The sequence below is a fragment of the Amia ocellicauda genome, chromosome 6 (genome assembly GCF_036373705.1).
Source record: "Amia ocellicauda isolate fAmiCal2 chromosome 6, fAmiCal2.hap1, whole genome shotgun sequence".
Lineage (NCBI taxonomy): Eukaryota > Metazoa > Chordata > Actinopteri > Amiiformes > Amiidae > Amia > Amia ocellicauda.
The window spans coordinates 31965555-32253912 of record NC_089855.1 but is presented as its reverse complement, the minus strand read 5'-3'; the positions used below and the strand labels follow the sequence as shown (position 1 = coordinate 32253912).

General features: G+C 39.9%; 8 protein-coding genes across 17 annotated transcripts; 4 read left to right on the top strand and 4 right to left on the bottom strand.

The window, feature by feature from the left end:
• The first annotated feature begins 6678 nt into the window (after positions 1-6678).
• Positions 6679-25789, top strand: LOC136751378 (interleukin-18 receptor 1). Its single transcript, XM_066706955.1, has 11 exons — positions 6679-6871; positions 8408-8466; positions 8975-9215; positions 10772-10946; positions 12194-12341; positions 17045-17113; positions 17730-17853; positions 19447-19589; positions 19997-20155; positions 23359-23511; positions 24262-25789. The coding sequence occupies exons 2-11, from the start codon at positions 8433-8435 to the stop codon at positions 24669-24671; spliced, it is 1656 nt and encodes a 551-aa protein (XP_066563052.1). The 5' UTR covers positions 6679-6871; positions 8408-8432; the 3' UTR covers positions 24672-25789.
• Positions 25790-32031: 6242 nt separating this feature from the next.
• LOC136751377 (interleukin-18 receptor accessory protein) lies at positions 32032-48949 on the top strand. Its single transcript, XM_066706954.1, has 11 exons — positions 32032-33305; positions 35332-35415; positions 35522-35762; positions 36713-36881; positions 37185-37347; positions 38965-39033; positions 40182-40305; positions 40745-40899; positions 43538-43675; positions 45475-45633; positions 46585-48949. The coding sequence occupies exons 1-11, from the start codon at positions 33236-33238 to the stop codon at positions 46986-46988; spliced, it is 1776 nt and encodes a 591-aa protein (XP_066563051.1). The 5' UTR covers positions 32032-33235; the 3' UTR covers positions 46989-48949.
• Positions 48950-123716: 74767 nt separating this feature from the next.
• LOC136751375 (inosine-uridine preferring nucleoside hydrolase) lies at positions 123717-130198 on the top strand. The gene is made up of 6 exons (XM_066706951.1): positions 123717-123857; positions 124941-125128; positions 126659-126838; positions 127377-127488; positions 128513-128649; positions 129116-130198. The coding sequence occupies exons 1-6, from the start codon at positions 123785-123787 to the stop codon at positions 129461-129463; spliced, it is 1038 nt and encodes a 345-aa protein (XP_066563048.1). The 5' UTR covers positions 123717-123784; the 3' UTR covers positions 129464-130198.
• Positions 130171-133308, bottom strand: coa5 (cytochrome C oxidase assembly factor 5). Its single transcript, XM_066706952.1, has 3 exons — positions 133071-133308; positions 132760-132843; positions 130171-130835 (listed from the first exon to the last, which is right to left on the bottom strand). Exons 1-3 carry the CDS (start codon positions 133170-133172, stop codon positions 130794-130796), a joined length of 228 nt encoding a protein of 75 aa, XP_066563049.1. The 5' UTR covers positions 133173-133308; the 3' UTR covers positions 130171-130793.
• Positions 133309-133430: 122 nt separating this feature from the next.
• unc50 (unc-50 homolog (C. elegans)) lies at positions 133431-141622 on the top strand. The gene is made up of 6 exons (XM_066706950.1): positions 133431-133544; positions 135601-135884; positions 136428-136548; positions 137809-137948; positions 140828-140935; positions 141135-141622. Exons 2-6 carry the CDS (start codon positions 135605-135607, stop codon positions 141269-141271), a joined length of 786 nt encoding a protein of 261 aa, XP_066563047.1. The 5' UTR covers positions 133431-133544; positions 135601-135604; the 3' UTR covers positions 141272-141622.
• A 1693-nt stretch (positions 141623-143315) lies between these two features.
• On the bottom strand, positions 143316-231268 carry mgat4a (alpha-1,3-mannosyl-glycoprotein 4-beta-N-acetylglucosaminyltransferase A). Of its 4 annotated transcripts, XM_066706947.1 has the most exons (16): positions 231117-231268; positions 230373-230662; positions 187154-187321; positions 185425-185565; positions 179055-179188; positions 175707-175753; positions 174940-175053; positions 172066-172141; positions 170607-170721; positions 169536-169666; positions 164302-164409; positions 161808-162001; positions 151687-151765; positions 150405-150465; positions 148240-148352; positions 143316-146554 (listed from the first exon to the last, which is right to left on the bottom strand). In XM_066706947.1, exons 2-16 carry the CDS (start codon positions 230464-230466, stop codon positions 146528-146530), a joined length of 1602 nt encoding a protein of 533 aa, XP_066563044.1. In that variant the 5' UTR covers positions 230467-230662; positions 231117-231268; the 3' UTR covers positions 143316-146527. The 4 variants fall into 4 exon arrangements, 3 of the variants coding, with proteins under 3 accessions (XP_066563044.1, XP_066563046.1, XP_066563045.1); XR_010816998.1 differs by lacking the exon at positions 143316-146554 and having other exon boundaries at positions 148266-148352; positions 150405-151060; XM_066706949.1 differs by lacking the exons at positions 143316-146554; positions 148240-148352; positions 150405-150465 and adding exons at positions 151008-151060; positions 151149-151264.
• A 781-nt stretch (positions 231269-232049) lies between these two features.
• creg2 (cellular repressor of E1A-stimulated genes 2) lies at positions 232050-238962 on the bottom strand. 2 transcript variants are annotated; one of them, XM_066706944.1, is made up of 4 exons: positions 238365-238962; positions 237475-237644; positions 236783-236896; positions 232050-236235 (listed from the first exon to the last, which is right to left on the bottom strand). In XM_066706944.1, exons 1-4 carry the CDS (start codon positions 238824-238826, stop codon positions 236097-236099), a joined length of 885 nt encoding a protein of 294 aa, XP_066563041.1. In that variant the 5' UTR covers positions 238827-238962; the 3' UTR covers positions 232050-236096. The 2 variants fall into 2 exon arrangements, with proteins under 2 accessions (XP_066563041.1, XP_066563043.1); XM_066706946.1 differs by having other exon boundaries at positions 236146-236225.
• Positions 238963-240132: 1170 nt separating this feature from the next.
• Positions 240133-287045, bottom strand: LOC136751371 (CRACD-like protein). 6 transcript variants are annotated; one of them, XM_066706942.1, is made up of 13 exons: positions 286916-287045; positions 277052-277145; positions 266004-266080; positions 265479-265650; positions 265097-265232; positions 264397-264558; positions 262477-262545; positions 259500-259700; positions 257205-258762; positions 254205-254240; positions 244690-244874; positions 242199-242328; positions 240133-241798 (listed from the first exon to the last, which is right to left on the bottom strand). In XM_066706942.1, exons 3-13 carry the CDS (start codon positions 266050-266052, stop codon positions 241641-241643), a joined length of 2856 nt encoding a protein of 951 aa, XP_066563039.1. In that variant the 5' UTR covers positions 266053-266080; positions 277052-277145; positions 286916-287045; the 3' UTR covers positions 240133-241640. The 6 variants fall into 6 exon arrangements, with proteins under 6 accessions (XP_066563039.1, XP_066563040.1, XP_066563036.1 ...); XM_066706943.1 differs by lacking the exon at positions 286916-287045 and adding an exon at positions 281582-281749; XM_066706939.1 differs by lacking the exons at positions 277052-277145; positions 286916-287045 and adding an exon at positions 269938-270165 and having other exon boundaries at positions 264418-264558.
• Positions 287046-288358: the final 1313 nt, after the last annotated feature.

The window sequence follows — 288358 nt, the reverse complement described above, 5'->3', positions numbered from 1 at the left end:
TCTTGTTGTTCAGTTTGCCCCACACATGCATTGATTTTTTTATCTTTTCAAATGACCAAGATAGAGTCAGAGAACCAATGGCAAACCGTGATCACAACATGGTTAGCTTCGAGGCATTCATTCAAAAAACAAGGACCAAGTCTAAAACAATGGTCTACAATTTTAGAAAAGCAAACTTTGAGGCGACACTTAGAAGATGTAGACTGGAGCACACTGGATACAGATTCAGTTGAAAATGGATGGTTACATTTTAAGAATATACTACTCAAGGCTCAGGAGAAATTTGTACCAAAACAAATTGAGGACCAACAAACATTGGCCAAAATGGTTTAATAAAAATATGCAAAAAAATATCAAGAGAAAGAAAATGTTGTATAGCGCATACAAAAGGGATAGAAACGAAACAAAATACAAAGAATATGTTGAGCTGCAAAGAGATCTTAAGAAAGGGATCAGGAAAGAAAAGAGGGAAATAGAAAGAAACATAGCTCTTGGAGCTAAAACTAATGCAAAGAGCTTTTTTCAATACTACAACAGCAAGAGGTCAATAAAGGAGGAAATGAAACAGATAAAGGGCAAAAATTGAAGTATCTTGGAAAACAAACAAGATGTGGCAAATGTTCTAAATGAGTATTTCACAGAGGTTTTTACAAAAGAAAAAACAGATAACATGCCACAGGTTAACAATCAGTCCAATAAAACCCTAAGAGAGATCAGGATAAATGAGGAGGAGGTACTAAAGGGACTAGCAGAATTAAAAACTAACAAATTACCTGGGTCAGATGGGATATTTCCAACAGTAATTAAATAAATTATTTATAGGACTCTAACTCAAATATTCCAAATGACACTTAGAACAGGGAATGTGCCAACTGACTGGAAGACAGCAAATGTCATACCAATGTCATACCAAAGAAAGCGGACAAAACTGAGCCAGGAAATTACAGACCACTCAGTCTCACCTGCATTACTTGTAAGATGTTGTAAAAAAATATTAGACAGAAAATAGAGGAGCATCTTAATGAATACCGTATTCTTGGAGATAGTTAACATGGGTTTAGACAAGGCAGATCATGTTTTACTAATCTATTAGAGTTCTTTGAACATGAAACTGCAGATGTAGATTATGTGAAAGCATATGTTATGATATACTTAGATTAGAGGAGTTGCTTCTAACTGGAGTGAGGTTGTTAGTGGAGTTCCACAGGGATCAGTACTAGGGCCTTTGCTTTTTCTAATCTATATTAATGATCTGGACTCTGAGATAGTTAGAAAACTTGTCAGATTTGCAGATGATACTAAAATAGGTGTCTCAACAGATACAATCTTGGCAGCACAGGTTATTCAAAGGGATTTAGATAATATTCAGTTGTGGGCCGACACCTGGCAGAAGAAATTCAGTGTGGACAAGTGCAAGGTAATACATGCAGGTAACAAAAATGTCCACTATAATTACACTATGGGAGGAATAGAATTAGATGAAGTAACACATGAGAAAGACCTAGGAGTCTATGTGGACTCCTAACTTTCTCCATCCAAACAATGTGGGGAAGCAATAAAAAAGGCAAACAGAATGTTAGTGTATATTGTCAAAAGTATAGAATTCAGAACAAGGGAAGTAATGTTAAGACTACAATGCACTAGTTAGAGTTCATCTGGAATACTGTATACAGTTCTGGGCTCCACACTTCAAGAAAGATATCGCTGCTCTAGAGGCAGTTCAGAGGAGAGCAACCAGACTTATACCAGGTCTGAAGGGAATGTCCTACTGAGAGACTGAGGGAACTGAACCTTTTCACCCTGGAACAGAGGAGACTACATGTGGACTTGATTCAAGTCTTCAAGTCTTCAAAATCATGAAAGGCATCGACCACATCAGACCAGAGGAGCTTTTCCAGATCAGCAGGGACACACGCACCCGGGGACACAAATGGAAATTGGGCTTCAAGGCATTCAAAACGGAAAACAGGAGACACTTCTTTGCACAGAGAGTTGTCACAATCTGCAACAAACTCCCCAGCGATGTGATTGAAGCTGAAAATTTGGGAACATTTAAAAACAGACTGCATAGGATCCTTGGATCACTTAGTTATTAATGGACACTAAATGAGCATGATGGGTCAAATGGTTTCCTCTCGTTTGTAAACTTTCTTATGTTCTTATGTTCTTAACAGCCTTTATAGAAAGCATGACATGTGGTTCTGTGGGCAGGGTCCAGTCACATGCTCCCAAGAAGTGTAGCTTTGGAATGTTCGTAATCTGTCTTCCCGGGCAGGGAGATGTGGGATCTGGAAATCAAATGGCTTCCTTTGATGTACTCCGAGAAGTCCAGTCCTATGGTCATCATGGGCTGTTTATCTGTTGGGTGATCCTCTTATCATAGAGAGGAATTTCCAACAGACGTTTGCTAGTCTGATAGATCCAAATTGCTCAGTCTGTATACATGCTATTATTTCTAATGCTAGTATTAATATAAAACACTATACAGTTACTACAAAGCACTTATATTGTTTTTCAATATGTACATTTAAAGACAGAGACCCTAAGTTATTAGCTATACCTTCGGTGGAATTACAGGGACCAAATACTATAACTTCAGTCTTACTCTCATTTAGCTGGAGAAAGTTTTTTGCCATCCAACATTTAATGTCTTTAAGGCAATCAAAGAGGGACTTCAAGGAACAATCATCACCAGGTTTCAACGGAAGGTATAACTGTGTACCATCAGTGTAACAGTGATAGAAAATGTTGTGTTTCAGAAAAATAGAAAGGTGGAGCATTTATAAAGAAAAGAAAAGAAAAAAATAGAACCTTGGTGTAACCCACAAGTGATTAATGCAGAGGAAGAAGAGAAGTTCCCAATCTTAACAGAAAATGTTCTGTGTTTGAGGTAATAAGTAAACCACTTGTTTAGTGCCCTGAATGCCCTGAATGCCCTGAATGCCAACCCCTCGCTTGAGATGGTCCAGCAGGATCAATCAAGTCAAAGGCAGCACTAAGGTCCAGCAGAAATTAAATAGCACAATTCCCAGAGTTGCCAGACAGCAATAAGTCATTTGACACCTTAAGGAGGGCTCACTCCATGCTATGGTGTGCTCTGAAGGCAGACTGAAATTTCTCCAGAATGTTATTTTAATTTGAGATAAAATTTCCTCCAGAACTTTTAACAGAAATGGCAATTTTTAGATGGGCCGGAAGAATTTAAGAACCGTTGAATCTTTTTAATAATAAGCTGGAACACTGCATGTTTAAAGCATGATGGAACAGTGCCATTGATTAGGTAACTATTTATTATGGATAATATACTGGGACCAACAGTGTCCAACATCTCTTTAAAAAGGCGTGAAGGAACAATGTCCAGAGGGCAGGTTGTAGGCTTTGAAGAACTGCATTTCTTTCCTGTGGCAGATTGGCAGCTGATTGCATTTTGACAAATAAAATGTATTTATTTTAATCTTGGAGTACTTAAGGAGTTTGAGGTTTTCTTTTATTTTGGGATTTATTCCTTGGCTGGCACCTCCTCTATTTTTGGGTGTGCGTCCTCCTCTAAATGTTCAAAGTTAGGTAATTGACAATCATTGTGGCTTGCTCAGTTTCCCATAATTTTACCAGACTGCACTGTGATTTCCAATCAGACATACATTACCGGTCAAAAGTTTTAGAACACCCCAATTTTTCCAGTTTTTATTGAATTTTTTAGCAGTTCAAGTCCAATGAATAACCTAAAATGGTACAAAGGTAAGCAGTAAACTGCCAGAGGTTAAAAAAAAAGTTTGGTTCACCAAAAACTGAAAAATAATGCACATTTCAGAGTTATATACTGTTACTACACCCTCTTAAGTATTATTTGGCAGTGTTACACACACCTCCTGTGCATAGAAGTTACACTGTATTCCTACAACATGCACATCATTTGAAAGCTTATTCTCTGGACAACCAGCGTGTTTCATTCTCAAATACATCCGATTTACAGTTTCCATGTCGCTCACCGTCATTCAGAGCCCGGGGGTAAATGCGTAGTCTGCTCTGGGGGGGATCTCATTCAGATGGTCACAGTTCACTAAGTTACGATCTGATTTCTTTGCAAATAGGTTTGTTTTGTTCAGAACAGCCTAATGATTAATCCAGTATACACTCACCTAAAGGATTATTAGGAACACCATACTAATACTGTGTTTGACCCCCTTTCGCCTTCAGAACTGCCTTAATTCTACGTGGCATTGATTCAACAAGGTGCTGAAAGCATTCTTTAGAAATGTTGGCCCATATTGATAGGATAGCATCTTGCAGTTGATGGAGATTTGTGGGATGCACATCCAGGGCACGAAGCTCCCGTTCCACCACATCCCAAAGATGCTCTATTGGGTTGAGATCTGGTGACTGTGGGGGCCAGTTTAGTACAGTGAACTCATTGTCATGTTCAAGAAACCAATTTGAAATGATTCGGCCTTTGTGACATGGTGCATTATCCTGCTGGAAGTAGCCATCAGAGGATGGGTACATGGTGGTCATAAAGGGATGGACATGGTCAGAAACAATGCTCAGGTAGGCCGTGGCATTTAAACGATGCCCAATTGGCACTAAGGGGTAGTGTGTCAAGAAAACATCCCCCACACCATTACACCACCACCACCAGCCTGCACAGTGGTAACAAGGCATGATGGATCCATGTTCTCATTCTGTTTACGCCAAATTCTGACTCTACCATCTGAATGTCTCAACAGAAATCGAGACTCATCAGACCAGGCAACATTTTTCCAATCTTCAACTGTCCAATTTTGGTGAGCTTGTGCAAATTGTAGCCTCTTTTTCCTATTTGTAGTGGAGATGAGTGGTACCCGGTGGGGTCTTCTGCTGTTGTAGCCCATCCGCCTCAAGGTTGTACGTGTTGTGGCTTCACAAATGCTTTGCTGCATACCTCGGTTGTAACGAGTGGTTATTTCAGTCAAAGTTGCTCTTCTATCAGCTTGAATCAGTCGGCCCATTCTCCTCTGAGCATTTTCGCCCACAGGACTGCCGCATACTGGATGTTTTTCCCTTTTCACACCATTCTTTGTAAACCCTAGAAATGGTTGTGCGTGAAAATCCCAGTAACTGAGCAGATTGTGAAATACTCAGACCGGCCCGTCTGGCACCAACAACCATGCCACGCTCAAAATTGCTTAAATCACCTTTCTTTCCCATTCAGACATGCAGTTTGGAGTTCAGGAGATTGTCTTGACCAGGACCACACCCCTAAATGCATTGAAGCAACTGCCATGTGATTGGTTGGTTAGATAATTGCATTAATGAGAAATTGAACAGGTGTTCCTAATAATCCTTTAGGTGAGTGTATATTATGATGTGTTTTATCAAACACAGAGAAGTTCAGATCCAATTATGTTAAACATTGTGTATTAGTACACTGTAAACAGAGTTTTCCATCTTGACATTTTGAGCTCTCTACGGGTGTGTGTTGCTTCTACCAAAACGTGGATGGTCTTGTTTTGATCAATAGACTGTCTGGTTTCAGAATATGTTATAATTATCAATATTTTCTGAGATTTTGTATTCCTGCTTAGACCAAGTATCCCCTCACCCCCCCATTTCAGAATATATATATATAAAAAAATCACATCAGAGAATGCTTCACATAGTTACATACACTTGGCAAACAACACAGCAGTGAAGAGTACACATGGGATTAAAGAGAAGCACATAGATGTGGTGCCCTTTTAAGGGTACCAGAGGGGTTTGCCAGCTTAAGGGGATAGATTTTGTTTAAAAAATGGATTCCATAATTTATTTTTTATCTCCAATTGTTTATGTGTTCTATTCTTTAATTTCAGAGTACATTCAGACATTAAACTGCGTAGATTTTATATAATATGCTACATCAATATAGTTCTGTAATTTCTCATTAATTTATATCACTATGAGAATTAACTGCTTCCAGAAAGATTCGTTTGGAGAAAGATTTATGTTTTTTATATTGTCCTTTTTCTATATTCTTGGATTGAACAGAGCCTCTGGACCCCCTCACTGTTGGGGTCAAGCAGTCAGGCCTGTTCATCACAAATTATTTGTAGGATTCACAAGTAAATGAGAGCTTGTGAAACAATTCACAATTGAAATGCTTAACATTATAGATGGTTTGAACACTCTAACTGCTGTGGCAGGGGGAGATAAAGTTATTTAACCCATGTTAAGCCAAGTGATTTTTCACATTATTTTCCCCAGGGTTCTTGGTTTTGTGGCACTGCAATCGTATCAATACATCATGTTAGATGTACCACTGCCAGGTAAGCATGTTGCAACTTTTACATATTGTATTGGCTGTCACAAATAATTCTTAGTTTTCACAGGTAAAACAGCTCACAACTGGTCTTTATATTACAGTCGGTTTGAAAACGCTAGCTATTGCGGTTGGGGAGATACAGCGATTTTACGCATATCAGATAGGCTGTGGTGTGTTATTGCTGTTCACAAATGACTCTTATGATTCACAAGTACAAAAACATTGTGAAATAATCCAGAATTGGTCTTCTTCTTGTGAAAGTTGATTTGAAAACGCCAGCGGTGGTGGTTGGGGAGATTACAGCTCTTTTCAGTGGAATATGAAACCATCAAACGTCAAGCTCACGCCTCCGCGGTGAGCAGTGCGCGCTGGCAGGAGCTCGAACCCACAGCCCGCATGCGCGCCGATTCCCACGGACATTGTCGAGGTAGCGAAGCGAAGCGAAACGAAACGAAACGAAACGAAACGAAACTTCCTTCTTTGCATCAGTTCAGGCGCTGGGTACAGCCCAGACACATTCATTCATAGACCAGTGTCGTTATCACTTCATCTAGCACTGTTTGGAAGTCGAAAAGGTCGCCGGCAACTTGTGTGGTATGTAACTATGAATCACTTAATTCTCCATTTGTTGTTGTTTGTGCTGTTTTGCATGTTTTGATGTGAATAACACAGAGAGACATTCTTGGTGGCTAAAGTTCATAAATCACCTGCCCGTGACTCACTAAAACAGGTGCATTTATTTAAGAGATTTCTCTGGTTCGGGGAAATGGAAACAAAACAACAACAACAACAACAACAACAACAAACAAACAAACAATAGTCCTTTTTTAAAACGAACTATGTGAACATCTTCCAGTGTCCGTATTATTATTTTTCCTGCCGAATATACTGAACCATATATTTGTGAACTTTATATTGATTCCACTTTAACTGAAATGTATGATCTTGTCTAATAAGACGGCAGTGCATGTCAACACACTAGCAGTGTGGTAAGTGAGCGTGGCTGTGTAATACCGCACTTATCACAATGGTCGGGTAACTCGGGGAGCGATAGGGAATGGGGTGACCTGTAAAATTGTAATGGGTGTAAAGTGAAATACTGGAAAAACACAAACCTAAACTGAATGGTATGTGCCATTATCGTTTGCTAATAAAACTAAGTTTAAAAAAATGTGATTTACTTTTATTTCGTGTTATAAACTGTGGCATAGTGTTGCCAAGGAGAATTGCCATACTTGTTTTTCAGAAAGACCAAAACATAGACTTAGACGTAGCACTCACAAAAATAAATGACTTAGTATAGTTATTTTACTTATAACAATTAAAACTTACTTGTATATTATAAAGAATTAGAATTATTTACTTTTCATTACTACAAATTAACTTGGATTGACTTGTTCTATCTGGATTGCTTAAACCATATAACTGGATTACTTGAATTAGTGATTAACTGAAGATTAAAATGTCTTGTGGAGTGCATTGTTGTTTTTGTAATTAACTTATTTTATTAAACAATAACCAGTTTTGTTTTCTGAACATAAGTAATAGCTTTACTTACATTTCAAATTACTAGCAATTGCTACCAAATATTGTACATTCATAAAATACAATAGAATGTATTAATTTAAGAACAAAAAAGTATTATTTTTTGAGTGATGAAAAGACATAATACATAAACGTTAATGCATTTAAAATATGGTTATTGAATTGCGTAGACATACGTACATACGTACCAACATGTAAAGTTTGAGATGTTTCTTTAACAATGGAACATGAAAGTATGTGTAGGAGTGCTCTGTGTGTTCTGAGATATCCTATTGTAATCTCTCCAATCCAGAAGGTTTTTTTTTTAGCCATGCATCATGACTGTAAGAACACTTAATAAAGTTGGAAGGGGTGGGATTTGAAATGGGATTGATCCATTCTGATATTTGACCAAAACATTGATAAGGTGTCTACTGCAACAGTAAATTACATAAAAAAATATTAAACTATAATTTTTAAAGTTTTTCAGTCACTTACTTAAAGCATTTCACCTGCTCTTGAATTTTATTTCATTTTATTTTAAATCAAGCTGTGCTGTGGCTGGTTTTCAAGGTTTTCTAATTCCTTTATTTTTCATTTTTCAAGGCAATAATCAGGGAAGACAAAGACAATGTTCCTGTTCTTGGTCATATTAATCTTTAAAGGTAACAGACCTCATTAACACCTCTTTGATTGTTTGATGGCTATATGCCTGATTATAAGGAAGACTTTGATTTCATAGTGGTTGGGCAGAAAATCCAGAGTCAAAAATCTTTGCCTGATTCCATGATAAAAAAATCTGTAGCTCTTGGAATTAGGGTACACCAATTACATTTATAAATTATTTATAACCCGAATATATTAACACTTAATAGTGCCTGAATAACCTGATAGAAACTGGCCACTACAAATGAATTAGTGTATGTTATTAACATAAGGTCCATTGTTCTCATATTAAAACACGGTGTAAGTCAATTATTAATTGAGTATTGTATATTGAACAACAGTTTCCTAAATGAAATTAAAGAGTTCTAAAGCTCTGCAGCATTACTGGTTGGACTGTTTCTTGGACTGTTGCAAAGCAATGGAGTTGAGTATTTCTTGAAAGAAAAATACCAGAAAGGTTTCCTTTTTTGTCTTGTTCTCAAAAAAATGTTTTCTGTTTTGGGACAGAATGCTCTTGTGAATGCCCTTCCAAACACAACAAGGTGTTTGCTCATGCAGGGGAACTAGCACTTCTGAGGTTTAGATCCGATGTGAGTCATCTGCGTAACGAGACGCTTGCCTGGAGTGTGAACTCGACACTGGGCTTCATGGAGCTGACTGAGAGCCAAAACATGATGTTTGAGGAAAGAAATCTCATACTGTTCGGTGTCACATTCAATGATACTGGACATTACCAGTGCAGCCTTCGGTGAGTAGCCCTTCTGTGGTTGAGGTTTTGGGTGCAGCTGTAAATTCTCATGTTAAACAGAATTGCTCAGAATAACTCATAAGGACCTTGATTTTAAGATGAAAGTCCATCTTGAACCTCCCTGTTCAAGATTTAATTTATATACAGTGGCTCTCATACGTTTTCACCCCCCTTGGACTTTTCCACATTTCATTGTGTTACAACATGAGAATGGATTTAATCAGGAGTTTTTGCCACTGATCAACACAGAAAATCTGCATAATGTCAAAGTGAAAAATATAATCTGCAAATTGTTCTAAATTAATTACAAATACAAAACTGAAAATACTTGAATGCATAAGTAATCACCCCCTTTGCTATGAAAGGTGATTGAGCTGTGGTGAAACCAATTGTCTTTAGAAGTCACGTAATTAATTGAATGGGGTCCGCCTCTGTGCAATTAAGGTGTGTCACTTGATTTCAGGTTTAATACACCTGTCTCTGGGAGGTCCCACAGTTGGTTAGTACAATCCCTAACAAGAACTACATCATGAAGACGAAGGAACATTCAAATCAAATCTGGAATAAGGTTCTTCAAAGCACCAATCAGGGGTAGGATATAAGAACATTTCCAAGGCATTGAATATCCCCCAGAGCACAGCAATGTCCATTATTAAGAAATGGAGAGAATATGGCACAACTGTGAATCTTCCTAGATCAGGCCATCCTCAAGAACTGAGTATCCGAGTGAGAAGGACACTAGTCAGGGAGGCCACCAAGAGGCCTATAGCAACTCTAAAGGAGTTACAGTCTTCCACATAGTGACGTGCACAGCCTTGCGGGGTGGGGGGCAGTGGCTGAAAAAAACGAAGGGGCAGTTCAGTCCGGGTGTGCTGACAAAGTGCGGTCCAGAAGGAGGATGGGGGTGTGTTGCTGACGATGTGGTCCAGAGGGGAGGGCTGACGAAGTGCGGTCCAACTTCCTGGATGTGGATGGCGGCATGGATCTGGGGAGGGGAATTTGGGACAAGTGGTGCACTTTAGAAGAAAAAGAGCAGGGGAATGAAAAGGGGCAGTGCCTGGAAATCCTGGAAGAAAACCTGCTGTAATTGCTGCCAAAGGTGCCTCTACAAAATATTGACTAAAGGGGGCGATTACTTATGCATTGAATTAATTTCTGTTTTGTATTTTGATTAATTTATATTATTAATTTATATTTTTCACTTTAACATTATGGGCATTTTTAGTGTTGATCAGTGGCAAAAACTCCTGATTAAATCCATTCTGATTTCATACTGTAACACAATGAAATGTGGAAAAGTCCAAGGGGGGTGAATACTTTTGAGAGCCACTGTAACTGAACTAAAGAGATGACAAAAATAAAATACTTTTCAAATTGTAAACTTCCTAGAGCCTTGTAACAATATTATACAGATAGATAGGTAGATGGGCAGATACATAGATAGATAGTTTATACGGCTGTGTTTTTTGCAGACTCTTAAGCAACAAGCATCAGAAAATGTATGTTTTTTGTAATTATGATTAAAATATAACTGGTGTTTACAATTTATTCTACAGCAATGATACCGGTATAGTGCTCTTGGGTCAAGTGGATTTAACAGTGTACACAGGAGTCTGCTACACAGAAAAATATATCCACAGAGTATATCGCTCTATTGGCAACTCTGTTACTCTGTATAGTTCAATGAAGGACGACATTACTTTCTCTACACCTAAAATTACCTGGTTAAAGGTACAGTATTGTAACTGACAAATACTTTGTAAAAAGTGATTTTTTGGGGCAGTGCAGTATTGTAATTTGTTATTCCTTCTTAAGCAACGTTTAAAATCTATTTTGCAGTTTATATACAACCCAATTGTAAATATACAAGACCATTTTTTGAAGATCACATCCATTTAAAGCACGTGATCCTGAATTTGAAGTAAAAGATAACCCTCGAGCTATCAAAGAAAGATCTGCATATAAAACTTAAAATGTAAGCATGTATTCATATTCAAACACATGTTTTAGCATCACTACCTGAAAGACATTAATACTGTTATGCAAGGTTGCCCTTCTCTGCTATGTACTCTTATGTGTTTATTTATATCAGTGATTCTCAAAGTGTGATCCCCGGCCCACCAGTAGTCCAAATGATGGAGTAAGCCATTCCTACTTATCTGTACTATATTAAGCATTTTAGTCTATTGCAGCCCAACACCACCTGTCCCAAGAAGATGGCAAATGGGAGAGAATGAGGCACAGTGGCAGTTTTATGGTTATATGTAATAATGATTAAATAAGATGTAAAGCCCTCCCCCCCCAATAAATAAATACATAAAATAAATCTGTAGATGTGTTAAAAAAAAAAAGGTTTGTATGTTTTTGAAATGTGAATAATTTTGATTTACAGAGATAAGCAGATCCGTTTGATCACCAGGGGTGGTTGGCTGCATGGTACACGTACATGGTACACATGGTACAATCGGTAGATTGGTAGATCAAATAAATCCTTTCCTGTGCTGTTGTGTTCACCCGTCTGGTTTTAACCCAGAATCATTGAATTAAATTGAGAGGCCTAATTTGATTAACGCCAAGCAGTTTAAAATAGTACAATCCATCACAAATCAGAGTCTGCTAGTTTGTGAAATGACATTTCCCATACAAGAGATTAAGTTACTTCCTATTGTGGGCAAATCTTACACTCTGCACTATATAAATTAGATATGCAGTTTTCTCACATGATTATCTTCTGTGTTTTCAATGTTTGTGATCCAGAGGCAAAATTCAACAATATATCTCACGATATTTATCTCAAAAATATTTATCTCAAGATTACTGCATTTCAGTGTGATGTACATGTGAACACATTGCAGTGTTTAAAATTATATTTCTTTATTGCTTTCCTTTTTTCTTTTCAAAACACTGTGTAGTTATTGCAGAGTATTTGTTCTTTTTGCTTTTGGGATAGTATAACTATTCTGTTACTCTCTCTACAGGACTGTAGTCAACAACTGGAGGAGTCTGAAAATTTACACATTGACAGCCTTGAAAAAAGGCATGCTGGAAAATATACTTGTATATACACTTATGAGTTTGGAGGGAAACAATATAATTTGTCACAAACAACAGATCTTGTTGTAAATGGTATGTTCAATAGTTGTTATTCTGAGATGTCTGTTTTGGTAATATTATACAGTGCTGTGCAAACGTTTTAGGCAGGTGTGAAAAAATGCTGTAAAGTAAGAATGCTTTCAAAAATAGACATGTTAATAGATTATATTTATCAATTAACAAAATGCAAAGTGAGTGAACAGAAGAAAAACCTAAATCAAATCCATATTTGGTGTGATCACCCTTTGCCTTCAAAACAGCATCAATTCTTCTAGGTACAGGGATTTTGTAGGCATATAGTCAGGTGTATGATTAAACAATTATACCAAACAGGTGCTAATGATCATCAATTCAATATGTAGGTTGAAACACAGTCATTAACTGAAACAGAAACAGCTGTGTAGGAGGAATAAAACTGGGTGAGGAACAGCCAAACTCAGCTAACAAGGTGAGGTTGCTGAAGACAGTTTACTGTCAAAAGTCATACACCATGGCAAGACTGAGCACAGCAACAAGACACATGGTAGTTATACTGCATCAGCAAGGTCTCTCTCAGGCAGACATTTCAAGGCAGACAGGAGTTTCCAGATGTGCTGTCCAAGCTCTTTTGAAGAAGCACAAAGAAACGGGCAACATTGAGGACCGTAGACGCAGTGGTCGGCCAAGAAAACTTATTGCAGCAGATGAAAGACACATCATGCTTGCTCTCTTCGCAATCGGAAGATGTCCAGCAATACCATCAGCTCAGAATTGGCAAAAAACAGTGGGACCCTGGTACACCCATCTACTGTCCAGAGAAGTCTGGTCAGAAGTGGCCTTCATGGAAGACTTGCTGTCAAAAAGCCATATCTCCGACGTGGCAACAAGGCCAAGCGACTAAACTATGTACAAAAACACAGGAACTGGGGTGCAGAAAAATGGCAGAAGGTGCTCTGGACTGAAGAGTCAAAATTTGAAATACACTGCTCAAAATACAAAATTTGAAATACACTGGGGGATCTCCTCCCAGACCTGGATCAGGGCATCAGTGAGCTCCTGCACAGTCTGTGGCGGCATTAGATGCACTGATACATAACGTCCCAAAGATTCTCAATTGGATTCAGGTCTGGGGAACGTGAGGGCCAGTCAATGGCATCAATGCCTTCTTCATCCAGGAACTGCCTACACACTCTGGCCACATGGGGCCAGGCACTGTCCTGCACCAGGAGGAACCCAGGGCCCACTGCACCAGCGTAATGTTTGACGATGGGTCTGAGGATTTCATCACGGTACCTAACAGCAGTCAGGGTGCTGTTGGCTAGCACGTGGAGGTCTGTGCGACCCTCCAAGGATTTGCCTTCCCAGACCATCACCGACCCACCGCCAAACCGGCTGGATGATGTTGCAGGCAGCATAACGTTCACCACAGTGTCTCCAGACTCTTTCCACATGTGCTCAGTGTGAACTTGCTCTCATCTGTGAAGAGAACGGGGTGCCAATGGCAGACCTGCCAATTCTGGTGTTCTCTGACAAATGCCAATCGAGCTGCACAGTGCTAGGCTGTGAGCACAGGTCCCAATAGAGGACGTCGGGCACTCATGCCACCCTCATGGAGTCTTTTTCTGACAGTTTGGTCAGAAACTTGCACACCAGTACCCCGCTGCAGGTCATTTTGTAGGGCTCTGCCGGTGCTCCTCCTGTTCCTCCTCGCACAAAGGAGCAGATAACGTTCCTGCTGCTGGGTTGATGCCCTTCTACGGACCTGTCCAGCTCTCCTCGTTTAACGGCCCGACTCTCGGTATCTCCTCCATGCTCTTGAGGCTGTACTGGGAGACACAGCAAACCTTCTTGCGACGGCACGTATGGATGTGCCATCCTGGAGGAGCTGGACTACCTGTGCAACCTGAATGGGCTGCAGATATCCCCTCATGCTACCAGTAGTGACAAGGACACTAGCAAAATGCTAAACTAGAGAAGAATCAGTCAGGAAGGATAAGGAGAGAGCAATTGTCTGTGGCCACCACCTGCAAAACCAATCCCTTTTTGGGGGTTGTCTTGCTGTTGCCTCTCCAGTGCACCTGCTGTCACTTTCATTTGCATCAAAACAGGTGACATTGATTCACAATCACTTAGGCTTCCTAACTGGACAGATTGATTTCCATGAAGTTTAATTGACTTGGTGTTATACTGTGATGATTACGTGTTCCCTTCATTTTTTTAGCAGTGTATTTGGCTGTAGCAGAAGGCAGTTTGTGCGCCAAAAGGCTGGAGAGTGGTACACGGATAAGTGTCTGCAGGCAACAGTGAAGCATGGTGGAGGTTCTTCGCAAGTTTGGGGCTGCATTTCTGCAAATGGAGTTGGGAATTTGGTCAGAATTAATGGTCTCCTCATTGCTGAGAAGTACAGGCAGATACTTATCCATCATGCAATACCATCAGGGAGGCGTCTGATTGGCCCCAAATGTATTGTGCAGCATGACAACGACCCCAAACATACAGTGACAGTCATTAAGAGAAGAACAAGGAGTCCTGGAAGTGATGGTATGGCCCCCACAGAGCCCTGATCTCAACATTGAGTCTGTCTGGGATTACATGAAGAGAGAGAAGCAACTGACGCTGCCTAAATCCACAGAAGAACTGTGGTTAGTTTTCCAAGATGTTTGAGCCAACCTACCTGCCGAGTTCCTTCAAAAACTGTGTGCAAGTGTACCTAGAAGAATTGATGTTGTTTTGAAGGCAAAGGGTGGTCACACCAAATATGGATTTGATGTAGATTTTTCTTCTGTTCACTCACTTTGCATTTAGTTAATTGATAAATATAATCTATTAACATGTCTATTTCTGAAAGCATTCTTACTTTACACAATTTTTTCACACCTGCCTAAAACTTTTGCACAGTACTGTAGGTCTTATGGAAACTTAGAATACATTTGGTTTGCCACACTGCAGCAACTCCTCAGGCGACCTGGTGTCATAGATTCTGAGGCAATTTGAGCTTGCAGTGCAAAATATTCTGGATATCTTTGGCAACATGGGATGCATTAGGAGGTTGCATTCTTCATCTCATCCCCCTTGAAGCAGCTTAACAATTAACAAGTGCCAAATTATATGTTTCATTTTTATATATATTATAATCCAAATATAAATAATAACTAGTCTATGATTAGTTGGTATTGCCACTCACTACACTGATCAACACAATATGAATCCCTCACATATTTGTAAGGATTTTGCTGGAAAGAGAAACAGGTTCAATAATACACTTTTCCCATTTACTGGAAATACAGCTAAATATATAATACTTGCAAGTTCTACATAGATCTCTGGAAGAGCTCCCTTAACTTCTACACATAGAAACAAACACACATCTCGTTTGCAAACAAGTCTCTGGCCTCGTATAGAGTCAATTCTCTACTTTACAGTCGGCTCAGAGTTTCAGCAACACGTGTTTGGTTTTACTGTTAGAAAACCCACGGTAAATATTTTTCCATTGCTATTTAAGTACCTTATCTTTCACCAGTCATACTAGGGTTGCCACTGGTTCTGTAAAATATGGAATCGTTCTGTAATCAAGAGCAAAATGTTTTGTTACATTTTGAATCAATGCGGAATGCTATGTGTTCTGTATTTCCATACAGTAACAAAAGTAATAACACCACAGTTGGGAACCACAATGAAACGTTTTTTTCTTGGTAAACTTTTCCTGAGAGTAATTCGTTAAATTGCAAGCATGTAAGGTTAGCTCTCTACTTCGTGTGCTAAGTCTGTGCAGACTTTTCGCATACTCTGTGATAAAACTGTCCAAGTTCGGCGTCAAACAGACGTCACCAGGCGACGCAGCCACAGGCTACAAAGTGTGCACAGCAGCGCAGCTTCTCAAGAGGTGTGCTGGAGCAACCACAGCTGCAAGACAATCAACGAGCGCTGTGTGACAAAGATGTGTGTATATCCAGAGACAAAGTACACTGCATGTGCAAGCACCCCCTAATCAAGAGGAGTGAATTGCCTCAAGGTCATGATCTTATGGATTTCATGGCAAAGTTCGTCAGCTCATCACTAAAAGAGCATGCATGTTTTAGTGGTGTATGTATACATTATAACACAGTTTCTATGTGTTCCATGCATTTGTAAGTGCACATCTGGCAAGGAAATACATAACACATACATGTGTTTTATATGTGTATTTCTCTCAAAACACATTACATATATATTGGAATCCAGTGTAAATATGATATTATACACAGTTGTAATGAATTTGATTAATATGTCAGTTTTTAAGCCTTAAGTATCCCAACAATGAGCATGAATAAAGATTTTTACTAATGAAACCTTACAATCTAAGGCAAAAAAGAAAAGACGTATCTGTTCTACTGTAACACTTTTTGACCTCCTATTTACTGAATATAAAGGTACATTTTGTCAGGATTGTGTTTTCAGACATCACCAGATATGGCCATTTAAAGGCTTTATCCCCCCACCGGTCCTTTTTTGGTTTCTCAAAAGTACAACCCTAGTCATACCTAACCTACCTTTATCTATGGAGCTATGTAATGCAACCTTACAACAGCCATAGTACCTCACTAGATATCTTTGCTCTTTAAGATCATAGATAACCATGGTCTTCACAGATCAAATAGAGAAATACCTAAATAATTTCTTACAAATCATTTGAAACACAAAATACATGTTATATTCAATTCCTAATTTTCCTTACATATTCAATGCAAGTAAGACAAAAGCCTGTTTGTCTATTTTAGAGAATGAGGTGACTCTGGAACCAAAGATTATTTCCCCTACAGACAATGAAATATTGGAAGTTGAACTAGGTAAGTGCCTAAAAATAATTGAATCCAAAACCTTTATTCACTGAAATTCATGAATAAAATGTCAGGAGTAGACAACTCTACACTTTTATACAATAGAGTATAAATACCCTGTCCTTAACACGGGACGGGGTGTGTGTGATGGTCCGGCGTCAGACCGTCATTCCTGCAGCCAAGAGAGTCATCAAAACCCTTCATGCCAAATCACAAACCGGTGTTGTTCTATGAGATTATTAACCTATAGGGACATAGTGGAGACAGTATGTTGGTATGTCATTATCTTAGTGTCTCTACTATGTTCACTATTTAATTCACAATATATGTAGTTCTATGCATTGTCACCATTCATTTGAAGCAATTTCTTGATTAACAAAATTAATAAATATTGTTTATTAAACTATAGTCATGTATGAAAGGCTGTGTTAGCATGCAAGCCTTTTAAATGTCACTTACAATTGTCATTTGGTACAACTAAAACTTGCATGAAAATGTAGCTACGTTTGTTTTTTGAACACTATTAATATGGGGTGTGTAAACTTGAACTGACATTTGACATTGACACTAACAGTTGAAGTGGGTGCCAGTACTGATGATTAAAAAACAATTTCTTGCTGTTTAGGGAAAAGGACAGTGATAGTCTGCAAAGCAGAGTTCTATGCAGCATCAGATTTACTTGGTCCTTACTGGTTAAACGGATCAGAATTTTTCAATGAAGATGAGCGTGTCTCTTCGAATGATTCAAGGTAAATATGTTTTTTTTTTAGTAGATGATCACAGAATATACAAACGTGTGAATAATGTACACATGACCAAAACTTTTATAGACTTTAGTTGAAAATGCCTGTAAGTAGAACATATTTTATTTTATTTTCATGCAATCCATACTTCAATAATAACATTTTCCTCAGAAAACATGTATAGTATGAATTTCCAGATATAAAGCAGCACATTCAATATTCACCAAAGTTGCCATGTTATAATTTCTTCATTAAAATACGCCTTTTAAATGAATTTAAGCATATTTTCAAAGTGCTTTACAAGGTAGTATTATATATAAAGTATGTATTTGTTTGTGTGTAAACAAACCTTTTGCCTTTCTTAATTGTGATGTATACTTGTAGATAATTAGAGTCTACAATTGATTGGTAAAATGGAAACAAACAGCCTACGTGTCAAGCTTTTAAGAACTAAGCATAATCTAGTTTTAGTTACAATTAGGTAATTGGATGTGTACTATAGTTAATTATGCTATTGCTGTCTATTGCCCCAAATCAAATCATGCACTGTACTTTGCACTTGCTTTTAGCTAACGTAACTCTAAATAAGACTAAAGTTCCATGGTGTATTTTATTGCTCATACTGTATTATGTTTATTGAAACACTTTTTTGGCAACTGTACAGTGAGGGAAAAAAGTATTTGATCCCCTGCTGATTTTGTACGTTTGCCCAGTGACAAAGAAATTATCAGTCTATAATTTTAATGGTAGGTGTATTTTAACAGTGAGAGACAGAATAACAACAAAAAAATGCATTTAAAAAAAGTTATAAATTGATTTGCATGTTAATGAGGGAAATAAGTATTTGATCCCCTATCAATCAACAAGATTTCTGGCTCCCAGGTGTCATTTATACAGGTAACGAGCTGAGATTAGGAGCACTCTCTTAAAGGGAGTGCTCCTAATCTCAGCTCGTTACCTGTATACAAGACACCTGTCCACAGAAGCAATAAATCAATCAGATTCCAAACTCTCCACCATGGCCAAGACCAAAGAGCTGTCCAAGGATGTCAGGGACAAGATTGTAGACCTACACAAGGCTGGAATGGGCTACAAGACCATTGTCAAGCAGCTTGGTGAGAAGGTGACAACAGTTGGTGCGATTATTCGCAAATGGAAGAAACACAAAATAACTGTCAGTCTCCCTCGGTCTGGGGCTCCATGCAAGATCTCACCTCGTGGAGTTTCAATGATCATGAGAACGGTAAGGAATCAGCCCAGAACTACACAGGAGGATCTTGTTAATGATCTCAAGGCAGCTGGGACCATAGTCACCGAGAAAACAATTGGTAACACAATACGCCACACTACAATTGGTAACGCACTACACCTACCATTAAAATTATAGACTGATTATTTCTTTGTCAGTGGGCAAACATAAAAAAATCAGCAGGGGATCAAATACTTTTTTCCCTCACTGTAAGTCTCTGTAAGTGCATTGTTTTGTTTTAAACCAAGATGTGAATAAATCTGAAAGACATTTCAGAATGAAGTGATTTACAGAGATGTGTTTATGTAATAAAACAGTATTTACCATTCCCTACAATATTCTGTTTGCAGTTACGAATCCAACGGGAAACATTTAATGCAGTCGACTATAATATACCAGTATGTTACTGAAGAGGACCTAAAGATCAAACACATCTGCAAATTGGATTCTAAATTTAGAAATACAAATGTATCTATAACCTTAAAAGTTAAAGGTAAGATTTTACTCCACTATCGTTCATTTTAATCATAACAGTGTCTGCAACAAAGAGATCTGAAGTGGGTAAAACAGATACACATATAGATTTTTTTTTACGTTGGTAACTCTTGAATTACACAGTACATCAGTGCATAACACCAAATATTAGTTATACTGTTTTTACACTGATTACATTATTAATCGAGAGTATCTTGGCCTGTGACCATGGCACCCAGTCATGACATGGGCTGGGACTAATATCTCTACTTGATTATTGACAAAGACAAAAATCAACACTGAGTACAGGACAGGTCTGTAATTTGTGATTAAGGGGTGGGTCATACTTTGATTTAATCACAGCCATATTCTTTTGAAATGTATTCAGTGGCATCTCGTCTCATCCCCCACAATTTGTTTTTCCAGAGATGCCTCCTGTTCATGTGAAGCCCATTTTTCTATGGTCTGTGATATTGGGCATTTTTGCAGGGACAGTTCTCATTGTTGTTGTGGTGTACGTAAAGCTAAAGATCAACATCGTCCTCTTCTACAGAGATCTTACTGGCAAAGACGACACTGCTGGCGGTAAGACAATGCAGCGTTTTTTAATTTGCTTAACCAGTGTATGTGTCCTCCACAAATAATCCCAATTCCAATTCCTCTATGTTGTTATCATGCATTCTTACGGTTTACTGATTTCTGGGTGTCCAGTTTTGCTCGGACACAATTTCAGATCACTTTCTCAGTCTTGTGTCCAAGTCCTTGATCCACACGATCCAGTCTCTGAATTGGTCTGTTAACCTAATTAATTTAACATGTAATAGTTCTCCGAAGGCTTGGGATTCTTTCCAAGGCCGTGGCACCTTGAATCAAAATAATCATAATTGACTGCACAAAACCTTTAAACAATGCTAAAAAGGTTAATTAAATAGGTTCAGAGGCGGAGACAACAGGTGGGCCACATGGGCACTGGCCCCTGCTGAAATCTTTGGCCCCCTAAGTGCCCCTCTAATGTCATTCAAATATTTTATTTCAGTTTCAGCTGTTTCCCGAGTCCATATCCTGGACAATGGACAAGACATGAAGGGAGAGTGTGAGTGAGAACGTAGAATTTGACATGGCAGCAAAAAGATGTGACTGCGGAGTGCAATTATTAAAAGAAAATCAACAGGATGTTTTAGACATTTTTTTGGAAGAAAAGACGACAGCAGTTACAGGCGTGGGGACAGCCTAAACTAGTGTTTAGTTGTCATTACTGTTTCTTGATAGATTTATATTTGTACTATTTTACATTTTTTCTTTCAGGTCATAACAATTTGTTGTTAACACCGCTGACCCCCAAACTCCCCCAACTTCTTTCTTTATTTTTTGCATATTAAGGGGACCCTATTTTTTACACTAATACCATTGACTCTTTCCCCCACCCACATTGAAAAAATCCTAGAATAGCCCCTCGCTGAAGCCTCCATTTGGAATGAAGACTCAAAGACAATGCAGAACCTCCAGGATCAGACATCTCTGGTCTAGGGAAAGTGACATAACAGCAACAGACAAATTTTGCATACACACTAATGAGTCCTGTTCCACTCTCACCCCTCAGCTACACAACACTCTCAACATTTCAACAGCATTAAACATGCTGAAACATCCAATATACATCCCCACTTGAAGTATAAACACACCTCCACTAACACCCAGCTCCTTATGTTATTAGACCACAGTCCATTTGGAAAGTAATTTGGCACTTTTCAGTGGTCTGTATTATGGTATTCTTTACCATTCATTTTAATGTTGTTTTCTTATGTGGTATACTACAGTCAACTATCCTCCTACTGAGTAACAAACACTGCCAAAACCCAGGTTTGCATAGATGTGTATTGTGGAGGGCATATTTAAACCATCTATAAATGTAATGCACCTGCCACTTTGAGAATCTATCGAGACTTGCTCTTCCTGAAAGTGTCATGGGACATTATTATTATTATTATTTTTATTTCTTGGCAGACACCCTTATCCAGGGCAACTTACAACATAAGTGCAAACAAAGTGCAAAAATACAGAGAAGTACAAGGCATCAATCATTACAAATTCAACTTAGCTAAAACATAGCAATTCAAAATAATACATTTTACAAATTCCAATGTACAATTTACACAAGTACAGTAGGAGACTTCCTACATCCTAGACGGTGAAAGCTAAGTGCTATCAAGATGTAGGGTTACAGACGAGGAAAACAAACAAGAACGCGAGGAGCATAATAAGCTGAAGTGCTATCTAGCAGGGATAGAGGACTAATATTACAAGTGCTGTCAGAAGAGATGCGTCTTGAGTAAGCACTGGAATGAGGTCAAGGACTCTGCTGTTTTGATTTCGGTGGGCAGGTCGTTCCACCACTTAGGGGCCAGGGATGAGAAGCAGTGGGCTCTAGATAGGGCTGGGCGATATGACTTAAAAATTATATCTCGATATTTTTAGAAGTTTGGGCGATACACAATATATATATAAAGAGGAGATCTGATTTGGAGAGGTTGAGCTTGAGGTGGTGCGAGTGCATCCAGGCGGAAATGGCAGACAAGCAGGAAGAGATGCGTGAGGGGATGAGAGGGTCAGAAGAGGGAAAAGACAGGAAGATCTTGGCATCATCAGCGTAGAAGTGGTAGGAGAAACCATGGGAAGCGATGAGGGGGCCCAGGGAGCGAGTGTAGAGAGAGAAAAGGAGCGGGCCCAGGACGGAGCCTTGGGGAACGCCTGTGAGGAGAGGTTGGGGGGTGGATGAGGAGCCTCACCATGTCACTTGGTAGGACCGGTCGCTGAGGTAAGAGGAGAACCAGGTGAGAGCAGTCCCAGTTCTGAGGAGAGGTGGCATCAAGGGTTGGTTTCTTGAGCAGTGGGATGACAGCAGCTTGTTTAAATGCAGAGGGGAAACAGCCAGAGAGGAGTGAGGAGTTGAGGAGGGAGGAGATGAAGGGGAGAAGATCAGGAGCGGTTGCTTGGAAGAGACGAGAAGGGAGAGGATCCAGGTTGCATGTTGTGGGTTTGTGATGTAGGAGGAGAGCAGAAACTTCAGCATCTGAGAGAGGTGAGAATGAAGAAAAGGAAGCTTGGTCGGTGGGAGGTTTCGGTGTGATGGGAGATGAGGGTGGAGTATTGAAGAGCCTGCGGATGTCTGCAATCTTGGAGGAGGAGAAGGAGGCGAAATCATCAGCAGTGAGAGATGGGGGAGGAGGAGGGGGAGGTGGAGAAGAGTTTGCGAGGGTTGTTGATAGTGGATTCGACGAGAGATTGGAAGTAAGACTTCTTGGCTGAGGTGAGAGAGGACGAGAATGTGGACAGTAGGGAGCAGTAGAATTTGAGGGCGGCTGGGAGTTTGATCTTGGGACATGATCTTGGGAGCCAAAACGAAGATGCAGAAGAGGTTTAGAATATCTTTCTTCAGCTTAAATAATTATAATACTATGGATAAGTAATAATTATAAGAATGAGAAGAATAGAGGGTGTTTTCCCAAAGGGCTGTATGATGAGAATGGTTGTATCTGTGCTTGGGGTCACAAGGTCAAATGTGATGATGTTTTCGGTACTTTCTGTAAGAATGGGCACTTTTGTCTTTATGATTCTGTCTGGATGCATCACTGCCCCTCAGTAATGTGATTGTGAGAAGGCTATAGGCATGAGGCTGGCTCTCATTAGGTGAGAGGCAGGGTGTAAAATGATGGACCAACATTACATGTAAGTATGAAATCAGCATCTCTCTGTTATCCCCACCAAAGTAACCTATATTCCTCTTTCAGATGGAAAGGTATACGATGCCTATGTCATATACTATAAGACCAGCAGTACAACGCAAATTGATAATGAAGAAAGGGAGATCATACTAAACTTGTTGGAGAGCCACTACGGTTATCAACTTTGTCTTTTTGACCGTGATGTTCTTCCAGGAGGAGGTGAGGCCATTTGTGGTTTAGCTTTTCATGTGAAGTGAAATGATTGCAGATATTGAGCCTGTTTTTTTTTTTTTTTTCTGTGGTTCAAATACGTAAACCTGTTTCCTATACACATTTCCTGATAAACTCATACTTCATCTGTCTTAGTGAAGACAGGAAGAGGTAAAAACGTACCCACAATGTATACTGATCACCTGAAAATGACAGGGACAGAAATATTATTGAAATGTTTTTCATTTTGGACCAGAAAACAAATTCCATTCTGAAAATTAAAAATGAATATGAACAGCCAATCATTCAAAAACATTTGTAAATATGTTTGTTTTTTTATAAAACGTTCAAGCTTCTCTCTCCAGTAGTCTTCTCAATCCCTCCAAATCCACCCAAATATGCATTGGTAGAACATTTTACTGACTTTTTGACAACCAATTTATGTTTTCAGTAGCTCCCACTAAAACTATCAGTGTTTCATTGTTGGTATTATTATTGTACATTTGTGTTTATGAATAAATGTAATTTGTTTTCTTAGAAAAGTGGAAATTTGTATACTTTCTTGTATCACAAACTATATTTAGTATCCTGTATTGATTCCGTTTTAATGGTACTGCCACTATTCTTCATGCCTGTTTATCTGTATCTTACTTAGCATTTTAATTTAATTTGGTCTTCACACACCAGTCAACTGTTTGATTGATCATATATTACATTGCATCCAGAATCTCACCTACCTTGTTTTTGTCTGTTTTCAAGCGTTTGCTGACACAGTGCTGGAGTACATTGACAAGAGCAGGCGACTGATAATGATACCCAGTACAGACTGCAGGGACGAGAGTCAGTATGAGCTTGTAACAGGTCTGCATAACGCTCTGGTGGACAGGAAAATGCAAATCGTCTTTATTGAATATGACTCAGCCACGGATATGGACTTGCTGCCGGAGTCACTCAGGCTTCTTGTAAAGTCAAATGGGATGGTGAAGTGGAAGGGCAGGAAATCAATAGACTATCGCTCACCTTTCTGGAAGAAACTCCGCTACATGATGCCAGCAAAGAAACTGCTAATGTCTAGTTCAGAGGAGGAATTCTTGCTCTCAGTGCAGCAAAAAAGCATTGCAGAAAGCAATCCAAGTGAAAGATTATGGACACTTAATCAGGTTCTGTAAATGTGACATTGAAATGGCTCCTGTTCTCAAGTGTATTGTCTCATAGACTAAGGGCCGGATTAAATCAAAACTTTGACACACCCACTAATAGAAAACGACACAACTGTACTCAGTTGCAGCTTCATTTTTAGTAAGATGCCACTTTCTTCTAATCATAAATGTAACCACTATGATGTACAGGTTTGTAGTTTGCTATTAGCGGGTGGGTCAAAGTTTTAATTTAATCCAGCCCTAAGTAAACTAACAGACTTTTTCATGTTTTTTTTATTATTATTATTATTATTATTATTATTATTAACTTAAAATTATGATTAGGTTAGTTATGATTAGTTAGGTTTGTGTAAAATGGCCAGGGACATGGCAATGAAGAATCAGAACATGACTTATTAGGGGAACAGTAGGGCCTTATTATGAGGGTGTTTATTTAGTTTCCCATTCTACACAGTGCTGTAAAACAATGAGATGTCACACTATTTCACCACTATTATTTTTTGATGTAATATAAATAGTAGTAGTAGTAGTAGTAGTAGTAGTAGTAGTAGTAAACACATCTATTAGTAATATTAAACACAACTACTGACACATGAGGACATATATACAAATAATTTTAGAAACTATGATAGTTATCCTTTTAAGTTGTAATGTTATGTTGTGTAATATTCGTATTCAGAGCCACGCAAGTTTGCTACTTGTGGTGAACCTCAGTATACTATGCACTTCATGTTTAAAAGTAAAAGTGATCTTTTCCTCAACCGGAAAAAGCATTTTGGTCCCACTTCAGTGTACTAATATCTTTTGTCTCCAAATTCATAATACAAAAGCAGATGTATTTTTTACACCTGAATTGTATTTTGTGACATCTATAATTTCTGTCCCCCTTGGATGGTCACTTCTTGCAGGCAATGGTGTGAGGCCTGACTGAAGAGTATAAAAGCCTTTTGGGAAGAATTATTTATTTGTATATATTCATTTGTCTGAAAGTTTGGTAAGAGTGCCTGAATTCTATGTCTGATAAAGAGTTTCCTCTAATGTTTAGAAAATTGTTGTATATTACCGACTGCAAATGTGAAATTATTACATTATTAGACTGTAAAACCATAAAGGCTTCTTTTCTGTGATTCCTATGAGTCTGTTTGTTGTTCCCTTTGCGACTCCAGCCATAAGGTCTTACTTCTACTTGATCATGTTACTTTCAGTCTTACAAACAGGGAATAATCAGTTATACTTGTCAAAATGTAATGAGTTTGCCAGATGACTGGAAGTGAGAAACTGGCTGCAAAAACTAATGTATTTGTCCTCATCTTCTGAAACACTGTTATGTAATCTGCTTGTGGTCCAGCAAATCTCAGTGCCAACCATACTGTGTAGATGCAAACAATTGAAGGGGGAAGACAGCAACCTCTTCCATATCTTTACATTTTCCCCGAACTATTGATCAGTGTTTTTAAGGAAAATAAAAGTAATTAAAATATGAATAAAAGGTGAAAGAACATTATGCAAGGAGCTGAAAAGGACTGTCATTTCTTCCTAAGAAAAAATCTTGGCAATAAAGATCAAGCATTTCACAAAGCAGCAACAGGAAGTGTGTATGAAAACACGATTTCACAACCCAACATCCTCTTATGCAGTAAAGCCCAAAACACAGAATCAGCATATGCATGTGTGTGTGAACTGTCGTAGATGAACATTTTGTACCATTCCTTACAGTTACTAAGAATACTACTAATAATAATAATGATATCTTTATATATACATGCCCGTGGGGGGGGGGGGGGGGGCTTCGGTTATTAGCCAATAGGATGTGATGTGTTAATATGATGTCCTATAGAGCTGCTATTAGTCAGTCAGTCAGTGAGTTGATTGCCTGTCCGGCGGCTCTGCTCTCTCTGCACTGGGCAACAGCGGCACAAACACAGCTATTCGGTTTTCCTGATTTCTATACATAAGCAGCTAAAACGTGCATCGTTTGTCGTGTGGACACATGTCAGCCTCGCCTCTGAAATATAAAAGTGCCCACGACCGGCGGTCACGGAGCCACAGCTTGTGTTCACCTAGAAACCCCCGTCAGCGGCGGACACGCGTGTTTCAGCGGCGACACAGAGCTGCTCCTCACCGTTTCAATCAGAGCCACCGACTCCCATCTGAGACTGAGCAGCACCAGCACCGCGGCTAGTTTGCATGTAAAATGTTGCTTGCTATGGGATTTTCCGCTGGCAAAGATGTGTTTGAGTCCAAATCTGCCTGATTTCATGGAGATTTTGAGCAGTTTTTTGACTTCGAAATGACTGAGAATCGCGCATTTCAGGTCTCCAGCTGTCAAAACTACAGGCAAGAGAGGAGTTTCCATGTGTTTTTTAATATATAAATTGTACTACAGATACATAGAAATACCAAATAACTGACCTAATACCTCTTTGGGTTTCCATGGCTCCCTGTCCATCCACAGTAAATATGAAAATGCTGGGTTTGATATGCACAAAAGCTATTCATAGTGTTCAAAGTCTAATGTTTGGCAGAAAATACAAGCCCAGTTAACATATGGTCCATGTAGAGAGATGAGGTTCATGGTGGCCTGCTTGTCGAATGAATTGCAGTCGAATTAAACTATTGAAACCACCATGTTAAACCTGGCTGATAAATCATTTGTTTTACTGTTGTTACCCAAATGTTTTTTCAAGTGTCATTTTTGGGATGGATTGTTGTTATCAGAAAATCACATTTAAACAGATTTGTAAATCAATTTTGATTAATAATAATAATAATAATAATAATAATAATAATAATAATAATAAATAAAAAAAGCTTAATATCTATTGAAACTGAAACCTGGGTGTGTTAGATCACTGTCTGTGAAAACCCATGGATACATAGGATATGCAAATCCTGCCATGTATGCTGTTTCAGCTGGGGAACTGTGGATATTTCAGCTCTATTTCAAGTCACCTGAAGCTCTGAGCACACCCTATGATACCTATGATACGCCCTATAACACGCTAACATTTAAACTGGGCATTTCTTTCCCCGTGTTTAAGATCATTCTCATGTTTTTTTTCATACCCAAAACCAATTATCTCAAACTTTTCTCCACACATGAAGGTAAATGATCACATCCCGAGAAAATAACAAAACATGGAAACTCCACCATTAACATGCATTATTTTTCCAAAAGATATTGAATCACCAATCATTTTTTGTGTTTACTACCCCTACAGATTTAGAATCGCCAATTGTGCTAATGCATCTTGGCTCATCATAAGAACATAAGAACATAAGAAAGTTTATAAACGAGAGGAGGCCATTCGACCCATCGTGCTTGTTTGGTGTCCATTAATAACTAAGTGATCCAAGGATCCTATCCAGTCTATTTTTAAATGTTCCCAAATTTTCAGCATCTACCACGTTGCTGGGGAGTTTGTTCCAGATTGTGACGACTCTCTGTGTAAAGAAGCGTCTCCTGTTTTCTGTTTTGAATGCCTTGAAGCCCAATTTCCATTTGTGTCCCCGGCTGCGTGTGTCCCTGCTGATCTGGAAAAGCTCCTCTGGTTTGATGTGGTCGATGCCCTTCATGATTTTGAAGACAATGATTTTAAAGACACCTAGAGACAATGCTAGGCCAATTGTGTGCCACCACTGAGCTCTCCCATTCACAATTGGCTAATGACTTGAGCTGGGATCGAACCAGCGAACCTCTTATACTGACTTATACCGCCATGTGTGTTAAACTCATTGGGTACTAATTGTACAGGATCTGTAGATGCAAGCTCACTGATTTCTCAATGTTAATGGAGAGAAGCCTGGTACAGCAAATACTAAAGGATCACTGCAGCGCTGGCACCTGAGAAACCAAGGGTTCATTATTAGAAGGATCAGAGAGGAAATCAACCTTGAGAAAGACAAGCCCATTCATTGACTGGTGTTAATGCAGTCAAGCTAGGTGCATTAATTAGCAGCAATTCAAACCCATACAATTCAACTTAATTCATTTTAATATTGAGGCCACAGTACAAGACTGTACACCACAGTTGTATTTCACACTGTCCAGTACCTTACAGTATCACAGTATCCGGGTAACTAGTGGGATACTTCACTTAAATGGTTTCATGCCACTGCCCTTACAGAGACTGTATTCTGAGAAAGATGTATTCTGCGTACATAGGTCAAGTCTTTGTTTCCTCTTTATTGGTGCTGAAATGAAGGATACCCTCTAACAGTCCGGTGAGAAGACAAAGCAACCTTTGTGTTACTCCATTAGGAGCATTGGGGGGTCACGAATCAAAGCTTTAAAGTGCAAGTATTGTCCTTTTGTGTTATCTTGTGTTCTATTCTATATTTGAAACTAATATACAGCTCTGGAAAAAATTAAGGGACCACTCCAAGTTCAGAAATCAATGTTAAGCAGTCTCTTCATTTTTTCCAGAGCTGTATTACGTTAATTGTTCACCATGGTTGTAACGAGTCATAAAGCATTGGGACTTGAGTCAGGTCACAGAGGAGTAGTGACTCGAGTTATGTCGTGTCTTTGACATAAATAGCTTCAGCCGAGTCAAGTCACTGAATGAGCACGAGTTGAGTCATCTGTCTGGCTCAAGTCAGTCTGAAGCATTAGTTCTGACAGTTAAATAACATTATTGTTTATAGAAGTATAAAATAAAAAACAAAAACAAAAAATAATAAAAACAGAGATGATAATGTTATCATATTTTCCTTAATAATTTTCAGCACTAAAGGTCCCATGTTTTCTGCCATTTTAGTTAACACAGATGCCCTTTTTTTATGTAGAAGCAGCTGGCATGTGTAGTAATGACACCCCAAAACAAAGAGTGCTTTTCTTCAGTAACATCCCCCAATAAATACACACACACACACTTTAGGGAGTGTTATAGTCTGCTTGTAATGGGCCAAGATGTGTTCTGTCCCTTTAACAAACCCAGGAATAAAGGTCGATGCAGAGTTCACTCTGTGTGGGCCAACTCATGCCTTCCTGTGCACTGAGTTCAAATCTGAACCTCTATACCTTTTCTTTTTGTTAGGAAAGTAAAATATTAATAAAATAGCATGAAAAGAAACAAAGGGTGAGATAATGTGAAAACTGTCTACACAAAAAAGTAGGACACTGATCCCTGTTGATTTGGGTTAACGTGAAAAGTTTAAAGTAATGATTGAATTGTTTGGACTGTGCTGTTTGTTATACTATATTGTAATATCTGTTGTTGCTGGTCTTGGTTCCAAATGCTCCCTGAGGCACACAGTACAGGCTAAGCAAAAAAACAAAAACAAATTATTCTGTCGGTGTTCAGGTTGTGCCGAATGCATTAACATTTTCACTCCCTGAATCCTCTTTTAGGTAAAAGGTTTTGATCACTTCACACCATGGAGACATAAAGTCATAAACAACACAGTATGTACATGTGACCTTTACCACATACCAAAGTAACCCTGTTTCCTTGAAACATAGGCAATGGTGAGTTCCTGTGAAGCAAACTCAGATGTCTTGTCAGCAGTGTTTAAATGCTTTTTCCATAGACAACTCATGATGTGTTATGTGTGGTAGTGCAAAGACAGGAATGTGAAAAGCAACATTTAAACACTTCATTATTACAGAAAAGGTGTAGGAAGGAAGGAAGCATCACATATAGTGCAACAGAATGACAGAGAGGAAATCATCTGTTGACAGTTAAACCAACAGAAATGTAAGTACCTACTGCCCCCTCCTTTATTTTAAAGAATGTATCAGTATAATTTCTGTTTTCCTATAGATGCAACTTTCACAGTCTTCAGGCATATATTTTAAATACATACTGATGTGCGTTACAATAAGCTGTGGCTGAAATAATTTTCAGCAGGAAGGCAGGCAAAGTCAACATTTAATACATGTGCAAAGAAAGGTAATGCAACTGTAAATATTTGTACCATTCATGTATTTGTTCTTGTTTAGCACAGGAATGTAGCATGTTCGTAATTAAACTGGATTGATGTAATTAAACCAACATAATGCTGAAACAAATAAACATTTCAAAGCAGATAATTTCCAGATTCATCCAAGACTGCGTCTTACAATGAACTTAGCCAACACCAAACCAAAGCCAAGCGATGAAACAAAGCTGTAAAGTTCTGCCTTGCTTTACCTTAATATTCCTCAAATTTACAACAAACACAATTTAAAAATTAATCCCCTGGCAGGTTTTGAGATGAAACAGCACTATAAAATTGTCTATAAAATACCCCCTTAACTCTTTGCTTAACTAAAACTGTGCATGGTGGTATACCAATACAACAGTGTGTAAGTTAATCTTTCATATGTATTTTGTACTGCTCCAAATTGTACCTTTCAGAACAGTAGCACAATCTGCCGTGAAATAAACACATATTAAGTTAATATATTAAAGTGGATCAAAATCTATAGTTTTTCAATTGCCAATATCCATTAATAAATAAGTATTCACTTACATCAAAAATTTTCTAAACAGGCTAGAGATCCTTCTACTGAAAATACACTGGCTCTATTTATTTGCATAATTCCATTATTCCCCACAATTTATTAAAATGTACGAAAGGAAACACAATTTTCTAAGATTGTGTACATCTGTCATCCTTACCTGCAGTGTTCCTTGCTCAGATCAATATTCAGTCGTGCCAGGCACTTCACGTATAACAAGCCATATTTACTATTAGCTCTTAACCCTCTATGGCATGAATTTTTATTTTTGGGGGAAAAAATGATTTCACCCCATTTTTTGGGCGCTTGGGGGTCCCTGATAATATATCCATCATAAAATGTGTCCCCGTATGTGTGTGTATGTGTGTATGCGTGTATTCGTGTGTGTGTGTATGTGTATGTGTGTATGCGTGTATTCGTGTGTGTATGTGTATGTGTGTATGCGTGTATTCGTGTGTGTGTGTATGTGTATATGCGTGTATTCGTGTGTGTATGTGTGTATGCGTGTATTCGTGTGTGTGTGTGTATGTGTGTATGCGTGTATTCGTGTGTGTGTGTGTATGTGTGTATGCGTGTATTCGTGTGTGTGTATGCGTGTATTCGTGTGTGTGTATGTGTATGTGTGTATGCATGTGTATGTGTGTATGCGTGTATTCGTGTGTGTATGTGTATGTGTGTATGCGTGTATTCGTGTGTGTGTGTATGTGTATGTGTGTATGCATGTGTATGTGTGTATGCGTGTATTCATGTGTGTGTATGTGTATGTGTGTATGCGTGTATTCGTGTGTGTGTGTGTGTGTATGTGTGTATTCGTGTGTGTGTATATGTGTGTATGCATGTGTATGTGTGTATGCGTGTATGCGTGTATTCGTGTGTGTGTGTATGTGTATGTGTGTATGCGTGTATTCGTGTGTGTGTATGTGTATGTGTGTATGCATGTGTATGTGTGTATGCGTGTATTCGTGTGTGTGTGTATGTGTATGTGTGTGTGTGTATTCGTGTGTGTGTGTATGTGTATGTGTGTATGCGTGTATTCGTGTGTGTGTGTATGTGTATGTGTATGTGTGTGTATTCGTGTGTGTGTGTATGTGTATGTGTGTATGCGTGTATTCGTGTGTGTGTGTGTGTGTGTGTATATGCATGTGTATGTGTGTATTCGTGTGTGTGTGTATGTGTATGTGTGTATGCGTGTATTCGTGTGTGTGTGTGTGTGTGTGTGTGTGTCTCAAACCTGATTCGGAGATCCACTCTGCCTGACTCTCTTCAAGCTCACTGTCCACACTGTGAGAGGGAACCCCAACTGCTCGATCATGTTCCTTCCGCCCATAAAATCTTCTTGTGTCCATTTCCTGTAAGTATCAGTAGATAGTAAAGTATAAACATTGACTATGGTCATAATTATGCATCCGAGCACATCTCCACACTTTGGCATGATATTGCCCGGACAAAGTGGTCTAACTGCACAATGGATCAGGCTGAAGCACTGAAATGTGAAACTGCACTTTCAACAAGCCACTTCAGGAAGTTTACTTTATGTCATGAAACTGAGAACGAAAGCTGTACTTTGATTGTATTTTCTGCACTGCAGTCCGGATCTGAGCACTGTATTGTCTGAATGCGTTTCGGTTTGCGTTCCACCTCCAATGAAAAAGATCCGTCAAACCTCCGACATGGAAATACCGGCTACCCGACAGGAAAGACAAGAAAACCCATGATTACAAGTCCCGTCTCTCAGCGCAGTATGGGAAACGTCTTCGACACCATGAAACACCGCCCCTCTGGGTCTTTTTTATTGTACTTCCTGTACTACCTGCCAAACGTAAACGATTTCACAGTTTTTCTGTTGTAATAGTCAGCGATTGCTGTAAGGTTAAGCAATCTGATTTTCACGCAGCTACTAAATACTACTTCCTTTCTGTAGTGAGGAATGACAAACGCAAAATCCTCAGTGCGATGCTTTGATGGTGTTGTTTTGCTTTTGGACTGGATTGCAATGCTGTATGTATTGATGTACGTGTTATTTTCGAGGTCGTCGCTGCAGTTGCCGTGAAAAGACACCCGTGTGCAGACGCGCTCTGGGCAGCTCTCTCTCTCTCTCTCTCTCTCTCTCTCTCTCTCAATACAGAAGATGGTTGTGGGAGCTGGACTGACAGCAGTGCTGTGGCTACTGTGCGTTTGCACATTGCATGGAGTTGGTGGTAAGTTGCACACTTCTTCTTCTAGCTGAATTATTTCATGTATTTGGCGTTTGGAGATGGTAAACGAGTGATTAGTATCACGAATGGCTTTGGTGAACTGTTTCTGTGTTCTCCCCTCCCACCTGCCATGATCTTGTTTGGATACCACCACACTTCCATGCAGAAACTTTGGGAAAACGAGTAATACAAATACAATTATAATCATTTAAAAATTAAAAGCAGTATATTTCGAAATAGCTGGAAAAAGTAAAACCCCAGGTATTTTCGGAGAAACGCTGAAGACCTAGCAGTCTCTAGAAATCGCAGTGAATAATTTAATTAGGGGCTACTGCATGGCATTTACACTGTACAGCTTAAGTACATATATTTGTTTTTTTTTTAATATTCTTGTGTGTGTGGAAATGTACATTATAATCACGGGTACTAATAATATGCAGAGTTAACAAAGAGGCAATTAAGACTCAATACATGTTTGCTTTAAAAGCACGTTTAGAGCGGATGCATTGTTAAAACCATTTGTAGAAATCAACTACTTGCTCTGTAAGTGTGGCGATCAATGCATTAATTCAGATATCCTTGATTTTGAAAGTGTGCGTCTTGTTCGTTTCTATGCGTTAAACCACAATTTTACGGACTATTCTGCTGAAATAGTGGTAGCAAATGCTCCTTATATTTGAATGTTAAGATGCATCTACTCTGCTGTCAACAAGTGTGAAGTATACTGTGGTATACCATAGATAGGCTACACTGTGAGTATACTGAAGTGTATATTGTACTCAAGTTTTATTTTTCATAAGAGAAACCTTGGAGAATAGAAGTAATTATTTCAATTGGTTTAGCCTAATATTTCTGACCATAGGGTGCTATACATTTTACCAAACAGGTAAGCTACTAATGGAAAAAATATTTTAAACCTGTGTACCAAAAATGCATCCTGCTAATATCAGGGTTCATTTATATATTCTTATTAAACATTTAAGGCATTCCAAAACAGTTTACTTTAGTTCCCTATATTTTTCCCTGAGCATGTATTTTAGTAAAATCCTATCATATAATGGGGTTTTGTACTAAAGCAACACTACAGTGACTGAAGCAGTTTTGCAATGTAGAGCCAATGTGGAAATGGAATGGTACATATAACGGGCTGGTCCTAAAGAGATGAAAATTAGGTCATTGAGGTTTCTGGCAATAGGAATGGCAGACCTCCAGCAAACCTGCGTCATTGTAGACGCAGACGGGAGGAAGTCTATGCATCTCGAACACACCATCGGATACAACTACATTTCCTGTTTGTGTTACTGGTCACAGCTTCAAATGAAATTCCAACATCTCCTGGACATATCCGCACTTTGTTATTGAACTGATTTTGCTTCCTTGTGCTCCCGATTACTTATGTGTTTTGTACTTATGCCTAAGGATGGATCTCTGCATTTGGCACTAGTTTTAACACATTACTAGTATAGTGTGTTTATTGTATTTTACACTTATTAACTGTACATTGTAATGCTTTGAAAATACTACTGGGTATAGGAATCTGCTAATAAATAAATTATGAATTCCTCAGCCAAGAATCTGACAATAGTTGGAAGTGTTTCTAATTCTCTGATTGAGAGATTTTTTTCATGCACAGTCTGTAGTTCCATCCAGTTGTCATTTTGCTGGGTGTTCCATGAAAATAGATAATGGGGATTGGGTGGCGGGGGAGTCTTTTCAAGATCTTGATTTAGCTAGTTTGCAAAATCAAGTACTTTCAAGGTTTTCAAGCAACCGTACAAACAATACAGAATGCGTACTGTTGACTATGATTCTAAAATCGACAATGCAGGCCAGAGCTTTTTATTTTATCATCTGAAGGCAAAAAAGAGCCTGAACCAATTCATGAATACTTCACTAACAATTATTTGCACACATACTCCATATATTTAAACATATTTATTTAAACGTATTTAAGATCACATATTTATAAACTGCTTCTTAACATTAGTGTCATTTCATGACTTTGTGACATTCCTTTTGTTATCCATAGGTTCTTCTGCCTGTGAAGACTGCCAGACATTCAATAAATGCCACTCTGAAAATCAAAAATTTCCACTATTACCACCAAACAACTGTGAGTTAATGTATGTTTCTGTGTACATGTGTATGTATGCATATCCCATTTTGATGTTATTGAAATGATCCTGGCAAATTTTCACAGCTTCGCATGTCATTAACAGGTCAGTTTGATGACTTTGAAGCACATCCATATAAAGCTGCGTCTGGGGAACAGTTTGTGTTGAATTGTACTGCATCTCTTTACCCTGGGAATTTGAACAAAGACATTAAGTGGTTTAAACACCACAGCAGTGAAACACAGCAGATCACCAGCGGAAATGACAACTTTATCGAAAAGGGAAAATACTTGTGGTTCACAGAGATAGAAGCCAGGCATTCTGGGCTGTATTCTTGCGCTGTCGGGTAGGTCATGTGTGCTATAAATGTGCTAATGTTTTTGTCTAACATGCTTTTCCAACCATGCATCTTCTGTCCACTGTCCACTATACAAAATAACACCTTCCTTTATATCGCCACCCTCACATATCCCCAGCTTCTCCACGTCTGTGTGCAGCTGTCTTACTTCACTCTTCACCAACACTGCTTACTGACAGTTTCAGAGTTAAGCCCATACACAGTGTATAATGAATAAAGACTTACAACAAAATTAATTGTGTTAAATGAAACAGTATAACCTGCTTACTACATGTACTATGTAGTGTTAACCCATCTAAGGTTAAATCATTTTACCTATACTTTATCCTTACAGGTGTTTATAATCCAAATTAATTGTAAGGAATAACTACATTGGTAATGGATTTTTATGCTGCAGATGTTTAGACTTCAATAACATACTATTTAAATAAGATTCTTCAGGACAGCAACACTATTCTGTGGTGATTTAAATAAACAAATGTCAGTGCTTATGAGTCAGACTTCTTGCTATCCTGGGTCTTCTGTTCTCCCCCAAACCTACATGCATTTCTCAAATTTTTCCTCTTACAGTGGCTTTCAAAAGTATTCACCCCCCCCCCCCTTGGACTTTTCCACATTTCATTGTGTTATAACAGGAAATCAGAATGAATTTAATCAGGAGTGTTTGCCACTGATAACACAGAAAATGTCCATAATGTCAAAGTGAAAAATATAATCTGCAAATTTAGTGTCTCTGTATAACAAAGTAGTTGTATTTTGTTTTGCATTCTGTTTTTGTTATGCCACTGCACATGTAACTTCTTCTAAGTTATGTCAAGTTTTATGGATTCTTACCGAATAATAATAATAATAATAATAATAATAATAATAATAATAATAGTAGTAGGAGAAACAATTGTGTAGGCAAAATGTAAGTACTTGTCACTGCTGACTTTCAGGGACAACAAGACCTATTTCTATGTGGATGTTATTGAGAAAAACATGACGTCCTGCCATAACAATGGAGAAAGCCAATTATATTTACAGATCGGTGCATCAGGAGTGATAAACTGCCCAGGAGTGAGCTGTTACAGTGCGCCACAGAACGTCTCCATTCAGTGGGACAAGGTGAGCCTCTAGCTCAGTTTCAGATAACCTACTAATACTGCAGTTACTACAGTGTTACAAGTGCCCTACATAAAAAAAACTTTAGTATTTCAGATGTCTGACCTATATCCTCCTGAGACCCAGCCTATTCATTTATGTCCACTGTATTGGACATTTTACTAGTTAATCTCTCCATTTACTCATTTATGTTACCTCATTAATTCCTATTGTCAATTCAAGAGAACATCCTGGGCTTTCCAGTGATGTCACACATGAAGGCAGTTGAAGTGTGGTAGTTTGTTAAACTTTCTTTTCCACCTCTAGCATCCAGGAGTTTTATTTTCAAAAAGAGCAATGACAGTTAAAAGTGATCAGCTTAAATTATACACCATCTATGAGCAAGACAGTGGGAATTACATCTGCGATTTTTACTACAAGGACAATTTCAACTGGACAGTGAGGAGAGTAATTCAAGTGAATGTTATCGGTAAGTTGTTTTTTTATTTAATTTGGACCAAGTTCTATTAACTGTAATTTCTCAAATATGCTAGTATTCAATCTGTGTACAGTGAAAATCACAACATAGCTTTTTTGATGGTACATATCCATGCACCCCAGGCAATGCAAAAATATGAATATATGCAGTTTACTGTGGACATACATTTTGTTGACATGGTAAAGGTTTCCCTTTTGATTAGGAAGACTTCATGTTTAGTTACTTGTGATTCCTACATGTTCAGCTACACACCATTATTCGGCTGCTTTTTACTTCACATTATGAAAGTGTGTATTATAGTCATTATAAAAAGCTGATTTAAACATAAAATAAATAGCTTTTTGACACCGTGTGGACATGACATTGGGCTCTAAAGCTCAGGACACCTCAAATTCGTGTATGGTGCAAAAGTGTAGGTTTATTTGAAAACAGTGCACTAGCTCCTCTTTGAGACTAAACTAACACAGACACACAGGTCCCTCTCTAAACATATACCTAAAGTAACACAAATGCAGACAAATGCTCTGTCCACCAAGCAAGTCCATATTCTGATATCAAGTTCAAAGTCAATTCCAAAGTTACCGTAATCCATTTCCAATACTCTTCTCTGCCTCAAGCTCCTTTTACAAGCTACAACTCCCAGGCTGCCTCTCTACAAGGGGGGGAGCCAGTCATGGTGGGAACAATGGGTTAGGTGTTGCCTCAGGAAGGCAGTTTGGGGAGGTCCCTCACCGCGGCTCCACAGCTTCTTTTCAGTGCATTACTAGTGCAAATGTACATTGAATAGCTTAGTCAAAGTTTTGTTTCTGTTTTGTTTAAACATTAATGCATTGTCTACTTCAAGCAATGAAGCTTAGTAGGTTTATTATAAGGTGTATTACAGTGACAGATCACGATCAAGCTGGTCTACCTGTAGGGCTGCTACAGGTTAGCAAATCTGTCCTTGTTCAGCTGGAGTTGTTCCTTTGACATTTATGTGTAAACAGGAAATGACAAATGAGTGGATGGGACTAGACTCATCAAGTATAAGAGCACGTCACAGGTGACATAACCCCTTGGTAAAATCAGTACAGTGATCAACCTCCCACATCAAGAGACCTATTTCCTTTAATGGCTTATCGTTTAATTCCTATTATATGTATTATGTTTGCTCATTCTAAGCATTTTTAAAGGTGGGTATTTCTTGAAAGGCTCTGCTAATTTGGTTTGCCAGCTTCTCCAAGAGGAGTTGACATTGCAACAACCACATCCTGAAATTACAGAAGTAAAACGTGACCAGAAATGTATTGATTTCAGCACCACATTGCCAAATGAGAGGGTATACACGTGGTCAGAATTAGACAACAGTTTTCCATACTATGTTATAGAAAGTTGTGTGACACAAGAAGTTCGCCCATGTTGTTAGTCCCTATAGCCTCTTTGAAGCTATTGTATAACATTTAAAGAAGATTCTTCCTTAAACTATAAGTAGTTCCATTTACCCAATGTTGGCCCAATGAATTCCAATCCTATCCTGTTGTATTTGATGTGAAAGGTAAAGCATTTACAGTTACCAAATTTGTCTGCCAGACATAATCCAGGAGCAGATTATTTCTTTCCATTTTACAGAAAGGGATACTGACAGACCACCGCAAATTCTCTATCCTTACGGAAACAAGGCGGTTGAAGTTGAATTAGGTAAGGTGTGAAATTGTCTACAGAAACTAAAATGTTGATCTACTTTCCTATTGCTATTGTCATCTCAAATCACAATCCAAGCCTTCGACTTGCAGTGGAGTTGCTGATCTTCACTTGCAGAAAGTGACCTTCACACTCTGTATGTCCTGATATAGGACATTTTTTCAGATTAGTTGAAATTTATTTATGTACATCTGTTCTTTTGTCATTTCCTCCCCCCACCAATGCAAGCTCTCTTGACAGCATTTTGGGGAAACAAACTTGTTATTTTCTTTTTTCTTGCTTATTACACTACTACTGCTGCAGTTTTTGTTACTGTGTGCAGTGTTCAGGGTCTCCATCTCCCCCTCTTTGCTCTAAATCCAAGGACAACAGCTTAGATCAGGGCCAAGCACATTTACAGTGGTGTCTTGCTAGCTGTGAATCCAGCAAAGACTTTAGCTTTCTCTGCTTCTCTACTATCACTAACTTAGTAGCCTCCTCCAATTCACCTGTGCTTGAACAATGCCTTGCTCTCCCAGCTAGTGCCATATCACTCTATACACCATCACACTCTGTTAGGGCTTGTGATGCTTCTGCATGGATACCCTATACAGACTGCAGCTCAGGTCTCTTCAGGCCTAGATCAACTCAGTTTTCCCACACTGGTCGTTTCCTTACTGAAAACTCTGTCCACATTCCACATGAATCAATCTGTAGACCTTGTGGCCTTTTGCCTCTTTCCCCTTTCCTCTGATAAGGAATGGAGGCTGCACACTCCCTTTCCGAGAACTTTGGCTCCATACTTCCCTACATTCAGACAACTTAGGTTCACAGTTCCCATTGATGATTGCTTTTTGAAATCGAAAGAGAATGTTGGGCTGAAAGCTTGGTTTCCTGAAAGAGAAAATAAATCATCCAGCTGTGAGGTCTCTTCAGTAGCTGTATGGTTACAAAGCAAAAGAGGAGGTTACATCTTTGGGAATCAATTCTACAATTACTAAAAATGTTCAGTAATTATTAAACAAATAAGTCTGGTTATCAGTAAGCAGGGTTGGCATTATAAAGGGGGTGTCATAGAGAGAGACAGCAGTACCAATACCACTACTACTAATAATAATAATAACAATTGTATTAAGTATGTGGAATGGTTTTTTACATTTTTACAGGGAAACCCTTTGAACTCTCCTGCAAGGTGTTGTTTGGCTTTGAAGTGAACTTCAACCCAACAATCAAGTGGCTGAGTTACAGCGACAACTCTAGTGCGACTCCACTTGAAATTGGCAGAGCAGAGTAAGTGTCATTAATTCCATTATTTTGTTTAGTGGACATCAGCAGTCAAAGGTTTTTCAGAGTTGGTTGGAGACTGAAAAGGGCACAGCTGTACCTCCCAACTTGGCCCTAAGTTTGAAGCTGGTGTCGTTCTATAACCCTGTTCCTAAAAGACTGGTTCATTTAAGATGACCTTCCAGATATAAGCCTTTACACTGCTAATCTTTTTCTGTCCTACAATTGGAGAAGCATGATAGTGAGTGACTAGCCATGCTGTGTTGAAAAGAAGAAAACAGGTGTGATTAAAAGAGGGTGCTTCCAAGACGGTGGAAGTCTACAGTCAATTAGCCTCGAGTCACCAGATTAAGCAACACATCCTCTTGTGGATGGTAGGCTTCTTAACTCCAGAAGCCCATTTCCACTTTTACTCCTGTAAAAACGTTTGATAATTTTTTTACAGAACTGTGGATAAAACCATAAGTGAAGTAACTATCAAACAGACCGCTCGGCTGGAGGAGGTGAACAAAAAGCACCTGGAGGTCACTTTCATCTGCTTCGCACAAAACTCCAAAGGCAATGCAACTGCTACGTTGAAGCTGAAGAAAAAGCCAACGGGTACATTACAAAGGATTACTTAAAAAATACTTACTTAAAAAGTAAAAGTTTAAGTTTAATAAGTTAAAAACTAAATGTGAAGTACTTACAAGTCAGTTAGGTACTGAAAGTGAAAGTGGCAGCTTTGACAATCTCCCCATTGCTCACCTATCAGCAGTGTTGCTTGATTGTGGCACACAGCCTCACCACACCCTAATATAACCCTTTCTATCTGTTTTGCTGGCAGTAGTTCACTTCCCCCTGGCCTACTGTAGTCCATACATGTCACTGTAAAATGGCAAGACCTCCGTCTCTGTCATGGAGGGCGTTTTCTTTTGAATTTGAGTTTGAGTCAGTTATTTTTTAAAGCGGTCCAGCAGCTGGTGTGAAAAAACAGAACTACCATGATTCCTAAAATCACATTTTTATGCATTTTTCTGTGTTATAGTGTAGAAGTAAGATACACGCTACTGTTCCAGATTGAGTCCATCATATGTCTGTAGCAATCACTTTGATCGCAGTTCATTCCAACATTTTAGGAATTGTGGTGGTGCTGCTTTAAGAGCATGGAATGTGTTGTTTTTTGTTTTTCTTAACGGACCCCTGAACCGCAGTGTGTTCTCCCGTGTCTGGCTTATGCCAGCTACTACAACAGACAATCAAAGGAGTGGTAGTCAACACCCTCCTTGTCTTAACAGTTCAGTCAGCTAGTCTTTAGAGCAGTGATTAGTAACCCTGGAAATGAGGGGCCTCAATCCTGCAGGATATTGTTGTAAATTTGTAATCTACATGATGATACACATGAAAATGGGAGCTGTATGTATCAATTAACAATATTTTCCCAAACAGCTTCATATGACGGATGTGAATACTTTTACCTACAATTGTACGCATCATACCTCCAGCATGCCAGAGTGTTAGTAGCTTGCATTATAATTAACCCAAAACTCAACAAATCTCTATCAAAATCTACTTGTTCATTATATGGCCATGTTCAGTTACAGTGGGGGAAAAAAGTATTTGATCCCCTGCTGATTTTGTATGTTTGCCCACTGACAAAGAAATGATCAGTCTATAATTTTAATGGTAGGTGTATTTTAACAGTGAGAGACAGAATAACAACAACAAAATCCAGAAAAACGCATTTCAAAAAAGTTATACATTGATTTGGATGTTAATGAGGGAAATAAGTATTTGACCCCTTCGACTTAGTACTTGGTGGCAAAACCCTTGTTGGCAATCACAGAGGTCAGACGATTCTTGTAGTTGGCCACCAGGTTTGCACACATCTCAGGAGGGATTTTGTCCCACTCCTCTTTGCAGATCCTCTCCAAGTCATTAAGGTTTCGAGGCTGACGTTTGGCAACTCGAACCTTCAGCTCCCTCCACAGATTTTCTATGGGATTAAGGTCTGGAGACTGGCTAGGCCACTCCAGGACCTTAATGTGCTTCTTCTTGAGCCACTCCTTTGTTGCCTTGGCTGTGTGTTTTGGGTCATTGTCTTGCTGGAATACCCATCCACGACCCATTTTCAATGCCCTGGCTGAGGGAAGGAGGTTCTCACCCAAGATTTGACGGTACATGGCCCCGTCCATCGTCCCTTTGATGCAGTGCAGTTGTCCTGTCCCCTTAGCAGAAAAACACCCCCAAAGCATAATGTTTCCACCTCCATGTTTGACGGTGGGGATGGTGTTCTTGGGGTCATTCCTCCTCCTCCAAACACAGCGAGTTGAGTTGATGCCAAAGAGCTCGATTTTGGTCTCATCTGACCACAACACTTTCACCCAGTTCTCCTCTGAATCATTCAGATGTTCATTGGCAAACTTCAGACGGGCCTGTACATGTGCTTTCTTGAGCAGGGGGACCTTGCGGGCGCTGCAGGATTTCAGTCCTTCACGGCGTAGTGTGTTACCAATTGTTTTCTTGGTGACTATGGTCCCAGCTGCCTTGAGATCGTTAACAAGATCCTCCCGTGTAGTTCTGGGCTGATTCTTCACCGTTCTCGTGATCATTGCAACTCCACTAGGTGAGATCTTGCATGGAGCCCCAGACAGAGGGAGACTGACAGTTATTTTGTGTTTCTTCCATTTGCGAATAATCGCACCAACTGTTGTCACCTTCTCACCAAGCTGCTTGGCGATGGTCTTGTAGCCCATTCCAGCCTTGTGTAGGTCTACAATCTTGTCCCTGACATCCTTGGACAGCTCTTTGGTCTTGGCCATGGTGGAGAGTTTGGAATCTGATTGATTGATTGCTTCTGTGGACAGGTGTCTTTTATACAGGTAACGAGCTGAGATTAGGAGCACTCCCTTTAAGAGAGTGCTCCTAATCTCAGCTCGTTACCTGTATAAATGACACCTGGGAGCCAGAAATCTTGCTGATTGATAGGGGATCAAATACTTATTTCCCTCATTAACATGCAAATCAATTTATAACTTTTTTGAAATGCATTTTTCTGGATTTTTTTTGCTGTTGTTCTGTCTCTCACTGTTAAAATACACCTACCATTATAGACTGATCATTTCTTTGTCAGTGGGCAAACGTACAAAATCAGCAGGGGATCAAATACTTTTTTCCCTCACTGTATCTGATTTTAATAATAACAGTATTCTTAATTTAAAGCATTTACATGACTGGTGTTGTATGTTCTTCTATGCAGTGGCTGGAGTCTTATACATAATTGGGCCGATCATGACAGTTGTAACCACAGCTGTATTCTGTGTTCTGGTGCGTGTCCATTGGATTGAAATAGTCCTGGTGTACAGAAATTACTTTCCGTTTAATGAGACTATTGAAGGTAAGTGTACAATAATGTCTTATATAATCAGGTTCCAATTAAAATGTATGGGGAGGGTATTAGAAGTTGTTGTCCAAGCCAGGAACCGTGTTCAGCTTTTATATGTATTGCTTTTTTGTATGTTGCATGTCAAGGCATGTTATTTACACCTTTACCATAATTTAGTATTGAAAAAGCATAGGTTTAGATGGTTATTTTATGAATTTGAAAAGAACACAAGAAGGTTACCATGATACAGAAAGGATATATATGCCCTAAAAAGAGTCCAGAGAAGACTGACTCTAAAGCAATGGATAGATTAAATAATAGATTGATTTGATTAATTTACTCAGTTTGACAGAAAATGCATTTCAGGTTCATTTTTTTTATTTCTGTGCAACTTCATATAATCAGATTAGTGTAATAAAGAAAATAATTTAAATAATTTGAAGTTTTGTGCCTTGATCATAATTACCCCAGATTAATTTGTAGTAGGCAATTTTTTGTTAATGTCTACAGCTACTTTTAATGTCAACTAAAAACAAGACTGTGCAGTGAATTCCTTTATAATGATCCTGAACAGAAGTTTTACCATAGAAAATAAGGCCAACTTGGTATGGTATAACTAATATTGTGTCTATATGAAGTGTCTATATGAAAATCGAAAATGTTATTAATGTGTTTCATACAGGTATTACGCTTTTCTTCTCTGGACTTTTCTAAAATTCATAGTGGTAAAATAAAAACACCTGAAATTCATTTAGAAGGGAGTAGGTGAAACACGTTATTTTTGTTTTGACTTCAAACACTGGAAACAAATCTGTGAGTGTAAATTAAAATAAAGTACCTGGGCGAGATCTCCCCTTATTTCAGGAGATACCCAAACTTTTATAAACTGTCTTGTTCAAAAATGTTTCTAATTTTACTTCAGCAGTAAATATAAAACATGAGAAAATAGGTCAGACCAACCAGATTGATGTTTTAACCACTTTTGGTAAACCATATTTTGCATCAGGAAATAACTTTTCTAAAGAAATCCACATTTACCACAAAGATCGCAAAATTATATACTTTTCAGATTAATAGGTAGCTGACAGAACATATAATTGTATTAACTGAACGTAATCTTTCAGTCTAGAATGTTTATTTATTTAGTTGATGTATTTAATTGACATTTCTAAAGTTTATGGATATATACATTTACAATAGAATACATGAGCCCAAATTAGTATGATCATTATTATTATCATCATCCTTATATTTAATCATCATTATTTTTATTTTTTTTAGTTTTGGGTATTGGGTTATATATAGGTTTATTTAACTTTGTTACTAAGTTAATTTAATTGCTGTCTTTATTGAAGATGTTTAGACCAATTAAGTATCTGAGAGCAGAGCTGTATGGCAAGCCAGATCTCTAAATGCATTTCAAGATATCTTCAAATATTTTTAGATCTCTAAATCAATTAGAGATATCTGCAAACCATTTACAGATATCTAAATAAGGTGCTTTTTAAAAATATCTCTAAATGATTTGCAGATCTCTAAATGAGTTGAAGATCTCTCTAAATCATTTTGAGATATCTTCAAATGACTTTCCAGTTCATTTAGAGATATCTGCAAATCAATTCACTATATCTTCAAATGACTTCCTGTATTTTGGCTGAGATTATCACTTCAGATAATGCAGATATCTCTAAATGTACTTTTAAGTTAGATCTTTAAATTATTTGCAGATCTCTACATACTGAAAACATGCATGCTCGCTGCTTAAATAAAAAATGAACATTTTCTCCTTCATCTTCCTTATGTACTCGCAGTTGGAAAAGAATACGATGCCTTCGTATCCTATGTAAGCACCTACTCCTCTGAGGGAGACAGTGGTTTGGCAGAATTTTTACACCACTTGCCTCAGGTTCTGGAGAAGCAGTGTGGATACAGGTTATGTCTGCTGGAGAGGGATGTGCTACCAGGTGGAGGTGAGAAGACACTATAGATGAATAATTAAAGGATGAATGTAATTTTCTAAGGAAACTGTTTTGTATATAAATAGATAGATAGACTCAACCATGAGCACCAAAGGAGTTTGCATGACTCCTGGACAAAGTTGTTGAAAGGCACAGATCAGGGCATGGTTATAAAAAATATCAAAGGCCCTTAATATCCCTTTGAGCACGGTCAATATGATGATTAAAAAGTGGATGGGGTATGACACCACCAAGACCCTGCCTATATCATGTCATCCCTCGAAACTGGATGACTAAGCAAGAAATGACCGATCAGATGGCAACTTTTCACAGTTAAACCTTTTTTGGTATGGTGTATAGATACAATTATTCCGTGCATTGTTCAGATGATCATTTATGCATTCAAAGCTACACCCTACCTGTCGATCTTGAATACACACCAGTTGCTTATCAATTGTTAAAAGCAAGTTTTCATTCATAACAATTTGTCATTTTAAGTGAGCACGTGGGTTGTAGTCTTAAATTACGTTGACTGCTGAAGTGTTTTTGGAAATCCTTCACTGGTATCAGCAGAACTTTATTCTATTTTTGGCATCCTAACAAAATGCATGCTTCTCAACTTTCAACTTTCTTTCTTCTCAATTCACTACAGATCTAGGAAATCTGTAGAAAACTAACATCAAAGAAGGGAAAATCTTACAACATGCACATAATTATATTAACGTATTATATTAATATAAGGTGCATTCATTTTACTCCTATTAAAATGGAGTAGCAAAATAACCTTTTTTTAGCATCTTGCATTATATTACAAGCATTTACCATTTATTCCTTCATCTTACCATTATTAAATACAAACTCTGACACAAGTCTATTATTGCTTTGCCATATTGATAGATTTGTACTTACAGGCAATGGTTTTATATAATCTGCATTTCAGTTAACTGTTGTTTTTTCTTTTAGCTTACACAGAAGACATTGTTTCTACTATCAAGCGCTGCAGAACAGCAATCTGTGTCCTCTGCCCCTGTTATTTCAACAGCCCTTGTCTGTTCGAAATGGAGACTGCGCTCCAAACCCTGCTGGAAGAAAAACAGTTCAAAGTGATCCTTGTCAAGTATAAAACTTTCACTGACACACATTCTCTCCCACCCCTCGTCAGTAAGGCACTCAGGGTCCTTCCAGCCATTCATTGGAACCCTTCAGAGTCTTCCAGCATAGACTCCAAATTCTGGAAGGACCTGCGGTGCGCGATGCCAGAAAGAAAAATACGTTTTCCCTCTCAGGGTGCAGAGGATGTAAACGTGTTAATGCCTAAACTGTCCGATCCAAAATCCTCATTTCAAAACTCGGTGAAAACACTGTAGTTACAAGCAGAAATGCTGGGATTTATTGTACAAGTTGTTTATCTACCTCACGCAAATGCCTCTACTTTAGTTTGTAAGTTATTTTTTGGAAAATGGGTTATGAAATTAAAAGTCTACTTCAAGCTAATCAAGGAAACTACAAATGTAAATGTATTTAGGACATGAAGAGTTATGAGTATGAGGAACTACCTTACCTGATTGAATCCACTTTTGTAGGGTAGGGCAGCACAACTATAATACTGGAGAGTACTGGAGGGCCACAATCCGTCTGGTTTTCAAAATCTCTTCTGAATCCTCAGCAGATTAAGAGGCGTTAAATTGAACTATGAAACCAGGTAATTTATCTCCTTCTATTGGGTCACAGTGTCTTATGTTTTGTGTTCCAACTGGATATAATAGACACTTAGTTGACTTAGTGATTTGATCAGACACATAGAACACACTGTTCAGGTATTTTACATTGAATGGGTTCACAATTTATTTGATTTGAGGTTACAATTCAGTAATAACAGTTTGTTGTCAGTAGGGAAGTGTTCAATTCCTACAGTTAAATCAACTAACTGGTTCAAGTAGAAACTGGGAGCTGGATATGAATAAAAACCAGAAGGTACTGTGGCCCTCCAGGAGCTGAGTCTGAGACCCCTGAATTAAACCAATTAGCATGTTTAATATAGTTAAAGATGCAGCACAGATGGAATGAAAACCTGAAGTCTCTGTGGTTAGGACTGCAGTTGTGTATCACTGCTAGAACGGCAGTCAAGAAGCAGCCTGGTGTCATTCTAAAGTGGCCTTCTCTTGTTTGTAACCTCTTCAATGTCTTTTTGTGTTTATACCACTGTAAGCAACACTAGCATTTTTGTTTTCTAAAACAGACATTGGTCTCTGTCTAGGTGTTATATTGAGAGTCCTATATAGTGCCCTAACCCTGTTCTCACAGTGCAAATGTAAAGCTCCATGAAGTGGCCATGAACAACAAAAGAACTCATATCATGCCTGTTTGTAATGCAGCCTCCGTGGATGCACTCAACATTGCGCCACATAGTGTTAATTTCACAGTCCTCCATCTTAATAGTAGCTGTCAAGACAGCAAATGTAATTTGGCAGATGAAGTGCTTACTTTGGGTATTTTAGTGTGTTTTGCACTTGTCACTTTATTTATAAATTGTGAAAGATTTTATATGAAATGTATTTATTATGTATGGGTGTATTTATTTCAGCTTTAATGAACAAAAGGACATATGAATAAATTTGCCTTATGGTATTAAGAACATGTTTCTCTTATCTTTGTAATCGTAAAAACGATGCTAAATAGCCATTCCCCATTGTATTCCCCAGACTGATATTGTTATCCTAGTTCAGGGATGGCGAACCTGAGGCACACGTGCCCAAAGTGGCATCCACAGCTGCATAGGTCGGCACACAAAGTGAGCGACTGTGCATTTGTTGTTGTTTTTTTTGTTTTTTTGACAGCCCGTCCCTCAATTGTCTAAACTGATTGGCACTTTAGAAAACAAGTCAGTATATTTAGCATTGACGGCACTCATGTTATTTTCTGAATATTCATGTTGGGTTCTTGTGCACAGATTTTCGTAGTTATGTGCAGAACTGCTGAATCATCCGTTCCCATTGTTGGAGCTGCGCCGATACACGGAGAACTGCGAAAATCTGCACCTCATGAATGAGATGTCAGTGTTATGATTGTTTATGCTGCGGTGCAGCACTCTAGGAGCAGGCGGAAGATGACAAAAACTATAAGTCTGTCCTGTTGTGATTGATTGTGGTCAGCAAAGGACATGTCTGTTGAATACACGGGGCAAAGCTTACCTTTATCTCCTGTATCAAATGGAGAAATGGCCACAATCATTCAAATAAAACACTGCAACAATTTAAAAACTTCATAAAGTTGGCAAAAGAAAGCTGTAAATTCTCAAAAATAAATTATGCCTTTGATTTGTATAGTACATTTGTGCAGACTCATACTCATTGATACTCATAGATTGATACCACTGCATTATTTTTGTCTTAAAACAAAAGTGCCACACAATGTATACGGAAGACTTGACTTATCATTATTCAAACTCAAAGGGTTCATATATATCGATAAATGTAGTTGTACATACTTTTGCTTACTTCCAAGATCCCCAAATGATGAAATATGATTTAGCAGTTTTCCAAAAATAAACTCCATCCACCACTGCCTCACAGCTCAATAGATGGCCCAGAGGATGGAGCCAGTTAGACAGGAGAGGAATGTAAGCAGGCCAGACAATGGACGGTTGATCGGGAACTTAAGCAGCAGACACAATATGTATGGATAAGCCATTTGGATCAGGCCAGATTTTCGCAAGTTGGTTAAAGATTGACTAATGAGTAATGGCAGTGTGGATGTTAATCAAAGTTACTGTACCATTCTCATAGCTCACACAAAATGGCTGCAAAAAGCCCCATAAATGATCTTAATAAAAACTGCCATGAACCATATTTAAACTGCTGGTCTTATTGAGCAGCTTTGGAAAATCTGCTGTCAATCAGCTGGAATATGAAACACTACGCTAAGATGAATCAATGTTCAATAACCCGGAAAAATATTTTATTGACGAATAGTTCCATACACAACATGTGCTGAACTAAATTAATTAGTCCAAACATTGGTTCATATGAAGGGCACTTACACTACAACGTGTTAAACGCGTTGTATAATGTGTCCGGCTCCAGTGTGGCGGGTGTGGAGTGTAAGAAGGTCAAATAATTATTAGCGATTACTATTCTCACCATTCTTCTTGTCCAGCAGTTTGTTCTTGTCCTACAGCTCGGAGGTCTTGGAGATCAGTTTGAGCTGGTGTCACTCAAGGAGCTCCTGTCAATCAAATGCAGCATGTGGATGTGTTTACGGTTGTCACTGTGTAAGTCTAACAAAGTCTCCAATTAGTCTATAAAGTTCAAGTCATAACAAGTGAAGTTTATAAACTCCAAGGCATTTCTTTTGCAGCAGTGACATCTGTGAGAGCAGTACAGTTTAGTGTGAGTGCCTAGGAGTATGTGAGTGTGTGTGAGTGTTACCTCAGCCTGCTGCACTCTCACCTCCTCCTTCAGAGCCTGCATTTCCTGTTCCCTTGAGAGAGGTTGCTTAATTCCAGGGAGAGAGAAGTCATGGAGTTCAGAGATCCCAGTGCAATCCTCGATTCGTTTTTTTAATGCTAAAATTCTTGAAAGTGTAAATCCTTACATTAAACATCAAAAGATTACTGTGGTTATAATTTCGTGATTTAAAAGCACTGTTTTATCTTTTGTGATCAGTTATGTTTTATTATAATCTAAACAAGAGATACTTGACAAGTATCGCTAGAGTTGTGCTGTCCTCATACAGTGGATCTCCCCAAAGATTCAGGAGGTCCGTGCAGAATGAACCTTTGACAGCTTCTGAGCAGAGCTAAGGCCTTGTGTGGGTGGTCCCCTTACTTTGATGCTCTCCTACAGGCCATCTGTTTGTCCTGCTCAGCCTCAACATACTGCAGGATGCTCTAGGTCATCATGCTGCATGTGTCTGGGAGCACGTCAGCAAAACACTTAACAAAAACACCAAACATTATTTTTGGATTCTTTAAGAGCTTTAAGATGTCCTGTTGATACTTTTTAATACTTCCATTTTGTGAATAATTTGAATTTTTTTTGTGGGTCTTTGTCAAAAATCTCCGCTTGTAGATTTTGTCTGGCCGTAACCATGACTTATTCATGGCAGATTGTAGTAAAGCAAAGTGAATATGTTTAAAAATCCATTGGAAATTATAGTAAAACTGTAGTATAAACACAGACATATTCAGAAACTGGATTGAAGATACCAGCTTGTGCCCTGCTATAATGCCATAAGGATGATAAGGTGTGATGCCCCAATGACCACCTTACACCCCCTCAACCCTCACCTTCACTGAGGATTGACAGATTGGGCTGGAGAGCATGTCCTTCTGCATTGATCGCAAGATCTGTACCTCCTGTCAATAATGGTCCCAGAAATCCTCCACACTCATAATGAAGGAGTCAAGGCTAGGCGATCCATGGCTGAGCTTCCCTTGGGGACAGGCCCCCGCCTGCGACAGCTGTTCATCTTTCGCAAAAACAAACCGGACAGCTGACCATTGAACCAATGTGATGAAGCTCTGAACTTGTCACTGGGGTTGGAAGATGTTCCTACTCAGGATGCCCTCGTGTGACTTTACCCTGGAAAATGTACCATTGCAGTTTAAACTTTAAACTTGCTTAGGGTTACTTCATAGTGTCAAGGCCTGTTGCTCATGGCATCACATCATTCTCACTGCAGGTAATCAGTGCTGTCCTTTGGTTACACTCTCATGTGAAATATTGTTTCTTTATTGAATCATTGCTGAATTTCATGGACAGACCAAAAATAAAATCTTTTGAATTCAAATCAACAAAGCATTATTTTGTTAGCAAGAATACCTATATATACATATGTAATATATTGATTTACATTAATTTTCTAAGAATTACAGAAAACAATAATAAAACCCATTCTTGAACAGCTCTTGACATTTGTAAGCGCAATATTTGGGGCAGTGCATCTACAAACAGAACCAACACAGCTCTGGCAAATTCAAGGTCATTATGGGGAAAAGCCCATCTGCCCTGGCCTGGGAATGGCCACCGTGGACAGAATAATTATTCCCATTACTACCCAGGCATAGAGCTAGGGGCAGCCAGTATGGAAACAAGGCCTAGTTAATTCCTCACAAAACACAGAGGCTTGAGGCCCTCACCACCCTGCATCTCTCAGCATAACCTACCCAAGATGCCAACCTTCTCCACCTGCCCAGCAAGAATATGCCTCCCTACTGCAGTTGATCCAGTAAACTGCCCTGGTTCTGCTTCAAGTCAACCTGGAAAGATTCTGCCTTCTAAGAAAAAAAAAACAGGAATATAAAGTAAAGGGGCTGGTACCTTAGAGCTCAACTGTATTGTGTGTTCTTGAAAAACTCTAAATTGAAAAGCTCTGTTTCTTATATTTAAAACATGCCCACCCTTTAAAGTGTCTGAGATAACTTGGTGGTCTTGGTGATTCTAGATTTGATGGTACAATTATAGTCTGAGGAATAATCAAGGTGTCACGATTATTATGCATTCATTTATTTCACAACACTAGGGATGTATAAAATCACATGGGCATTCTTTAATTAGAGGTTTTATTGTACAACATTTCTTTGATGGCTCTTGTTTTTAACAGTTGCTGCCTTTCGTAACAGAAATCATACAGTTACCAAATAATACAGTACAAAATAAATAAAAATAAACAAAAATTCTATATCTCTTTGGAATTAAATATAAGCTACCTCCATAAACACCCATGTTATTATTTCAAAACACAATTAATGGAGTCAAAGGCTGCAGGGCTCTTTTGATCAACCTGCCTATATTACAAAATTGTTTAGTAATTTCTATTTGTGTATTTTTTTTCTGCATTTCTTTTGGACCTGAATAGTTGATTTATAATGACTTTAGTTGATTTAATTAAGAACATAAAAACATAAGAAAGTTTACAAACAAGAGGAGGCCATGTGACCCATTGTGCTCATTTGGTGTCCAATCCAGTCTATTTTTCAATGTTCCCAAATGTTCAGCTTCAACTACATTGCAGTGGAGTCTGTTTTAGATGGTGACGACTCTCTGTGTGAAGAAGTGTCTCCTGTTTTCTGTCTTGAATGCCTTGAAGCCCAATTTCCAGTTGTGTCCCTGGGTGCGTGTGTCTCTGCTGGAAAAGCTCCTCTGGTTTGATGTGGTCTGTTCCAGGGTGAAAAGGTTCAGTTCCTCAGTCTCTCAGTAGGACATTCCATTCAGACCTGGAATAAGTCTGGTTGCTCTCCTCTGAACTGCCTCTAGAGCAGCAATATCTTTCTTGAAGTGTGGTGCCCAGAACTGTACACAGTATCCAGATGAGCTCTAACTAGCGCATTGTACAGTCTGAACATTGTTCTCAATTCTACACTTTTGAGAATATACCCTAACATTCTGTTTGTCTTTTTTATTGCTTCCCCACATTGTTTGGATGGGGAGAGTGAGGAGTCCACATAGACACCTAGGTCTTTCTCATGCGATACCAGTTCTATTCCTCCCATAGTGTAATTATAGTGGACATTTTTGTTACCTGCGTGTATTACCTTGTACTTGTCCGCATTGAATTTCATCTGTCAGGTGTCGGCCCACAACTGAATATTATCTAAGTCCCTTTGAATAACCTGTGCTGCCGAGATTGTATCTGCTGAGCCACCTATTTTAGTATAATCTACAAATCTGACAAGTTTGCTAACTATCCCAGATTCCAGATCATTAATATAGATTAGAAAAAGCAAAGGCCCTAGTACTGATCCCTGTGGAACTCCACTAACAACCTCACTCCAGTTAGAAGCAACTCCTCTAATCAACACCCTCTGTTTCCTATACATCAACCAGTTCATAATCCATCTACTTACATTACCCTGAATGCCTACAGCTTCCAATTTGAGGATCAGTCTTTGGTGTGGAACTTTATCAAAAGCTTTTTAAAAATCTAAGTATATCATATCATATGCTTTCACGTGATCTACAGCTGCAATTGCAAGTAATGCAGGTGAGACTGATTGGTCTATAATTTCCTGGCTCAGTTTTGTCCCCTTTCTTGTGGATTGGTATGACATTTGCTGTCTTCCAGTCAGTTGACACATCCCCTGTTCTAAGTGTTATTTGGAATATTTGAGTTAGCGGCCTATAAATAATTTCCCTCATTTCTTTAAGTACTGTTGGAAATATACCATCTGGCCCAGGTAATTTGTTTGTTTTTAATTATGCTAGTCCCTTTAGTACCTCCTCCTCATTTATCCTGATCTCTCTTAGGGTTTGACTGGACTGATTGTTAACCTTTGGCATGTTATCTGTTTTTTCTTTAGTAAAAACCTCTGTTAAATACTCATTTAGAACATTTGCCACATCTTGTTAGTTTTCCAAGATACTCCAATTATTGCCCTTTATCTGTTTCACTTCCTCCTTTATTGACCTCTTGCTGTTGTAGTATTGAAAAAAGCTCTTTGCAATAGCCTTAGCTCCAAGTGCTATGTTTCTTTCTATTTCCCTCTTTTCTTTCCTGATCCCTTTCTTAAGATCTCTTTGCAGCTCAACATCATCTCCATCCCTTTTGTATGCGCTACACAACATTTTCTGTCTCTTGATATTCTTTTGCATACTTCTATTAAACCATGTTGGCCAATGTTTATTGTTCCTCAATTTGCTACATTTTGGTACAAATTTCTCCTGAGCCTCAAGTAATCAATTTTCAACTGAATCTGTATCCAGTGTGCTCCAGTCTACCTCTTCTAAGTGCCGCCTCATACCTTCAAGGTTTGCTTTTCTAAAATTGTAGAACATTGTTTTAGACTTGGACCTTGTTTTTTGAAAGAATTCTTCAAAGCTAAACATATTGTGATCACAGTTTGCCATTGGTTCTCTAACTAGTGTCCCTCTTGGTCATTGGAAAATATCAAGTAATTGCATGCACTCTCCCTGGTTAGTTCCCTGACAAACTGAGTTAGAAAGCAGTCATTTACCATCTCAACCATTTCTATTTCTGCTCCTGTAGTCTTAACTGGGCTTTCCCAGTCTATGTTTGGGAAATTGAATTCCCCCATTATAACAGCCACATCCTTGCTACATGCAGTCCTGATTACACTGCACAATGCAACATCTTGCTGAATATCTGAGTTGGGTGGTCTGTAACACACTCCTACCACTAATCCTCCAGATCTCTTGTCCAAAAGTTTCACCCACAAAGATTCTGTTCCGTTACTGGGATCTAATATGAGTTCTTCTGCCTCAATGTCATTTTTCACATATAATGCTACCCCACCCCCTCTTTGATTTTTCCTGTCTCTCCTAAACTGTGTGTATCCTTCCAACTTGTATTCATCCCTATCATTTTCTGTAAGTCATGTTTCCGTCACTCCTACAACATCATAGTCACACGCTAGTGTAACCCACCTTTGGCTACTTCTAATCCTAGGTCCATATGAGAGGTAGCAGGGCTGTAGCCAGCCTAGTGGAAGGGGGGGGTTCTTTTTTCAAAATGTGGACTTTTTGGAGTTTTTCCCCTCATTTTGTATTTAATTATGAGGTTCAAATACTTCATTTTGGTGACTTTTTATGCACTAACTTGTGCTGGATTAGCTTGTCTGTTGGTATCTTAAGGAGCACGCTTTTTGATGCACCGAAAATATTTACTACAATGTTGTCAAATTGCTTTCCAAGATAATGTTCCACCTTTTTCAGTCCAAACATACACACACACACACACACACATGTGAATGAAGAGCCGACACAGAGGAACACACATCACACATATTCTGGGTAAAAACCTTCTGAATCGGTCACTGTAGCTAGCTAGTTCCACTGGATGGATAATGGTCAGAATTTAATGTGTTCTTCCTTGACCCATACTACACCCCTCCACTGAGTTTTGTGAAAATCGGTCTTGTAGTTTTTGCGTAATTCTAACAGACACAGACACGCACGAGAAAAAACATTAGCTACCTTCTGCTCCTGTGGGGTTGACGACTGTTAGCTAGCACGTAGTTAGCCTTAGCTATCTCAACTGTTAGGTTAGGTAGTAAATATAACAACCTTACCCTGTTTGGCAGTCTTTTTGAACATACATTCAAATAAAAGTTGCTGCGCACAGGGCCGGCCCTGACCAATTTGGTGCCCTAGGCAAGATTTTAACAGGTGCCCCCTGCATCGCAGTCAGTTCTACCACAGATCATTGTGTTCATACACTCACACAGAAACTGTCATTATGTCTTTGAGATTTTCTTTATTTTAGAAACAAAAACCCCACACAAACAGTATAAAAACAGTATTAAAGAAACAAGTGACATAAAATTAATTATAAACAGTATTAAAAAAGTATTGCATGAAAAAACGATATTACAGACATCTTAGTGCAATATGCATAATGTAGCATTGTTCTATAGCAGGGGTAGTCAATTATTTTGTGTCAGGGTCCAAATTTCTTGGTCAAGGTATAGTCAAGGTCCAGACATGGACTAAATCTGTGAATTAGTAATATACCCCGTTTCTTATATTTAGTACATTCATTTCACAAAGTACAAAAATAAAATGGTTAAATAAATGTATATATTTGTATTAAAACGGTTTCAGACCACTTACATTTGAATTTGTTCAAGATTATTGTAGTCATATAGATAAACATAATAGAAACTTTTTGTCTTATTAAAGTCTGTACCATTTCCCTTTGCCCCACTGTGCACTGCACAACATTAGTGTGGAAAAATGAGGGCGAAGACGATTGAGTAATTCAGGGCGGGGGGTCTGGGGGTCCCCCAGAAGATTTTGACAGCTGGAGACCTGAAATGCGCGATTCTCAGTCATTTCGAAGTCAAAAAACTGCTCAAAATCTCCATGAAATCAGGCAGATTTGGACTCAAACACATCTTTGCCAGCGGAAAATCCCATAGCAAGCAACATTTTACATGCAAACTAGCCGCGGTGCTGGTGCTGCTCAGTCTCAGATGGGAGTCGGTGGCTCTGATTGAAACGGTGAGGATATATATATATCCACTTTGGTCCATTCTGGTATATGAATTATTTTTTCTGCTATATGATATATCCACCTTGGTATATGATATATCCATTTTGGTATATGAATTATTTTTTCTGTTAATTTTGAATTGAACGGCCCGTCATACATCATTGCATTGATTTCAATGTGTGTGTTCGGTGCTGGTGATTTGAAACTGACTGCGTTTCTCATGGATAGAAAAATGCAATGTATAAAATCCCCTTTGTTACAGCAAGTTGCTTGATCCCTGTATCTTCACAGATAGAACAAAATAAACTGTAATCTTTGTAAGCATTTAAAGTTCTTACAATTTGCAGAGAAGATACCCGTTTAAGTTTTCAAGAAAATTTGTTTCACAGAACACTGAATAGCAGAAAACTGAAACCAACGCCTGCATTAAAATGACGACGAGATACAGCTTCGACATTAAGGCATTATTGATTGTCAGATTTATGTCGGTTAGTAAAAATGTTAAGCGTATCAAAATGCAGTTTCACTTGTTTAAAATGCATACACTACTACAACATGCAAAGTATAAATATGAAAGAAAACTTTACTGATGCAAATCTTAACTACCATTTTAATTGTAATAAATAAATAATTTCAAATAATTTCGTCCATATTAGAATGTGTAGTGCATTTTGTTTCACTTCTTGAACACTTGTTTTTAAATAAAGGGGGGGAAAGCATTCCAAAAGTAATCTGAACGTGTTCTGATTACCTTACTGACTATTGGATTATTTTTAAAACAAGGTAATCCGTATTCTGTAACGGAATATTTTTTTAAAGTAATCCTCCCAACCCTACTAGTTTCTTATATTGCATTGTGCAGGAGGAAATGTAACCACCACCAGCACCGCAGAGAATCAGCTTCTAGCGTATCACCTCAGTGGTGTGTGCTTTATGACTTTAGGACTTTGTCACCTTCCTTATCTATGTGTCTTTCAGCTTGCAGTCCAAGTGAAGGAACTCATGAAATACAAGATATCAAACTGCAAATCCTGGATGTTAGTTTCATGTAGAGAAGGATATTCCACAATACTGTAGCATTTTCCAACACATAACGTTCTCACAATGGAATAAATAAATACATGAACTTGCATGCCTCGGAATGAGACGTGGGTTATGAGCTTTCCTATTTGTGGAGTAGGGTATATATAATTAGGTCTAATAGGGCTGTTTTTTCACAAAACTGTGTGTGTGTGGTTTATTTTCTTGGGTTATTGGTGGGGGCAGTAGTTTAATATCGTTGCTGTGGAAAGTGAGACTGAAACTCCTTGTCTCCTGTGCTTTGGTACTGGTTAGGATAACGATCTTTGTATTGTCAATATATTATAAAAACAAAAAAACAAAACCAGATATTTAGCTGAATAAATTCAATTTATAATGTTCATGCTACAAACTCAAAATCACATACAAACTAAAAATATAGTGAGAATAGAAGAAAGTGGTTTGCAAAGGCCCATACTACAACAGGCCCAGAATACAATAAGACATTGACTTACAGTTAAAATAAATCCAGAAACCAAAACCAGTTCTCAAGGCACTCAAACACATTTGCTTTTAACTGAATATTTTAATTTGTTACTTAATCTGGTCTCATATCTCTGATTTTGCCAGTTTGTCTTTCAAACATTTGATGCCAATCTTACTCCAACAATAATTAATTGATGGATATGTTTACAAGCTTTGCACACAAGAGGGAACCAGAGTATTCACTGTTTTAAAATACATATTTTCTTTGTCAACTTTTATGAACGTGTAATTTCACTTCATAAGCTTGTGCAAACAAGTTTCCACATCCGGAGAGTAAAACAAACACAAACAAAAGGGTAAGCTTCTGGAGAAGATGAACTGGTGAGTTAATGAGTTAAAATCAGGACAAGTAAATAAGAAAAATCTGGATACTGCTTCCCCTGGGGTTGACTTTTAAACCACACATGTTGAACACTGTGCAGGTTTTACTGTCAGGTTGTGAGTTTTCTGCATCAGCTGTTGATAAACTGGTTTATGCTTTTGTTTTCTCATGGATTAACTACTGTAATGCTGTAATGTTTTGGGGTTTTTTACCTTTAGAGCACTTTAATATAATCAATACAAAAGTGATTATTGTTAATGTCTCCCCTAAATCTTCTTGGTTTGCATTTCCTTAAATTTACTAAAAATGCAGCTGATTTGTTATGCAGTGTAACTGGACCTGACAAGTCCAACAGGTCCCAAATAAAATAACTGCAGAGGCTTAATTAATACTTAAGGGCTTTATCCCACTACAAATAAAATAAAACGTGTTTCATTTTGTTTTGCCTGTACTTAAAAAAAGTATCTTGGGTCGTAATGAAAATGGCATGAATATGATCTAGAGATTACCTAACAGTCCTGAAATAGGTCCCCAGTGAAGCTACATCCTCTTTGCTGTGTGTTCTCACTATTAGACTGCAGTCAGTGACAGTCTCTCCTCAGACACAATGCATCTCAGCAGCTGGATACTGTGCTTTGAAATTGCTCTGCTCCTCTGTCAAACACCAGGTGACATTTTTTATACGTTTTTTAAAAATATAGCAGATATTCAATAAAAATGTGTCTGTTATATATATATATATATATATATATATATATATATATATATATATATATATATATATATATATATGATTTTGCAATACCATGGGCTGGATTAAATCAAAACTTTGACCTATCCAGTTACAGCAAAGTACAGGACTGTATCAGTTGCGGTTTCAATTTAAGCAAGATCGCACTTTTTTCTAATCATAAATGTAACCGCTATTATGTACAGGTCTGCAGTTTTCTATTAGCGGGTGGGACAACTTTTGGTTTAATCCAGGCCCCATAAATCATGACCTATTATTTCAAATACTACACAATTCAAACCAGTGGTACTGTTTTCAGGAGTTCACTTCTAGATATCAAGATACAATTTTGTTCAGTTAAAGTTTTAGTTTTTAAGTGGTTTGCATTATCACACAAGCAGTGATATGCCTCCTTTATATGTTTAATAAAATAATTCTAAAATGTATTTAGCTCTATCACCCTTTCAGTTTTCAAACTCTTGTATAGAGAAATTAACTGTAGTGTAAATCAAAACAGACACAAAAACAAGCACTCAAAAATATACGTTTATTTCTGATATACAGAGACAGGTAGATAGATTAACTTAATGATTAAACAATTAGAGTTCTTTAAAAGTTTTTTAAAAGACTAATCCATCAACAACTTCTAGGGGTATACCGATATAGATTTTCTTGACCAATACACATAACTGATGATTACCCAACCATATCATCCGATACCAAAATTAATAATTTTAAATTTAATTTTAAAATACATTTTATTTCCAGTTTCCATTATTTAAACTATGGGTTTGATATCAGTACACATGGCTGGCCTACCCTATTAACTTGGACATTTTCATTTTTCATGTTGACAACATTTTTAGTTAAAGATACATTTAAGCTAATACCTTTGGAAATTAAAAAAAAAAAAAATCCTAAAAGATTTAATAAGACTTGTAGATTATTATTGTGCTGTAAAACTATTGGGTGTTTTGATCATTTCCTTTTACCTCCTTTTCATGATTGTTAAAATTGTATGTATTTTACACATAATTGATGATTCCTGGAAAGTTTTGTTTTCTAATAGCTTTTGTCTTTTAAGCCCTATAAAATATGCAATTATCAAAATATTACACAGTAATTCTCGGGAACTCTGAAAAGGCAAACAAATTATCAAAATATTACACAGTAATTCTCGGGAACTCTGAAAAGGCAAACAAAGAAAAACAATAATAGAATTACTATTCTATTCTATATATTCACTATATATATTCTATAGTCTATACAGTCTATTGAAGATTTTAATTGTACACTGGAGTGACAATCGATCAAACAATTTGGATGGTCTGGCCATTTCAAACTTGTGACTCACATCCAGTCACTTTAATGTGTATGGACTGTCATAAACAAGATCAGAAAACACCTTTTAAAGACTTAAATAACACCTAAATAAATAATGCAGTTTATAATATAATAATAGTATGTGAATAATAATACACAGTTTATACAAGCTATATTAATTGTTAACTAGAGGCTTGCCATATGGCTTGAAATATCACAGTGTCAGTGTTGACGTTTGTCATTGGGTTCTATGAGGCTATTCAAAATATTGAGATTAGAAACTTCATGTGCTCAAAACTTCATGACTGCACTGTACTTCTTGTTATGTCCTCTTTTTCAGGAGAACCAGATGGGTGTGATTTATCCATTCATGTGAAATTAAAGTTGTCATTTAAAGCTTCAGTTATGGAAGTGCTAACTCTAGAGTGTCCAGTCAAGTACTGTGATAGACCACCTACTGTCACATGGTGTCAGTTTCATGGAAATTCCTGCATCCCGATAAAAGTTTTAAACATCATTAAAATTGAGTGGAAAGAACGTGAAACAAAGTCAGGACTTTCTTCACTAACTCTCTTAAATATATCCTTGGATCACAGTGGTCAGTATCGATGTTCAGCTGCATCTGGAATTAAATCTGCTGTGAGCCACATTATGAATGTCACTGTCTCAGGTGAGTGTAAACACTGTCTACATCTTTTGTAAATCATATAAAAGGGATATATATATTGACCTATGCAATCTTTTAATGAAGATTAGTTGTATAACTTTGATCTCAAACAATGATGATTGTTCATTAAAACATTTCAAAATGTTTCATGGTTTCTTCTGCTAATTGATACAATATAGCTTTACACTTGTCAATTGTGTCTGTAGGAGTAGTTGACTATATGAAAAGATTAAAAATTATATATCCAAAGAACAGAAATAGCAGGGCACTCCTGTGAATACATTTAAATTAATCATTGTAACAGTAGCACTCCTGTGTGTTATTTCTTATGCCAACTCTTTTTTTATCACTCGAGAGGAGTGATGTTTTATCACTTTAGCATAATTAGAGTATTAAAACAGCACAGGTTTACTTGCAAGGCAAGAAATCTGCACTGTAAGGGCTAGTCATTGATACAAATCTGAAAAGTTAAAATCCCAGGAATCTGCCTTTAATAAAACTGGGCAGTAAAAGTACAAAAATAAATATAATAATACAAATAGTCCAAAAAGCAAAACAGCACAGCAAAAATCCAAATAAAAACATAGTAAAGTTAAAATACATACTGCATACCAGTCCAGATAATAAATAAAATAAATAAAAGCAAGACTCTCTCTCTTCCTTGCAGTCAAACAGTGACCAAAAAACAAAAATCAGAGGAGAAACAAAGAAAGTTAGATTTTAAAGTTTATAAATAAGGACAATTCCTCTCTGTCTTTGTTATTGCTTCTTTAATACAAGAACTCTCAGGCAGATATTAGTTATTAACAAAAAAAAAGCCAGTGTTCTCTGAAGTAGCCCACACATTGCTACCAAAAATAAGTTCCTTGAGGGAGGCTCCGGTCAGCTTCTTTTACTCCTTATAATCCATAATGTACTGGGATTTAGAAGAAGAAGAAGAAGAAGAAGAAGAAGAAGAAGAAGAAGAAGAAGAAGAAGAAGAAGAAGAAGAAGAAGAAGAAGAAGAAGAAGAAGAAGAAGAAGAATGCAAACAGTTCAGTAGGCCTAGTGTAATGTGTGATAGGCATGGGAACATGGCTGAACTGTATCCCAGAGCAGTGTGATGGAGCGCACCAGATCTGGAGGCAACTGCGCACCTGACCTACCACTGTTCAAGCATGCATCCCTGTCCACATTAACTGGGAGATGTACAGATTAACTGTACATGGTACATAGATTTCCTGGGATAGGTATACACTAACCGCCTAATTGGGAAATGTATACAATTCCTGTTACATACATTATATGCTGGCCAGTTAGGGTCATGTGATGCACATCCATGGGAGGATATGGAGCTGGAAACTTCCCAAGTGAAATTTCATTTTTAATGTATTGGAAAACTATGGCTAAATATATTTTAAACCTGCTCACTATATTTGCTATAATACCAAAGAAGCAGATAACTGTAGCCAAAAAACAGCATTCCAGTCAAAAAAAGATGGATTCTCCATTACTGCAACAAGATGGAGATGGTGGATCAGAGTGCTTCACCTGTGGGGCTGATACAATTGTTCTACAACAATGCAGCATTAAAGATACCTTTATAAAATAAACATTCAACTACACCTTCCCAGAGAGAATGGCTGGTGAAATTGAGACATCTTAATGATATTTAACACACTCATTTGGGTTTAAAAATATGAAAGAAGGACTATAGTTTAGCTGGGTTTTTTCCCCCCACAATATAACTACGGGAATCTGCGGGACTTTCTAGAGCAGAGGTTTAAGTGTCAGACCACTATGGTAGGAGTAGGAATGAGGGGGTATTATACTCTTTTTTATTTTGTATTTACGTTAAATTTGTTCCATTTTTATATCCCAAAAGTGTTACCAATCTTTCTTTTATTTTTCAGAGTATGGTATTGGTTTTAGTTTTTAAACACTTCAGCAGGGTTTTGTTTATAGCCTATTATACAAAATGGCCATGTAAGATATCAGTATTTCCCTATTAAAAATAGTTTATTGGAATATTAGAGGTTTTCAAAATCCCATCAAAAGAGGAAAAAATATCTACATTATCGATATCAATGTGATATAGCATTATTATAAGAATATTTGAAAGAAGATGAAATACAGAAACTAAAACAAAGATGGGTGGGGCATGCTTTTTAGTCTTAGTATTCTTCCATGGCAGGAATTAATTGAATATGTATTCATAAAAAATAAGATTTCAACAAATTGATCAGAACAAATCCCAGTCTTAACCACAAAACATTTTTAACAAAGTACTGGCTAATTTACTTAATTATACCAATCTACCATTCATCGGTGATCTTGTATTAGACAAGTCTATCCAAAATAAAAATATAGTTGATAATAATTCCCAATCTCTTTCTAACATGATGGAAGAATTACAAATTTGGAGATTATTGAACCAAAAGGTAAATAGTAAAAAAAAAATCTGGCCTGTACATAAAACCATTTCTAGAATTTATTTATTTTTAATATCTAAATCAATAACTAAAAACATTATGGATGCAAAGATTGAAACGATTCACATTTCCAACCACACCCCTATATCAATTACGTATTCAAACACTAATAAAGATAAAGAAATATCAAGATGGAAATATAACAATTCACATAACAAGGATATAGAGTTTAAATATTTGTTAGATAAATATGTTTTTTTTACCTAAATAAAGGTCAAGTAGTGTGTTAGTGTTCTAGTGTCTTTACAAAATGAAATATTTGTAGTATTTATTTATTTTTATTTTATGTATGTAGATTGCATTCATTATTGTTCTATCAATAATGTAAGTGTTTGTTTGTTTTTTGTTTTGCAAGACTTCATATTGCAGGCAAATGTACTGATATATTGTAAACCATTTTTTAAAAATAAAACATATTTAAACAATAAACTGAAATGAAACAGGACCTGCAATTATTATTCTAGCACAGATGTAATGATAATAAATACTTTTTGTGACATAAATCTACACTGGCCCAAAGGCACATACACACACATACACATTAAAAATTAAAATTAAATAAAATACTTAAACTAAATTGAAAATGTTCTGTATATAGTTGTAGTTGATTCAGAAATCACATATTTCCAAACAACGTTGCTCTGTGATTCATTTATTTTAATATATAACGTTAATTAAACATTTTTTTTATCAATGTATCAGTCCAGGGTTTGCTGAACATTGATTCAGCCTAGAGAAAACGAATGATTTCAGCTGAACTGACAGGGGTAATCTAAACTTTTGTCTGCAAACAATAAAGAAGTAAATCCTTCCTTCCTGAAATCTATTATTGATTCTGGATCATACTGCAGCATAAAAAAACCCTGTCAATTGATCCAACAACAACAAAATGGAAATAAGAATAGAACAGAATATTGAATTTGCATGTTCCAGCAATATCTCAATAAGCTCAATATTTACACTTGTGCAACACATATTGAGAATCGTGGTAAGGTTATTAAATAGTCATCTTTTTCTTTGCAGAGAAGAACATGTCTACTAATCCAGCAGAACTCTCTGAGACAAATAAACTTGTATTGTACATCATACCTTCTGCCCTGGTGTGTGTGAGTGTGTTTGTGTGTGTCTGCTGTGCACTGACAAGACATAAAAGGTGAGTATAAGTAAACACTCATTGAAAAGTAGCAGTAAAATTATTTGAGCCAATTTAATGTTTCCTCATTCTTCATTCACCAAGTTTCTTCCCTGAAGTAAGACAACAAGGTCAAAATCTGTACTCTTTACAAATGAATAATGCTCCATTATGAAAATAAGAGTAAAGCACTGGCATAATAATAAATAACATGCAACATCAGAAAGTGGAGATAAATAAAGGCAAATATTTAACTGCAGTGTTAGTTAGTGTTTACAACTATTCATATGATACTGTTAAATATATTAAACATGTTTCTACTGTCTGATTTCAACATTTCAATGTGTTATGGTTACCTATTAATACATAAAATGCTAATATATGTTGTTGTTTTTTCAGTATTTGCATGTTGAAATAAACTCTATTTATATTTTTAAAGACAGCACATCCTTATGTACAATCCGTATGTAGTATTTTCTTGTATTATATTCAAATATATTTTAATAGAAAAACTGGCAACTATTAATGTCCCAGAAAAGTCACACATCTGTAAAACATGAAATCCATGGATTTATGAATACATTTAGACCCAAACATGCCTTAAATGCAGGTGAAGCACATTTACATCTACATTAAATGTGGTTAATGAACAAAATTAATTATTGAGTTTTTCTTTATGCTTATAGGGCTCAGCATGAAAAAGGTATTCTGAACAACACTGGCACGAATCAGGTATATGATATGCTTCTAACTTTTAGTTATTAATAATTAAATGGTCACACTTTACAATAAGGTACAGTGATTCCTCATGAATTAATATATGAATACCACAGGATAAACACATGAATATGTCATGCACTTCATCTGTGTTTTTATGTTAATCAAATGTATAACAGGGTTAGGGCTAGGGTTAAGGTTCATGTGCTGAACATCAGAACTCAGATGATGTTCATGACGCACTGATATTTAAATCCTATAGTATTCATATATTAATTCATTAGGAATTATGGTACTTTATTGTAAAGTGTTACCAATAAAATAGTGTACAGTATTAACAGTATGGTTGTGTAAAGCTCTTCAGCAGTGGAAAAAGCTGTTATGTATTTTTTTCTGCATCAGATTTGCAGCCCCTTACACTCTCCCTTCACAAACAAACTGTCATGCTAAGAAACACCCCACAGAAAAGCAAATCTCATTTGCACAAAAATTATAGAAACAAAACTTAAACTTAACCACAACGACGGAAAACACTAAAGATCAAATGTTGTGTTCTATGTAAAGAATGCTGGTCCACTCTATCTGCTTCAGACATTTTACATTACAGTTATGCTGAAGAGCGCCAAGAAAGTTTTTTTTTTTCTTTATCTTCTCATGAAGAACAGAGGCGTCTCAAGCGTTGCTCTGCCTTGGCCTCTATTGATGTTCACAAATACATCTTAAGTAACTTGTTCACAGCTGAACATTGTTCAGTGGCTACAGTTTTAATCTACTTGCTGTTACTGCTTATTGGCCGTTGGGACAGTTATTTATTAAAAAAGTCAAACAGTCAAGCTATGCTTCAGTTTGTGATCAATGTACTTTAGTAATAAATAAATACATGCATGCACACATACTTCAGAGGGGGGGGGCTGGTTATTAATTCTGTCTTGTGGTTGTTGTTGTTTTATTGTTTTTGTTTCCCAAATAGCATACTATATGCCTTGTACTTCTCTGTATTTTTGCACTTATGTTGTAAGTCGCTCTGGATAAGGGCGTCTGCCAAGAAATAAAAAAAAAATAATAATAATGTTGTTACCGGTTCAACTGAATTTCCATTTCTGCAGATCTCTATAATATATTGAACAATTATTTAAGCATTATTTTCAAGTCCCCTGAATGTAAAATGAGGGAGATAGTGGAGCTGAGTAAGAGTGGTTTGTGTTGGGAGAGTTGGGAAGATGCTAAGCTTTCAGGTGCATTTGTTGACATTTTTCCTTAACATGGACATTGTAAAATTAAATTCATAAAACACCAATTTGATAATGAACTGGTGTGACAGGTTTTAAGGTTTCTTCAAACTTATCTTTGCAGATTAATATGAATAGGTCTGTCTGGACTACAACTTTCCCTTTTATGTAAAAAAAAAAAAAAGGAAAAAGTCACAAGATCTAAATGTGTAGGTTACTGGGTGTACTGGTTGTAACAACAATTAATCCAGTGGAACATTCTGATCTTTATAATGTATTTTACAGGAAGTGAATGACGACGGCCCCAGAAATGCAAGAAACCAGAGAAGCACATATTTTGAAATAAAGAATTCTATTTCAGTGCATTTATGCATTTTTTATTACAATTGAATTAATCTTTAGAAATGTTTCATTTGATTATATTAAAGCTCCACTGCAATGCTAATTTACTTGTAGAATGTAGAAAGAAAATAGCAATGTCCGATATGTCACAAATAAATGGTTGTTGCAAAGTGATCCCAGTAACTACACTGCTCAAAAAAATTAAGGGAACACTTAAATCACACATCGGATCTCGATGAACGAAATATATTAAAGATCAAAATCTTTACATTGTACATTGTGTAATTCGTTGAGAACCAAATTACGTAACAACAGTCAATGAAAACCAAAATCACCACCCGATTGAGGGCTGGATTCAAACTCACACTGAAAATCTAAATAAACAATTGAAATCACAGACTGTTCCAACTTGTGTGAATTTCTTCACAGCAACTCACAATGTGACTCAGTAGCGTGGATATCGGGCACTCATGCCACCCTCATGGAGTCTTTTTCTGACAGTTTGATCAGAAACATGCACACCAGTACCCCGCTGCAGGTCATTTTGTAGGGCTCTGGCAGTGCTCCTCCTGTTCTTCCTCGCACAAAGGAGCAGATACCGCTCCTGCTGCTGGGTTGATGCCCTTCTACGGCCCTGTCCAGGTCTCCTCGTGTAACGGCCCATCTCTTGGTATCTCCTCCATGCTCTTGAGACTGTACTGGGAGACACAGCAAACCTTGTGATGACATGTATGGATGTGCCATCCTGGAGGAGCTGGACTACCTGTGCAACCTGAATGGGCTGCAGGTACTGCCTCATGGCCACCACCTGCAAAACCATTCCCTTTTTTGGGGGTTGTCTTGCTGTTGCCTCTCCAGTGCACCTGCTGTCACTTTCATTTACACCAAAACAGGTGACATTGATTCAAAATCACTTAGGCTTCCTAACTGGACAGATTGATATGCCTGAAGTTGAATTGACTTTGTGTTATACTGTGATGATTACGTGTTCCCTTAATTTTTTTGAGCAGTGTATATAAGACAAGCGTCCAGATTAAGTCAAAAATTTGACCCACCCTCTAATAGCAAACAAAAAACCTGTACATCATAGTGGTTACATTTCTGATTAGAAAAAAGTGGCATCTAACTAAAAATGAAGCCGCAACTGATTACAGTTCTGTAGTTTTCTATTAGCAGGTGGGTTAAAGTCTTTATTTAATCTGGCCCAAGGACCTGTTGAATCATAATAAATGGATGTGGTGCTTAAAATACAAATCTCCTTATGATTGTGAGGAGAAACTAATGAATGGAATGATTTCTAAAACATATCGTGATTTCATTATCAAACGTGAAGACTGTCAACCTCGGACACCCGAAAGGCACAGAGAAGGTAGGATGCAATAGCGGATTAAACAAAAGGGTTGAGGCAAAAGGCAAAGTCTAGGAAACGGGCAACAGATCAATCAATTGAGCAAACAAAATAGACAGGGCAATCCAGAGAACGGGGAACAAAGATCATGCTTGTGTCAGAACACAGTAATTCAGACGGTTGTAGAAAAGACAGGCTTGGAGTTGCTGCTAGTAAGGCAAAGACAAAACTTTGCATAAGTGAGTGGGACAGAAGGGTATAAATTCAATAACTCATGGTCGGGAAAGCATGGTTCAGGGGCGATGCAGAATCAATTAGGTTTGGACGATTATTGAATGATTGCCAGCAATGTTCAGGAAACAGAGTCTGTAGACAGTGTGGTGCGGGCGACCTCTGGTGATGAACTCTGGGACAGTCGAATAGTATATGTTGCAAAGGGGATGTGTGCCTTAGCAAATTATACATTTGTTCTGATTAGTGACAGCCAGATCTGAGGACATTTGGGATCCTAATCATGTTTATCCTGCTGGCTTTACTTATTACAACTGTGAAAAATATAAAGATTTCAATGTTACATTTCTTTGTAAAGAAAGCTTTGTTCTCCTTTGCATACGATGGTATAAAGCGGCAAACTTTGAAGATGGAGGTTTACCATCAGGCTAAACGCTGAAACAGGTGAATAGCTGTTTTAATAGATAACATTGGTCTACAGTTTTTTAGAAGTCATCTGCTTCAGAGATAACATTTTCTATATATTATGGATTTTGATGTGCTGAATTCAAAAATCACAGAAAAGAGAGCATGACACTGTATGAGTTCTAGAGCTGATAGAGGGCCATTTTTCCAGCAGAGGGATGCTTAGTTATGCTTACATCATCATCCATGACTTCTACACTGTAAAAAATGACAAGTTGTCTCAACTAAAAAAATAAGTAACCCTGTTGCCTTCAAATTTTGATTAAGGCCAGGAAAGGTTCTCAAGTTATTTCAACTCACAATTAAGTTTTTCCAACTTAAAAGACCAAACACACACCACTCGAATTAAAGCAAATAAACCATTAAATCAACTTTTTATTTTTATTCTCAAAAAAAAAGTTTTGTTGCACTAACAACTTAATTCAAGTTCCCTCAACTCACATTTAAGTGTCTTGAACTTAAAATAATTGGTTCATCTGAGAAACAACGTAGTCAAAACATCATAGAATTAACTAACTACTTTACATTTCATCAACTCATTTGTTTTAGTAGCACCGACAAAATTAGTACAGGTGTTTAAACTTGACATTCAGTTTAGTGAACATAAAATCCTAAGGCAACCATAACTTCTACAGTGAAAGTTGTACGGACTAGCAATCTTATTTTTGAAGAACTTCCTTCAAAAGGAACATTTGCTGTGACAACTAACCAACATTTTCAAACTGAAACAATAATTAACATCAAAACAGCAATTTAAATAATAAAATGTTTTGCTATATATTTTGGCAATTATATTCTTTAAGTGTGTTGTACTACCAACGCAGTCGCTGTGTTTTGTAGTTTCAACCTTATAGTACAGCCAACAACTTGCATAGCCGTTCTAAGTAAAATAGGTCAGTGCATCATTACAGTCAGGCAATTTTAAGGAGGAACCTTAGCAGTAACAGCAGCATATTACTAACAATGCATTGAACAAGCTAACATCAATAAAGTCACAATTAACAATCAAGGCTTAAAATGCTATTCCTTACTTTGAAAATATATATTTTCTTTTTTTTTGGACTCACCTGTCTTTGTGAAAACAATGCTGGTCATCTGCTTTCAACCTCCGACACAAGTGGCTCGTTCTCAACTATTTCCTGTCTCCGCAGGGCAAAGGTGCTGCCCATCAGTGAATCAATAATTTTCCAATCCGGCATCTTCTTCTTTATCTCATCTTGAAGAGTTATTCTCTCATATTCAAGGCTGTTGGGAGGTCTCCCTTGAGGAAAATCTGGAAGGAAATTGATCTCTGACTGCTTCACTTTCTTTATCTTTCTGGTTCCCCTGCAGGCATCTGTTGACCTCTTGCGGTTGACTGTAAGTTCAGGACATCCAGCAATGCAATACTTCTGACGAAGGTTTCCCATCTTAAAACTGAGGCTAAACTTCCAGCAGTACCATCCATGTGAGGATCCTGGCTCTTTTAAGCATGGATGTTTTTCAACCAGGGCTTTGGCAACATCTTCAACTTGTTTTTGAGTTGAGGATATGCACTGAAGTCATACATGGCACGCCCAACCTTATCAAGAATGTCAGTCTTAACATCATTGGTAAGGGTCAACAGGGAACCATCCTTTCCATAAGATTAATTTCCTTGCCTCAGCTTCAACTCCATGTCATAGGAAAACTGGGTATGATAAATGGTTCAGGCCAGTGCTTTGAACGACCACAGGGTGCCTCTCCCGAAGACCTACTGGAAGTTTCCAAACTCCCTGTGTCCAACGTGTTGTCTGATTGGGGTGAGCTGGGTGGTACCTTCATTATGACCTTCAGTTTAGGCCTCTCTGTAGGTAGCTTGGATATGTCAGTCAAGTTGCAGAACTCGTAGTTGAATTCAGGGTCTTGAAACTGGATTACCATATCACTCTCCAGGATGAGGTGGTTCTTCAGTATGGTCTTCAGTTCATCCACTGTCTCTGGAAGACTTTCAATTCAAACTCTCCGGATGTCGTCCTCCGCAAGGAAGATGTGAGGCAACATGCTGGCTGTTAATAGAGGAGAGAACAGGGAGAGAAGAGAACATCTGTTTAAATACATGATTAATAAGGTGCCATGTACCGTCAAATCTTGGGTGAGAACCTTCTTCCCTCAGCCAGGGCATTGAAAATGGGTCGTGGATGGGTATTCCAGCATGACAATGACCCAAAACACACAGCCAAGACAACAAAGGAGTGGCTCAAGAAGAAGCACATTAAGGTCCTGGAGTGGCCTAGCCAGTCTCCAGACCTTAATCCCATAGAAAATCTTTGGAGGGAGCTGAAGGTTCGAGTTGCCAAACGTCAGCCTCAAAACCTTAATGACTTGGAGAGGATCTGCAAAGAGGAGTGGGACAAAATCCCTCCTGAGATGTGTGCAAACCTGGTGGCCAACTACAAGAAACGTCTGACCTCTGTGATTGCCAACAAGGGTTTTGCCACCAAGTACTAAGTCGAAGGGGTCAAATACTTATTTCCCTCATTAACATGCAAATCAATTTATAACTTTTTTGAAATGCGTTTTCCTGGATTTTTTTGTTGTTATTCTGTCTCTCACTGTTAAAATACACCTACCATTAAAATTATAGACTGATTATTTATTTGTCAGTGGGCAAACGTACAAAATCAGCAGGGGATCAAATACTTTTTCCCTCACTGTAGCTGACTTTGAGACATGCAAGATTGTCTGCATTCGTAAGAATAAGGATGCAAGTCTATGCTTAATTGACTCTCCGTTATCTTCTTCAAATGCATCTGGAGAGACATCAATATCTATTGGAACTGTAACTTTATATTCCCCACTGATTGCAGCTGGTGGACTACAATCATAAATGAGCTCTTAAATCTTTCAGTCCAGAAGAGCAGTGGTTTCTACTTTTATGTGCTCTAAAGGTGGAATACACACTAGATGTGAGTGGACAATGCTGAAAAGGGCACTTCAAAGTTTCCTTGTTTTTCAAATGGCCTCCCAAATGAACAAAGTATTGTTTAAGTGTGCAGGGCTGTGAAAAATCATATAATTCACACTGCAGTTGATTAGTCACTGTATTCGATTGAGATCCTGGAGCCACAGCAAATTGAGGTCTATGAGTCAACGTTTTGTGCATCAGTAAATGATTCTTGAGAGCTACTTGTGTCTTGAAAGAGCACACACAGTCACTGTAGATACAAGGCAAGGGACAAGACCTACTATAATGTCCGTGTTTCAACTTATAGTGCCTTATTATATTGCGTTGGTTAGCTGAAGAAAACGTGCAGAACTTACAATTCCACTTCATTGGATGGCCAGTTCTGAAATGGACTGCTCCACCCTTTTAATTTGGCTCACCATCCTGTGAAAAAGTCAACGTGGATTACAATTAGAGCACACAGACAAATAATAGCAGTGAAATTAATTGCGAGCATTTTATTTCTTATAGTTGAATTGTGGTTGAGGAGATGTGACCATGTTAGTTAACATCCAATGGACTGATTAAAGCAACACAGATATGCATTATAGATTGATTTTATTGAACTAAAACAAAACACGCATATTTATCATATTTACCCTGGTTGCCAACCATGGTCTGGGTCCAGGGTGTCCTGGTCTTTGTTTTACCCAACCTCTTAATTAGTTAATTGACTTGATAACTCTGGTTAATTGGTCAGAATGACCATTTGTTACAGGTATTTAGTCACTGATTTAGAGATACCTGCAAAACCTGCAGGATTGAGGCTCTCCAGGACCAGGGTTGGCCATCCTGCATTTAGTTTCTAATTAATAAGAATTTATTTAGCAACAAACAGGTTTGGGTTTTATATTAAAACATTATGTCTAGTTCTAATTACTACATTTGGTTCCAACTCATGAAAGATTTTACATACCTGTCGGCTTCTGTACTTCTGGCATATATTTACATCTGCATTACCTCAACATACAAAGACCCATCTAATGAACTAACCATTATAAAAAATCTTAACATCTCTCCCATTGTCAGGTATACAATTTGTTTATCTTTATTCATTCATTTCTATCTTTCTATCTCTTCCACTTTTTAAACTCTCTGGAAGGTCTCTCTGAAAAGACAATACAAACAAAGGACAGTAGCCAGACTCAAACAGTTATATAACAGTCTATAATTTTAATGGTAGGTGTATTTCAACAGTGAGAGACAGAATAACAACAAAAAAATCCAGAAAAACGCATTTCAAAAAAGTTATAAATTGATTTGCATGTTAATGAGGGAAATAAGTATTTGATCCCCTATCGATCAGCAAGATTTCTGTCTCCCAGGTGTCTTTATACAAGTAACGAGCTGAGATTAGGAGCACTCTCTTAAAGGGAGTAAAGGGAGTCAGGCTAACAAGGCTAGACAAGGCATGGGGAGAATGCTCAGGATTGCAGTAGGAACTGACAAAACTTCACCCAGAGTGAGGGAAGTGAGGGGAATATTAAGGGAACAGTAAACGAGGTTGGGAGGTGTAGGGTGAATGGGAACAGAGGGTGGAAGCAAGAGTGCACAAGGGTGTTGAGGAATGTTAATAGGATGATTGCTGGGAGAGTGCTAGGAAAGGCAGGGAAATGGCAGTCTATAGTGGGGGTAGAGGGTGAGTGCTTGGGAACCATGACAGTACCCCCCCACCACGCTCGGCACAGCCGAATCGGGCCGGACATGAAATTGTGAAATCCCAAAAAGCAGTTTCACTCTGCTGCCAGGCACAAAAATGCAGCAAGTTTCTCACAATGCACTCTTGTCAGCAAGACTTTTGGCAAGCTCCATATTATCATCTTTCTTTTTTCTCATAGATGACTGGCCAGTGATTGAGTCTGTCTTCCCTGCAATCTTCATTGTCTAGAGATGTCTTTGCCTTTTGTTGGGTACTTCAAGCTCAGCACTTCATTTGCCTCATGTTCTCACTTTGCCCTTCCAGCACAATGCTTGTGCAGTGTCAGTGTTAAGGAGGAGATAGACACACAGCTGAAGACACACACACCCTGACAGCTATTATTCTAGATCTAACCCCAGACAATGCCAAACTGAAGAAACAATGCCTTTTGGTTAGGACTATGTGGTATTTTAACCTCACCAAAGTGGCAATAAGCAGGAATACATTGCAATGCAACTTCAAAATTCTACCAAAAATCCCAAATTCATGAAGACCACAATATTTGTTTATTCTTGTAGATCTCATCAAGATCATCAATTGTAGAGAAAAACATTTTCGGATCGGATTCCACAGACGCTCGATTGGATTGAGATCTCGGGAATTTGGAGGCCAAGTCAACACCTTGAACTCGTGATTCATCAGACCAGGACACCTTCTCCCATTGCTCTGTGGTCCAGTTCTGATGCTCATGTGCCCATTGTAGGTGCAGTGGACAGGGGTCAGCATGGGCACCCTGACTGGTCTGCAGCTACACAGCCCAATACGCAACAAACTGCGATGCACTGTGTGTTCTGACACCTTTCTATCAGAACCAGCATTAACTTTTTCAGCAATTTGAGCTACAGTAGCTCATCTGTTGGATCGGACCACACGGGCCAGCCTTCGCTCCCCACGTGCATCAATGAGCCTTGGCCGCCCATGACCCTGTCGCTGGTTCACCACTTTTCCTTTTGGACCACTTTTGATAGGTACTGACCACTGCAGACCGGGAACACCGCACAAGAACTGCAGTTTTGGAGATGCTATGACCCAGTTGTCCTTACAGTTGCCCATTTTTCCTGCTTCTAACACATCAACTTTGAGGACAAAATGTTCACTTGCTGCCTAATATATCCCACCCACTGACAGGTGCCATGATAACAAGATTATCAGTGTTATTCACTTCACCTGTCAGTGGTCATAATGTTATGGCTGATCAGTGTATATAACCATTTTCTTTGGGTTTCTTAAATCAGGTCAATGAGTATGAAGGTTGTGTATTTATGGGAGCCTGATGAAGGATTTTTGGATGAAACATTGGTGTGCTTCTGTGCGTTTCTTGCCTTTAACATTGATTCTGCTTTGGAACGCATATTGAGTGTGGGGCTTTCTCTTTTGATTATTGGAATATTGCTTCATTGCACCTCCAGAGGATACATAAGATATGTGAGAGCAGAGAACTCCGACTTCAAATGTATTGTTTTATTTTTTAATTAACATTTTGACCAGTGTGTGCTGAGAATTTCCGAAACCCCTTACATGTCTTTAATAGAACAGGGTGAACACTTCGTCTAAAATACTAAACCTCATGTAGTACAAATCACTAAAGTAATCGTCACCATAACAAAAAAGACCATTTAAAAAAACAAATTAAAAAAAAAAAAAGTAAAATGATATTGAAAGAAACAAGAAAAGAAGATAAAAAAAACTGCTGCAGTCCCTGTACAGGCTCCAATGAAAACCAATCACAGTATGCTTGCAGCGCCAGTCTGTCCTACACTGACCTCTCTAGGCCCACTGCCTAAATGGCATTTTCTTTTGTAAAATGGGCCTATATACTACGAGTTGTGAATAAAAATAGAAAGAAGAATTTGTGAATAATTATAACAATAATAACAATAAAATTACTTTCCTTTGCATGTGTCATGTTCATGTGTCATGAACTTTCCTCCAGATGTCACTCTTCTCCCATATTGTATTTTACTCCTGGCCCTTTGTTCATAGTTTTCCTTATTATTGGTTTATTGTTCCTTGTTCCCAAATTAATTGGCATACCCATTCTCTGTTTCTCTGGCTCATTAACACACCTGTCTCTCGTTTCCTTGTTTCACCTGTTCCCTGTTCCATAGCTGCATTACTGAGTGGGCTTGTGGACTGATATCTTTGTGCCCCTGATCTACCCTCCTCTCTACAACCTAGTTCTGTGGATTTCCTTCCAAAATCCAATCGCCTGATCCCAAGACCTACTGCCTTTCTGAGATTTTTGCCTTGACCTCTTTGTACCTTAGTGATTCCATTCCTTTGCAATCAGCTTGGGTTCTAGACCCTTTCGCTTCGAAGGGCTTCTGCCTAGGACCGTAACTCATGACAGTGTGATGCCTCCCACAGGATGCCTCCTATGTGATGGACCTGCTCTTACTGAAGGACACTAACTGTATGGTCAGCAGTGTGGAGTAGTGGTTAGGGATCTGGACCCCTGAGTGGTCATGGGTTCAATCCTGAAACTGTTGTACCCTTGAGTAAGGCACTTTATCTAGTATGTGGTATTGTTTTTCATATTAACATCTGGTTACTAATGTCAGAAACAGCATTTTTTTTTGTGAACTTGTGCAAAACCACATGAAGTGGTGCTCTTGCTCTCGCTGCCCCCCACCACCAACATGCCAACAAGCAAGGGCTCCACAAACGTGTTGCTTTGTATGTGTTAAAACAGCCTTCTATTTTCTACTCACACAACCTTAAAGTACACCAATGCATCTAATGACCTAACCACAACAGAATAGGAGATGTGAAAACCTCTCAGTCTCTGGCGTGCAATTTGTTTATCTTTGTTTATTCATTCCTTCCACCTCACACCATATATTTTTTAAACTTCTCAGTTAGGTCCCTCTGCAAAGATGATAGAATTAAAAGAAAAAAGTAATGCATAAAACAGTTAATGCTACTTTTATTTCAGTCTGGACAGAAATAATCCTGTGTGATAGAGGATTATGATAAACAATCAAACTACACGGCAATAGGTGGCAAAAAACTAGCACTTCCTTTTATGTTAATTAAGATTTTATGCTGTTTATTTAATGTATTAGGAGACAAGTTCAGCTTAATTTTGCAATGCTTTTTTCAGTGTATCTGTCTACAATTAGGAGATATGTTATAATTAGCTTATAGTTATACACTGATGAGCTGATTACTTAAATTAATTATCAACCTGAGAGCTCAGATTGAAATGATGAGATTGTGGTAATTAAGTCTTACTTTTAGCAGGGCCCAAATTGATTTAAGTTATAAAAAGCTAGAAGTTGTTTAGGTCAATGTCATTGCTGCAGTCTGTGTTGGACAATCCAGATTATGACTTCAGATTATCACTACTGACAGAAAGCAGAAAACAGTGATATGTATTGGAACATTACATTCCATGTCTAGGCATTATTCCTAATCGAATGTCTAATAATGATTTATTTACAGCATTTAAGACATAATTCACTAAATGATCACATAAGCGTATGGTGAACATATTTCATGGTATCTCAATTATTCTGTGACCCAATTATTCATTCAAATCTGCTAAAGTTCTGCTGATTATATCTACAGCATGGAAAGCAACACCTTGTCCTTGAGCAGCAAAACCCTGATTAATTGTGAACTTACTGGAATACCAATGGTCTTCCTTAAATTCACATGTATGCCTGCCAGTGTTTAGACCAGTCTATATGTTATATATATTTTTCATATCTCAGTATCCCAGAAACAGGTGTACATGTCAAGAGAACACGGCTGAAAGTAGGTGTGGTCTGGATGTAGTGATCTTTATTACTGACTTTCCCCAATGAGATCAGATGTATAAATTAGATATTTGAGTCACAGCTGTTAGGACAGGTAGGATCTGATTGTTTTTATTTGTATTAAAAAAAATATATAAAAAACATACATATGTTATAGATTGGATTTAGTTTAACTTATTAATGTGCACATTTTCCATAATCAAATAATTTAAAACAAATCTGGTATTTTATTCTGTGTCAATGTGTTTGATTATCCTATTAATTCAATCTGACAAATCCAGACAAATCAGACAAATATACAGTTCAAAACATGAATCCTATAAATATTCATGAAATCCAGTTGAGAGTTTTACATCTGAAGAATCGTGAACTTGAATTAGGTTTTCATTTAGGGCCCTGGACTCCTGAATGTGGGGTCATGTAGCTGAGGTGAACAATATTGTTGTTGTACCCTTGAACAAAGTACCTATATTGTTAAACTGTGTATTTCTTCAAAAATAATGTGATATATATATAATAATGTGTATTCATGTGTTTATTTGTAATTCATTTTTAAAGGCTTTCAAGAATTTTGCAGATACAAGGATATGTGCAAAAGTGGCGAGCTTCTATTAGTAGCTTAGACATAAGTACATAGAAAATTCAATTTGTGTGAGTATTTCATTTGAAAAGACAAGGCTTTCAACAATCCCCCCACCAACCAAGACTTCAAGAAGCAAGTGCACAACACACACATTCCTATATATGCATTAAACCTGCATTCTAGTTTCTATTGACACAAACACAACTTCAGAGTACATTGATGTATCTAATCAACTAACTGCTGCAGCAAACTAAAGATCTTAACATGTCTCTCATTCTCAGGCATCTGTTTGTCTTCCTTCATTCAATTATTCCTCCTTCTTCTCGCTCCTCACACCTCTTCCTCTTTCTTAATCTACTCGCTAAGGTCCCTCTGCAAAGATGAGAGAAAGAAAAGTTTTGCATTAAACACATTTTATGCTACCTTTTTATTTCCATAAGAACAAGAAAGAACTGTATTATATCATATACAAATAATGAACAAAGCATTACTATGAATTTAAATGTACAGTGAGGGAAAAAAGTATTTGATCCCCTGCTGATTTTGTACATTTGCCCACTGACAAAGAAATGATCAGTCTATAATTTTAATGGTATGTGTATTTTAACAGTGAGAGACAGAATAACAACAAAAAAATCCACAAAAATAGATTTCAAAAAAGTTATAAATTCCCTACCATTAAAATTATAGACTGATCATTTCTTTGTCAGTGGGCAAACGTACAAAATCAGCAGGGGATCAAATACTTTTTCCCTCACTGTATTTACATTATAATTAAGATTTATTTATTGTATGACCATTTCATAGTAGATAGGAAGGTTGATGAGCACTCAGCTAAAATATTAAAGCAGATCAGCTCAATTACATTATTTTGCAATTTAAATTATATTTTGTCTGATTTATTTTCATTTAACCTTAATAAACTTCTCTGTAAATATTATGGTATATAACTGAAAAAAAAAAATCTCTGGAATGTAGTTCCAGATTGTAGTTTTATAAGTTAATTGTACAATGTTTCACAAAATCCCCATGACAACAAATGTGTGCTGCTGCAAGTTTTATTTTTATTTAAATTCTCCCCAAAAATATTTGGTTAACTTAGGTACCAACCAAAATGTTAGCCTACTCACCCTCTGCATTTTCTAATTGCAAAGTAGATGAACACAAACACTGAGGTATACACTGCCGCCCGGATCAAAGACATATACAGCTGATTCTTGGAAACTGAATCAGGTTTGGGAACTGGGAAATTAAATATAATGGAGTATTATATTCAAATTAAAATAGTATTAATACTTAGTATGATAGTTATACAGTTAGACTGATAATCACAGAGACACATTAATTTAAATATAGTTTGGGATATTATATGACATAATAAAGTTATATCTGTAACAAACAATTAATAAACAGACCTATATAAAAACAATGATATGAATTGTATAGACCATACGGTTACTTGACAGTAAATACCAAATAATTATTTAAAACAAAAACAACAATTGTTTCCTGTGTGTAATATTAGTTTTGTATTATTGCAGGTTTGTCTGGGACTTTTAGTTGCCTTTCATTGAGGGTACATTTGAAGGCTACTGTATATATTATACAGCTCTGGAAAAAATTAAGAGACTACTGCACTATTTTCTTAAATCTGCATCTCTACATGTATGAGAGCCATTCCATTCCATTCATATTTTTATTTGCAATTTGGCAGACATTTTTTCAGTAGTTTATAGAATAAAACATAGCTATAAATAGTATCACCAGAGAAACTGATCATTTTGCAGTGGTTTCATAATTTTTTCCAGAGCTATATGTGTCTCAGTATCCATTTGCTTACAGAAAATAATTTTAATATAGTGAACAATGTTAAAAACATAATTCTTGTCAGTCTCATTTACAATGTTATGTTTAGTTCTTGATCACCATAGGTGACAAGAAGAGTGACAAGAATAATGTACATCTCAAAAGAGTTTTCACAACAGATGCAAGTTAAACACCTGTAATTGTATTAGAAGAATTTAGCTAAACAATCCAGTTCAGTGTTTGAAATTACATATTTCAGCAAAACACACTCACACTCATGCCATCAGTTTAAAAACAGAATTGGTGATAGAGCTAAATACATTTTATAATTATTTGGTTTATAGATATAAATACATATATCACAGATTGAAATAAATTATATCAACCACTTAAACATAAACACTTGAATTGACTCCAAAAGTGTAGCTGTAGATATCTGACCACGGAATTACTGTTGTACCCTGCTGCAGTTATTCAGTTTAACATTTTGAAATACCACATTTTCATATGTAACAATTATTCACATTTTGTATGGTATTATGGCAAATTCATATAGTATACACATTTGTCATGTGTGTTTATTTTTATTTGGAAAATTGAAATATGCTTCATAGCATCACACTGGTGCTAGATAACCTTAGCTAATTTACATTAATTGAAAAAACAGGAAGTCACAACACTGTTCATACACTACTTGAGTTACTGGTGCAGTACAGGTCTCTGCTGGTAATTCAGCTCATTATTCCTTAAAGCGAGAACTAGCCAGTCACAATAACTGAGCAAAATAAAATTTAGAATCTAGTACAATAACTCCACTTGTTTTAGAAAAAAGGATGTGCGCACATTCATTTAAATGAAATATGGTGATATACATATATCATTCTTCAAATTAACATTTGTTCATTGAACATATGTAAAAAATAAAAAATAAGTTATTGTTTTTGACTGGTCCCTGCAGTCAGTAACTTGTACCACCTGCTAAGAATATTGACACATTCCCCCCAATATAATGATATACTAAGGCAAAATGCTATATGCATTTAATACATAGGCATCAGAGACAAGATGTTAAAGTAATCAGACAATTAAGCTGAGGTTTTGATGTTTAATTGCATCTTCTTCAGATCATATAAACAGTATTTACGTATCACAACATATTAAATCCAGGTATTCTGGTGTATAAATTATATAAAGGAAATCATTTAATTAGAAAACATGTATTTCCACGACTCATTAATGATGTATTAAGTACATACATTAAAATCATTAAAAACAAAAAATGTCAAAACACACAATAGTTTTACAGCACCATCAATCTCTATGTGTCTTCGTTATATCGTACTTACCATTTCGGATTTTAGAATGATCATTTTGATTTCTGAAGAACAGATTGTCTTCAATACTCAAAATGTTGTGTACTTTAAAAAAACACAAAAACATATATATAAAAAAAGTTACATAGAGAGACCAGTCATCCCAATTGAAAATACTAAGTCAGAAACAACTTTGTTAAAGTGATGCTGGCCAAGTTGTCTCCTATTGCTATATACATACAGAACACATATAAAACCACAAAAACATTTAAAACAAAAGTTACATAGAGAGACCAGTCATCTCAATTGAAAATACCAAGTCAGTTGGGCACATTGCAAGAAACAACTTGTAAAAACTTGTAAAGTGATGCTGGCCAAGTTGTTTCTGATTGTTCTTGTAACTTGACTAATTGGTTTGATCCTCACTGGCACAGTTTGCCCCGTTAATGGCTTATAATTTGACCTAGTGCTTTGATATATCCTGTATATATGAGAGTTTTTCAGTTAGAGATTATACATATAGAACAAATCCTTCTGAAAAGTTTGAATATTGCAGTATACTGTATATCCCTTTTATATTATTCACAAAACAGGAAGACAGTGTTCTGAATACTCACCTGAGACAGAGACATTTATAGTGTGGCTCACAGAAGATGTATTTGCTGCAGCTTCACATCGATACAGACCACTGTCATCCAAGGATATATTTAAGAAAGTTAGTGAATAATTCCCTGACTTGGTATCAAGATGTTTCCACTCAATTTTAATGGTGTTTGATTCATTCATAAGGATGCAGTAAGTTCCATGAAGTTTACACCATTTCACTGGAGGTGGTTTATCACAGTAGTGGACTGGACACTCTAGAGTCAGCACGTCTGTAACTGAAACATTCCATGACAGATTGCGTCTCACACGAACAGATAACTCGCATTCATCTGGTTCTCCTGAAAAAAGGACATAAAAAGAAGTACAGTTAAAATCTACTATATGCTATATAATGCTTAGGAGAAAATGATGATGGTTATAATCAGTAATTGAAATTGAATCAGGTTTGGGGTCTGGGAAATTAAATATAATTCAGTTTTATATCCATCAAATGAAAATAGTATACATACGGAATAGGAGAGTTATACAGTTTTCATGGTAAGAGTTTTGGAAAATACACTTATGAACAATAGACAGATACACAGAGATACATTAATTTAAATATAGTTTTGGATATTATATGAAATAATAAAGTATGTTATATATGTAACAAACTATTAGTAAACAGACCTATATAACATAATTTTATATTTTATATGAATAGACCATATAGTTACTTTATTCCTTAAAGTGAGAACTAGGCTAATGCAATTATTGAAATATCTATAAGCCAGTCACAATAACTGAGCAAAATAAAATTTAGAATCTAGTACAATAACTCTTCTTGTTTTAGAAAAAGGGATGTGCACTTGAAAGTCATAATCAAATATTTATTTCCCATTAATTTAAAATAAATATATGGAGCTATGGTGACATACATATATAATTCTTCAAATAAACATTTGTTCATTGAACATTTGTAAAACAGAAAAAAGTTAGTGTACTCCAATTTCAATTGGTCCCTATGTGCAGTCAATAAGTTGGACCACCTGCTGCTTCAGCCCAACTGCACTGCACACAGGAGAAACAGACATGAGAGCCTTACTGCTACTGTGCATTTTGAAACATCTTTCAAACTATTAACAATATATATATATATATATATATATATATATATATATATATATAAATGGGGGTGGGAGGGGCATGTTGAAAGAATGTTAAATTGCTCGCCTTATAAATGTATACCCAGCTCCATAGGCGTAGGGAACGTGTCTTCCCCGCTCTATAAGAATATTGACAAGTTCCAACCAATATAATGATATACTAAGGCAAAATGCTATATGCATTTAATACATAGGCATCAGAGACAAGATGTTAAAGTAATCAGACAACTAAGCTGAGGTTTTGGTGTTTAATTGCATCTTTTTCAGATCATATAAACAGTATTTACATATCACAACAGACATTAAATCCATGTAACCTGAATATTGGTCAACACCAGTAATGTTTTCAGATTCAGATTGTTCATGTGTTCTGGTGCATAAAGGAACTAAGAATTTATTTAGAAAACATATATTTCCACTAATCATGAATGATTTGTAAATTACATACATTAAAATTTTTAAAAGCAAGAGAAACAAAAAATGTCAAAACACACAATAGTTTTACAGCACCATACAACTCTATGTGTCTTCATTATATCGTACTTATCATTTTGGATTTTAGAATGATAATTTTAATTTCTGAAGAACATATTGTCTTCAATACTCAAAATATTGTGTACAATATTTAAACACAAAACATATATATAAAAACAAAGTTACATAGAGAGACCAGTCATCCCAATTGAAAATACCAAGTCAGAAACAACTTTGTTAAAGTGATGCTGGTCAAGTTGTCTCCTATTGCTTCTTGCAACTTGACTAATTGGTTTGATATGTCCTAATTGGCAATTTTGCCCCGTATACATATAGAACTAATCCTTCTGAAAAGTTTGAATATTGCAGTATACTGTATATCCCTTTTATATTATTCACAAAACAGGAAGACAGTGTTCTGGATACACTCACCTGAGACTAAGACACTCATAAAGTGGCTCACAGAAGATGTATTTCCTGCAGCTGAACATCGATACTGACCACTGTCATCCAATGATATACTTGAGAAAATTAGTGAAGAAATGCCTGACTTGGCATTAACTTGTTTCCACTCAATTTCAATGTTGTTTGATTCATTCATAAGGATGCAGTAAGTTCCATGAAGTTGACACCATTTCACTGGAGGTGGTTTATCACAGTAGTGGACTGGACACTCTAGAGTCAGCACGTCTGTAACTGAAACATTCCATGACAGATTGCGTCTCACACGAACAGATAACTCGCATTCATCAGGTTCTCCTAGAAAAAAACATAAAAAGTACAGTTAAAATCTACCATACGCTATATAATGCTTAGGAGAAAATGATGATGGTTATAATCAGTAATTGAGTTTAATCAGGTCTGGGAACTGGGAAATTAAATATAATTATAATATAATAGGTTTTATATTCATCAAATGAAGATAGTATTTATACTGAATATGAATATGATAGAAACACCCAAAAGTTTTACAACACAATTCTCTATGAGTCATATTAAATGGTACTACTAATTTTCTCATTATTTCTCAAGATCATACTGTCTTTTACTTAACAAAACTAAAAATGTTGTCAATATGAAAAATAAAGATGTCCAAGTTAAATTGGTAGGCCTGTCATCATATGTGTTATCAAACACATCATATGTGATATCAAACCCATAGGTAAATTTAAAATAAATAATTAGGGCAAATTTGTCCAGCACCAAGCAAAGTCAAAATCCAAACTGTCTTTTTCTTGACGAATGAGTGTGATATCTTCATGCTGGCAACATCTGCAACAATGGATTATTTAAACTTGACAAATGGCATTGAAATCTCCATTATGTTATTATTTTAATTTAGTAAATATAAATCTGTTAATTAACATTTTTTAAATATAAAATATGTATTATGTTTGTTCTCAGCGTTTTCAAGGGCTTTATCAAAACACAAACTACAAAATTCGACAAATATTGTGCAATTATCCTTTGACCCACAGTATCAAAATGAGGAAATTAAATTATAGTATATTATTTTCACTATATTTATTGTTTTAAATACATATTCAAATACATATTAAATTATAAGAAATGCAGATATACATTTTTAAAGTTATTGCAATTACAAACTAAAATAATCTGCATAAGAAAAAGAAGAAAAGATAAGAGGAAGTAAAATACTAAGAATATTACATGTAAATAAAATGTAATTTGGACAGAAGAGTTGGATTAGTAGATGGATTAGTATTTGAAAGCACTCTGCATTATTCAACAAAATACATTGTCAATCATATCATCAGAAGGCATTAAATAATTGCTTAGTCATTAAGTGAATGTCTACCTGTCTCTGTATATCAGAAATAAAATGGAGTGCTTTTTAAAGGGTTTTCGATTTACACTACAGTTAATTTCTGTATGTAAGAGTTTGAAAACTGAATGGGTGATAGAGCTAATTGCATTTTAGAATTAATGTATTAAACATATATGTAGGCATATCACTGCTTGAAATAAATAATACAAAAGTTTGACTGTCTCCAAAATTGTACCTTGATATTTAAAAGTGTATAGCATACACATTTGTAAATCTGTTACATTTTTTAAAGCTTGTCTTTTCCCTCTGGTAGTATTGCTTGGCCTTTTTGTCAGCAGTTAAAAATAATTACAAATGTTACCTGATGTGTGAGAGAGGAGCAGAGCGATTTCAAAGCACAGTGTCCAGCTGCTGAAATGCATTGTTTTCTGAGGAGAAGGTCTCACTGACTGCAGTCTAATTGAAAACACACAGCAGATTCGTGTCATTTTCATTATGACCCAGGACACTTTTTAAATTACAGGCCAAATACAATGAAACAACTCTTTTAATTTTATTTCCAATGGGACAAAGCACTTGTTTCTACATTAAGCACTTTTGGTCTTGTCAGGTCCAGTTACATTACACAACAAATCGGCTGCATTCACAGTAAATACATGCTTAAGGACATGCAAATCAAGAAGACACTCTTCGGGGAGATAATTTTTTACCAATTGTATCAACGTGCTTCACAGGTAAAAAAAAAAAAAAGCCAATGACATTACAGTTGTCAGTCTTCAATCCATTAGAAAACAATAGCATGAACCAAGTAATAAACTGACAATGTTTCTAAGGTGAAAGAATAAAACCTTCACAGTATTCAACATGTGTGGTTCAAAAATTAACCCAGATGAAAAGTCAAACTCACATTCTTCGTCTTGGAACTAATTTCATATATTGTACCATCCACTGATAAGTTTAGTGTTAGTTTAGCATAAATGATGAGACGTATCCAGCAGCATATCCTCATATTTTTCTTATTTACTTGTCCACATTTAAACTCATTAACTTACCAGCTCACCTTCCTCATAAGGCTCTGGATGTAGAAACTTATCTTGTTTGCACAAGCTTATGAAGTGAAATTACATGTTCATAGGCTCTAGAAAAGAAAATATGTATTTAAAATTAGTGATACTCTGGCTCCCTCTTGTGTGACAAATCTATAAACACATTGAGCAATTGGCTCTTGTTGGAGAAAGTGCCATCAGATGTTTGAAAGACATAATCAGGCAAAGTCAGAGATATGAGACCAGATTTAGTCAAAACTTCAACCATTTAGCTAAAAGCAAATGTGTTTGAGAGCCTTGTATACTGGTTCCTAGATTTAAATTAATTGTCTGTCGATGTGTTATTGTAATCTGGGTATTTTATTGCAAATCACTTTCTTCTATTCTCATTATATTGTTATATATATATATATATATATATATATATATATACACTCACCTAAAGGATTATTAGGAACACCATACTAATACTGTGTTTGACCCCCTTTCACCTTCAGAACTGCCTTAATTCTACGTGGCATTGATTCAACAAGGTGCTGAAAGCATTCTTTAGAAATGTTGGCCCATATTGATAGGAGAGCATCTTGCAGTTGGTGGAGATTTGTGGGATGCACATCCAGGGCACGAAGCTCCCGTTCCACCACATCCCAAAGATGCTCTATTGGGTTGAGATCTGGTGACTGTGGGGGCCAGTTTAGTACAGTGAACTCATTGTCATGTTCAAGAAACCAATTTGAAATGATTCGACCTTTGTGACATGGTGCATTATCCTGCTGGAAGTAGCCATCAGAGGATGGGTACATGGTGGTCATAAAGGGATGGACATGGTCAGAAACAATGCTCAGGTAGGCCGTGGCATTTAAACGATGCCCAATTGGCACTAAGGGGCCTAAAGTGTGCCAAGAAAACATCCCCCACACCATTACACCACCACCACCAGCCTGCACAGTGGTAACAAGGCATGATGGATCCATGTTCTCATTCTGTTTACGCCAAATTCTGACTCTACCATCTGAATGTCTCAACAGAAATCGAGACTCATCAGACCAGGCAACATTTTTCCAGTCTTCAACTGTCCAATTTTGGTGAGCTTGTGCAAATTGTAGCCTCTTTTTCCTATTTGTAGTGGAGATGAGTGGTACCCGGTGGGGTCTTCTGCTGTTGTAGCCCATCCGCCTCAAGGTTGTACGTGTTGTGGCTTCACAAATGCTTGGCTGCATACCTCGGTTGTAACGAGTGGTTATTTCAGTCAAAGTTGCTCTTCTATCAGCTTGAATCAGTCGGCCCATTCTCCTCTGACCTCTAGCATCAACAAGGCATTTTCGCCCACAGGACTGCCGCATACTGGATGTTTTTCCCTTTTCACACCATTCTTTGTAAACCCTAGAAATGGTTGTGCGTGAAAATCCCAGTAACTGAGCAGATTGTGAAATACTCAGACCGGCCCGTCTGGCACCAACAACCATGCCACGCTCAAAATTGCTTAAATCACCTTTCTTTCCCATTCAGACATTCAGTTTGGAGTTCAGGAGATTGTCTTGACCAGGACCACACCCCTAAATGCATTGAAGCAACTGCCATGTGATTGGTTGGTTAGATAATTGCATTAATGAGAAATTGAACAGGTGTTCCTAATAATCCTTTGGGTGAGTGTATATATATATATATATATATATATATATATATATTTTTTTTTTTTTTTTTTTTTTTTTTTTTGCAAGCATGAAGATGATACATTGAATTTATTCAGCTAAATATCAGTTGTTGTTTTTTAAATACATTGAAAATACAGAGGAATCCTGACCAGTACCAAAGCACAGGAAGTGGGGAGTTTGTCTCACTTCCACAACAACGATGTAAGCTAAATGTAACTACTGCCCCCCCCACCCAAAACCCAGGTAAATACATCACAAACACACACATTTATTTGTATGCATCAAAACCACATATGTGAAAAATAGCACTCTTAGACCTATTGATAGACGCCCTACTTGAAAAATAGGAAACAACTTAACCCACATCTAATTCTGAGTCATATAAATTAAGTTTATTTATTATATTGTGAAAACGTTATGTACTAGAAAATGGTACAGTACTGTGGAATATACTAGGGGGGGCCCTGATGCCCATCATTGTTACTTTACTTTCAGATGAAAAATAATGTGCTGTTAATAGTGCCTTTTATTTTTAATGTAGTGATTCTGAAGCCTCTCTGATGATATTGCAGTGAAGTCTCTACATTGTGGCATGGGAGACCCAGGTTTGAATCCCACTGTGGCTTTTCAATGAGCAGTGCTTGAGAGTACTCTAGCAAGCAAAGGTTCATCAGTCTTCACCACAGGCTACAGTGGTACAGGAGACAGTGACTGCACTCCCCATTCATCCCAGGAAGGACCTGAGGATCCTTGTAGCCTTCAGATCCAGTGATTGGAAGGTTTCTGCATTATGTTAAAAGGGGCCAGAGCCCTGATTGAGCAGAGCGAGAAGGGGATTCATCAGAAGTATTGGGGTAATTGGGGCAATGAGGTAATGGGGTAAAATCTTTGAGGAAGATGGGGTCCTATATCAGAGGATTTACATGTCAGATCGAGGTAGGAAGATCCATCAACTTCTTCTGCCAGACATATTAACTATGAAGTAACGACCAGCCTTCATGATGATCACAGGGGCACCAAGGAGTTGAACCAGGATGGGCAAAGATATTGAACAATGGTGCCAGGAATGTAAAAGATGTACTGTGGCTCAGGCCATTCAACCAAAGGTTCACACAGGGCCGGTGCTACCTATAGGCAGAGTAAACAATTGCCTAGGGCCTCGGGCTTGGAGGCAGGGCCTCCATAACCGTAACATCCCTATACACGAGTGTAACGGGGCTCATTCGTGTCATAATGAGATCGATACAAAGTGACGTAACCCCTTGGTAAAAGTAGTACAGTGTTAATCCTCCTATTGTAGCAGTCCCAGCCTGTTAGTGTAGAGGGCTTAACACTCCACTGCACTAGCCAGTCGAGAATAGGTGTAACGGACTGCGACCCCTAAACTGGGAGAATTGTCCTGTTACAGTGGTCATTGCACATTGTCAGCACTTGGTGCCTATAAGTATTACATTTGTTTTAACACTGCTTGTGTAATTTAATGTGATGTATACTTTTCTTTGTTTGGAAACCATAATATCAACACACTTATGCAAGTTTGCTTGTAGTATAACTCCACTGCTAATTAAACTTACAATTATTATAAGAGAAATGAAAGAGATTTTCAGTGCTTAGTATACTTTGAGGTGATTAAGAATGCTAGTATCTCTTATCTGTAATGCATTTTCACTCTTAAGTTTTGTTTGAAGCATATTATCTTAAGTGTAACTTTATTTTATTGTGTACTTACCCAGTGTGACTTTTTACCTTTGTGTATGTACTCACATTTATATTACTCAAATACCATTGTAGTTCTTTCAAGCAACTGATGCATTAATGTAACTAAGTTATCATGAAGTAATACATGGCAAATACATATTTATTTCTGGGACTGCTATTGGAAACGTTAAGATGAAAAGTTGTATATTTTTTGTTCTTCGGACAGTTGAAAGAGACTCACAAATCACTGAATTTAATTAAGCCAACTGCTAAATGAATCTTAGTAAGTTAGCAAGTGTATAATAAGTGTAAGAGGATTTTTTTTCTATGCTTGGTTTTTCAGCCAATCCAATATATAGTTGAACTGAAATCTCATATGCTCAATAAGATTATTGAGGGAAGACACAGTCAAGTAACAGATGTGCAAGAATCATTTATTTGTGACAAAAACAGAAAACTCATATAATTTAATTACATCACTAAAACAGGTAATATTAAGCTTCTGCTGAGTTACAGGAAATAAATAGATTAAACCCAATTTCTCTCACTGTTCCTCACAGACAGCAGTGGTCAGCCGGGTCTCTCTCTCTCTTCTTCCTCCTGTCCTCCTCCTTGTTACTGTTGTTCTTCTCTGCTCCTTTGTTCAGTTTACAATTTATATTGTTCCTACTAAACCAATAATAGTGAAACACCTCTATACCATGAGCTCAATGCGTGATGAGACCATGCTTCACTCTGTCCATGCTTAAGGTCAAACACAAGAATACACTAGTTAGTTAGGAGTCACGGGTTCCCATGTAGAAATTCTACATTGTAGAAAAATTTGCTGTACCTTAAAATATAAGTAAATAGTAAAATGTATTATTAAATGGCAAATAACTACATGTCAGAGTCTGTTATTGGATAATGTAAGAGTTTCTTGCATTGGTTTTGTTCCCCCAAAAGACAGTTGAAAGAACATCATTAGATCACTCTTTCTGTGTGACCTATAACAAAAATTCTGCACATTCAATAACTTGTTTGTCATTATTGTTACAGTAAAGCCCAATATCCACTGGTACTGTATACGTCTGATTAACTAGGTGGGTGCATTCTTTTTAGATAATGGTAAGTTATAATGGTTCACCAAAAACAAGCAAGTGTAAATATACACTTATTATTTGGATTGGAGGAATAACCTCTGTGTTAAATTTAAACTGTTTAATATAATATTCAATAGTAGTAAAACCAGCAATACATATTACCACAATAGATGTTACATGTTCACTGTACTATTTTCCTTTTGTGCCATTCCAGAATGGTTTCTGTATCAAATTTAAACTGTTGAGATTTCAAATAAACAAAAAATATAAGAAAGGCCAAAAATATATTGACTGTCATTTCTTTCTTTCTTTTTCCTATTTCTGTTGTCAGTTTATTTTTTAATATGATGCTTTGAATTCACACCATGTATTTCCTCTGTCAAGCTCATTGCCACTATAGCTCTATCATTCTGTTTAAGTTTCTCATCAATTAAATGCTTCTGGTGCCCCTTAAATATACATTCCCATCCATTTTTATTATCCTCCTGTGTGCCTGTGTGATGTCAATAGCATGTCATATACAAATAATTATCAATTGAATTTCATTTGTTGTTTAACGATTGCAAAGCTTTTACAGTCAGGGTGCTGATAGTCTATTATATCTAAACGAAATGAATACAATGTAAAATTAAAACACATTTAAACCCTGCATTTAGTATAACTTTAGTCATCATGTAGAATAAACAGACTACCTGAGCAGTGCTTCCTGTAGTCACTGAAGCATGTACACATCATAGGATATAACAGAACAGAACGTAAATAACAGTAATCACTTTGTCATGTGTTTAAAAGAATACTAAAATAAAACTTACCACGATATAAAATATAAATATCTGTAATCCTTTAAAATACCCAGTAACTGTGATCTCTGTAGAATGAATGCGAGTGCTTTATATATATTAACTTCCACTTTTATATAGATCTACAGAGGATTAAAAAGCTGCTTTTCGTGCCTGAACGGCTTTTGGCAAATGCAGGCAGAAACTGCGCAACAGCGCCAAAAGACGTAGCGGCAGCACGAAGTATTACATCCATAGTGGTGTAGCACTACCACAGAGAATGAATGGGAAGCGTTTAGGGAAGTTTAGCTAAACAATCCTCGGCTCCGCGTAACGGAGTCGCTGCGCCGGTGGTGCGCGGCTTGAATCCCGGGCGGGGATACCCAACCCACATCGGCTACATCAGTCCACCAATCAAAAGGGGAGCCTCCAACATAAATTTTGCCTACGGCCTCCAAATGTCTAGAACCGGCCCTGGGATCACACTTATATGGGGAAGCTGTTGGCATCTTGGCTATTGGAAGTCCTGGCCATTGATTTCACAGTGTTGGAACCATCAAGTGATGGTAGGGAGAATGTTCTGGTTCTCACTGATGTACACAGGTGGTGCCCACCAGAGACCAGCGGGCAAGTATAGTGGTGAAGGTATTGGTGACTTGTTCTATAAGTTTGGGGTGCCAGAAAGGATTCACTCAAGGATGAAACTTTGAAAGTGAACTTATTAAACAACTGTATCAAATCTATGCACTGAAGGTAATGGCCAGTGTGAACGGTTCAATTTTATGCTTCATAAATTGCTGCGGACCCTTCCATCTGAAAAGTAGAGATGATGGACTGACTACCTTCCTCAGGTATTGTTTGCTTACAATACAACTGAACACCAGTTGACAGGTCAGTCCCCTTACTTTCTGCTGTTTGGCCCCGGTTGCCAGTTGACTTCCTCTTAGGAGTAGATGATGAAGAGCTTTTTGAGGGTAGATTCAAGGAGTGGGTTGAAGTACATCAGGAAAAACTAAAATCCACTTATGAAATAACTAGGCAGAGCCCTACAGTTGTTCAATGGGGGAAGTTGCACAATCAAAAAGTGAGGGAAACTGTGCTAAAGAATGGCCAGCTAGTATATTTGAGGAATCATCGGATTAAGGGGCGAAATAAAATTCAGGATGTCTGGGACTCTGCACTTTATAAAGTAGTGCAGTGTCCAAATGTGTTGGAGGCAGTTTATTCTGTAGAGCCAGTGGATGGGGTGGGCCCTGTAAGGCAGATTAATTGAACACAGCTTCTTCCAGCTGGTAAGCAGCTGTCTGCGACACCCTTAGGGGGAATAGAGGAGGATGTGGCCATGCCTGGTACCCCAGATCTAGGCCAGTACATTCTAGGTACCTCCGAGTGGGATCAGTCTAATAGTGATCAGGACTCTTTTATTTTTGGAATAACCTCTGTTCCTAACACAGATGCCCCCTTGGTGCCATTATCCCCAAATGATGCTGGGCCTTCCACATCAATCCAGCCTTGGGGTACTTTCTAATGCATTTAATTTTCCTAGGACTATAACATCCGTACTGGGAACTGTTGGTGTGTCTGGGTTGTTGGGGGGACTTGGGGCCGCAGCTCTCCCAGGTATTGGTTCAGTCAGTTGTCGAATTACTGCTCAAACTTGTTTTTGTTCGACGGGACGGCAATTATCTAAAAAGGGGGTATAATGTAGAAGGTGGCTTTGACAATTTTGGGGCCCCAGTCAAAGCTCAGTTTAGGGGCCCCTCCTCCTCTACCTATCATGACAATTTTAGCGTTACCATACACACCAGTGTCTGCCACAATCCTGTGTTATTATAAGGGAGGGCTAGAGTATCGTCAGTGCACTCGAACTAAAGTTAAAATGGGAGAGTGAAGGATTTTCTTACCTTCTACAACTTTGTAGTGGGAAAATTGACTTTTATAATGTTCTGTATATTATTTCTATATTATTAATTGTTTCATGTTGTTACAGAAGTAATTGTTTCAGTTTGGTCTATGAAGCAATCATTTGTTTGTATTTACCCCTTCGTGGGAACTACTTTAATTATTAGTTTTCATGCAAGAATGCTACAGAAATCTACCAAAGTAATTTCACCCTGATTCCCCTCAAGGTTAATTGTTTCTTGAATTGTATACAAAACAATTGTCTCCAAGTCACTCTGCCTCTGCCTTAAGGTTCACTTAAGGTTCAAACTATTGTTTAAATACCTGATCAACAACTATCAATATGCATGGGGTAAACTGAACTCATACAGCTGTATTGAGCTACATTTGATGTAACCTATTGTCTGTCAAAGATACAAAGGGGCTTCTTCCAGCTCACATCTCTAGTTCTTTTCTTCACTTCACATGAGAGGAGAGCTCCGGGTTAACCTGTATTTATATTTTGTATAATAAACTTGTTACTTCTTCATCGGTGTATCCTGAGATTTACTGAAACCACTACAACTTCTTCACTGTTCTGTCTTTCACTGACTGAAGCTGGCAGTGTTATGGTGGCTCAAATGTGTCATGAGGCTCAATTAAATTACCATTTGTAATAGACAGACGTTCAGATGGGGTGTGTAGGGCACTATGAAATCCACATTGCGGAGAACACCGACAGAATTCAGGGGGCTTTGTTTCACTAATCTCTAAAAGTAGGAGTCTTCAGATTTATTGTTCAACCAAACCATATAACTAATTACTACACTTATACAAAATAAAGGTAGTATTAATAAATATTAATAAATACACAACACAAACTGAATAATATAAATATTTAAAAGATGGATTAAATTACATTGCAATTTGTTTCATTGTTATAAAGTGTCCGACTTATCATCCCGACTTTAAAACGAGCATTAGATTCAAATACATATTTATATATGTAGACTATATATATAAATTAATCAGTTTCAATGTTGTTTTTAAGTTTCACAAACGTATACTTTCAGTGATGTTGTCTGTGGAGGTTCCTGCCAAAAATACCAACATGACTGTTTGTCTTTAACGATGATTGCATCGGAGCTGCAATGTACATTATTCATTATCTTTCAAGTCAGAAGCACTGCCGAAGTGGGAGGGGTTTCTGCGCACTTCCGTAGGAAAACGATCGAAACGTCACTCTATCCAAGCTGCCATTGGCCCCTGCGTACATCACTCAGAACAGGTCCCTTCCACTTCCTGTTCTATAAAATGTGACATCAGTGCAGGTTCGTCCTCTTTTGCCATTTCGCTGGACTCGAAAATGTAAGGTCTCTGTGTCTGTGTTTTTAATAAACATTCAAACTGCGTATTTCGGCTGGCTGGCTTCACTTCACAGTGTTGTTCACCACCGTTTTCGCTACACATCGTCTCTGTCTTGTGTGTGTATAGTTATTATTGATAGCTAATCCTGGTTCTGTTCCGTCCGTGCACCGGAGGTCCGGCTGCACTTTCATTCACAAGAAGAGCCTTTTTAAAATAATAGTCATGTTTATATAGTGTTATATATATTCTGAGTGCTTGCTGTGTTGGTTATTTATCCACAGGACCTTTTCCTCCACAGCAGGAGCGCTAGCAGCGGCAGTAAAATCTGAGGCCCGGCTGCCCGGCCGGCGGCGCCAGCACCTGTTGCTTGGTATACACAGTGTTCAGTCCGGCAACAGCAAGGTTGCATTTGGTTACAGTGCCCCCATGTACATAAACGTAGCCGGGTGGAGACACACTTACAGCGGCGAGCCCGCTAGGTGCTCCAGTTGTCGCAGTGGTGTTTCAGTTGTTGTGTGCCCCTGATGCAAACACTGACCGGCGCTCCCGCTGTACGTTTCCCTGTTCACGCACGTGTGAGCTCAGCATGGGGCCCCACCACTGTGCTGTGCGAGCGCAATTTGGCGGCGACTTCCAGGTCCGCTGTGGCACACCCGGAGGTCCGCCATTCCACCAGGCGCGGCGGTAATCGCGATCTTCCACTGTGGCGAGTGACAGTAGGGGTTCGGTGGCGCTGCAGCTGTTCTCCCCACGTCAGCCATGCCCCCACTGCCTGACGTGCCCACTGTGCGCACCGCTACAGCCGCGCGCACGCTTGCCCCCGCACAAGCACGTGAACAACAGGGAAGAGTGGCGGATTGACGCCCATGAGCTCCATCCCCCTCTTCTGAGTCGTCGTTAGCCCCCCCCCCCCGCCACACCATCAGCAACGGAGAACTGGCTTCACAGACAGAGGCAGAGATGAGGCCATCCTTGCCCTGAATAGCAGGTTGGACCACATCTGTGCCCTCCTGTCTGCACAGGCAGCGCAAACAGCAGCCCAGACCCTGACCCCCCCCACATCTCGAGTCTCCACTGTACCACGGGACTCTGAGGGGAGCCTCTATTCTGGGAGGAGGACCGCCAATTAAGTCAGAGGCGGAGCTCATGGAGGGGGAACCGGCCTCATCCCCCTCCTCTCCATTGAGCAGCAACACTTCCCCTGTTCCTGTAAGTCAGGACCGGGAGTTTTGGGTGGTGATCCAGAGGGCCGTGGACTGCTTGCAGATCCCCTGGCCCTCTGACCCCACTTCCCCACGCTCCAGGTTCGAGAGGGAGCACCGGCCACAGCAGCCCACCCTGGTGCCAAGACGGTGGTCAAGACCCAATTAATTGTCCCATTGGGGTCATATTGCAGTTTTTACAAGAGCTGTTGGACCAGGGCAAGTCCCCATCCACGCTCAAAGTATATCTGGCGGCCATCTCTGCATGTCATGTCCGGATTAATGGCGAGCCACTTGGGTCTCATTTCCTGGCTGTGCAGTTTTTAAAGGGAGTTCGACGGCTCCTCGCACCTCTAACCCTGCATTCCTCCCAAAAGTGCTGTCTCCATTCCAGGGACACGTGCTTTCAAAGCAGCACCTCTCACATTGGATTGTGGACATCATTACCATGGCTTACGAGTCCACAGGGACCCCGGTGCCTGAATACCTGGTGGCCCACTTGACTCAAGATGTTACCACATCTTGGGCCCTTTTTCAAGGCGCCCCTTCGGCAGACATTCGTGCGGCTGCAGATTGGGCCTCACCGCTTACATTTGCCCGGTTCTACAGGTTGGATGTGATGGGACCAGTCCCTTCCATTGGGAACCTGGTGTTGGCTGCAGTCGAGCCCCAGTAGCCTACGGGCTCTGACTCCTGCCTTTCCTCTCCCAGTCTGCCCGTTAAGTGCATACTGAGGGAGCTAGTGAACCGTGTCTTCTCTTCCACCGGACTATGCCTTCCAGTCGAGCACCTGCGTGAGCTGCTCCTGGATTTACTGACAGGCTTGTCAATGTGTTCCCAGGGTCTGTCATGCGGCCTACAGGCATGTTGCCTTATGAGGCCACCCCGTGTTAAGTTAGTTCATTATGCATTGTGTTGCGGTGGTGCATGAGTCTGACCTGTACCCCGCTCTGTATATATATATATTATATATAAAATGTGTTAAACAGCAGGACTGTGGCTCCGCCTGACCTGTGCAGCATAGAGCTCACTACCACTGTTCCCAGCTAATGGCGCTCGAATTTTGCTGCCTCACTGTGTACATAGTTCCTTGGTCAGCAGGTGACCCGCTCTGGCTGTTTGCCATAGAGCAAGAGTCCGCTGCTGCTGCCCTCAGCGGTAAGCACGTGAGCAGGCCCTCATGTTCCACTGTGTATATAGTTAATTTGTCAACACAGTAGAGTTAATGTTGCCCTGCGTCAGCCAGTCTAACCAGCAGGCATCAACTGTTCCTGTGTTCCATAGGTGACACATGAGTTCATTCCTGCACGCCGTGGTATATATAGTTTGTTTGTATGAAATCTACTTGTCAGCACAGTGGAGCTCTTCCACTATCCACTATTCAGTTGATTTGGATGCTCCTGTGCTGTGTGCTGGCGGCATGAATGTTCCTGCTGCCATGCGATATATATTGTTGTTCATTTGTACCACATTGTAGAGCTGGTGTGGCCTCGCTCCTAGCTGGGCTAGTGGAGCAAGCATCCAATGGTCCCATGTTATAAGAAGAGTGCATGAATGTTTTTCTGCACACCGCAATGTTATGGTTTGATGGTCATGGTAGAGCCTGCTGTTGTCTTACATTAGCTGAGCTAATAGGTGACAACTGCTGTCAAGTTATGTGGTGGTGCATGATTTGCTTCCTGCACCCCGCAAGGTGTTAGTTGTTATGACACCACAGTGGAGCTGGGTGCTCTGTACCGTTCAGTGAACGTGTTTTTCCTGTGCTGCGCGGAGGTAGAATTAATGTTCCTGCTGCCATGCTGTGTATACTGTTATGTCTAGCTATGGCTACTCAGTGACTAGCCAGCTGTGTGTTACTCAGTGGGTCTGTGGCCCCGCTCCTGCAGGACCAGGGGTTTACTGCCACATTGATGTGCGGATACTGGATTGCCCGTGCCATATATTGTGCACAAGATATACGGCATCGCTCCTAGATGCACTAGTAGAGCAGCCAGCCATGCTATTGTAAGCGGAGGGCATAAGAGTTGACCTCTGTAGCGCCGCTTTGTATATGCTGATTGCAGACAGTCCCCGGTAGAGCGTGACTGCGGTCCTCGTTCCTGGACAGCCCAGTTTTACCCCAAGGGGCCTCTGTGGCTTCTGTCTGGAGTTGTGTTGCTGAGGACCCTAGCATTACACCTCGGGGCAGGCTCCCTTATCAGCTCGCTGCCTCCTCCCTTACAACAGCTTGGTTATACAGTAACCCGTCTCCCTTAGGCAGTGCTTCCAACTTGAAAGATAATGATAGGTTGCTGAAAAAGCTAGCACTGCCCAAGGGTTGCAAGGTCGCTCGAACATCCTAGCTCCCGGCAAAAGAGGACAAACCTGCGCTGACGTCACGTTTTAAAGAACAGGAAGTGGAAGGAACCACTGCCAATGACAGCTTTGATAGAGTGACATTTTGATCAGGTTCCTACGAAAGTGTGCAGAAACCCCTCCCCCTTAGGCAGTGCTTACTTTTTCAGATAATCATAAATCATTTTAAGAATAATTCTTAAATGGAGCCTAAGATATCCCGTCAATTTGCCACGCACATTTCATCACAAGCTTTTAATCACAAACCATAAGGTCACCAACAAAAGAACAAGTTCTCTTTTGGAAATCACTAAGCTGTGCTAAAAACAAATAATAATATAATACATAACAAATACAGTACATATTCAATTCAGTAGCTACATAAATAAAACCAGATGACTTACTGTCTTGTTTGATTTAGATCAAATACTACTAAATGTCCTAGAACAATTCCAAAACAGCCTTTAATTAAAACCTACAGTTAGCCACAGCAGTTGTAGTCTTTTCAATTGTTTAATCTCACCCCTTTTTATCGATAACTTTGGCTACATGGTTGTAACTTAGCAGATTTTCCTATAGAAACTATAGAACTACCAGACATCCAGCTTTGTCATTTACATCCACCGAGGCGATTATAAATATAATTTCAAAATAGTAAAGTGCAAATGCAGGAATTTATCAATTATACTCCAAAGGTTCTTTTTGCAATTGCGCAACGAGCAGCAAACTTAATCAAACCAAATTAATAATCAAAAAAATAAGTGTAAACAGAGCAAACTGTTCACAATATAATACCATACATGAAACCAAACGCCAATACAAATACAAAAGAACAAGGAACCAAATGGTGCAAAGTAAAATAAAGAAAACCATTAATAAAAACAACCTGATAGTGAAAACAGCGATTGATGCTTGCTAGAATTAAAACACATGCAATTGCACAAATGCAACTGCTTAACATCACTAAAAGAGAAAAAAAAACATTTACCTCTGCACTCTTAGAAGTAATGTGTTGAAATTCTACACCACAGAATGTGTTGTTTTCTACACAATACGTGCAAAGTACGGTGTTTCTTCTAACACAGGCGAAATGTGTCATTTATTTTGTAACCACAATCCTCTGCGAAATGTGTCTCAACCAATCACCTCCCACACACCCTTCACTGAGGACAGCGCTGTGTTTGAACTTTCTAAGAAAACTTGTTCTGTGGCCACGAAATTACGAGAGGTGAGTAACATTAATGTATTTTAATCCTCAATTTGTGTTAATCCTCTGTTTGAGTTAATTTTACAATTGTAACAAAAATATTTTTTCACTTATGGACACCAAACGAGTAGGATGGGTCGAATGGCCTCCTCTCGTTTGTAAACTTTCTTATGTCCTTAATTAATATCGCAGAAGAGCCCTGGGAACAAAAACACTCCGAAGTTCGACTTTAAAACTGGAAATTTAAACTTGTAAGTTCGGGTTTATCATGAGACAGTCTTGTTGTGTTTTCTTGCCATGGCCCAGGGCTCTTCCGTACAGATATAACGTGTAGACGAGATTGTTTTGAAGGGGTCTAGTTACGTGGGCGATGCGACATTTTTTAGAAGGACATCTTATAGTAGTACTAGTCGTCTTATACCCACTATTAAAAACGAGAATTAAAGTACAATATGCCGGTAATGTAATATTGTAGCGATTGTGAAGCCAGTCCTCAGTGACGCAGGAGACCCGGGTTCGAGTCCCCGCCCCGCCGCGGCCGTCACCCCCAGTGCGGTACAATGTGTTTCTATAGTGAGCTTTAAATAATACTTCATTGTTTAATCAAACATAGAAACTGATGTCACTTCACTTTCGAGCTGGGAAGCGCATTGAGCCATCAGCGCTATCAGCGACATGTGGGGCTGTTATACTTGCCAGCATTGGATGTATAACATATTTAGTGTTTATTATTATTATTATTATTATTGTTGTTATTATTATTTATTCATATATTTATTTATATATTTAAAATATCCATATTTAGACGGATGTTTAAACAGATGTTCATTTAAAAAATGGATTATCCCACAGATGTTTAATGCATAATATGCTGTATGTAACTGTATATAAAAATTATTGTATTATGCATTATTTTACATTATTTTTCAGAAAAGCATCTTTAGGGTAAATAAGTAAAATTAAGTCAAATGATTGCATTTTATATACTGTACTATGTCTTACATAAATTGTTTGATTGTAATTTTGTTTTGTACTGAATAAATTACTTAATAAGACAGACATCTGCTACATGTTTGCAATAGTATTAATTTATATTAAGGTTTATCTGTTTACATTAAACAACTACCACATAGTTTCCGTTGTTAAATTGTTAAAGCCAACGTGTTGAGTAAAACTAACATATTACAGTGTTCATGAAACATGAACACATTATTTGTGCTAATATTCCTACACACAGATTGTGTTAACTTAATCACACTCAGTAATGTGTTAAAAAACAACACATCATGTGTTCTAAGAGTGTACTTGCATGAGTTAAACCCCTGCTCACACACACACAGCGGCCACAGTTGTAGAGCTGTGTGTTACTGGCTGGGATATCGCTGACTGCGGCTCCAGGCTCCAAATCAGCTGCTCTTTGGCCGGAGACTGTAAATAAAAACAGTGATGTAAATTATGTATCAGTAATCTCTTACTCTTTTAAAAAAGTATCGGTAATCAGAATACTCGTCTGACAGGAGGAACGTAACGGCAATATAAGTATCCAAATTCTGTAATCTGATTACGTAATCCCGCTACTTGTATTCCGTTTCTCCCCAACCCTGTGTGTGTATATATCTATTTATATATATATATATATAATCTACATTGATGTACACTGCAAGTTCAACCTTCTCTGAAAATTATCTGTGTGAATGGGCAACTGTATGTAAACTAATGCAATATAGATTAATAGGCAGTCAATCCTATTTGTGCTATGTTTTCAATATCCCAGGCCTATCATTACCTAGAAAGCAACTGTCATTCCATGTCATTCCACTTAATTGTATTATATGAGGTTATTTTAAAGAAAATGTATTCAGGATTTTAGGATTCCTGTGTGGGATTTGGAGATATAGGCAGTCCTTCTGTTTTCCCCAGGACTATGGGCATTCAACTCCCCATTAAAGTTAATGGGTATGACGTTTTGTCATTCGTTTTAGTCTGTCTGCAATAAACTAATAATAAAGTTATATCAATAACTTATCAATAACCACTGCTCTAAAGGGACAAATGGACCCAAACCATGCCAGGAAAATGCGCCCCACAGCATAACAGAGCCTCAGGACCCCTGTACCATTCTCTTGGTGTCCCACACCTGCACTTGCCCACTTGTCCAGAAAATGAGCCATTTCAGCGTCTTTGTGACTGAAGCTCCTGCCATTCGTGCCCCAATAATGACCCCCCTTTCAAAGTCACTTAGATCCTTTCCTCTTGCCTTCTTGATCCAAAATTTAGGTCAACTGCTCAGCATTTGTATCCATGCCACAGAGCATGATAGGATGTTAATTGCTTAATTGTATCATGCTGTACACCTATTTGGAGGCATCTGTTCTTCCACTCATTTATTCAGGCTTCTCCTTTAATTTGTCACCCACCTGTGTGTGTGTGTGTGTGTATATATATATATATATATATATATATATATATATATATACACATGTGTGTGTGTGTTAGCGTTTGCTTAGAGATCATGTGACAACGCTTTGTTAAAAGTAACTATGTAATTTGTACTCTGAGTACTTTTTAAATGAGCTACTTTTTACTTTTATTTGAGTAGTTTTTTAAACCAGTATTTTTACTTGTACTTGAGTAAAATTTCATCAAAGTAACAGTACTTCTACTTGAGTAGGATTTTTCAGTACTCTTTCCACCTCTGCTTATGGTACAGAATGGTGAATTAATTCAACACTACTGCATATTCATGGTTATACATAATGTACCACAATACTGACAAAAATATCAATGTACATATTAGGACATAATGTACCAAGCTTTGGTCAAAAATTAGTACATGTACCATGGGTGATGATGATTATGAAAATAAATTGTATGTCCTACCACAAAATAAAAGCAGAATTAGAACATGATTGTGTCGAAGAACGAGGCTTCACTTTTGTTTAGGGTTCGAAGCAGACAATGTATTCATACAGCTGCAATAGAGACAAGATAATGTTGTTTGTCGTTTTTATAGACAGTAGCCTACATAAGAATAATAATATGGTACATTTCCTAAAATAGTGATTTTATAGTTAGTTCCTAGTTTTTGTACAATGGAAGATTATAGCAAATGCAGCTGTGAGTAAAACTAAAAAAAACAAGGGGTCAGACAGTATTGTGGTTTGGCATTTACATTTAAATGTATTCCTCACTCACTCAGTGCACATACTCAACTTAACAACAAGTCTGAGGCCTATATGTTTGGTTTCAGCAGTTGTCCATCCAAGAGGAATCGCCCATTATTTTTTTTGTACTTTCTCTGCCTAATTTTTTTTGGAATCACCATTTTTTTGGAATGCCCCTTGCCTCAACACTGTAACTCCTCCAATCCCAGTTGCTCTCCCGGTGAGCCACGTGTCTCCTTTTCTACACTGCAGGCTACACAGCCCTTGTGAGAGGTTCAGCGCCAACTGGAGGAGAGGCACGTTCCTCTCAATGGTACTACAAGCCTGCAGATTCCCAGCAAGCTGGTATGAGACGCTCATTAGTGATGCCGAGCCAAGAGAAACCCATCCTAGCCAGGACAGTGCTAAGCCTGCGCGGCTGCTGTGCTCTCCCATTCATGTTACTGATGCAAGCTGGATTCGAAATAGTGAACTATCTGGGTGAGAGCACCTTTTACCGGCAAAGCCAATTGGGAGGCCAGTTCTATTTTATTAATTATTATTATTATTATTATTATTATTATTATTATTATTATTTTTATTTCTTGGCAGACGCCCGTATCCAGGGCGACTTACAACATAAATTAATAATACAATGTACTCATTGTCCAGTAATATTTAAGGTGGTCTCTGAATCGACTTAGACCCCTTTGGACTCTGTCTTGACTCTGATTCAGGCTCAAAGGGACTCGGAATTGGATAATCCAGGTCTTGGTCTTGACTCATACTCGGATAGCATGGTCTTGACTCCAACACTTTAATAAACATAAGAAGAAGAAGATAGGATTTTTTATTTGTGAACATTTAAATTAAAAAAACAAGATTTTCAATGATTTTTCAAATAGAAAGACAGGTATCTGATTGTGATCTGACTAAAAGCATACAATGTGGTGAGTTTCTATCTCTGTCTCTACTGTTGATGATTAATATCAACCCCCACCACCACCACCCCTTTACATACATACAGAATAATGCACCACACACACGTTGCTTCTGGCACGTATTGACACAAGCCTTACCTCAGAAATACAAAGTTGCATCTAATGAACTAACCACTACAATGAAAAGGAAATGTCTTAACATGTCTCTCATTCACAGACATACAATCTGTTTGTCTTTCTTCATTCACTCCTTCCTACTTCTGCTTGTATCTCCTTTCACCACATATTCTTTTCTAAATTGCTCTGTTAGGTCCCCCTGCATAGATGATAGAAAGAAAAGAAAACTGTAATGCATAAAACAGTTAGTTATTTTTCATTTCTATGAGAACAGTGAATAACACAGGGCTGGATAAAATCAAAACTTTAACCCACCCCTAATAAAAAAAACTACAAACCTGTACATCATAGCGGTTACATTTATGATTAGAAGAAAGTAATGTCATACTAAAAATGAAGCTACAACTGAGTACCGTTCTGTAGTTTCTATTAGCCAGTGGGTCAACGTTTAGGTTTAATCCCAGCCACAGTCTTATAGAACATTGGGGTATTAAACATTAAAATGGCACAAAATTAAGACCTTCTGTTAAGTAAGAAATCAATAATGTTATTTATTGATTTGTTTAAGAGACAAATTCATATTAGGGTACTAATTCTTTTAGTGGATCAATTGAAGAATGGCCTTAATTGCCCTCTGAAAATAGAGATGTTATAATTAGTTATTAGTGATATTCTGATGAGTTTATGTTGATTCACTATCAACCTGAGGGCTAAACTAATTTTTGCAATCTGTGTGACATTATATTATGACTTTAAAATTATGACTACAGACTGAAAACAGAAAACAGTGAAATGTATCTGAACAGCTTGCAGACACTATGGATGCATTTGAGAATTCAGCTATAGGCAGACCAACAGGCAGACAGGTACATGCAGTAAATGGGTAGGTTAGCTGATCGTTAAATCAGAAAACCTTACTCACCTGCTGTATATTTTAAATGCACAGTAGATCAGCATAAACACTGAGGTATACACCGCTGCCCAGATCAGAGACATAAAGAACAGATTCTCAGAAAATTAGGCAGGTTTGGAAATATTTCCTCCTGCAAAATTAAATATAAGAAATATTATAGTGCCATATATTGAATACATGCATAGAGTAATAATACTGGATAGCGATGTTTTCTGATTCATATGAATTTATATTTTACATTTTATAAGCACTTAAGATGCATACATTTACAATTCAGGTTTCAGTAATAGAAGTATTCCCATTACGTATTCAAATTATAACATTTTAAAAACTGTATTCTTTTACGGTCAGACAAGTATTATTTTTATAATGAGGGGTTTAGTTTAAGGATTATTTCTTGAAAATTAACAGGAAATGTTAATGTTAGTGTTAAAAGTAAGGACATTGCCAGAATCGATTCTGGTTTGGAGAATGAGAAAACTGAGTCAAGGGTGGCATCTAGTGGTGAGTTTCATGGTGTAGTCATGACAGTATATTCCCGTTATCTTTTTTGCAATCCGGAAAAAAGTAAATCTAGTGAACATTAATCCAATCATAGAATATAGTATTTAATATTCGCAGCTTCTTATTTGACTAGAATCTTATTCACAGTTTCTTATTCGAGCAGCTTACCCTTCAGTCTAAGTGCACACATTTATTTATAGAATATTTAGCAATTAAATTAACGGGTTAAATCATCTTGGGCATCGGATTTCTCTGCACATTCTTGACGAGGGGCATTTTCTCTACCAGGTCCGAGTATATTTAAGCTGGCCCACCGTGTGTTTGCACAATAAGCGTTTTACACCTTCAGTAGCATTGCATTACATCATAATGACCCATTCGGGAAGTCACAACTGACACTGGAATCATAGGAGGGGTAGCCACTGACTCCCCTAGATCCAGTTGAATCAATTAATGATGAGGCTTACCACCTCCCCCAATGACCTAACTCCAAGGAGGTATGGCAGTCAAAAGTGCGCCTTATCTCCAAGAAAGGGACAAACAGATTCTATAAATAAATAAAATGTTTGTATAGGGATAGAACCAGGTCGGCTATGTTTACAATTCTTATACAATGTGCTAACTTGGATAGATATAGGTTAGCATATGTGGCATGTTTTTCTGCTGTTTTGCCAATGAAAGCCACGTTGGGTCAGGCTAAATACAATTGGTCCTGGTAGACAAAATGCTCCTCATCAAGAATCCACAGAGACATCAGTGGCCCAATGTGATTTAACCCGTTAATTCAATTGCTTAATATGCGATTTGTAAAGGTACATGTGCGGAGTGAATAAGAAGCTGATGGAATAAAAATGTTGACCCGCCCGCTAATAGCAAACTACAAACCTGTACATCATAGCAGATACATTTCTGATTAGAAGAAAGTGGCATCTTAGTTAAAATGAAGCTGAGTACAGTTCTGTAGTTTTCTATTAGCGGGTGGGTCAAAATTTTAATTTAATCCGGCCCCCTGTCCGCACACTGCACTGAAAATGAAACAAAGGTCAGGATTAAATCAAAAATGTTCTCGCTGCGAGTCGCTCGCAGAAGCATTGCGCATGTCTGCGAATGGAAGTCGCGCTGCTAAACTATCGCGGTATTAAATCTGACCCGAATTGCGCCGTAAAACGACCTTCGCGCAGCTCCTTTCTGGCACAATGCGAGCAAATAAAACACAGCTTTCACAGCTGCTACTACAACACTACACACTGTACTCAGTCGCGCTTTCATGTTTAGTTAGATGCTACTCTCGTCTAATTTTTAAAGTAAATCCCATGATGTACAGTTGTGTAGTTTGCTATTAGCGGCTGGTTAAAGTTGTAGTTAATCCCGCCCAACAATACAGTGGAAGTGGTTACATTTTTGCTGCATTAAATCAAGAAAATATCTGCGAGAAAACCCGCTGAATGCGCTCGGCTGCTCTAGTTTCACACACTGCGCAGTTGTCTGAAGCCTCTCGCGGTTGAGGCAAAGTGCAGAGAAAGCCCGTCCGGCACAGGTTTGCGCAGGCGCAGCTCCGGCTTTATTCACAGCCTCCGCGGCTCTGTGTGTTCAGTGGAAATAACGGATTATTGCTACAGTAACTGCAATACAGGTGTGCAGTGCGGGAAACAAACCACATGTTGTGCCCAACATCCACACAAATTAAATGTAAACTGTTGAAAACTATTTGATGTCTTAAATGGTTTCCTTCTTACCATCGTTCGTGGGAGTAGTGCCTGCTATCGAGTAAATATTAATCCTCACTCGTACTCACTACAACGTTATGTATATTCAGCCTAGTATATCATATATAACTTAAGGGGGTTGTTTCCATGCATGACACATTTGGCATTAGTTTGAAGTTGTACACGTAACAGAAAGGTGGGCTGTGTTCCCTTCAATTTTAAAATGAGAAAATTGTATATCTTGCACCTGTATTGTCGGAAAAGCAGCGACTGTTTGTTAGTTTGTTAGTGAATTTAGCCAGTAACCCAGCGCACTCGACACGCCCTGTCTGCAATCAGAAGCGTTACACTGTGTAAGCTGTGATTATTTAGCATTTGTTTAACATTACTACGAGCTATTGTTCAGTGTAACTGTGTGTATCTGGCACTGTCTTTGTCTGTATTCAGATACTAAGCGGCCAGTAATTGTGCTATTAGCAGTCCTGCGTAGGAGGGAGGGCCATCCTGACCAGCCTTGTGTCATTCAACGCAACACAGGTGTGCACTGTCCTCATTAGTTACAGGTGAAGTATTTAACAGCCCCCCACCCCTCTGCGCCAGCAGTCAGCACCAGCAGCCTTCAGTCCCCCCCTTCTGAAGGGCCCCAATTACAAAGGGCAAGGACTCTAGCTGCAGGGACTCCAGCGAGGAGAAGACTGCGAGGAAACGCTGCACAGCAACAACAGGCAACCATGACAATCTCTCCGATTCCTGTCTTGCTCTCTCCTTCCTCTTGGCGTGCACCTGCGCGCCATTGTTTCCCTAATCACTCCAACCTCATCTCTCTGCCTCTCCCCCCCTCCTCCTCCCTCTCCTCTACTCCACTCTCTGGGGGCCTGTGGAACTGCCACTCAGCTTCCAACAAGGCCGACTTCATCTCTGCCTTCGCCTCCCACCAGTCTCTGGATTTCCTCGCTCTCACTGAGACTTGGATCTCCCCGGACAACTCTACCACCCCTGCTGCCTTATCCTCTCTCTTTGTCCTGTCCCACTCCCCTCGTCTTACTGGGCGGGGAGGAGGAACAGGGCTCCTGCTCTCCCCTTCTCTCCTCTTCTCTGTCCCCCCCTCTCTCTCCTCTATCTCAACCCAAAGCTTTGAATTCCATGCAGTGGAAATCACCTCTCCCTCTCACCTCTTCCTTCTAGTTCTCTACTGTCCACCTGGTCCACTCACCTCCTTCCTTGATGAACTTGACTTTCTTCTCTCCTCTCTCCCCTCACTGTCCTCACCTACCATCCTCCTGGGAGACTTCAATATCCACCTCTCCAACCCTTCCCACTGTGCCAGATTTCTTCCTCTCCTTCACTCCTTTAACTTCTCTCTCTCCCCATCTCCCCCCACTCACAGGACTGGCCACCAGCTAGACCTCATCTTCTCAAGAGGCTGCTCCCCTTCGACACTCTCCGTGACACCCATGGACATCTCGGACCACCACTTCATTTCCTTCTCCCTTTCCCTCCCCTCCCTCCCCTCTCCACCCACTCCCTCTGTCACCTTCTGCCATAATTTCCGCTCTGTCTCCCCCTCCACCCTCGTCTCCACTGCCCTCACTCTCTTACCTTCCATTTAATGTTTTTCAAATCTATCTGTCAACTGTGCTACCTCCTCTTTGTTCTCCTCCCTCACCTCCTCCCTTGACTCTCTCTGTCTCATCCTGCCCGTCCCTCCCCTCCTCAGCCTTGGCTCTCTGCTGTTCTCCGTGCAACCTGAACTAGTCTGCGTGCTGTCGAACAAAAGTGGAAAAGGACCAAACTCCCAGCTGCCCTCGAACTCTACCGCTCCCTACTGTCCACATTCTCGTCCTCTCTCACCTCAGCCAAGAAGTCTTACTTCCAATCTCTCTTCGAATCCACTATCAACAACCCTTGCAAACTCTCCTCCACCTTCTCCTCCCCCATCTCTCACTGCTGATGATTTCGCCTCCTTCTTCTCCTCCAAGATTGCAGACATCCGCAGGCTCTTCAATACTCCAGCCTCATCTCCCATCACACCGAAACCTCCCACCGACCAAGCTTCCTTTTCTTCATTCTCACCTCTCTCAGATGCTGAAGTTTCTGCTCTCCTCCTATGTCACAAACCCACAACATGCGACCTGGACCCTCTCCCTTCTTGTCTCTTCCAAGCAACCGCTCCTGATCTTCTCCCCTTCATCTCCTCCCTCCTCAACTCCTCACTCCTCTCTGGCTGTTTCCCCTCTGCATTTAAACAAGCTGCTGTCATCCCACTGCTCAAGAAACCAACCCTTGATGCCACCTCTCCTCAGAACTACCGCCCTGTCTCCCTACTCCCCTTCCTCTCCAAGACTCTTGAGCGGGCGGTCCACCGTCAGCTCTCGGACTTTCTGTCCCAACACTCACTCCTTGATCCTCTGCAATCTGGCTTCCGCACAGCTCACTCCTCTTAGACTGCTGTCCTGGCTGTCACTGACTCCCTCAGCCGTGCTCGGGCGGCCTCCCTCTCCACAGTCCTCATCCTCCTTGACCTCTCTGTAGCATTTGACACCGTTGATCACTCCATCCTCCTCTCCTGCCTCGCTGACCTTGGGATCTCTGGGACTGCTCTCACCTGGTTCTCCTCCTACCTCAGTGACCGGTCCTACCAAGTGACATGGTGAGGCTCCTCATCCACCCCACAACCTCTCCTCACAGGCGTTCCCCAAGGCTCCATCCTGGGCCCGCTCCTGTTCTCTCTCTACACTCGCTCCCTGGGCCCCCTCATCGCTTCCCATGGTTTCTCCTACCACTTCTACGCTGATAATGCCCAGATCTTCCTGTCTTTTCCCTCTTCTGACCCTCTCATCCCCTCACGCATCTCTTCCTGCTTGTCTGCCATTTCCGCCTGGATGCACTCGCACCAGCTCAAGCTCAACCTCTCCAAATCAGATCTCCTCTTTTTCCCCCACTCTTCCTCACCTTCTGCTGACCTCCCCATCTCGATCCCCTTGGAATCCACCACACTCTCTCCTTCTTCTTCCGCTAAAAATCTAGGAGTCACCCTCGATCCTGTGCTCTCCTACTCCCAGCACATCACCATGCAGACACGCACCTGCAGATTCTTCCTGAGCAACATACGCCGGATCCGTCCCTTTCTCACCGAATACTCGACTCAGCTGCTCGTCCAGTCACTGGTCCTCTCCCGCCTGGACTACTGCAACTCCCTCCTGGCCGGCCTGCCTGCATCCACTACCCGCCCACTCCAGCTCAACCAGAACCCTGTGGCTCGTCTGGTATTCTCTCTGCCACGATTCGCACACGCTACTCCTGCTGCGCTCCCTCCACTGGCTCCCGATAGCGGCACGCATTCAGTTCAAGACTTTGACCCTCACCTACCGCTGTCTTGACCACACTGTACCATGCTACCTTCAGTCACTCGTCTCTCCATACATCCCCTCCAGACCACTGTGCTCCTCCAGTGCCAGAAGGCTAACTCTGCCTCCTCTCCACTCTCCTTCCTCCAGAGCCGCTCCTTCTCATCCCTGGCCCCTAAGTGGTGGAACGACCTGCCCACCGAAGTCAAAACAGCAGAGTCCTTGACCTCATTCCGGCACTTCCTCAAGACGCATCTCTTCCGACAGCACTTAATATTAGTCCTCTATCCCTGCTAGATAGCACTTCAGCTTTATTATGCTCCTCGCGTTCTTGATTGTTTTCCTCCTTGCTCCCTTTCCCATAGCCCTCGTCTGTAACCCTACATCTTGACAGCACTTAGCTTTCACCGTCCAGGATGTAGGAAGTCTCTTACTGTACTTGTGTAAATTGGAATTTGTAAAATATATTATTTTGAATTGCTGTGTTTTAGCTAAGTTGAATTTGTAATGATTGATGCCTTGTACTTCTCTGTATATTTGCACTTTGTTTACACTTATTTTGTAAGTAGCACAGAGGGGCAGGTGAGGCGCGGGCACGGTGAGGCTCTGATGAGAGCACGGAGGTGGAGAGAGAGAGAGAGAGATATGGCATCTTTTTTAAAAGAGAATCCTGAACAATGGACGAGGACAAGAAGGCGTAAGATAGAGGCATGTATCAGCCGTTATTCATAATTTAACGTCACCTGTCGAGTGATGCTTGTGTGTGACCTCAATTCATGCAACAAGCTACAGTGAGGGAAAAAAGTATTTGATCCCCTGCTGATTTTGAATGTTTGCCCACTGACAAAGAAATGATCAGTCTATAACTTTAATGGTAGGTGTATTTTAACAGTGAGAGACAGAATAACAACAACAAAATCCAGAAAAATGAATTTCAAAAAAGTTATAAATTGATTTGCATGTTAATGAGTGACATAAGTATTTGATCCCCTATCAATCAGCAAGATTTCTGGCTCCCAGGTGTCTTTTATACAGGTAACGAGCTGAGATTAGGAGCACTCTCTTAAAGGGAGTGCTCCTAATCTCAGCTTGTTACCTGTATAAAAGACACCTGTCCACAGAAGCAATCAATCAATCAGATTCCAAACTAGCCACCATGGCCAAGACCAAAGAGCTGTCCAAGGATGTCAGGGACAAGATTGTAGACCTACACAAGGCTGGAATGGGCTACAAGACCATCGCCAAGCAGCTTGGTGAGAAGGTGACAACAGTTGGTGCGATTATTCGCAAATGGAAGAAACACAAAATAACTGTCAGTCTCCCTCGGTCTGGGACTCCATGCAAGATCTCACCTCGTGGAGTTTCAATGATCATGAGGAATCAGCCCAGAACTACACGGGAGGATCTTGTTAATGATCTCAAGGCAGCTGGGACCATAGTCACCAAGAAAACAATTGGTAACACACTATGCCGTGAAGGACTGAAATCCTGCAGCGCCCGCAAGGTCCCCCTGCTCAAGAAAGCACATGTACAGGCCCGTCTGAAGTTTGCCAATGAACATCTGAATGATTCAGAGGAGAACTGGGTGAAAGTGTTGTGGTCAGATAAGACCAAAATCGAGCTCTTTGGCATCAACTTGCCGTGTTTGGAGGAGGAAGAATGACCCCAAGAACACCATCCCCACCGTCAAACATGGAGGTGGAAACATTATGCTTTGGGGGTGTTTTTCTGATAAGGGGACAGGACAACTGCACCGCATCAAAGGGACGATGGACGGGGCCATGTACCATCAAATCTTGGGTGAGAACCTCCTTCCCTCAGCCAGGGCATTGAAAATGGGTCGTGGATGGGAATTCCAGCATGACAATGACCCAAAACACACAGCCAAGGCAACAAAGGAGTGGCTCAAGAAGAAGCACATTAAGGTCCTGGAGTGGCCTAGCCAGTCTCCAGACCTTAATCTCATAGAAAATCTGTGAAGGGAGCTGAAGGTTCGATTTGCCAAACGTCAGCCTCGAAACCTTAATGACTTAGAGAGGATCTGCAAAGAGGAGTGGGACAAAATCCCTCCTGAGATGTGTGCAAACCTGGTGGCCAACTACAAGAAACATCTGACCTCTGTGATTGCCAACAAGGGTTTTGCCACCAAGTACTAAGTCGAAGGGGTCAAATACTTATTTCCCTCATTAACATGCAAATCAACTTTTTTGAAATGCGTTTTTGTGGATTTTTTTGTTGTTATTCTGTCTCTCACTGTTAAAATACACCTACCATTAAAATTATAGACTGATCATTTCTTTGTCAGTGGGCAAACGTACAAAATCAGCAGGGGATCAAATACTTTTTTCCTTCACTGTAACTATTATTGAACTCATTTTCAATCGGAATCAGTAGTTAGCTTTGAAATCACCATACCATGTATGCAGATCACTAGCCACCAGATGTTAAGGAGCAATGACAGAATGAATGACCTGCTGACTAGTTCTCAATGCTGCTGCAGTGTGATGATTGATGCATTAGATTTTTGCTCCACCACAGAAAAGTTATGTGGTGGAAGAAAGTTTTGGAGTCCGGAGTTCTAATCAGAATGCATTACGTGCAGGGGAGGAACAGCGCAACACAGAACTCTAGCAGGACACTGTTCCCCAAACGTTTGAGAAAGAATAAAGTTTTTGTACCCCCTTTGGGACGTACCCTCAAGGGGCCTAAAGATATTATAATCAGTGTCTGAATGGTCATTTCTAATAACTAGCAGTGATTTCATTGGCATTCTAAACTAAGCTTTCCCATCTCATCAATATTATAATCACTACTCATGAATAACAATCATTAACCTCTGAATTGCACTGGAAGGTACTTTGCAGATAATACGTTGCAAGAAAGGAATGTGAGCTGCTCATAACCAAGTTAGGAGTAAGAGCACACCAAGGACAAAGGCAGGATAGGATGTTAATATTTTTCCCACAGTCGGAAACACGCCCATTTCCACAGCAAGCAGTTTGTGTACAAATGTAACGGATGTGCAATGGATGTATAGTTTATTTGTTTGAATGTAATGAGATCGATTTTTCTTGTATGATTTTTATTTGTTACTGTTGCACTGTCCCTGTAGACACCAGGCAAACTATTGGTCTCCATATTAATTGCAGTGCCAATTTGTAATGGGGCCAGCTGTATAAAAACATCTCCAGTAGGGGTTGTATCATTTTGTGGTCCGAGGTCCGGACCTCAGCACAGTGGTCCAAGTAGTGGTGCAGATCACTTAGCGCAAAGGATGTTTACTGTAAAATATGTTGTCGACATAGCCAAACTACAAACATAATAATCATAAACGTATAATATTAATAATTCTTATCAGCCCTACTGTTATAATAATAATAATAATAATAATAATAATAATAATAATAATAATAATAATAATAATAACTGTTTATCTCGTACAATAACGGGGAAGGGATTAAATATGTTAACCACTAAGTAGCCGATATAGTTATGCCTTTTAAAAACAAAAACAAAATCAAAATCAAAGTGTTCATATGCACACCGTTTCCAGTCCGCAGCGCCGAGAGCTCAGTGCTGCAGCCCCGACACTGTCACTGCGCTGCCATTGCTTTAGTTTTCTAAACTCCTTAAAACTATCCAGATTACAGTGATAATAATCACACATGTTCATATTGTCCGTGTGCCTCTGTGTATGACGAGCACATGTGTCTGAGCCTCGGTGTATCAGTGCCGTGTTGAGTCTCCAGTGTTGCGGAGGAAAATCTCCTCCATACGGGCCGAGTCCCAGCGGAGCCCCGAGCACAGCGGCCCGTGTCCGGCCATCACAGCGGCGCGCAGGCGCACAATACAGGAGTGGGATTGTGTCTGTTAATTATATTATACGTTTATGATTATTATGTTTGTAGTTCGGATATGTCGACAACGTATTTTACAGTAAACGAGTTTTAGACGACGTGTCCACGAAAAGAAAACAAACAAACAAACAAACAAACAAAAAAAACATCCTAGTTTGCGCTACGTGATCTGGACCACTGTGCTGAGGTCCGGACCACAAAATATATGATATCTATACAGGCAAACGTGATCGGTTCGGTCCGCTTGCTGTGACACAATGTATCGCAATGTATGCGCGGCTGCTCACCGTCTTGTGTACAAACTGTCAGCTCGTCACTCGGGGTCGTTTTCATGATTCACTTCCGTGTTTTCTCAGGACTCCGAGCATATTGCAATAATACAGTGAGCTCGGTTCCTTTCGTATTAATAAAAGACCGGATATTTACATTTTACATATAAGAAAGGGCAGCGAAACGTGTACAATAACAAATACATATAACTACACGTGTACATTTGATTTTGTAAATTGCATTATGCTTTGAACTGTACTGTAGTTTTGCAGTATAATAAAAACGGCAATACTACATGTAGTCTAACACATTTGACTACTTCTGATACAACCAAATAATACACGGGTGCGTTCACATTGTGCAGACTGTGCGCAGATCTGACCCGCAAAGCGATTCATTTTCATAATCGTATGAACAGTCTGAATAGTGACAGCATCCAACTGTCTATTTAAACACACTGTATGCAGTTATACAGCATAAACAATAGGCTGCTATATTTGTGAATTTTATCATTAGCATTGCACAGTAGTGTGACGTCTCCTAAATATCCATCTCAGAATATTTTACTGCTTCTGCCATATCTTTACTGGGGAAATAATCGCACTTGTGCAGGCCCGTCCAGAGTGTCGGTCCGGCTCTGCTCTCCGGATCCACGGGCTTCTGCAGTGTCTCAGTCCCAGGGCCACAGCGCTCTTGCCGGCAATCTCTGTTTTCTGTGGGAATGGGGGCAACGGGAAAAAAGCAGGCAAACGTTGTTAGGTCTCCTACTAATCACATTAATCATGGCAGCAAGTTTCAGTTACAAGCCACAAAGAACAGAAAATGATATACATTTTATTTAAAAATATATATTGAACATAATAGGCTCCATTAATTTATTTCTCACATCTCATCAATAAGTACTTATAGCACTGAAGCATTTTGAATATTTTTAATTGTCTTAATGGTGAGATTTCATTTTTATTTTCTGTTCTTGTTTAAGGAAAATATTTCACTCCACAATTATTATTTTTACCATTATGAAGAGGTAGAGATCATTTATTTACAGCTTTTTAGCAACAACTGTTGTGGCTTGTTTATTACTTATTGCCCCAAGGGGTCATACATCATTCATGGGGATAACATGTTTACTGATCACTTGCTTTTAGGTCAGGAAGTTTGCATACCATTAAAAAAAGTGTTAAAAAAGAATAACCCTGCCACCTGCCAACAAGCAAAAGGCCCAAGCCCAAAGATCAAGAGGATTCTGAAACCTCAGATGATGAGAATTTCTGCATTGTGTGCATGGAACACTTTGCAAACTCGAGGCCAAAAGAAATGTGGGTCAAGTGTGTAAACTGTCAGTTCTGGGCCACAAAGCCTGCACTCCAGGGGCAGCCGTCTACATTTGCCACAATTGTGACAGTGATTGAACCTGTGACACATGCCCATTCAGGACTACAGTCCACACACACACACACACACACACATAGTTTTTCAGTTGATGTAAAGTTTTGAACAAATAAGTGTTTTTGTCATTTTAAATTGTTCTGCTTATTCAAAACAATGTCTTCTTTATTCTTCAATAAACTTCTTGTATAAATTGTATAGTGTGGATCTTATTTTAGCAAATTACCTCTCATTGCTACATTCATCCCCAGCTAGTGTTACAACTCACCCCAGTTGTGGGGTAGGTTGTCACAATGGAACACTTTGTATTTGACACTAACTCACATAATCTGTGATTGTGTAGTAGATGTCCAAGTGAGTTGTATTTGTAGAAGACAGATATGGGTAGTATGTATCAAAGTTTGAGAGACCTAGCACAAACAACCACTGAGTTACTGACGCTCAAACAAAAGGTGTTACTTTCATCCCCGGTCTCCCCTATCTCATATGCTACATTTTGTTTAAAAAATGGGAATGTGAAAGTTTAAAAAGTATATAAAAGCACATCAAATGGATAAACGGCACATTTATTGGATACAGTTCATACTCAATGTTTGATGCTAGTTTTTAACATTCAACTGTTAGCATTTATTTAAGTATTTATTTTAACATGTAGAAATGTGGGGAAAAGGGCTTCATTATTTACTAAATCTGGAAAAACACACTAGATTTCACTTAAATCTGTGAACAAAAATTGTGCTCTATTTTACATTTGGACCCAATAAGAGACGTTGGTATTACACTTACATGAACCATTATATTCACTGTATAATTGTAATGACTGGGTGATAGAGTCGATTGTAATGAGACAGTAAAATACAATTATAATTCATTTTATTCATACTTGAATTCCAACAAATAAAATTATATATTTTTTTCAGTAAGCAAAAATCTCCAATTGAGCATGTATAATTGGGCTGTGTGCAATGTGGGTGAAGTGCCACTAGAGGTCAGCGCACTGCAGTCATTCTCTTCATAGGGTAAATATGTAGCCCAGTCAAATTCAGCCTAGTGCGGAGTGTGACACGCAGTTGCTCTAGACTATAGCTTAATTAAAAACAAAAAGGAAATACAGGAAATACGTTTTCCCTAAAACGTCCTTAAAGTAGTTAACTCCCCAATAGTATTTCTCAAATTAAAAGTAAAAAATAGTCAGAAGAAAAGGAGAAACTGCTTATCATAGTCCTTTCATTGTCAGGTACGAGGGGGAGATTCTGTCTCGATTAATAATGATTAATGTGATTAACATCAGAACTCAGTTGAAGTGCATGACATATTCATGTGTTTATAATGTGGTATTCATATATTAATTCAGGAGGAATCACCTCACCTTATTATACTTATTATAAGTGTAACCAAACATTATTAGTACGAACAGGGATGGGCAAAAATACATCAAAATGTATTTTAAAATAAGATACCAAATACCTTAATTTTAAGTGTATCAAAATAAACTACAAAATACAGCAGCCACACCATTTATCAAAATAAACTACTGTATTTATGTATTTTAAAGATACTAAAAATACTTTTACAAGGGAGCATGAAATCACTTTGCAAACCTTCCTTCTATCAGCCTATTTGATCTGTCCCTTCACCAGTAAACTGACTCAGCTGATTAAGTAGACAATGTCTATCCCTGTGATCATCCAGATGAAGGTTAGTTTTAAAGTAACCAACAGTTTAATGTTTAACTAGCAGTTTGCTAATGACTCATAATTGTATCATAAAATTCCAAAAATTTAGTTACTTGGTGTTTGGTAATGAAGGGCCTACTTTTCATCAGCAACACTGACTCAATGACAAACAAGTCATTCATAAGAAGGCAACTGATGGCACCTTTATTAATAGCAACTAGTTTCTAAGTAATTAATAATTTGATTGTTAATCATAAATATAATACATTATGTGTCAGGCAGTCATTCATGCAATGGTATGCAAAATCATGATCCTACTAAACGGCTACTTCAATTAAGGTACAATCATTTAGCATTCAATTATTTATTTATCAATCATTGGACACCTATTTGGAGGTTGAAAACAAACATTTTAGCACTTTGTCAACAATTATGAAATTATAAATATGTTTTGATTTTAAATGTAGCCAGAAACATAATCAGAAAGTAGCAACAGAGCTCGCCAAGGAGTGGTGGATGGGTTGACAACCTGCTCTTTAATGGCGCTGCAGCACAACATTGTTAATGACAATAAGGCATACGTGTGTGCATTTAACAAGTTACACCATATCGTGGCATTATAATGTAATATTGTACAACACTGAAATGCTTTTATTTTTTTCGTGCACAACCAGCGAAAACTTACCATAGGCTGAAAGTAGTAAGCTAACGTTAACTGTGAGGGCTGCTACTGTAGGGTTACGGTTAGAGTCCCCATTAAACTTGGACTTTCGTTAAGGTCAGGATTGTTTTTCTGCTGGTTTAACTGAATTGGGTGTAGATTTATATGGGCACAGTTTGAAATTTTGGCACTGGCTAGGGCTGGGGTTCAGGCTGCTATTTGGTCCTAAGATGAGGCCGGTACCCTGTTGTTGTAATACAATGGTTTATATTGAATAGGCTCTCCTCTCTGCACTGTAATGGAGGCTAACGATTGAGCATGACTTGGAACTTAAGCTGATTCATTCCCGTATCTGCATCAACTGAAAATGTGGATGTTGAAGAAAAAATTCACAATAAAAAAGGGAACATTGAAAATGATGAATATTGCCCAACCAGTTAAAATCAGTTTAGTTTTAATATGCCATATAGATGAAGATAGGAAAGGTCCAAATCCTGCATTATGATTGGCCAGATCGAAATAGTGACATCACTGTCTTACTGTAACATGGCGCATTGTGACATATGCGGTATCCATGACAACAACTTTAGAATGCTTCACATGTGTTCTAATGGTCAACCAGTCAATACAGAGAGAGACACACCTTCTCATTGTTAACCAGACCATACAGAGAACCTAAAGAGAGCACCAAGATGTGTAGAGTTTTTGTAACACAGAAAGTTTAAAACTTTTTTGGCCAATTCCAAAAAAAACAGGCCCAGATGGCTACAGAAGTACCCATGGAGATCGATGAAATGGAGGAAGAACCCATGGAGATTGATTTTAAAGTTCCTGTAGATGTGGAAATGTTGGCTGTGGCTCCCCTGGCTATTCCACTCAAGTACAAGTCCAGGAGAAGATGGAGCCACAGAATGCGCCCATACTGACACCGTTAACTGGGTATGGTCCTCTCCTTCAAGGCCAGGCCCATCTGCTGGCCTCCCTCCTCCGTCCCCGAGGCTGTGCTGCTGGAGGCTCAGCCGGAGGGCTTCACGGAGGAGGAGGAGATGAAGATCTCAACCTCACTGTGGAGGCAGACAGCAGCTTCCTTTCCTCTCCTTCAAGGCCAGGCCCATCTGCTGGTCTCTCTCCTCTGTCCCCGAGGCTGTGCAGCTGGAGGCTCAGCCGGAGGGCATCACGGAGGAGGAGGAGATGAAGATCTGGACCTCACTGTGGAGGCAGACAGCAACATCCTGCTCATGCTCCTATCCTTCAAGGCCAGGCCCATCTGCTGGTCTCTCTCCTCCGTCCCCGAGGCTGTGCTGCTGGAGGCTCAGCCGGAGGGCTTCACAGAGGAGGAGGAGGTGAAGATCTCAACCTCACTGTGGAGGCAGACAGCAACCTCCTGCTCATGCTCCTATCCTTCAAGGCCAGGCCCATCTGCTGGTCTCTCTCCTCCGTCCCCGAGGCTGTGCTGCTGGAGGCTCAGCCGGAGGGCTTCATGGAGGAGATGAAGATCTGGACCTCACTGTGCAGGCAGACAGCAGCCTCCTGCCTTTTTCCAAGTCCAAGTGTATTCGAACCATGCTTTCTCTTTTGATGACGCCTTTTGGATTTCCTTGATTGTCTTGTTCGTTCGATCGCCTGACCTGCCAACTGTGACTCCACTATACCTCTTGCCTAGCCCTATTGTACCATGCACCGGATTCCTGACCCTCTGTCAGTTTTCTGACATATTCCCACTACCTGCACTTGGATCCCCTTCTCTCCTGTCATTCATGAACCCAAGAGTGACAGAGGGGGCGAGAGCTTCCTGGTGATGGCCTCTGCACCGCCTAACACCCTGATGGCCACCATTCCGCGGGCTGCACCTCCCGGATCCAGGCACTAGACGTGTGCATGAGGCCCGTGCTGCGGGGTTTTCTGCAGCAGAAGTAGAGATCCTGTTTGGGGCAATATATAGAAAAACCAAAAGGAGAATCAAATCTCTAATAAAATAGTAAAAGGGGAATTTCAAAAGTTTTGTATTTTGTATTTTGTATTTTTTTACAGTTCATTACACACCTTGCATTTTATTTGTGTGTAGAGGGAGAGGGTGGCGATGGAACCGAACGAGCCTGTATTTGCAAAAATCTCGGATATACTTTTTATGCCTTCCTAGCGCATCCTGCCCCGATTCTTGTAACTTGTTGCGAGGTTCCATTTTGGTGTAAACATTTCAGTTAACGTAGCACTAATTATGTTGTCCTGTGCAGTAGGGTAGGCAATGCTCCAGGTTTGCTGGCTCTGGCGCCGGAGTGGCTCCAGAGTCTCAGTTCTAGCTCCAGTCCGGCTTAAATCAAATGGCGACATTTGCAAAAGTCAACACTGAGATCCCATCATTTGAAAAAACTCCTCCCCTGAACCCATATGAGTACTTTTACAAGTTTGTGCCAGATGGGATGATGGCATAGATCAGTGGTTCCCAAACTTCCTTGGTGGCGCCCCCCCAAAAACATTTGAGTCACAGCTCACAAACCCCCCCTCCCCATGTCTCACACGGTCATATTTATATTAACATTTATTTCTTTGAAAGCCCTAATGCTAACAAGGGGACGAATACACTTTAATACTTGTTTGCATTTCACTTTTCACAATTTTATTTGGCCATTTACATTGGAATCTCTCTGCATGAACCTATTCTTACTCCATCTCGTGCTGCTCACTCGAATTAATGATATGGTTGAGCCTGAAGATACAGTAACACCCTCTTTCCCTTTTGTACGATTTTACCCATTTTATATATATTTTCGACTATTCGGTCTCATCCCTAATGATATATATATTCCTATGTTAATGCGTTTCCAAAATATTGTAGCAGAAGTCTGGCGAGCTCGTTTCCCATGACTCAATGATATTTTGGAGCTGCAAGTTATTCTTATGTATTTATTTTACCGTAATTATCACCTCACATGCTGTGTATTTTGGTCTCAAACTACCAATTAGCAGCTTTCACAGACACTGCTATCTGACAATTCACTATTCTCATTGGACTGAATCTCATTGACTGGATATGGAAGAATCCAATTACCGAGAACTGATTTACACTCTTATTATTCGGGACAGTACAGTTTGTTTTTAATGTGTGTAAGTGTGAAAAAAGTCATTTCATAGAGATAGGTAGATGCAAAAGAAATAAGATTATCCAATCGCACGCCCCACAGTTTGGGAACCACTGGCATAGATGACCAAAGTGTCTGCAATACAAAGAATGTGTCCCATGGGGAAATCAAAGCTTTAATTGGGCTTCACCTGGCCATGGGTGTCCTGAAGCTCCCTTGAGTATGTACTATGTATGTACATTTACTAGGACTCCAGTATTGATATTGGCATCTTCAGGAATAGTTTGAGCCGTGACTGGTTCTTCCAGTTGCGCTCACACTTGCACCTTGTCAACCACATAGACAGGCCGGCTGAAAACAATGATGTTGTCTTCAAAGTGTGCCCACTGTATGACTCCATTCAGAAGCGCTGTTTGGAGCTCTCATTGGAAGGAAATCTTTGTGTTGATGAACAAATTATGACTTTCAGATGGGCACTCTCTGTGAAACAATATGGAAAAGGAAAGCCAAATCCATGGGGTGTGAAGATTTACTTCCTCTGTGGCAAAAGTGGTCTTGCGTACAATTTCCTCTTCCATCAAGATGCTACTATGGAGCTCTCTCAAGACAACAAGAAGCATATGGGTCTTGGAGCTGCTGTCCAAGCACCTCTACCATGTCACATGAAGAGTAACAGCTGTTGTTGAAACAAGCTCTGGAAAGATGGCCCTTACCAGAGATCATGTTTCTATGTACTCAATTTTAAGAGTATATCAGTGAAAAAAAAACTAAAGAAAATGAACTTGAATCATTTAATCAAAATTAATAATTTCATGACCATTGAAACCCAAGGTCCATTGCAATGGACATAAAATAAAGTCAATAAAAACATGGGAGTTTCATCTCAAATTAGTTTGAGCCTTATTTCTACAAGGGATAGGTGTAAGAAAAATCACACCATTTTTTTTTCTTGTGTCTAGAAATAAATCTTGTTTGAAGGGTTTTGGACACCAAACGAGCACGATGGGTGGAATGACCCGATCAATGTAGATGTATTACATTATGTGACCGGACTCAAACAAAAACCTTGTGCAAATACAACCAATAAAGCAATCATATAATCAAACCAAATAAACTCCTATGTGACAAAGATTATACAAGACATAACTGACCAGCTAGACACCCTCACATCCGCCTACCATAGGGAACCCGGTTCCCGGTTCTGGTAGCTGTGTCAATATCACTGAAAGTGTTCTTTTTGTCCTCAAGGTAAATCAATCAATATTGTATGTAAAATGCGCACTAGCTCAAGGATCCCTATGTGTGTATGCCTTCATGATAATAGAACCATAATGACAGACTTCAAAGTCAATTTGATACATTTTAGACAATTTTATTTAAGTGGAGGGAGGCATTTTTGCAGTGTCCCAAGTGCTGCTCAATCAACATCAATGAGAATAATTAGGAATATAATTATAATTGTTTCAAAAAATTTCTTAATTCTCAAATTTTCTTCATTAAATGTTATCTTATGTACAGTATTTTTATGAACAAATCCCTTTTCTGCAATGACATGAAATTAAATATAATATTTTCATTATTAATAGTAGTTTACAGAATTAATGAATGAATATCCAAAATCAGAAATACATTGATAGTTTTATTTATTGATAAGTAACTGATTAAGGTCGGAATGGTCTGATGTTTACATTTAGTATTATGGTGAGTAATTTAGCTACATTATGCACTGAAATTAATTGTATTGACAAATGTAGGCAGGGATGGGCAAAGATACATCAAAATGTATTTTAAAATAAGATACACTTAAAATTAAGGTATTTGGTATCAAAATAAACTACAAAATACAGCAGCCACACCACTCCTCTGCCAAACGAGACAAGCGATACATCTGACATATGCAACCAGTTAACATATCAAATATTCACATATCCCTGTGATCATCCAGATGAAGGTTAGTTTTAAAATAACCAACAGTTTAATGTTTAACTAACAGTTTGCTAATGACTCGTAATTGTATCCTAATTTAGTTACTTGGTGTTTGGTAATGAAGGGCCTACTTTTCATCAGCAACACTGACTCAATGACAAACAAGTCATTCATAAGAAGACAACTGATGGCACCTTTATTAATAGCAACTAGTTTCTAAGTAATTCATAATTTGATTGTTAATCATAAATATAATAAATTATGTGTCAGGCAGTCATTCATGCAATGGTATGCAAAATCATGATCCTACTAAACAGCTCCTTCTATTAGGGTACAATCATTTAGCATTCAACTATTTATTTATCAATGATTGGACACCTATTTGGAGGTTGAAAACAAACATTTTAGCACTTTGTCAACAATTATGAAATGATCAATATGTTTTGATTTTAAATGTAGCCAGAAACATAATCAGAAAGTAGCAACAGAGCTCGCCAAGGAGTGGTGGATGGGTTGACAACCTGCTCTTTAATGGCGTTGCAGCACAACGTTGTTAATGACAATTTTAAATGATTATGCTTACAAAATAAAGGTTAACTGCAATGTGAAATTGGGGTAGTAGAGGAGATTAAAAAGTGTTCATTAAGATTAACAGTAAGGAGGGGACCTTTTCACACAGTATCGCCACACTCCACCACCAGGGGGCGCACTATGTGTTCAGCTCTCGCCGGTTGAAAGTTAACAAACATGCAGCAGAATTGTTTTTCAGGGGATTTGAAAGCACACAAGCTGCCTCACCGACATCAAAACCGGACATCAGGTAAATTATACTTTTACTATCGATGAGTGTCTGGACCGCGGCTTTGTCCTGCTTCCATTTAAGTTGCATTAAAGGAAGTGCTGCTCATGCATTTTGAACTTATAAACCCGAGCTAAATTCTCTAACCAGTACACCTCAGGAAATCCGAGCATTTACAGCATTGTTAAACTTTCACCCGATTTGCATTTGATAAAAATAGTCTTGTCTGCGAGTCTCAATTCAAGTTATAACATTTACAGTTTACGTTACCATTTCATTTGAAAGTAACGAGCCTCTAAAATGTTTCAAACGTATTAGTTAACCGTTCATATTACTTAATAATGTACGTAAATCACAGGGCTAAGTGACAGAGTGGGCATGCTCCTATTTGCTCAAATACCAAAACCATTTTTACAACAATTTGTAAGGATGTGTAATTAATTATTTGATGTGGATTTTGTATTTTCCTAAACATTAAACGCAGCCCAAACGATTGTTGCTCAATGAAACCGAGCCCACATGGTTGCATTTGGCTGTTTCGTACCTGTGTTGTTAAGTAAGATAACAAAATAATGTTTGCAATTATAGAAAGGAAATACAATTTAACCATTGTAGGACACATTTATTTGCTGCACACACGTTTTAAACAGGTGTGCAAATCGTCCCTGCTACTCAGGTTTATTTGTATAAAATGCATGTGTATAATGTGCCAGTTGTCCTGTATAATGAATAATACATTGAAATACAGATCAGAGTGCAATGTATGTATTGAATGTTTAATGAAACAACAGCAACACAGCAATGTAGTTATAGATGTACTAATACTTTCTGAGTATGTGGGAAGCTGTAGGATTGCTGGCATTACAGCAATGCTTTGTTGTATTTGAGTTAGCACTAGTATGTTTGTGATAGTAAGCATTTAACTTTTTAATTATGACGTTTTTGTGTATTTTATTTTATTTTATTTTCAATTGTGTTCGTATTATTGTGGGGTATTTAAAATCAGACCTGGGAATCAACAAGTCAGCACAGTGATGAGACTGAATCTCCTTCAATGACCGTTTGCTGTGGCTTCTGTTCATTTCTTTCTCTTTTGATGCTCAGAGAAGAAGATGGTGAAGAAGCTGCTAGTTGATGTGGACTGTGGTGTGGATGATGCCCAGGCCATAATGCTGGCACTGGCTGACCCTGATGTGCAGATTCTGGGCATCACCTGTGTCCGTGGAAACACATCTGTTGATAACGTGTGCAAAAATGTGCTGCGTGTGCTCAAGGTCTGCCAGCGACTTAAGGTACCCCTGCCTTTCACTGAGGCTTTCAAGGCCTTTGGATCTCTGTTTGATACACAGACTGAAGCGTAGTAAATGTTTAATGTAGAAATGCAAAGGACACTGAAGGTACTAATACAGTCAGTCTGTCCTCTTTTACAGAACAAACACATTGTTTTTTGTTTTTCCTTTGGTGTGAAATATGTAATTAACCAGGCGTATTGCATTGGGGATTTGTTCATGCTGTACATGTGACACATCTGGAGAAATTACTGAATTATATTTGACCAAAAATAAATAATAAAAGAAGAATACAATTAATGCTGAGATAAACTAAATAAGTGTTTTGTAAACTGGAGAAATAGGCACACATCTGAATTAATTCCAAGTGATGTTAAAAACTGTCATGTTTATTGTGACTTCTATTCAAAAGCACAGAATACAAACTTGGCAGAATATTACTTAACTACCCATGGGTATGTATCCCATGAAAAATCTGAGTGTGAGACCTGCAAAGCTAAGGGAATGAGTCAGGGGTCAACATTTAGATTGCCACATCAGCGTGTACAAAACTGCAGACACATTGTATAATGAAGCACCCATCTAAAATGTGGAAATACTGTTCCAACAAAAGCCACCAAAAACAAAAACAAAACTTCTCGGTATGACACTGGAGAGAGGTTCAATACAATGAAACATGTGCTTCTCACAATAGTAGCAGGAAGGCACCATCTTTTACTTCCTTGTATTTGAAAAACATTGTCCACACATATATACACCTCTTCTCAAGAATGGAATCTCTGCTGGTAATTCCACTTAACTGGTTAATCTGGAAATTACACGAGAAACTACGCAAGACAGTTTGAGTCCTGACAGTACTGAAACTATATTTTTGGAACTGGAACTAGATTTGCCACAATGTCCTGTTTTTTATACAAATAGGAATTTCCAGCTTTTGAATCTACAGCATGTAGACAAAATATGAAACATCCTGCCACATTTCTTCAATCATTAAACACTACTGGCATGACATCATTGGGTTGTGTTTTCATATCCTCCTAGGACAGTTGGTGAAAAAATCTCACTTGATTGCCAGTTTTTGGTTTATACTAATTGTTTGCCCCTTGGATTAATCTTTAGTGTTATTCCAAGTTACCGTAAAACAGTCCTACATGTTGAATGAACGTACCTGTTGGTAACACTTCACTTTAACTACACCTGAGGCTTGTTCAAACCTTTCACAAGATTCATTATGGTAGGAGGATTAGAAATTTGGGGAAAGGATATGATGCCAGGCTTGGATATCCAGTTTTAGATGTATTATTCTTTCCCTTAAAGTAGGTTTACAGAACAAGCAATTTGATCACACATACAATTAATAGACACATTTGTTTTGTCTTGGTGGGGGTGGGAGAACTTTTGCAGTATGCTCAATATGGAACACAGGACAGAATCTTCAGGACAGAACAAAAGTTACTTTAACCATTTCCTTTAAAAACATGTTTCACCTTTTACAAAACCAATGCATATATTCCATTCATTCCATTGTTGCAGATCCCAGTTTTCAGAGGCGCCTCCAGTTCACTCCTGAATGAGTCCCTGAACGCCAGTCACTTCCATGGGAAGGACGGTCTGGGAGAGGCCCCTGATCCCGAGGCCCCAGGACTGGAGCATGTCCAGAAGGAAGGGGCGGTGCAGGCAATGATCCGGATCACCACAGAGCATGCAGGCCAGGTGAGCAGGGCTGCCGAAGCATGTGCTTAACGCACAGTTACACCTCTGCTGTCTGGGCAGTCCAGCACCTCTCCAGTGTCCAGTGACATGTGAGCAACCCAGCTACGGTTAGGGCAGGAGTTGGGGATAATGTGGAAATGATACCTGCAGACATTGTGTTAAGTCATCAGAGGACATTTTTTACAGAGTTCTTTCTGAGTTCAATAACCATGAATTGTCTGCCAAAACCAATTAAAATCTGTGAGCCTCTAATTAATCATTTGTGTTTGGGAATGGGTCGAAATAACATCCCATTGATTTTGTTGTACCTCAGTAACAGCCTAGTTAACTGATAATCGAATCTGATAATTAATGTTTGTGTTAATTAAAGAGTTTACATTTTGAACGGTTTAGCTATTTTAGTGGGAATTCTGTGCCTAGGTGAATGGGGAGAGCTTTCTGTTTCTGAGCAGCATTCATTCAGTAGCTGACTGGCCTCCCAGGCTGGGCTCTGGGTGTCAGGCAGCGGTGCATGTTAAATGAAAGTGCTTTATTTCAGGTCACTCTTGTTGCTACCGGCCCTTTGACAAACCTGGCTCTCGCTGTGAAGATAGATCCCAGCTTTCCCCAGAAACTGAAGGGACTGTACATCATGGGAGGAAACACAGACTGTAAGTTTGTCTTTTACTCATCTACTATTATTCTTATAATAATAATAGTAACACTAAGAATAATAAAGAAGTGCCAAGAGTCTAGAGGAGAGAGAACTCCTCTTCCTTTGGACAACGATCCAAATGTTCATGTGGTTTTGTTACAATTAGAGGTTAATCTGAGCATGACCTCTTCATGAAATCACAATGATGGATAACTGTAGTGAATGACTTTGCCTTGAAGCTGACCCTTGACTTCAGTGGATGAAGTTTAGTCCGTCGAAAGATAAGGATAATAAAAGCTATGAATTATTAATCTTCCAGTGCAGATGGAGTCACGTGGATGTTCTTTTGAGTCTAACCGGTGATATGGCGAGAATTGTGCTGAATTGTGCAGACAGCTTATCAATGGGGACACTTGCAGACAGGGAAAGACAACTAAATGAACACTAACTACTCGCCAACACCTTCCTGCACGTCCCCCTAGGGTACAATGCAATGAGGGATGGTCCGGGCTGGGTTTTTATACAGCCCCATGTTTCCTCTACCTGCTGGGGGCTGGTGTGCAACGCCTGTGAGGAATGTTCTGTGTGGCGAGGTGAGGTCACAAGGGGGAGGCATTTCATCCTGACTTAGCACCCCTCACACACTGTACACCACACAGGGTGTCACAGCACGTACAATGTGGAAGCACTCTGGCAACAAATCACGAGATGTATCACCTTAAACAGGAACATTGCAATGGTGATTATAAACTTTCCTATTTACTCAGGGGTGATATCAGGAGTTATAAAAGGAAGTCTTTATAAGTGATCAGGAATCTTATAATAGATTATATAAACTGACAAAGTGATTTACAGGCACTAACAGTATAATAATCCAAATAATAAATGTGTCATGACCTATTATATGTCGGAGACATTTTATATTCATTAGCCCGTATTGGGGTGGGATCTAACTGAGCAGTTACAGGGATCCACAGAACTGTTGCTGTTTGGCTCCAAACTGAGCAGTCTGGCAGGTCACTGTGTTCTTCTATCTGCAGCACGAGGCAACACTACCGTCTGTGGAGAGTTCAACTTCACCGCCGATCCAGAAGCCGCTTACATTGTGCTAAACGACTACCTGTGTAAAACCTACCTTGCCACCTGGGAGTTCACATGCATGAACAAGATCCCCTGGGTAAGGAGAGGAGAAGCATGCCATGGACTGTTCAGTTAATCTCAGAATGACTGGGAAGCAGCAGGACTGCAGAGCTGTGTTAATGTGGTCATAATGTATCTCTTTTAGGAAGGGGCAAACCTAGCAAAATAGTTTACTTTCTAACAGTCAGGGAAGTCCAAACCATGAGAATGTTAGCCTATATTATGTGGACTCCTGAACAATGTGAATATGCTCACACAAAGGGTTTCTGTTTTAAATGGCAATGCTTAGTGGTAGTTTTCTACTGTTGGCAAACTTCCCATCACTTTAATTAACTGTGCCTTGAGCATTTCAGATGAATAGGAAAATAAGATCCGATTTCTATAAAGTGTTATAGGAGGTTATGAGCAAATAACCTCATCATTCATTTGTGAAGAGCAAAATGGGGAGAAACTCCTCCCAAGGCTGATTCTTCCATATATACATATCAATATTTATGCTTCAGGAATTCTGTGATCCATGGCTGGACCAGAACTCTGAGAAAGCCAGGTTCATGAAGAAGATCTTCTGCTACAGCATGGAGATGGCTAAGCAACCCAGGTTCCAGAAGGAGATGGTGGGCGGAGACGGCTTTATATCCTGTGACTCCTACGCCATGGCAGCCGCTATAGATAGCTCTGTCATAACAGAGTTGGAGGAGTGGCCAGTCAGTGTGGAGCTCTCAGGGAAGCTGACCCGAGGCATGATGGTGCTCGACAAACTGGGCCTCCTCCAAAAAGAGCACAAGGCCTTCATCATCAAGAAGTGTGACCTTGAGAAATTTAAAAGTATGATGATGACAGCTCTGAAATGACCTCATTGATTGTTCTTACAAGGCTCCAGCACTGTTTTTCAGCAACAAACACGGATCAAGTAATCGTTTGTGAAACCAGCTTGCGTCTATCAATAAGTTATTTCATCTGTAATTATTTTAAATTGTCCTCGTGCTTTTGTGGAACATTTGTGGAATTCAGGTTATGAACTGGACCCTTTGTAATTATTCAGTAGAAGGAAAGCAAACCAAGATCATGTGACATTTTGTGTACTTCTATTGAAGTTTGTGTAATAAGCTATACATAGTCTTGACATTTAATTGACTTTATCTTTTAACTTTCTGAACTAAAAGGTTACATTGCTCAAATAGTTTTGCTGGTATTTTTATAAAATACATTTTACATAGTTTGAAACGCATTGTAAATGTGGAATTATTTTGCATGAAATTGCTGTAGCCTGGACAGTATGTAAGATGTCTTGTCAGTCACAGTATTCTAGATTGTGTGCGATTTCTGTGATTCTGCATGTGTGTACATGACCCTGAACATTCAGTTTTTCCTTAATGTGACATCCTTTAAGATATGTACATCTTATATGTCCTATATGCAGCATAATTGCATTAAGATATACATAACAAAAGGTAATTTTCAATACATTTCTAGATTTGTATCCAGATATTTCTGCTTCTTACTGATGGTATTTTAATGTAAACAAATCTAAGTTGAGAAAGATCAGCTGCCAAAAGAATAAAATAAACAATGCATTTTCACCTTTATTTTTTGGAATTATAAAAACCTTTGTCCATAAAGAATTTTAGAATTTGCATATGGAGTAGCAGAAAGAAAAAATAAAATGCAAGAGGTTGAAGAGGTACAACCTCCTTGTTTAAAAAGCAGATTAACAGGACAGGACTGTGCTCAGTGCCGTGGGTCTTTAACACAACCAGAGAAGACATGTTTTGCAAATATCAAGGATTCTTCAGTTTAGAGGTGCCCATACACAGGTATGGAGCTGTAATGGCACTCAAGTTCACACAGGTTACTACATTTTATTCATAAGTTTGCCACTTACTTTTCCAAAACTGTTGGTTAGTATTGTTTTTTCCACCAGCAAAGAATCTCATTATTGCACTAGAAGATGCTAGATTCATACAAATCTTTTATGCTTATCTGACAAAAAAAAAAAAAAGCTTGCCAACATTGCCACAATTCACATTTACACAGTAGTCATGTTGGAGTAATGTGTAGTTCTAATGGGGCAACAATGAAGGGGAACCACATCCCAAAATTATTCTTATTTGCACCTAAACCTTGTTCCTTCAGGGATCTCTCACACATCTCATGTTTTCAAGAGATGACTGGATCTTCGCTTCAATATCCTTTTCTGCCTCTGAATCGTGACCTTGTATCTATCTACAAAAAGAAAAAGAAAGCCATAAATTACTGGCACTAGACATACAGATATTTAAAAAGATATCTATACCTATTACAAATAGTTACATGCTAAAAAACAGTGGACTCTTGTTCACTGTGTAAAATGTTGCTTTTGAATGCAAGGACTGGGGAAAATATAGAGCAGTGGTCTTCAAGGAGGTGTGTGTGGGCTCACAGTTGGCTTAGGAGCTCAAGAAACCTACAAATGTTAGCACTGTGAAAGACATTTGTTTATCCTCCTGCCACACCTAGGCCCTTTATCCTCTAATATCTATCAGTCACTTTCCTGACAGTAGAAGCAAAGAAATAAGTAACTGTAGTTACAGCAAAGCCCACAGCCCATAATACACCTCTTGTACAAGTACAAGTTGTGGCAGGCAGCATGGAGTCAGAGGCTATACATTTCCCATGGGCACCAACTTTCAGGACTACGGAAGTTGACCAATGATAACAAACTATACATCATAAGCTTATTTGGACTGCTAAAAAAAAATCACTCAATACAAACTAACAAAAACTGTAAAAGTTGCCAATAAAATAACCAGGACTATACAGTGGAACCCCACACCAGCCACATGCTTTAGGGAAGCCTACGGTAATCATGGGTGTTAGCAACTCCTAATTTCCAGGACTGAAAATATTTGGTATAACTCATATAATACTGTCAATACATTCTAATGCTCTTAAGTAAAGAACAAACATGTATTTTCCTGTAAAACAGAACTGAAACACTACGAACACTCATTTGTCACTAAGAGGAAAACATTCACTATGAACTATTGATGTCTAGATAGGATGTACATTTACTGCAGTTTGTGCAGGTCAGTACCTAGTATTTTGGCTGGAGTTTCATTGCCAACACTGCTCTGAGGTGCTGGTTTTCAATCAACTGTCCAATGAAAAAGACTGCTTTTAACACGAGTCTTTTTTAACACAAGAGCCAGATGGGATGGTGGAATTTTTGGGTATATCCAAGTGTGTGGGGTATAGGGGTGGGGGTGCAAAGCAGAATGAATGAGAAATTCATGGTGGGGGGTCTGGGGGGCCTCCCCCTGAACATTTTTCAAATTGGAGACCTGAAAAATGCAATTCAGAGTCATTTCATGGTTGAAAAATGTAGATCAAAATCTCCATGAAATCAGGCAGATTTTGACTCAAACATATCTTTGCTTCCCATCCAGGTCAATATGAGACATGTCCGATGAAAAAAAGTCTTCAGATTCCACTTGTAATACAAGTTTTTAGACAATTTAATTAAGTGACACATTTAATAAGTATTTGACAGTAGTCATAGTTGTGATATTTAATACATACAGCTCCCAGTCCCCAGGCAGAATAACAACTGGTTTCAGTCATAATTAACCTAGATGTGTCGTTATTTATGCACTTCCAAAACAAGCAGAATAACCCTAAAGATAGACGTTGGTTTTAGGGGGGAATACTCAACACATCTGAAAATAATTCGACCAGAAATATATAAGTATCACAAATGTACACAGAGTGATCATCAATAATCGCTGGATTTGAATAGTTTCCAGCTCGTAATGTTCTGCCGCCGGACAAGACGAGAAGTGTGGGAGACACTGATAGTATACAGTATAGTTTACAGTACAGTATACAGTACAGTATACCCACACCGCCAATGCCTTTCATTACACTAGCAGCACCACTGCATGTCAAAATAGCACTCTGTGGCATGGGGCTCTACAGTTCCACAAACAGTGCCCCACCATGAAACATTTGTTTAATGGTTTAAATTTCTGGTTGAATTATTTTCAGCGTTTATACATTTATATATAGAATATATAAATTCATGATATGAACTCTATCACGCACTATTATAAGTAAAGTAGCGCTCTCTAATGGCAGATTGCCGCAAAAAGAGTGAGAAATGCTGGCTTACCATCGATCTTTTACACTCGAAGAAAGAAACCTGCAGAGCTTTGCAATGTCCTTCCTTCAGGCATTCGCTTGGGCTCTTCCCTTCCTACCACAAAATAAAAGAATTATATCATAGATTACCCTACTTGTACACACTTTAGCTTGTGATTATTGACATTATCCTATTCTGATGTTACTGATTTGAACTGCCTACTTTAATCTATTCGTCTAACACGTGTCCGTTATATTATATTTGATTTCCCCTATAAAACAGATCCATACGCTGTTGTAGTCTTACACCTGTACTTTATTCTGGTAACCTGTATACCTTACCTTTCGTACACAATCGTGTTCAAGGAGACAAGACTTGAAGTCCTCTCTCACCCCCGAGCAAGCTCTGCCATCATCCTCTTTGTCCTCGTAATACTTGGGCATTGCTTTTCAACTAATGTGGCCTCTTGTAACGATAGACCTTTCCCTATCGCGTAATTATCTCCTTACAGTATACGCCACTTCAACAACGTTACTAATATTGTTATGGACGCGGCCATGTAAAAACAGAGGGGTATGGGATTGAAACGTCACACGTCTAGCACGTCTGATGGGGGTTGTAGTTTTTTCCACGGCTAAGCCCGTTTCGCGTTCATCGTGATTGGACTACAGTTCCCGGGAGGCGGCGCAGGAGGCGTGTCGCGCTGTACAGGACGCTGCTACGTGTTCACTTTGTGCCAGGAAGTCGGGCTGCAGTTCTGGAGTTTGGCTGTGGAATTAGCGCGTCCGAGGAAGTTCGGGTTCTGCTGTGCGCAGGTAGGCAGGCATTGCACCGGGGCGTTTTTGTGTTTTAACCGTTTACTTAAAATGGTTCGTATATGCACGTCTAATCATGTATTGGCTTTGGTGTCGCATAAGGCCCTGTTGTGTTTCACTAGGAATCCTATTTCACATCTGTACCCCACCTAACCTCAGATAGTAACAGGATACTCATACCTGTAAACGATAAACGCCGAGTGGGCTCCGTCATTGTGTTTTTGCACCAGGTTATACTTCCAGGCATAGCTAGGCTAGGGTTAGTCAGGTGTTCGCAATACTAGCTGAACCCCAAAAGTCTACATTTGGTTTAAAATTGAATAATTGTCAACAACGGCCGGTGGCATTCTAGATATATCATTGTAGTGGTATTGCTGGTCTTATTTTACACTGACTGGGTTTTCGTGGACAAACACATGTTTATATGTTTTGCTGTAGGATGATAACTTCTATGGTCAGGACCTGTATAAGCGCACCGAACCAAATGGCAACATCCCATCCCATCACATGACATGACATGGCACGAACAATAACATCATGCCACCTGGCAGATGCAGTACTATAGCGAAGTTGTGGGGATGTGCCCGACCAAACACACCCCTGCATGAGTATTGAACACACACACAAATGCGGAAATCCTATTGGACTTGGGGTTTAAAATCGTGAATTGTGTGGAATAGCCGGCTGATCTTTACGATATCTCCCAGAAGAGTTTCCATGAACCCAAGTGATCGGTTGGCTAAGTTAATCACCCCTACATTACATGACAGTATCTCACAAGAGGAAGGCACTGCAGCAGAATAGCCAAGTCATTGCAATGTTTAGTATCTGGAAGTCTTACTGAAAGCAAAGCTGCAGGGCAGGGAGTTCCTTTGGAAAAAATAAAATAAAACATAAAATGGCATTTAGGATAGTGGTTCCCAACCCTGGTCCCAGTAGACCCCCTACCCAGCTGGTTTTTGTCTCAACCGAGCTCTCGATCACTTAATGCGACTAATAATTTCCTTTACATTTTTTTAAACCATAGGGATTTTAACTATAACATTGGAAAAGGAACAGTGTTTCCTGCTGGGTATGCAGTACTGTTGATTTTGATTGCTGTTGGTTTCATGGTATCTTACATTTCCTGTAATGTTTTACAATGTACCTATTTTCATGACAAATGGAACAGTTCTCATTTTGGGGATGGGATGGGGGACCCAATAAGGGTCAGGGGGCATTCATCATTGCTGACTGACCACTACCCCTTTTTGTCAGTTGCTCATTCATTATTTTTCATTGCTATACTCATTAAGTTCATAGGAGGTTGTAGACCACAAGGCTTAATATTTAATCTTGCCAAAAATATATTTCTGTGCATACATCTGTTTCTTTGCTGGTATCTGTTCTTCCTTGCCCCCTGGTCCACATTTGCAAGTTTTTTTTTTTTTTTTTTTAAATGATGCAAGCAAACTGTACAGCTGTTTCCTTGGATAGTCCTGACACACTACCTCTGCCTGGGCAGTAAGGGTGCTGTGTGGGCAGAGAGAGGAAGTAATGCGTAATAATGACCACCCAATGTTCTCTGCTTCACAAAACGAGTTGTAAAGGTGGGCTTGGCAGAATTGGGCGTAAAATTCCACCCATTTTGTGTACAGATAAATGCCTCCAGATTGATTGAATAAAACATATTGTAGTGATTGTTATGCATTTGATAGATTTATAATTTACTTAATATTCAACAAGACAGATGGAAAACTTTTATGCATTTTGATAATGTCAAGTTTTTTTAATTATAGTATTCTTTCAGTTAAAACATTTGCATATCCATAACACAATCACCAGACGCCGGAGGTGTCATGATTAATAAGCAGATTTCAGACAGATTTACCACTTAAATGAGCTTCAGATTAATGCATCACTTGGAGCCCATTCTACTGGATAAATTGCTCATTGTTCTTGATATGTGAGTCTACTAGTATGACACCATCCAAGTTTACACCTCGGTCACGGGTCATTTTCTTTGTATGTTTTATTAAAGAAAAACATGTTTTTCTTTTTTTTCCTCGCTCTGCAGCACAATGTTACCCACCACGACGTACTCCCCTCAGAGCCAGGGAAATGGCAGCCTGAGCTCGCGAGATGCCGCGCGCCACACGGCAGGAGCCAAGCGCTACAAGTACCTGCGGCGAGTCTTCCACTTCAAGCAGATGGACTTCGAGTTCGCTGTCTGGCAGATGCTGTACCTGTTCACCTCCCCACAGAAAGTCTACCGCAACTTTCACTACAGGAAACAGACGAAAGACCAGTGGGCAAGGGACGACCCTGCTTTCCTTGTGATTCTCAGCATCTGGCTGTGTGGTGAGTTGAGATCTACACACCCCTATCCCCCATCCTGCAAAGATGCACTCAAGCAGAAGGCCAGGGAGTCAGTGCCAGGTGTAGAGCTCTACCACATTCAAAATCACATCCTCCCTTGAGATTGTACTATTGTTAACCACAAGCTCACTGTAGAGTTAGTCATCTGGATGCTCATATGTGGCAGACTGGGGTCTTGGGCAGCACCTAGGGCCTGGTACAGAAGGTCATGCTGATATTTACACCAGGCTGATACAGGTATCCATTTCAATGTGCATGACACCATCCTGTCAAGGCATGCATCCCTCAAGGTCTAATATGACAAACCTTGCACTAGCAGAGGGGAACAATATAATAGTTTTTTTATGCATTTGAGAGAGTAAGTGGTTATTTTGTGTTTTGTGTTAACTGTAAAACAAACTCTTCTCAGTTCAAGTCAAGAGCTGGCATCATTCCTCCACATGTTTTGATCAATGTGAGATTGAGGGTTATGGAGCTAAGCGAATGCATGGTTTATGTTTTCCTTTCCTTTCCTTCCTTCCTCAGTTTCAACCATAGGGTTTGCCATTGTGCTGGGGATGGGTGTCTTGGAAATGATGAAGCTGCTATTATGGGTGGTCTTCATTGATTGCATTGGAGTCGGCCTACTGATATCAACATTAATGTGGTAAGTAATGCTTTTTCTTTGTTAATTTTAAAACGGTTTGGAATTGTATTTATTTGGTTACTGATTTAAAACCAAGGGACATACCATTTATACGGATGGGCTTTAACCCTTTGGAGCATGATTTCTAAATGCCACCCCGTGCCAGTGAGCGAGTAGAATATAATAATAATAATAACTATCCTTTTGTGTAGTTAAATGATTAATGTACACAAAATACAGACAGACATGTATTGATTACAATTAAAATACTAGGAGGATAGATCGATAGAATCATCTTTTTCAGACTCACACAGCAAAAGACATACTGCTAGAACATCCACAAACAAGAGAGAAAGATGCATGGATACCTTCGCAGGGGAGGAGTGTAATTCGGCACTCGCACAAAGCAAAACAAAAGCACGAAACAAAAAATCGAAAACCTGTGCTTCTGAAATCTTTGTTTAACCCCCGACAAAACAAAACAATCTGTCCAGTAAAGTATTTACAAAATGTAATTTGGATTGGGTAGGGGGAGGAAAGAGTGGCAGTTTTCAGGAATGCTTCAGCTTGTGGAATTCCTTAGCATGGAATTTAAAGTATTTATTTTTCATCCGTATGTGGACATGTTGAAGGTTATGTTTTGTATTCAATTATTATAATGTGTAAGTCCTTAAAAAACATATCAGAGGACAGCAGATACTAATGTAAAATGTTTACAGTATCCCATGGTAAGAGTATAGCTTCATCCAGAACTGTGCAGGCATGCTAATTCAAGATCGAAGTTCAAGATGTACCGGTACGCCAATATCCATTTGGACCCAGGGAGCATTCGATGCACCACTACATCCATACGTCGCAAAGAGTTAAAGGGAGCAAAGTACCTTGCATAAGAGTGCAACTCAGTTGGGACCGAAGAACCTCAGGTTATCAATCTAGAGCACTAACCATGGCCTCCCTACAAAACCTGCCAAAGTCTGAATCTCCAGGACAAGAGTTACTCGCCACTGCTATAGCAACCTACTAAACTCTTTTGGCCCACTGAAGCATTCTCGATCCTTCTAAATCACAAATTGTTTCGGCTTGCTGTTGATTTTTAACTTACTTTGCCAGCATCGATTGTGTAGGTATTAAAGGCATACCAGTGACTCATTCATCATGATCCAAGAGCCAGTTTTATTAAACCAGAATATACAGATAAACTGGCAAAGCAAATTAATGGTTAATTTGGTAAAACCTTCACTTTTTAATTTCTCCCCCACCCCTTTGTGTTCCCCCCCTCAGGGTCATTTCAAACAAATATCTGATGAAGCATCCGAGCAAAGACTATGATGTGGAATGGGGTTATGCCTTTGACGTGCACCTCAACGCCTTCTACCCACTGCTGGTGATTCTGCACTTCTTCCAGCTGTTCTTCATTAACCGTGAGTGGCGCCCACATCTGTGGAATACTTTACAAACTGAGATGAAAATATAAACAGAATTCAATGATTTTACCATGTTAAATGATGGCTTAAGCAGAATCAGAACTGTAATCATTGATCTATATCAATGCACTTGCACTTATGTTGTAAATCGCCCTGGATAAGGGCATCTGCCAAGAAATAGAAGTAATAATAATAATTTATAATAATAATAATATACACCGATCAGCCATAACATTATGACCACTGACAGGTGAAGTGAATAACACTGATAATCTCGTTATCATGGCACCTGTCAGTGGGTGGGATATATTAGGCAGCAAGTGAACATTTTGTCCTCAGAGTTGATGTGTTAGAAGCAGGAAAAATGGGCAAGCTTGAGGATCTGAGCGACTTTGACAAGGGCCAAATTGTGATGGCTAGACGACTGGGTCAGAGCATCTCCAAACCTGCAGCTCTTGTGGGGTGTTCCCAGTCTGCAGTGGTCAGTACCTATCAAAAGTGGTCCAAGGAAGGAAAAGCAGTGAACCGGCGACATGGTCATGGGCGGCCAAGGCTCATTGATGCACGTGGGGAGCGAAGGCTGGCCCGTATGGTCCGATCCAACAGACGAGCTACTCAAATTGCTGAAAAAGTTCATGCTGGTTCTGATAGAAAGGTGTCAGAACACAAAGTGCATCGCAGTTTGTTGCGTATGGGGCTGCGCAGCCGCAGACCAGTCAGGGTGCCCATGCTGACCCCTGTCCACTGCCGAAAGCACCTACAATGGGCACGTGAGCATCAGAACTGGACCACGGAGCAATGGTAGAAGGTGTCCTGGTCTGATGAATCACGAGTTCAAGGTGTTGACTTGGCCTCCAAATTCCCCAGATCTCAATCCAATCGAGCATCTGTGGGATGTGCTGGACAAACAAGTCCGATCCATGGAGGCCCCACCTCGCAACTTACAGGACTTAAAGGATCTGCTGCTAATGTCTTGGTGCCAGATACCACAGCACACCTTCAGAGGTCTAGTGGAGTCCATGCCTCGATGGGTCAGGGCTATTTTGGCGGCAAAAGGGGGACCTACATAATAGGCAGGTGGTCATAATGTTTTGGCTGATCGGTGTATGTTATATATATATATAATATTCATATGTATGTACATATATGTGTGAGATATGCATCAGAAAATATTGCAAATTGACTTTTGTGAAAATTAAGATTGTAAATCAATTCACTGTGTACATTCTGTGTTTTTGCACTGATTAACTTTGTATTTATAACTAAAAGCCTGACCATGGGCAAGAGTTGCAGATTAGTTTTGGCTAGAAAGCCTGTATGCAGTGCATGTGTTCTGTGTTTTTAACCTGTAACCTGTATACTGCATTATCCATGATAAAATAAATTGAGACATAGGAAAGGGCCTTGGATGCTCCAGATCTAAGATGTGCTCTAAAAAGATGGCATAAAACTAAACTGATGACGAGACTCTGGTGACATTTAATTGCACCAGAATACAAAGCCTTCCTCAGCCTTCTAAAACCCTGCCGTTTTAATGAGGCTTTGGTGCATGGACAGGATAAGGCCCTGTCCACTGTATGCCTGCTGGTTGACTGTTGTACTATGCAATTGGCAATCTGTAAGCACTCTGGCAGACTTGATATGTGACATTACTTGAGTGTGAGCTCTTGAAACTGGATTAGTGTGAATCTTTTTGAGGTACAGTTCCTGGGATAGTGTGGACAGGATCGGACTGTAAGTCTGATTGTACAGTATGCTACTCCTTCGCTCTAGTTGTTCTGATTTTCAGTTAAAGGAATTTAATGGGGGGTAATAAATCTGCAGCTGATCGTACACACATTTAAATTTTTATGTATGTGTGGATTGTAATGTTGGTGTTATGCCTAGTTTAATTGTATTTATTTGACTTTATTAGTGTCCCTTTGCATTGAAGCATGCTATGTTAGGGATTAGGTTCCATTTCAAAGCAAAGCATGTCCATCTCACTGAACACCTCAGGGTTGTTCCTTGTGACATTGCATCTTCCCCGGTGCTCCTCACACAGTACCCTTCCTAGCATGGTTGTGGAGGAGGTTGATCACTTCGGGCCTTGACTCCTCCAAGCCTGGTCCCAGAGACCCCCGATCCAGGGCTTATAGATCATCTCCAAGTGTTCAGTTTATAAAGACTTAGAAACACCACATGCCAATCAGAGTATTTGTTTTGTTCCATTCAGTCATTTAGAAAAAAATCAGGACAACCAACCCAGGGTGGCATTGTGGAGAAGTGGTTTGGACTTTAGGCTTGTAACCAGAGGGTCAGGTTCAAATCCCAGCTGGGACATTGCTGTTGTACCCTAAAGCACACCACTTTACCCAGAGTGCTCCTGTAAACAACCCCATTATAGAGATTGGCTTTGCATTAAAGCAAATAAATACTGCTTAAGCTCTCAAAGAGTTTGCTTAATTGCACAAGTTATTATTATTTAGCAGACACCCTTATCCAGGGTGACTTAGTTCAAAGTGTCTTCCTTATCTTATTAATTGGCTTATATACTAGCATAGCTAGTCTTCAGAAATTATTGATTCAGGGTGACCTGTGAAAGGAGCTGGATTGACCGGAGAAGAAGATTAGCATAAGATTATGGTGTAGCATGTTTTACCTGTGACAGGTCCTTTTATACAACACCAAGTGTGCTTGTTACCTTATTTAAAGCAAATAAAAGCAGACACATACTGAGTTAATGCATAAGAAATGTCTCCATATTTATTTTCAGAGTGATCTACTTGCCACGGTCATATTCCCAGCTCTACTTTTCCACAGGGTGCTTATGGAATTGCCATACATTATGTTAATGCCTGTTTTTTAAAGTATGATGTATTTTCCCTTTCTTGCAGACATTGTTTTTATAAACTCCGAATGGTTCATTGGGTGCCTTGTGGGTAACACCCTGTGGCTGATTGCCATCGGCTATTACATCTACATCACCTTCTTGGGCTACAGTGGTAAGTGAGGCTGGTACGCCACTGGAAAGATCTGCCAGTGTGACCGAATTGTTATTGCCTCCACTGGCTGAGGGCAGAACCTTGCGGTCTGGCTCAGTTCAGACTGTGGAGGTTACTGTTGTTTTGTAAATACTTCTGTCTTCTGAAAATGTAAGCTTTCATACAGATTGTCCTGACCACTGGTTTTGCCTTCGCACAGCATTACCCTTCCTGAAGAACACAGTCATCCTGCTGTATCCCTTCGCGCTGCTGGTCTTGCTGTACCTGGTCTCTCTGGGCCTGGGCTGGAACTTCACCCGAGGCCTCTGCTTTTTCTATAAGTACCGGGTGCAGTAGAGAGGGGCACAGTGGCCCTCATGGACACTAACTCTGCTGGGGCTCAGCTGGGCTTGCCAGTAACGCAGCCGAGATGGAAACCGGTTTTGTAAAGCTTGTAAATAACGTTTTCACTGTAGATAAAAGAAAAACAACACAAACTGGATTGTTTATAATAAGGTACCTTGACGTTTTTATTGTTTTGTTTATTTTATTTGACCTCACTTAACCTCAGTTTTGAGGTTATTGTTGTGAGGAGGGGGAGGGGATCCTGCATGAAGTTTGGTCTGGAGAGAGTATAGTCAAGCCTGAAGCAATGTACATTCCTGAAACTCTTACCCGTTGTCTTCAATAAAGAGGTTTTTACTTTGAGGCTGAGGTGAGTTCCAATGACAGGCAGTGCTTTACTGCTGCCCAGCGCTGAGCATTCGACAGGGGGACTGCAAATTCCCTGTGTACCAGCAATAATTAACCATCCATTTTATTGACCTTGTCCTACTTACAGCAACTGTAGAAAATGGTCTCAGAGCTTGAAGACAGGTATCCAGCAATTCCAATATTTACTTAAAAAAAAGCTTGTTAATCATTGCTGGTGCACAGGGACTTTTCAATCACCGTGTAATGTGTGTACAATGACAAAACTGGGGGAACTAACTGGTGGCAGTGGGGGAAATTTGGTTTTAGACTTTTTGATTTTTGGATTGCAGTTTACACACTTCTGTGGGATGTTTTTGATGGTTTCAAAAGTGCTAAAACTATAAGGAACCGTTATTTGTCGCCTGTTGTAAACCAAGCAAAGAAGCTGGCGTTCAATCTCTTGTACCATGAGTTCCAATGTTGGCAACTTTAGCATGTCACTGCTAATGAAAGGGTATATGCTTAAGAAATGCTTGTGAATGATGTTGGTAAATCTCATATACTGTACTGAAATCTGAACAAACCAACCCCAGTTAAATAAGAGTTAAAGTCATTTCAAAGAAAGGGGTCACCAGCCATTGTAGAACTGAATCTTCTTAATGTTGATTTTAAAAGGCAAGATACTACTGTTAAGGGGTAGTAAGTCTGAACCAACACTAGGGGTCAGTAGTGACATTTGCTAGAGGCACAGTATAAGAACAGGTTAAAGATGGATACATTTAAGATCTATATTTTATTTGTGCTTTAACTCATCCCCACAGTGTTGACTGTCCTATTTCTATTCATAATAATTTTTACATTCTGCCTGGACTGTGTTAAAGGGCTGAAGCATTTCAATGCCCACAAAAACAGGTGTGTCCACTAGCAGCATTTTAAAAAGGCAATGCAAACCTACGGCTCATCCTTCCCCATTGTTTCCCATTTTTGCATCAGTCGTACAGGCAATGGCTAACAATAGGTACCGTCAGATGGAAAAACATTCTGCATCCTTCAGCTCCATGGTGATTGTCTCGCTACCTTAATGCCTCGGCTCAGATGTGCACAACGTTCAACCGGTCTAATTTAAACTGTTAAAGGCAGGTGGAGAGGGTAGCCAGAGACATCAGAGACTGTCAACCTTCATTATTTTCCAGCGTAATTTACTGCTAAATAAGGTTGCTGAATAAAAACAAGAAAAGCTGAGGAAGGGAAAAGCAAGGCGGATGGGAGTATAATCCATGGTCTACACACTCCAGAGTGCATTATATATGGGAGCTAGGTGTATGTTTAACCAAAAACGTTTCATCTTAATCAAGGGCTTTTTCTTTTCTTCACCATTGTAAACTGATGGGTGGGCAGGGTTGTACTCACATGGGTGGGGTTACATGCAATAAGACTGTGGTACAATTTATACCTAGCCCTTGTGACCTTGCCTTATTTACCCGTGTGGTCAATCCATTTGAAATTGGCCACAAATATTAAAGAACACTTAACAGAACATCTTTCAAGCCCCCACATTGTGTGTGTGGAATCCCTGACATTTATTTCATGGTAAACTGCGAGTGCCTACGTACACAAACATAACACCAAGAAAAAGCTAAACAGATTAACTTAATGAAAATTCTAGGCATTGTCCATTTTTTTTTAGACACTGGGTGAAATGTAAAAGTAATCAAAAAAAATTGTATCAAGTTTATTTCAATAATATCCATGTAAATTTGTGATACATAGATGAAACGGATGAAGGCACATGAACTGAAGGTTTAGAACAGGCAGAAATTCTTTTAAACAGAGAATATTATCTGCCAACAAACCTATCTATGTAAGGATGTAAAAGAGAATTGTGGATTTGGCCATGGCAGAAAATGGTTGTACACCCTTCCTGTGAAAATTCCTTACTTGGCATGTACAAAGCTTAGCTACAAGTGATGGGAAACGTCTTCGTTTAAAGAAACAAAACCATAAAATAAAAAGCACACTTATTTTAAGTAGTACTTCACAAATCAAGTAATTATCAGAGCAGCTTTCCATCAACAGTTAACAACAACAACAACAAAAAAGTCATATACAACTCTGGAAAAAATTAAGAGACCACTGCAACTTTTTCTTAAATCCACATCTCTACATGTATGGCAGCCATTCCATTCATATTTTTATTTGGAATTTGGGAGATATGTCAGTAATTTATAGAATAAAACAAATTATAATTTTACCCAAACACATACCTATACATAGTAAAACCAGAGAAACTGATAATTGTGCAGTGGTCTTATTTTTTTCTTCAGAGCTGTATATATATGTTAAGATTTTGCTTACAACCTGAAAAGAACATTACTTGGTGAGATCCTTAACTAGATCATATAATACTACACGCTTTGCACCCCACCATTGTAAAGGTGCTGATCTTAAATGTTTTCCTTGCACAAGCTTTGAAACTGGACTGAATGAATGTTCTCAGCTTTACACGATGTCATGAGAATTGTGGTTGAAAGATATTGAGCGTAAATCACTTCATTATGGTCTCGCACTAGCTAGTATACACCTGGGCACTTCAAAACAGAATTCGAATGTATGGCAAAAGACTACTGGACTACAGCAATGCTCTATAGGATAAGAGAAATTACACAGCAAGCTTTAGTGAATGGAAGCATCGCAATTTAAAGTTATGGTCCTGTAACATCTTGGGTGAGCCTAGAGTTATGAGTGTGTACAAGTCTGCCAGATTACAAAGGGAACCTCAAAGCAGACCTCTCCTCTTGTTGGAGAACCAGTTAAGGCACACATTTAAAAATATGCCTTCTTCCATACCGCCAAAAAAAACTTCATACAAGTTCAAGAAAACATACCCAAAAAGTGTTCTGCAATGGCAGTACAGCCTTCACTTCAGTAAAAGTGAAAACAAATTAAATAGCAACGCTTTAACCAAAAACTGAACATTTCTAGGCCTACAAATTTCTCCCGCACACGCACCCGCGCGCACACGCACACACATGTATATATATTTATAATAAATTAAGTCACCTTCATGTTCACAATATATCCCTTCAACTGAGCTGAGAAATGAAAGGCTTTACATAAAAATACTACACAGAGGTCAACAGAAAATCATGGAGATACTGTTCAATAAAATGAACCCGTCCAGCTTTTCCATTGTCAGGAAGGTTCAGTGTTCATATGCCAAGACTGCAGTAGCTGAGGAGATGCGTTCCTAAGTTCAGCACTGACCACGGCCACATGTAGGCCCAGCACTGTACGACATGGTCCCTGAGCCGCTGGTGCGGCCGCCATCTCCTCCTTCGTTTACAATGTAAAAGGAGCATGATGGTTGTGCAGCCCTATCTGCTGGAGAAGTGCACAGGGTGGTGAGCTGCCAGCAGTTTAACACACCAGATAAGGAGCTCTCTCTGAGGCAACGTGCCCCTCTCAGGACTTGAACGAGTGCTTTGTATTTGTAACACTAACGCACATGCATCTCCAACGTGTTCCCTCAGGTAATTTGGTTTCTCCTCAGACTGATGACCCACTTGGAATCGAGTCTGAAGAGCCAATTCAGAGTGTGTGTGTGCAGGGAAAGCAAATACACAGGCCGTAACAAATAACAGCAGAAGACAAAAATAATAATTGGCTGAGTGCGTGAGCTAACTTCATAAGGATTCATATGGATTCTGCCATCAATGCCAATTCCATTACGTTTGTTTAAATGAGTTGATATGTTTTTAACTCTTCTAAATGCAGATTAACTCTGGCGGGAGAATTCTGCAGACATGCTGTTCTGCGTGTGAGATAAATGAGTCACATCGAACACAAGCAAATATGTCTGCAGTTAAATAGCTGATGCATCGCTGTTCTCAATCTAATGAACTGATGATCCAAGTAGTTTTGTTTCTGGGAAATAGTGTCTGACATCTCAGATTGGAAAGGGTGGAGATTAAATGGGGACATTTCTTAACTTTTAGCAACAGGTCTCCTGTTTCATCATAGTTTAATTTGTAATATTCTGGCACACCAACTAGTTTTCACAACACACTCCAGATTATACAGCTTTCGGCAACATTTTCAGAAGCTTTTTTCCTCCCTCAAACTGTAAGGTTAGCAAAGCAAGTTTATTCACTGGGGGGGCAAAACATTAAAATCAAATTCTCACAAACTGCCCCACAGGATCCGGAACAATGCCCTGATGATTATGAGTGTTGCGATGCAGAAGAGGCCACGTAGCTGAAGAGGGCGCTGCTCTGATGTTTCCGCAAGGCTGCAAAAATCATGCTCCTGTCTTGAAAGGCAGCTCCTTAAGGATGCCTGGCTTAGGCTCAAGAGTGACATCACCTCCCCCCGTTATCACTTAGCGTCCAGAGCTGAATGTAGGAACACAACTCCCCTAGCAGGAGAACTGCTGGTAGTAGATTGCAGTCGATTGCCTCCGTCACAGCGGTCTCCCAGTATAAGAGAAACCCCTCCCTTATCTCTTTAGCATGTATAAAACGGCCATCTGTTAGGCCACTGCAGGTCTGGCCTGTTCACTAGTCAACCGCGTTTACAAGAGGGCGGTTTAGAAGGGTACAGTTGTGAAGTGGGACACAGTATTTCCTAGGTGAAGGGAATACCCCTCACTCCAGCTGCCATTCAGTTTTCCTGTGCCTGTGAAGAGGGTGGTTTTATTCAGAGTGTTAGGGTTTTCCAGTGGCTGGGGGAGGGCGGGGCGATGGCAAGGGGAAGTGAATTTTTTATACAGTAGTATTCACACGAGGTAGAATGAGAGCATTTTGTCGTTTCTTTCTCAGAGACCTGGGAAAGGCCAGGCAGTGCTTTTTCCATCAGCTCCATGGGTTGCACAGACTCTGGTTCCGGACGCTGCTCCACACATTCTTGCCCCACTGAAGCCGGTTAGCTGGACACTCTTTTAATGTGGATCTGCCGGAGGGAAAAAAAACAAAAACATTTTATACATTTTAGATGTCTGCTCACTACCTTATTACTTCCTGTGTGAGCTGCCAAAATAATTTGTTAGTCATCCCCCAACTCTCGCCTTACGTCGCCGGTCTCGGAACAATTACGACTTAACTTCAGGGGATAACTATTTGAAAAATGTAGGCAGATGTTTGTGTGTGGCCTTACTGACAGGTTGTAAACACTGTACTTAGTTTTCACATTAAAAAACGGGATAGGAATTCAGTGCAAAACACTTTCAGAATGATAAGGGAAAGAAAGCTTAATTAACAGAATATCAGATAGATTTATGGAATGAAATACAAAGAACAGAAGCTGACAATGCAAAGAAAATGTTACCCCTATAGAAAGGAACTATAAAGAAACATATCCTGGTATATTTTATAAACATACTGTATTATGTAAAAAATACATTATATATTTTAAAATCAAATTATATGAAAATATATTACAGGAAACATACTATATTTATATATAATTATATTTGACTCATCTAAATCCACATCAGCTTGTGCCTGCAATCTATTGTAGGAATCTGAGACTTGAGTGGAGAGGCTAGTGCACGTGTTGGGAGGTAAGGCAGATCATTTGGGGATCCCATTTACGGAGGGGAATTATAATAGTTTCCGGAGTCGAAGGTTATCCTTGCACAGGAATAGTGGGCAGGGGGGTGCAATCAAAGGGGCAAGGAGATCTATAGGGGTGCCAGGGCAGAAGTACTTAGAACAAAGACCAAGACCCGAAAATAAACCTGTTGCATTAACCCAGACTCGCCTTCTCTTATTGTCTTGGTAACCAGTGAATCCTGCTAGTGCGTGCCAACGCTACGAGACTTAATTCTGCCTTCATATATTTTAAAATACATGTTCTAATTAATCAATTGAATCAATTTGCTTATGGCGTGAAACTCAAGTGATCCCTTAAATCATAGAAAGGAATTAGCAAGAAAAGATCAACCCTATGACAGCCTTTACGTAAAAATGTTAAATGTGGGACGTAACCTACTGGAGCCATGAGGACTGCATTGTATTTACAATTCCATGAGTATACAAATAATTTGCACTCTCAAATGAAAGGTTTGCCAAAACAGTGCTCCCACACATTCCTTGATTATATGAGGAGCTCCCAAAACACAATTACTTTCCAGTTTGCAATGCCTCATTCCTCTCAGTCCATGTGCCAGCAGTGTTGATTGGTGGAGCTGCAGCACAGAAGCAATGCGAGATAGGTATTCAGACTGTTGAAGGTTTAGATGTAAACACACACACGTAGGTGTTGGCAACCACACAAAGTGACCGCAAAAACAGCATTTGACTATGCTTGTAGTCCCCTCACATGTAAGCTGAAATCATGAATCATTTGATTCAAACAAAAAGCACACACGAAAAGGCACATATACTGTATAAGCAGATGTTAGTGCTGGGCCTGTATGTTTCGAAATCTTGTAATGTAGAACATAATTTGAGTTTAAAAGAAAAAATGAAACTAAAAAAAGTAGGAGACCCTAACCCATATTTTGCATGCCACATATCAGCACGGTAAACCCGAGATGCACACAAGTATGAGTATAACCAGCTGACCGATCCCACTGTAGAGGAAGGGGTTAGGCCTGACATTGAGTGGGGAGAGGAAGTCCACGGGAGCCTCACCTCGCTGAGGATGGCCCACACGGCTGAGTCCTGCTGCACAGTCAGGCGCAGAGCCGCCACCGGGTTAAAGCTGGGGTCAACTGCCGCCTCCGCCACCCCGTTCTCAAAGCGCCCTGGAGAGAGAAGGAGGCAGCCAAGGTCAGGAAATGGCAGACAACAGTCAAATATCAGAAAACAAAGGGAAGTCCTCAGTCAGTTGTTTCCTTAAATGTCCTTATTGGGTTTTTCTTCATTTGATGACTATGAAGAAGTTATTTTGCAGATACCTTTATCCAAGTCGACTTATATAGCTTAACAATCACTAACATACAACCAATGTAAAAATGCACATTACAGTGAGTAAAAATTTGTTACTTAATTAGGTCTATTCCCATTGGATAAAAGTGAGCAAATATAGAATTATAAAGAAATAATCAGTTTGTCAGTTCAATGTGAAACAGACTAATAAAGTGTCACCAGCAGAGCATATTTTAAAACCTACAACATCAGTAGTGTTTTCATGTTGCTTTATTTATAACAGCAGGATGAGTCATTCATATAACTAGCTCAAAGTCACGGTCATCCCCTATGGAAACTAAAATATACATGAACAGGTCAGCCTGAACAGGAACATCTTAGCACCACATACATAAACAGTGCTGTATGCCATTATACTACCCATGCCAGCAAAGGACTCCCACAGCACTCAACGTGAAAGTCACAAACATTTCCCTGGCTGAGAGGAAGATGAAGTCAATGACAAAAACAATTAAATTCCTGTGAATAATTTGGCTTGAAAGGAGGCATGTTGCAAAGCAATTCATGGGTCCCGTTTTTCTTTTCCATTTGCCTACAAACTGGTGCCAAAGCTTTTCCTGGGAGGTCTGGATTTGTTCAATTTTCAGACGATCGATCAAGTTCATACCAGGGCCGATACAGAGAGTTATTTTGGTGAAAGAGGAGAATAACAAACTGTGACATTCTTTCTGGAGTTGAACACTGCGACTGACCGTTAGAGAGATGCACCAAACAAGCAAAGCAGGTCTAACAGACACGAGAGACTAAATACAAAAAGAATAACTGTTTTGAGGGACCCAGCAATGGTGTGTGTCCTACTTTACCCATCAATCCTTGCCTTCTCAACCTATTGGCTCTGTGATGTCAACCAATTCCCTCAGGGGGATCATAAAGACCAAACATCACTTTTAACCCCCAAGGCTATGAAACAGAAACTGAAAGAGTCCATGAACAGATTAGTAAAGCCATTTGGACCTAGGTTATAGTTTATGGTTGTAAATATCTCCCCCATCGACAATGATTTAATGGATTGTACTAATGTCTGTGTTCCACACTGCTCCCGGGTCTTGGGCTGGCAGAGCATGGCTGTTTGATATAGTGTCACTGGCAGATACCCCTCCAACCTCCAGTGTGATCGATTAGCAGTATTGATGCACTAGACACAATTTCTCCTTAGGAACAGGGCGGTTCAATTACATTGCACTTCTGCCAACCTGTGTTATGGTTCTTTTCCACCCCTCCCTCAATGTCCAGAACTCATTTAGGGCTCAGCAGCCAGTGATCTGAAGACCACACTGAAAAAGCACTGCACTTAAAATAAGAGGCTTGTTGCGGATATTGGGAAATGTGAGCGGAAACAAATAAATTAAGCTTTTTTTTTTTTTTTTTTCTTATTGTTTTCCTGAGGTACTAAAGCACAGTATGAGGGCAAACTCTACAACTCAACGGGCAGCAGTGTGGAATAGTGGTTAGGGCACTAATGGACTTTAAAAAATAATGTGATGTATTATAACAATGGTAAGTTGCCTTGGATAAGGGTTGTCTGATAAGAAATGTATAACAATAACAGCTTCTCCCAATGCACTAAAATCTGTGAATGGTATTGTGAACTGCCTTATGATGGTGGAAAACGTCCTTCATAGTGCTGTCCCAGGAAATCATATTCCTTCCAGCATATATGCTTTTTAAAGAATGCCAGATTTATAGTGGCCTGCCAGTTCATAACCTTACATGACAAAAAGATTTACAAACGCACATTCCCCCCACCCCAAAAAAAGAAAAAAAGAAAAGCAGCAACAGAATCTAGAATGCAAAAGCATTCACTTTCCATGAAGAGTTCACAAGTTTCAATTAATGAACCACATACAGTACAACCTTGTACAATTTACCTATTCTGTAAAAGCGATCTTCAGTCCGTTTGGACTTCTCTTTGGTTTCCAGTCCAGCTTCCTGAAAGACAAGGAAATGTCATTACAGATGGAGGTTTTAAGTGCATTTGCTCAGAACTGGCCTACGACATCCACCTTCAGAATCAGTCTAAAACACAAACAGGCCAAACGTGCAGGGACTGCAATAACTACATTTCCTCATTCACGATTCTTTCTGTCCATTCCTTATTCCTCAGCAGGGACTCTATTGCTTCTCAAAAAAGCAGACCCCATACCAGCAAACTAATTGGGATTGGCACCCAAGTCGCTGGCTTGGACTATGTAAATCATCATTGTGACACGCAATACACAATGATACCAGATGCAATGAGGAAAAAAAAAAAAACAGGCTTCAAGGGAAAAAGGAAAAATAAAACTGAGGAAGAGGATTAAGTTCCCAAACATTTGTTTTGATTTTAAGGGATGGCTGAAAACTCTTCCTTTTTGTTCCACTTAGCCTGGGACATGGATGTATTTAGCAGCCTTCCAAGTGGGATGCTGCCATAAGCCCACGTCTAAACATCTCCCGGACATCCAAGGCATTTTGGAGAAGGTGCCAGGAAGCAGTGTGAAACGGCTGCCCTGAGGCCGGCAGTGAACTGGCTGACTGGCTCTGCCTGCAAGCATGGCAAAGAGTTAACAAGGGTGTAAGTGTCAAAAGTAATTATCGCTTGTTCAGTGGCCTGTGACTAACCACACACATACCATTATACCATTTACTGCCAAGGTCTGCTTGGCAGAGTTGCCTCAGGACTTAGACACACCATGTGTTGTTTCGAGGAAAAAACAAAAATACAGGCTGCATCGGTAACACGAGCCACCTAAGGTGAAGGTAAATAATGAGTTAGATACTAAATAGTGATGCTTTACAGCAACATGTTGACTTCAATCTACATTGTACAATAAACTTAAACTAAAGGAAAAATTTGTTTTTCCCTGGTTTGCTGCAGCTGATCACTGAGATTTGACTCATGCCCCCTCACTGTAAAGAAAGTAAATTTTAGTACCTCTGCTGCCCAAACCATTTTGAATCAAGAGCGACATCCATTGCTTTTCAATCGATTTGATATTGAAGCTCAAGTGAACTGTGCTAAACTAATTTCCTGCCTTTTTCAGGGCCCATCTCCAGGTAAGCGAAGGCACAGCACAAACTTGTGCTCAGCACTCCAATCAGCTCAGTGAGTAGGTGTGCGTGCTCCAGACATGCCAGTGAAAGAAACAAAATAACTTGAGGCCATCTTACCGAGAACGGTAGTATCTCCACTGTGGTGTTCTGGATCTTGTCTCCCGGATGCTCTGGGTTTCCACTGCGGAATAGGTACCTACCAAGACGAGACACATACTTTCAGTATTCATAGTCTGGACTGTAACACAAGCAGGCCAGTTATGGTCGTACACTACACCTTTTCCAGCCAGGCAAATATATATATATAACAAATAGGTTGTACCTTAAGAAAACCGAGGCCAAAAAAAAAAAAAAAATGACCATCTAGAAGATGCCTTTGTAGTGTAACCAAGATTGCACAAACTGGATACATTTTCATTTTGCCATTTATATCCCTTGTATATGTAGCGTATAGTGTAGAGAGTGGCGGTGAGATTATAGCACCTCTGTACCTTCAGGGACCATGCTCTAATGTGAATCGATATCTCCCTTGCATCAGTGAGTCTTTAGACCAGTCAATCTGGTTACCGATTACACCCATCCACAATTGGTCAGGATAATTCGAGGTTATCTTGATCAGGAAGCGAAAACAGTGACTATTGAGATCTGCAGAGCACGAATGCTATAGAGCAGCTTGGGGTTGGGCTACAGAGGGTGAGAGCAGCCAAGCAAAAGAAATGCAGTGCCAAGTATTTCAGCAACGCTGCCCTCCTACAATGAGAGGTGGTCGTTAAAATTGGACAATGTGCAAAATCTTGAGATTCTGCTAGATGGGTCTACTTAAAATACATGCATAAATAATGTGGGCATTTACAATGCTCTCTTTTGTCAGAAGAATGTAATTAATGATTCACCCTCTTTTAGTTACACCTACTGCTACCTGTTCCACAGATTTAACTGCACCTTTACATTTAAAAACAAATCGCCCTGTCTGCAGGCCGCATGGTTTCCCTGTGAGGAATCAAGCCCCACGATTGTCTAAACAGTCTTTGAACAAGAACAGATCAGATCATACAGCAGGGCCTGACAAGAAAAGCTTTTCAAGAAGAGTCCTGCATGAATGTTGAGCAAGTTAAGAAGTAAAAAAAGAGTTCGATTTCAGCCATGAAACACAGAGGGCTTCTGACAAGAGATAAGATTCTGTATGCATCTTGCGGGCTTCCATGGCAATACATAGTTTCGAAAGCAGAAGAGGGACCATTTTGTGATGGGTCCTGAATGCCTGTCACACAGAATACAGACTACACAGGAAGCTGAGTTTTAACACACGGAGAGAAAAAAAAAAACAATTTACAAACATTTAACTTTCCTGAAACAAGCATCCATTATTGAATGTAATTGGGGAAAGGATGCAGTTTGTCCATTGATATGCATTTAAAAATATCTGGGGCTCATAATCAACCTGGATACTGAGTCTCTTTGGAGAATGGAGAAATAGACCACAACATACACACATTTATATATAGATTGAGAATTTGATTGAGAAGTGGTGCTTTCCCCAATTTGAAGATTTTATAATCATATGAGGAGCCCAGGGGATATTCAATACATAAAAACTGCTCATTTAATAAAAACAAATAAAACTAATGCTTTTTTTCATTTATAAATGGCAACATGCCTAAACTGATAACAATAATAACCCATGATGTTTTAATTAAGCAAAAAGTTAAAGCCGAGTTGTGTTGTTGTGAAACAGATTTCTACCTTTTAATGAAGGAAAAAAAAAAAAACTACTGGAAGGAAACCACCTATGAAAGTATGTTGTATTTGTCAACTTCGTTAGAGAGGTAAAACCAGAAAACATGATTTTCTGAAACACACTTAATTGATGGAAGTAATGTAAATTAAATAAATAAATCCATTAGTATCTCAAAGCTTGATCTCCAGACACTATTCCCTAAGAGTGTGTTCTCCCCGATTAGGAACTGCCCAAAAGACCAAGCTATCAAAGCCAAGTGCGGTTGGATAAAGTGCTTTCTAAAGCCTATTAACTCTAATGGTAAATAACTGTGGGAACTGTCACTCACAAATACATTTTGCCTGGGCTGGCCAGACAATGTGTAGGGACAACTCCCTGCTGCAAGTAATGGGAAATGCAAGCAAGTGTGTGTGTGACTGATAGTTTTCAAATTTTTCCATTCACTGTTACAGAGGACAGATTCAGATAAGGGTCCAGACTAATGTGGTTTAACCCACCTGTGTTCTCTTCTCAATCCGTTCACAGATCCTCAGCATTTCCCCATTACTGTTGCACTGTACCCCAGGACTGCTGTTGCCAAACTAATGATAATTATTTTAAAACATAATGGCTCCTGGAACCTTCTAGAAGGCTGGCAGACATCCCAGCACTTTCATCCTATGTTTTTATTTTGTTTATTGCAAGTCACTCTCCAATAATTATCATATTTCACAAACTAATTGTCTTTTTGCAAGAAAGGTTTACGGCTCAATACAGCCAGTCTTTTCCTCTGTGCAGACATTAAAACATTAGCGAAAAAAAAACACACACAACGTTGAGAACAAATTACTTAACCAGACTTGAGTTGAACCTATTAACTCTACTCCAGATCTCAACCTTTTCACTTTATTACATGTTAGTGACCAACTAAGTATTATCCCTGCTGTATTTAAGGAAAGCCTGGGGCTGGTGAGATAAAAGACGTGGGATGTTATGAGAACAATTTTTTTCACTTAAGATGTGGCTGCAGTGTCCCCTCTCTCTGTCCCCCTTCTCAGTCAAAAATTCTTATCAACCTAAGCTAATTGGTTCAAGTTATTTGAAGACTGTACACGGTGGCTGGCGTCTCTTCTCAAGCATTCTTCCTTTCTGGCCTGTTAAAACTGTCAAAGCCGTGAGATAGCACTCAGCTTAGAGCTCAACTTTTTGGGTGGAAGGCATTTCTGACCTCCAAATTCAATTCCTAAACCTGCTTAGGAAAAGGCCAATCAAAGGTCATAGAGCTGCGAGACAGCAAAAAAATATTAGTCTGTATCTTACATCTCACTGTCCTTATTCGTTTTCATATCCCATGATTCTATGTATCGTGCAGGGCAATATTATATATCTGGTTGGAGTAACAAGGGATATTATATAGCAGTCTAAGGGGCTGACGAGGTGCGGTACAGGCGGTGCGGTCGGGACCAATAAGGCACTTCAGGCCAAAAAAAAAAAGGGAAGTGTTCCTGCATAGATATGTGCTAGTGAACATGCAGATTTTGGTGCTTTCCCCCTCAAGAAAATAAGTTTATTTAAAATTTAGAATAAGCATCACGGGCACAGCAAACACCTCTCGCAGTCATGACTTTGCGGACCACTGTTATGTAGGGACTAATCCCGATGCTCTAGTCTAGACATCTCCCCAGTGGCAGATAAGGGGATTAGGCTCATACAGGATCTATGGGTTTTATACCCGTAATCTCTGCTAAGAATAAACGTACTGTAATTCTACAAATATTGATCATTAAACATCGTATCCATCATTTTGGGTCTCTGTCCATCTGAAAATATAGAACACTATGCCGACTACAGCCCTCCTTGGTCAGCTATGGGCAGAAGTCTTTGTGCAGGGTCAGCATGTATCCGAAGGCTCAAAAGCCCAAGCCTGGCTTTCATTTATCTGTGACAGGAGGTCCTGTTCTACAACCACACTAAAGGGTCTGTGAAATACACCTTCTGGTACTGTGCAAAGATCTAGCACAGAAGCAGTAACAAGGCTTTTTCCGTCACGCTCAGTAGATTAATTACATCGCCCTTGCAGGAAGCAAGCAGTATATTTTTAACATCAACAAACTGAGCAAACTCAGGCTGGGAGAATTTGTGAATATACCTATTGTGATGCTGTATGGAGCAAGACGTGGGTGGACTGCCCCGGGAGACACTCCCCCTCCTGGGACCTGTTGTTAATGCCACGTGAGCCAGAAAAGAAAAAATACGACGGTCCAGCAATCTTTTGTGTGCCATAATGTATCCTGTACATTTTCGTAACCAAACGTTGCGCTTTTTGCATTTCATCAGCCATCTCTTGTGCTACTCTAACTTTCTCTTCTGAAGACAAGTTCTCCTATTTGGATGCATCTCGAAGTTATTTGAATACTGCCCCACTTTTTTTTTTTTGCAATGTAAGCACACAGCTTTACTTACTGATGTGGCAGGAAAAGTGTTTTGATGTCCATTCTTAAATACTCTGCATTTACCATATATGTTTCTCTTCTTTACCGAACTCATTTTATTTTTATTCCACTGCAGTGCCAACTAATAAAATAATTCCTGGATAAACTGAGGAATACTCCATAGCAAAGTACAACCACCCAATTACAGGCTAGTAAGAACATAAAGTTTACAAAGGCCATTCGACCCATTGTGCTCGTTTGGTGTTCATTAATACACGAGTGATCCAAGGATCCTATCCAGTTTATTTTTAAATGTTCCCAAACTTTCAGCTTCTACCACATCGCTGGGGAGTTTGATCCAGATTGTGACTACTCTCTGTGTGAAGTTTCTCCCATTTTCCATTTTGAATGCCTTGAAGCCCAATTTCCATTTGTGTCCCCGGGTGCGTGTGTCCCTGCTGATCTGGAAAAGCTCCTCTGGTTTGATGTGGTCGATGCCTTTCATGATTTTGAAGACTTGGATCAAGTCCCCACGTAGTCTCCTCTGAAAAGGTTCAGTTCCTCAGTCTCTCAGTAGGACTTTCCCTTCAGACCTGGAATAAGTCTGGTTGCTCTCCTCTGAACTGCCTCTAGAGCAACGATATCTTTCCTGAAGTGTGGAGCCCAGAACTGTACATAGTATGCAGATGAGCTCTAACTAGTGCATTGTACAGTCTTAACATTACTTCCCTTGTTCTCAATTCTACACTTTTGACAATATACCCTAACATCCTGTTTGCCTTTTTTTATTGCTTCCCCACATTGTTTGGATGGGGAAACTGATGAGTCCACTTAGACTCCTAGGTCTCTCATGCGTTACTTCATCTAGTTCTATTCCTCCCATAGTGTAATTATAGTGGACATTTTTGTAACCTGCATGTATTACCTTGCACTTGTCCACATTGAATTTCATCTGCCAGGTGTCAGCACACAACTAAATGTTATCGAAGTCCCTTTGAATAGCCTGTGCTGCCGAGATTGTATCTGCTGAGCCACATATTTTGGTATCACCTGCAAATTTGCTAACTATCCCCAAGTCCAGATCATTAATATAAATTAGAAAAAGCACAGGCCCTAGTACCGATCCCTGTGGAACTCCACTAACAACCTCACTCCAGTTAGAAGTGACTCCTCTAATCGACACCCTGTTTCCTACACATCAACCAGTTCATAATCCATCTACTTACATTACCCTGAATGCCTACAGCTTCCAATCTGAGGATCAGTCTTTGGTGTGGAACCTTATCAAAAGCTTTCTGAAAATCTAAGTATATCATATCATATGCTTTCACATGATCTACAGCTGCAGTTGCATGTTCAAAAAATTCTAATAAATTAGTAAGACATGATCTGCCTCGTCTAAACCCATGTTGACTATCTCCAAGAACATGGTTTTCATTAAGATGCTCCTCTATTTTCTGTCTAATCATTTTTTCCAACATTTTACAGGTGATGCAGGTGAGACTGATTGGTCTGTAATTTCCTGGCTCAGTTTTGTCCCCTTTCTTGTGGATTGGTATGACATTTGCTGTCTTCCAGTCAGTTGGCACATCCCCTGTTCTAAGTGTCTTTTGGAATATTTGAGTTAGCGGCCTATAAATAATTTCCCTCATTTCTTTAAGTACTGTTGGAAATATACCATCTGGCCCAGGTGATATGTTTGTTTTTAATTCTGCTAGTCCGTTTAGTACCTCCTCCTCATTTATCCTGATCTCTCTTAGGGTTTGACTGGACTGGTTGTTAACCTTTGGCATGTTATCCGTTTTTTCTTTTGTAAAATCCTCTTTGAAATACTCATTTAGAACATTTGCCACATCTTGTTTGTTTTCCAAGATACTTCCATTTTTGCCCTTTATTTGTTTCACTTCCTCCTTTATTGACCTCTTGCTGTTGTAATATTGAAAAAAGCTCTTTGCATTAGCCTTAGCTCCAAGAGCTATGTTTCTTTATTTCCCTCTTTGATTTCCTGATCCTTTTCTTAAGGTCTCTTTGCAGCTCAACATATTCTAATGTATTTTGTTTAGTCTCCATCCCTTTTGTATGTGCTATACAACATTTTCTCTCTTGATATTTTTTTGCATACTTCTATTAAACCATTTTGGCCAATGTTTTCTGGTCCTCAATTTGCTAAGTTTTGGTACAAATTTCTCCTGAGCCTCAAGTAGTGTATTCTTAAAATATAACCATTCATTTACAATTGAATCTGTATCCAATGTGCTCCAGTCTACCTCTTCTAAATGCCACCTCATACCTTCAAGGTTTGCTTTTCTAAAATTGTAGACCATTGTTTTAAACTTGGTCCTTGTTTTTTGAAATAATGCCTCAATGCTAACCATATTGTGATCACAGTTTGCCATTGGTTCTCTAACTAGTGTCCCTCTGACTCTATCTTGGTCATTTGAAAATATTAAGTCAATGCATGCACTCTCCCTGGTTGGTTCCCTGACAAATTGAGTTAGAAAGCAGTCATTTACCATCTCAACCATTTCTATTTCTGCTTCTGTAGTCCCAACTGGGTTTTATGTTTGGGAAATTGAAATCCCCCATTATAACAGCCACATCCTTGCTACATGCCATCCTGATTACACTGTACAATGCAACATCTTGCTGAATATCTGAGTTGGGTGGTCTGTAACACACTCCTACCACTAATCCTGTGGATCTTTTATTCAAAAGTTTGACCCACAAAGATTCTGTTCCGTTACTTTGATCTAATTTGAATTCTTCTGCTTCAATGTAATTTTTCACATATAATGCTACCCCACCACCGCATTGATTTTGCCCGTCTCTCCTAAACTGTGTGTATCCTTTCAACTTGTATTAATCCCCATCATTTTCTGTAAACCATGTTTCCGTCACTCCTACAATATCATAGTCACACGCCAGCACTGTGGCTTCTAGGTCTAACATCTTGTTCATTATACTCCTGGCATTGAGATGCAAACATTTTAGGACTTTCCTACTAGCAGTTTCCCCTGTTTTCTTTCCTTAGTGGAACATCTCCCATTGTCAGAGCTCCCTGCCCCCCTGGTTCTTAGTTGAAATGATTCTCAATTTCACTGCACATATGCTCTCCCAATGCATTAGCCCCCCTTCTGCTTAGATGTAGACTGTCCGGTTTGTTCAGGTCCCATCTATCCCAGAAGAAAGACCAATGCTCAATAAACCTAAAACCTTCTTCCCTACACCAAGATTTCAACCACATGTTAAACTTTCTAATCTCAGCCCGTCTCCCTGGCCTGGCACGTGGTACCGGAAGTATTTCAGAGAAAACTACCGTGGAGGTTCTGCTGTTTAGTTTTGTTCCTAACTCTTTAAATTTGTCTTGCAGAACCTCTGTCCTACCTTTTCCTATGTCATTGGTTCCAATGTGGACCATGACAAGGGGATTCCCCCCGGCTTTGGCCAGTAGCCCGTCTATTGGTTTACGGAGATGCAGGAGATGCATGCAGGTCTCTTTATCACTAGAACACACGGTGTGATCTACACCTCTAAGAATTGAATCTAATGCTATAAATACCTCCCTGTTCTGGGGGGGAGCGGGCACCATGGTGCTCTGGTGCTCAACTGCCCCCCCATCACCCTCTGAGCTGTCACTGTCCAACTCGGTGTCCAGCAGTTGGAACCTGTTGGGGAATTCTAGCTCTTGGGGTGTCTCTAGGGGTTGTGCGCGCCCTTTTCTGCGGTTAAGACTTACTGTAACCCAGCAGTTCGGCCCACTTTCCTGCTCTACTCTCAACTCTCCTAGGCTTTGGCTTGCACACCATCTCTCTCAAAGGCTGATTGACTAATTCTTCTACATCCCTAATACAGCGCAGATCAACAAGCTGAGCATCAAGATCACGAACCTTGATCTCTAGGATTTCAACCTGCCGACAACGTTCACAAATGAAACCTTCTTGGATGAGTTCATCCAGGAAGGCAATCATTCTGCAAACCTGACACTGTAGTGGCCACATGCTTCTAAATGTTAGTTTCCCCCACCCCACCCCACCCCACCCCTAAGTTTCTTGGTTCCTGTTCCCTAGTACCTAACTGCTTAACTGCTCACAGAGAAACAGCACAGCTGCTTTAAGTAGCTTGTCTACCTTCCCCCAATTCACACCTAACAGGCCCCACCTGGCTACTCGTGAAACAGAATTCCTGCTATTCCTTGACTAAATCTCCTTTCTACAACCTATTTACTTTCACCAACTCAGCAGCTGAACTGAACTGGCTTCAATTTAGGCAAACTACAGACAATGCTACCTTCAATTAAGGCAAACTTAAAACAAAATGAGCAATGCTAAGACTGGTCTGAAACTAGTCAAACAACAAGATGGCTGCCTCTCACCTGTACTCTCCTGTCTCTGTCTGTGGTAACTTGTAAATACTTCTGTTTTAGTAGTAGTTAATGGTGGAAGATTGTAGTTGAGAGTGTTGGCGTGCCAGAGAGAAATGTTAGACGGAATGGATTCTGCTGGCAGGCAGCATTTAGCCAACCCCGGAACTACGGGGTATTTATATTTACTATTATAGTAAATAATCACTATTCACCATAACCCAGTTTGCAATATTCCCTCATCTTGAGAGTGGCCACAGTTCTTAGAGACTCCCCACTAGCTCATCTTGGGAGGGCCTTTGAAAAGTGAGCCAGGGTTTGATGTGTACCATTTCCCCTCTTGCTTGTGTTCCTACTTCTTAATCTCCTCTTTGTACTCTAGACAGGGAAGCGGGAGGCTTCCCTTGTGGCCAGCAGCAACCTCACACGCTCTCCTTTACCTGCTCAAGCTGCACGGCTGGGGAAGTACTACAACAAAGACGTGTGCCTGGGGATGTGTGGCAGCACACAAAGGGCAACAGTGAAGTGACTGAATTAAACACAAATCGGCACCTGGGCTACATTTCCATACCGAGTAGGAAAACCACTTCCTTGTTAAATCCCACTGAATATGTGCACTCTTTAAAAGCATTTACAACTTCCAAATATATAATCAGGGAATGGTTGGTCCTCTAAATGAGCTGTACAAATCAAACTTTACACTAATACTATGTATTGATTTATGCTGCCTGATTAATTAAATAAATTACTCATGAAGTACTATTTCTCAGCTTCTTTTTCCCCCAAATATGCTTTTATCTGAAACAAAAGCACTTTCAATGTTGGGGGGACTATAAAGTGGAATTAAAAGAAGAGAAGACAAAAATCGATGAATTAGCAGAAAATCACTTTAAAATCGTCTTGCGGAAGTACCAGCATCTGATATCATACGTCAGTATCATACTTCACTGGTGATGGGGCTAACCACTATCAATCCAAAACATGAAGAGTTTTGCCGTATGCATGAATTAAATTAAACCCTGCTCAGAAAAAAAAAAATGTATCACAGATGACAACGCTTCTGACAGCAACTTCAAAGGCCTAAGTAAGGAGGGGTTTATCGATTTTGATTCTGATAATTTCTATAACCTAATAAGGTATGCCCACTACATAGAAAATTCAGCTACAATTTGTGTGTTTGTTGGCTCTAAATTCTCCCTGTCCAGGCTGCCTTTGAAGGATAATCTATATCAAATCTACCTTTTCATCAAGGATATCAATCTACCTTTTCAGTTCAGCAGTATTTGGATGACCTGCTATACTACCAAACCTCCTGCCTCCACAGGTCTGAGAAACATACATTTGCTATAGAACAATGTTTATAGTCTGTGACGCTATTGGTTGAGTTTACAAGTCTCATTGCGATTTATAAACTTAATGGTATCAGCTCGTTTCAATGGATATAGTCAGGATGGATTTCAACAAAGAGAGGTTCACTTTGTCTCCCACCAACTGCAGGCATGCAATAGAAAAGGATAATAAACGGAGCTACAAAAAATAGATTGGTTGTAAAGATCAGGAAATGGACCAGATATAACCTTGTAACTCTTGCTTGGCAGCTGCCCAATGTAGACCCAGCTCTAAAAACAGACAAAACGGTAGCAGTGTTTCTCAACATCCAACCCAGGATTCTGCACCAAAGTAAATATCCCTCTATGTGCCCTACAGACACAATGAGAATAATAGTCACCTCTCTATATTGACAGGCCTGTCGAACTTGAACAGGATGTAGTCTCCTGCCGTGGGGGTAACAGCCCAGAAGAAGTCCTCGCCCATATAGGTTTTCTCCAGAGTGTGGCCTTGGTAAACTTTTAGAGAGGTGGAGACCTCCGCTGGAGGGTTCACGTGAATTTTGTGGAGCAATGGCTTGAGGAAGTCCTTGTCCTGTAGTGGGGAGAGAAATATTTTTTCATTTTTTGAAACTGAATATAGATCACAAAACACTAAAAAAAAAAAAAAAAAAAAAAAAAGTTTTAGTCTTGGGTCCTCAGTTTAATAAGAAGGTTGTATTTCTACCCAGCATTGTATAAAGCAGTGTAATATCCGTTTAGATGGGTCATATTCCTTCAAATCAGATGTGGTAGTTCCAGGTCATGTCTGGGGCTTTTTACTTTTCCATGGGAAAGACAAAGACAAAGAAAAAAAAAAACCTTGTCATCATTTACAAGATGTTGATTTTGGATGACTAAGATACAACTCCGTTTTCATTTATGGGCACATTCCACTGTAAGGAACCACTAGCATGACACACTGAATCAAGTCACTGGTCCTTAGTTGTGACCACACTTGGGATGCCAGGTGGCAGGGCAGACCTTTGGTCAGTGTAGTTTAAAAAAGCCAGGACGGCAACAGACTGATCTAGAATGATTTAGCCTGGAATTTTCAGACCAGTTCACACTGATAGATTGCTCGTTGTTGAGACTAACTTCCAATCATTATTCCAGAATCTCTTTTAATCTGTAATACAGCAGTAACTACAACTGGCATGCCAGTGCCAATCAGATGTCGACCATTGTGAAGGACAGACTTGCACAGCTACTGAAACATCTTCACTAGTGGGCTCGAAGAACTTGATGGTACTCCTTTACAATGTAGACACTGCATGCTGCTCGTGGATAAATACAAAGCACTCATCTGTCTTTTGCAATTGAAATGGACAATCTCTGCTTCGGCTCTCATTCAGATGCATACTTGTCAACTGACTTGGGGGCACTCATTTTCAGTCATGTCCCCCCTAACTTAGTGCGTCAGAACATCAGCGTGTATTGTGTTCCATACAGGCATAATAAATAAACTAAATAAAAGTGGGTTAGATCTCAGCAGTGGGGGGACTGAGGACTGAGGCTCTAGTGTCACTAATGTAAGGATACGAAGGCTTGCACTGAGCCTCCACAGGGGTCTCCAGCAGAGACTGAACAATACGAGCAGCTGCACCTAATGCTGGTCCCACTGCGCAATTCAACACTGGCATCAGTGTTTCCAGCTTGTGTCAATGGAAAATTGTGTCACTCTTTCACAGAGAGAAACGGCTGTTGATATTGCAAAAGTTGGTGATTTGACACACTATTGGGAGTCCCCAGATAAAAAAAAATAATAAAATAAAAAGAATGCTCCTAACACTTTTAGAACCTGGGCAATTAGGAATGTACAGAGCATGCCTGATAAACTACTAAATAAATTGCTATTGTATATTTCTCTGTAGTGAATCACATCTATAGATGTGGGAAGTAATACATAACATGAACGCAGGACTTTGTGAAACTGTCATACTACAGAGGCTACATAATGTTTTGGTACAATGTTTTAGTTTTACAAGAAAAAAAAAAAAAAAAAACACCTATAAAAAGCCAGTTAATAACCAGATACAAGTCTTTAAAATCATGATTTTCCAGGGTATTATTGATTCATACAGAGTTTTCCATTATCAGTAGATTAGCCTTAAAACAACAACAAAACAGACTTTTCCCAAGAACAGAAAATTCAGTCAATAGGGTATGTTCTGCTCAGCTACTCGGAACAGGAACCTCTTACAAGCTCATCCTTTAACACCCTGGTCTAGCCTTAGACCAGAAAACATCAGTGGGAAAATAAGACTCCCAACACATAAGAGTTTGATCCATTTTAAATTGCACAAGCGGTAGTTTGTTATATAAATCCACAGCAGGCAATGGATGTTTCAAGGTTATCTTGTTCTGAGTAGTTCTGCATGGAGAGACGTCAGACAGAAGAGGTTATAAGAGTCTGCAGCCTTCAAAGCGATCAAAGTGATCCTGCAATTCCTTCATAACTGTCAAATTCGGTTTTCAAAGCTACTGAAGTCAAAAGAGATTGTTCAGATAAAAGTCAACAGTTGGCTTACCAAGTAAACACCAGTAGATTTATTTGCATGGCACAGTATAACAGAAAGGACATTATAAATCTTAAATGGGCAATTCAGACAATATTAAATTCGTAATGTAAAGACAAATCAATGAAAATGGTTGTCTTTACTGTAGTAATGGGGGTGTGTGTGTGTGTGCGCGCGTTTCTACATTTCCAGTGACAGTAAAATCCTCTGCTTGTAAACAGTCCACTTCTGTTAAGTAGAATAAAAAATGGGACATTTGCACAAAGTGAAAAATAGAGCCCTGGGGTTTAACCTGAGAGAGGAACAGACTGTTTTCTTTGTCAGAGGGCAAGCTTACAGTAAGTTTCTGGATCTTTCCGGCCAGAGAGGAATGCAGGCCCACATGTTGAAAGAGAGAGGGCCTGAACCGCACTCGCAGGCTGGACTTCTGCCTCTCGCAGTGTTTCTGTAGGGGAGAGAGAGAGGGAGAGAACATGCGTCACTATGGCTACACTTTTCAACAGCCCCCAGGTACAAATATTGTATTCTCTCAACATTTCTCTTAGCGTGAACTCCATTGACTCTGTAAAAACAATTAAAATACAAAATCTGAACTTTCTGAACGATGCTTTGCGATCGATTCAAGCATATCCAACTGCATTGCAGGAGCTGCTTCGGTTTGTACCAAGACGTTCATTGGGAAATTCGAAGCGTAGCAAAACAAAATAAAATAAAAATTGCAAAGCATGTGCTCTCCAACTCATGATTTTGGTTACGACCAAAAATGTATTACTGTTCAAGGATGTCCATAAAATAGATGAAAATCTTTATTTCCACATGAGTTGAAATGAACAGACAAATCTTTTACCTCACTGGCCAAAGCCTTTCCTTATTACAGAAGGGCTAATGCAAAGTTGGTAATAAAGTGAAAATGTTGAGATCTGGATGAGAGTTAATAGGTTTGCCTTAAGCCTGGTTAAATCATTTACCCTTAGTTGTGTGTTTTGTCAGTAATACCTGAACACTGAGAATTCTGGTAGAATAAGTGGTCACTATTGATCTCCACTATGATGAATCTCCCTGGAGGGTGTTTCTTCTTGGTCTGTCCCAAAGTACAAACTGAACGCTCAGAATTCTGCATTGTTTGGCCCAAATAAATCCAATGATCAAGACAGTGACCAATGGCAATGGGTAGCGTCTTCATACTACGCTATCTGTATCTTGTCCAGTAGGGCCTCAAGTCAGTCACTCAGAAGCTGTGCCATTACCAATTTCTGTTGCCAACTAAACCTCTGTACTTCTCCACCCCTGATCGCAGTCTTATGACTGTTAGAAGCATTTCTCTTCAACCAAATGCAGACCTTAATCTTAAAATGTTATTTGCTCATTACAGTAATTCTTATACTTCTGATTTCTTGTCACACAAGCGCTTGTGCTTCCAACTTGCAGACACCTGTAGATTCCTGAATCTTAACATTTGTTTAATTACCGAAAGAAACTGCAGAGTAAATTGCCCTTCATAATGCGTGAATGTGGCCGTCTGCCTATTTTGTTCAGACTGTTTTCGAGGAGGTGTCCTGGGAGTTCCTTTCACCTTGCAGGGACACAGAATTGAATTCTGTAGAGGACAAAACATGTGTGGTATTGCTGAAGGAGGTACCCCTCTCCATCAGTTTCCTAAAGGTAATTTAATACATTTCAACTTACCGAGGGAATGTAGGAATCCTTGGAAGATTCCTGCCCTAGTTCTAATTCAGTCTGAATATCCTTGCTCTCAATACGCTGATTACCCTGACACCCCTGTTTCAGTGGTGGAGAAGTTTAGATTCATAAAGAGTGGTGTAGAGCTCAAAGACTTGAACATTTCCTCAGGAACTAAAAAAAAACCTGAGACAAGAAATACTATTACAAATAACAATAGAACACAACATAATAGAAAACTGTGGCCTTCTAGTACAACCCTTATGTACTTAAGTTTAGACCAAAACACTAACCATGCAAGAATATTGTACCTCAGATACGCGTTTTACATGTCTGGTCCTCGAGGACTGAACCTTCTGTGGTTTTCAATTCACCAGAGCTCTTACCTTGCACTAACTGCGCCACACAGACAACTTAACCAGATGCTGATGAAAACCCAAAACGCAAGTAAAAGTAATGCAAATTCCGGGTTTAAAAATGAACTGCGGTGTGTCCTTTGTAGAGATATGGATCACATTCCTCTCACTTGACATAGGCAGGAGCTAGCGAGTTATTTAGAATCAGACTGATGCTGTGGTGGTTAGCTGCTGGAGTCTGTAGCCCAGAAAAGGGTAAATGCAAAGAAGGTGTAGTAATGATGCCACTTTATATAGATGGAAACACCCACAGTTAAAGACAATGGGGGAATCTCTATGTGGTTTAAAGCCTCTGCAATACAATATCCTTTACTTTACTGGAAAAAAACTAGATAGTGTGCTGTATAAGTAAGTGTTTAGTAACAAGACGAGACTGTATAGTTAAGAGTGTTTTCTGTATTACTGCATAAATGGTTTAACCCAAGGCTCATCGTGGGGAGAGATGACAACATAGAGGTGTGCGTTGAATAGCAGGGTGTTCCCATTTATAACAGTATAGTGATATTTGGAACGCTTATTACTGTTGCTGTAGTGTGCATTTCCCATTGATGGGATTTGAGCTACATGGTTTATTTGTCTGAAGAAAACTGAATTATATTGTGATTATATGTGGTCTTATTTTGTTGGTGTATTTTTATATTTTTTGAATTCTTCAACTGAATCTGGTTATGGTGTGAAAGATACCCTTGGTATACTAAATCAGTCTAGCTGAAAAGCAGAGACTGTGCTGAAGACCATTCAGGTAGCCTCATGCAGGCTGGACCTGACCTCAACTAAACAAGTTTGAACTCTTATCGGTGAATCTTGTTAACAATCCCCTACCACTAAAAAATGAGTCACACTGCACATTGAAGACCTGGCAAATCAGGATAACATGCTGGATACACCAAAAGGGAGGTATGTTTTTCACTTTAATGTAGAACAGTACTGTCAAAAGCAATACAAGATTTCTAATGTCAGGGGCCATTTAGTCTTTTCAATTTGGCACTGCATGAAGTGAGTATCTAAAATATGCTATTTTTATTACTTAAAGGTTGTTCCAAAGACTGTTCTAGCAGGAACATGGTTAAACTGCAAAAATATTATTTTCTTGTGTGTGTAATATACCAGTCAAAACAGCACACCCATTACCAAAAAGTTTCACTTAAATGAATGCTTCTTCCCATCTCTGCTGTTTCAGGTAATGCATGCATGTGGTACTGGATAGTCACCTATAACCATCTCTACTAAAAAAACATGACAGCAAGAGATGGGAGTAAAGTAAAAATAAATCATGAAGTGGCTGCACTCCAACCTCTGATCCTGACATATACAGCACCAGAAGCAACTTAAGAATGGTAAGTTTAATAAGAAATATAAGGTTAATATGTTTACGTTCCCCCACCTCCATTTATTTACCATTATTTATCTCTCACTGACTTCAGTTGAAACATCTTTTTATAAAATGTATTTCTATGGAGAAATAGGTTTTGTTTTACACGGTTTCAGCTAGCATGGTCATTTTCAGGAATGCATGTTAAGCGAGACCTGTACAAACTCACAAAAAGTCATGGGCATTCTGTTGATTTCGGTTTCCTAATGCTGGTAGTGTATTTGATATTACATTTGAAGTACTGTAATGCTTCAGTAAAATGGGCATTTGAGGGGTCAAAACCTTCTACAGAAAGATCGTAAAGCAAACTTTACATGAAGTTAACAGATGATCCTCGTTGCTGCAATGGTTTCACTTTTCCTCTGTCTTCGGTTACAGTAGTGGTGCAGTTCAACCTTTCTACTGAATATTTCCTGTCACATGGGGTGGCACATGGACCTGTAGTGTTATTCTATAAAGGCTTCCGACTTTTCAAAGAATCCAGCATGATCTCGGTTCAGAAAGCTATCGGACAAGCTCCTGAACAAGTTCAGTAAAATCACAGAGAATCTCAGATTTATTCTCCCTCTAGCATTGGTTGGTAGCGTTTCCTGTCTGAAGTGATTCTTTAAGTGGCAATCAGTGGTATACAAGCACAACCTGAGTCCCCTTAACCTAATTAAGCTATTATGAATCACGACATTAATGGATCCTTGTAACAAATGACTATTTTAGAAGGCAAGAAAACAAGTCAGCAGTGTCATAAAGGACAGATGAGTGGATTAGTTCCTTCCACAAAAAGTGGCATCAGTGCCGAGGGCTGGACATTTATACTACTTAATCATCTAATACTATTTCACTACACAACAAGGGTAGTGCTGTCATTTCACCTAATGGAAAATGATAAAAGGCTATCCAAAAAGCTGTCCAAAATCCCCCAGAAGAAATTGTCCTCTCTCTGTTCATAAGACAAAGCAATTTCCATTTACTCTCTAGTGACACCTCCACACAATGCTTGGAGGCTTGTTTAGTCACCATCGGTGCAAGTTCCTACGTCGGCTTGTCAAGAAACTGACAAAGATGGAGCTGGAACCGTAACGTTGGGTGCAGGCAGGCACATGACACATTGAAAACTCAGTGATGAATTTTGAAACAGAAATTACCTGCCTGTGGGACATTTTATTGGGGGAAGAAAACACTACTTGTGGTCATTCAGGACAAGGGCAATGAGCAGGGAAAGGGATCTAAAAAAAAAAAAAAAATTGATGTGATCCACAGAATAACAATGCAATGCGTAAGTATGCATTACAGCACAAGCATTGCACCCGTTTACTTCTCCAATAAATTTTCTCCTGCTGGGTGACAGTTTGGCATAATGCCAAACACTGCAATTACAATGTCCCTTACATGGTTATCCATTTTAATTAGTTTTCCACCCCTATTTTACAAAGCTAATTCCTTGTCAGGAGGGGTAAATTATGTTTGGATCAAATTCAGTTGACTTTGCGGTTTGGTATTTAACTATTTGCAAGCAATAGTCAAGCAGGGGTGAGTTTTTCTGAAGGGCATGAACTGTGAATTATAATATTTTAGCCATACCAACGGCCAACACTGTGGGAGTCCTACAGTGAGTGCCTGCCTGCATATCTATGAACACAATGACTCTGAATGTCACAAAGCGGGGAGGTGGGAGGACAGTGGTTGCACAATAAGGCATTGTAAACATGTTATGGCCTACTCAAAGTCCTGCCCCTAATCCCATAGAGCACCTATGAACATTAACAGCAGGCCTGAACTGGAATCAGGACGAATCCAGTAAATCAAATTGTTACACGAGAAATTAGCTGGAAACTATGTGCCAGTAGTAAAACTGAATTTCATTCTTCTTTGGAAAGGCATTTTTTCTTTCCAATAACTGTTCATTAATTTGGACTGCAAACGGTCGACAAACAGAAAAAGTTATGTTAATGAAGTCTTGCGCCCTGCAGGAATGAGGAATTATCACACCGTTATCGCAACAGTCAATGCCAGGAGCTAAACACGGCAAAAGCAAATGAACAAGTAACTCAGTTTTATTTAAAAAAAAAGTAATTAGCAAGTGGAATGGATGTTCACAGTACATACCGCATCCTTCTCAGGATTGCACACCTTCACCCACAGGATATGATCCAGCAGCCAGTCAATAGGTTTCTCCTTGTAGAACATGAAGATGAACTCCACAATTAGGTTCAGGTCCGGAGCCTGGAACATCTTTCCTATGGGGAGAAGGTGAAGGGACAGTAATTGCAGCTTCCCAAAGCTTCCTGTTCTCAGAATAGATTAGCGAGTCCTGTGCTGCTGCAAGCTGCTCCGTTTAACCTTTTCTCCCCTTGTATGGTTACAAAATGATTTTATTCCCTCCATAGAAAAAGATGGCAGTTGGTTTCAGTGTCCACACCTTTATCACAAAAGACTGGCATCTTGTTTGCTTGTAAACCTCAACAAATTTGACTATCTTGATAGTCCCAACTGATCAATCATGTTACACTTATAAGTTCACAAAAATCTCATTGTATTATATATACACACACACACACCAAGAATAATTGGTTGTATTTCTTCAGGGTTTCTAGATTAAATATTTTTTCTGTGCTGGCATGCTTGTCATTAGCCACAGTTGATATGTACGAAAGCTTTGATCTATTGGGTAGCTGTGTGGCTAGAGAGGCCAGCCAAGTTTCTGAAAGCCTCTTAATAAAGCTTACAATTGCAAACCATCTTTAGGGAGGATTTTTCATTGGATATGATGAGCCACAGTGCGGATATCAGTTTATACTTGTAGATGTCTGTACAATTGGCATTCCACTGCTACTGCCGCAGATTGTGCATCTCAGCGACACCAAATTCAATCTTCCCTATAACAAAAGCAACCAGTTTTAAGGTATGAACAGTGTACACCACAGAAAAACTGAGCAGAAGTTTCTCCCAGCCAAACAAAATAAAATATATCAATCAGCATAATCATTTTCCCTTCCTCTGCTGTTTTTTTTTTTTGGCGATAAAAAGCTTTCATGTGAATGCAAGTGCCCTCAGTGGATAAAAATCCTGACAACATGTTCCTCCAGGCTCTGTTTTTAAATAATTCAAGTGAAGATGCACATTCATTCAGAAGGCCGTGAAGAAAGACTGGCCGGGTGCCACTGTCAGCTTTCTTACCGATGAAACCCAACTGGGAGAATTCCAGAATCATCCAGTCTTCAGAGGAGAGCTGGAGAGCAAAGTTTTTCATGGTGGCGAAATAGTTTGGTTTGGCAACAATGTCGTCTTCAAGCTGACAGGGGGGAAAACAGGAAAGAAAAAAACTGCTTTCAGTTTGAGGGTGAACCTACTTTCCTGGAATCTAAATTTAGAATTCCAAAAGCATGTCATTTCCTTTCAACTTTACTCAGACACTTCTCAGCGGTTATTGGTATGCTGTTGTTTACATAAACACTGCTATTATATCACACAAATGCTTTCCCTCAGGGGATTACCTCCTCAATGCCCTTTGAACCACTAGATTGAGACATTACTAACCATTACCAGATTTAAAAGCAATGGAGGCTAGTCCTTCAGGCCCAGGCGTACTTGTATTAAGTTCAATCCTGCATGTCTGAGTTGACATGCAAGCAAATTTTATTAGAAGTCTATACAAAAATGTCAGATGTACAGTTTCTGGCATAGTAATATTTTGACCTGCAAGACAAATACTGTCGACCAGGGGTGCGCAACCTGCAGCCCAAAGTGCATCCACTTGCAGCCCATGACCACTCCCCCCACCCCCCCAAATAATTATAAAAAAATAACAAGAGTAGTACATTTCTGACAACTGATATTTTGCATCAACGTGTTACTCCCTTATTACATTTTTGATATGTATTTGTTGCATTATATTACTATTTTTAAATTAAAATGTAGCATTTGTGGCTTGGCGGTAACATGAGAACTTATTTGGACTTGACAGTGATTATCTGGACACTGATTAATTTAGGTTGCTCAACCCTGCTGTTCAACCATGGGTATCACAGTGTTTGGTTTTACGTTTGGTTTTATTTGTGATCAGTCGCTTAGGAATGAGATTCAAAATAGGTCAATGACTGTGTTACAGGCTTGACATGAATATAACTGTAGTATAACACCGATATGAAGATAAACTAGTTGGATGCATATTTCTAATCTCAAATTAATAACTTTCAAGTTTGTTCTTTTTTTACACCAAATCAGATATCTTATAATAAACGTTCTCTTGTGGACTTCTACAGCCAGTGAAGCTTAATTTCATTCACTTCAAAGTGCACTGTACCCACACTCTCCTAGCCCAAAGTCAGTCAGCCTTAACCAACTCACTCAGGTAAAACAATTCCAGACTAATTAACTGCTAAGTGTAAAGACATTTTCAGGTTTCCACAGCAACAAAGTTATATAGTATCTCAGGGCTGAATTGTCAGCCAAGTATAAAAGAGCATCCTTTTCCTCATGTAATGTCTGAATTTATATAGTAAACATGGCGGCTATGTAAGTGCTCCCCTAGAAAAGCAATCCATGCAATGACAAAGCCTTCTAATAATTAGTACTTATTAAAATATTAATAATAATAAAGGAAAGGCTTTTGATGCAAATGAATCCGGACACTTACCTGGACATAATAAACCCCTTTATTCAAAGCATACATCATCAGGAATGAGTAGTCCAAATTCTGCTTTGTCCGCCACCTGCAATAGATATAAATCATTGCAATAATCATAACCAATATAGTTAGAACCGTGTCAAGTCTTCTTCTAGGATTCCAGGTCTTTCGTTTTTGCAGACATTAAAGATTCGGTATTTTAATCTGTCACAGAGTTGAGTGCCTGGTAATACCGTATGTAAACCAGGTGGTGAAAATCAGAATAATGGGAAACCATTATTTAGCAAAATCCCTAGTGTACTGGGGGCAAGAAAAAAAAAAAAAAGTGCATTTTTGTGTGCGTGTGTGTTTTTAAATACTGGCAAGCAAAACTAAATGATCCAAGCATGAAAGAGCATTGCATGTGGCCATTTGGACTGCCACATCATGTCCCCTCAACCTGATCTCTACAATACTCACCCTGGGGGAGTCTGTGGACTGTCACCTTTTCTCAGTGCATTGTAAATGCACCTTGCCATGATAGGTGAAGTTATAGTGAAGGTGAACAAATAATATAGTAAGCCTGGTCTCAGTGAGTGTCAGTGTATCTAAAGATAATCCGTTTTAGGATAAAACTGTGTTACTTCCAAACAGGAAAAACAAAAACATAATTCATATTTATAATATATAAATCAATTAATAGATATAGCCTCTTTCTGCTGGAAATGGATTAAAATCAGAAGTAGGCTTGTTTAACTGATGCCCATGTTGGGTTTCAAGAGCTCTGTCATGGCAGGTATGTTGTCTTAATTGTGAACCATGGCATACTGCCTGCTTGGATGGGGTTTTATTGTGAGGGCCCATATATCTACCAGAACAAATTGTGACAGCTCATCACACTGGAAGTGTAACAGAGGTTCAAGCAGAATAGCACTGAAAACCTTCCACTGTCTGCTAACTTTACAGAACTTCATCCTACAGAACTCCCCTGGGATGAACAAAAAAACAATAAGCAGGGTAGAGTCGACAAAAAGTAGCTACTCTCACGGCACAAAAGAAAAATGCCGTGGAAGGAATGATACAGTACTCCTCTGGCTGATGGTTTGAAAGAACTGCCATGGTCTATATGGGCAGGGCATGGTCTGCACTATAAAATAAACTGAACGTAAGCCGAGTCCAGAAGAACCACCACTTCTGCCCACCACAGCTTGCCCACTTCCTGTAATTATACTCAGAGGCTGCAGCTCTACTTCTCTCTGGCTCTTGAAAAGCATGCATAGTAGCATGAAAGGTGACCTTAAAACAAAAAATACCCCAACATAGCACATGAACAGTCTCACTACCAGCAGAGGGAAGCTTGTCCCATGAATTGGTCTGTAAAAGGGAAAAACCTCTTTAAAGTCATATTCTGACATCTTAAACTTTGCATCCTTTTCTTACAAGATCACTGCCAAATTTTTATTTTTTTAATCATTATTAGAGAGAAAACATTCCTGACATCCTGCCACTCTTCCACTCTTTCTACAGAATGAATCAATCCTACACAGTTAACGTTCAACTTGTGAATCATTCAGGAAGAATATATACGTCACAGAAACTGTCGCTAAGCAAATTAAATAATTGTCATTGGCCATATGAGCGCTGCAGATGATAAAAACAAAAAACACAAGGTGCCTGTTGCTCGGTTGCCTCAATCACCTCTATGGATTTGAAGTAGCACTGGCTGCTTAGTTTCCCCAGCAGCCCTCTGAAAAAATGAACGGGAGCTGAGATTAAGAAAGCTAATGGGTGCTTGTGACAGTTATGCTGTCAGTGTTTGGGATAATTGCGTGTCTGCCAGACTGCTTGAGGCGTGTTTGTTGAGTTTCCCCTCACAGCGGAGTGACAGGCTGACCGGAGCAGCAACAGCCAACCCGCCCCCCCCCCCCACCCCGAGACGGAGGCATGTTTCACAGCCATGCAGTAGAATTGCCACCTCTTCTCACACTCCCCACCATGCATGCGTCACCAACTCACACACCCTTATATGCTTAACCCTGCAATCACCTCCATCCTGGGATGTTTTTAAACTAAGCCTAACATATCATAAATATGCATGATTTAAAAAAAAAAAAAAAAATCACCACAGGGTTTTTCAGCCTACAAACAAATCGCTTTCAAGGTGTCCACAACTGCTACCATCTGACATCACATACAACTTTTAAGGGGGTATCAAAGTGCAGGGAAGTGTTGGGAGTAAACCAATATGGTTTACAACTGTATTGCATTTGCATTCGCAAGATCTCCGACTTAAGCTGCCCTGATTGTTACCTTTATTAATATAAAATTGTACCTATTCAAGATTACTCTATTAGCTATCAATTGTCTTTCTTCTACAGGTGTGTGATCAGACGTAATTGGAGCAATAACCGCACCGTTAATTCCTTTGTTTGCAACTGGTATTTTGACTTAACAAATTTGCCTAAGATATTTACATTAGACTCAGAATTAAACCACAATGCTTTTTATGGTCGGCTAAAATCTTGGTCGTGGCAATGTCTGCCTTTACACTATTAAAATCTATCTATTTTCAGTTTCTAACCCATTATACCTACTCATCTACTTTGGATTCTGTCCAAAACTTTGTTATACCTATAGACCATTCTGAAATTCTTATTCACTGTAATGCGTAGTGGGCTTCTCCCCAATACAGGCGAGGTGTATCCGAGATCTGTGCCCGAATTTGTCTAAAATACGATCAGTGAAGTGTAAAGCTACAGTCTCTTTGAAGTTACCCTGCTCAGAAATAAACTGATCATCATAAATTACTAAAACCAACATTTGACCACAAAAATAAACAAACAGTGGCAGGGTTCCAGACAGGTCACTGGGCACCCCCCATGGCTGTGATGGAGGGTCACTCACTTGACCCGTTCCTTCGAGTCACCGAAAGTCTCCTTCAGGCTGGAGAGGTCAGGGTAGTAGCTGGCAGGAGGAGAAATCACTTCCAGCAGGCCCGAGTTGATTTCTGTGGAGAACCTATGGGAGAGAGAGGGAGAGAGGGAGCACAGAGGTCCCAGTCAGTTACAGACAGACATTCAGCCTCTTACAGCTGTAGGCAAAGCAGTAATGTGTTGTCAGAGTTTTGCATACTTCCCACCTGTGCTGTACTTTATCAAGAAAGATCAGGGCTCAGAAGAAACCCAATTTACAATTCTAATTCACCCCCTACCACATTCACCTGCAGTATTAATACAAAAAATAGACCAGAAAGCATTCCCCATGGAACAGAATCAATGACAGTCTCTATTATTTTTTTACTTTTACAGTCAATAACAAAACAACCTGTAAACGTTCCAGCACAGACAGTTAGAACAAAGGGAAGGCTGTCGCAAAGGAAGAGATCAAGTGGATTTTAGTTTTTTTTTTTTTTTAACAGGTGAAAAATCAGGCAAGTGATGAAATGTTTGATCTGGAGAGAAGAGTGAACATCATCTGAAAGTATTTCTCATGCCAGTCTGTTCCTTAACTGCAGAAGGAGGCAAGTGGAATCTAGTGAAACTTGTTATTTCATTAAAACTTCTTTGCCAGTGAGGGACCAAACCTAATCAGGGCGCAATTTGGAGGCTGCCTTGTAAATCTACCCAGGCAGTGCTCCTCAAAGTGGTGCAAGAAAGAAATCAACACTTAACTCTTTTTCCAAGCTATCCACCATGGTATGGACATAATCCAGATCTGTCTGCAGAGAAAAAAACACATCTCACTGAAAACAGTTGAGGATTAACAACAAAAAAGCCTATTATTTTCACATGCCAGTGAAGCAAATGTTTCATAGGGAATCTCTCAGGCTGAACATCTTTACAATATCCACTGATACAGTTCAGTTCACAAGAATTGTTGGCACACAGACTTGTTACAGGAGTTCATGTTCAATTACACTCTAAAATATACTGAGGGCTTGAAGTACACACTAGACAAGCCATTGTTTTAAGAAGGATGTCACTTATGGCATATACATATAGATATAAATAGAAAAGTAAAACCAATAACACAGATCACAACAAAGGAAACAAAATTCTCTGAAACAATCATTGTCCTGTACGGTATTGAAACAATGGGTCATTTTCCAAATCCAGCGAGTCATATAATTGGAAAACTATGCGTTGCACTGTTCTGGATTCTTAGCGCATCAATAAAACCATTTCACTGACACTCAGACACCAAATTACTGACGAAACCATATATAAGAAATAGAAAAATAATAATTTAAAATAATTATAAAGTAATTCAAGAACCCCTCTGCAATACAAACAGTTAAACCAATCAAATTTGAAATTTTAGAAATTTCACAAACACTTTTTGTAAGAGAAACAAAATGAAATAAGCTCAGTCATTTCACAAAAAACTGTGTGAATCTGAAGCTCAATATTTAATTTATGAATCTAATGCAACAGCAGTTGCAAAGACGACAATTGAAATACAGCCATTTTTACAATTTTTAATTTTTGTTACTCCAGCCAGCTGGAAGTCTTATGATAAGGGATTTTGTGCTTTGGTGGCAGATTGAGGTTCTGATTTTGCAGTACTGAAATAAGTTAACCAAGTAGCAGGAACAGAAGTGATACAAGCTTAGAGAAACAGAAAACAAACCACAACATCAACACAAATAAATGAAAGATTCCAGAATGAGTAGGACAGGAAGTGTATAAACTTGAATGCCACCACATAAATTTCTTAAAATACAGAAAAACAAAGATGAGTATAGCTTCATTAACAAATATTTAATAAACGAATGAATTGCTAAACAGCAAATGAAGAGTAAATCAACTATACTTCAATACACACACAACTTTTTGGTCCAATATTCTGTTTTGTTTTTAATCATCTTTTGCCAATGGTACCAAATTCAAAATTCAAAGTCAAAATTAAAAAAAGTTAGCAAATTGAGCATGACCGAGAAAACGCCAGCTTACACACTAGAACAGTAGGCTCAAATTGAGAAACATCAAGATACACGCACATGCACACTTCACTACTCAACCTTTCACATCAGTGCTGTGCCTGCTTTGTAGGAGTTTGATTTTCATAAATCAGCCCTGCTGTTTAACTATGGACAGGAGCTTTAGTCAGGTTGACCCTCCACACAAATACAATGGCAAAAAATGGGCAGCAGTGTGGAGTTGTGGTTAGGGCTCAGGGCTCTGGGCTCTGGGGTGGAGGGTTGTGGGCTCAATCCCAGGTGGGGGACACTGTTGTTGTACCCTTGAGCAAGGCACTTTACCTAGATTGCACCCAGCTGTATTAATGGGTAAAATGTTTAAACATTATATAATATAACAGTTGTAAGTCATCTTGGATAAGGGTGTCTGCTAAAAAATTGAGAAATAATAATAAAAGAAAGAAAACTAAACAAGAAAAAAAAACTAACAAAAAAAACAGGTTATTGCAAAAACTGTCAAACATGTTCAAAAAGGTTGCTAAAACCTTAATACCAACAGTTTCATTCTTCTGGCCTGCTTGCAGTGGTAAAATACCTTGAATGAAGACAATGGCTGAAACTGGTCAATAATGCAAAAAAGGTTTTACCCTTTCATAAAAGCTTTCCTGAGCTTGTTTGCACAAATACATCCATTTTGCTTAACTGCCTTCAGTGATATTTAACACATTTTCTCTTTGTTATATATGTTCTTGAAGAATGCCTGCAATTTTATATGTACTATCCATTGAGACCTCTCCATCTGGGAACCACCGGGGGCTCAGTCCTGTGACTGTTGAGTCCTGTGCAGCGGAGAGAGTGCCGATCTGACTGGATAAACCGATTCACCAGGCCTCCCGTGACAGAAGCGCCGAATCCCTGAAAGCCACACTGAGGGCTGGCTAGGCTATCTGCAGAGCCACAAGAAGCACTGGGCAAAGTTCAATTTCCAGGGGATGACATGATAATCCTGGGCACAGTTTTCCACAGCACTTGGATTTCAGTAGTTTCAGAAGAGGCAGAGTGATATGCACCAGTCTGCATTTACTAGTTACATGCCTAGAGCAACATTTCTCTCACACAATTACCCCAGATATAATTGGTATAATTGGTAAATAATTATGTTAAATGATAACTCACGTCATTTGCGGTTGCCATTAACTTTGCTTAGGAAAGTGTGTGTATGGCTTCCTCATTTATCAGTGGTCTCTTTTCCCTGCTTCAACAGTTTTATTATTTAATGCTTACCATGAGACTCATTTTCTAATATTCTCAAATAATGCTCATGTTTCATTTAAGCCAGAGGCTCGTATGGCTTTGCTCTTGTTCCTTAAAAGCCTACAGGGGACCTCTTTTGTGTGTTGTACTACACATTGATATGAGAGTCTTAAAATGAGGATAATTATGCCGTTGTCATTTCCTGCCTCTGGAGCCTGAAAAGGAGTGATCTCAAGAGGAAAGCACTAATAAAAAGGTCAGTGTCAGAAAACCTAATCAGAGACAGCCACCCTCCTTACAAGACCGAAACATTAACACACTCTCTTCCTTTTTGGAAGTGACTGCATCTGCCTAGAAAACCAGAAAGGATAGAGTTGACAGTGTCCGAGTACGAGCCAGAATTTTCTTGACATATTCGACACTGTAAAACTATTTCTGAAGCCCTGCCATTTGTGTCTATACTACTTGTCAGGATGGCTCATCTATTGAAAGCCGATACATAGATGGGCCCTAAAGCTCTAAGGAGCCCAAATCCAGGCCGTGTCCTGGAGATGGGTTTGTTGAACTGGCTATAGGTGTCCTCAGCACCTCCAACAAAAGTAACCCCAGAGGAACCAGTCCATCTCCCAGTCAGTCCACAGTCTGGCCTTAAGCCTTGTTGCAATACTCTGCCCGCTCTAAACAGCATAGGACAGTGCCCCATCATGCTTCTAATCGAGCTGCTTCAGGGTGGTGAGTCATATGGAATAATAAGTGGGTATTTCAAAGCGATGAGCAGAAGAATAAATGAAACTAAAGGATGTTTCTGGGAAGGGAAAAGGAAAAATAAATTGTTTAGTTAAAGTACCTCTCCAATAAAGACTATGATCACGCAGTCCAGCTTCTCCTCGTCTGACAGCTTGTCGATTAGGGAGTGCAGCGTCTCCGCCAGATAGGACTTGACTTTCCTCTTCACCGTCGGGATGCCCATGACAATAGACACTGCAGGAGGAACGAAAAGCCACATGAGGACACACGCTTTGGCTTCAGGCAAAGTCAGGCCATCAGGACTTGCAGGCCGGCTGAATTTGCATATTCTTGGAAACAGAGTACAGAGTACAATCTGACTGGAAATGATCACTTCTTCAGTGAGTTAAGTATTTTTGACAGGAATTGCTTTTGCTTGTTTATGTGGTTAATTGCAAATAATCCAGATTGAAATTGATAGGGGAATGTGGTAGCCAGAGACCCACATCTCCCCTTCAGGTGCAGTGTATCGTAAAAAAGTTGACGTATAGAAACACACACCTTCTGAACTGCACCAAACTAGGCATTGCTCAGAAAAATTAAGCATTAGTATGCTCAGTAACAGGGGACAACAAACTAGGCTGCTATTCATTCCTACACAGCAATTCCCTAATCCCCAATTTACCCCAAGGACCAGTACCAAATTAGTTGGCCTATTTAAAGACAAAAATAAAGCCTGTGGTATAGAGAAATGAGCCTCTTCACATGACTGCGGATATCCATGTCACACCTTTTCCTGTCCTTATAGCTAGAAAGTCAATGTCATTCAGACTTGAAGAGTCCTTGTGACTTTCCTTTTTCATCCTATTGACACTTAAAATGCAGGGTAGGAAGCTGCTCTGTCACATGGCAAGACTTGTGGCTATAGTTATGGAACATCTCCCATTGGTTGGTGCCAGCTTTCCACTGGTGCCTTTAGTATCGCAACTTCTACACAAAAGTGATTGTATTAAGACTTCTAAGTTACAAGTTTAACATTTCAGTGGGATGCTAACAAAGAAAAATAGACAATATCAAACTGGTTGCGATAACACGTGGGAATGCGTAATGCTAGACTGGTGAAGAACTCCAATTTCTCTATAACCGGTGTTTTCATGACGGGTCCTGGGGCCCTACTTTTCGTTCCAAACTGAGCACTCCATTACTTAACTGACAGTTTAAATTAACTAATAATCTAATTAAATTTGACATTTGAAAAGGTTTATCTTCCCAAAAATGTTGAGAATTCAAGTGCTGTATTTCACGCCGCATTTCCCCAACGGTTTCAAATTAGCCAAAATTACTTCAGTTAAGGGTTCGATTCAATCATGGAGGACTCAGTGGGGACAAAAACAAAAGGGACAGTGAGTCTCCAGGACCAGGCTGGAGAACCACTGCTCTAGAAAAGAGCAACGGGAGAGGTGCGTGTATTAAACTGATAAATGGGTGGTTTCTTGCTCAGCAAACTCAGTAACCACTGATACTTAAGACGAGATACAACACTGTTACACTTCCCAGAGGAGCCCTCCAGGTCTACTCACTGAGGGACACCAGTGCGAATGAGGCATTTGAAAAGGGGTAGGCAAGTATTGGAGCAGCAGGCTATGGCAAAATCTGTTGCCGTTTTTTGCGAATAAATCCTGTGCAAGCTAAATGGACGGGTGTACTCGTTACCAAGGATGCAAAAAAAAAAAAAAAAAAACACACTTTCACTTTGAACTTGCAGTCTTCCAAAAGAGTCCTGTACATGTACATAAGGGTACTCAAATCACTGCTGGAGGCAGCTTTATAGATTATATGCACTTGATATCTGTCTGGATCAAAGTCAGGGCCAGTCTGAAGTATACAATTGTATACAATTACAAAGATCAACAAACCATAAGCAATATAGAAAACGGTGCGCATGGTTAATTCATGACAGGATATGGAACTATTTAATATCACAAGCCTGATTTTGCCAGTGGGCCATTACTGAGATATCTCTTTCAATTTTAAGTAAGGGCTGGTAATGTTGGATGTAGTCTCTTAATATAACAGCTTGAAGTTGAGAAAACATCCTGAATAGCAGAGCATTGTTAAGGGGCTGGTGGATGTTCAGAGTCACAGAAAATCTTTGTGTGGGATGTTTTTCACCTCTGGTCGGGCTGAAGTACAGAACTCTGGATTGCAGAGAAGGATCGGAGTATGTGCATAACCAGTTTCTGAACATTTTGTGTATATGCATTTTCTTAGATTTAAGATGCCCCCCCACTAATCAAAGCCCATCTCAAAGGCTGTGGACAACAATGTTTCCAAATTGCTATTATTAGCCAAATTACCCAAATCAGTTGCTGCTGAGCAAGACAGAGAATCGCAGCTTACGTTATTGTATATTAAGTGACTTCTAAATAACATAATATACGATAAGGACATGAACACAACCATTGTCAAAAAGCTTCTAGTGTATTTTAATATTTCATTATTACTATTAAGATCTGTTTCCTTTAAGGTTGCCAGACCGAGAGCACTCATTTCAAAACAGGCTCCCCCCACCTCCCTCACTTTTTATTAAATGCTGGAGCACAAATCCAAAGAAAGTAGGTCGTAGTGAAAAGATGCAAGGAGACAAATAAAAAATGTCAGCCGGTCAGTGTCCTCGGGGGTGATCTACAGTACGCAGAAAATGTTTCATTGACTGGGAGAGAAAGTGCCTTCGTCTCTTGGCTTTAGAATTCTAGATGAGGAGAACAGATTCCGGGAAACATTTGATAAGCAAGCTTTTGGCAACCTGGAGGTGTAGAAAGCAAGAGATGGGAGAGGGAAGGGGCACTGTGTCAACATTTTGCACAAACGCACAAGCCTGGGAATAGTTTCCACGCTTATCCTGGTCTACAGATGCAGGTCTGGACACAAACCAGGCTAAAATACCTAAACGTATCCCACAGTGCTTTTTGTCTACCTCTGGACACTGAATGACTGTCTGAATTCATATGCCATGTGAAGTCATGGGGGATGGGAGGACAGACGCACTAAAAAGGCCCACCTGTATAAAAGGAGATGGCACATGCAGGTCTTTATACATTAAATCAATGGCAAAACATGATCCTTTCAAGTCAAAATAAGCCCAGCACTGTGACCTGTTCAAAACGACATTTACAGCAACTAAAGGTTAAGAACTGAATTCTTGCTTATTCTATAAAGACATTCTAAAATAGCCTGGACAATATTATTGATACCCTTTAGAAGTTATATGAAATAATTGTATTGTAGTGATACCTCAAGCAAACCACTCTTTTAATTAGTATCACAGGTGTCTTCAATCACATTATCACTAATTCAGCCAGTTTAAATGGAGACAAATACTCACTCTGCTGTTCTGTGTCACTGTGTGCATCACACTGAACATGGAAAAGATAAGGAAAGCCAGAGAATTGTCTGAGGAGGTTAGAAAGAAGGTAATAGCCAAGCATGGTCCTGCAAGACCATCTCTAAAGAGCTTGATGTTCCTGTGAGCACTGTTGCCAATATTATTAACAAGTTTAAAGGCCCATGTGACTGTAGCCAACATCGCTGGACGTGGCTGCAAGAGAATGAAGAGGTCATTTCTGGTAAATCACAACAACTCCATGTTTAAAAAATAAAATAAAGCTTTCAAAGAAAAGAACACCATCCCTACTGTGAAACACGGCGGAAGCTCAGTGATGTTTTGGGTGGCTTTGCTGCCTCTGGCACTGGATGCCTTGAATCTGTGCAGGGCACGATGAAATCAAAAGACTATCAAGGCATTTTGGAGCGAAATGTACAGCCCAGTGTCAGAAAGCTGTGACTCAGTCATAGGTCATGGGTCCTCCAGCAGGATAATGACCTAAAACATACCTCAAAGCAAAAAGCACCCAAGAACGGATGAGAAGAAAACATTGGTCCATTCTGAATTGGTATTCTATGAGTCCTGATATAAATCCCATTGAACATCTGTAGAAAGAGCTGTAACTCGCAGTTGGGAAAAGGCACCCATCAAACCTGAGAACTGCTCAAGAAGAGTGGGCTAAACTACCAGCTGAGAATTTTAGAAATCACATTCAGAGCTACAGACAGCTTTTGATTGCAGTTATTGTCTCTAAAGGCTGCGCAAAAAAATATTAGGTTAAGGTTTCCAATATCTTTGTTTTCATTTTAATTTGTTTTACTATTTAAAGTAATATGTTACATCATAAATCAAAAGCAAAGTTTATTCTATTGAATGTGAAACAGAAAATGGTGGATACCAAATACTTTTGTCAATTTCTACTTAATTTCTACTTCTTCTCAGAGTGGAAGGGTACCAATACTTTCGACAACGTCTGTAGATCACATTGCTCCAGTAAAAGCCTGGATGTATAAATTGGTAATCGAGGCTAGTTTGCTTAAGGGTACAACAGCAGTGTTGTACCCACAACCCTCTGCTCCAGAGTCCAGAGCCCTAACCACTACTCCACACTGAATGGAGCTCATCCTTTTGTATAGTCAGCCTTCAGTAGGATAACCACTGGAGAAGGAGAACCACTGACAGGGGGGAATGGTCTTGGTAATTTCATGAATAAAAGATGAAACTTTGGGAAATAGGAAATACCAGGAAACCTCTGAGGGGTATTTGGTGAAGCAGTTTCCATTGAAATTCAATAAAAGGAACTCAAATGTGACAATAACAGCACTTCCACTTCCAAACACCAGTCAGTTAAGGCTGCACTATGGAAGCATACTGTTTTCATCAGTAGCTATTACAGGTCTGTGCCAAGTGTTTCATTGCCACTCGGAGACCAGCACTTCGACACTACCTGCACCTAGAAGTACTCTGATACCATAGCAGGCTGTGACACCAAATAGCTTTTTAGTCTTCTTGCTTCATCTCCTCATTCGAGATCATCAGGTTCCTCCAGACCTAATCCTTGAAAACGGAACCAAATCCATCAACGATACAGTCAAGCACATGAACTTGCAGCACTCACCTCCCTTAAATGAAATTCCAGCCAAGAGGTATCTATGGGTGGCTCGGTCTTATGCAGCTGACCAAGACTTGATGTTAGTTTTGAGAATCATTACACAGTTGGCTATTCTTCAATTCAGTTCCTATTCTTCACATCCGACAGGCCTCACAATAAATACACAACCAGAACACTGAAATTACTTTTAGGCAAGTCTCTAAAAATAGAATTCTTTATCTGTGCTTTAAAATAACAGGAACAGATGTATACCATTAGCCTAAGCTGTATAAAAGACTTTTAAAAATCAGTCCATGGAGGAAACTTATGATCTGGGATTTGGTTTGATTTTTAGGGACTGAAAATAAATTAACCACATTTGTACAGTCTAGCCTTTCATCAATGTCACCAGGAGCAATGTCACAAGGATATTGTGGCAAGCACTGCTTTTCACATTGCAAAGACTCTTTACCTTTAACGTCCCCTTAATGCGTGTAAATACCTCTCCAATCAAAAAAGCACTGAAGATTGATAACCTTCTTGCAAAGTAATGTCCCACTAGATCCTTTTACTTCATGTCCTCAGTCAGCCAACACTGCACTTAATCTGTCAATTAAATCAGACCCACCTATTTTTCCATCTGGGGTCCCCTAACATGAGGGATAGTTTGGACACGTTCAATTTTCAATGAATCAGACAGCAGCGTACAAGACCAACACTTCACTGATAAATTCTCTGCTGTGGTACAAAGCAAAGAGGCGTGTAGGGCTTTTCCAGAGAAGGGCTGTTGTCATGGCGAGCAGTGTCAACATGTATACAGCTTCAATTACAAAGCAGTTTGAATGCACACCTCGAGGCATGGTAACTATATGGAAAGTAATACCTTTTATCCACATTTCTTTGTCTGGATTTCCTTGCTTTGTGTGAGCAGGTAATTATTACAGAGCACAAGTCAATTTGGTGTAAGATAGCTTCCTTCTCCTTGCTTTTCAAAGAGTCTCTGCTAGGCTTCACACTGATAACAACAGAGTATAATCATATCCTTTGTTGGAGGATTATTGCTTGCATGGAAAGACCGACTATAATTTGACATTTAAGAAGTGCCTATAACTGCACACAATGAATGCAAGTGGGAGTGTCAATGGATATTTTACCAAAAGTCCCAGCTCTCTCTCTTGGCAGTGGATATTATCACTAGTAGAGAGGATCCATTGGCTTTTGTGAAAGGCATAATACCAATCATTACGAATATCTTGGAAATTGCTGTACTACCAGACCTTGGAATGGAATTTTGTTATGTTTCTGTACATCTTCCAATACAGTAATGCACTTTCATAAAAATGGAGGTGGCATAACTGAAGGAGGCCCAGACAATAATTCTACATCATCTCTGAGAAAACCCCTGGGATGAACTGTAACAGTGATGGAGGAAGAGCACCAGAAACACTGCTACCCTGGTGTGGTCAAACTAGGTGGGGGGGTTCTAGTCTAGAAGGTTCCTTGTACATTGCTCACCTCCGGTCCTCCCCAGGCCCACCCGGACAGCTGGCTGCAGGCTCTCTTCATTGTTGAGCAGGTGAGGCAGGTGGTAGTAGATATTTGGCACTTGAAGAGGTTTCCTATGGGTCAGCTCCTTCAGCAGCTTCTGCGTCTCATCTGATAAGAAAAGCACATCAAACATCCTTAATTTTAGTTCCCTACGGACCTCTACCATGCCACAGTTGGACCAGTGCAATATTGTGTATTAAACTACACATTTCCCTCACATGTTTTTGAAGCGTCCTTTTTTCTTAGTGATCATACAAGGATGGAGACAATTACGGAAGCAGGCAAGCGTAGTATCAGAGAGGCATGGGCACTATCACCCATTGCTTCTCATGCACATTGAACTGGTCCTCTCTGCGCAGTGGGTTTTGTCTGTGAGCTCGCTGCCGCTTTCAACACAAATAAACGGAGGCTGAAACATGAAAATTAAATCTATTGAGAGACATCAACAGACTGTGAATTAGGTCTTAGCATGCAGGTCATATCCACAAACAGTGACTGATCTGACCCAGTGCGGCAGTGAGCTGTCTTGCGGTATCAGACAGCAATTCATCCCTAACAAGAAAAAAACGCTTGCCTGCAGACAGGAGGATGCCGACACGGTGTAGAGGTACAGCGTTACATCTAGGTTGGGGAAAGAGAATGAGGCAATAGTCAACCTGTTGAGCAGACGAAGCTCAACACTAAATAGCCAGTGTGTTTTCTGTATTTAATTGGGGAGACAGTTATTTTCCACTCGAGTTGCTTCATCTCAGGATTTTAAGATATTTGATATAGAGAGACAGTTCAGTTTAATAGACCCTTCGGAAAAGCTCAATTGACTAGAGTGAGGCAGCACTACTGAATCCGCAGAGATACTGATCAGTGGGTACATATACCTCACACAAAGATAAAAGTACTCTTTATATGGAACCTCATTATGTTTCAGCTCATTTGCACCAGGATGTATGCTTATAATATTGTAAACTTATTGAATTTACTGTGCTTTGTAATGCTTTGAAAAATGTTTGTTTCTTGTGAAAACTGAGGTTGGCTGCTAATGAATATATTAAATCATATATATTGAAAATCAATTGGAATTATTTATGTTTTTAATGCATCCCAGGAATCTGCAGTTGTTATTCCACTCACGTTTTTGCAATATGTGCGTTATCAGGTCATCCAATCCCCCCAGAGCAGATGGAGCCCCCCATGAAGCCTGCACAGCGACTAGCCCTTAGTCAGACCTCACTGTTGTGAGAGCAAGTCAAGGAAACCTCAGCTGACCTCAAACCCACCCAACCTTGGCTGTGCTCCGAAAGTCATATACAGCCAATAATCTCTGGGGCAAAAGGCCTAACCTGCCCTACAATCCAAGATCAAGACAAGAGACACTCTTAGAGACGGAAAGGGATCCATCTCAGGGCTTGTGTACTCTACGCACCTTAAAAATGACACCAAGGAAATGCACGGAAATAATAATATACTGGCCCCAACGTGTATGTCTCTGTAGTGGGAAGGCACAAAAACGAAAACAGCAGCTGTTGTGAGACGATTTTCAGGAGTCTGCATGTTGTGAAATCTGAAACTCAAACGGTTATCCACTGGGACCCCAAAGAATCCCCGGGCTGGATCGAGTTCACCACTGACAAATGCTCTTCCGCCCATGCCAGTGAGGTACTCCTGCAGCAGGCTGGCCCCTGGGGAGTCAGCTGCTTACCTGAGAAGTTGCTGAGGGCATCCTTGCTGCCGTTGGTCTCGGTGATGGCACGGCGGAACTGCTCCAGGATGGTGTTAAGCTCTGACGAGCGCTGCAGGGTGCGCTGCTCCGCCACACGGAGGCGCTCTTTTAAGGCATGGAACTCTCGCTGGTAGGCGACCAGCTTTTCTGCAACACAAAAAAAAGGGGCAACCTGTTTAACATGGCTCACCTAGAGAATGGCCCACCACCTCTCCCTATAGGGTACAGGAACTCTTCCTGCAGGATTTTTTTTTTTTTTTTGCTAAATGTATCCGATTTAGCCATGTTTCAAGTTCTGTGTAATTGGGGAGTCTTATTTTCAATTTTACTTGTCTGTTTGTTAGTAGATACAGGTCAATTCCAAATCAGCTACAAGCACTAAAAAAGGCACATTTTAATGCAGGTTAGTATTCATACACAAAGCCTTCATTCGAATGGAACACATGGGACTCAAGGTTAAGGTTTTGATTCAGGAACATACATGGAGGCACAATTATTTGTACCATCTTAATCTAAACAGTGCAAAGCAGTGACCTTGAAATCTTATCCTGGAGAGCCAGAGCATTTCAGCTTTCCTTCCGCTTCAGCAGTTAGTTAATTGAACTAATTATTCACTTAACTCCCGACTCTAATGCATTACTGAGAGACTTGTTAAATCAGTTGGTGATGTTTGCCCTGATCAATAAATAATCTTACATGAAAGTTAAAACAGAAAAACAATTCAATTCAAGGGCTGGTTTCACAGACTCATATTGGCAATATCATGGGATGACCAAATGCTATTTTAGATAGGGGGTCCAGGGATAGTGCTAATCTTGGTCTGTGAAACCAGCTGCTATCACACAGCTGTTTATTTGATGCATCTCCGGTTTGTAGTTAGTCAACACCAGATGTTGAATAATCCAAGACTGGTATGATGTTTTGAATAAATATACATAAAAACCTGAAACTGATAAGTTTATTGTACATCTGTTTCACCAGTTAAACTTGTACACGAGTAGCAAAACAGCAGTAAAACCTTAAAATGCACTGAATGCGTGTGCAATGGATGTCTTTTCACAGTACTTTCTTCACGAACAGCTGGTACAGACTTAAGGTCCTGCCACACAATGGGGATCATGGGTTTTCAAACCGGTCCTGGAGTACCCCCTGCCCTGCTGGTTTTTGTTCCAACCTAGGTCTTAATTATTTAATTGAATAGTATATTGCTTTGTTAGGTCAATTAAGGATTCAATTAAGCAATTAAGAACTCTGTTGGAACAAAAACCAGCAGGGTATGGGGTACTCCAGGACCAGTTTGAAACCCCCTGATCTAGATTAATCTTGAGCAGGTTTGCCTCAAGTCAACAGCGATTACCTAGAAAAGTTATTTTCAGTGAACATGAAGCGGAGTAAATGTAAGAAACAACCAGTCACAGGAAAGGCCGAGCCGAGGCGACGCCTGATTGAAAACAAGACAGTCATTGTGGATTTCTTACAGGGGAGGAAAGTGAACAGCAGCAGAGGTTATTCTGGAAGCTGAGAGAGGGCTTTCACACTGCCTTCTGTAAAACACATTAAGGGGCAAGTTCAACCAAGTACAAGCATAACTTTAGGGGCCTGAGAGATAATACTTGAGTACAGGGAAAGCGTCTGCATTCCCCTCAGTGGAGCACACAAACTTGAAAACTATGATTGTCCAGCACAGAGAAAAACAAACACCACATACTGATTACATTTTGAAGAACCAACAGTTTGCTGCAGCAGTCAGGAAGTAAAAGTAATAAATAAACCAGACCTCTAATTAAATATCTTGTACCTTCCACCATTCCCTGTTTAAACACAGAAGGAGCATATTGCACATCTCATTCTCGCCCCAAGGTATTTTGATAAAACTACTGAATTCCCCTTTGTTGCCATTTTTTGGGGCCATAAATAATAACAAATAGGGCCTAAACATGGAAAACCTTTTAAGACTACTGAGGGGAAAAAGCCCAGTGCAATATGCCATGAAGCATGATAGTGGAATGACAATCATGTGACCTCTGAGTAATTACCCTCCATTTTAAAATCTCCACAGTGTAGCCACAGGCACAAAGGCCTCTTAGCTCCAGTCACATTACTCTTCCCACAAGCCTGTCATCCTTCAGTAGACCTATCTTTGAAGACAAGCCCCATGTCGTTTTTTTTTTAAGTAGGTTCCTTGATGCTTTCAGGCTTTTACCCTTCACAACTGAGAGTGACTAAAGTGGTCCTGACGTGCATGAGATAGACATCCCTGGAAAAAGCATGTACGTCCAACAGCCACAGCAGGGCTGGACAGAGGTGAGACACAGTGGTGTAAGTAAGTCACTATCCAATCTGCTCCGTCGGTCAGCTGAGTCGCCGTCTGTCCAGAAGCCTACCAGCGTCCGATTAAAACATTCCCGGTTACAACCTTCCTTGCCACTCGGTAGACCCAATACATACTATATACATTTACAGAAGATTTAGGCCTACACCATGACATACTGTCAATATTTGCAGGAAAGTGTGCTAAACCGCAGTAGCAGTAGCCTATCAGTATTAAATATTAAACCTCAGCATTCGGAGTGATAACGGTTCACATTACAGATCAGTATTTTTTCCATTAAGGCTTTCTGGTATTTATCTACCCTTCCATTTCACATCTTCAGCTAAATATCTTAACCATACGTGTGCGAACTACAAAGAAAGCCCCACACAATAACAGTTGGTGCTCCAAAGATTATCAGAAACATCTGTCTGTGTCCCTGAATCTCCGGAGAAACGTCAGAGTTCGATTTCAATCCATCTCTTATTTTTTATTTTTGTATAGTCTTTTTCACCTTGGGATGAATGGCTCTCGGAATTCTATGTGACAACAGAAAAACTGAACATTACCTTTTCTTCACCCCGCCCCCCCTCCTCCAGATCAATTGTAAGCAGGACAAAAATGAAAACATGCTTTGTTACATGTGTTCCATAAACCAGCTACACACAAAACAGTTTCAAGTTCTATGGCCTGTTGCACAGAGAGATTTCTGGGGGAAAGGAAAGTACAGACACCAAGCATTTCCAATTAAACTTACTACATATATTTATTATTAAGCACCGCCTACATGTTGAAATTGCTAGTGTGAAAAGAAGGGAGTCATTCTAAGTATTGTGTAAATACCCAAACTAGACTGTTAGTAATTGTAAATTCTAAGCAGGTTTTGCTAGAACAGCACTTTCCAGTTTTCCAAAGTAAAACCCTGTTTTCACTAGGGAAACGATCACACGTTTCATCATTCAACTACATTTAGCTCACATCCCTGCTATGATGAGTAATATTAACAACATATAACTTTAATCTTAACATGAATTTGCTTTAAATGTAGGACTTTAAAGGGGGGGGAAACACTTGGGGAATCTTAACCTCATTTGGTCAAACTTCAATGAGAAACTAATACGTGTGTTTTAGTGCATGCCAAGCAGGCATCTAGAAAACCTCACCTGCTCTTGTCCTATCGCCCCCCTTACAACCAGGGGTCTGGCTGTAAACCAGTATAAACTGCCCCATACAGCTCCATGCACTCTGTCTTGCCCGCAATCCTCTTAGCATCTTCTGAGGGATCTCTCATCATCTCAGACTCTTTATCCACTAATCCACTTACCGAGGACAATATATACGCGTCAGGATAAGACAAAAAAAAGATAAGAGTTTTGACAGCAGGATAATTGCAGGTTTTGAGACCATAAAGCAGAGGACCCAAAAGGTCACAGTTTCACAGTTTATAGCTTTCAAACTAAATAAACCATAAAAGACAAGACTCAAAGTTGTTTTTCTTCCAACATTATAGATACCGAGGGGGGCGATTCATTCAAAAAGAGCTCTGGAAACAGACATACAAAGAACATTTTTGTGAGACTCAGAAATCACTCAAACAGGCCTCCAGATTTTGCGATGTGCAAGAACAAACAATGTGAAGATCTATCATTTCCCCTTTCATTAAAAGGAGTGTAACACAGAATTCTAATACACAGAATAAAAGCACTGGAAGAGTATTTCCAACATGTACACTCACCTAAAGGATTATTAGGAACACCATACTAATACTGTGTTTGACCCCCTTTCGCCTTCAGAACTGCCTTCTACGTGGCATTGATTCAACAAGGTGCTGAAAGCATTCTTTAGAAAGGTTGGCCCATATTGATAGGATAGCATCTTGCAGTTGATGGAGATTTGTGGGATGCACATCCAGGGCACGAAGCTCCCGTTCCACCACATCCCAAAGATGCTCTATTGGGTTGAGATCTGGTGACTGTGGGGGCCAGTTTAGTACAGTGAACTCATTGTCATGTTCAAGAAACCAATTTGAAATGATTCGACCTTTGTGACATGGTGCATTATCCTGCTGGAAGTAGACATCAGAGGATGGGTACATGGTGGTCATAAAGGGATGGACATGGTCAGAAACAATGCTCAGGTAGGCCGTGGCATTTAAACGATGCCCAATTGGCACTAAGGGGCCTAAAGTGTGCCAAGAAAACATCCCCCACACCATTACACCACCACCACCAGCCTGCACAGTGGTAACAAGGCATGATGGATCCATGTTCTCATTCTGTTTACGCCAAATTCTGACTCTACCATCTGAATGTCTCAACAGAAATCGAGACTCATCAGACCAGGCAACATTTTTCCAGTCTTCAACTGTCCAATTTTGGTGAGCTTGTGCAAATTGTAGCCTCTTTTTCCTATTTGTAGTGGAGATGAGTGGCACCCGGTGGGGTCTTCTGCTGTTGTAGCCCATCCGCCTCAAGGTTGTACGTGTTGTGGCTTCACAAATGCTTTGCTGCATACCTCGGTTGTAACGAGTGGTTATTTCAGTCAAAGTTGCTCTTCTATCAGCTTGAATCAGTCGGCCCATTCTCCTCTGACCTCTAGCATCAACAAGGCATTTTCGCCCACAGGACTGCCGCATACTGGATGTTTTTCCCTTTTCACACCATTCTTTGTAAACCCTAGAAATGGTTGTGCGTGAAAATCCCAGTAACTGAGCAGATTGTGAAATACTCAGACCGGCCCGTCTGGCACCAACAACCATGCCACGCTCAAAATTGCTTAAATCACCTTTCTTTCCCATTCAGACATTCAGTTTGGAGTTCAGGAGATTGTCTTGACCAGGACCACACCCCTAAATGCATTGAAGCAACTGCCATGTGATTGGTTGGTTAGATAATTGCATTAATGAGAAATTGAACAGGTGTTCCTAATAATCCTTTAGGTGAGTGTAATTCATCACATTATTAGCATCATTTGGGGACTTAACTTCCATATCCATCTCTGATGCAATACTGAGCAGACACCCCAACAGACTGACTATAATGTGCCATAATACTATGATCCGACACATTTAGACTGGCATAGCTTCTAACAGTTTCAGGTTGTGCTGCAAACCTGAGTTGAATACCTCTAGAGTATAACAGACATCTACTTTGTTACTAGGCTAGTGCAACTGTCCCATAAATCAAAACTTTAAATTAATGGTGCCATGCCAGGGGTGCTCAGCTCCAGTCCTGGAGGTCAAAACAATCCAGCAGAGTTTATCGGTGTCTCTTAAATCAGCACCTGAATAACATGGTATTGTTCCTTAATAAACTACAGAGCTGCATTTCGTAATTAAGATCTCAGGGCTTGAATGACAACTTGAAGAGGTCTACTCCAGTAGCATGGCTTAGTTTCAGGCCTATAACCTTCAGGACCACAGTTGACCTGTTCTGGTCTAGAGAGCAATGGATTGTGGTTCGTTTTATCCAAACAATTGACTACTTAATTAAATTACTGGGCTTAATCACTCAATGGGTTCAAAGTAATTGAGGACTTAGAGAGACTTGTGCGTATGTGCAGGATTGTAGCTCTGGGCAACAGGATTGCAACCCACCACTCTTCACAAGGTGCTATTTTATTACAGTGACTACATTTTAAACAGTTCTCTTTATTGGAGTCAATGTTGAAGATCAAAAGAAGAAGGTTCCAGAAAAGCTAGAGAACCACCAACAAGAAACCATTTACCCAAGTGATAAGCGGATTGCTTTATGGAAATACAGCTTAGGTTTACTTGGCAATACTGCAATGAAAACTGTGCAGTAAACTAAAACAAAAACAGATTCATGTACAAACAGAGACAACTAAAATCCCTTGGCTTCAATTCAATTTTTAATCTTGCAGATAATTACATTTCCACTATAATATCCTCACCGATAACCAGACACACAGAGGGAGGTTGAAGGAGGGGGGGGGGGGGGGATTACCTTTTCTAATAATGATCCCTAACCAGTCCTATCTTGTATCACAGTAGAATGAATCCCTGTCAAACTGGCAACTAACTATAAAGAATACCAGTTCAAATACCAGTCACTTAGTGGATTTCAGTTTGTTTCGCTCTACACATTGCTACTGTATAGAGAAGGTGGCACTGGTCTGAACAGACTACTCTGGAGGTCTAGAGGAGGTCATATTGAAGACTTCAAAAACCTGTGGAGTGTGTTGGTGAAGATGGGTGGTCCAGTGTGACAGTCAACCAGGCTGGAAAGTGAGAGGGGTGGAGAACCATGATCCACGAGGATTCCTACACCACATCTGCAGGGACAATTACATTTGTTCTTCATACTAGAATTCATAAATGGGTTTTCAGTATTCTATGTTTATTACTAGCACCCTGCAAGGGAAACTGGAAGTCATTGGGAAGCAACTTTGTTTTGTTCCAATTGACAGGGACCTCCAGCACAAACTGCAATGGAAAAACAGAAAGCGTCTATTAAACTAAACATGGAAAATCCATCGTAAAAATTAAACTTTCAAAACAAAAATATATAAACCTTTATTGAACTAGATCCGATTCTGCCTGCAAAGCACATTAGGGGGGGAAGCAACTATGTTGAAGCTTGGATAGACTCTTTATTATTTTATACACATACTACTTCAAACTCTATCCAGAATTGAGTCTTAATTCAGTTAAGGTTTCAACCAACAACCTATAACAACATTCAAATGAATCCGCTTGATGCATTTGAAAGTAAATTTTAGTGATTACCCGTGTCATAAATGACAGAGTAATGGCATAACTTGCTCTTGCCAGGAGGCTGAAAGAATGGATTGACAAAAGTTTAGTTGTATGGTGTATTTGAGATTGCAAATATTAATGATGCTTTTACAGTTCATCATTACCAGATCATAGTATAAGGCTGGGCAAACATTGCAATTGTTCACATCTTAAAAGAAGAAAACCCATATAAAAAAAAAAAGACTACATGGTTTAGGACAATGGCTTTCAGAGCTATAATCAAAGCTGATGTGGAGGAATTACATCAACTGTTGGCTAAAGGCTTTCTTATTGAAAGATTAGGAGAAGGTTGGGATTTCATACATTTGCTGTCACAGATGACGAAGGGCCTATGAAACCAGCAAACAAATGACACAAGACCAGCACTGTAATAAAACACGCAATGAGCTGAGCAATATTCTTGCCTCTGCCGACACTATTAGCAGGGATATATGCAGATGACATCACGACTCTGTTTGAAGTGCACACAACTACAGAGTTCTTAAAATCACTAAACACTACTTTAAAATAGAGCCCGACAGATGTACGCAGCATACTATTGTCCGATACAACCTTTTACAGAAATATCTGTATTGGGACATCTTCCAACGATAAGGCACCAAATACGTTCCCAACCTATTGGCTAAATATTTTTTTCAAATTACCATAAAATCCTTCAACAGACTTCAGACAAATACATACGTTTATTTGGTTTTACAGTCGTTATTATAATTTACCATTATTTAACATAGTTACGGTGCTTTAGTTTGCACTGGAGCTTCCAACTCCAATGGTTCTCATGTGCAGTGGCGCAGCGTGCAAACAACTGAGCAACGCGGTGAAACACAAACACACTTACTGAGAAACACAGGGTGTGTAAATCAACACTTTTTTTTTTTTTTCCACTAAAACCAGTGAATAACCCTGGATCTCAATTTTATTATTTTATTTTTTACAAAAATAATAAAAACGAATAGCCCCGGATCTATTAATCTGTCATCCGATCATGCATTAATTGATATCGTTGACCAAAAACACAAGTATGTTTTGGGTCCTCTGTGTGTCATTCAATCAGTGGATCTACTTCACATCACTTGGCATGCATGCATTTTGTTTGAGCAGAGAGAGAGATACAGGGCTTGTCATTGTTGGCATCTGGTAGTTGCTAATTCACTAAGGCAAGACTTTTCAAAAAGAAAAAGGATCATTTAGGCAAGGAGACACAGGTGAGGCTAGAGGAAGTGGAGGACGAGGATGAGTTATCTCCTATAGCTGTAGAAGCAAATAAGTCAGGATGCGAGAGTGCCATTGCCTCATCTAATGTTACAAGCTCAGGTTGGTGAAGAGGGCTGTTTAGCTAGCTAGTGGTTCTCAAATGTTTTTGTCACAAGGCACACCATTTATGAAAACAAGTATTTCCAAGGCACACCTTTACATATTATAGCTATGTAAATCATCATAAATAAGACTAATTCCAAGGCACACCTGCCCAGCTCCCAAGGCACACCAGTGTGCAATGGCACACAGTATGAGAACCACTGGTCTAGCTATCCTGCACTCACTGTGATAATGTGGAACATGGGCTAAGCATAGAAAGAAAGGATGACCTTACTTTGCCTTTGTAGAATCCAATTGATAAGTCTTCAAGCCATAATCCGTTTCCCCTGAAGCATATGTATGACTCATATGCATCTCTGCAAATGATTTGGCGATTGAAACACTCATTTGTTTATTTTGATTTCATGTTGTGAAAGCCAGCCTATGCACCTGACCGGAACCTTTTGGTAGAGCCCAGTGTCTTACATCTTATATTCATTTTACTCTAGTACATTTTGGGTCCTCTCAAATGGAGGCACTGCTCTAAGGTTGCTTGCTGCTAGAAAACTCACACGGTCTGTTTACCTCAGTACTGCCGGCGGTAGTGAGACTGCCTATGCCAGTTAACAACGTTGAATGTGGCAAGGTAGCCAGCTAGCTAGCCAATTTGTTTCTAAGAATCAAGATTAAACCAGCAAAGAGATAAGGTAGACATTAAGGCATTCTTTCCACACAGTGCGAGTGCTTATAGCTAAGCTAGATATTTATGATTTAATGACAATATTCCAAGAACAATATCAGAAGTACAGCTAAAGAGTTGATGTCTGATTGACAATGTATAAGTCTATCTAGCTAGCTAGCTAGCATTACTGCTGGCTGGAGATTTTTTTCAGATCAGGTTTTCTTTTTTCGTCCAAAATCTTTTTTATTAATACTCATTGAAAAGTGCACCAGATTAATACATTTAGCTGTTCAAAATATTTTTCACTGAGCAGGACTTGTGAATCTGAGAGAACCTGACATGTGTAAAATGCAAATATAAGCTAGACCAGCTCTTAACACTATCTAATTATTTGCTCTATCTAATTATTTGCTCTAATGTATAGAACATGTACATTTTTCTATTTGTGTGTCATATACTACCTTGGTCTTTGTTCTAATGTATAGAACATGCATATGTTCATATTTTTTCCTTTACCATATTCGAAATTTATTTTTTACATTTGATTTATGGTTATTTATAATGAAAATTAATGTTAAGTTTATTATGTAAAACATACAAATCCTGCCTTCAGTGCATATTTGACAAGAGATTTGAGGAATCCATGCTAGAAAAATGTCTGTTTTGCATGCTAACAAAGTAAATATCAGCAGATATATCGGTAATTTAGCTTCCCAATTACTGGTTAGGACCCAAAAAGCCTGTATTGGTTGGGTTCTACTTCAAAAATGTACCATTTTAAATGCATTCTAAATAAAACTAGATCATCTGATTCACATTGCAAAGGTTTATTTTGAAAACAAGGGAAAACCATGCTGTTCGAGATTTAAATTTAAACCGGTCTATATTGCGAAAAAATAATGTACACAAAAATATTTTGGGAACCCGGTTCTAGTATGGAAGTAACATTGTGCATTTTGTCAAAATCACAATTAACACTCCTCTGAACACTTTTGAACCAAAATACTGTACATGAAAGACCACAAGCTAGGGCTGGGCGATATGACTTAAAAATAATATCTCGATATTGTTAGACGTTTGGGCGATGCACGATACATCTTTCGATATTTCTCGTTTGTATCCAATCAAGCTACAGAATAAGACCAAAGACATTCAAACTACAAGTATTTAATTAATCAATATACACTCACCTAAAGGATTATTAGGAACACCTGTTCAATTTCTCATTAATGCAATTATCTAACCAACCAATCACATGGCAGTTGCTTCAATGCATTTAGGGGTGTGGTCCTGGTCAAGACAATCTCCTGAACTCCAAACTGAATGTCTGAATGGGAAAGAAAGGTGATTTAAGCAATTTTGAGCGTGGCATGGTTGTTGGTGCCAGACGGGCCGGTCTGAGTATTTCACAATCTGCTCAGTTACTGGGATTTTCACGCACAACCATTTCTAGGGTTTACAAAGAATGGTGTGAAAAGGGAAAAACATCCAGTATGCGGCAGTCCTGTGGGCGAAAATGCCTTGTTGATGCTAGAGGTCAGAGGAGAATGGGCCGACTGATTCAAGCTGATAGAAGAGCAACTTTGACTGAAATAACCACTCGTTACAACCGAGCTATGCAGCAAAGCATTTGTGAAGCCACAACACGTACAACCTTGAGGCGGATGGGCTACAACAGCAGAAGACCCCACCGGGTACCACTCATCTCCACTACAAATAGGAAAAAGAGGCTACAATTTGCACAAGCTCACCAAAATTGGACAGTTGAAGACTGGAAAAATGTTGCCTGGTCTGATGAGTCTCGATTTCTGTTGAGACATTCAGATGGTAGAGTCAGAATTTGGCGTAAACAGAATGAGAACATGGATCCATCATGCCTTGTTACCACTGTGCAGGCTGGTGGTGGTGGTGTAATGGTGTGGGGGATGTTTTCTTGGCACACTTTAGGCCCCTTAGTGCCAATTGGGCATCGTTTAAATGCCACGGCCTACCTGAGCATTGTTTCTGACCATGTCCATCCCTTTATGACCACCATGTACCCATCCTCTGATGTCTACTTCCAGCAGGATAATGCACCATGTCACAAAGGTCGAATCATTTCAAATTGGTTTCTTGAACATGACAATGAGTTCACTGTACTAAACTGGCCCCCACAGTCACCAGATCTCAACCCAATAGAGCATCTTTGGGATGTGGTGGAACGGGAGCTTCGTGCCCTGGATGTGCATCCCACAAATCTCCATCAACTGCAAGATGCTATCCTATCAATATGGGCCAACATTTCTAAAGAATGCTTTCAGCACCTTGTTGAATCAATGCCACGTAGAATTAAGGCAGTTCTGAAGGCGAAAGGGGGTCAAACAGTATTAGTATGGTGTTCCTAATAATCCTTTAGGTGAGTGTATATGCAGAATGCAACACTGCAAGTGTTGTGTGATTACTATTACATGTGTTATGTTGTTATGGGATATACAGTGAGGGGAAAAATGTATTTGATCCCCTGCTGATTTTGTACTTTTGCCCACTGACAAAGAAATGATCAGTCTATAATTTTAATGGTAGGTGTATTTTAACAGTGAGAGACAGAATAACAATAACAACATTGATTTGCATGTTAATGAGGGAAATAAGTATTTGATCCCCTATCAATGAGGCGAGATCTTGCATGGAGCTCCAGACCGAGGGAGACTGACAGTTATTTTGTGTTTCTTCCATTTGAGAATAATCGCACCAACTGTGGTCACCTTCTCACCAAGCTGCTTGGCGATGGTCTTGTAGCCCATTCCAGCCTTGTGTAGGTCTACAATCTTGTCCCTGACATCCTTGGACAGCTCTTTGGTCTTGGCCATGGTGGAGAGTTTGGAATCGGATTGATTGATTGCTTCTGTGGACAGGTGTCTTTTATACAGGTAACGAGCTGAGATTAGGAGCACTCCCTTTAAGAGAGTGCTCCTAATCTCAGCTCGTTACCTGTATAAAAGACACCTGCATTAACATGCAAATCAATGTATAACTTTTTTGAAATGCGTTTTTCTGGATTTTTTTTTTGTTATTCTGTCTCTCACTGTTAAAATACACCTACCATTAAAATTATAGATTGATCATTTCTTTGTCAGGGGGCAAACGTACAAAATCAGCAGGGGATCAAATACTTTTTTCCCTCATTGTAAATGCTGCCTTTGAGAAGTCTTAAATTTAGTTCTTGACGATGAAGGGGACTCAACCTTGAGTTTGAGAAATATTCACAATCCTAAAACGCTACTATGAAAGGGTGGTATATCATATAGCTAATTAATATCTTGATGTGCACCACGTCTCCACGGCCAGTTACAGAATTATGTTAATTTCAAAGACATTTGTAGTGTAAAATGGGTACTCTTTATTATGGAAACATGGATTTTATGTAATTGTTGTGTCTTTATATTCTTTTACAATCTGATTTCCGTTTCCAGTTTGATCAACATTTTTGTCAAATATGACTGGTAAAGAAGCAGAATTATACTTTTTTTTTATACCTATTTTTATATTTCTACCTGTGGGGTAAAGAACCAAAAAACAAAGCACTTGCAGATCACGGAGACTGAGACTGTTTTTATGCTTGACAGACTTCATTTCTTTTCCCAGCTGTAATATTGGTAGAGCTGCTCAGTGAGGAGTGAGGTGCTCAGTGCTGCTCTAACACCAAAAGCAGACCTACCCCCTTGTGGAAGCTGGCCACTATAGGTAATGAAATTGCATTATAAACCTATTCCAATAGATGGAAAACACTCCAGTGATCTTGCTGTCATTCAGTCAGCTTCCCTCTTTAAAGAAGACGTCAGGGAGGGGGATAAAAAGGAATTAAGGAAAACTGAGTAATGTCCCAAGTGGGCTGACTCATCAGCATTCAATATGTCGGGTACATGCAAGCAGTACGTGTCACCCCTTGTTTTTAATCTGGAGGACCCATGGGGAACTGACTGTTGCCTCATTCGAATGGATTTCAGTGGGAAAAGATCAGGATGGCACAGGCCAGAGACTGATATTTATCTGCATGCAGCCGAATGAAGGGTTAGGTTAGATGTCAGACACGCTAGCCTCAAAAAGACCTTTATTAAGGGCAACAAGTTTGTCCGAGTAATCCAAATGTCATAATTAGCTTTTCGATGGGGGTTCCTGCTGTACTATTAAAAATCAGACCAAAATTGCAACACCATCTATACACATGTATATTTTTATATAACCAATAAATACAAATTCCCCACCTACAAAATTGCCCAGCTGTTGGCTTTTCATTTTGTTAAATGTGAGCACTAGAAAGTGAATATCTTTTGTGTGTGCAGCCACACATCGGCACACGCTCTTGGGCACAAAGCAGCTGTAGGAAGCACACTGGAGAGGAGTAAGAAACCAAGTAGGAGGTCGTCTTGGCAACCAGTTGCAGAACCGCACAAGAACAGAGTTCCAGTGAAAGAGTCTGAATTATTGTTAAGTGGGCTGTTACTGAGAAATCTCTCCTCTGCCACCCACAGGGTAACTGTTGATCCTAAATAGGGCAGGGGGGCAGACAAACCACCTCATTCAATCCTCATTTTATGTGGTGTGACAACAGCTTTATTTTCAAATGGGGCAAAGAGAGTCTTCAAGCCTGATTTATGTAACCAAATTGCTGTTTGTTTGTATTGAAAGATAGAGAAGGTGATGCATTTTATATTGTAAACCCTTTGAATGGAGTTGATGTGGCCTGAAAAAGGTTTTTGGAAATGATCTGCAACGAGCTGCTACAGATATTTTGGGTCTTGTTCTGGTGTTTAAAATGAGCACAACTTCATATGCTCACCAATATATCCTCTTAAGTAGTGTCCTAAAAGCAGGGGGCATAGTTATTAGAGATGATAAAAGGTTGTATTTTCTTTGAACGTGTTGCTGCTGGTGGTTTATAGTTCTAGTCATGGGCTTAAGGCTGTGAATTAAAAAGAAAACGGATATACCAAACATCTAGTGGCTTTATCGAACCTGGTCCGTGTAATTAATATGTTATGAAAAGTCATGGTTGGTTGTTTTGTCATTAGAGCAGTGGTCTTTGCGTTTGAGATCCTAACGCAGAAGTAGATAAACGAGTTTGTGTTCGTCCGTTGGGAAAAGTGGTCTAAATTTGAATGTTTTTAATGAGGGGAGGAAGAAAAGTGTTGTGTGCCTTCAGGAGGAAAAAAAATAAAAAAAAACTTATAGATGTATACACACACAGGAAAGTTGTGTTTTGAGAAGGTGGAAGTACGGATACTGGAACTCATCACTCTGAGAAAAGAATGTATTCCTTGAATTAAAAGTAAAACCGTATATAGAGACTTTTGTTGTCCCCCCCCCCCCCCCCAACCACACACACACACACATTCTTCCTTTTTAGTTGGCCACCAGGTTTGCACACATCTCAGGAGGGATTTTGTCCCACTCCTCTTTGCAGATCCTCTCCAAGTCATTAAGGTTTCGAGGCTGACGTTTGGCAACTCGAACCTTCAGCTCCCTCCACAGATTTTCTATGGGATTAAGGTCTGGAGACTGGCTAGGCCACTCCAGGACCTTAATGTGCTTCTTCTTGAGCCACTCCTTTGTTGCCTTGGCTGTGTGTTTTGGGTCATTGTCATGCTGGAATACCCATCCACGACCCATTTTCAATGCCCTGGCTGAGGGAAGGAGGTTCTCACCCAAGATTTGACGGTACATGGCCCCGTCCATCGTCCCTTTGATGCGGTGCAGTTGTCCTGTCCCCTTAGCAGAAAAACACCCCCAAAGCATAATGTTTCCACCTCCATGTTTGACGGTGGGGATGGTGTTCTTGGGGTCATTCCTCCTCCTCCAAACACGGCGAGTTGAGTTGATGCCAAAGAGCTCGATTTTGGTCTCATCTGACCACAACACTTTCACCCAGTTCTCCTCTGAATCATTCAGATATTCATTGGCAAACTTCAGACGGGCCTGTACATGTGCTTTCTTGAGCAGGGGGGCCTTGCGGGTGCTGCAGGATTTCAGTCCTTCACGGCGTAGTGTGTTACCAATTGTTTTCTTGGTGACTATGGTCCCAGCTGCCTTGAGATCATTAACAAGATCCTCCCGTGTAGTTCTGGGCTGATTCCTCACCGTTCTCATGATCATTGAAACTCCACAAGGTGAGATCTTGCATGGAGCTCCAGACCGAGGGAGACTGACAGTTATTTTGTGTTTCTTCCATTTGAGAATAATCGCACCAACTGTGGTCACCTTCTCACCAAGCTGCTTGGCGATGGTCTTGTAGCCCATTCCAGCCTTGTGTAGGTCTACAATCTTGTCCCTGACATCCTTGGACAGCTCTTTGGTCTTGGCCATGGTGGAGAGTTTGGAATCTGATTGATTGATTGCTTCTGTGGACAGGTGTCTTTTATACAGGTAACGAGCTGAGATTAGGGGCGCTCCCTTTAAGAGAGTGCTCCTAATCTCAACTCGTTACCTGTATAAAAGACACCTGGGAGCCAGAAATCTTGCTGATTGATAGGGGATCAAATACTTATTTCACTCATTAACATGCAAATCAATTTTTTAACTTTTTTGAAATGCGTTTTTCTGGATTTTTTTGTTGTTATTCTGTCTCTCACTGTTAAAACACACCTACCATTAAAATTATAGACTGATCGTTTCTTTGTCAGTGGGCAAACATACAAAATCAGCAGGGGATCAAATACTTGTTTCCCCTCACTGTAGCTAACTGACCGGCAAGTGCCAACAGATCTTGAAAGCGATAGCCGCGGGCAATTTACCTTTCAAAAGTAATGGAATGATAGTGCGAGTTCTGGGTCATAAATATTTGGAGCAGTTCATTATTATTATTATTTTTATTTCTTGGCAGACACCCTTATCCAGGGCAATTTACAACATAATGCATGTGTTTTCAGAACCATACTGCTCTTTCTTTGGGGGAAAAAAAAAGTGGAATTGGACAGTTCTCTCCCACCCCTTCCATTGCAGTAGTTTAAACCTCAGCCTTCTGCAGAAGCATCTTTGTCTTGATTCACAAAGCCAAGCTATGAAGCAGAGCCAAGTCTGGTTTTATGTAGGTTACTTACCTCCATTTCAATGTTGGAAATTTGAATACACTAATGTGTGTATGTAGCCCAACAGTGATGACAAAATACATACTGTAAACAACTATTTATACAAATCTGTTTTCAGTACCTCTTAAAATATAGTAAATTAACTAAAGTAAATTAACAGCTCATCACAACTACACATGATGTCAAATAATTAAAGCCTAATTCCAGTTGAAGACAGTAAACTTGCCTGGAGTTTAAAGCTTTCTCCCAGTAACCACAGAGAAACAGTTACAGTTACCATTACCATTAAAAGGTCAGGGCCTGTGTAAGTACATAATATAATGTATTAAGCAACTTTTTAGACCATTAGTCTTTGTACATTTTATGTAATCAGCAAATATTTTATTGTTCCAATTGATGTAGTGTAATTCAATAAAAGGTATCAATAAACAGTCTATAAATCGTATAACTTAAGTTTGCAGTTAAAACTATGACAGTTTTGCACTTTGCCATTCTATTTGCATTTATATGCCCCAGGCCACATGTTTATTGGACATGTTAAACCAAGACTCCTAACTGGCACTGGTGCACCCCTGTCTCTGCAGGTTTTTGTTAAATTAGTTTCCTGAATCAACAGAGAGCTCAGGTAGAACAAACTAAAAGGCAGAGGAGTACTTCAGGTCCACGGTTGAGAACCACTGGTCTGGACCATGAAAGAATAGCTTCCATTGTTCTGAGCGGTGTTGCTGTAACATGATGAGGAGTTAGCCCTATAAATACTCAGATGGGCACTTCAACCAGCAGAAAGGCCAATGAACAGCTTGCTATCCACTAAAATGACATGAAAAGCAGATCCAACAAGCAGACAGGGTACATTTCTGATCCCCCAATCAAGAACAAAGGAAGCATCACACTGAGGAAGGTCCTGCTATCAAGACTTGTTCTACCTCCCCCCTCCCCTGGGACTAATCACAGCCACAGCACGTCTTGGCATGCTAAACGCCAACAGATATAATTCTGAAGCCACAAAGACAGACCTACATACCTGTATTGGAAGGAACTGGAAAGGCTGCATGGGAGAGATGCTTGACAAAACGGAAAAAAAAAACCACCTCAATTCTCTCATGAACATATTGCCTGGGATATTTACCCTTCAAAGCTCAGATAAACTAGTACAGCCCTTATGGGCCAAAGACTTAAAAACATAGGAAAAAGAATATCAACACTTAATTCAACATGAATTAGCATTCAGGGAGATCTCAAAATCGATAGAATGGACACATGTATTGCCAAGGTATTTAATGAGACAACCGACCAACACCCCCTTTACCGTTTACTAACTGCACTTTGGAATGCTTAGAAAATTGCAATATCAGGACCTGGCCATGAAAGTACAAACCATAAATCATAATAAAAGCAGCTTGCTTTGATTAGCTCCTCTTGGCCCTGTGTGGTGCCGTTATGTGCACAACACTGCAAGGGTACCACAGTACACCTTAAATCTTCCAGATTCCCCAATATAATTTTTCTAGTAATTAATAGAAAAATCAGAGTAATGCATCTTCAAACAGGGCAGTCTATCAGTCTCTTAGCAATACACAAAGCATCACTAGAGATAATGACCATATAACCCAACCCATGTTTTCTGTAAGTTTAACCAGCAATCCAGCTTGAACTTGAGAAGCTGGTACTTTGCAGTTAAACCTCATGGGAGACAATATGTCCCACTGTTCATTTCCCCAGATGCAAATTCATGAAAATTAACTAAAAAGTATATCAAAATTGGATTTCCAAATCAGGGTTAACAAGTTGACAAAGGAAGACCTTGTTAGAAAGACGAGAAGCACTGGACAAACATCATGTGGACATTTCAAGTTAATCCAAAATTGCCTGCCCGATAGAAAATTGATTTATTAGGCCCAAAAAGCATTTATTTAATGCCATTAAGAATGTGTGTGTATGTTTAAATGAGACAAATTGTGGCATGTTGCACTGCTTTTCCAATGAGCTAACGCAATAAAAAAGGAACGCGCATTTACTTTAATCCCCTGGAGAAAGTCGTGCATTTTAATGTAGATAATGCTCTATTAAAAACATACTACGGTTATTGGTCTATTCAGTAATACAATTGTAGATGATGCACCATTCGCATTTGAATTGATGGACTTCATTTCACATTCCCTTTTTTCTCTATAGCTCATATTTCCAAAACAAGCTGGGGTTAATGCCTGACTTTGCAATTGGAATTTCTAAAATCGGACAGAAATGGGGAAGTCTGCAAAAACCAATTTGCAGAATGTGTTCCAGTATGAATCCCCAAACCAGCATTAGAAAATCAGAAAATCTCCAATAGGCCTACTTATTTCCCCACACAATAAAAAAAAAAAAAGAGTAAATGCCAAGGTCTGCACACCTTCCTAGCTTTTCTGTGCAAAATTATTTGTTTAATTTACACCAATACCAATCACCACATGTAAGGTTATGGACATTTACATCTATATTAACACCCGTGGTATTTAGTAACAAAACCAGCTATTTTCAGTAAAAATATTGCCATTTGAAATGAGATAATTGAACGTAAATACAAATGGCAATCAGGCTTGCGAATAATGTGCTTTAATTTCCTGAAGTAAAGAGATTTGAGCAAGTCAACGTTCACTACAAGAGTGCACCAATGTTACACAATAAAAAGGTAATATTTATATACAAGTTTTTTTACTTCCACATTCAAAATGCTAATCATGTACAGGTCTCTGCACTATATACAATACTTGCACATGCACAACATAATTTACCTGTTGCTAGTCATAACAGTATCTGATTTTAAAGCATTTTAGTAAGAAAAGTTTGTGTAAAAATATGTTCGGGCATTCCATCTGGGACCAAAAATTTAGCAACAGAAAGTGAAGTGTGGAGTAGTGGTTAGGACTCGAGCAGAGAGTTGTGGGTTTCATGCCAAGTGGGGGACACTGTACCCTTGAGCAAGGTTGCTCCAGTAAAAACCCACTAGTATAAAAGGGTAATTGTATGTAAAAATAATGTGATACTGTATCAATTGTAAGGGCCCTGGACAAGGGCATCTGCTAATAAATGTAATAAAGTGGATGCAAACTCAGATGCAAGGGAATATGCACAAATCTAAAAATCAGTAATTTCAAGAAACCACACAGCAGGATATACGTATAGACTTTGCTGAAGTGTTTTTTGGTGCAGCATCAAAAACAGGAAGACTATACGTCGACGAGCCTTTGTTTCAGACTACCACAAAACTGTTTCGACTCCAGCGGCAGAAAATGTCAAGAATAACCTCTGCAGCTCTGGGAAGCGAGATACAAACCAGGCCCTTTTCACAGCAGCATGGTCCATCGCTGCCTAAACCGAACCCGCATCCCCACCCGTTTCCATAGAGCCCTGGAAGTCGTAGGTTTCCTCTCCCAGCAGATGCATGCAGCGAGCAAAGCAGGGAGTCTGGGGACTGCAGACTCAAAGGGTTCTTTCAGAGGTGCAGACAGCTCTCCAGACCCCTGGCTAGCACTCACAAGAAACTGTTATTGGAAAGAATTTTCTTCCGCAGTGGAACTGGTGGTGGGTTGATGGGGAATGCTGGCAACCGCTAAGCAAAAAAAACAAAAAACATGTATTAAAGCTTGTATAAGGGGCTGCCTTGTGTGGGTGATGAATTCATGCTCTGTAGCAGATGGGGTTATTGAGGATGCTAGAGGACCTCTCTCAAAGTGCCACTCGGAGACACAGCTTTCTTACTGGAGTGGGCCTTGTCGGCGAGACAGGGAGCTGGGCCCATCTCTGAGCAGGGCTGGCACAGGTTCCGCTTGGCTTCAGAAGGCCAATGCTAGAGACGCTGCTTTGAGACTCATTATAGGACGAGGAGAGAACACATCACATGATGCACCTCCTAGCGCCATTCCTCGTGGAGTCTTCATCATGCATTTCACCAGCGGAGCTGCTCAAAACCGTAATTCCACTAGCACCACCGCCACGCTTTCAGGGTGTACCGGTCCTCTCTCCCTCCTCTAGGGTTGGGTATCGGTTCAATTTTATCGATTCCAATTCTGGTTATCGAATCCGGTTCTTATCGAATCTAGGTTCCGATTCCAATAATTTTTAGGAGAGGAAAAAAAAAAAAAAAGCAAATACTTCAAGCTTTCTTACTGCCACATGTTGGATGCATTATCCACTGTGATAGCTGCAACTTTGCTCCTTATCCCAAACTCATCTAAAATGTCCCCAATTTCTTCTGCTACCACTGCTACTGTTTGTGCTTTGTAGACAGCTTTTGTTTTTAGGACTTTCTGATTCATCTTTCCCTCAGTGATATAATGTGCTGTAACTGTAATGTAATAGTCCTGGCAAATACTTATCCAGCAATCACTGCTATTTTGCTGACCTTTTCCAAATCTGATTGTATTTTTTCTTTTTCTATGTTGTACCAGGCTGGTATCAAGTGATTGGAGAGACTATCCCTGGAGGGTGGGTTGTATTTGGGATTTAGGGCCTTGGTCATCTCCCTGCATAGACAATTTACACTTATAATGCATCATAGTTTACTGTGGAATATAATATTCTGTTAGCTAGCTCTGATTCTGATGTGCTATGAGACACAGGAGAATATCAAACAAGGCTAAAGTCCATTGATATTGCTGTGGAAAACTGAGAACCTAATCAAGAATGCATTTTGCATAGCTAAACAAAGGCAACTCAACCGTAGCAAAAGGATGTAACCCCTTCACCACAAATCTTGCCACCGTCCGGTGACATTCATCCACATTCTCCTTGCTCATTTTCACCTTCATGGCTAAAGTGAATGGAGTTTCTGGCTCTACAAATAAAGACTGTATCGATTAAATCATTACTCTATTGATCTCTATTTTAAAACAAAAAAAAGTCTGCTCATCTGTGTTTTTTACCTGAGGGTGAGATGCTGCTATTGCTAATATTAGCTGTATCTGGTGTGGCAAAAATGGTACATTCCTTTAGATTCACGCCATGTTGAAGTAAATGCTTCATCATATTGGAGATGCTTCCTCCCTTGCACGTAATCCTTTTGCTGCAGGTGTTGCATTTTGCGGTGTTATCAATTTTAGCATAGCTTAACCATACTTTGGAGTGTTTGGAGAGGTCAGACTCAGCCATAGTGCCGAATGTAATGTACTGCGCATGTGCGTAATGAAATTAGGTCCTTGTAGCAGGTCCTGGCAGATCAATACGACTGTAAAATGCTCACTGCCGTTCACCTCGCGAGCATGATTAATACAGTTAGGAACCAAATTGAGGAATTGAAATGCACGTGTCTTATCGAATCCACGGTTCTTGGAAATTTGGAACCGGTTCTCGATACCCAACCCTACCCTCGTCCCAGTAAATAAGTTTCCCCCTAATGGCTTCCTTGATTAATACAACCTCTTGCAGGGGTTCAATTCAATAGGTCAAGCCTAGTCAATGACCTCCCCAGAAAACATGTTAAATAATGCAGCACTAACAGCCATCCCATGCAGCAGTTCCTCAAAGCTAGTGTACAACCGAGACACTGACTGAGTAAGACAACTTGACTGAGAGAACTTCCCAAGAACCCTGCTGCACCATTGACTTCCCACACCTTGATACCACTATCTCACACACCTAGCTCAGGCAAGCCCCTGTTCATTGTATAGTGCATATTGGTATATTGCAGCTACACCAAAAAGCCAGGCTGGGGAAGAACTTTATAGGGCGGGCTTCTTAGACTCAAAACTGCAGCTCTGAGAGCCTCATTAAATGCAGCTTCCCTTAAGAAGAACATAAGAGTTTACAAACGAGAGGAGGCCATTCGATCCATCATGCTCGTTTGGTGTCCATTAATAACTGAGTGATTCAAGGATCATATCCACTGTATTTTTAAATGTTCCCAAACTTTCAGCTTCAACCACATCACTGGGGAGTTTGTTCCAGATTGCCACAACTGTGTAAAGAAATCTCTGCAGTTTTCCGTCTTGAATGTCTTGAAGCCCCCTTGAAACAACCTCCCCCTTCCACCCAATTTCAATCAAGAAACCCCACTCTCCACTATCCCATGGCAGATCCTCTGTGCGTCTTAGGTTCGACCCTGGATGGTGCATTTTTCACTCCTGGCAGAACCACAGTGGCTAACTAGATTAAGACTAATCTGCTAATCTTGTTACCACTCTACAAGAACTTTAGCCTCATAGGCTGTCCCGGAAAACCAAGCGGAGGGAAACGTCCCAATGAGAATTGGTCCAATGTTTGCATTGCAAGAAAAAAAAAAAAAAAAAATCGCAATCTAGAGTTTAGCTAATGCACTAGACAGGAATAGTGTCAAGAACCAAGTTTAGGGGAACCTTGTACGGCAGTAAAAATAGATTTGCCAGACAGAGAAAAATAGGAGTCAAGGGCCAGAATGGTTCATCTTTCATGGGCCATTTAAGAAACAGGAATGAGAGCAGACCCACCCCTTTTTCTTGTACCTTTCTAAATGGGTAATGTGTAACAGAAGGCCAGTGCCCGAGAGAACAGAGTGTTGGACCCCACTGTGATTCACCTCTGTGAAACGCCAGCTCAGTGAGAATCTACTGCACCACTCCATACTGTAAAGCAAAATACAGGAGCTAGTGAAGTGCATCTCTGTTGCTCCAAGACTCTGCATCTATATGGGTGAGCAGAACTTAAACTTGCGGCAAAAAAAATAATAACACTCAAGTGTCCTATTGCAGGCCCAGTATCAAGCGTTATAATGCAGGGAACACCTAGGACCAGATTTAATTTCCTATCTTCAAACAAACAAATAGACAAGCAGAATGATTGTAACAAACCTATCCCTTTCCAAGAGAAAAATTCCTGAGAGCAAGAAAACTAGAGATACCCTGGTTAATTGGGAACAATGAGCTCAATGGCAGAGCTCTATACTGACCACCTCCTTGGAGGAACCCAACCTCCCTGGTAAGTTCATAAGTGATTTATTAATACAACAAATTACTACTATAACATTTAAAAAAAAGGTGTTTTCTTAACTACAACACACTGAATTACACTAAACCAGCAATGATTAGTGTGGTTTTACTGGAGATGGGTTCACTCCATCACATATCCACAAAATGAAATCCTTGGCATAACAGGCACTCACAGATAGGGATGCAACGATTATAGATTTTGTTGGTATGATTATAGTCTGAGGAATAATCACGGTTTCATGACTATCACGATTATTATGCATTCATTAATTTCACAACACTTTTAATGAATAAAATCACATAAACACTCTAGATTTTAAAATGTTCTTTATTGCTGCCTTTTGAAACAGAAATAACACTGTAACCAAGTATTTAAGTATTATTATTATTAATATAAGACTAATATTAACTTACTTTATCCCCCAGGGGACATTGTTACTAATAAGGGTAATAAACTGAACTGTTATTGTCATAAACTGTCATCCTTACATATTCATTTTAATAATCTTTTTAACAAAACTTACATATTTAGGGCCCTATGAAATGTTTTTTTTTCTCAAATTTCATTTAAATTTTTTACCAAATTCAGGTTTTCTTTAAGTTTTCTGGATTCCATTTTAATGTTTTATTTTTATTTTAATAATCAAAAATGTCTAATTAACTGAATTCATAATTATATTTTTTTTTTACTTTTTTCATTTCGATTTGTTTCAGGAATTCTGTTGTGTATTTAAATTTTTCTGAAAATCAAATGAAGGAATAAAACTTTTTCTTTTTCTTTTAATCATATGAAATTAAACTTTTTAATCAAAGTGCTGCACAACAGAACGTTAATGTTAAAATTAAAACATGAAAGAAAAAATGATTATTCCTTAATAAATAAAGTTTTAATAAATTATTATTATTATTATTATTACACTGAGACGTAGCTAAATTCTACTTTAAAACAGTAATACATTTCTGTCACAAACAATTTCTTGAAGTTAACCCAACCTTTTATTTTGACGGGTTGCCGTGAAGTCCTTCAAGTTTCTGTGCATTTATGTAAAATGTATGTATTTTTTCTGAAATGAAAGGGTAAAATGCTGATGAAGTTGACTCTCAGTGCGTCGGAGTCTGGAGATGAGGTTCATGCAGTCATGTCCTCATATAGTGCTCTACTAACGTTATATGCCGCTTTGTTCGTTTACATTGCACTGAAAGCAAACCAACTCTCACCGCTACGGCATTGATTGTAAGTGACACGTTTATATTTAATTCCCTACCAACTCAATGTTTCATTAAGTAACTTGCCACGTAATTTATTTCCGTTATTATGCATTACCTTTACTTGGGCTTGCAAAGCTGGGTGGTGATCCCGCAGGTGCTGCATCAAATTTGATGTATTCACTCCTTTAGCAGCAACTTTTTTACGGCACGTTTTGCAAATAGGAGATCCATCATCTTCAATGACTCCCTGGTCATTCTTGGTGTACCCAAAATGCTCCCACACTGCCGACTTCAGGCGTTTCTTTGGTGGAAATAAAGCCTCGCAGTTAATCTAGTGTGTAGTAGCCTCCGTGTCACACACAAGCACGGTGACGGCACTTTAAGCTGGTGCACCGCTGGTGTAACTTTGTTTTCGTTTTGTGCAAGTTGCAACAGTGCCGTTGCGTGCAAATCAAACACTCGATTAATTAACGTGTTAAATCGCGGTTAATAGTAAAATCGGTTAATCGCTGCATCCCTAGTCACAGAGCAAAATATCAGAAGTCTGTGCAAACGATGTGTCAATACATAGAATCCCTTTGAGGGGAGAGGGAAAAAAAAAAGCTAGATGTTGAAACTTAAGACATTATCCTGGAGATTGTACATTTTTTAATTAAATAAAAGCTGGGGGGGGGGGGGGGGGAGGGGGGATAATTTGCTCTAAATTACGCTCATCAGCAATTCAACCCAATCCATTATTTTTATTCTAGCACTAAAACAGGCCACCTCAGGGGACTAATCACTGAAGGCAGCCTTATCTTTTATTTTCACAGAACAATTTGTCTTGTTTCACATCGCTTATAATGGGCTTCACTGGAAAAGGTTTTTTTTTTTTTAAAAAAGGGACAAACAAAAAAGGAAAAACACTTTAAAATATGCATGTGGTTCAGTTCAGTCACAGCAATGCAGTTATTGATTCTTGGTCCCAGCCCCGGTGGGGAAACTTATCAGTTGAAACTCCCGTCATTGATCCGGAAGAGTCAGCTGGTCCAAGTTGCATAATAAGACAAAATAATCTTCCATGATAGACTACCTCGTAAAACTGCTAATGAAACATGTGTTCACACAATTAAATCATGACAACTGTATATCACTTGAATACTGAACAGCCCATGTGTGTGTGTACCCCAGGCCTACTTTCTGCTAATTTGTAGTTCTGTTGAGGATTCACTGACGGTTTGAGTAGATTTTACTTTGGGGGGTGGGGGGGAAGGGTTTTAAAACTTTAAGACCATTACACCTGATAAGGCAGCAACACATGGTCCAAGTTCAACTAAGGCTGTCTGTAGGGATGTTCGTAACTTAAACGTTAACAAACTTGATTCTTAAAAGATCAAGTGAAACAGAAAAAAATATGGGCTAAAGTAATGTAAGAGTTTAAAACTGCTTAAACCTTTACTAAATTTAACATCCCTGCTTATTGGACGGGGGCCTAAGGGACTTGAATTCTGTAGCCCATCACTTAATTTATATGTTATAATACTCTGCAGGCCTTGGAAAGTTCAGATACAGCTTTTCATGCAAAGCTGTACCTTTTCGCCACTTCATATCTCACTTTGACCATACAAGTAAAAAAACATAGGAGTCAAAAGAAAAATATTGATATTACAAAAAATTACAATACTATTTTAATAAAATGTATTTATCATTTACCTAACAACACAAAAACTGCCTAAATAGATCTCTATCATTCTTATAATGAGGCCTAACTATTTCAACTGGCTGGTCCGATTAAATCGGTTTCCCACTGCCTAATCATTAAAAGAAGATCTGAAAGTCTCTTGCATACTGTAAAGCATAAACAGGAAGCTGACCAAGATAAGTGTCTCAAAATGATGACAGTTACCCACCCAACCAAACACCATTAGTCACTGACAGACATTTTCCTACACCCCTTACGAGCGAATACAACACAGAGCTTCTACTACATAAAATAACTGCAGTGCAGGCTTTTAGAATACGCATTGTTCAGTTTGTTTTTTCTTATGACAAATCTTGGAACATGTTTTTCTATTTGTAGTCACACTACAGTGGCAAAAGCTGAATCTGTTACTATTCCCAGCACATGCAAGAGACGAGGACCCTACATAGCAACAAGAGGGAAAGCAGGAGGAATGAAAGCTATGAAAATGTCACACTGGATTTTTCAACTAGAGATAAAAGGCTTTCCATTTACAGGGCAGCATTCATTAAAATACAAACTGTGTCCTTTGTAAAAGTGGCACAGCCATCTCACAGAAGACCTGAACTGGTAAGCGTTCAGGGCAATTCTACATGTAAGAATTTCAAATGAGTTACATACAGACACAGAATAATATTTCCCCACAATAATTTATACTAACATACATTGATCAATGAACAAATGTGGATCTAAATGTTGATTTTAGTCATTTGAGCGCCTTTATTTACGTTTGCATGGGAGCATCTGCAGCATGTTGGTTTTGTAAGGCATTGCTTGATCTGTGTTTGAGTGCACTTCCAGTTCTTAATGTTTATGCAGCTGATGGCGATAAAAAGTTTAACAATACATTTGCATGCTAATGTGGCAGTTTTTACCAGTTTTACTTCACCTTTCTTGCAATTTTCAATGGTTTGTATCCCGGTTTGCCATTCCTCTGTGCTTTACTGGCATTTCTCTTTGCTTTCCTACACAGTATTGCCATTTCTCCATGGTATACTATAGTAAAGCTCTTATTGTTATTTGCACACCTGTACATGTTTAGGATAGTTCGATGGCAGGGATTTTGGATCATTGACTGATAATGGCCCAATACGTTTGAATAAAATTGAAAAATCGATATACAATATAATTGTAGAGCAGATTGTGCTTTTAAATCGGTATGAATAACCTCTACACCTGCAGCTCACGAAACCTAAAATGGACAAAGCTTCTTTGGAATGGGTGTCCTATTTCTAGCCATGTGTTCGATGTTCTGGGAGAGATGACACCATTGATGGTACAAAGAAAAAAGATACTGCAATTGCTTTCTCTTTCTTTCTTGAAAATTGTGCAAATTATATAGTTTACATTCCATTTTAATATGTGGAAAATACACACAAACTTAATGCCCACATTATACACCAGATACATCTGCCAAAGCAAGCAGAAAGAGTACAGAATAGCAGTCTATGCACCGAGAGTGGTGGGTGCAAAGAAACATTTGAAGAGTACTGTTTTTCCCGCAGACCGGATCTATAAAAAGAAGCATCATTATGTTTTTTGGGACTAAAACTGAAAAGACAGCCAGCCATCATGTTCCAAACAGTGTCCTCATTAAGGAGCTTTTTAGGATTTACCCTACCTGTAATTGTATTTTCTAAAATGTATTTGGCTGGCATGTTAAGCAATGGCATGGGTATGGTACTTTAAACTGGAGTAGTCTGGGTGAAATAACCCTTTGATAAACTACCAGCCAATAAGCTAAGTTACTTGATGCAACATCCTTAAAAATCTATTAACACTGCATGGGAAAACTAAGAGGGATCTCACTTAAGTGGTTTCTATACCAACCAGCCACTGAATCCTAGCCTTAATCCACACTGCTGCCCCACATTAAAAATACAATTTTTCAGTGGCATAATTCCAGTATCTCTCTATAGCAAAGTTCTGCCAGCACAATTTAGTTAAAATATCATTGATTTCAACCAATTAAGGGGACTTTTCTTATAGGAAAAGGCTGTATACATCGATTTAAACCACAGATTCTATAAAACAATTGTTTTTCCTCTGCCTCCTTTTGAAGCACCTGCACGACATTGTACAAAAAATACAATGCAGGAAGAGGAAAGGGCATCTTTTCATTAGAGAAAAATGTTGAAAGTGGTGCATAACCAGAACACAGGGAACACAGTCAACCAGGGTTGCTATGTCTGTGGGTTGGGACAGGAACACTTACTTCATGGTTGCATCAAAGCTCAATCCTCTCATTCTTGAGCTGCAATTCATTCAGTGTTTTACTGGGTCAGCGCGGAACAGAATGGATGACTCGGTAAGGTAAAGATCACACAATGTCACGCAGTTATAAATAGACCAAATCTCAAAGTGCACATGCCAAGTGGGAAAGTAACCAGCTTTTGTTGGGGAAGTGTCTCTTTACCTCACCTCTGTTCTGACTCAGAACTAGGCAGGTCTAACACTAAACGAGCCCAGTTTATGTAGAGCAGATGTGAATTACCATGTTCCCCTTAAACCATTTTTATTGTAGAGCAGGATTACTCATGCACTGTGCAGAGAGGAAGGGTGTCGTAATGGTACTACAAAAATATTAACTTGCAAATGCTTCTCTTTTCACGACTGAGCTGCTATTCCCGTGTAAGTTACAGATCGTCAGAATAACTACATCAAAGCACTTGATACATTTATTTTTAATCCTGGAAGGGGTCCAGGAACACACCACCACTCTACATACCAAAATATTTTGCGTTTTTTTCAATTTCAATACAGACCCTCCGAGTTTGAGCTTCATTTTGTATTTAAGACAGTCAAGTGACTACAAAACACTCTCCCTTGTGCAACCACATCATTGTGAACCAGTAAGGTTTTAAAAATTGCATGGCGTTTCCTTATGTATACTGTGTGTACATTTGAAACACGTATGCAACATTTTGTTTGTTTAATTCACATAGCTTCATAAATATTTCCATGAGCTATAATGCTTCTCTTCTTTAACTGCAATATTATTAAATCTATTAAGGAGTCAGAGTGCTCATTGGATTTCTCTAAAAGTACATAATTCTGTGATGTACTTCTATACTGCGCAGGTAGAGACGGAGACCTATAGCACTGCTCTGTTTAATTAACCAACACACAGAAACCAATGGGTCCATACAAAGTGCCCCTCTCCATCTAAAACCAGAAATCATGGAGTTTTGGCTGTCCGATATGCACTGTAAATGAAATGGGGTGAGACGATGAACTACAATCACAAACATGAATCATGATACACATCACGATTCGAATAGAAAAAATGATCTCTAAAGACTGTGCTGCTGCATGCTGGGCAACGTCTTGAAGCACGAACTGCCCTGCATCTCCGGGGGAGGAAAATTACCGGGGAAACAGCTAACTGCTGTCTCACCCCTATACATTTCTGCTAAATCCATGGGAAAATACCTCCTGTTAAATCGGCAGACAGTCAGAGATGCCTTCAGAAAACCAGGACCGTTTCAACCCTGGGTCCTGGATTCATTAAACAATCAAATTAACCAGTTTACCAAGATGATAATCAAAACCATGGTATAGAAATACAGAAGGAAATACCTCATACAGTATTCTTGTAGTGTATAATTGGTGGAAATAATGTACATTACATTGTCTTGACAGCATAAAAGGATGTTTTATATACACAGCTAGTATGGGTTTCAGATTTAGAGGTCAAACAGGAGCAGCTCCTTAGCCTAGGGAATTCTCAAAAAGGGCCCTTTAAGGGGATTTCCATCGAGGTGGGTATGAACAAGAAAGCTGTGGGACGACCCCCTCCCATTTTCTCTCCAATTCACAGAAATTGTCCCCACTGGGCCAGACGCTTTTGGAGTGATCACCAAAAAGAGGAAACCAAACGCTGCTTTGAACTGTAAATCAGTTGGCACAGGAGCCAAGACCAACTGGAGTGGAAAAAAAGAGACAAATGACACTAGCAATTCCACATCAAAATTAGGGAGCAAGTGAAAGATTTACAAAGGTTAAAAGTAGTAACACTGACAAAATAATTAAGATCTGGCAGGGAACACAGTACTAAGTCCCAGATAATCATACTTATAAAAACAAAAAAGACCCATTGAAATGTGGGATGTGGTGTCTTCCGTCTCTCTCCCATTGCACTTAAGTCTCCCAACAAATTAGATTTTGCCTTATATATTTTCAGCCTTTAAGCTCAGACAGACACTGCATGATCTCTTCAGTTTACAGACACCTGCAGATGAGAAAGATCTTTTAACATTTGGGAAACGGGTAGCAATTCCTAGGTATAAAAGTTTTGCCTCTCCCTGTCCAAGAATATTGGTTATCTGTATATTGCCTCGAGCTAATTAAGCAAATACAGCTGGAGAAACTCATTTAGGTCTGGCTTGAAAAACCGTAAAACTTCAATTAAACGCACCCAGTGTTTATTCCAAATAACTGCAAGAAGCCCCAGGGTCAACTGGAGACTGGCAATTGTAGGAAACCAGCGACTGTCAAACATTCATAAATAAAAAGACATTGCCGACTGATGCAGTCTAAGAGCCTGGAAATATTTCTTCATTGTAGATGTAGGCTAATAGGCCAGGCTTTTAATTATTTTTTAAATGCTTTCCAAAGATGCAAACAAATGACATTCAATATGATTATACACTGAAATATACACTGGATTGAAAACAAGATACCAGTAATTCCCTGCTAACACATGGTTGCCACAACATTGTAGCAACGTAAAAACAATTTATGTTGCTACAACGTTGTGTGTTAACAGGGTTCTGTTAGCAGTCTAATAATTCGATATACTGTGAAGTCTTGCTAATTAAACAAAAAACACTTATAACTGGAAATACGCTTTAAACCAAACCAACTACTTAATGCATTTTTTATGTTGCAATTGACATTATATATAATACATACACACACATATATGTGTGTATATATACACTCACCTAAAGGATTATTAGGAACACCATACTAATACTGTGTTTGACCCCCTTTCGCCTTCAGAACTGCCTTAATTCTACGTGGCACTGATTCAACAAGGTGCTGAAAGCATTCTTTAGAAATGTTGGCCCATATTGATAGGATAGCATCTTGCAGTTGATGGAGATTTGTGGGATGCACATCCAGGGCACGAAGCTCCCGTTCCACCACATCCCAAAGATGCTCTATTGGGTTGAGATCTGGTGACTGTGGGGGCCAGTTTAGTACAGTGAACTCATTGTCATGTTCAAGAAACCAATTTGAAATGATTCGACCTTTGTGACATGGTGCATTATCCTGCTGGAAGTAGCCATCAGAGGATGGGTACATGGTGGTCAAAAAGGGATGGACATGGTCAGAAACAATGCTCAGGTAGGCCGTGGCATTTAAACGATGCCCAATTGGCACTAAGGGGCCTAAAGTGTGCCAAGAAAACATCCCCCACACCATTACACCACCACCACCAGCCTGCACAGTGGTAACAAGGCATGATGGATCCATGTTCTCATTCTGTTTACGCCAAATTCTGACTCTACCATCTGAATGTCTCAACAGAAATCGAGACTCATCAGACCAGGCAACATTTTTCCAGTCTTCAACTGTCCAATTTTGGTGAGCTTGTGCAAATTGTAGCCTCTTTTTCCTATTTGTAGTGGAGATGAGTGGTACCCGGTGGGGTCTTCTGCTGTTGTAGCCCATCCGCCTCAAGGTTGTACGTGTTGTGGCTTCACAAATGCTTTGCTGCATACCTCGGTTGTAACGAGTGGTTATTTCAGTCAAAGTTGCTCTTCTATCAGCTTGAATCAGTCGGCCCATTCTCCTCTGACCTCTAGCATCAACAAGGCATTTTCGCCCACAGGACTGCCGCATACTGGATGTTTTTCCCTTTTCACACCATTCTTTGTAAACCCTAGAAATGGTTGTGCGTGAAAATCCCAGTAACTGAGCAGATTGTGAAATACTCAGACCGGCCCGTCTGGCACCAACAACCATGCCACGCTCAAAATTGCTTAAATCACCTTTCTTTCCCATTCAGACATTCAGTTTGGAGTTCAGGAGATTGTCTTGACCAGGACCACACCCCTAAATGCATTGAAGCAACTGCCATGTGATTGGTTGATTAGATAATTGCATTAATGAGAAATTGAACAGGTGTTCCTAATAATCCTTAAGGTGAGTGTGTGTGTGTGTGTGTGTATATATATATATTTTTTTTTTTTTGCATCTTTGTTTTCAGTAAATGTATATTTAAAAAAAATCACGTTTTTATTTCTCTCTCATATATGAGATATATATACACTCACCTAAAGGATGCTCTTAATCCAATCCACCTGTTTCAAAAGGCTGCAAGAGGCAAAAGATAAATAGATAATCCCTTCATTTTATTTTTTACTTTTTGTGTAGAACACAAAGCTTAAATCCAAATAAAGGCTTAAAATGTAACTGGTCTGCTCTGCTTCCATGTACACACACACACACACGATCCAAGAGCCATTAACGATCTCCAATGAAATACAGCTGCCGGCACACTGCAGTGACAATAAGCCAGCGACTAATCTGGTAAGAGGACTCTGACCAGGGACTCTGAATAAAATGGAGATCAGTGTGCACTGTGCAAAACTCAAATTTAAAAAATGCAGTTATCTTATCTTTTTGTTAGTTTCTTCACCATCACAAGATACTTAAATGTAGCTGTATTCCATTTCCAAAAGTGGGTGGGGCAGATGTTCAGTTATCTTTCTATGTTTGGAAGGCATATATATCTGTAGATGTTTTGAAAGCAGGATTAATTTTAGATCTTTTCATTTTGAAAGGTTTTGTTTTTCTATTCTTCCTTTCAGAACGGTTTGCTCGGTGGACTCCTCCCAGCAACGCACAGCAATTCCAGAAAACCAGGCTGCTCCACTTTCTCACGGGCAGCGTGTGCAATACCACTGACCTTGGTGCCATTCAAGGCTGCGTCCCCTGCTTCCCTCTCCACTTCCCATCTCAAAAACATGACAACACAGCCAAGGAATTCCTGCTTCCCACAGAACACGACTGTACGCACAGTACAAAATATCAGAATTCTTATATCCTGAATAGGGAAAATAATCTGCAGAAAAAAGCTGAAGCAGTACAGAACAGGTTCCAAGCTACAAAAAAAGCAGAGGATATTAAGAGCTCATGTGTCAGTTTTGTCCCTGTTCAGCCTCTTTAGCTATGTGACATTAGACAATCCACACACCTTTCATTAACAGTAAATTGGAAGGTAGTTTAAACAAGACCCATGGCTTTGTGTAGCCTCTGTTTGATAATCAAGTCGAATGTCTAGTAAATGGTAGCCAAATGAAAGAACAGTTTGATCTTGGTAACATTTTTATGAGATGCCTTTCTTCAATGAACACAGCTTCTAGGAAAAGGGTTCTCATGTTTTATTGAAGGAGTCTAAAGCAGTTTAGATAAAAGATTTACCAAAAGGGCCAATGGCAAAGACACTGTATTGCCATGTGGAATATCTTCACATAAAACTAATATGCAAATTGCACAACTTAAACTGACATGCTTAAGAGACAAGTTAATGAGTTTGAGGGGCTCGTCTGCAGCTGCTGAGAACGTGGCAAGCCCAGGGACTGTACTGCTGTCAAGTGCTGGGAGAGATAAGATACAGGCTTAACAGTTATTCCATTTCAACAAGCAAAAGCAGAAGCATTATCAAGGAGGAGAGACGTTATAGAATGGGGAAGGAGGGGAGGAAAGAAAAAAAAAAAAAAAAGGCGTTAGTTTAGTGGCTGTCACCTCATGTTCATGTCTGACCAGATCGATCCTTGAAATTTAAGCTCATTCTCGAGAAGTTCAGTGCCCACTCACAGGTTGTGAAGCAAATCTGTGCTTTAATTTTCCACCTGTTGACATCTTCAAAAAATCTTACACAAACCAACTGCCAATGAGTCGGAACATCTTGTGTTCAGAATATGCAAAAATGTCACAGAAAAAAGGGAGCTATGATCTGACACTGGACGCAAGCCACTGAGGTGCTGTTTCAGTTGTGCACTATTGAGGTGAGCATTAAAATAGAAGTCGTTGAAATGCAATACGCACAAGCTCCTTGGAGTTTCTGCTCAGTCTAAGCCATCCGTCAACAGCCCAGTATGAACTCTCCAGCTGGGGAGGCCAGATTTTAAACACAGTCCGTGGAGAGAGCCGTCAGCCACACTGCCAATTTAGACGAGGGGTTCTAGGTGTTGGGTGAGGTGCTGGACGGATCGTTTGGCTCGTGCAGACTGTGGGATTGGGCACTTTCAAAGCTTTGGAACAGGCAAAGCAAAGAGAACAAGATCTCCGAGCTTCCCTGTACTGAGAACACATCGGCTCCAGTGTTTTCCCCATTTGGAGTTGTAGAAAAGGGATGCAAGAATGCTCGGCGTGAAATTAGGAATCCCATACTGGGAAATGCCAACGGGAATCTTATGGTATATCCGTGTTGTCCACAAACCTGCAGGCTTTATAGGTCCCCATCAATCAAGTACTTAACAATCACATTGACTAATAAAGCCCAATGACTGAATCAGGACTAGGGATGCAGCGATTAACCGATTTTACTATTAACCGCGATTTAACACGTTAATTAATCGAGTGTTTGATTTGCACGCAACGGCACTGTTGCAACTTGCACAAAACGAAAACAAAGTTACACCAGCGGTGCACCAGCTTAAAGTGCCGTCACCGTGCTTGTGTGTGACACGGAGGCTACTACACACTAGATTAACTGCGAGGCTTTATTTCCACCAAAGAAACGCCTGAAGTCGGCAGTGTGGGAGCATTTTGGGTACACCAAGAATGACCAGGGAGTCATTGAAGATGATGGATCTCCTATTTGCAAAACGTGCCGTAAAAAAGTTGCTGCTAAAGGAGTGAATACATCAAATTTGATGCAGCACCTGCGGGATCACCACCCAGCTTTGCAAGCCCAAGTAAAGGTAATGCATAATAACGGAAATAAATTACGTGGCAAGTTACTTAATGAAACATTGAGTTGGTAGGGAATTAAATATAAACGTGTCACTTACAATCAATGCCGTAGCGGTGAGAGTTGGTTTGCTTTCAGTGCAATGTAAACGAACAAAGCGGCATATAACGTTAGTAGAGCACTATATGAGGACATGACTGCATGAACCTCATCTCCAGACTCCGACGCACTGAGAGTCAACTTCATCAGCATTTTACCCTTTCATTTCAGAAAAAATACATACATTTTACATAAATGCACAGAAACTTGAAGGACTTCACGGCAACCCGTCAAAATAAAAGGTTGGGTTAACTTCAAGAAATTGTTTGTGACAGAAATGTATTACTGTTTTAAAGTAGAATTTAGCTACGTCTCAGTGTAATAATAATAATAATAATAATTTATTAAAACTTTATTTATTAAGGAATAATCATTTTTTCTTTCATGTTTTAATTTTAACATTAACGTTCTGTTGTGCAGCACTTTGATTAAAAAGTTTAATTTCATATGATTAAAAGAAAAAAAAAAAGTTTTATTCCTTCATTTGATTTTCAGAAAAATTTAAATACACAACAGAATTCCTGAAACAAATCGAAATGAAAAAAGTAAAAAAAAATTATAATTATGAATTCAGTTAATTAGACATTTTTGATTATTAAAATAAAAATAAAACATTAAAATGGAATCCAGAAAACTTAAAGAAAACCTGAATTTGGTAAAAAATTTTAATGAAATTTGAGAAAAAAAAACATTTCATAGGGCCCTAAATATGTAAGTTTTGTTAAAAAGATTATTAAAATGAATATGTATGGATGGCAGTTTATGACAATAACAGTTCAGTTTATTACCCTTATTAGTAACAATTTCCCCTGGGGGATAAAGTAAGTTAATATTAGTCTTATATTAATAATAATACTTAAATACTTGGTTACAGTGTTATTTCTGTTTCAAAAGGCAGCAATAAAGAACATTTTAAAATCTAGAGTGTTTATGTGATTTTATTCATTAAAAGTGTTGTGAAATTAATGAATGCATAATAATCGTGATAGTCATGAAACCGTGATTATTCCTCAGACTATAATCGTACCAACAAAATTTATTAATCGTTGCATCCCTAATCAGGACCAGGTTGTTAAGCCCCCTGATTAAAAACAAATAAATGAAAACCTAAAGTTGCATTTCATATACTACAAGAAAGCAAGTCCATCTAGGGTAGCCAATACATCTTTACTACAGGAGGCCAGTTTCTAAATACAATTTAGACAAATTACAGTTAACAATGCACTCCAATGCATTCGCCATTGTCTCACAAATTAAATTAACCTTTTTTTTCCTGAGGCCAAATAAATATCACCCTGCAATTCCTCCCCCACTCCGTGAGGTGTTTTGAAAAAACTAAAGGGAGAATATTTGCATTTACTTTAGGGGAATTAGAGAGAACCAGTGTTTAGGAACGGATATTTTTTCCGAACCAAAACACAGGTGACGAAACTTGCGGAGAAACAAGATGAGCAAGAAAAACAAAACACTGGTAGCCAGATGAAAGACTTAATAGCCAAAAATACACAGAGACTGAAAATGGCCTTGATGCACAGGTTTTGGAATACATAATCTGTTTCACTGCACATGCTTTTGTACCTTAGGGTATTGCACCTTTATTTACTTAGGGCTTATTGCAGGTGTAAAAACACTCCCGACTTCTTTTAAAGATGTATTCTAATATATGTCTATATTTCAAGTGTGTGTCAATAGGAGCCTAGTACTGTAGTACTTGACAGGAGAAAAAAAAGACATACAACCCAAGTCCCTTTCTCAATCAGGTCTGTGGGGACCCAGAAGTATCCCCCCTGGGGTCCATTAATCACTTCTGCACATGTTTTGAGCAATTAACAAGCCCTCCAGTTCGGTTTTAAATGCTTGAATATCGCTAGTGTTTGAATTATAGTAACAAGATTGTGGTCCTGTCAGTTTAAACTACGGCTCCCCCACACCCCAACCCAACAGCAAGGAGCAGGCTGCCTAATTATCAAAATACAGTCCTCCCTCATTAGACCACCAGGCCTGGAACAAACTTTTAAACTGGAAGTAAGCAGGGCTGGCATTACAAATGGGGTGGTGAGCTAATTAGCTTTCATTACAGGACAGTTAAAGGGAAACCTCCAAAATGCAAGGATGGTGTAAGGCATGTGATACAAAGATACAAAAAAAAAGGGATTTATACGTGTTAATTTGAGTTTTTATTCATTCCCTGATGCAGATAAGCTTTCCTTCTAACTGATCCCAGTCACACAAAATCTGTTGTCAATGCAATGTGTAATTTCCTTCCTATTGTTTGGGAACCTTGAATCTGGCTACAGGCAGGCAGTTTAGCTGTGGAGCTCTGCTCACAAATCCTGCTTGTTGGATGGGATTTTGTGTCCATGTTCCTTTTTGATTAAAATCCAAAGAAAATTACATACATCTGAAGAACTGATCAACCATTCAACAAAAGTGATATTAAAATCCCATTACACAGGGAGAGAAGGAAAAAAACGTGTTTTAGATTTATCTGATCTTAAATCAAAAGATGTACGGATGAATAAACTTCCGTATCGATTTTTTTTCCTTATCCTTTTTCTTGGAGATCGTTTTACAATTCTGCCAGCAAATATAGCCCAAACTGAGAGCCAGGATGCTGTAATGACAGGTGGAAATACAAGCAAACCAATTTAGTGAACTGCAAACATACTTGCACTACAGAGACAAGACTACAGAACAAGCTGGGGTACAGTAGGCCAAGCTGAAAGGCATAAGCAGTGAATAAGCTGCACATGAAATGGGACAATATTTTCCAAGAGCATGCAACTGAATGAAACCACTGACCAAAATCCTTATTTAACTATCGAGTGTGGGCCAGGATATTTACTGCCTGAATTCCCATGCAGGCTTTGGAAACCATGCACTGTAGTACTGAAAATCTGCATCAGGGCAAAACAGCATCCAGTGGAATCTTGTTTCTGGTGCATCTAATTCCTGTGACCTGAAAGACATCCTTCACACCCAGACTGTCTACTGCCTGGGTAATTCATAGCCAGGAGATGTAAAATGAAGCATTCAGTGTCTTCCCATGAGCATTGGAACCTCTAAACTAGTATTGATCTCAAAAGTCACACAATTTTCTATTGGAAGATTGAGAGCGAGTGTTTAGAAAACACAAAAATAGTCAGTCATTGTTTCATACATGGACCTTTTTCCACAAAAAAACATATGCGGATACTGCACACAGTTGCAATCTGACCTTAATTTCAATGGTAACTGCCAAGGTGCAAAGGTTTACTAATATTAAATAGATTAGGCTTATAGAGTTGAATTTCAACTGAACTGCCAAGTCATTAAATTACTTCTCCCCATCAATAAACATTTTGGGAACATGCTCATGCCTAGTTGCTGAACAAAATCCTACAATTTTCAAATTAAGAACTAAGATGTTTGATGTTGCTCTAAATGTTGTCCACAGTGAAGGTTATGCCTTTACATATTGTTCACTTTGCACTTTGTATAGCATGTGTGGGTCAGAGCCCCAACACATTTATACATTCTAATGAATTCTAAGGAATTGCATCACCGTAACAAGCTCATGCACACAATGAGCCCCGCTACATTTGCAATAACACAAACTTGCAGTTCTTGAGACATTTGATTGTTCTGGAGTGTCTTTTTGTGCTTTAAATAACAACTTTTTACATGTATGAAATAGTAAACTGTCCCAAGCCTTATTTTTGTCATTTGCCTTTATCTGCAAACCATCTGGATATTAATGTAAAAATTACACAAACAGAAAAATTACTACGCAGGTAGTAAAACCTAAAGGCCTAAAGGCATTTAATGATCACTGTGCTTTCGACATAACTGCTGCAGAATCATACACATCACTAACTGAAGAAAATAGATTACATGCATTAGTATAAAACAGGTTTATTTATTTATTTATTTAGTGTGAAACACCAAGCATCATTCAAGATACCTTGATTTGAAAATACATAGGGTGCAGCAGTGCGATGTAGTTCTCAGTTGTTTTTCTTGTGTACAACAGCTTCTCTACAGTGAATTCTTCAAGTTACAAGCAGACAGAGCTGTGTCTTTAGGCAGTCTTACATCATGTGTTTATAGCAGCACAAATCCTCTGAAGAAAATACATTCATTCAAATTCATGGCTGGGAAATGTTTTGCCACACTATATTTGACTGAATGTGGAGCATTGTCAGACTGGCAGGCTTTTCTTAAACTGAGCTAGTATGACATACAAAACAAACATTTTCCTTGTGCTTGCCCTGGTCAAGGGATCATAAGATTGTCATGCAGCCAGTGTTTTGCTTTTTCTCTCAGAAATGCTAACAAAAAAGTAATGTGTACAAAAAACCACACTGGAAGATTTAAGGGGTGCTTTAATTGAAAGAATTGAAGGCAATTATAAAGAAACATTAAATACAAGGAACAATAATGCCAAAGCTCCTAGTTCTGCCAAGAAAGATTTGCAGTCTATATTACAAGCACACAAACCGCTTCAGTGTTCCATTATGCATGTTAATTTGTAAAAAAAAGACTCTTAAAGCTAGGGTGTGCAATCCTGAGAGGCAGCAGTAGCGGCTTGTTTTGAAAGCACAGAGCCGCCCTCACTTCAGAGCGTCTCCAAAGCCACGCCCCCTCTATCACACATGCGCACACACACAGAGCGGAGTCTCAGCGCCGGGAGAGACGTGTGGGTGGAATCGATCGCAACAGTTTCAGATGACCGCATGTCTCATTCATAGGTTAGACATTACAATAATAACGAGCGTAAACATCTTATTTACGGTTATTATGTTTTTAAAAATAGTAGCTGCGGCTCGCCTTCCATTCTCGCGCTCGCTCTGCACAGCGTCAAGGTTCCCGCGCGGATGACGTGTGATCGTCTGCGCGAACAAGTTGCGCGGCGGTATGCAAATATAGATTGACAGACAGGAAGGACATCCTATCATTACATTCGGACCGAATGCAACGATTGGTCGATCCTTTTTTAGTCCTGTCCCTTCCACAGAAGATTTTTTTTATCATTTAGACCACTTAAAATATTGATTGCTATCAGGATCTGAAGAGACTTTCAAACAGTATAACAAAAAATGTTTCTGGAAAAGATTGCATACCCTACCCTTAAGTCATCCACTGATATATTTTGATTAGAAAACTTTTTTACATCAAAACATGAACCTGCATGTTCCCAAATCACTATTTAAGCATACTCAATACAAACAGAACCACAATACATGGTGGCAATTCACAACTGCAAACATCATGTTCTGGTCTTAGGCTGTCAAAGTTGTAGTTTACCCTCAGGACACAACGTACCCTAGCGTTTCATGAAATTCAATTTGAAAAGCACGCATGTCAAAACAGTCTTCAAGGGAAAGTCTGAAGATATCTGTACTTAATGGTCGATGAATATGCTGTGATGATTATTAAGGGCAGTACATCAGAAGTACACACATTTCCTTTTGAATCTTTTATACCAGATTATATTATACCATTAGAAGGGCTGGTTTCACCCAAATTAGCCTTGGTTATGGACTACCCAATAATATTTTAGGCAGAATAGTACTAGACTAGTGCTAATAAAGATCTGTAAACCCAGCCAGAGAGTTTTACTTCCATCACTCATTCATCTTTTTTCAAAAGCGAGTAACACAAGGTAATTTCCATAACTCATCCTCAAAAAGAATTGAAGATGTATTTGTTATCTCCTGGACATACTGATATAGCTTCATATCCAAGCTATAGCCAAGGCAAATTAAAGACTTGGTAGGGCTTTTTAGATTTGTTCCCAAGTTAATCATCCTGTGGTATTGTCCTTGGGGCTACCAAGTATGAACAAGGTTGTTGTGGTGGCCCCTGGGTAAATCTCACTATTACATCCCTACTCTTAATTTAGTGTAACAGGACAGCCGTCACAACTCCAGACCACTCACTCCTTCAACTTCAAAGTTGTTTTTCCAACCCATTCGTGAAATAAATAACTCTTCTTGAGCAACGTTTCATGCGAGTGCATGGTATTGATTCATTCTGTTGGCAGACGCCCTTATCCAGGGCAACTTACAAGAAATAAAAATAATAATAATAATAATAATAATAATAATAATAATTAGAGGTTAGCCCTTTCACACATAAAATGGTTACATATGAACAAGCTTTGCAGATCACAACATCTAGGCAGATTCTTTAATCCTCCTGGAGAAGATCCTTGTGATTTCACCTCAGAGACAAATGCAGTAAAACTCACTATCATTATTAGGAACTCAGCACAATCTAGAAGCCATGCTGTCCCGTGTCCTAATACCTAGGTTCATTTTAAAATCCAGTTTTGTATAAGGGCAAGACAACAGTTAGTGTTTTATATAAAAAAATAAAATAAAGCTTAAAAGTGGAAAAAAAGGGGCCTTGACATTGCCATATGGTCATTCACTGTAGCAATCAAGAACTCAAACTACCTTCTAGGGAATCCCCTCTGCTTGTAAAAAGGTCAGAACATGATTGTAATATCACAAGAGGGAATAAACAATACAAGCACCTTGGAGGCATAAGTGCTTACATTGGCTCTCTCCCCCGAAACACAAAATTAACAGAGCCACTTAACAGATTACATATTGCAAGACAAAATGAAAATGCTGCACCCCAAGGGGAAATGTATTTTTCAATATACAGTACAGGAATGTGTGAGGTCCCAGGTGATGGAGAATGGACTTGCCACTAAATATAATAACTGTCCAAACCTGTTCACTTAGATATTGTAGAAAGCAGCCACGAAAGGTGTAACAATTGAGGCAAAGACTGTAAGATTCCAATGGAAAAAAGTATTTTACTTTAACTTTAGCATCCAGAAAAGTCAATCCAAGAAAACATTCTTGAACCAAAAAGATCCCATAAATTCACAGAAAAGAAAAACTATGAAAAACAAAACAAACGAAACCAGCACTACTGGAAAAACTGAATCACAGTAAAAAGTGCATTAGGCACAACACAAAAGGAACCACTAAATGCTAGTGACCCTTCCTCTTAACCAGCAGAAGGAAGATCCCATCTTGTCTGTATGTAAAGCATTTATACTCATGTCCAGAAATGGAAGAGTCCACCTGCCCTACTACAGAGGTAGGGAAAAGAAATTAAGCGGGCAGACCCCGAACTGAACAGAAAGCAAAGGTAAATGGGTATACCCAGCTGTATAAATGGGTACAACTGTAAGTCGCCCTGGATAAGAGCGTCTGCTAAATGACAATTAATGTAGTGTAATGTAATGTAAATACCTGTGTTTCAAGTAATCAACTGCTCCCTTTTATATGCATGTGTGTGTGTGGACTTGAAGGAGAGCTGGATTATGAGGTTAGATGGAGTTTTAAAACTGAAACACAGATGAATTAACCAGAGGAAGAGCAAAACTGTTTACATCAGACTGTCCTGTAAAACACACACACGGGATGACAGCTCAAGCCCGTTCCTCACAGAATGTCTTCATGAGATGCTCTTGTGCTTTCCAGGCCAATTTCCAAAATAAAATACCAACATTAACATTACAGTAAAAAGAAAAAAGTAGGCAGAATAACTCATACAGGTAAGCCATTCAGCATATAAAATGTGAACTCGCACAGCTCTTTAAACTATGGACATACCTATAATGCACATTGTTCAACATGTGCGTGCATCAGAATGCCTTTGAACTGGATGCCCATTGAACTGTGCTTTCCCACATGCCAAATGAAATCGTCCATCACATGAATTGAACCAATATAGTACCAACACCTCCACTCTAAAATAAGTGCAGTTACACAGCCAAAAACGGAAAGACAATAACTTAAAAAGGTCAGAAATGACTGCATGAGTTTGTGGTGAATTCAAGAATGTGAGAAATAAAACCAATTGATTACGACAAGCAAACACACTGTCAAACGCGGTAACATCCGAGTCTGGTGCATAACAGGTGGCATTCAAAATAAATTCTATATTTTGAGGAGCCCCGGTCATTCAATGCATCATTGTAGCCTGTTTGATTGGGCTGCCATACAAAATCAGACAAAATGCAACTACCTCATTTACTAGCAACTACGCATTTGTGAAACACTATATTTGATGAAGGTTAAACCTTATCTTCTATCTTACCGTATCGTATTATTTAGCTATAAATAAAGCTTTGGTGGCAGTACTAATAATCAACAAATGACCTTACCTTTTCCATTTTGCCAAGCTGTGTACCAAGACAGGCTGAGGAAAGACGTGAAGAAGATAATCGCAGTCGCCACAGTTCCATGTCTGAGCCTCATCTCATTTCAGCATCTGCACAGCACCGGCTCCGGCACATCCACAGCCCCCACGCAACGACACGCACCGCGGCGAGAGCAAACCCCACGGCCGGGGACACGACCATTCAAGCCCCACACAAGGACCCGGTCCCAGGTATGTGGACCACTTTACTTCGCGGAGCTCCCCGGTGACTTCCTCGATGCTACAGACGTAATCCTGCAGAGAAGACGTGCATTAGGAACTGCAACACACACCGCCGCGGTTGGCAACGTCGCCCGCTTGTATGCCGAGGTCTAGTTTCCATACCCGGGCGTCAGGTGTGACAGTGCTATGGAGTCTATACACAACTTGAAGAAACCCCCCCGTGTCCCCCGACCTCTTTTGGACGCTATCTATATCCTTCCCTTAGCGCAGGTTAACGAGATGAACTAATGGGATGTGAAAGAGAAAGGCTTCGCTTAAGACATCAAGGGCTGGCTTCACAGTGTTATTGTAGGCGGAGTGGTCTTACACTGGTCCCAATCAGCGGCAGCGACTCCGAGACCAGCCGCAAGAGTGTGGAGCTGGTTGGGGAAGTGTAGTATAACACAAACCGTTGAACGACACGAGAGGTGTCCGAGGCGAGAGCGTGTGCTCTACAGCGTAGGCGCTCATTTTGCGTCTGACTCACCTGGATATCTGCTCCCGCTGCTGCCAATCGCTAATTGCGGTGGAAAGAGAAATGATGGGACGACAGGCTTTACACAGCGATCCGCGTCCGCCGACTCCCCGTCTCCATCTCCGTGCCACACTCTGCGCTCTCAATCTACCTTCAGCCGCCCACCGCGCCTTCCCATTGGCTGCTGCCTTCGCCCGCCTCCTGTGCCACCCCATTGGTTGCTGCCGCTCTCCCGCCAGCCAATGGGCAGCCACGATAACGGCCAACGTCCCCGTCAATCACTCTCATGTTCCTGCTTCCCCGTGTAGTTTTGGTTTCAGTGCATGCTAGGGTTTGGTGTGGGGAAGGAAACAAGCAAACATTCAAATATATACCACTCAGAAGTTATAGTGCATCTTATTATTATTATTCCAAATCCAATTGAGTTGCGCGATCAGGATGACAGATCCGCACCGAGTCCTGGTCTAAACGCATATGATCAGTCCAAACTTCAAATGCAAGCTCTCCTCCCCGTGGTTCAATCCTGAATTACAGTGGCTAGCGCACCAACGTGTAAAGGACTGACGTGTTGGTATTTCGACCCCGCAAGCATCATTGTTGCCGTGCTCAGTTCAAACGCACTGAGGGTTTGCATCATGCGTTTAATCATTTACTGTATAGACCACAGACGCATGCTAGATAGGGTGACTAAGTTTAAAACATCACGTGTTTACACTTCTTCCCAATACAAATGTCTCCGTTTGATAAGTAAATCAATACTGTGGGACTGCAGTACAAATAATGGGGGAAATGAGGTCAGCTGAGGATAGCTTAGGCTGGGTGTGTGAGCTGTGCATAGCCTAGGTATACAGTGACAAAGACATTTCAATTGGTCTTCACGTAGCAGGGCACAAACAAGCATTAACTTAGGGAAAACTATATAAATGATCCTTGACACCAAACAAATATGTCAATCAGTAGACTTTTAATAGTTTTGTTTTGTACAAATTGTGCTTGTCCGTCCAATGTCTCATACCAATGGCCAGCATGATTACATTTTTTCTCCCTTAGTGCAATAATTTGACATTGGAGGCCACAGAATAACTGCATTTGAGCTACAAATTGTAATACCACTTTGTGTGCAAACAACACTGTACCAAACAATTCCCAAGTCAGTTTAATTTCTATATAGCGTAATTTTCAAGTGTAATACACATCACATTCATCAGCTATTAGTCTGGTGGCCTGGGATATTTGTTATGCGCGCACACATACACACACACACACACACACACACACACACACACACACACACACACACACACACACACACACAGATATACTACATGCAGATTGGGCATTGCCAGAGCAGGGCTATCTTTACAGAAATGGCACAGAACATTCTAGATTCACCTGCATTAATTTCACTTCGGGTTAATCTGATTCTTCTTTGACAACTAATTTCATTTGATTGTCCAGTTATTCGTAAGAGAATAGTGAAATTGGTTTTGCAGAATTAAACCGGGTAAGTGATCTTAACTACATTAAATCCAGACAAATGAGGATGGCTTTACTTGGCATTTAAGTTGATTTCTTGCTTCAAAATGTAAATTAAAATTCAGAGCCAGCATTTGCACCTCAGCCCATTTGTGGTGAGGTTTTGTGAAATGTGAATCCTAATAAGAACAATATCTGATTAAAAACAAAAGTTAAATGCAGTACTGTAAGTGCTCCTGTAACCATTGTAGAATTTGACATGTAGGGCGTTTGTCAGTTTGAAGAATATGGACCATTGCTAGACATAGGGGGCTGTAGCAGTAGCACTCAAAATGCATTTACATTATGAGTAAGCGAGGAGTAACGCAGGGGTTGTCAAGCGCATTGCCCTATTCCTGGAAGAAATGCAAGGCTCTCGTGACAGGGGTGTCAGCGTACTCTAGACACAGGACGGGTGTCCAGTTTTGTGCCGAGCATGAGGTCACAGAGAGTCTTCTGTTTCCCTAAAGCTGTTGCTAAAGACGTCATGGCGACCCTCTCTCTCAGCTTTCACAGGCCTGGTCTAATGAAAGGCAACACAGTGCCAATGATTATAACAGCCTGTGTACAGCGCACAGGATTCAACAGACTATTTCCGGCAATTATCTTCACACACAATACATTTAAATTATACCCAAACTTGAGGGATTATAGAAACGCATTAACTCTTTTGCTTCCTGATAGGACTGCAGAGCCCCCTGGTGAATTTGGTGTGGAATTAAACAATGTGTGGGAAAATGACACTATAATAATATTTACAGACCTTCTCCCATGTAAAACTGGCAAGTAGAAAAATCACTCTCTAGTGTGCAAATGTGAGGAGGTGTTGGATCTATAACCAAGTATTGGATGCACTAGACCATTTCAGACCCATAACACATACCAGAACATTACAGCATCTATGGGAAGAGCAAGATAGACAGATGGTGGACTCTAAACAGAGCATTTCTCAACACAGACCAATGTTAATAGATCCAGGGTGTTTAGGATTTCTCAAGAATCCTCTTTACAAACAGATAGCTGCTTGATAAACACATCATGCCAAATACCTTCCTTTCATTTGTCTGTGAAACTATACAGTTGCTACCAGAAGTATTCAATTAAAACCAATGCAGGAGTAAAAAAAAAAAGAATGTTAAAAGAGCAACAAAACAAGCAAACATTTTTTAAGGCATTCATATTATTGTGTTCACACTTCATTGGTGCCACACACACAATCATCTCAACATAATTGCAGTGTCTTCTTTTTGTGACCTTGGAGAGAGAGTATTCATTCGTTATTCGATTGAACATCACTCAACTGAATCACAGCAGTGGCATAAGTTATTATTATGACTAAATACCAGTACGCCGCCACAGGGTATTTTCCATTCATTTGGTTTGAGGTTCATGCACACCAATCAACGAGTGAGTTGTAAATTCATTATTCTTAGCGAAACAAGCTTACAGTTGAATCAATAGCAAAAACTATACAGCAATCGATTGTTCAACGCATATGCCATGTTGTTCATTTGACTAAAACCCAGCCAAGCTAAAAATGCTACAAATCAACATTATATATAGCATATATATGTGTACTTGGGAAACAGTATGGATGCATTTTTTTTAATGTTAAAATACTCTAATCCAATCTTACAATAATTTAAAGCTGTGGTTCCATATAAAATAATGTTAAACCAAACATTCAGATGTATGTTATAAAATAAGTAGTGCTTAATCCTTTTTGTTGTGTCCAACACAAGTGCCAACTCATTGCAGGGTAAGTGCAGAACTGGATCACTGAAGCCAGGACTGAGTTTCACACCTGCTGCTGCAGAGGTGTTTATAGGGGTCCAGGTAATAACAGATTTAAGATGATTAGTGATGAATTGCTTTAACCCAAACCTGAGGGGCAATTATACCCTCACATTAAATTACAGCTGTTTCAGAAGCTGAAACTATAATTAGAGGCAAGTTTGCCAAATTGCAATCACAAGTATGCTGCCATAGCACAGGTTTACATATTCTAGTTAACCTCAGGCTCATTAATGTAGAAACAAACTGCATAACTTTGATTTGTTCACATAAAAAACAGGGCCACCATGACTTAATTTCATTAAGCTTGCTGTGTATTTTATCTAAGGATCATGAGCTCCTTGAATTCACTGTCTGAGAGAGGACAGTCCTCAGGCTTCAATACTTTGCCATTCTGTGTCATTTGGTCGTACTGCCACAACACTAAGGGGTCTGCTACCATTCACCTACTTGGCTGGATGAAGCAATTCTCAACTCTACATGATAGGGTTGTAATTGGATTGCTGGTCACTGAACATGGTCCCCTGTTAGATTCCTGCTGTCAGTTTTGATTTGCTGAAGCTGCTACTACAAATGCTGCTGAAATCTGATCTGTGTTTTATCAAAGTCGGAGATTCTAGACGAAGCAAGAAACATACATATTTAAGTACAGGAGTAAGTGAACTGTAATTGATTAAAACAGCCATGAAACCTCACTGTAAAGTGCTTTGATACTGTTCCCACCTATATATATATATATATATATATATATATATATAAAATAACAGAAAGACTGATTGAATGAGCAGCACTGTGTACTCAGACTACCACATCTTCATTGCCTTGAAGACAGGCTGTCCTTATTTCGCAGTGGTTGGGTATCCAAAATGCCTTCTGATCTGTTCTGGACACGGTCTGCTGGAGTGAAGCCGGCAGGAGTGGGTGGATGTTTGGCAAAGAATTTGAAGACTTTTACCATCCACTCTGAATACCTATTAGTGGCTGTGAACTGGAGTAATACTGAAACACTGGGAGGAGAGACTGTTGTGTTTGGCTAGCTGAAAGGAGCAGACCAAGTCTTGTAGGACTTCAGTTGGCCTCAGTGATCTGTAGGCCCACCTACAGGTGATTTTCTGTAGTCATGGCTGATTGGTATTAAGTCTCATAAGTATAGGGCCAGAAATACAGTACAGCTCTGCACCTTGAATACAATTCTTTTTTTTTTTTTTTTTTTTAGACAACTGAAATGTAGTATGGTGTCACAATAAGGTAAATACTACTGAATGTATACAAGAATTAGAAACTCGCAACTGAAATAAATATTTCTTTACACAGGTGGCATATCTGGTCACCCAAATGTATAGAATAAAAGCTCTCCTTTTCTCAAAAGTCTTTGTGGCAAAACAGACCTATTTCTGGTAATCCTGACATATGAATGCTAAATGTTATTCCCAGCAGAGACAGAGAAAAGCATTGTGTGTCAGAGCTCATAACAGTCATAGCTCTTAATAACAGGTTGGGGTTATCTAGGTGGCCTAAGAGAACCACCACTAATCAATCCCTCTTTCTCTGTTAAATAAAAGTAATTCTGGATCAAGAATACAAGGTGCCAGTGAACTGCTATATCTAAACCATGCCTACTCCACACAGGTGTTGAAAGAACCAAGATCTCCATAAACCACATATGAGGAGAGAGATATGGAATTAGGGGCTTGCTTGGAAGTACTCCTCCAGGGGTATTAGGAAAATCCCTCCAAACCAGTTCTGGAGCCACACCTGCTCGATTTGGAGCTTCATGAAGAAAAAATGGTGTCCAATGGGCCACTTCTTCATCTGAGGGTGCCTGCAAGGCAAAGCAGTATTTTAAAAAGGTTTCAAAAGCACGGTATCTTCTCTCAAATCTCTCGGATAAAGGGTGCGGACAAAGTTTGATCTCATGAAAATACATTGCGAAATTTGGATATTTCAAAATAAAGTTCTATGCGTCACAGCCATTCCTTTTTTGAAACTCAACTTAGTAACAAACAGATTAAGCTGTTGATTAGAAACAGTTCAATGTTTGTCTTCTGCAGTGTTAACAGAAGTTGAACATTTGTTACCAGCTTTCTTTTTAATATTGGCTTATGTTTTGTTATGTTTTAAAACTGGCTGTTTGGAATAACAGATGGATAGCATATGGTCTCTATTCTGCCATCTTGAGGGACGTACTTACAATTATGTACCACATTTGTAAATAATCAGCAAAATCTTAGGGCATCATAATTAAGCCCTTGCTAGGCCGCTACCTGGACATTGCCATGACCTCTGTACTTGTCAGAAAAATAAAATAAATAACAAATATGGCCCTTAACTTCCCCCCTAGAATTATTCAAAGTCACCTGGCCCCTGACCTGGAGAACAGAGCTTCCTTTGCAAAGTCAACCTCCTTGACTTCCACTGCCACCATCCTGCCAGTCAGAGTCAACCTGGCACACCTGGGGTCTTGAGGATCAATCAAGTTGTCCCTGCAAGAAGAACCCAGGCAATAGCCAAAGGACTCAACATAAACATATGCAATACAATCTGAAGCTCAACAGGCACTTAAAAAACAAGCAGTTCACCTCTCATCTGGCATTCTTTATATAGAAGCTCAAAGATTAGCTGTGCAATGTGTGGGAGAAGAAAATGCTCAGGCAGAACTACAGAGCTGTCCACGGTCTAATAGTCACTGCCCACACACAGACTGGAGGGAAAAAGCATCAGACCTTAGGGTTGGAGAGTTGGCCTGCTGTCTGCCTCCAGAGCACTGCTTCTCAATCCAGGTCCTAGGCTCCCCCTGCCCTTGTGGTTTGTGTTCCAACCAAAATCTCAATTACTTAATTGAACTCTCAGTTTCTAAAACTTAATCTGGTTCTCAGAATGACCTCCTTTCAAAGGGTGTATATAAATGTATGATTATCAAATTGCTGCCTCTTTATAGTTAAACTGAAGTGATACCGAGATATAAAACCAGGCTTTAAAAATCATTTTACAACTTTCTTATCTAATTCCCTTTGCAAACTACACAGTTGGTGATGTTGGACACTAAGGCACACAACCATACCTGCAGTATTCACTCTCTGCCTCGGAGAGGGTGAGCGAGGCTGCCGGGTTGCTCCTAAGGTCCACCACGCTGTTATCCATGGCAGTGACGTAAAAGTACGGTGTCCCTGTGCCGTTGTCCAGGGGGCCGTCGCTCACAGAGAAAATATTTCCGAATGGCAAACCTTGAATCTGAGCAACACGAGAGAACACTGGGCATTGACATACTCCAAGCACCTGCTCAAATGCCAAAACTGTGACATCCAGCTACAAGTCTTTTGTAAGTGGAAGGAAACAGAAGCACATGGAAAAGACCTATGCTGATATGGGAAGAACATGCAAACTCCACTATGGCAGACACCCAAGGCCACAATCCAACATGGGTCCCAGGAACCAGTGCTAACCACCGTGCCATATATAGGCTATATGTATGTATATGGACACATAACCCAAAAGCAATTGCATGTCAATGTTGTGTTCAATTAAAACTTCATACACTGACCAACGATGAATTGAATAATTAATGGTTTATTTCACTGTAACGCAATTAATTCATATTATAATCAATAATAAAAAATGTACAGTGTACAGTACTGTATTCTTTGACAATGTTTAGATTGTTTTATAGGCTCCATTACATTTAGACCCAGATGCAATAATGCAATGCAGTGATATAGCCTAATGCCACAACTGTAAATAAAAAATCAAAATTAACCGTTTGTATTGTTAGTTTGACTAGTTAAACAAATGTAGTACTGGTGGACAGTAACCCGGTCATTTGCCATACCTGTGCTTTGCATATGTTTTCGTAACGTTTGCACCTGCTATGCAGCTGTAAACAAACAACCTTCTCCCCATATTGTTCATCGACACAAAACTAGTATAAATGCACGGATTACTCCTAATGTTTACCTTCTGCTGTGTGGAAATGGTAGCCAGAAAGCCCCAGCTGCTGTGATGCGCCAGGTAACGGGCTGTCCTCTCCGCCTCCTCATGCGGCGGAGGCGCTGCGGAGTCCGTCGCCTTCAGCCCCTCTCTGCGGTAGGAGAACATCCTGGACGGGGAGGACAGCTGCTTGGCGCTCGCTGTCCTCGGCGCACCTCGCCGCTCCGCATCCTCCTTGTACACGGCGGCCGGGTAGGACTGCTTCCAGATACTGCCGGTGTCTTCCAGGAGAGCCGGGGCCGCGTCCTCGTTTGAAGAAGCGTCGATTTCCTCCTCCACCTCGCTGGTCACAGCCCAGGACACGGAGTTCAGGATGACATAGCTCTCCCCCACGCACAGCAGCGTGACCAGCACGGCCAAAACCAGGTTAAGCCTCGCGAAGAAAACACGCTGCGGTTCTGTCATCGTGCGCGGCTTTTCGTAGCCCATGATACAGCGCCTGAAGCTCCAGACAGCGCTTATGCACGGAGCGCTGTCGCTAATGCCGACAGCTGGAAGATGGCACCACCTCCCGGGCGAACAGCAACGGTTTGCAACTCAAACACAGCTCGTCCTCCTGCTGTTTACTAACATTTAATCTGCTCCAACTTCTGTCGGGGTTGACGGGACGTTAAGGAGCTTTAGAGGTCTGTTGTGTAACTGGATAGCAGGGAGTTTGTATTACAACAAGTCATATTTGTATGATTTGTTGAATTATTTAAAAAAAAAACTTCATTTAGCCTATTTTAATAATGTGCATGCAAAGGAATTGGTTTTGCATAAGGGAGTTCTCTGTTACATTAAATATAATCAGATGTGTACACTTTCAGCAATTACTACTACTGCCATTTGTATAATTTGACATCTAAGTTCCTGTCAGCGTGGCTTATAAAGTTATAAACCTTCCCAAGTGGCATCTGAATTGTGGCTGCCAAGGGCCACTACATAAGTCACATATTTGGGCTCTAACATTCCTATCTTAAAAAAAAAAAAAAAAAAAGCAGCAGCAGAAAATAAAAAGCACCTAGTAAGTCAATAGCATGTTCTACAGGGCAATACATTGTTTAATTGTCCATGAACTGTACTCAGTGTACAGTTTTAATGCCTGTACTCTCACTGTTATGAACATCTTGCTGGAGCTGCAGGGGCCATTTAAAATCCACTATCCAGCTGGCCTACTGTAATTTGACTAGTGGGTGGGAAACAAAGCTGTGACATTTGGCAAACGTGACACATTTAAATGTACAATTTGAACTTGCACAGCAAAACAGATGGGTTTCTTGGGCAGCTGAATCGTACAAAATAAAATCGTATTTTCCTCTAACGCAGTTACCACTAACAGGCGATTGTTATTTCAACATATATTGGGAGATGGCTTAATATAACAGCACATTCAGGGGAAAGAAAAGAAGTGCAGTGGCAGTTTTTAGTACTGTAATTTCTGCTACAATGCTGTGATTTATCCATGAACACCTGTCTGAATTTGGTCTCTTACACTCTCTAAACATTCACAGCTACTAATTCAAAGCTACCTCTTGGCTGATTTACAGTATCATATTTCTAAAGTTAACACCAAAAAAGGTGTTTAGTACGATATGGAAATTATATGCAAAGCAAACCACACAAAAAGTATAGCAGATGCGTAGTAAAAGCCATGTACACTAGATGTGTGGGTACATAGTTTTTCTTTTTGAGACAGATCTGACCAACTGCTCACCAACCTGGAATGGAATAAAAATCACAAAGCAGACACAGGGCGTTCTCAGATCTGTTTACTTGAGAAGTGTTGGAAAACAATGTGGTATTTTACAGAAGGTGTCCCTGTGTCCCCCCCGACATACCTGTGAGATTACATCATGAGTACAATATTGATCACCCTTGAGTGTTCGCTCAAAGACGAGTATTTGGACCTCTGTCAAATGAGGTATATATGCTCGTTTTCCCAAAATTTGTATTAATTAGTTCATATGCAAGAGATTAATGCTGCTGCTGTCTGTGTTACAAGTTCTGGAGTAATGAGGTGCCATGACAATGCTATAAAACAGTGATGCCAATTCAAGTCTACACTTTTTCCTTGTAAAATCTACACTGGTTCCAGCTGACATAGTATTAAATCATGTACAAATTAAGATTATTTCCCTCTAAATCATATGGGCATCAACACAGCTTGGTTAACCAGGATTCTTGTTCAGCCTGTTCCAAAACACAGGGCTTCAATTGTCCAACATCCTTTTCAAATAAAATATTTGTACAGTGGTTCAGTATTGAAGTGGATGTGCAAAAATACCAGGATAGACATACCCAGCATCTGATAACACTACTGATTTTGTAAACCTTTTATATTGTTCTGTATTTATCAAAACTACCATTTAGTGAATGGTATTTGTTTCACACTGGTCATACCTTTATGAGTAGGTCATTGTTTCATAGACTCCCTCATAGCTGTAGGTTAGTGACTGCTAATAGTCAAGAGCAGCTGGTCTGTTACTTCTGTCGATACAGGATCTGTAACAAAAAACTGTGGAACATAACTTTGCTTCATCATTTATGCTAAATATTATGCTCTCCCAGTTAAATGCAGAAAGCTGCATTTGATTTGCAGGGGGAATATAATCTTATTAACATGCTAAACAGCCTGCATTTTGTTGTTTTCAGACTGCTCCAGAATTATCCCCCAACTATCACCAAATCCAGACTGCAGGTTATGTTATGGAACTGTCAGCGATGTCTTCCTTCTCAGGGACTTTGGATGTGCTTTCAGTACATTATTAGTAATGGCCTAAAGCGAGTACTACACCAATTCAATTGATTGGAGTTTAAGGTAGACACTCTCTTTTTTTCTCAATCTAACAAAAATTGTGGCAGTTCCACAATCGAAAATAATATATATAGCCCAGGTTGGTTTTTCACTGCAGGCTTGCCCCCATTTCTTGTGGCACCATCTAGCTGTGATTGCTGCTGCCCAACACTCCAGATATGAAGCTTTTCTGAATTGACCTGATTAGAATTGTGCATGGCTTTTGCTCAAAAAAAGCGAGGCCTTTTCACATTAACTAAAGTGTTTCGGTGCCTTTCACCCACTAGTGATAGAAACGGAGGGAGGTCTAGCGCTCCAATGCATTAACCCTGGCAAAGATGCGTCTCTCTCGGCGGTCTGTGGCATCCTTGCATACAGACTACCCAGAGTGCCACTGGCGGCAGGGTGTGCATACAGCTGGGGATTGTGGGCAGGGCATAGAGCTGGGCTGTGTCTTGACAGGAATCTCAGTCCATGGTCTTGTCGCTCCACGCCTGTGATTTCTTCTTCGCTAGCTCCATCCAGGACGGCTTCCCCAGCACAGCAGCAGACGGCGATACAGACAGTGGAGAATCTTTGCCAGACTGCAGTTTGTCTTCTTTCTCTGCTGGGCAGGGCGCAGCTTCTGCATAACATAAGAACAGCGTAAGTCCCCATTAACACGTTAACTTCTCTGATGCAGGGCTAAAAGGATACAAAGTATGACTGCTCTTGTGTATTCTTTCTCTTTTCTCTCAGGGCAATTGCCAAGGATTTATAGATATGTGAAGTGCATTTCAGCTTGTCATTAAAATGCTTTCCACCCCCCGGCGCTTACAAGCCCCAAGCATTTTGTACAACACCTCAGCAAACATCTGCATTGCACTGAACTGTATTGCATTATATGGTATTGTGGTGTAGTGGTGGATTGTTTCTGCTATGAGTATTGGAAAAAACTATTTTTTGGGGGGCTCCCTATGATTTTTAAGAATTTAAGGCTCAGTATGGGAGTGGCCCCTCATTCCTGGCTTTGTGCGGCTCCTTACCTGCAGGGGTTGTTCTAGCAGCCTGCCACCTCTCCAATTTCACTTCCAGCCTGCTGTCTGGTGCAGCTCTCCGTAGGGTGGGGGACTCGACACTGACACGCACCTCACACACAGCTCTCCCCGGCTCTGGCTGAAACAAACAAAGGCAAATCCTTCTGACCTATTTCTCTTTCAAACAGAACAGCTGGGGTGCACCTTTTTCTTATTGCTAGTTTGGAAGCCACCCTCACAGGGGTAGTGTGCTGGAAGAAGTGAAATACTCCAAAGAGTACTTCCCAGTACAACAGTGGCATACTGGGTAGTGCAAGGCATATAGACTGTAGACTCATTTTGTAACTGTATTTATTGTATTCCTATTTTGGAAAAAACAAAAGCAAGTTTTCCACTTGAATGAGATAGGCAGCTTCTTCAACTTTTCCTTTTCACCTTTCATCCTCTCATGACAACATTTCGTTCTGCTCAGTTGGCTGTCGACAAATTCAATCGTTTGTTTGTTATTTAAACCTTACAGACCAATTTATTATCCTAATTCTCTCAAGCAAGGATTATGAATTTGCCCTCTAATTCCATTCACAAATGCTTCTGTAGGATTATATGAGATAAGCAAAATCCATTATTTGGGTCTTTGCCTAAAATAGAGAGAAGTGTCCCAGTCTAAAAAGTGACAGAAAGACTGCGCAAAACGTGAAACACATCATATACTGCCTGAGGAGCATCTTTAAAAACTAGGTGCAGAAACCTAATTTAGCCTCTGTTGTTGGTGTGCATTGCATTGCAGCAACACAAAAGTAGAACTTTGCTTATTTATGAGTCTGGCTCACCAAAACAGATCTTCATTGCTATGGTAACACCTAGAAACAGAATCTTCACAATCTTAGAGAAAAAAAAAAAAGTGGTTCAGGATAAAAAAAAATTTCCTCAGTTTCACCCTTAACGAATTCAAGCCTCGGTGCAATTAATTAACAGAGATTTTCAGACCTCAAACTTCTCCAGCTTTGGGAACTCAAGCTTCATTGAGGAGGAAGGGTTTGAAATAAACTATTTCTGTAGTGATGCAGCTAAGATTAACACAGCGATGGGTGGCATCTCTCATTCTTTCATTATTAAAATATAAACATGGAAAACTTGTTCTTTCTCTGTAATGTATACAAAACTGAATATGTTTAAAAGTTTCCATTATTATCAAGGATATTATTATGTATTTATGAGCAGACATCCTTATCCAGGGAGCCTTGCAGTTTACATAAGAAACATTGAAACATATCCAATTGAGTAAATACATGAAAAAGTCTGTACATGACACATTGACTAGGGAGACCTCATTTGCATTCAATATATTGTATTTGCCTAGTGTACCATGCCTACTGTACCTAATTTAAAATGTAATAATAAATGGAATAAATTCCCTATAAAGCACTCTGTGTGGCAATTCTTTTGTAAAGGGCACTATATTAAATTGATTGATTGATCAGTAACTATCTGCATTACCAGTGTTAATTGGCATAGCTCGAATGCCAACTCTTCACCAACCTCTCCAGGGAGGAGAAGAAAAAATGGCATGGAGGCAACTTCTTCCTGTCTATGTGGAAGGATATGTGGAGGCAGGGGAAGAAAGGCAAGAAGGCACTGAGAGAGAGGGAAGAGGTAGGAGAAGGCAGTGGGAGGATGTGGATAGAGAGTCCCTGAATTGTGGGTTCATGCAACAGCTGGTCTCAGTTCTGTACAGACAGAGTGAAAGTGTAGCTCATACCGATGGGATCTGAATTATTTTTTAACATCACACACCTCGATGCATCCATCCACACTTAACCTCTACAGAGATTACCGTCAACTGATGGTATTCAGTGAAGCATGATCTAATTGAACGTCTCAAAGGTATTTTTCTCGTTTCTGTTTTTCTGTCTTAGGATCAGGGAGGAGACTTTTAAAGAACATAGAAACACATAAATAGCTCTACAGCTCTATAGTTAGAATTGTTTTGTTAATTTAATTGGTAAGAAGAGTTTCATTTTTAAACAATGTTGAAAGTCTCTTAACGTCAGTATAGTGCTGTGGAATGAATAAAGCTGAAATAAAAATGCTGGCATTGTTTTTATTTTTGATACATTTAATGTGTATTCTGAAATCTTCTCTATCTATCTACACATATGACTGTCTGACTTTGTCTATTTCTCTGTTTGGATGTGCCTATCTGTCAGACTATCATCTATTCTATCTAGCTAGCTATATATATATATGTCTTACTATCTGAATATATCATAACATATCCAAATGATCCCTTGTGAACATTTTGCCTTCTTTTTCTCCTCCTTACCCAGTATGTCTAAATGGCCCCTTTTCAGCTGCACTACTATGAAGATTGCCACTCAGACCACTGCTATGAAGATTCATCTTGGTTTCCAGGGGGATGGTTGGGCTGCTTAATCAAATATCATTGGCTGAGCTACAAGGAAGCATCACTAATGGCATTTACTGTGGCGCCAGTGCTTACCTTGTGCTCTCCATGGTTCAGTCTGTCTGTCTGGCCCTCTGGCACTGGATCTGTGTCTTCTTTGTTGTTGTAGTGCTGCTGGAAGCCTCTCTGTCTCTGCCTGGCCATTGTAATCCATGCTGGCCCGCCAGAAGAGTCGCTCTCCTTCCCAGCATCAGCCACACTCTTGGTAAGAATTCCTATCTCTGTGGGGAGAAGACCAGGTGTCAGTTACACACTCCCTGGAAAGGTATACATAGCAACATTCCCGCTGAGCAAAATAATCAACCTGTAAGAGTTAGTTAGGGGTCTTAGTTTCAATTCCCAGAGGGCTGAAAATATCTTCAGTTTCCATTGGTGTTCCAACTGTAGAGCTGTTACAAGAAAAATAAGTTGTGTACTAGGAGGTACTAGTGCATTTAGTCTCAGATGACCTCTGCTTGCTGGGGGTTAAACTGATAATTGTAAACAACAATTGATGTATTAATCAACCAATTAAACTCTGTTACACTAGAAAATCCCCCCTCAATCACATGAAACAGTTCCAAAAATAAAATATATTGAGGTGAAGCTAAGAAAGACTTGAAAAAGTGGAAACACCAACTGCATCAAATAGCATTTCTTTGACTGATTGCACACAGCAACATCTACCTGTGTGTGTGTGTACACTGCTGGGTATAACATCTTATACACAACCTGCAAATTCAGGATCATCACTTTTTCCAGGAATTTACTGGGCAATTTTCAAAGCTCATCTCTCGAGTTCCAAACCTTCTCCCCATTTTCTCAGACCTATTGCAATTTTAAAGATCAATTTCAGGATGACTGAATGAGAAACACAAGGGTGGGTTGAACAGATAAATGAAGGCAATGCTTATTTGTCTGGCAGTGGATATAGCTTCATGCATCTAGTCTTGGTAAATCACTTTGGATAAATTGTATCTGCTAAATGAATAGTTTATTAAAATGACCACCCTGCTAATTTCACAGTATCTGACATTCATGGGAATGTCTGTATATTTGATTCTATTTAACTGCTCAGTAGATACACATATAGTCAGGTCTTTTTAATAGTAATAAATAGTCCTGTTGCAACTCTGCTGCAGTGTTGCTGAAGCATAGTTTATCCCCTAATCTCTGTAAATTGCTGTAGATAAAATCCTCTACTGATTTCCTAATTATTAATGGTAATGAATCCCTGGGAGAGACCAAGTGGAGGCTGGGAAATGTATCCAGTTAGAAGTCAGTGGATTCATTGGAGCATCAGAAATGGTCTCAGCTTATTCTTTATAACATCTACACATCTTCTGTGTGTGTCTCCTATCCAACAGCAGAGTGAGGGGATCTTGTTTTAGGCTGCTCTCACAAGTAGAACCCTTTCCTGTCAATCACACAAGAACACAACAGCAAAGCCAGTTGTGAGCATGGAAGGTGTTCGATTTCCTAAATCTAGATCAGGGGTGTCAGACTCCAGTCCTGTGGGGGCCACTGTGTCTCCTTGGTTTTGTTCAAGCCCAGATCTTGGCTAATTAATTGGTCTACTTAAAGAAATAGCTAGATGAATTTAACACTTCTCTTCAGACTCTGAAATGTTCTGTGGGTTCAAAGTTCTGAATCATCGATAATCTATGAAAAAATATGTAAGTTTTAGATTATCCTACCAGAGTAAATAATTACATTCATTAAGTAACTGTGATCTCCTGTCGGAACAAAAACCAGCAGACACTGTGCGTCCCTGGGACTGGAGTCTGACACCCCTGATATAGATGAATGATCAGGTCTTGCTGGGTAAATCTGCCAGCTGTCACATTGTTCCTTAAATCATCCTTACATTTCAGCAGTGGCACAAATATATGGACTTCCAGTTTAGGACGACTCTCTTTGTGTTTGTTATTTAGCTTAAAGTTCTGTAGGAGGCAGCAATCTGTAAATATTACAAAAAAGGCATTTTTCCTAATCATATCCAGCAGAGAGGCATCAATGGTATTGTCATGGTTTCCCCTCCCACACTTCTCCAACTCGCCAACAGAGGTCATTGTCACCAGAGTTCTAACCATGTCATGCCACATTCCTCAAACCCCAATGCACTCTCTATCTCACCTCCCTCAGCTCCTATTCACTCAGCACAGCCCAGCACCTATTAACTTCCGTCACCTGACCTGTATATAAACCCCTTGGTCACTCCAATCATTGCTAAGTCTAGTCTTCTCTTGAGTTGCCATTCTCAGTGTTGCTAATTCATTATTGATTGCCTGTTCCTTGACCTCCTTGTGTACCTTGACCTACGATTTCCAGATTGTCCTTACCAGCCTGTTCACCTCATCGTTGACCCTTGCTTACCTCCCCTTTAGATCCTCCTGGACATTGCTTTTGCCAGTATTGACCCTCGCCTGTCCCTGGACTTCCTTATCTCTGCCCCTGGGTTCCTCATACCTGAGTCACTATGTTACAGTAGACTTAGCCTCAACATGGATGCAGTGGAGAAATCGGAACTTCTCAGGAAGCCCGTCTGACCGAGCATGACAGTAAACTGCAACAAATCGCAGACAATTTGAATCGTCTGTTTCAAGCCCAGCTTCAGCCTCTCCGCCTGCTGCACCTGTCACTTCAACCCCTGCCGCTGTTGTTGCTGCGGTTGCACCTGAGGCTGCTGCTCCTGCTATAGAAACCCGGTCTGTACACCTTGCAACTCCAGAGAAATTTGATGTCAATCCGGATAAATGTGAAGGGTTTCTACTGCAATGTTCATTGTATTTTGCAAATCAACCCTCCGCCTTCCCAGACGATGCTGCCAGAATAGCCTTCATCATCACCCTCTTGACCAGGAAGGCTTTGAAATGCGTCTGTGGTGTGGAATCAGCGAGGTGCTGTCACGTGCTCCCTGAGGGTGTTCCTGTCCCATTTCAAGGACATGTTTAACCACCCGGCAGAGGGAATGGGTGCAGGTGAACATCTATATACACTCAAACAGGGCACTTCCTCACCAGCCGATTATGCCCTACAATTCCGTACCTTGGCTGCAGACAGCGGATGGAATGAGAGCGCCTTTCTGGTTGCATTCAGAAGTGGACTGCACACAGAATTGCAGTCTGAACTAGTCTGTAGGGATGAAGACCTAGGTCTCGAGGAATACAGCTGGCCTTTAGTCTAGATAATCTCCTCTGGGCCAGAAGGAGACGTCCAACCACCACCCTTTCTATCCACCAGGCCACAGTCCAGCCCAGATCATGATGAGCCGATGCAACTGAGATGCACTCAACTGACGACCACGGAACACCAGAGGAGAGTCAACCAACGTCAGAGTTTTTATTGTGGCCATGAAGGACATTTCCGCAACGCCTGCCCTGTTCACCCCGGCTCACCTTTCACTTCCTCAGTGAGTACCTGACAGTGTCCGATTTTTACAATGGCTCAAAGTGAGAGCCATGCCGAGCTCAGGTGGGATAATAACACTGTGTCTGTATCTGCTTTAATAGACTCGGGATCTGCCGGCAACTTCATTCACCAAACGACGATAGAGAAACTAGGCATTCCCCTCATCCCCTGCATACCTCCACTCCATGTCAAGGCTGTAAATAATCAACCAATAGGTTCCAGCCGTGTTTCTCACCAAACCAAGTCCCTCACTATGCAAATCTTAGTCCTTCATCTAGAGGAGATATTGTTTCTCGTAATTGATTCCCCCGGTGCTGAGTTCATTTTGGGACTCCCTTGGTTAACCCAACACAATCCAACCATTTCTGGGGCCAATGGCGAAATCATCAAGTAGGGATCACCTTGCTTTTCCAGATGCCAGATCTATCCTATATGGAGCCACGCACATTGAAAGTCCTCTCCTGTCTTCACCTTTCATCTGTCCTTCTGAATACAAAGACTTCTCAGCAGTCTTCAATAAATCCACAGTGGCTTGTTTACCACCTCACAGACAAGGAGACTGTGCCATTGAATTGCTGCCAGGGTCAGCCGCACCCAGAGGATGCATATATCCCCTGTCTATTCCAGAGTCCAAAGCAATGGACAAATGCATTCAGGAAGCCTTACAGCTGGGAATCATGCATCCATCCAACTCTCCTGCTGCTGCCAGTTTTTTCTTAGTGTCTAAGAAGGATGGAGGATTGTGACCCTGCATTGATTACTGGGGTCTGAACAACATCACCATTAAATAGAGAGATCCTCTTCCCCTGGTGCCAGCTCCGCTGGAAATAGTCAGCAGCACATGCTTTTTTTTACCAAACTGGATCTTCGCAGTGCCTGATTCAAGTCCGTAAGGGGGATGAGTGGAAAACTGCCTTTTTGACAAGCAGTGGACATTATGAATACCTGGTTATGCCCTTCGGTTTGGCCAATGCCCCCTCCGTGTCAAGCTTTTCTCAACAATGTTCTGAGGGAATATCTTGACAGTTTTGTTATTGTTTACATTGATGATATTCTTTTTTTTTCCCCTATCTTTTCTTCGCATGTCTCATGTTTGACAGGTTTTGCGCAGCCTTCTGCAGAATAGACTGTACGTGAAGGGAGAAAAGTGCAAGTACCACTGTGACCAGGTCACTTTCCTGGGTTACGTCATCGATGCTGAAGGGGTGCATATGGATCTCCGGAAAGTGCAGGCTGTCACAGACCGGCCCCAACGTTGCAAGGTAAAGGAGATTCAACTTTCCTGGGCTTTGCAAACTTTTATAGGAGGTTCATTCGTCACTTCAGTTGCTGCTCCCCCTACATCCCTTCCCAAAGGTGCCACTCGCAGCCTGGTCTGGACATCCACCACGTCAGCAGCCTTCACACATCTGAAGACCCTCTTCACCACGGCACCCATCTTAAAGCACTCAGACCCCGTGCTGCCACGGAGTTGGGGCAGTGTTATCGCAATGCCATGGCCAACCTCTGAAACTCTTTCCATATACTTTTTTCTCCAGAAAATTGTCCTCCGCCGAGAGGAATTATGACATCGGGAACCAAGAATTACTGGCCATTAAACTGGCGTTCTAGTAGTGGCAACACTGGCTGGAGGGCGCTCACCACCCCTTCCATGTTGTCACAGACCACCGCAATCTGGAGTACATACGATCTGCTAAGAGACTCAATACTAGACAAGCACGATGGGCACTCTTCTTTACCAGATTCAACTTTACTCTCACCTACCGTCCGGGCTCCAAAAACATCAAGGCAGATGCTTTATCCCGACTATTCAGCGCTGACAATGTCTCTGTTTCCACAGATCCCATACTCTCACCAGCTTGTCTTGAAGCACCAATACGATGGGACATCATGGCACAGATCCAGAAGGCACTGTCCACCGACCCAACGCCTCTCCGAGCCAGACCTATGTCCCCGCTTCTGTACGTCCACAATTACTACACTGGGTACACTCTTCTCCGGCATCCGGACATCCAATTCTGGTGGCCAGCACTATCGCAAGAAGTCGCACAGTTCATTGCAGCCTGTCCTACGTGTGCACAGTCGAAGACTGCAACCACCAGCGGGTCACCTGGAACCACTTCCCACTCCATCTCGACCATGATCTCACATAGCCATTGACTTTGACAAGGATCTTCCCAAATCACAAGGCTATACCACCATTCTGGTTGCAGTGGACCACTTTTCCAAAGCATGCTGCCTCATCCCATTGAAAGGACTTCCCACCACCCTGGAGACAGCAAAGTTCCTTTTCAATCACGTGTTTTGCACATACGGAATACTGGAGGACATCGTCACGGACCGCGGTTCTCAGTTCACCTCGTGGGTGTGGAACGCCTTCTTCAAATCCCTGCACGAGAACATCAGCTTTGCTTTGGGTTACCATACGCAATCCAGTGGCCAGACTGAGAGACTCAATCAAGAAATTGACAGGTTCTTGAGGTCGTACTGCAGTTCGTCCCAAACAGATTGGAGTCGCTATTTGCTATGGGCTGAATACGCACAGAACTCCCTCACCAGCTCCTCTAACAGTCTCATGCCCTTCCAGTGCGTTCTTGGGTACCAGCCTCCTTTCTTCCCTGGGTCAGCCAATGCTTCATGTTCCTGCTGTGACTGACTGGTTTAACAAGAGTGATGAGGTCTGGCAAGCTGCACATGTCCATCTCCAACAGGTGGTGCACCGTCAAAAGCTGAAGGTGGATCGTCGGCATCACAAGGCTCCCCTCTATCTTCCTGGAAAGGTTTGGGTCTCCACTAATGACATCTGTCTCAGTCTCCTGTCGCAAACTCAGTCCACGGTTCATCAGCCCCTTCAAAATCCTCCATGAAATCAACCCTGTTGCCTACCACTTACAGCTGCAGCTCATATCGCATCTCCCTGACTTTTCATGTCTCCCTGCTCTTACCTGTGGTGCCCGGTCCTTATCTCACCTCTGACACGCTGACAGTTCCTCAGCCATCTTCCTTGTTGCATCCTCCTCCTCCTTTACTGCTCGATGACGGTTGTGTGTATACGATTCCGACTCTTCTTGCCTCTTGTTGCTGCCAGACTGGCCTGCAGTACCTCATGGATTAGGAGGGATATGGTCCCGAGGAATGGTCATGGGTTCCTGCCTCCGATGTCCTGGACCAGTGATTTTCACAGGGCTCACCCATCGGCTCCAGCGCCCCACCCGCGTTGCCACGTGTTGGGGGGGGTTGGGTTCCGTCATGGTTTCCCCCCGCACTTCTCCATCTTGCCAACAGAGGTCATCATCACCAGAGTTCTAACCATGTCATGCCACATTCATCAAACCCCAGTGCACTCTCTCTCACCTCCCTCAGCTCCTATTCACTCAGCACAGCCCAGCACCTATTACCTTCCATCACCTGACCTGTATATAAACCCCTTGGTCACTCCAATCATTGCTAAGTCTAGTCTTCGCTTGAGTTGCCATTCTCAGTGTTTCCACTTGATTATTGAGTGCCTGTTTCTAGACCTCTTTGTGTACCTTGACCTACGATTCCCAGATTCTCCCTGCCAGCCTGTTCGCCTCATCGTTGACCTTTGCTTGACTTATCGACCTCGCCTTCGGATCCTCCAGCACATTCCTATTGCTAGTATTGACCGTCTCCTGTCCCTGGACTCCCTTATCTCCGCACCTGGATTCCTCATACCTGAGTCACTACATTACAGGTATACAGGTCAGGTGCACACCCTGTACAGCCCTGTGGCATGACCAGTTTTCACTGATTTCTGCAGACTGAGCTGTGAGCTTTCACTTGACATATAATCTGTCATATATATGGATATATACACCGATCAGCCATAACATTACGACCACTGACAGGTGAAGTGAATAACACTGATAATCTCGTTATCATGGCACCTGTCAGTGGGTGGGATATATTAGGCAGCAAGTGAACATTTTGTCCTCAAATATGATGTGTTAGAAGCAGGAAAAATGGGCAAGTGTAAGGATCTGAGCGACTTTGACAAGGGCCAAATTGTGATGGCTAGACGACTAGGTCAGAGCATCTCCAAAACTGCAGCTCTTGTGTGGTGTTCCCGGTCTACAGTGGTCAGTACCTATCAAAAGTGGTCCAAGGAAGGAAAAGCGGTGAACAGGCCAAGTCTCATTTGATGCACGTGGGGAGCGAAGGCTGGCCCGTGTGGTCTGATCCAACAGATGAGCTAGTGTAGCTCAAATTGCTGAAAAAGTTCATGCTGGTTCTGATAAAAAGGTGTAAGAACACACAGAGCATCGCACTTTGTTGCGTATGAGGTTGCGTAGCCGCAGACCAGTCAGGGTGCCTATGCTGACTCCAGTCCACTGCCGAAAGCGCTTACAATTGGCATGTGAGCATCAGAACTGGACCATGGACCAATGGAAGAAGGTGGCCTGGTCTGAAGAATCACGAGTTCAAGGTGTTGACTTGGCCTCCAAATTCCCCAGATCTCAATCCAATCGAGCATCTGTGGGATGTGCTGGACAAACAAGTCCGATCCATGGAGGCCCCACCTCGCAACTTACAGGACTTAAAGGATCTGCTGCTAACATCTTGGTGCCAGATACCACAGCACACCTTCAGAGGTCTAGTGGAGTCCATGCCTCTACAGGCCAGGGCTCTTTTGGCGGTAAAAGGGGGTGGTCAATATTAGGCAGGTGGTCATAATGATCGGTGTATATTACAGAAATTAAGAACAACATTCCAAGTTTATTCAGCAGAAAAGCCCACATGACTTGAGGCTGAGCAGATAGCTGCTCAGTGTTACAGATCTAATCAGGAGAGTCATCATGAGAGTTAGGATGTATAACTAGTTATACAGGAGACAAAAGTGAATTGAATATATTAACAACTGAGAATAACATTAAACAATTAACACAAATTAATGCATAACAATAGAAACATTTCATCAGCCATCCATTCAATCACATCATGCTGTGTAAGGGTATTTCAACAACCACACTCAGCTCAGCAAAGGTGTACTGCTTCCTTTCATGGTCAGGGTCTTTCAGCTTCAAGGTAATCTTGAATATCCCATCCTGTCTAAAAGTGGTCTGGTGACTCTGAAGCCATACGGCATATCTATACTTAGATATCCATTAACAGTGGATTAGGGCGTGCCCTCTCTCATTGCTTTTTAGAAATAAGAGTGTATTACTTTATCTTAAACACGCCCTGTTTCCAATCTTTAGGAGATTACATTCCAAACAACTGATAAGAAAATGTGTCGAAAGAGAAGTGTGAGTAGAACGGTCAATCTTTATCACTCCACAGGGGTCTTGTGACTGTTTATCTGCACTTACTATGTTTTGCCAAGGGATTTGCCAACATTACACTAGAAGGAGTGATGCAAGAAAGAGGATTAAGAACAGAGGAATTACTAAGGGAGTGAAACACCAGAGTACTTGGCACATGAGGAGTGCTATTGGCTGGGAAAAGAACAATAGCTGTGACCTTCTGGTGCTAATCTTAGGGCACTGGACCAAAGGAGGCAAAATCCTTCAAATCTCTGCTTCCTGCAAACATCCTGCATTCCATCAAGAATGATAGGATGTCTCATTTCTAAGGGGGTGGGGGAGGTAACCATGGAACTTAATTCTGTAAGCCATTTTTCTATAACACACGCACACACACACACACACAAATGGGAATAAATGATATTCACTAGCACACTAGGACCTGTTATTGTGTTTGAAAATGTTGCACTAATTTATTTCAGAGTTCATGTGTATGGTGAATGATGTCGGATAAACAAAGTGGTGTCTAGATCAAGTACCGCTTTACTATTCCTGAGCATTACTGTAGTACAGGCAACTCAGGGAAATGTTCTGATCTTGCGGTACAAGAGACAAAGACAATCATAATCGTCATAATTTTAAATTGCAGTTTTAGCCATTGTTTTTGCAGCCAGAATTTCAAGAATCTGTGGTATTCAATTAAGGTTTATCAGACTTGATGCCGGCACAGTCTGGGAGACTGATTGATTACCATGCCGATTGGTTGTGGCTGAGGAATCAAATCACTTTCCTTTCTAGACCAAATTATCTATACTGATTTACTCGTGATCATGACATGATTTCATTCAGTCTTAATTTCAGCTGTGATTATTGTCGTTTGCTCCACAAAAGTTTTACCTGGATTAACAGGCTGATCTATCTGCAGGTCAAAATCTATATGGAAAAAACAAAACACAGTAAAGCATAAAGGTGAGATCTGTAACAGTCTTTTCTATAGTCCTTCTCTAGAATAAGCCTATTTTCTGATGGTATCAACAAAACACAAACCCTCCATTCATCCCTTGACTACCCAAATGGATTTACCAAAGAGATGTAAATGGTCTTGATACCAAGTTCATGTTTTGTCGTGGCACTCCAACATAACATGGTTTAAGGAACAGCTTAACAAGTTGTCCTATACTTTTTCTTACATAAACCAAAAACTATAAATAATAATAGTTTTGTTATTTGTTAGGCCAGACACAGTGGCTAAATCAGCCAAGATGTCAAGGTAAGAGGCTTATACTTTGGGTTCACAGATGTACAGATCAGCCATACTGAGAATCTAAACAGCATCAGGATTTCCATAAAGCTCGTCCCCATCCAGCTGAAATCAGATTGCATAAGGAGGAATTTGTATACGCATCATCCTTTACTTTTCGGTACATTCTGGGCAATACAGAAACCAGATCTTTGTTATCTTTCTCTCAGCAGCGAGAGCAGCATGAAGCTCATTGAAAGATTTCCTCTGAAAACATACTCTTAACAACACCACTACTTTGCCAGAGATGCTGGTCCCAATGCAGTGTGTTTAAAAAGCCTTGCGAGGGGGAGCCCTTGCTTGTTCTTGTTCCAGCTCATTGAGTTTACAGCTGAGGAAAAGAAAACGTAAGTCGTTAGCGTCAGGGCCCTGTGCTACAGCCCATTTGATAAGCATCCTTGTGAAACAGGCAGAGAATTGAGAAGAAGCGGCAGAGACACCGTTCCTTTATTGCAAGAAAGCAGAGCTGCCCTTTATTGAAATATTTAAAGGTTACAAACAACCCGTGTATTTGACCTACTCATTCTATTAAGCCTTTCCAGCTTCAATAAACTCTTTCCTGATTCAATGCAGCGCCTGCTTACCAATGTCACTGACACACACAATACATTATTTTTCTCTCTAATTCTGCAGCTTTTAATGGGTGTTGCTCAGATCTTCTCAGTTAATGAACACAGCTGCAGGTACTGTACTGATTTTGTGAGATTGTGTGAGTGGAGTGTTGCAGCACAGCAACGAGTTCCTGCTGTTATTATGGTATTACAGATTTTGTTTTTGGTTTGGGGGGGTTATTCATTGATTCCTATCTATGATTGCAGTTTACATGCAGTTGTATGCACTGAGCCATGGTAAGCTCAAGGGATACAAATCAATTTCATGTTCTATTTAATGGACACCCAAGCTTGTTTTTATTTGATTTGACTTCTTTTCCCAGTTAGAATAGATTCCCCCCCTCCTCCCACTTCTTCCAGTTGTGATTGGTTGTTGCTTGCTTTCCTTTCCTGATGTGCACTGCTTGAGTCACTCGCTATTGGCTGGGCTTGTGTTCTTCTACTGGCCTTGAGCCGAGTGACAGCTGTCTCCTCCATACGGAAAGTGCCGGTGTCTCCATTGCTCTGCTGAGTGACAGCTGCTTTCTCCCCATTCCAATCACATCCCGGGCTGGAGTACACCACCAACATTTAAATCCTAGTCTCAGACGTAGGCTGTAAACCTAAAGTAAACCTATTCTTTCATTCCAAACAAAATATTTTTTGATACATTACATTAATGAGCCCCATTGTCATCAAATTCTAGTGTAAATGCACCAAGCCTAGAGCAGCTAAGGAGTGGTCATAAGTACACCATGCATATTTACTAAAGCCTTCAAATTGAGTTTATAAATACATAAATGAAAAGTCTCAGTATGCATAGTTCACATTATCAGATCACTAACAGATTGTTGCTAAGCACTAGAAATCAGCTTCCAATATCTCCATGCATTCCCTCTCTTCATCTCTGCTTTATCTCTTCATTCTGTGCAGTGTATTTATTGGATTAAAAAAATATATATGTTAGGAATAGATCACAGATTACACAGCTGGTGACAGTGCTAAATATGGGAAGCGTACTTGAAGAATGCAGTATAACAAAGTTAGGTGAAATTCCTATCTAATAATAGACAGTTGATTCAACTATGATTCTTGATACATACATATAGATTTAAATCAAAAAGGTGTCACAGGGTCAAACATTCTCCCTAAATGGATACAAAGGTCCAGGGTGACAGCACCGTAAATGGCTGGGGGAAAGTTTGGCAAGGGTAGGCAGTTCAGGCATTGCCTGGGCGAAGATCTGCGAGAGTGCTGTGCCAAGAAGAGGGGGGGGGTCTAACTGGGCCCATCTGGGTGTGCCAACCAAACTCTGTGCCAAGAAGCTTCTCTTGGCCAAGCCCATCTTCATTAGGCACCAGAAAATCCCCTGGTATAATATGCCACATTGTACCAACTCCACTGAAACTGAAGATATTCAAAATCAACAGCCTAGTTCTCTTCCTGATATTGAATGTTACTGCAGTTATGAGAAGACTAGATATACATATTAGATGCAGTTAATTATCTATCGGACTGCCTGAATCAGAGTGCAGTTTTGAAAGACTCCCAAGCAAGTATGTTGTGTTTTTTGGTCTGTGGATTTAATCACACTCAGTGCTTATGAGCCTCTATTCATCAGGACTTAATTATAGTTCCTCTATTACATGTGTGGTATAATAATCTCTTGTTACCAGTTATTTAATTTACTGAGAAAGGGTATTGGCCTACGTGGCTTTGTATCAGACACATTAATTGCTTCTGTGAGTCGGTGCTGGGTGATCAGGTTTTGGACATGCAGGAAATTCAAAACTATGTTGTTCAGAGAAAAAAAGAAAATCAGTGTTGGGTGTTGACTAGCTGCTGACTGATCTGTTGGAATTTTAACCTGTCTAGACATTAGTAGATGGAACAAAAACAGTTATGTGGAATAGGGTGGCAATATACTGTGGAAGCATGACTTTACAGGTACGCAGTTCCAACAAAACAAAAGAAAAAAACAGCATCCTCACAGCATGAAAGACTTACCGCCAAGTTTGTGGAAGCTCAGCCTTTCAGGGTTCTTGGGCTGAGACTTGGCTGTAGTGGAGGAAGTGGGGGGGCTTGTGTTCTGCACCGCGGGCTTCCTGGGTAATGGGGGCTTGATATTAAGCTGCTCTGTGGATTTGGCCTTGACATTGCATTCATCTTTTAGGGAGCCCCCGGGAGATTCACAGTTCTTGTCCTGGTCTGATTTGCCAGCCCTCGGCAGCAGGATGAGGTCTTGGGAGTTGGGAGCAGCGGGGCAGACCTCTGCACTGTGGCGCTTGACCTTGAGGTCAGGGTGGGAGCCCATGCGGTATCTCAGAGACAGGGAAGTAGAGCGCAACTTCACCCCGAATGGCGACCTCTCACCCACGTCATCCTCCAAGCCCACCGGCTCACACCCAGTGGGGTCTCCGAGCCTGGTGGCCGGCGCCAGCTTCTCACAAAGCTCCTTGGCTGCTTTGGAGGGGGTCTCGTCCTGTTTCCTCAGGGTGTTTCTTCTTTCTTGCTGATTGGCCACCAGTGTGCGCTGAAGCTCTGGCTTGGTTTCTTCTGTTCTAGCCACAGGGCTGAGTTTAGGGTATGAAGAGGTCTTGGGCAGGACCCCCTCTTCAGTCTTTACTTCGGTAGGCTCGGCTGCCACAAAGCTGCTGGCTCTCGGCCTGTCCCAAGCAGAGGAAATGGAGAAGCGGAACGATCCACCATTGGTTTTCTTGAATGACGGATTATGCCTGAGGTTGACCTTGGCTGCAGGCACTGCTTCCTCCTCTGCCGGCGTTGATGCTGTTACTTGGGCAAGATCTGGAGATATGCTGTCCTGTGCAACTCCCTGAATGGCTACCGAACTTTTTGTCAGAGAAGAATCTCTAGCCGTTCTCACCCTGTCAACAGAAGGCAGGGTTTTTACCAGCCTAGGAGCACTGGAAGGCTGTTCTTTGGAACAGGGCTCACTTTGTGCTCCATGGCTGAGATTGAGCGAGCTCTTGGCTAGACTGCTGTTGGAGGAGTTAGCTTCTGAAACTTCAGATTTCGCCACAGGTTCTTTTGCAGCAGTATTATCTGAAGTCTGAAAATTCTGAGTTGGCGTGTTTTCTTTATGACTACGTGGTCCAGAATGAATGATCTCCCTCAATAAATCGTTACTCTGCATTTTTTGTGTGCTAGAAGGCTTTACAGTGGCGGGGTCATGCTTTCCCAAAACTTCCCCAAGAACAGACACAGGGTTTGTCTCTTGTACTGCAGTTGAATTCTGTGTCTCTGCTGCTGGCTGACCAGAGAGAAGACCAGCGGTGCAGGAATCTGAGGGAGGAGGCGATGAGGGAACACTGACATCATTAGGCTCTGTGCTTGGCTTGTTCCAATTCTGCGTTTCAGAGGCATGGACCAGAGCACCTGAGCTCTTGGTGACCTGAGCACTCTCTGGCCCAGAGACTGACACCTGACTGGAGTAGGAGTAGCATCTTATTATCTCCTGGGGGACCTCCTGCTCCTCCTCCTCTTCATTCTCCAGGAGTGTGAAGTCCAAATCGTTCAAGCTTTCAGAGCGTGGTCGACGTGTGCTCTGGAGAAATGGACACATCCAGAGTCAGTCACCTTATGGGAATGCACAACACAAAACAAACCCAATTGACTCCTCTGGTCACACTTTCCCTGTGAGTGAAAACTCCACATTACACACTTTTACAATTGCTGAACAAATTGGGCTTCAGACACTCTGTGAAGTGGTCTGGTACTTAAACCATGTAGGTCTCCATCTTTAACATATATCACATCACAACTTTAAACAGCACCATTATGAACATATTCATGGAGACCAATACCTAAAAGCACTGTATTCCATTCATACCATTAACAATACACAGGTCAGTCTAACATATTTCATTTTTTGATAAGTGGAATCTTACTTCAGTTCCTTGTTATGAAAATAAACCTTTTAGGATAATTTAATATTAAAACACTGAACAATAGCAACTTGATGTTACAGGAGATTGTCTCAAAGACACAAGAGTAGCTTTCAGTGGTCTTAAAGGACTGAGGTTGTACATCACTGCTGTACAATTGCATTGGGATATGATTCCAAATGTAGAGGCCTGCCTCAGACAGGCACTAGACTAATTGAGCAGCCTCATGTTGATTAATCAGGCCAATGAGGCCAACTGCTGACCTCAGAGTATCTTCAAACCAGCATTTCTGCTTTTCATCTCATCAGTTCATCATACGAGCTATTTGATGAGTGGTCAGTGTCTTAATGATATGTGGTACACCTGCTGCGCTGCAGCTCTTGGGTCCTGATCTTACCGGGGTGGGCCTCCTCCCTCTGGCACTGGCTCTCTGTTTTCTGGGTTTGACAGACAGCCGGTGACGGGCAGCCGAGTTGTCCAGGCATGTGGTGAGCTGAGGCGGGGAGCTGAAGTCAGCACTGGGGGACAGGGGACTGGCGGACTTGGGCGAAGGTCTGTACACTGGGGAGAGGGGGCGGGACGGTGGCTGGGAGGAGTCCTGTGAGATAACAGCAGAAACAACAAAGAGCTCTGGGTGACCACCTCAGTACAGCTCCCTGTCCATGACAGCTGACCACCGCTAGGCTGAACATCTCGATTAATACTTGTAAGACACATTATCAACAATTAGCACATGGTATGTTCCCCATTTTTAGTTCCATTGTGTCATGTTAGAAAGACACAAGCATTGTGAAGGTTAATTAGATTTTTTTTATGTAATGATTTTCAGAGCATCATTAATATTTGTGCTGCTGTATTTCAACTTTCTCTTAAAGGACATCAAGGTAAGTATCAGAAACACAATATATATTAGGAAATATATATATATATAAGCGCCACTGGAGTAAGGAGATAGGAAACAAGCATGAGGCTGCACTGTAATTACTGGGGGGGTAGTGTAGTGAACCTGAATCCTCGATAAGGGGCCTAGGTCTTTTAGTCATGCAGAAAGTTTGTTGCACTTTGTTTCAGTCTTGCTGTGGCCATAACCCCCAAGATGTTACAATATATATATATATATATATATATATATATATATATATATATATATATATATATATATATATATATATATATATACACACACACACACACACACACACACACAGACAAGACCTAATAAAAGTTTGCTAAAGATGTTTGAAATTTGTTTGAACATTGTGCCGTTTTGAAGCTTGTGAAGATATTATGAATAGGGGTTAACAATAACCATCATAATCATATGTCAGCATATCTATATGAAGTGTCTACATTTGTCTAAACCTAATTACAGTGGCTGTCAGATTCTTACAAAAAATAAAAAGAAGATTTTAACTTGCAAGACCCTGCTACTGTATGCTTTCATGCCCGTGGTAATATAGGTTTGAAGGAAAATATCTCCTATATGATCCGTGATGTATACATGAGACTCACAAAAAGTCACGGAACAACCTAACCAATCCGATAGACTGTCTGAAGCCAAGTCAGAAGCTAGCTCAGTTTTTCTGCCCGACTAAGGAAGCCTTTAACTGGTTTTCTGTTTTATTCTTTAATAAATCAACCCCTCACAGAAGGGATTAAATGAGACATGTTCTGCTGGCCTCAGTCCTATTAGGAGGCACATTTCTACTTCTTTCTGCTCCGGAGGTGGTGGTGCAGTTATCAGTAAATGAGATTAGGTTGGTAAAACGGCAGCGACTTCCTTGATACTTCAGAGAAATCCTGACTTGGCACATACAGCTGGTAATAAATACTGATAATTTTTGACTTGAAAACATGGTTTGTCACTTTATAAACCTTTTAATGTACTGCTACTGATAAGGAACAGTGGCCAGAAACACTCAATCTAATTTCCACCTTTTGATTACTTATGATTTCGATAAACTGCTTCCCAGATCTACAAAAATAAAATAAAACGTCATACTACTTGTGATAATACCGATTTCTGAAAATATTTCCCCCCATGGTATTAATTCAAGTTTTCTTTGTACTCCTTAATAGAAGAGCCAAAAGTTAAACCTCCTTCATATATTTTAGGTTCCATAAAAGATTAATTACAATCTACATGCATATTGACATAGATAATCTGAGCTTAACTGGAAAGTCATTTCATCAAAGGGGTTGAAGGAAATATTTATACATTTCATAATTATTATCTACAGAGTAAAATTAGATTCAAAGGGATGAGACATTCATTATTGGCGCCACCATACAGAGGATCTAATGTACCATAAGCTAGACCAGGAAAAGGCAGATAAGATATGAAAAACAATAAGCAAATTAAAATGATCTGTCTGATATCACAATGAGGAGTACACAGCACAGGGACAGTGAAGTGAGTTAAGTACTTGTATACACACAATCAACGGTAGACAAATGACTGTATACAAATTTGTTATAGGAGAAACATAACTTATGTAGTTTCCAGTTTAAAAAACTACTATCCAGTATCTACCATCAAACTCTACAAAATACAATAATATTAAACTTGCAAAAGTCCAGAAAGTAACAGATCTCTCGAAAGATAGAAAGGATAAATATAAAGCTTAAACCAGTTGAAACTTTTCAACGGTCAAGGGAAGGTAGTTGGTGGGGGTTGGTGAATGGGGAGATGCAAAGCAGTGGCTGCTGGGAAGGAAGGGCACATTTCCTATATTTATTCCTGGGGCAGGAAGTGAGATACATACGTGGTATGATATGGGCCTTGTCTTAATGCCTGAACCTTAACTTGCTTCCAATCTTCAGTATCACAAAATTGAGCTATTCTTTCTCAATATCTGAATCGCAATAACTTAGCATCTATTAATGCAAACATGCAAATAATGGATTTCAAGAGCCATGGTGGACACCAAGAAACTGCATCAATCCACGGGTTTTCCAAGTCGTTTTTTAATTGGTCAATGTAATTTTTAATGTACATAAAATCAGAGCAAAAAAAATCCAAAATGTACGTATCACCCTTGTATGACAATTACGGAATCAGTTTGGTTCTCTTACCACACATGTAAAAATCCACACAGATCCAGTGTGCAATGGCCTCAAGTGCCTACAATTTGATTTGTTGATGCACAAATTATAGCCACTCTTAAAAAAGGAATATGTTCAAAATGTGGCTGTACAGGTTTAATATGCATCACCTTAATATGCATCTCTCAGCTCTTCCTAGGACAGCCAGGCCAATTAATAGCCTCTAAGGAAAGCTAATCAGTTCAAGAACCCATCTCTGACCACAGTCTGACAGTTTTTCTTAGTGACTTGTTCTGTTTGCATGTGTAAGGAACATTGGTGAGAATTACCTGCTCCTCCTCTTCGCTGCCTGTCCCAGCTAAACTCAAAGAGCTATGGTGCCTGTAAGTATCAGTGAACTGTGGGATGGAATTAGGAACAGGTTCAGTCACACATTGCAAATGGGAAGAACAGGGTTAACAGCACACACTCTACAGTGGCACACTGAGGACCAATGACATCAGAAGAAATACAAGAAACTTCACTCCAGATCACCTGAAAGATTTACAATCAGATTCAAAATGCATTAATAGCAATTAAATCAAAATGAGTAAAATCTGAAAACAATAATATTGCCTACAGCTTCTGTCTTAATGGACCAAGAATCCATGGAAAGAAAACATTTTTAAAACAGATGGGATTTTAAGGGTTTTAGAAGTGTTTTTCAAACCATACAAATCATTGCCAACCTGGTTTCCAGATAAATTATCCTGAATACAGAAATGACAAAGTGCTATATCCCTTTATACTCCTTCAGATGTTTAAGTACCAAGTAATTTCTCTTTCTATATTCTCGATAGTGAACCAGCTTTAGCAGGAAGTATAACATCGGTTCTTTAAACAACTGTTCTGTGATTACGGACGTATTCATTTATTTGTTTGGCTGATGCTTTATCAAGGTGACTGACAGGGACTATGAGAAATGTAATACAAGGGTTTCTATATTTGACATGTCCTCAGTGAGCCAGAGTAATTAAAGAAAGAAAAAAAAAACACAACAGCCAAGACTGACAGTTACTGAAGAGGCTCCCAGCAAGCATGCATGATAAACAATGAAAGGGTTTAGTCAGAGGCATCCAGGGGCATGATTTAGCAACCTCACTACTGTTCCTAAAACACAATTACATTTCTACCTTCTCAGCATTGTTTTAAAGAGGGAAAATGCATGCCGGATGCATGAAAAACAAGACCTAATTGATTGTCATTTAACAGTGTCAGTATTTCAGATCTTGATGCTGTTTAGGATCATTAAAACAAAGCCTTTCTTTAATTTAATATTAATTGTTAATATATTAAACCTATATTAAACCTTTGGTTAATATATTTCAACACAGCATTATTGACATCATTCCATATTCAATCCTCAAGACACACATATAAAACACATACATATATATCATTCACAACAGACAACCCCTCACTTGACATGCAAATCACTGAACTGGGCGGTTGCTGGAAGACACCAGGCAAACCATTCTTCAGACTGTAACCTTCAGGCACACACAGACCAGGACAGCATACTCTCTGGCTATACTAGCAGATATGTGAGGATAGCTGTCAGAAAACCTGGTTTACAGTGGCCTAGGACCCAAGCTGGGACTGTGAGGTGTCATGCAGCAGAGGTTTTGTATTTTTGCCCTCGCTGTATGAGTCTATAATGGTGATGTCACTCCCCTAGATATGGATGAAGGTAACAACCACCCCAGCATAAGGAAACCAGCCTTATGGCAGAGCAAATTTGTTACTTGGGCTGCACTAATCATTCCGGGTTGGAATTTGGCATCTGGCTACATTCTAACTATAAACAAAGCTGTTTCAGCAAGTTTATTGGTAGGCTTCAAATTAGAGTGGCATATTTATTGCAAAATATGTGTTTTATTGTGCACATGAAATAAAATATATCCCTATTCTGTCTCTCTTAACATCAAGATAGTATTTAAATGCAATTGTGCAGATAATTATTTAAAAAAAATGATGTACATATATAAGAAATAAAGAGAATTTTCTTAAAGCCGAGTATCTCTCATCTCTTTGGTGTTTCCGATAACTCAGGGCAACCTGGTCACATGGAATCTGACTGTGGTCTGAAATTATTAGGCTTTCGAATGCACCCTTCACCTCATCGCCCCCCTGCTAAGCAGAGTGCGTGAACAGGCTGCAGTGTGTCCCAGGGCAGTGGAAACCAGGCTGGGGTGGGAGACGGGGTTTACCCGGGAGGTCGAGACCCGCACCAGGCTGTCGTGCAGGGGCGAGATCTCGGGGGGGCTCCGGGGCAGTCCATCATCTTCAGAGCTGGCCCCTGCATCCTCGCTCCTCTTGCTGGGGATCACCAGCGGCGGGGGGCCCAGGCGGATGTTCTGCTGCAGCTTCAACTACAAGGAGACAGGGAGAGGCCCTCAAGACTGGCGCTCCTCCAGGGGCAAAGGAGTTACCCAGGCACAGTGTGTAGGCCAGGGTACCCGTTTAGCTGATTGGCTATACAGTGCAATGCGGATTGGCTTATTGGCCAATTGGTTTTACAGTACAGTGATGATTTGCTGATTGGCTACACTAGTGACCTCCAACACTGGTCCTGGACAGCCCCAATCCACTTAATCTTATAAGTCACCTTAATTTATACCAATTTATAAATACTGGGAACAGATGGGAGTTATTAATCAATTAAGCAACCCAACTAAGGGTATTGCCTTGAAAAGATGAAGGTATTCAGATGAATGCTCCAATGGTCTTTAAATGACTGAAATTACCAAACCACCTGCTTAATTGTTCAGCATGATATATTTCCAGGTGTTTATATATTGATGACAGAAGGGTGACCACAAAAACCTGCTGGATAGGGGATCTCTAGGACCAGGGTTTGAGACCACCGGGCTACACAGTCCAGTGTGGTGCGGTAGTGCTTTTGTGCACCTGCAGAGCTTTGATCCTGCCATGCACGTTCTCCTGCGACAGGACCCGGGCTGGTCCTGGGGAAGTCTGGGAGCTCTCTGCAATGAAGATGCTGTCATGGGACAGTGCCCGAGAGGCCAGGACACCTTGAGGATACCTGGAGAACATGAAACACAATAGCCAAGGGACAACAAATCTGTCATCATTCACTCATGCACAGTAGCACAGTGACACCCTACACAGGTAAGGGGTAGAAATCTTTATGCTTTAAATAATTATGCTGGAATGTGGACAATGTGTCCATGGGCCAAAGAATTAAAAAACAAATAATAACAAATATATAAACGATAGGTGGTGATCCTACAGTACTTCTAAACACCCAGAATTAAGAGGAGACAGTTACCCAAATTCCTCTTCCGAGTCATAATTTGCTCTCAAGGATTCAGGGGCAGTGACATCACTGGAGGACTGGCTCTGCTTCAAGCTGCTCTTGGAGGCTGAGGTCCCACCCTCCTTCCTCTTCCTCTTCCCAAACAGCCGGATCTTAAACGACTTGAACCTTGACTTCTTCTTCCCTGAAGTTAAAAAAAGAAAGACATAGCAGAGGGCAGTGTAAAAGCTCTATATATCAGTGGACTGTGAGTGTCTTACCCAGCCAGCTTGTGATGGAGGTCTACTGAGTTATGGTGTGCAGTTATATCCGTAGTGTGATGTCAATAACTCAAACCACACATTATTATCCCAGCACGATCACATAATGTAGTTTAACCAATGACAGGCTACAATAACCGTTTCATAAATATAGCTCATGTCCAGATACTGCATGCAAATGATATGTTGTAGTTGAAAAAGATAATGACTATATCTACAGATTACCATAGCATTTTTTGTAGATCTAAATAAGGATGTAATGAGGGTAAATACCTACCAGTGATATCTTCACTGCCTCCCTCGGCTTCCTCCATTTTTGGCTCCATCAGCTCCGCGGCCACAACGCGGTGATTACTGTAACAAGCAGACAGCAAGAAATGCTGAGGACAGATTTTACACAGCTGGCCGCACCATTATAAAGAAAGCAGTTTAAAATCCTGAGCAAATGTGGTCAAGTATCATCATAATCTTAATCCAGTGGAGAAGCTGAAGATTAAGAAGGCATTGTGAGCATTGACTTGCTATTTTATTTCTCTGAGGCCTCTCACAGCCAGTCAAAGGCAATTCTAACAGTGTGAGCAAGAGGCAGGATCATGCATAGGCCACATAAGGCAGACCAGTCATGTTGTCAAATGGTCAACACAGGTCATGAGCAATGGTAATGACCCAAGTCTAATCCATATCCACAAACCATTTCCTGACAGATGATCTACAGCTCCCTCAAACTTCATGCAAGGACTAAATCAACTGAGAACAACGGACCCGGCCTTGAAGTCTTTAACTGGCGGCTTGCAAAGTTTTCCATTAGTAATACATGAAACAACACTTATTAATTTGTAATCATCTCACTGTGGTCTGGCTCCAGCTTATCCTCTGTGAGTATCTGCACTCCTTTACACTCCCAAGGTACACTTTCTGTTCTTCTCGTGCAGGTGTGCTGGAGATTCCCACGTGACTGCCTGAGGTCAACAGCTCCAGAGTGCTTTTGTGATGTTATTAGGGCCTTGAATGATGATATCAGACACAGACTCGGGTCTATTCTTTCCCACAGCTGCTGAAATCCAGCCACTTCGGATTTGTGATTTCTTGCTAGGTATGAGATCTGTTTAAACAGCAAGTGCGTGGGCTTCTGAAAAAAATGCTGTTATCTTACCCCAAATGTTCCTGCTCTGTTCAAGCAATATACTTATCTTTTGCCTCTCAATGGTTAGCATCCTGACAGCATGAGGAATAAGTCTCATGGCATATTTTTAAGAAGGAACTGGGTATCCATTGACTGTAATATAAAATCTTAAAGACAGAGTGAAACACTTCAGACTAGAAGTGCAGAAGGGTTGTCACGGTTGTCACGAAACAAAGTTGTATGCCATGGCAACACATGGGGAAATATAACTGTTAAATGCTCTATGATGAACATATAATCGGGAATACTGGAATTGACTGAATATTGACTGACTGACTGACAAGGGGAAGTCAAAGTGACCGGTGCTAGGGCAACACAAGGTGGCACACAAGATTCTCACCAACACACAGGAAAACAGCAGAATTAATCAATGACATTTTCAGCACAGAGCTCCTAAATGCTCATTCTGAAACTTTTTCAAAAGTTTTACATTCAGAAACACATTTTTGTCATCTTAAAGGACAATGATGCCTTGCAGTTTGGCACATAAGAAACATAAGACATAAGAAACCTTCATAGAAATAGAAAAGCCAGAGAATGTGTCTTCTCCTCCAGCCTCCCTGTGTTCCCCATTAATGGTCAAAATGCTCTGTAGGCTGTGTCCTTGAAGACTGTATCATAAACAGACACAATATGGTAGTTATATTTCTACTGGCAAACTACAAAAAACTACAATAAAAAGATATGTAAAAGTTAATGATTATTACTTTGATCAAAAATGAAGAAGTGTTTGGTCAAATCCAATAAAGAATCGAAATGGGGAAACGATTCCTGAACAAATCTGAATTACATTTCTATCAAATCAGTTTGAAGAGCATAAAAAATATCCACTCTCGTGCATGAAAAAAGGAATAGCATAGGAGTGTGTGTCTACAACATATGGGCACGGCACTGCCCAGGAGACAGAGAGAACTACAGAGAGAGGCAGAAAAAAAAAGGGGAGTATCAGGGTATAGTAGGTTGAATAGATACAGACTCTCTTTATAGTTCAGAGAAGACAACAAAAGGACAGCACACTACACCATAATTCTTGTGGGTCTGAGATGTCATCCTGTGGCTAATAACTCAACTGCTAATGAACAGCAGCCTTATGCAATTGCAACACAGGTACCAGCCACCTGTCAGACAGATAAAGAAAAGAAACCTGTGCTCCATATAGTCTCCATCAGTGACACTGACACCTGGTTCTGCACACCTGCAACAAATGACAGAAGCAAGGTAGGGCTGCAAAGACTACAATGAGTGCCTCATTAAGCACAGAATGGTATTGTCGGAGAGTGTGGGTTGATTTTGTGAATGCAGGCCTTCTTATTTATTTATTTAAAAGCTTTTGTGTTGGGAGGGGGCAGAAGGAACAATAAAGATTTCAAAGGATGCATTCATTGCAACAGCTCAAGTTGAAGGCCTGTGAAAAAAAAAAACGGCTGCTATCAGAGCTTTCTGCAGTGGTTCTGCCTGATGCTCTGGGCAGTAGAAAATCTTTTTGCAGCAGCTAAGCGCTTTGCACAGGAATTCACATAATATCCCAGCAGATTCCATTGTAGGAAGCAAGGACATTCCATTCTTTTGTACTTTTCAGCCTTTCAGTAAAACTCCTCACGTAATGCTTTAGCGCAGCCCCGCTGACATCCACACACACAGCAGGGCTCCTAGGCTCTTACAGGTACCAATAGAGCTGTGTGGGCACAACTGTGCGTCAGCCTCAGCAATTTAATCCAGGGCTTCCCCATGCTGGGACCTGAAGACCCCAGCCTCTCTCTGTACTTCCCACACCAATGTCAATCCCCATGGCTGGACTTGGGTCTGATTTCATACTGTGCTGGAGGTCACGATGTCCCTGCACAAAAAGCAATATCTATACAGCGCACAATCTCTGATGCAATCCACTCATTGGTTTTGTCCCATTCGGTCAATTTGTGAAGACAGTGTCTCAGTGAACTGAGCGGATTATAATGCTTGGATAGGATATCTACACTTCAGTAAGTACTCAAGGTGTCCTTTAACTTTATAATGTTGATGTTTTGTTGACTGGCCATAGACAGTAGCATCCACCAAATAAATGAATGAATCCAATAATAAAACAATTAAAAAACATATAGCCACCCTCAAACAACATTGCGTGGCAACACCAAGACCTAAGTGGCACTACCTTACCAATGCCCAGCCAAGACTGACTGCTTGTAACATCTCAATGTGTAATATTCCAGAGACAGCCATGTTTAGACACTCCCTAGATCTTCTGTAGGTCTACCTTGTTTAGAACTCACATTACCATGTACAAAGTTTTGATCGTTGCATCTCATTGGAGATTTGTGGCTTTTCAATTCTAGTTTGTAGGTCGTCATTTCCGCATCCGTAATAAGAACCGTGTGTGTTCACCCGATGCATTAGTTCTAGGCGCTGCACAGTTAGCAAATACCATTGCAGCTCTTGTATATGACTCGCATTGCATCATTTAATCTGTTGGTCAAAGGTGGTGAATATCTCAAAGACCATTGATTTCCTGGAAACCTTTTTTTGACCTACAAAAATAACACTTTTTCTTGTAATTTATGTTAAGTAAAAAAAATAATAATAATTAAAAAAAAAGTATGTAAAGAACATCAGTAGAGCACAATTTAGACAAGTAAGTTTAGTAACAAAATAAATATAAGCAGGAATTTTGTGTAGCCATTGGTTGCTGAGCTGGATTTAATCCATCCATTTCTAATCACAAATGTTTTCTAGGGAGATAAAGGGCAAAGTATCAGCATTACATTTAGTTCAACCAAATGAGAAAAACGGTGATAAAAGCAAGCACTCAAGTGAATACACTATGCAAAAAAACAATGCCACCTAATGTCACCAATGCATTTTAGCCCCTGTCAGAGTCTCCTACACTCTCAAATCTCTCAAAGAATTCTGTAGTATCAAACTCGACAAAAGATCACCAATGCTGTGCCTTTTACATCCTTAAATTATCCACACCCTCCCCTTATCTCCTTATATTCCCCCCAGAGTCACTTTCTCTTCTTGAGAAGGCTCTCACCTGCAGTGGCACGCACTCCCAGCCCAAGAATCCTCCTGCAGCTCCCTTGTCATTCTGCACACGCGGTTCCTCTAGACGGCCAGTCTGATTTGCAAGGTTATCTCTGTTCTGAGCTGGCTGACAGGCGTACACCTATCCCAGCATGCCAATCTGGAAGTAGTGCTCAAAGTAGGGCACTCTCCTGAAGCTGTGCCCAAAGACAAAGGAGTGCTGGGGAATTGCAATGCAGGCAAGCCCTCTACCCCTTCTCTCTCTCTCTCTCTCTCTCTCTCTCTCTATTTCCCAGAGGCTATTTGCACAGCTGACTTTTTCCTTTTTTCTTTTTAAATGTCAACTCCCTGGCTAGAGTCCTGCAGTGCACAGTTCACCGAGCACTGTTTGGTAAGCAGGCTCGCTTTCCATCTCGCCAATGCTGCAAGCTGCCGCCCGTCACGTGAGCCTGCATCGCGTCTGGTCTCTATAGTTTTTCACTGAGTTTGCAACAAGCGCTAGCTGAAAGGATTCCTTTTCACTGTGACGCAGCAGCAGTGCTTAACATAATGTGGCCAGAAAGCACCGAGCCCACCAACGAGCCTGTAGGCACCCAGTATCCAACCCTGTGCCCTTAAAGTGCACATTCTCTTATCTTTCTCTCTCTCCTGTTTTTAAACCAGAAATGTCACCATAAAATGTAGCAGTTTTATATCAAGGTTAGAAAGCAGAAGGTGTGAACTGGGTAGGAAATTTTCAACACTTTTATAAAGAGTTCCTGAAAGTTTACCAATGCATATACACTCACCTAAAGGATTATTAGGAACACCATACTAATACTGTGTTTGACCCCCTTTCGCCTTCAGAACTGCCTTAATTCTACGTGGCATTGATTCAACAAGGTGCTGAAAGCATTCTTTAGAAATGTTGGCCCATATTGATAGGATAGCATCTTGCAGTTGATGGAGATTTGTGGGATGCACATCCAGGGCACGAAGCTCCCGTTCCACCACATCCCAAAGATGCTCTATTGGGTTGAGATCTGGTGACTGTGGGGGCCAGTTTAGTACAGTGAACTCATTGTCATGTTCAAGAAACCAATTTGAAATGATTCGACCTTTGTGACATGGTGCATTATCCTGCTGGAAGTAGCCATCAGAGGATGGGTACATGGTGGTCATAAAGGGATGGACATGGTCAGAAACAATGCTCAGGTAGGCCGTGGCATTTAAACGATGCCCAATTGGCACTAAGGGGCCTAAAGTGTGCCAAGAAAACATCCCCCACACCATTACACCACCACCACCAGCCTGCACAGTGGTAACAAGGCATGATGGATCCATGTTCTCATTCTGTTTGCGCCAAATTCTGACTCTACCATGTGAATGTCTCAACAGAAATCGAGACTCATCAGACCAGGCAACATTTTTCCAGTCTTCAACTGTCCAATTTTGGTGAGCTTGTGCAAATTGTAGCCTCTTTTTCCTATTTGTAGTGGAGATGAGTGGTACCCGGTGGGGTCTTCTGCTGTTGTAGCCCATCCGCCTCAAGGTTGTACGTGTTGTGGCTTCACAAATGCTTTGCTGCATACCTCGGTTGTAACGAGTGGTTATTTCAGTCAAAGTTGCTCTTCTATCAGCTTGAATCAGTCGGCCCATTCTCCTCTGACCTCTAGCATCAACAAGGCATTTTCGCCCACAGGACTGCCGCATACTGGATGTTTTTCCCTTTTCACATCATTCTTTGTAAACCCTAGAAATGGTTGTGCGTGAAAATCCCAGTAACTGAGCAGATTGTGAAATACTCAGACCGGCGCGTCTGGCACCAACAACCATGCCACGCTCAAAATTGCTTAAATCACCTTTCTTTCCCATTCAGACATTCAGTTTGGAGTTCAGGAGATTGTCTTGACCAGGACCACACCCCTAAATGCATTGAAGCAACTGCCATGTGATTGGTTGGTTAGATAATTGCATTAATGAGAAATTGAACAGGTGTTCCTAATAATCCTTTAGGTGAGTGTATACCCCAAGTAACCTTCAGCGCCAGTCTCCACTTAGATCTGTCGTGGACTGAATGGCCTGTTTTTCGCTGCACACTGTTCTTTGCCTTATTATGTTTTTCTCCAAGGACAAAGCCCTCATGTAATCTGGAACAGCTCAGTGTATGACAGGGAAAAGATGCTGCAACACAGTAGCCCAAAAAAAAAAAAGAGTAACTGACTGCAAAAACCATGAACACAGAAAGTCATAGCCTATATAGTGCAGTAAGCTGGTATAATGACTCAACTGTTATTAAACTTTTTCTTTTAGTAACCTCCTTTGCTATATCAATGCATATTGTTCCTAAATTCCTTTCAAAATGTTATTATTTTTAAACAAATGTGTGGGACACACATATATGAGCAAACTGATCTCAGATATCCTTTGCTATAGGTTTGGGAATGGTGCTGTTGTATATGCATACCAACTGTGCTTAAAGCACCACCAATTTAACAATTTACAAGGGTAATTAATTATCATCAAGTTAGAATATACTTATTTTCAGTAATGATTTTGCTGAAGTAGACACCACTTTGTAAAGTGCCCTGTAGCTTTTTCTGTGTTCACTATGAGAAGAAAGCAAACTGCCTCGCCAGTAGAACAACAATGCCTCTTGTCTATGCAATGAGGAAATAATTTGATGCAATTTTCATAAGCTGTAGGAAGCTGAATATGATATTGTTTCATTAAGGCTCCCAAGATTTTCTGGCAGCGACAACCCTTTTCAAGGCAAGGTCATGTTGAAGCAGACACCCCAGGATCCTTGATGGAACATCTGGATGAAATCCTGGGATCGATTAGCTTTTATTACTGTGCAATCAAATCAGGTCTGGAGTACTATATGGAAAAACAATATGATCTGCCATTTGGCAAGGAGCTTATCTAAGCAGGGCTGTTAAATTTGGATCCACATGGGTGCATCTGTTTAGAAGGTTAATGTTTTCTAGGGTGGCAGGCAAAATGTGCTTCTGAACATCCCCACCAGATTTCCACCCGTTCCCAGCAGGCAGAGTGATGCTGTTCTTCCAACGGCCTTACCTCCCTGAGCCCACAGTGCCAATATTGACATCAGCTGCAATATATAGAGCAGGTGCGCAGGTGGGCTATAGAGAGTAACACCTAGAGATTCCCGTTGCCTGGCTCCAATGAGTTCTCCTCTACTATATTCAGAAGGGGCTGTTTGAGCCAGAACAAACAAGGCTGCTTTAATTATGAAAATTTCAGGGGAAATGGTCTGAGGGGATTTAAGATGATACATAAAGCTGCAGGGCTGACACATTGGTTATTAATAAAGACGTGCTCCACAAACTTCATTAGCTCCCAAACTGCTGCTGGGCTGAATCAGCACACCTGCAGTCAAGGTTCATTCTCGTCTTTATGACATCATGACATTTGATGAAGATACACTTTCTGCCCTGGTGTATATAATTCCATCTTTTATTAAAAGAAAAACTTCTAAGTGAAGTAGGAAAAGGCTGAACTATTTCACACTGCCTTTAAACAAAACTACCCTTTTGTTTTTACTTTTTTTTGGTTTGTTTGTTTTTATGGTTTACTTTAACGTACATGCCATTACCAATTCCTCTGAGTAAAAAACGACTTCACTGGGGGAAAAATAACATGAGAAGATTTCACAATGTATTCATTACAAACTGGTTTTCTGAATGAGGAAAGCATGTGAATTAGAACCACGAATCAATCTTCAGTCAACCTGGAGTGAAATACAATAACTGTGCCCCCCAATGGCAAATAGAAGCCTTCGGAGACAGACAAAGTGTCTCAATGAGAGGCAAAGGAATCTCCCCTTGATCTTAGCACTTTTCTTGGTTCCCTGTCTCTCAAAGTGGGAGCTAGAGAAAACCTGAATATTAATCCAGAATGAATGAATGACTGAATAACAGAATTGATGTTTATGGCTACAGCAGTTGTGGGTTCAATCCCAGGTGGAGGACACTGCTTGAGCAAGGCACTTGACCTAGATTACTCCAATAAAAACCCAGCTTTATAAATAGGTAGCCTAATTGTATGTACAAAATACATGGATAAGATCATCTGCCATGAAATCTAATAATAATAGAAGGGGGCAAAATATTTTTAACAATTCACAAACAAACTCAAGTGTTTTTAAAAGGGGGCTGATTACAAATCCTATGATGCTGCGTTCACTTGGGCTTGAGGCCTCTTTATACACAGACTGACACAGATGCTGAGTTTCCTCACCCATGGAATCATGGGAAGGCAAAAACCACGAAGACAAAGTTGTGGTTTTACATGAGTTGTCATACCCCCTAACTCAATTCAATTAACATGTGTCCCATTTATTAGGATGTACCTGTGAACGGAGAAGAGTGAAGTTGAAAAGCAAAAAGACTAGTGCACTTAGGTGACTCAATAGGACAAACTTCAATGGGGCATAGTAGCTACAACCTTTTAATGATAGTAGGATTTGCTTTCAGAGCAAAAGACTAGCTGCTTGTGCCTCAGCCATTACCTGAGCTCCCTCTCATGTCACTCAACCAGACACCCTGAATGAGCAGTTGTGCTTTGGGCTGTGGAGCCAAAGTGTAACAGCATGTATCCAGGGGCAAGATTGGTTGGAGGAACCCACTACAGTGTCCAGCTATTCAAATATAGGGCACTATATCAAATAAAGATTGATTGATTAATTGTTGGATGGACAGGACAATTCTGGGTACAAAGCAACCTTAAACTGCAGATGTAGCAGATAGATTACCATTGGCTTTTGCCCATTTTTTTGTTATGAGAGGAATGTTTGTCCTCAGCCTTTTCCAGGACTGTTTGCCTGCCCTCGTCAACAACCTCACAATAACGTAATATGACCGCATTATGAAGGGACCCCATGTTACACATCCCTATGATATTCCACTAGGGCACAAAAGCACCCATGCTATCTGATACTTTGCCATGAAGGTAAACTATAATTAAAAGCATTGAGCTGCATTGTCTCCATATACATGTGAGCCTGTGCTTACCTAGGGCATTCTTAAATGATTACAAAAGCATATGAACTCACCACAATTCAGTTCTGATTGTGCTCATAGTGTTCCAACTACTTGCTGAAACTGGAGTCGTCTAGAATCACATGGTCCATGTCCTCATTTCTCCTTTGATAATGTTTTTGTGTGTGTATGACTTCTAAACTCACATAACTTTAGGACATATATTATTAATTAAGCTGGTTAAAAAGCTATCATGAAGTGCATTTTGTTCTACTTGTTCTCTGCTTTTTGTACATAAATCTTTCCTTACAAAGCTGGGCAACGTATCCAAGTCCATTTTTTAAAGTTGGGATTCAATTGTAATTTGCACCACTTAATACACTTGGTGCTGTTACAGTCGCACATGTAAATGTACAAGTCCTGGTCTTTCCCCAGTCACCCTGACTTTATTAAAGGAAATCAAACATCAGACTTAAACTACTGTGCTAATGTACCTGGTAGGATAGTTTTAATCCATAATCATGGCTGGATTAATCACCAGTAGATGGTAAATTAATGGTACAATAATACAAAAGGAAACACATGGGAGCCTCTTCTAAGGCTTCCCATAATCCTATTATTGAAGGCCACAGGCTCTTGTGGTTTCCTTGTTACCGGAGCACTTGAACATGTAATGTTAGGGTCTTGACATTGTACGTCATCTGTTATTACATCCATTTAAGTATCAATCCTGCCCTTTCTTTCCATTATGGACTACATGATGAGTTTTTAACCTTATCAGTTATAATTCGAGTGCAATCACTTCCACGATGCCACCTCACACTCATCAGGGGCTGCATCCCTGGCAATGCTGTCTATATAGACTCTCTTGCCATTGCAGGGTATCACTTTCCGCTGAGGTGCTGTTTATTGACATTTTATACATCTTTAATATATGCTTAATAACACTGTTATGGGTTATTTACAAAGCCTTACAAATGTATTACTTAGTAGTAATGTATTGTTATAATGCTTAGATATGACAAAGGGCAAAGATCAGCATCAGATCTGTGAAAAAACAAATCAGTAGTACCACATTGTAATAATGTGTCTATAACACCATTAAAACGCTCTAACTTCCTAGCTAGGTACTGATTTAGCATTATTTAAAAAAATCTATAAACAGCACCCTAATGTGGGGCTTTAACTTAATTTCCATTCATTGTGGTACTACTGCATCTAATACTAATACATCTGTCCTTAGTGCGAATCAAAGACAAGAGTACAACTCCACCTGCTGCTAAACTCTCTCAAAAAATACACACAGAATCTTTGGCTATCCATTTGGGGAGACAACTAGAGACTGGGAGGTTTAGGTTTGTCCCATCATATAATAGATACGCCTTTTCATTACTGCACCATCCTAGCAATGTCCAATGTAGTATCGATGCCTAGGCAAAGCGTTGTCAGCAACAGCCGGTGACATTTTAGTGCTCAGTGTGTATGCATTCCAATGGCAGGTAGGATGCATTGTGCAGTCCACTGAGATCTCCAACTGACCTGTTTCAGTCCAACCAACTATTATTATCAGCTATTCGATATTCTTTAAACCAGTTCAGGAACAATTCAACATCTGGGTTATCTTAAATCAACCACACACTTGGGAAAACAGATTTCTATAGGGCATCAAGGAGAATTAGACATGTAGCCTAATACATAACCCCACTGTCAGTATCTATCACTTCCTCTACAGAAAGAAATTATAAAAAGCTGTAACCTCTGATATAGTGCCCTTAGAAACCAAAATTCCTAAAGCAAACAAAAACAGCTAAAACAAATAATAATCCTCATTCTTAATATTGTTGCATATGGATCTCTTTAGGATTTTCCACTGGGCTAATCCTGGAACAGATTAACCACAAAGTTCAAGGGTCACCTTTGTCAGGAACAAAAAATGATTAGAAAAAAAGAGAGAGAGCACAAAACAAAATACCATCTCACTTTCACAGGAGGAAAATAAGGAGAAACATAGAATCAATAGAATGTACACATGTATCTTAAGTTCAACATGAGTTTTCAGTTTTTCTTTCCTGCCAAGAAAGCCATTCTGCTGGAAGCCTCTGAATCTACAGGGGCTGCTCCCCAGACATGCCCAGCTCTTACCTCTCTCGATGCTGTGCAGAGTGTTCCCCTAGTCTGTGTGTGCCTCACAGGGCTGCCCTCGTCACAGTAGTGGAGCCTCGGTATCCCTTGGCATCTGAAATGGGAGAGAGAAACCCGTCCATTTAGCAAGGGCAGGGCTCAGAACAAGAGCGTAGTCAATTCCATTACATTAACGGCAGTGGCTGCCGGGGGGGTAAGCTCCTTATGAATTGTGAACTGATTTGGACACCAGTGCGAGGCAAAAAGCAAGCGGACGATATTTGCAGTTGCCTTGAGCAACACAAAGGGAGATCCCCCTATCTATAGCTGGAGGATTGGTGTATTGTGTGTGTGTGTGTGTGTGAGTGTGTGTGTGTGGAGGAGGGCTGAAGGGAAAACCACCACAACCCATCTGTTTCTAGGAAACAGGGTGTTGTTTCTGGGCTCTGTTCTTTTTTATTATGAACACAAATCACCACAACTAAACAAAAGTCCAAAAGCAGGACTTGTTAAATGAATACAGTATGTAACCAAAACACTTTAAAATCTGTAATCTAGCTATACCATCTTAAAACAAGTCTCAACTCTACCTGTACTGTAGACAGTTGCTGACACTTTATAAGGTCACAACTTGGATATGCTTTGTAAGTGATAAACAAGTGATACTTGAGTCAAAGCCTAACACAAAACAAGATTCAAATGTAATAAAATCAGTTTATTTAAATGCTTTTTTATTAAAATTATTGATAAGATATCACATACTCTGTTACTGACACAGCAATGCGCCTATCCAAGACCACAGATTGATTTACAGAAGCTTCAATTTGACAACTTCTTAACGCTAAAATGCCATTTTATTACAAAAGGAACCTACTAAATGTACAACCCATTCATGTTTTTGTGAGAAAAGTTTAATTTAAGCACTGTGTGGCCTTGTATGACCCAATGCTTCAGGCTGGGTATGTATATTCCACAAAAACAAATACCTTCAACAGAAATGATTGCTGCAGTGCTTTTGATTGATGGTCAGAGTAACATGGTGCCATTCCTCCCACAATGCAGTTTCTGGAGCAGAAACAGATCTGAAATAGGTCTCTTTGGCATTTCTCCAAGTTCCCCTTCAAGTTTATCCCAAAGGTTATCTATAGACTGATTACCACTATGCTACACTCCCAGCTGTGAGGCATGGTTTTATAGTGTTGTTAAATATGGCTTCCAGCATCAAATTTAAAAATCGATCCTAGCAGAACAATATAAAAAGCACTTTTTACTGGTGGAACTTTTTTCTTCTTCTTACATTAGACGTACTACAAATTGCTGCACGACTCTCTCATATTCGCACGTAAAGTAAGACTGAAGGATATACAACCACTTAACCTCAGTTAAGACACTTAACTTATAACACCCTGACACATTTTGCCTTTTTTGTTTTCCTGCCACCGTAAGGAATATCACAGTGAAACAAATATAGCAAACTCAGTGCACCCGAATTGGCACATGTTCCTGAAGAGTCCAAAGCTCAAGTTCTTAAAGAATGCACTGTCAATGTTAAACCAAGGCGGCCATAGAGTAATTAGCCGGTAGAATGTGCATCAGTTAGGAGGAGACAGTAAAGTGCAATAGGCCACAATTCCACTCATGCCTCAGTTTTTCAGTGCAGGCAGGAGTGGGAGAAAACAAGTCTTGCCTTAAATCCTTTTAAAAACACAACTTTTCTAATAAGGATTTATTGATTTAGGGAGTTGTTTACATAGTGTGTCCACTTCCGGAAGTTACCACAGCACATTTGCAGAATAAGATGTCAGTTTCCCATGTTGTTGTTTTTTGTTTTGCTCCCCAGGACTTTGTATTGACATCATATTCTATAGTTTGTAAAATGCCTTACTCTAACTCTCCCATGGTTCATCACACCTTCACTAGGCTTCCCTGTACTATACTGTGATACACTACACTGAACTTTTCTATTGGTGGCCATATCTGCTAGCACACAAAGTTCAAGTGAATCCCAAGTGCAGTGTCAGGCTGCGGCAGGGAGCCCTGCTCATGAATAGTATCCAGGAGACACTGCGCTCTCTCAACAGGCCATTGTTGACAGTGCAGCCGGGAAAAAAGAAAAACACTCTGTCAGTGCCACATGAGAAAGGACCTGAACCACAGCCAGCAGGGCAGCAAACGCACAAGAGCTTTTCTGTTCAGCGTCCGATTCCCTCACGAACAAGGAAGGGGGAGGAGGCAGGGTGGTGGTAGGGGGTCAAACAATAAAAAAATGTGGATGGGGTACATGGGACAACAGCAACGCCAAAGACAACAAAAAAGACCTTCTGTAGACCACTTATATATTCAAAGTGGCTTTCGATTAGGTCATTAGGGTGACAGATGAAAAAGTCGAAAGGAGAGTAACAACAGGTCGGGCTGTAGAAGCTGGAGGTATTTACATTAGATAGAGTCGTCGCCCCTCCGCCTCCGTGGTTACCAAGTAGGAAATGAATCACTTCAGCTTCTGTGATTCATTAGCTGGGACGATAACACCAACATCAACCAGGCACCTGGATATTTGCATGTATTATTACGTCAGAGGGTTTATATATTATGGCTACACTCGCCCCACTAAAACTGTCATCCCGCTGAGGTGACAGTTGGGAATGGAATATTTACTGCCGATGAAGGAAAATACTGAGATGAGGGGAAACTTGCCGATGTGCCACATGCCAGGATCTGCTTATCAGCCATGTTATGGTGGGGTTTTTTTTTAATTGGGAAGTGATTCTCTACCAGCTGATTTGCAGTACTGTCTGGGCAGCTCGTAGGGCAGAGACGATGAGCGCAGGCTCCTTCTTCCAGTCTTCTTCCAGGCCTCATGTTTCTAAATACCCTCAACAGTGAGAATGCAGAGAAGAAAGTGCTTAGACCTTCTTCAACTCCCATCTGTACACCCGAGCTTGCATAAACCAACTTTGGCCTCCTTGGCCGGGGGAAAGCATAGAAAGTGTGCAGCAGGACTGAGAGATGCTAAAAATAGCCAGGCCAAGGTCTCAACATTAAATATTGAGCAGATATAGGGAAGGTGATCGCACAAGCAGGGGTGACTGCTGAGCCGCCAAACCTTCCCTCTCCACTGGTAACTGGCACTTTTCCCTTACACTGTAAGGTATACCTAGGTACTTTAGGGACATCATCTTTAAACATCTAAAAGGCAGTGCTCTGTACGGCAGTGAACAGAACCTTACCCCAGTGGCTATTGTGTGCTGAAAAAACATGTTAGGAGGTTGATTGCAGTGCATTACCACTTCTTATCCAGCAGTGGCCACCATAACTCCTCCCTGACCTAGGGCAGCATGGCCAGGAATCTTTTGACTTGTTACCACAAACACAAATCACCTGTGACATTATGAAATGGAAAGGGTTAAACTGCAGTTGCACACAAAGCTCCCATCTCGTTCCCAGGCTCACAAGATGTCAGTAATCATCTCTTCCTTGTTTTGTCTTAAACAAACCTAAAAAACAACACACACACACACACACACACATAAATAAATCACTTGTGGATTGATTCCTTGTGTGCAATACTGTATTATCGGCTTTGATAACTACAAATTCAGACCCTGCCCTCTATTGAGATCTTTAGTCCTTTCTACTGAACCCATCCTGCATTAATTCAGTGCCTCAACAATAACCCTTTTCAACACTGCTGAATGGTGAGAACATGGAGCCTGCAGGCTCTCTTTCATATTCTCAGAAATGAGTGGAGAAATGTTTATCTACGTTCTACGTCAAAAAAAGTGAGGTTAATAAGCACAATAAGCAACTGATTAGTGATGCATGAATTTTATAATGTTTGTTTGCATGCATTTGAATAATGACCAGGCTGCATTTCAGAGGGAAATGTCACCAAGGGATGTAGACTGTGCCATCTGTATCTCTTACCTCAAAATAGCATTCTGTAAAAAAAAAAACACATACAGTACAACTCTTGATTTGTATACTGATGACCTCACACTATAGATCTCTGAAACAGTGATAGAAGCGTCAGTCCTCAATGAGCTGTCACCAAAAAATAAAGAAAAACAAGCAAAAATGCAAGTGCAAATGTTACTGTATAGTATAGTCGATGTCAAACAATCTATATATACTGCCATGGGCTTGAACATCTTTTGCAAGAGAAGACAAGAAGGTAGTAATTTAGGGAAATTACCATAATCCCCAGAAAAACTTAAAAAAGTTAGAAAGTTCAATCTAAAAAAGTAGAAAACACACACGTCTGTATATATCGAACAGTCACATTTTATTTCAGTGTTTTGGAAAAGAACAAAGGTTTGAAATCCCCTATGCGTCTCTCTTTGGTCATGGATGGAAACCTAAAGGGGCCAATTACTGAACAAAACTTAGTATAATATCTACTATACAGCTAATGTTAGCATTCTGTTCCTTTAAATTATACAACACGTGATATAAGACAGTATAGTTTACCCTCCATGCTGAACTTTACACAACCAGACAACTCTGCAACAAAGTAAAACACTCATCTTAACATCTGTAATTTTTCCCTCTTACCTCCTCCTGCATTTCTCTCTTTCTTCAGCGTCTTGCCGTTTGCACCTAGTCTGGGCTACAACACAGTGCCTTCAAAGACACTTTTGCTGCCGTCATCAATCTCCTGGGGGCAGCGTGAAGACTGCTTGATTATTAACACCATTTACAGTGCCTTCTCTGTCCCAGACTCCTGTTTGCTCTATCCAACAGACTCAGTATCCCTGACACTGACCTTTGAATCTTCATTATCTTGAGAGGAACAAGTACGCCTGCCCCTTGTGCGCTACGGTGCACAGCCACAAAAGCCCACTGCTTGTCCCACGGACACCTGAGAGTGCTGGCGGGTGGGGTGACATTTGGGGTTTGAGAAGGCCAATTTTAATCAAGGGCTTTGTTCTGAATTTCATTTGAACTCCGCTGTGAAACAACTCTGTGTCGGCTTTGAAAAAGAGTCTCTTGCAGACCAGGGGGTTATACAGTTGTGCGTACAGTTAAGGGGAGAAAACCTTTAATGTTATAAGAAACACTGCTTGATAAACATTAGCTAACTGCAGGATATTGAGGTTTAACCCCTTCATTCTGAGCAATCATTACCAAAGGCACATGGGTGCCATTTGCTAAACAGGACACTATCTAAAGTTGAGTAGAGTGCTGGAATCATGCATGTCTCCAAGTTGGCTGTAATTCAATGGTACTAAAATGACATGCTATATATTAATAATGGAAGACATGGCTATGTTTACAATTGGGAAATTAAGGAAAATGCTGTCAAAATGGTTCCACAGGAGCTGCAGAAACATTCATACAGAATATTCCAATAAAAGGTAACCAGAAATTATTATTGTTCCACCGGCACTTAACAAAAAAAGACTCTCCATGCATTACCATCCTGCAATGTCTGCATCACGCCACCCAACAACTGAGGGACATTCACACCAGATGCTGCGTTGGGAGATGCAGTAGTAGCAGCCAAAATCAGAAATCTGCTCCGGTCTTGATTGGTTCACCTCACATTAGGTGCCCCCTGTCTTCTGCAGCATGGCAATGAGAGCAGTCAGTCCTGAGCTGATTTTCCCATCCTTACTATCACATGGGAGACCAGTGGAGTACAGTGAGATGACCAGGTATCGGCAAGTCAGCCCCAGTGTAAGTTTACTGTGGTAAATGTAGACGCTTGGATTTTTAACCTGGTTTACCATAGTTTTATAGTGGTTTCCAATAGGTTCAACATTCACTGCTCTGTTTTTTTACAACATTAGGAAATAATGAGTGCTTATTATATCACCTTTCCCAACTGCATGGACACATGAACCCTTTTTAATAGTAGTATAATCACCTGAAAATAATATTGGTGAAGAAGAAAAAAGGAAACAAATTGAAATAAAATGTTTTGAATTCTTCTTGCTAATGCTATTTTTACAATAGCACAATCCTGTTCTTTTTTTATTAAAGACTTGTTTCAAGTAAGAAGTTGAGCTTATTGAGGAAACAGGCTGCACTAGAGGGATGGAAATATAGACACAAACAGGCAGCATTTCTGTGTCGATGAGATGTTGTCAGGATAAGCAGGAGTCAAACAAATATTCTTAAAATGTTATTTTTGGATTGATTCAAGGTTTGTCCTTTCAAGGCAGGGGCTCAAAAATACTTTATAGCTGCACAAAGAAAAACTGGTCCTTTGAGTTCCAGATGCAAAGTTTACACTGGGTCTGTGCGTGCAGAAAATGAGGGGAGACTGAATCAACAGGCGGAGCACAACCACACACATAAAAGCCCCTGATGGGGAACAGTGTGTGCAGGGAGGGAGGGTGAGGCTTGAGCACACTCAGGTCAGCCTGACTCACTGCACTCTGGGAAAGGAAGCAGACAGGATTGTTTCAGTTTAATATTTATTATTAAGAGGCCACAGATAAATATGGGGAAACTCATTTGTTTTTCAGAAGCGAGCCTTGATCTGGGTGCTTTGTTCAAACTTTGAGACTTTCTTGTAAACAGCTTGCCAGTGAAGCCATTCACACTGAATATTTCTCAGGCTCTCCATAGGTGGAGAAGTAAGAATGTATCTGCTTTATTTTACCTTTATATGAGTAGAATATTAAGGACTTTTTAAATGTTGAAACCATATTTAAATTTGAACCTTTCCCTCCACAATGTGAAATTGGGTTAAAGAGCAGTCTTTTATAAATCAGTAGAGTGTCCCTCAGAAGGTATTTCTGCCATCAAATATGTTTATGTCTCTGACACACTTTAAGAAACCTGAAATATTTTAAAACACCACAGCTTGTGTCTCAAATCCACTACACAGCCGAGCGATAGATTGTCTTAGAGCTGATTAACTTCAGCTGAGGTCCAGAACTGAAATTAACTGTGGACTTTGTACTGTTCTGGTATGGGAACTGTGTCAAAAAGCACAGGTTCCTTAAAAGCAGATATTTTATGAAGGAAACATTTAAGTACAAGGGTTGATTAATTACATGGAAGTTGCTAATTAAAACTGTGCAGTAACTGAGGAGAGTCAAGGAGACGGCCCTGTTGAATCAGTCTGGAATAGAATTGGAAGCATATCACAGTCCTAATCCCACTGGCCGTCTGGGATTCAATTTTTACCAGCTCCTCCAAAACGTCTGTATTCAGTGGTGCTACATGAATAATACATACAACTAGCTTAGATCCTAGAAAACACAAGTCTTTTAAAAGAAAGGAAAAGCAACATAGGTATTAACTTAAAGGATTTGGTACTCATTGGGGTACGGAGGGAATCGTCCTCCCCAATGTTGAGAGAACGTTAAATTGTCCTCCCCAATAATGTATGCCTGGCTGCATAGGCATAGGGCACGCATCCACCGCAAATTCTGACACGAAACCTACACCCCTGTTGGTACTAATTGTAGCTGGATCAACAACCTGGATTAGTAGTTTCTGTCCAATAGACATAGCAGGGTAGCTACAGAGTGAAAGTCTGAAATCGAATCTGGGTAACAAAGAATGTACCATCATATTTAACAGAGATCTCACTGAAAAGTGTTGATAAATAATATATAGATGTTGTTTAGCGAGAATGGAACCATTCACCCTATCAGAGCTCCCAATCCTCCAGCAGACCAACCCATTCTTTCTGAACTTTAGTAAGATCCCATTGTTTTAGTACTGTCAGTCAGAATGAATGAGTTTCCACTTTGCGTTTCATAACATTCTTTTAAACAGCATAGGCGTTGGCTTCACTAGAATCTCCTTTACTGTCTTTGAGGCAGGCTCATCAAATAGCTCACCCATGTAATGGCCTGCCATGGTTGTACAGTATGTGCTATAGTATGAAAGCTTTGGGTCAAGGTCAGGTCACGCCACTCAGTGACAAGAGGAAAGTTTTCAGGGGCTGGGCGGGATTGGGGGTTTTCATTTCAGTTGGTGTACACAGTTCCTCAACTAGTTCAAATTTTTTTACCAATTAGGCTTATTTAAGATGACTGGGATTGTGTGCTTCTCCATTTGTTCATTTGACTGATTGATTATTGCACATGATAGCTTCAAATATGTTACTGATACTATTCCCACAGGACAATTTTGTGCCTGGACAGAGGTGTTATATTAATCCAGTTCCATGTGTAATTAGAGCCCTTCACTAGCTGAAAGCTGGATTGGAAGAAAGCTCAGGAGACATTTCGGCTTCCCCAGGAACCGAATTTGATACCCCTGGTGTTATTTACTCTTGTACATTTTCTTTAGTCTCACAGTTTTATGTTGACGTAACAGATAACTTCCTGTCGTTGTCATTTCAGCATCAGATCTGTATAACAGGTAACGTTTCATCACAGTGCATTTTACTCACACAATCACCACCAACTCTACCTGAAACCTTCTTTGTTCATTGTTCCCACAGGGCAGTATTCAAATGTATGTTGTAAATTCTCATTTGGGCTAAGGGATTTAGCGGAAACCTGCTGATTGTGATCTGCAAAACTATATTTATTTATTTTCAATTGTGGGACACCATGTAAATGTTCCTGGAATTTGAATGTGCCATTCAAGGATGGTACCAGGCTTTTAAGTCCTAGCTTTGAACAACTACAATGATAATATGCAATACAGGCTGAATTATACACAGCTTTCTTCATCTTGGTGGGCAGCTTTAGCTAGACCTTGTTTGTAATGAAATGCTGTGTCATATGGCCGAGTTTAGGAATATATTACACCTCCCTATCAGTAATAACATTGGCAGCTGGGCAGCAGTTAGAAGCAGGACTGCAGAGATTAAAAGCACAGTATGGCACGACATGTCGCAGATATAGCTCAAGAACAGGACTTTAAAGTTGGGTTGCATATCTAATATTGTAATCCCGTAGGAATCATATCGCTCTGTAATGAAATATCACATTAACAGAACCCTGTGATAAAGGCTTGACTTAACTTTGCAAGAACTGCGAGTCACGTTTACAATCCAGTGACTGATTTGTTAGTGACATGGCTGGGATTTTTTAAGAGACATACTATACCATGGGAAATCCCAAATGACAATCCGCATGTTAAGATTAAGGGCGATTATAAAACGCATATAATCTCTCATCTCGGGGACTACAGATAGTTTTTCTTCGCATTGTGTATTCATACTTGAAAAATGAAAAAGGATGCCAGAGACCCTTTCTATATTGTTCTTATGTATGTATATGTATGTAAAACAGCTAGTGCACTTAACCTGTTTTGTAAATTTTGCATTTGATCACTATAAATGTTGTTTAATATACCGAACAACAGGAGAATAACAACAGGATCGCGGGGTTTCATGTCGAGACACCTCTTTCATCTCTTCTCACCTTCCGAAAGTGCCCTACATAGAGAAACGACTTCATGCGGCAATCCAGAAGTAGTGCGCTGCGCTGCGGTCTCCGGTACACCACAGGGTTCTTGTAGCGCAAATGTCCGCAGTTCTGCGCAGATCTGCAGAATCCCACCGATCCCATTGGTGGAGCGGCGCAGACCCGCGCAGAACTGCGGAAAACTCGAACACGACCCTCGGGCTGTAGTCGCCCGCATGCGTCTGAATTGCACGGATGTCAAATCATTTCACTTCAGTTCTGTAACATTGGATACACTCAGATACACTGCCTTTGCGGCATATTGGTAGTTTCTTTGAAGTAGTTTTGAATATAGCAGTTCATATTTTGCGATGGAAAAAAGCTCGTAAGTGTTACTCGGTCGACCGGGGTGCTGAAGTTGTCTGTGTTACTGGTCACGGCTCGCAAACATGCATATTTTGTAAGGAATGTTTTATAGTTTAAAATTGCCGGCTTCTGTTTAAACAACGAAAAACAGATACAAAATATAAATAACAAACAGGCTGAATATATATTTGTCACTTACCTTGTTTATGCGTCGATCTTGTTGCTCTGCGTCCGGTGTATCCCATGAATATGCTCCCGGGAGCCCGTTCTCCTGCCACCGTAGCCTCAGCCCGTGTTTCTGCTCCGTGTTGTCGTGGGCAGGTCTTAGGTAAGAGCACCAGCCAATGGCAAACAAACACTGCAGGCCCCCTTGCCAAAGCAATAGCTGGCAGGTGCAATTGCAGACTTGTGGGTACGTTCTTTTTGCCCAGATTTCCGCAGTTCTGCGCAGATCTGCGGAATCCCGCCGGTCCCATTGGCGGAGCCGCGCAGAACTGCGGAACTCTGCGCGACGCCAACGCCACCTTCTTCCGGAGAATAGTGTGCCTTTAACCTCGTTTCTTAGACAGCTGGTCGACAAGTTAGCCACTTAATTTACATATGAAGCTTTGTATAGATTTTATAAAGTTTTTAATACAAGGTTTAAAGTCTCTTGCTTTATTAAATACGTCTGTAGAGGTAGAGTAAAGCTGCCGCGTTGTGAAATGATACCCATAGCTTTCGCGTTCTGCAGGATATTACAGCAAAATATACTGTTTAATTAACAGGATGACATTACTTTTTCCGTGAAAAACAAAAAGTGTTTGCCTGATTTTTTTACCCTGTATTCGCTTTCGAAGTCAGAGTTCAGTGCTATGATCCCCATAATAAGTGCTCAACTCTCACAACCTCCAATATACAGACAGTGCCTTGAGAGTGTACACTCCCACACTGCCTTATAGCCTGGAATTAAAATGCAGTAAAATTGTTTTTTCTTGTCCCCCCCCCCCCCCCCCCTAGAATAATCCCCTGTATCCAATCTAAAATATATTTTTAGGATTCACTAGATACTTTTCCAAATGCTTCCCCTGAGGGAATAAAAAACTCACTTACTCTTGTTAGTGTATTAGTAGTTCACATGGATGGTATTTAAAACCACAATAGATTTAAGCTGAGTGATTGCCTTCAGTCATTTGTTAAGATGTTAGTAATTATTTTATTGTTTTGTTAAAGAATGTGTCCGAGGACTCAGAATATTATAACTGCCACTCACTACTCTTCTTTCATCATCCCACAGACCTCACAAAGAGCTTTTGACGTCAACAGCGAAAAGGAGACGCAACGCTTTTATATCTGTGAGAATGAGAATCCGGTCTGCAGCCCTGTAGAGCTCGGTGTCTCCAGTCCCAGGGATGAAAAGATCAAAGGAATAAGAATGCATCTGTACTACAGCAGTCTGTGTATGAGTAACTGAATCACTTGTTTTCTGCATAGCCAGTCTGGAATTAGCTCCCTGTTCAGCCTTTTACTGTGTATTCAATACTGCACAACTTAATGCCAGGGTAAAAACTGCTTTCTAAAAGCCCGATGTCTAGCCCCCAAATCAGCAGAAATCATAATCTAGAAAAACTGAAGGGGGATTCCATAATAGACAGAATATTTA

Excerpts from the sequence above, each read along its gene's own strand:
- LOC136751377 (XM_066706954.1), top strand. The coding sequence starts at position 33,236 with ATGGTTGTGGGAGCTGGACTGACAGCAGTGCTGTGGCTACTGTGCGTT. Across the intron at positions 37,348-38,964 it reads AATTCAAGTGAATGTTATCG|AAAGGGATACTGACAGACCA; the intron begins GTAAGTTGTTTT and ends TCCATTTTACAG. Across the intron at positions 45,634-46,584 it reads GGATGTGCTACCAGGTGGAG|CTTACACAGAAGACATTGTT; the intron begins GTGAGAAGACAC and ends TTTTTCTTTTAG.
- mgat4a (XM_066706947.1), bottom strand. The coding sequence starts at position 230,466 with ATGAGGCTCAGACATGGAACTGTGGCGACTGCGATTATCTTCTTCACG. Across the intron at positions 169,667-170,606 it reads CTCCCAGTTGGGTTTCATCG|GAAAGATGTTCCAGGCTCCG; the intron begins GTAAGAAAGCTG and ends TTCTCCCCATAG. Across the intron at positions 164,410-169,535 it reads GCAATCCTGAGAAGGATGCG|AAACACTGCGAGAGGCAGAA; the intron begins GTATGTACTGTG and ends TCTCCCCTACAG.
- LOC136751375 (XM_066706951.1), top strand. The coding sequence starts at position 123,785 with ATGCAGCAGAATTGTTTTTCAGGGGATTTGAAAGCACACAAGCTGCCT. Across the intron at positions 125,129-126,658 it reads AGGTCTGCCAGCGACTTAAG|ATCCCAGTTTTCAGAGGCGC; the intron begins GTACCCCTGCCT and ends CCATTGTTGCAG. Across the intron at positions 126,839-127,376 it reads CCACAGAGCATGCAGGCCAG|GTCACTCTTGTTGCTACCGG; the intron begins GTGAGCAGGGCT and ends GCTTTATTTCAG.
- unc50 (XM_066706950.1), top strand. The coding sequence starts at position 135,605 with ATGTTACCCACCACGACGTACTCCCCTCAGAGCCAGGGAAATGGCAGC. Across the intron at positions 136,549-137,808 it reads CTGATATCAACATTAATGTG|GGTCATTTCAAACAAATATC; the intron begins GTAAGTAATGCT and ends TCCCCCCCTCAG. Across the intron at positions 140,936-141,134 it reads CACCTTCTTGGGCTACAGTG|CATTACCCTTCCTGAAGAAC; the intron begins GTAAGTGAGGCT and ends GCCTTCGCACAG.
- coa5 (XM_066706952.1), bottom strand. The coding sequence starts at position 133,172 with ATGCCCAAGTATTACGAGGACAAAGAGGATGATGGCAGAGCTTGCTCG. Across the intron at positions 132,844-133,070 it reads AACACGATTGTGTACGAAAG|GAAGGGAAGAGCCCAAGCGA; the intron begins GTAAGGTATACA and ends ATTTTGTGGTAG. Across the intron at positions 130,836-132,759 it reads TCGAGTGTAAAAGATCGATG|ATAGATACAAGGTCACGATT; the intron begins GTAAGCCAGCAT and ends TTCTTTTTGTAG.
- LOC136751378 (XM_066706955.1), top strand. The coding sequence starts at position 8,433 with ATGTTCCTGTTCTTGGTCATATTAATCTTTAAAG. Across the intron at positions 19,590-19,996 it reads TATAACCTTAAAAGTTAAAG|AGATGCCTCCTGTTCATGTG; the intron begins GTAAGATTTTAC and ends TTGTTTTTCCAG. Across the intron at positions 20,156-23,358 it reads CAAAGACGACACTGCTGGCG|ATGGAAAGGTATACGATGCC; the intron begins GTAAGACAATGC and ends TTCCTCTTTCAG.
- LOC136751371 (XM_066706938.1), bottom strand. The coding sequence starts at position 269,990 with ATGACAAGGGAGCTGCAGGAGGATTCTTGGGCTGGGAGTGCGTGCCAC. Across the intron at positions 262,546-264,396 it reads TGCGGGTCTCGACCTCCCGG|TTCACTGATACTTACAGGCA; the intron begins GTAAACCCCGTC and ends TCCATCCCACAG. Across the intron at positions 242,329-244,689 it reads TGAACCATGGAGAGCACAAG|CCAGAGCCGGGGAGAGCTGT; the intron begins GTAAGCACTGGC and ends TGTTTGTTTCAG.
- creg2 (XM_066706944.1), bottom strand. The coding sequence starts at position 238,826 with ATGGGCTACGAAAAGCCGCGCACGATGACAGAACCGCAGCGTGTTTTC. Across the intron at positions 236,897-237,474 it reads GCAGAGAGTGAATACTGCAG|GGACAACTTGATTGATCCTC; the intron begins GTATGGTTGTGT and ends TTCTTCTTGCAG. Across the intron at positions 236,236-236,782 it reads AAGGAAGCTCTGTTCTCCAG|GCACCCTCAGATGAAGAAGT; the intron begins GTCAGGGGCCAG and ends TTTGCCTTGCAG.